Source organism: Neodiprion fabricii, chromosome 1 (assembly GCF_021155785.1).
Source record: "Neodiprion fabricii isolate iyNeoFabr1 chromosome 1, iyNeoFabr1.1, whole genome shotgun sequence".
Taxonomy (NCBI): Eukaryota; Metazoa; Arthropoda; class Insecta; order Hymenoptera; family Diprionidae; genus Neodiprion; species Neodiprion fabricii.
The window spans coordinates 13,854,909-14,112,047 of NC_060239.1; the positions used below are offsets into that span (position 1 = coordinate 13,854,909).

Consider the following 257,139-nt stretch of genomic DNA (forward strand, 5'->3'; position numbering starts at 1 on the left):
GTGGCTACGGCTTGCTGGTCAACAACGGGAATCTCGTCCGCCTCGGTTTCCCTTGCGGCAGAGCTGTACGTTGCGTTGGCGCTCTCTCCGTAGCCTCGCGTGAGGTCTACCGCTCACGATGTAGCTTCACTCTTGTTGTTTCTTCGTAAAAATTCTCCGCTACCGTTGTCACAAGACGCTGTCAAATTTACTCGAAACAAAAATAAACAAAAATCCTGAAGTATCTTATTCGCTAGCCTGTAAAGTGTCCCCTCTCGGGGTTTCCTAGAGTACCAGCTTTTTTGTGCCTTTTTTTTAACCACTATTTGCGCGTCACTCTTATAGCGTCTTAATTTTTTATTTAATTAAGATTTTAATTGCAATCTACATTGCTTTGCTTTCGATTATAGCGCTAGTACGTTAAAATTATTTCGTTGTTTTTGATATTCTATTCTTTGCTTTCCTCGGCTTGCCCCACTTCCCTGTCCATAAACTATTCTTGCCGAGAGCGTTGCGGACACGCTACGCAAGTAACGTTTTGCAGGAAAATCGGCATAGCAATACGCCTGCAGACGCCTGAATTGTATTGTAGCCTAATCATATCATGGCTGTTTAGGGAGTGCGTGCATCAGTAAGGGTCTACTTCCACTCTTCTGTGACTGGCTCGAAAGCAGGAGCATACAGCTGGTCGCACTATCCGGTGTGATACGATGACATACAAACACCTTCCCCTCTGCGCAAGCATAGCTTCATTTAAAGATATTTGTTGACTTCATCTCAGATAGTAAACTTGTTAAGATCCTGACTATTATTTGACTATTTCGAATGAATATGAATTAAAAAAAAAATTCACTTAAGAGTGTAAAAAATTGGGAAAAATGGTAATATTTCACCGAGTCTGATGAAAATGACAGCAAATAAGTATAAAGTTGGCAACATGTCGATCGTAGATTTGCGAATGTCGTCGAAAACATCGAGACTGAGGAAGAGTCGGAGAAAAAAATGAATATCGTGAAGCATTGACCACAATGCATGTCACAGAATCAAAAAAGTCTTGTTTTTGTTACCAACGAACCTCTAGCCTTGTTCCCTTTCCGGCTGCGGATGACTCAGTCATTTCACTGGCAGGTCATCAAATTTCGCCAGCAATCAGAATGAACGTTTGCAGGTGAGTCGGAACGTGACCCATTTAATTTGACAAACTAGCAGCCTGGTTAAGGAATATTACGCCGGGGGTGTAGAGTGCTGGATTAGCCTCTGGCCCCCATCGAAACCAACATTCCACCATGGTGTTATGTATGCGGCTTGAAGACGTTGCGAATATGCCACCAGAACGGTGAGTGGAGAAGCAAAAACATGGCTGAACAAGGTTCAAGTCGCACGACTGTATAAGCTTATGTATTTCTAATAACTGAATAAACTGCGACACCAGTTAAATAAGACTTTGTTAATACATAAGACATGGTAGGCGGACTGAGCTGACTTGAAGGGAACCTAGGCAACCAAGAACCCATCAACATCGAGGAGGCAGCTGAGAAAAGTTCTAACCAAGGTCCCTACTGCAGTCCACAAGCGCGTTGGCGCCTTTGTGCTGGAGATGGTGTCAGGAGACAACCGTCCACATGTAACATTCGTAACAAAATTTTAAAGTTTCTTTTGACTTTTATTTGATAGCTAGTCAACTTTCGTACCATCGACTGTACATCGAAAATCTAGTGGGCGTTTATGAACTCACAGTTAGCATTTCGGATCGACTATTTGCCCTGAATATTTTTTTTTTATGACCTATAAATTAGTCGACTTGATTTGCCGCCAACAGTAAGTTGGATATAAATCGAATTCTATGCTCTCTGAGTCGTGTGGTGAAAAATAGTACTATAGCAGGTCTTACGACAAGTCCCCACTATTCAGAACAAAATATTCTCATCTGGTAATACTGCAATATTAGCGTTCCAAACGTAAACGTATTTTTCCAGTTATTCACAAATACACTGTATTTAGTGCAATCATTATGAACAGTATCAAGCTAAATAGAAGAAACAGAGGTAATAACGCTCGTGGTATCGTTATATTATTGGAAAACATTTTTTATGACAACAAAGCTTTCAACAAGCGAATCTATTTTCATCCATATGTTCGGTAAAATTACATCCAAGCAAATTAATTACAGTCGATTTATACGAATCGCTTAATTAGAAAAAAAAAACCGTCAATAATTTAAATATATATGTAGACTAGTTCCAGGACTTATTCTGGCTATCTGGTATAAATCAATTATTGCATTCAAATGTACCGTCGCGCAATTCTTGTTATCACAATAATTGTCCATCTATTACAATTGTTTGTGGTTAGTTCATAATTATTAAGATTGAGCACCTTCATGTCCCTGATTCACCCATGGTGGGCACGAGATGGATGGTTGATAAGATTGAGAGATTGGAACTTGATAGGGTTGCGTATGCTGCACCTGCTGTTGTCCTTGCTGTTGCAGTAGGGGCGGCGGTGGAGGGTTGCAAACAGATTGCATTAACGGCACTGAATTATATGGGGGAGGTTTTGTTGTGTAGTGACGTACTGGATGATATTCGGGGATGGAAAGATGGTCAGTTCCTACGTTTTGGTGACCTTGCGGTGATCGGCTGTCGTCTGGTTGATCTAAAACAAATGTTAAGTATTGAATGAACAACTTAAGAAAGAGATCTTCCTTGATAAGTTTTGAAAAACTACTCAGCTTCCAGAACGTACTATACAAGTAGCATAGGAACCGAATAGTAACTACTTAATGTAAGTACCTAGTACATTGCATAGTCACTATGGACGGTACGTAACGTGTTGGGTAATTAATCAACTTCTTAGTGGTTATAACCATGATTAAAGAAAATAAGGCGTGTTCTTGCGCAACCATTTCATTACGAACCAATTGCATCTCGCACAATTGGTGGTTAGTTGTGATATTCAATCATAATATGTACTACTACTACCATCAACATAAAAAAAATCGAATTACAACAGAACTTGGAATACTTTAGGCCATAGTACAGCTGTTTTTACTAAAAAACATTTTTTTTTATACTGACATGTACTTATAAATGGTAACAAAGAGTAGTCATTCGTCTTATCCACGGGTTTTGGAAAACGTGTATTTCTATAAGTATGAATGAAGTGAATTCGCGGGTAAATAAAGGGTGCAACTTGCAAACGCATATTTTGAATTAAGAACAAAAATAAAATTGTTTCTCTACGACAGTCAAATACGTAATCCCATACCGCGCTTGACGCGAATGCAAAATACTTCATCATTAAGATATATTTATTGATACTAACAATAAGGCGTATGCACCCCCCGGATGCCACGTATACGGTGAATGTTTGAGAAAATGAAACAGTCCGAACCCAGGCCCGGGCGGTCCATGTAGTACGCGCTCTGTTGTCGAACATACCCTAACTCACGAACGAGAGAGAGCGTGCTGCTATATGGTCCACCTGTGTCTTGTTTCGGACGGCTTCATTTGCTCAAAATCTTACTGTATATAGCATAATATTCTTTATTGGATTAACCAATAAGTACAGTTGTAGAATTAGATCGGTTATTCACTATCGCCATGACCACTCACCAGTAGTATACCACAGACTGAATCGAATTTTATAATAGTTTTAAAACTGTAGATTTTGTGAATACTAGATACTACCGCACATTTACGAGATAGTACCGGTGAATGTATATACTGATTGGCCACTTAAGGAAGTAACGCAGGAAATAGAATTGATGGACAGAAAAATACCAAACTTGGCAGAATGTTCGATTATAACGTAAAAAGAACTCATGGAAATTTTTGCGATCCGAGGTGGGTTTTTACGCGAGATATTTGTAATTCTTTCTATATCTTTACTAGGGGCTTCGCCCCTGCGCGCTTCGCGCGCCAACCCCATCTCGGCACTGCGCGCCTCACTATTTCCTTACGCATTGTCTAGTAGACAGGCGAATTCCTTCATGTTGATTTGATGACAGGTCTGCACTTGCTATCAACTTCAATTCCTTCTGTGCTTACTTTTCTTTTTTTCATCAATCTAAGCTTCCATTTGGTGGTTGACAATTGGTTTTCCTTCTCTATTGATATCGATCTATCTCCTTGACTTGCTGAATTATTTTTGCTACCGCTCTGCCCGTTATTCTCCAAAATTACCTTCTTTATATTATTTTTTTCTCTATATTTGTGTTGCTGTTCACTCCGCAAAACACCTCTTTCTCTTGTGGTTAACATAGATCCTGGTCGTCCTCTTGCCTGTTTATACGAATATTTGTTTATTATTATTCTCTGGCTTATTTGGTTCTTCGCACTTACAATTTTATTTTCCTCTTTCTTTTGTGATACTTCCGACCATCCACCATCTTCATCGCCTTGTCTGCTGCTTGAAACTTCTCCTTTCTCCATTGTCATTGTAAATCCTGGCTGTCCTTTTGACTGTTTGGTGATATATTTAGATTTACTATTATTTGATTGTTACTTTCCATACTTATTACTCACTATCTGAATTTTATTTTGGTTCTGCAAGACATCAAAGTGTCCACTGTCTCCGTCGCCGGTGAAGAGTAGCGATAATTGTGTTTCATTTTGTGATCCGATCCGGTGTGGATGAATTTGTTCTTCGCGATACACGATTAAACATATTTTAAAAATGTCCGCAGCTGCAGCTAATTCTGGTTCTCCCCCGTATATTCCATTTTTATTCATATGTGATTTGTAAACACCAGGTGACCTAATCACAGCACCGTTTGACTCGTTACCTGTAATAAAACCCGCAAATGTAGACCAATTATCCACTACATTTGAAACGATACTCAGTCTCACCTCTGCGTGTCGATCTTGAGTGCCGTATACACAATACGCCAACGCGCGAGAAAGACAATTCCCGTCGGGAATCATCTTGATAATTTTGGTTTGCATGTTTATTTTTTGCGCGTCAGAAACAGATACCTATAAAGATATTTGTCAAAGACTGTCATAAACAGCCGATGACAGCTGTCAAAGGGTTTGCTAGATGCTTTTTGTTTTGTTTTCGGGATCTCACCCCACCACCAACTTCATGCGTATACTATTGTTATTAAAATCTTTTTTATACTATTGTTATTATAGTCTTTTTTTTACTATTGTTATTATAATATTTTTCTACCTGTTCATTTGTTTGAAACTTTTTTATTAGATAGAGAGATAAGCCACTTTAAAGTGGCTTCTTATGAGAAATGACGGAGTTAGCTGCACATTATTCCTTATATCTCCGTAATTGATGGATAGATCAGAATGAAATGTAAACAGCAGAGAGATGAAATACTCAGAATAATTTATCCGGCTTAAAAATATTCAAAGGTGACTTATGATAGGCATAATAAAGACAATAAAAAGTATTAATAGCGAATTTTCGGACCCTCGCTAAAAACATTGCAACGTCGCATATTCGAGGTTATGAGCGCGCATTTTGAAATTTCAACGTATGTGACAGCTCGTGCAGGCTATTACATTTTTTATAATTCTTTGTTTTTTGTTTACACGACACATTTTACCTTTTCAATAAAATTTTGGCTTCATTTCTTTAGGCATTTCGAACTGGCGCTTAAAAGAAATTCACTGATACCGCTGATGAGTTGTCGACGGCATATTTGACACACATATACACGCTCACACAATCAATGAAAAGCGACGTTGCCAGATTAAGTACTACTTAGGTCAAACCACGGGCAAATGTTTGTAAGACTAGGTGGGTAGTTGCGTTACTTCCTTAATACCATCATACTGCTACGATATTGTCTGTCTTTGCGGTGCACAAGTGGTATACTACTAAGATAATACTGGTCAAGAATAATGGGGCTGAATAGTCATCCTAAAGAAATGAAGAAAAAATGTAGGTTTTTTCAGTTATTGACGTCAAATTGCATGTTATAAATTGGATTATAATTTCATTTTATTCACACTATCAATTGTCAATTTTTTATTCTTTTTGATGTGAGACGATCCCTCCACTTTCTTAAACGGGAAAACCACTGTGATAGCCGAAAAAATAACCGATTTTTAAGAATTCTTTTTCACTGGGTAATTACGTAGTAAAGGGATCGGATTGTTGGTGATACTCTGCGGTGTTTGTGAATTCACCTTCTCAAAAATTCTAAGAAACTCCATGTACCATTCACGAGTAGGGTAATATTAACTAGTTGTGTATTACTCACATGTAAGTAATACAAAAATAGTATTACTCTGTTCTATACCATACTAGTGAATAGACGCCAGTATTCGTAAATTTACAGTCTTAAATCCACTGTCTTAAATCTACCGATGGTGAGATTCTGAATAGTATTTATCAATAGTTGAGTTTTTAGTTTTACACTTGTGTTTTCTGTACGAGAGTGGCTCAACCTACTTCTGAGCGGCCGGATCTGCGGAGGAGGCATGTTGATTGGCGGAGGTGCTGGATAGAACACATGATGCTCTCCATCTCGAGATGGCAGTAGAGGTCGTCCCCATTGAGTTCTCATATAAGGTTGCCATGGTGCCTGGGGTGGCGGTCTGACAGGAATCATCCCGCCAGATTCAGCAGCAGCATAATTTTGCTCATTTCCTAAACACAGACGAATAATGGGTAAAAGAGAGTAACTGTCATAAAGAATCGGAGTGAAATCAAGACAAATTAAAAGAGACAGTCGTTGTCAAATTTTACACAGGTAGGTTTTTATCTACCAAAAACCTACCAAAGGGTCTAGGCCGGATAAGAATGGTGAATCTGCCCACACCGAATTTTGTGGCACCGATTTTTTCCCAAGTTCCTAACGTAAAAAAAAAATGTTGTGCAGAATTTGTAACAAACTCTGTCAAAATTCAATGAACGGTTTCGAAGTTATCATGTGAGAAGTGTTAAAATATGTCAACACAAGAATAAAACTAGTACACTAGTACTAGTATACTAATATACTAATAGCAGCTACTTAAAGTTAACTTAAAAAACAAACACGAAACTGGGACTACCTCCTTCAAGGTATGCCACATTCTCTGTCGAAATATTTTTTTCAAGAAAAAGTATTTATCGAGTAATAGATATACCTTGTTTGATGACATGTTTATCGCCACATCGTTTTTCACCTGACAAACAGAAAAGATTTCATCAAAATAATGCAACAATGTACGTGTCGTTGTGAAGGACAAAAGATATACTTTCATTATATATATATATATATATATATATATATTGTAACGTGGCATTTTTGATGCCCGTTACAAGGGGCTCTTTGAACCCTGGGCGGAACCAAAATTTAGGAATTTTCGCAATTGAGTCGCGAAGTTTTTGAAAAAGAGCGCCAGGACTAGAGTCACGCATCCGAAACTCCGAGAGGGGACACTTTGGCGACCAGCGTAAGATATTTCAGTTTTTTTGTTTTTTTATTTTTCGAGCTACAACGGCATCAGGCAAGAAGTCGACACCAAATTCGAAGAGATCGCGAAATGGCGGACTAGCAACAATTGCGAAGGAAGGATGTCGAGGCTGCGGAGGGGGAGCCGACGCAGATCCCCGCATCGCGGGAATCCAAGGTGGACGCGATTCCCGCTGGCGACCGGCGAGCCGCAGCCTCTTCCCCTTCACCCCGCCAACAATTGACCGGCGAACTTGCGACGGACCGACTAGCGACGAGGGAGCAACACGCTCACCGCCAAGACGTCATGGAGCTGCGCGGAGGACGAGATTGCGAGCTAGCTTTAAGTTCTGCGCAGCGATGCTATCGAAGGTGCGCGTCGAGTTGCGCGATCGACGAAATCGATGACGGATCGATTATTGCGTATTCTTGGGGGTATGACGTCACGTATGGGATAGCGTATCGAGATCCGTGTTGCGGCAGATCATAGGTTTTTGAAATCACTCTAGTTCTGGCGGTCGTGATTAGTAGTCGCGTTTTGGGGGAGTTCCGCGAAGCAATGGAGTCGCCCAAAAATCGCGAAGGGAATGGAAAGGGGGTTGCAAGGATGTAGAAGGTAAGCGCTGCTTCTATCCCCGCGATTGAATTTCGAGCATAATTGTGAAAAGGCTTGCCGAGTAACGGATAGCCGTTTTGGATTTGCGTTATAGAAAAGTACTCGAAATTCTTTTGCCGATTCTCTTGCTTGATGACCGTAGCCTGAGTCCGCGAGTTAGAGTAAAGTAAATTTTGAGTTTCTGAAAAAGTTGAGTAGCGTCACGGGTTTTAGTTGAATCTTTCTCGTTAGTGAAACCAAGTATAGCCGAATTTCGCTGTATCGGGTCGAGCCGCGTTATCGTTTTCTTTTTGTGTCACCTCTCGAGTAGGTCGGGAAGCACCGAATTGGAGTGCTCGGATTAGCGGGTAACGTTTTGGAGTATTTTGAAAAGAATTACGTTCGGATGCGTTGCGATGGCGTATAATTTAGGTTACGTTTAGTTGCGCCTGCATTGAGTTCCGTACCCGTTAGTTAAGATAATGTAGGTTTAGTTGAGTTACTTTGAGCTTGTGTTTAGTTGAAGTTAAATATAGTGGTGCTTGCACCTAGTTAAGTTTACGTTTAGTTAAGATAGTGTTTAGTCGAGGTTAGGCGATGTATAGTCGAAATTGCCGTTGCGTTGCGCAGCAGTTGAGACGAGAAGTTTGAGCATGGTGTTTTAGTTTGCGAGACCTGACGGCGCACCGTTGAATAATTAGTTTTAGTTTCGTTTCGAGCAATCATCGCCATGGAGAACAAATGGCGAATTTGCGTTTTGAAAATTGCGCATGAGGATGCTGCGATCGTCGAGTGACGTTTTGAAAATTGCGCATGAGGATGTTGCGATCGTCGAGTGACGTTTTAGTTAGGGAGCCGCGAGCTCATTAGAGTAAGAAATAGAGTAGGTTACGTGTAATTCTATGTTTAGTTTTAGACTCGCGATGAGCGATTTTTGAATTATATTTTTCTTTTGTTTTGTATCACCGCTATTATGAAATATAAGATTTTCTTTTACTTTTGTTAAATAGCGTGTGTATTTCGAGTGTCTCTCTCTCTCTCCAAAAATTACCCCTCCCCTCTCCGCGGTACTGAGCTATCGAGCATATGCCCGAGGAATAGCGTAGGAATGATTTCGAGGCGTGTTAATCACGCCAGGCGCCCAACCAAAAACTTTGCGATATTGTTTTAGATCCAGGGTACATCGTGGACGCCAAATTATTGTGCACGCGGTAAGTTCCCGGTTATTTGCTCCGAGTAACCGAGGTGCAGAAAAATCCACGTCACAATATATATATATATATATATATATAAGCGAACATGTAGTTGAAAATCAATTTACGAAGAGAGACTGGAAATATAAATCTCTCCAAATTTTCCCTTCTCCTGAAATCGCTAAGCTCTGGGTAATAACAGTTAGCTGGTTGTTCAAAGTTTTCAATAATGGATCAAAAGTTTGATTCAACCCTTGAAGCACGGATAAGTACGAATTTGTATTTCAGCCTGTTCTTGAATGAACTTTCCACATGACTGAATGAATTCAAAAGTTAGGATCAGCACATTTAAAGTTGACGTTGCTGGAAATCTATTGAATTCTGAAATATCAAAAGTATTCACTGTTTGCTTCTAGTGACGTTGGTATGAGAGTTAATCTGAAAATTTTTTCGTCAGTAGCTAAAACACAATGAAAAAAATTTCAATGGAGTAGTTTCATACTTTTTCAAAAATGAAACACTCTACGTGAGTGAGGATCTGAAAAAGACGGAAAGTGATGTTTTTTTATATTATTAAACCTTATGACATTCGTGGATTGTTTAACAAAACCTACTCAAACTTCAGGAGATGTAGTAATTCAATAGTTGATGCATTTAAAAAATCAAAGGTCTTCAATGTTAATATAAAATGTTCTGCGGAACCGGCGTGGCATGGAATCTGAAAATAAATAAATTTCTGAGTATCAACTGAGTCGACTTGATTTCTCCAGTCGTGAACTCCACATCTGAAAATAAATTGCATAATGTATTCATCTTCTTCTGAAACGAAATCTGCCAGCCCAGGATATAGAGTATGAAAAGGTTGTTTATGAAGTACGTCGACTAGAAGTTGCAAGTTCTAAAATATAAATGTACAAATACGATATAGTAGATTTATGGTAGATTTTCTACTGCAATTACTCCCCTTGTTGTGCTAAATTCATTGAGGACGATGAGAAAAATGGTGGAAATTCACAGACGTAATATTCTATGGAATATTTATGCACTGAACAAACTAGTGCTGATCAATAAGGTTGGTCTAATTATAAGCTAAGCATAGGTATACAACATAAGAAACGTTTATACAGTAGAACTAGTCGCAGGTATTTTCTCATTACCGTCTCTAACAATCCTTAAGTTTAGGCGTACCAAGCTCATTCTAATTAAATGGCGAGACGGGTTTCCGAATACATTCAATAAACATCAAAACATAAATGAATAGTTTTCAATTTATCAGAAGACAGCGCCTTTGGACTTTTTATTACCAAAGAGTATATCTGAAACAAAATGTTGTTACCAAGGCTGTTACATACCTCTTTCAGTATTGATTAGCACTCTCTGTACAGTTCAAAATTTAGCCAATATTACCAGATTAGACGTAATTAGAATCCGACAAGGTCAATACAGCGATGACAAAAGACTCCTTTGAAAGGATACATATTGAAATGTCGATCAATACATCTCATAGTTATTATTATAGTTCACGTTAATAACTATTTTATTGTCAAGATTCTTTCAAAATTATCAATGTACACTACAGTCTAAGAGTATCGGCAGCAGTGCTGGATTCCAGTTCACGGTCAGAATTTACGAAAAATGCTAAGTCAGCAAAAATGATTTCACAAATTGTCTCACTTGATATGAGAAATTGTCTGATCGACCAGTTTTTTGTATTATTACATCGGCTAACTTACTTAATATGCACTTGGTTTACTTCTGCTATGAAATGGAAAGTTGAACAGCTAAAATTAGGCTAGGTTTTTGATAATCCTTCATGTTATTGCTACCTAAGAATCAGAATTTGTAATTGCAAAAAAATTCATTGCAGTTCTCTATGAGGACTGCAAATGCACGATTCTAGCTTGTACATTTCACGCCATTTGATTGAAATATTTCTTAACACATCTCATTGCATTTAGATGGAAATGGAGCATTACTAAATAAGGTTTTTTAACGATTTTTAAGTGGGACCGTCTCTACCACTGAAAAATGGTGAAATGTCTAATTGTAAGCCTACCTTTGTGGATAAAGCCATGACCAAACTGCAAAATCGGTCTAAGAAAACTAATACAAGCTTTTAAAATTCAACCACAGTTATCGTTGAAATAATTAAGGTACGCAAACTTTAGAAGACGTTCAACCAAAAAAATGATCACAATCTGAAAAATTACTGTAACCAAGTTTTGTTGCTTTAGATTGTTTTTCTTAACAGAAACTTGAAAAGAAAGTGTCAGTTATCAAAGAATAAAGACAACGCCATCGGGAAATGCAATAAATTGCAATAAAACAATTAAAAAAAATAGTAGGAATTATTGCATGTGAATCCTGCAACCGTGTGTTTCCTTTGGATGCGACGATGACCAAACAGCAAACCAAAGTTACTTATAATAGTGTTACAATTTATTTTGATAATAAAACTCGAAATGTACCGAAGTATTCACGCTCAGTAACAGTTATTTGTTTCTGTCTGATGTGTATCCATTGGGCCGTTCTTTATCTAGTTAAAATTGATTAAATTAGCATTTGAATGATTGGAATACCTTATTAAAAGAAATTTATTGTATATTTTGCCCTGAAATATTAATTTTCATTATCCTCCGTTAAAGTTCGACATCAGATTCTTAGGGGTCACCCATAAAGTACGTAAGGCCTTTTCTGGAAGATTTTCTGGACCGGGAGGGGTCCCCTCCCCGCGGCCTCTCTTACCGCCCTTATTTTACATAAGGTTTCGGAAAATTCACAAACAGGACACAATAAACAAAATGATGAATGATTTATCAATAGATATTCATCATTCTTATAACAAAATGAACAGGTAAATTGAACTGGGATCTTTCTGACTCTATAAACAGAATAGAAGCGGTGGCTTGTTAAATATTGTTGAGGTTGGCCTTCGCGCTCAGTCTGTATAAGATGCGTGCGCATCTCAACGCTTCGAGTAGCTTTGAGAAGCGTGTAGGGACGTATGTACCCTTCTTCTGAGTCGGGATAGACAAAAAAACGAGTACGCAACGTTCGAGTTTTTCGAGCAAGAGCTCTCAAGCTAGTGACACGGTATAAACTTTTGTAAAGCAAATAAAGAACATATAGTCATCATTTGTAACGTGACATTTCTGTTAAGCATGCCAGCTACAAGGTGGTCCCTAAACCTTGGGCGGAACCCAGGAATAAGAGCTTCAGAGATCGGGTCGCGAAATCATAATAGGGGAGCGCCAGAACTGGAGTCTCGCATCCGAGCTTCGACAGGGACAAAATAGCGAATCACGATTAAGATATTGCAGGATTTTTTTTTATTTCTTTTGAGTACACCGGCCACAGGCCAGCGACCAACTCCGACGCCGAGGATATTTCGAGGCGCAGCGAAACCGCGAAGATTTTGCGTGAAGGATGCCGAGGCTGCGGCGGGGGAGCCAACGCAGGTCCCTGCAGCGCGGGAATCCAAGGCGGACGCGATTCCCGCTGGCGGCCAGCGCGCCGCAGCTTCCCCGCTCACCCCGCCTACACCTGATCAAGGCAACCACGAGAGACCGGCTAGCGACGAGGGAGCACCACTCTGCCCAACCCCGGACCACGTAGAGCTGCGTGGAAGACGACATCGCGATCTAGCGTTAAGTTCTGTGCCGCGAAGCGACGAGAGGTGCGCGTCAACTTGCGCAATCTCCAAAATCGATGACGGATCGATTGTTACGCATTCCTAGGGTCATGACGTCATGAAGGGATTAGCGTGACGAGATCGGCGTTACGGCCGATCGGCCATCAGAAAAGTCACTCTAGTTCTGGCGGTTAACCAAGGCACTTGCATACGGTGATAGTTGAGTTTCGTTTCTTTTGTCTCCAAGAGTTTGTGTTGTTGCGAGCGACGATGACCAGAAATTGTAACGAGGGAGTTGGTGATTTCGTCTTCTGGATGTGGAGCGGTAAGCGCTGCTAATATTCTTGCGAGAGAATTTCGAGAGACATTAAATAACGGCTTGCCAAGGAACGGATAGCCAACGAGGATTTCTGTTATCGAAAGTACTCGAAATTCTTTGGCCGATACATCTGCTTCGTGACCGTAGCCTGAGTTGTGAGCAATAACGTAGAGCCACTTTTGAGCGATCGAGTAGGTCGAGTAGAGCCACGGGTTCAAGTCGAGGCACAAGGGTCTCAAATCGAGTGCCACCAAATTCCGTTGCACGGGGTCACGTCGAGTCTGTTCAAATAAAGTGTCACCCCTCGAGTAGGTCGCGGATCGTCACAGGGGGAGCATTCAAACTCGCGAACCGCATTCAAACGTCACGGAGTAGGTTGAGCTCGGATGCGCGATAATAAGTTGTAGATAATCCCGAGGAAGAACATATTAGTTAAGATAATAATTAAGATTGTAAGTAACGCGGCCAGAGCGAGTTTCTTTTTTTTGTTTCTTGCCCTTGAGGCTAATAGTGGCGATTTGCGCGATACCGGAGAGGACGATCGCGGTCGGCGCGACGGGTCAACTTCTGTTTTCGAATTTTGGAGCTATTGTTTATTGTTAAGGCAGCGACCAGCGCAAGTAGGCATAAGAAGTCGTCTAGATTTAGTCATTTTTTTTTCTTTTTTTCTATTATATAATTTTTTTTGTTAAATCTAAGTATTTGAGTATGAATCGCGAATAGCGAATTATGAATTATTATTTTTATTGTTTGGCATTTTGAGTCGCAACGAGCAAGGTTTGAATTATTATTTTTTTAAATATTTTTTGTGTTTATATTATCGTTGGCAGAAAATATATTTGTTTGATTCTATCATTGCTTAGTAAAATAACGTGTTGGTGTTGCGTATCTCGCTCTCTCTCTACCCAAAAATTACCCCTCCCCTCTCCACGGTACTGAGCTACCGAGCATATTGTCGCGGCATAGCGCATCAACGGTTTCGAGGCGTATTGATCACGCCAGGCGCCCAACAAAACTTTGCGATATTGTTTTTAGATCCAGGGTACATCGTGGACGCCGAATTATTGTGCACGCGGTAAGTTCTCGGTCATTTGCTCCGAGTGACCGAGAAGCGGGAAAAATCCACGCCACACATTATATACACATACTAGGGAGGCCTCGCGCGCAAGCCCCCATTTTCATACATGGTTCGGTTAGGTAAGGTTCGGGTATTTCCAGATAGATTCCGGCAAGTTCGGGTAACTTCGGTTAAATTCGGGTAGGTTCGGGATTCCTGACACGGCAGCGGTGGCGGCGGCGATATCTTTATATAATATAGAACGATATTCGGTACGTTGTTTTATATATTCAACACACGACTCTATCCTTCGCATGTCCTTTTTCTCCAGCACGTTCGGTTCAACAAATATATATCAATAGTATCTATCTATTAGCATCTCACGCTTCAGATAGACAAAAATGAAGACAAACGTTTCATACATCTCAAAAGTGTTTTGGAAGAAAATGAAAAAAAATCTTTCGTAACAAAAGATTTACATCTGCTTGCCGTCTTCGTAAGAAGACGTAAGAAACTCGCGGACACCCGATGCCCCTTAAAAATTTTATTCAATTTTTGAATAGCCCCTTATAAATTCAAGTATAAAAAGATATATTATTATTTCAGATTTATGGTAAGGATAAATTCCAAATTTTTGACGAACTTATGAATTGTAAATTGAGTGAAAGATGGTCCAATGGAAAAACTACACATCAGAAGCTCCATATTTCGGAACAATGACACACCCCCAGAAGTTCTGGCAGAATCTGTTATCCGGAGGTCCAATACTTTCCTTGTGAGTCACTGAACAGTGTACACCGAAAGTGGAGCCACGCCCACGAATACTCTGGAGTGGCATTCATGTAACTTTTGTCAACGGAATGAAATTTTCATAATTTACACTTCATTTTCAGCAAATGTTAAATATCTTTCAGCAATAACATTTGAATGAATTTTCATCTTGCTTTATTTGTTTTTCAGTAATAAAAAGTATTGGAACACGAATTTTTGCATTTTATGTCTTAGAATTCGGTACTGAGTCGTAATATACGCGGACCCCGTACCCCTAATGGAGCAAGAGGATACAGGTTAAGCGCCAACCAAGCGCATCTCCGGGTAACGGATAGGAGGACGGCCAGGGAAGACCGTGCATGCTCATGCCTGGGATCGGTTGAATACTGGCTGGCAACCGGCCCACGGGGCGGGGGCGGGTGACGACCTGGTTAGCTGGAGCTATACGGGACCCGGCTGGCGTAAAAACCGGCCCAGGGAAACTAAAGCCCCGGCCGCGGACTAACTCCTAAAGTCAAGATGTAAGCTATCGTGCGGAAAGTTGGATGGCACTGGGGTCTCAAGTATCGCGAACGATGCCCTTGGGATACCGGGCGCCCCCCCATTGTACTAGCCTTACCCTCACAGCAGGCTCTGAGGCGGACCGTCCTTTCCTGCACACTCGTGGGACACCAATGGAGTTGAACCAAAGAAAAAACCCAAATTTAAAGACAACGCCCGGCGAGGGGGTCTCTACGGAGATCAGCTCGCCGGTGACAACAACGAACGACGGGACCGGAGGGATGCGGGCGGACGAGGAAACTTTAGTCTTCCTGACACGCTGCTTCCAGTCGGTCACGACGACCACTGGGGCTGGGGAGAATGGAGGGACCGGCACAGCCTGAGACCACCCCCCAACCCCCCAGCAACAGCAACAGCAGTCGGGGCCCGCCGCAGCGGGGCGTCAAGGAGGAGGGCTAGGAAGGCCAGGATAGCCTCCGGGACCTCCTCTGAGACAACCCCTGCGGGAGACTCTCCTTTAACATCCGCGCACCCCGGGACGGGTGGCCCATCTTTTGGGCTGCCTGATACCGAGGTGCGACAAGAAGATAGCCAGGTGCCGTCGGAGGGGACGGGTCTAAAAAGACCAAGACCCTCGGACGGCACGTCCTCGGAAGTCAACTCCCTACGCTACGCATCTATGCCCCAAAAGGGGCCGAGAAAAGTTCAGGTCCAGGACTTATATGGAGGCAGCCAGGGGCCGGAGGATGGTTATTACTCTCTCGGATTACCCCGGGGCCATTCTAGACTCCGAGCAGGGGGATGCGGGCGTTGGTAGAGGCGCTAGACTCCGTCCCGGAAGGGGAAGAGGTTCCGTGCTTTAAACAGTGCCGCCATGACCAGGGCGTCCTGTGGGTTACATGCTCAGAAGACGGGGCGTTGACCTGGCTGCATCAGACGGTCCCGACCTTGACGTCTTGGATGAAAGCTTCCCTCTATATTCTGGAAAGGAAACTGCCAGGCTTACGAAGATGATGGTTTTTATCCCTGGTATACCAGTGGAAACGGAGGCTGAAGCGTCAAAACATCGGTCTCCAGACCCACTTTTGGAAGGTCTGAGACAGGAAGGACGGACCTAAGTCCGTCCATCTGGTGTTGGGCGTAGACGCTAAATCAAACAACATGCTCGGAGGGGGGGGGGGGGCTTGTGGCCCACTTCGGCTTAGGGCGTATTCCCTTCAAAGAAGGCCGCCCTGTGACGGAGAATGGACCGCAGGACCCCCCGCCAGGCAGCGAGGACGGGAAAGTGCCGCGGAAATGGGCACCAGCACCGGCAATGGCAGCGGGGCCCTCCCGCGCCGCTGCCCTGACGAAAGACGTGGCACCCTCGGGCTCAAGGACCAGGGGTGCGAGCGCCGCGGTTCGGGACACGAGGGCTGCCACAAGAAGAGGCGGAGGAGGCTCTGCCGTGAGGCCCAGGGGTCGCCCCCCTAGGGCTCACGAGCTCAGCAGAGCCAGGCAGGAGAGCGTGCAGGCAGGTTCGCAAGGACACTGCCGGGTGCGACCCCCGCACCTGCGGAGCTGCCATAGCGGCACCAGCTAGCTCGCCACCCTGCGGACAAGGGGGAGGGGGAACTCGGTGAAAGGATACCCCCATCCCCCGAAATAGCGAAGCTGACGTCCTACGGCCCAGTGACCGCGCGGAGGATGAAGGTTCCGCAGATCGACTTGCAACACTGCAAAGCGGCCCCGGCTATCCATAGCCAAAGCTTGGCGGTGAAGCAAACAGATATATCAGTCATTCAAGAACCGTGGATTAACAAGGGGCTTGTTTCAGGACTGGATAGAAGGATCAGCGTGTTGGTGTGCGAGAAAGGCGCGGCTGGACTCGGACCGAGGGCGGCGGTCTTCATTAAAGGCAGGCAACAGGCACTAAGGCTCAGCCAGTTCTGCAGCAGAGACCTGGCAGCTGCCATGATCAAGCTGAAACGGAAGAAGGACGGAACCATCGACAGAGTCGTGTGCTCGGCCTACCTTTCCTGCGACTCCGTAGAACCACCTCCCACGGAAGAACTTATAAATTTGGTCAGGTACTGCGCCGACAAGAGGCTACACCTCGTAGTGGGCTGCGATGTGAACTCACGCCGCACCGCCTGGGGCAGCTCTGATACCAATAAGAGAGGTACAGCTCTGCTGGAGTACCTATCATCAGTCGAGCTCGACATACTGAACAAGGGCTCAAGATCAACCTTCATCACCTCGCACAGACAAAAAGTGATCAACCTCCCACTCTGCAACCACAGGCTTCTGGAACTCATCAGCGACTGGTGGGTGCAAGAAGAACACACACTCTTAGACCACAGGCGCATCACGTTCTCCCTCGCGGCGAAAGCCGGGTTGGAATCGACGGGAATACGCAGGAATCCCAGGGCTACAGTCTGGTCCTCCGATAAACAGGAACTGGGCTGGAGGCTCCAGGGACCTTGCAGCCATCTGAGCAGTGCTAGCGTGGTGGAGAGCGAGGTAATACACCTGCAATCCTCCATAATCCAGGCCTTTGAGGCAGCGTGCCCCGCAAAGCCCAAGGTAAATAAGTCCAAGGTACCCTGGTGGAACGGAGAGCTGGGCAAATTTGGGCCGAGCTCCCGAAAACTCCTCAACCGGGCCCTTAAGACAAACAAGGACACGGACTGGGCGGCCTATAAGGCTGCCCAGAAAGAGTACAACTGATCAGAAGATCAAAGACGGAGGCCTGGAGAGGGTTTTGCAGCGAGACCAAAGCTCTACCACTAGTGGCCAAGCTCCGCAGAATCTTCTCGTCAGGCCCACCGATCAGGCTGGACTGCCTTACGCTGCCGGACGGCAGTATGGCAGTCATTCGGACATAATGATATAAAAATAAATGATAAAATAATAATGACCCATATGCTGGAGGTCCACTTCTCTGGGTTCGGACTTGCAGTTCAGGGACCATCTCGACCGGCTGGCCCAACCAGGCGAGGACCGCGGGACTGGAAATCGGCAGGAGAGATCGTCGCAACGGCCAGGATCAGGCGGGTGATCGACACCTTTGACAGGTTTAAATGTCCGGTGGCAGATGGGATCTTCCCAGCCCTCCTCCAAGAAGTGGGCGAGACACTGATCACCAGGCGGAACAGAATCTTCCGAGCGTGCCTAGGGCTACGCTGCATAACCTGGAGGTAGACCAGGGTAGTATTCATCCCCAAAACAGGAAAGAACTGCTATGACCACGCAAAATCATGGAGACCGGTCAGTATAAAATCTTTTCTGCTGAAGACACTGGAACAATTGGTGGACAGATTCATAAGGGACGAAGTTCTAGCTGTGAACCCCTTTCCGAAGATACAGCACGCCTACTAAGCCGGTAGGACAACAGAGACGGCACTCTATCACCTGGTAAAAGGGAGGTGGAGGGGCCACCCTATCGAAAGAAAGCAGCGTTTTGCGTGTTTATGGACATTGAAGGGGCGTTCGACAACACCTCCTTCGATGCAATTTGTGAAGCTGCCACAAAGTTGGGCATAAGGCACATACTACAGACCAGGACTGTCTCCGCTAGTCTTAGAGGTACCGAGGTCAGGACCCAAGTTGGCAGGGATTGCCCACAGGGGGCGTAGTCTTCCCCCTGCTGTAGACCTTGGTCGTGGACAGTCTAATTACGGGGCTCGACAAGATGATGATGACAGCGGTGGGTTAGGCTGACGACGTCACCTTAATCGTCGCAGGTGACCACCTTCCCTCTATGACAAGCAAGATGCAGAAGGCACTTAACTTTGTTCAGAACTGGTGCACATCTTAGGGTCTAAGGATCAATCCTAGCAAAACCGAAATGGTACTCTTCACTATGAAGTGCAACCTCATGATGGGACAAATTGAGATTTTTGGGTTAAGATTAACCCTGTCTATCGGGGTGCGCTACCTGGGAGTCACCCTGGACCGTTAACTTACATGGAGGGCCCACATCGACCACCAAGCACAGAAGGCTACGGCCACTTACTGGACCTGGATTATGCAGGAGGATGGTAGACTGAACTTGGGGACTACAACCATGGGTAGTCCAATCACAGCAATCATACTGTCTCAAATCACCTATGCTTCACTCGTGTGGTGGCCCGCAATGGGCAAGACCACATTTCGAATAGCATACGACCGCATCTACAGGATGGCGATCGTGGGCATCACGGGGGCTCTTCGGCCACCTCGACAACTCCTATAGAGGCCCTTCTAGACCTACCGCCTCTACACATCACGGTGGAGGAGGATGCCTGCGGGTAACGCTACATCTGTGGCACCTAGGGCTTTGGAAGCGCACCGGTTTGGGACACACAGTGATACTAAACCGGTTAGGGGCACCGCGGACTGTTCTGGAACTGACCGGGGACCGCTGCCCTAGCAGATTCCAATTTGACCAAACTTTCAGGGTAATTTACCCCCCTAGGGAGACCTGGGTTAAGAACCCAGATGATTTATGCTCACCAAAAGGACTCGTTTGGTATACAGACGGGTCTAAAGCTGAGATGGGCACCGGCGCCGGCTTCTGGTGCGGGGGACCAAGGACCAGCATTTCGCTCTCCGTAGGACCCACGGCCTCGGTACTACAAGCCGAATTGTTTGCCCTGCTGACCTGTGCCCTGCATATCCTGAGCAAAGGCTACAAAGGGAATCACATATACATCTAGTGACAGCCGAGCGGCACTTAGACACTTGGACGGATACGTCGTAAGTTCAGTGCGGACTTGTGACTGCATTACTCTCTTATCACGGCTGTCAAAGAATAACCGCGTAAGCTTCATATGGGCGCCAGGACACAGTGGCATCCAAGGCAACAAGCTGGCACACAACCTAGCCAGAGAGGGAGCATCACGCCGCACGAGTGACGAGGGCTGCCTCGCTGACCTATCTCCGGGGCACGTAAAACGCCTATCCAAGCAATGGACGGAGACCTGCTTCGCGGAACCCTGGAGTGGAGCACCGGGCATGGCTCAAACGAGGGCCCTATTCCAAGGGCCATCGCACTCACAAGCAGCCACGCGCATCAATCTAAACAGGACCGAGCTAAAAACCGCGGTGGGTTTCATTACCGGTCACTGGTACACGGGCAGGCATCTCGTACACTTGGGGCTCAGAACGGAGTCCCTGTGCCCGAGATGCGGGGAGGAGCAGGAGACTCACCTCCACCTCATCAGCCGGTGTGGTGGACTCGAGGGACCGCGTAAACGGGCCCTTGGAGCTAGCTACACCGGCGAAGAAAAAATTGAGGAAATAAGGGTGGGCAGACTGCTTCAATTTGCCAAGCTGGCCGGCCTCACGTCGATTCTTACATATTGGGGTGCTCCAACGGGCCCGGGCACAATGGTCAAGCAGGACTGAACGCCCGGTTACCCCCGTCTAACATAAATACATAGGTACGAGTCGTAGTATAAATAATTTATCCTGATGAATTTGAATTGCTATTCTCTGTAATAAATCAATTATTAATAATTATTATTACCCTTATTATCGATTCGAAGTGTTTTACATTATATATTATCTTATATAATAAAGAGGGTTCCGTTTTTCTTTTTCGAGTACGGCACCCTAAAAAGTAGTAACCTATCGGACCATACAACGAACTATTAATGCAGGATTCTTTGACTTATATTTATAACATATAACGAATGACATATTCGCTTCATTTGCATTCCTTCCGATTATCATCCAATTAATTCAATGTTTCTTATGTAATTGTGGTGCTTAATATCTGAAATATTGCGAATTCAAACAAAAAATAAAGAAATATTGATAAAGCTCTAAAATTTTTGCAAGAATATCGAATATTTCATACGACCTGTAGCATTTTTGGTGCTCGTCTTCGAATAGTTTATTAGCAAATTTTATTCATATAGTTTTTAATATGTACATTCAAAATTTAGACGAACTTTTTAATTTGGTAAACTATGAAAGAAGATATGCATTTTCTAAACATATCAAAATCTATTTTTTATATTGTATTTGTCGAGAGATAATATTTTTTCGTTCCGCAGTCTATCGCAGAAGTTTTCATCTTTTACGACTGTCAATGCATAGACGGATATCTCGGCCAATTGATATTTGAAAAACGAGAGAAAATTAAAATATGACCATTTTACTCCGGGTCATGTGATAGGAATTCTAAAAGGGGTACTACAGACCCAGGTATGCGACGAAAAAATGGATATGGCCTAGGGTTAAACAACACTAGCAAACTACACTATTTATGTAGAACATACCTCACCCATCTCCACATTATTGGGTGACATAAAGTTCTAATATTGGGTTCGAGATAAAGATCCAATTAACTTGTTTCAGATTCAACTGACGTATTAGCTTCAATGAAAAGGTCAAAAATGGTACGTAGAAATTTCTGTTACTCTTCTTCCTCAAAATGTTAGATTTACATGTATAAAGTCGGAAAATTTCAAAGTAAAAGTTGAAAATTTTCTGAAAATATGTTTCGAAAAATTGGCAAAAGTATATCTCTAGCGAAAAAACGACTCAAGTCTAGAAGAAAGTGAATTTTAAAACTGACATTTCTTTGAAAATTAAATTTTCTGTTGTATTGAAATATACTTTGAAGTTCATCTGTTTGTGCATCCTCAACAATTCATGTCACAGCAGTAAGGTGCACATACATTTTTATTTTAAGAGGAGATACAATTAAAGCTCTTAGTTGCATACCAACCAGAACAAAAATGACGTAGCCATAGCGATGTCTTGTGGAAAGCTTTACATATTACAAACACGGTGGTATGCTCAACCGTCCAATAGCCACAATCAAATTCAGATACAAAAAATGTTTTTTTTCTTCAAATTGCTAGACATCTTTCTGGGTACAAATTTTGTTAAAGAGGCAATTTAAGCAAATTTAGTTTTTCAGTTTTATGCGGCTAAATAGCTTTTGATTGAAACCCTGTCAAATTCGTGTAAACAATTTTTATAAAAATCAAGTATCATATTTAAAGAAATAGCCACTAAATAAAATGACCACTAAAGGATTAATTAAATTGATGATTGGATGGACGTGAAAGCGAATCAAGTATATGAATTTCTGTAGTCAATAGGGTCGAGATAATTTCTCACAGAATAAGTGCCGATTCGTTTGCCAAAGTGATACAGTTTTATGAAACGAGAATTTAAAGATAAACGTAAGAATATGAATTCAAGTTTTCTATCACTACTGACTGGGTTGAATAATCGTGGATTTTCTCTGGTATTCAGCACTCTTTCTTCTCTAATACTCTTAGCTACAGACCTGAATGTGAAGACGGTATAAGCAGCTTGTTTCGGCCGCCGTTTGCTGAGCCAATACCTCCTGGTGGTGGGCCAACCGAGAATTGGTGCTGGCGGTCGCTTTCTCTGCTTGAACAAGTCAGTCAATTCTCATTAAAACGTGATAATACATCCAGAAAATTATTTCAACAAGAATCGTATAGATTAACTGGATACACCCATCAATATTCTGAAATAATCAAATCAGTCCGAAGCATAATTTTTCTTTACATTTATATCCACCTTGTGTGGGTACATTTATTGGCATGGACATTTTAAACACGAACCTCTACCGCATATTCTCTGCATGAGAGTACATGAGAAACTTTGTCACGATTGTACATGAACATATATGTACTACCACTATATGTGCAATAATAACTCACGAAATAAATAATGTGCATTGACAATTGTAATCAACTATTAGTAGAATTTAATTTTGACAAAACTTTTCACCAAATTCAATACTCAAAATTACTAAAAATTGAGACCAGTTACTATTGAGGTGCAACTATAGAACAGACGCATGAAGCAGAAAAATATGTTTTCCAAATAATGTTTTGACCTACCCACAACCGTTAAACATTGAATATACAGTATGATCGTCGATTAATGTTCCAATAAGATGGTATCATTACAGAATGGCGTATTTTATGGGATTGACCAAGTATCATTTGAATGAGAAAGTTTTTTCGAACGCGGAAAGGTGAATCATCATTTTTAGTAATTGAGTTCAAATGTGCGAAATTTTACAAATCTTCCGGTTTACATCAGAATATTAAACGAATGAACGAGTATAACTTATTACCGTTTACAAATAAAATTACATAGCTTTTCATACAATCAAGTATGCTCATATTTATCGATGAAAATTGAAAGAGTTACGAAATAAACAATGTCTGACTTGTTTTGGATGATACCTAATTAAACTTCTACTGGATGCAGTGTACCTAATCGTAAGATACTTTTTTATGGATTAGTTCCAATACCATTCTAAGGTTTATTTCATCGGTCCCTTGGCCTAAAGTTTTGCATGTGTAAAAATATATACTTATATTTCAATTTGTTTTACTTTCAGCAAGTTCATGATGGTGCCACTTCAAGAGATCCTTCACTTGGAAATACAGCTAAAATTCAATTTTCTTAAGACGCTATTTTGAAAGAACAGTAATAAATACGATACCAAAAATTTTACTATTTGTTTATGAAGCATTCCATGACAATTTGTCCTGCGTTCGAATTGAGCTTTTTGATTTAGCGTGCAATTTTTCGAATGATTGTTGTGACTTTCGAAGGCACTCATTTTTTTTCAAATCAATTTGAATGAGCTTCATTTTTGAAAACGACCATATTGATCGACACTATTTGAAAATTTAAAGTAATTCTGAAAAATCGTGTGTCAGATATCAACTGTGGCGGCCATTCGCCAGCAGCGAGCTGGCGAAGAAAGTCTTTCTCAGAATTAATATTAACTTTTTCCTATTTCTGTCTTTTACAACTTTGTGTTTTACAATTAACAGTGTCCACGCCTCGCCTTGCTAGCTGAGAGCCGACGGTTTGACCGTGCCTGGAATTTTCCTACATGTGGCGTTTATGGCGCGACGCGACCCTTGGCCTTGACTCGGGGGCGAGAGTGCACTTTTTCACATTTTGAATGAAGTCTTCACCGTGCTCTGGCAACATATGCATCTACTAACTAGCTTCATTCTTTTTGCCTTCTGCGTGCTCGTTAATCAATCGCCTAATTTCTGTAACTTGTTTGTCTTCTCTATTTCAACAAACCATTTGTTAATTCCTTGTTACCGTTAAACATAGTTCCCAGCGTCGGTTATTTCACCTTACAACTCCACATCAACAATTTTTGAGCTTAGATACGTAAATGTTGAATAAGTTTAATGTGCGTTCGCCCTGCATGAGCCAATGAGAGCTCGAAGCGCACGCATGCGTGAGAGATATGAGAGACTGCGGTCGCTGCCATGTGTGTGAGCGTTAGTCGTCTCTAGAACTTTGTACGAGGAAGAACAAAAGAATAAAATACATTTGTTAAAATCTTCTTTTAGTTAAATTGGTGTGACGTTAATTTCCGCAACCTGTTTCCTATCCTCACAATAAAATATGCGACAGTAAATAGGGTTGAAAAAAATATACCGATTTTTTTCTTCTCATAACTATAGGTATTACGGGACTTCAGGAGGATTGGTTTGAAGAGCGGTTGTCAAACCACCTCTATACCCACTTGTTACGTCCGGCGTATCGCCACCCGTCTACTACTCCTACTTGCTAACTCGTTCACATTTCTTATACTAGCATCATAGTCTCTATCCTCTTCCACTACCTCCATTCAGCCTCACGCTACTCGTTATCGCCCTTACTCAGCTACTTCCATTCTACTTACTCATATTTTAACTTTCAACAACCTCACATCATAGACTCCTTACGTACGTCCCGAACTGCAAACTTCGTTTCTACTGTTCCATCTAGTACCTGACAATGAATACATATATAATTGATATTCTAAACCTACCTTTACTTCAACCCTTATTCTAACGTGCCGTTGTCCTGAATCGTAAAAGCGAAGCCAATCCAATCTTTCTTTACCGCTCGGCAATAGATAACACGACCGTAACGCACTCAAAATGTTATCCGGATAGATTTGGATCCGATCTCGTTGCCGTTCCCGATCCGGGAATGATGAAAGGAGTGATCATTATCACTCCTTATTAGGTAAAGAAGGTACATATTTGGTTGTATAAATGCTTTATTAAAACTGGGAGGTGTAATTGTGTAATTAGGCGAAGTAGATCAGGAATAGGCAAAATGAATATTTGAAGTGGAATTTGAGGTTGGTTATTTGAATTGAGGTGCAGTTCGTTGAAGATTGTTCAGATTTTAATCAATTGAATGATAGAATTGAAGTTGATGGACTAGTCGTAGGTATTGAAGTTAAATAGACAAACGTTAGAATAGAAGTGTACTAGATGACGGGTGGATTAGAAGAATCGTTCGGTACGAAAGTGTGAAAGCACGAAAGATGCAATAATACGAAATCGTGGCGCGCGGCCGAATGGGAATAGGAAAACAGGAAAGAGACTATAAGATTACTAGGAATGTGGGAAAGTTAGCAAGTAGCGAAATATGGTGAAGATGGATGGCAATTCGTCGGAGGGTATTAATAAGGAAGAGTTAATCCACCCCACCTCAATTTTAAAAAATTTTAATGTATGACACATTGTTTTTGAGACTTTATGAGAATTTTAAATTGAGTCGTTCAATGTGGTCTTTTTAAAAAAAATTTAGCTTATTTCAGTTGATTCGAAAAATTTGAGGTAAAGCGAGTGGGTTTGAGCCGACCATGAGCAAGCCATGATATTCCCATTTTCAAACTAGTTTCGAGTTGAAATAATGAGACTGATAATAATAGTTATAATGATAGTGATAGCGATAGCGACGACGACGAGGACGACAACATCAATAATAATGTCACTATCTCCTTTGAACTTGAGAAGTCTTATGTTAAATTCGTGAGTAGCGGCTCCAAAAAATCTTCGAGTACCAATTTTTATCAAAATCCAAATATTTTGGTGTTTTATTCATAGAATATTAAATACGCCAAATTTTAATTTTGTCAAACTTATTTCAGACTTGTGATCAGTGATTCGAAAAACCTTGTAGTACCAATTTTTATTCGAATCCGTTCATCCATTCTCCAGATATCATTCTTAAATTATTTTTTAGAAGTTAGTACTTAAATAATTGGAAAAATACTAAACCGAACAAAGCCAAAATTTAATCTGTTTTGGTTAAATTGCGGGTTGCAAAGGATAATAAAGTCTAATGATTAATCATTTATGGCAAAACAAGCATCGCATGCCTGGGTGGACGGTGCCATGTTCCTGTTCTGCTCTATTGGTGTGCTACGTTTCTCACTCGCTTGGCGCGGTCTTACAAGGCTAATACAATATAATGAGTTCTAACTATAAGTTTGAAAAAACTGCGTCGATTGAGACCAAAATAATTAAAATCCGGCAACTCCTTGACGCACACGCACACGCGCGCGTGCAGATCTAGGGAACTTTTTTCAACCCAACTTTCCATTTTCGAGGTGATTACAATTACTTTTTTTTCCCTCCAATAATAGAGTAATGAGAAGTTAAAAATAAGTGCTTTTGAGAGTCAAAACAATCACGTCCAAATTGAGAACCAAATCGGAGAACTCAAGGATACACAAGTCGATTTGACGGAAAATAGTGTCTCGGAATTTTGGGTCCAATGTAGCGTTCAGTAGAAGGCTGTGACTAGCGCGGTTAAAAATTAGAAGCCCCAATGGTTAACATGATAAGGCCTCATAAAATTACCTAAAACCAGAAAATCAACAAAATTCCTCAAGCTCACGCCAATAGTTACCGCTATATGTACAGTCATAACTTTTAGAGTAGTCATTTTAGTTTTGTATTCTTGATTTTTGAGTTGAAAAGTAACATTTGATGATCCTTGACATTATCTCTAAATTTTATTCGTTTTTTTATGTCAGATAAGCTCGTAACAGCTTATCGTATCTACAGTGGGGACGTCTGAATCATTTGTCGGATTATTTACTACCGTCTATTGAAGGCTGCAATAAAAGAAATACTGAAAAAAACGTGTCCATCATCTTGAAACATGTATAAGGGGCATTCAACAAATTATGGATCAAGAACGGTAAATGGTATTTCGGATTGACTTTAAACTTTGTTCTCTAAAAGTACTGGTCGAAAAACAAAGCATATTAAAGTATAGTATATATATTTTTTTTCGACCCATGTTATAAGGAACTTTTTTGTTCATTTTCATATGAAAAACGTAATCAAAAATAATTTTTGAAATTTTTTAATATTCGAAATCCAACTTTTGGTGTGATGAAATCTCCATCTTCAAATAGGGCTAGAAAATTTTGTCACATTTTCGTAGTATTTCCTGAATTATTTCAGATTGTAGAAAATAGTCGCTTTTGAGATTGTAATATCTCAGATACGTGTTACGTCCTCCAGACCTTAGATCCTGTTCCCACATTCTTACAGCTACCTTATACCCTGTATCCTCTTCTTATCAACTCACTGCCTCATAGTCCAAGAGCTGATGACAAATTTAGAGAAGGTATTTTGCCCACGTTAAAATAATTAAAAAACAACACTATTACCATGGGTGCATCTGGAATGGTGGTTCTGGTAGAGGTCTTACGATTATTTCGCCATTGCGCGACCTATTAGATTTGAAAAAAAAATAAACCCAAAAAATATCTTTTGGGCAAATTGAAATTTTTTTATCTATTGTTTTAGCAGCTGTATAATACATAAATAACAATCCCAGACTAGTTTTTGAGTTTTAAAGTGTGACCTGACCCCCCCGGATTTATTTAATTAATATACCCAAAAAATATACTTTAGGCATTCTAAAATTTTTATGGCATATTCAATAAACAATTTAAAAAATACATGTTAATTGCCAGACGATTTGAATGGTTTTTAACAACCCCCTGACGTGAATAAAGATTTTAAATAAGTGCGACAAAAAAGTCTCACTTGTAGTTACAAGTGCGAGAGAGATAGTTTATCAACACCTGCCGGCAGCCGACGGGGCCCCTGGCTCCTTGGCCTGTGGTTGGTCGCCTCAAGACCATGTGACCATGTGACCACTATTCACTATGAAACTCGCTCTCAACACAGACAGCAGAGTAATGGAGTAATTAATTTTTCAATAAAATAACAAATATATTATAAGCTCATAAATTTTTTTTCTTTGATACCAACGTGTCATTAAATTCCTTGCAACTCGTAGACTTGCTAAACGGAGTATTATGTGAGGTATGTGTGGTATTACCTTGAATAATTTATTAATTTTCATTAAAATAATTTTTTTCACCAAAATATTTGCTTTCACTACAAAAATACTAAATTATATTAACTATATGTAATAATCTCAATAATTGTACTTCTACTCCACTTTTAAAATAAAAACTCAAGTTGGATTCTGAAATAAAAACAGTTTATTTTAGTATTACAATCACAACTTCTACAGTTAGCTAAGAAATCAATACAATGTTACTTACCTGAAATAAAAACAGAAAACAACATTAAAAGTTTTTACTCCAGGTGATGTACAGTAGTTGTTCAAGTTTTAATAATATCCTTAAATAAATGCACAATTATTGTAGTCGTAAATTCACGTACTTATTAGGTTAGAATTTTCAATATCACAGAGCCCATAGAATCAGTAATCAGTAAATAGAATAGAATAGAATAGAATAGAATAGAATAGAATAGAATAGAATAGAATAGAAGAGAATAGAGTAGAGTATGTTATAATGTATGATGACGATAGGCAACTCCCTCTATGACACTGGTGGTAATGGCGGCAGATTCAAATTGAAGTAAATGAGAGATGTCATTTTCTTTATATCTCCCCCCCTTGGAGGAGAACAATCACAAGGAAACGATGTGACTGTTCGTCAGTCTATCATCCGCTGCTGGAATTAATTTTGTTATATGGAAAAGGTTGGATTCTTTCTTCTTGTGTCCTGTATCGACTTCATAGATTGAGTTAGATTTTCTTTTTATGATTTGGTACGGTCCGATTCTTATTTCATCCAGCTTTTTCCTATTGAGGCGGTTCCCATTTTCCACATACACTAAATCTCCAGTATTTAATATAATTTCTTGCCTGTGTCTGTTGTATCGTTTTGCATTTTGATCATGGGACTTCTTGGTGTTCTGTAAAGCTAATTTTCGATCTCTTTCTAGGTCTTCCTTTGTACCCTTTGTCTTTAATTCTGGTGGCAAAATATCGACACTTTCGCCCTCCATCAAGTACTTGGGAGTGAAGCCAGTGGCGGTGTGTTCTGTTTCATTGTATCTTCTCACACATTCTTGAGCGATGGCTGTCCATGCTTTTTTTTTTTTGTTGTTCTCATTTACTTTGCATCTTATTTTATTTACCAGAGTCTGGTTTAGTCTTTCATTTAGGCCATTCGAAAATGGGGCATCTACTGCAGTAAAAATCAACTTTATTTTGTTCTCCTCTAGAAAATTTTTAAATTGTTTAGAATTAATGCCAGGATATTGGTCTGATAATATTGTGTCTATATCATTACTTTCTGTGATTTTTGTAACTAGTTTTATGAAGTCGGTGGCGTTTTGGTTTTTTGACGTTAGTATGTAAGCATATCTTGTAAAGTGATCAACTAATAGATGCAAATACTTTTTCGTTGATCGCGATCCTCCAAATCCTCCAATGGTATCAATGGACATGATTTGAAATGGGTAAGTGGCTGGACCTAGATGTGATAGATGCCCATATTTTGTTTTATTTCTCGACTTGTTTTTCTTACATATAGAACAATTATCACACTCTTTTTTTATATTCATTATCATATTTCTCGCAGAATAAAATGGGGTTATCTTGTTAATCATTTGCGATCTTCCTAAGTGACAGTAAGTCTCATGTATATCTTTTATTAATATTTTACTTAGATTTTCAGACAATACTATTTTATTTCTACTTTTTAATTTTTTATAATAAATGTCATTTTTTAATATAAATTTTCTTTTCTTTTCCTGTAATTCCATGTTCTGGTTTTGGTCATTTTTTATGTCTTCCAGACTTACTAGATTTATGACTTTCAGAATATCATCTGTATTATCATCAAATTCTAAAACTGGATTTCTGCTTAGGCAGTCAGCTTCCTGATTCGATATTCCCGGATTGTATTTTATTTTGAAATCATATTGTGATAGGTAATATGTTAAATCCCCCAATTCTTCATCTGTTCTAGATTTTACATTTAAGTTTTCCAAAGGTTTGTGGTCTGTGTATACAGTGAATTGTTTTCCAAATAACCAGTGTTGCCAATATTTCACTGCTTCTTTAATTGCTAAGCATTCAAGATAAATTGCTTTTTTCTTTTTTTGAGCATCATTCAGTTTTCTTGAAAAATATGCTACTGGTTTATAATTCTTATTTTCATCTTCTTGCTTCAGTACAGCTCCAATTCCATTGATACAAGCATCAGTATAAATTTTGATTGGAATATTGGGGTCAAAAATTTTTAGTACTGGTTCCGAACAAAGTAATGTTTTAATTTTCTCAAATGATTCTTGACAATCTTTTGACCAAACAAAACTTACATTTTTCCTCAGTAGATTGTGTAATGGGTCTGAGATTTGTGCCAAGTTTGGTATAAATTTATGGTGATAGTTGATTTTCCCAAGAAATTGTCTTATATTTTTCCTTGTTTCCGGAACTGGAAAATTTTTCACTGCGATTAGGTAATCTTTCAGTGGTCTTACTGAGTTCTTTTCAATAATATGACCCAAGTATTTTGCATAATTTTTAGCAAATGAGCATTTTGAAAATTTTAGTCTAAATCCCTCATTGTGAATTGCTTCTAATAGTCTTGATAGATGCTGTATATGCTGACTAAAATCTTGTGAAAAAACTAATATATCATCTATGAAAGATACTACAAAATCATTAAGTTTGTATTTTCTTATTATATTATTCAATATTCGTTGGAAAATTGCTGGTGCTGTTTTTAATCCAAAAGGGAGACAGGACCACTGAAAATGGCCCTCTTGTGTTACAAATGCTGTTTTAGGTCTATCTTGAATCCTTAGGGGAATTGACCAAAATGCAGAATTTATATCTAATGTTGTAAAGTACTCACAGTTTACACTTTTTACTATCAAATCCTCTATAAGTGGAAATGGCTGTGACTGAGGAGTAATAATTTTATTTATATCTCTGAAGTCTATACACATTCTGGTTTTTTTATTTTCTTCTTTCTTAAATGCCAGAGTAACTGGAGCAGCAAAAGGGCTGTATGATTCTTCAATAAGCCCCTTTTCCAGTAATTTTACCACTTGATTCTCTATTTCTTTTCTATCTTCGAATGTGCATCTGTAAGGACGTTTATAACAGTATTTTTCTTCCATTAGATCTATGTGAGCTTCATATTCTTTAACAGTACCGATATCATATTTGTCTTTAGCAAATACTGACTTGTATTTCTTCAATAATTTGTCGATTTCAGACTGTTTATACACATCTAAATGATTTACTATCATTTTAAATTCATCAGTATTTAGATGTTCGTTGAAATTTACTTCATGTTTCCTAAGATTGTTTGTTTTTACTTCTATGTCACCTGATAACACAGGAATACTGACATTTGTGTTATTATCAACCTCTTTATTTAAGTTAATTTCATTTTTCTGTGTTTGGAAATCTTTGTTTTGCAAGATCCTTAGATCTTCAGTCTGGGTCAACTTAAAGTTTTCAATACAGTCTAAGCCAATCAAAAAATCATAATTAAAGTTGTCACTGTCTACGATAAACACTTTCATAGTTTTCTCAATATTGTAAATTTTTACTTTTAAAGTTATCATACCTTTTGTTTTTCCTGCACCATTAATAGTTTTCAAGCTTATTCCTTGTAAATTATCTGTGTTTTCTTGTTTAATTTTTAATAATTTTGCATTTATCAATGACACATTTGATCCCGAGTCATAAATACCGGTGGTTTCTAAAGTGTCATTTAGTAATAGCTTGATTTTTATTAATGGTGGTACTTTAAGTTTTTTGGATCCTCTGTATTTAATTCCACCTCTAGTTCTGAATTGTTCACAGATTTTAATGGTCCCATCTTGTTATTTTTGTCTTCTTTTTCTCTAAACCAGCAATTTGTTTCAGAATGAAAACGTTTACCTTTGTTTGCTTTTACACATATTTGACATGGCTCTTTTTCTTCACCTTTTTTCAGTTTAGAATCAGAAAAGGTTTTCCCTTTTTTTTCATAACTATATTTTTTTACAAGGTGTTCCAATTTACTTATTTCATTGAACAGATCTTGAGTTTCTTGAAGTGTTTCTCTGTCAATGTTGTCTGATACAAAGTTTGGTAAACCGATAGTAATAAGGTCAATAAGCGTTGCAGTATCCATGGATTTTCTAATTTGAAGTAGTAATTTTTCTTTTTTTAGAGCATACTCCAGCAAAGATCCAGATTGATATTTGAAATTAAAGGCATATCTAATAGGAGACCAACCTTTGTTCCCGAACGTTTCAATAAATATTTTTTTCCAGTTGTTCCATTCTGATTCTATTGAGTATTTTAAAATCATTGAAGTGTACCAGTCAGCACTACATTTTTCCAGGAAAAACTTCAAGATTTCAATTTTTCTCCTATCTTCTATCACTGTACAGCGCACACATTCTTTTTCAAATAAATTAATCCATTGGTTAGCGTTGGAGGTTTTTTCATCAAATTTATCAATCATGAAATCTGTAGCGATTTTATTTAAGTTTTTAACTTCAGAAATTTGTTCTTTAGATTCTAGAACTTTTTCTAGCAACTTCTTAATTGTATCTTCTGAGGTGCTTGTGGTAGGTGTTTCAGTTATTTTTTCTGAAATTTCCTCTAAATAAAAATTTTCAAATAATAAGTTATTGTCTTCATCAAAATAGACCTTTTTCAAATTTTCTGTTAAGGTTATCCAGACTTTCCTGAATTGATTCCTTTTTACCAATGTGTTTTTTATTCTGATATACACCTGTGAGGTTATTAATTCTTTGTGGAAAGTCGTTGGTTGGTATTCATCTGGTATTGCAAAAGAACGACCGTCTAGCGTGCCGATTGAGGTTAGGCACAATATCGTTGTTTTTCCATCTGACGCCCCTCGCATTTTAAATTCAAACCTTAGTTTGTCCATTTTCTTGAAGTATAATTAATGTTGTTTTGTAATAATCTCAATAATTGTACTTCTACTCCACTTTTAAAATAAAAACTCAAGTTGGATTCTGAAATAAAAACAGTTTATTTTAGTATTACAATCACAACTTCTACAGTTAGCTAAGAAATCAATACAATGTTACTTACCTGAAATAAAAACAGAAAACAACATTAAAAGTTTTTACTCCAGGTGATGTACAGTAGTTGTTCAAGTTTTAATAATATCCTTAAATAAATGCACAATTATTGTAGTCGTAAATTCACGTACTTATTAGGTTAGAATTTTCAATATCACAGAGCCCATAGAATCAGTAATCAGTAAATAGAATAGAATAGAATAGAATAGAATAGAATAGAATAGAATAGAATAGAATAGAAGAGAATAGAGTAGAGTATGTTATAATGTATGATGACGATAGGCAACTCCCTCTATGACACTGGTGGTAATGGCGGCAGATTCAAATTGAAGTAAATGAGAGATGTCATTTTCTTTATACAGAATACTTTATACTACACAGAAATTTGGTCTATATATATACAATTTAGGGTGTGTCATTTTAGGGCAATATTTTTTTTTTTTGCTCGTCACCTGAAAAGTTTTCAGTTCGAATCTAAAAACAAATCCTCGCGCAAGGGGAGCGCTGTCAAAATATATTTAGAGGTAGCGCAACGGCATTGAAGTTTTCCCATTTGATTAACATGGGAAAATTTTTTTTTTCACTATTATTGGTTGTCCCAAGTCTGATTAAATCGTACAGTATTTTCCCTATAGGGTTTTATAGGAAATCGAATTCTCTACAAAAAACGTCTCTTGACTTGTGTCTGTAAAATCAACTATCTCTCTCGCACTTGTAACTACAAGTGAGACTTTTTTGTCGCACTTATTTAAAATCTTTATTCACGTCAGGGGGTTGTTAAAAACCATTCAAATCGTCTGGCAATTGACATGTATTTTTTAAATTGTTTATTGAATATGCCATAAAAATTTTAGAATGCCTAAAGTATATTTTTTGGGTATATTAATTAAATAAATCGGGGGGGGTCAGCTCATACTTTAAAATTCAAAAACTATTCTGGGATTGTTATTTATATATTATACAGCTGCTATGACAATAGATAAAAAAATTTCAACTTGCCCAAAAGATATTTTTTGGATTTATTTTTTTTTCAAATCTAATAGGTCGCGCAATGGCGACATAATCGCAAGACCTCTACCAGAACCACCATTCCAGATGCACCCACAGTAACAGTGTTGTTTTTTTATTATTTTAACGTAGGCAAAACACCTTCTTTAAATTTGTCATCAGCTCTTGGACTATCAGTTCCCATACCGCGTCAACAGAATGCTCTCTCTATCCCTGTACTGCAACTAGCCAGTCCTTCGCATCCTTCCCCCGATATACGAACTCTCAAGTCATCACTCATTCGAACAACATCTAAAAAGACCTCTCTTCCCTTTTTCCATGTCTTAGACAATAAATCAATCGTACACTCAAACATTCAACTCCTCAATGTAACTTCCTCTCATTTCCTCTGATTCTTCGTACGTGCGTGTAGTCAATGTGTTAAGAATCCAAAATAGACCATAATAACATCACGGCTGGGTGTGGATGCGGTCATCGATAGGCGCTCATCGTGACCACTATCATCCATCCCGTAACATACGCATAATCGAAACAATTTGAAAAAAATAGAGCCTCGTTTTTCGACCGGCACTTTCACAGAAAAAAGCTTGAAGTAAATCGGAAATACCAATTTCCATTCTTGATCGATACTTCGTGGAATGCCCCATTAATAAATACCAATCCTGTTTGGTTTATCCTATTTCAAAATACAGGGCGACTCATTTCATTTTGGTAACAGGTCCGACTGATGCAGTCGATTCTACCTGAAGCCCGCATAACTGGCTCTTTCTCACTCAAGAGTCATCAGCAGGACAGTATTCAATAAATGGCTTCATAGATCCCCAAAATCTATACTCTTGAGAGTGTTACCTAGGTAATGCACCTATATTGATCTGGCTTTCATTTGAAATACTTGTGTAAAATTTGGAAGCGATTGTCTGAACCATACCGAAGTTATTTTATTTTTAATTATTCGTGATTTTAAATTGAGTTTTGCAGGAAACTGTCGAGCACAATGTAAAATCATGAAAAATTAAATTACCTTAAAATTTTACACAGGTGTTTGAAATATAAGAGCGGACAACTTGTGTAATTTTCATCGATCTAGTACGATTTCGACCTACCTGTACGCTCTGTACATACTTAAAATTCTTTCGGAACGGAACCTTTCTACTCCAGTGGAGAGTAAAAATTGCTATTATGCTGTACCATCACGTATGCCGATTTACCAAGGGCCTAAGCGTAGCGCCAAGGTTCAATCCGGTGCAGTAAGTGGGATTGTCTGTTTCAACAATTCGGAACAATTGTAGTGTAATAATTGTGATTTTATACCGTTTCTAGAACTCATTGTTTTTAGTTGCATAAAAAAAAAATACGAGGGACTAATTTTTATTACACAGCACGCGGTTCTTGGTTTTCATCTACTACATCTGTACAACCAGAACTATTTTAAACGAATTCACTAAAGTGATACGTTCCCTGGTTACTTTCTTTTTTACCTACTTCGCGTGGTTCGGTTGTGAACACGTGATGCGGAAGAAAGCGCACTATTTAACTAGGCACACCCTTAATTTGTTTCACTTGTGACTGATTTTGAAGACATGGAAATATTTTAATAAAGTAACAGCACCAGCGAATGACCACCTTAGAAATTTCTTCGTGACAGTTCGCTAAATTTCAGTGAAGCCTACATAATCACAACCCGCTTACTGCGATTGGGTATTGTACAATATTCATATTTTTGAATAAGTTGACTTGAGACGACTTTTTCAAAATCATAAAATGAATACTGAAATATTCGTCAGAATACGATTTTTTTTGGAAACACCAGTGAATGCGACTATTGCTGTACCAGTACATGATCGTAAATTCATGCAGACGTTGTTCCAATCAAAGTAAAGAGTCGCATGTATTTGAAACCGAGTTGAACAATGTACAATCGAAACTGAAATTCTAAATAAACTACGTTTAGCAGTCAGAGAATAGATATAACTAGAATATCACAGAGTTACAACGAGACAAGACGCTTTTGGCGGTACATTTGAATAAAGAATATCGAGGTATCTAGAAAAGCGTTGCCATTATTTTTACCAATTTCTTGGGGTCATTCACATTTAAGTATCTGATACAGCCAATAAATATAGTCTTATTTTCATACCATAGCGATTACGGTATACAAAATTCAGAGCAAATCAATTTCTGTAAACTGTGTAATGTAGTTCATTTTGAAGTATCTCAGGTAGAAATTGGATTGTTTCTCAGAAATAAAAGCGTACTTGGTAGTTCCATATTCTTTGCCTTGACCTTCTTAATTCTGACCAGTCATGTTGAAGCATTCTAATATTGTGCAAATTCCAACAAAATTTATGACAATTAAGTGAACTACATTTACTTATGAACGCACGGAATTTCAACGTAGGATATACTGTATAGTGATAGCTTTCTTAGCACCCATCCGAACATGTGACACGTTGATTATAAATTTTTACGATATTCTATTAAGCGACTTTTTCGAATGTCATGTGATACCTTGACTGCGATTAAGAGAGCATAAAAATATTGTTGTTAGCTAGAACATACATTTTTGAAACTTATTTTGGTGATTTTGTGTGACTGCAGTCAGTAACTGGTGTCCAGCGAATCACTGGTGCAACTACAGCAGTACCTTGTATTGTTATCCTTGAAAACATGTAACTTGTTTTCTAAGAAGCAACATATTATTTTTTTAACTTTTGTAAAAGATGTAACTTAGTATACCTTATTATGACAATGGCATGCTATTAATAGTTATATGATTTTTTTGAGAAAAATGTGTGCAGGCACAACTGTCAGTACAACACGTAAGAGTTATGAATAGTCAGAATTGAAATTCATTATTACGCCTAATTACAACATATTAGTTCAACGGGTCAAACCTCCAAGTAGTTGAAACTTGCAATGGATGAAAACGCCGAATTGTGCAAGCTCCGAATAGTCAAACTTACGAATGGCTCAAATCACCAAAGCGTCAAATTTCTGACGTTTTAATTCTAATTCATATCAATTCCAAGAATTTATGGTAAACACATTTGAAACTCGTAACCGCGTATTATAAATTTTGGCCATTCACGAATGATTCGAAGACTTGACCATTCGGATATTTGGCCTCATATCGGTGTGATTTGGCATTATGGCCGATTTAAATTCCCATCGTTCAGTAATATGAGTCATGACTAACGATTGTGTACTAATTGGCATTCGGTAATTAGTAACATTCATCGATTCTGTGATTAACTTATTAAGAAATTTTCATATTGTAACACAACAATAAACTATGTTTTCTCTTCGTTTTTTAAATCTGTGCGATTAGAAGCTCATTTTAGACTCGCATACAAAAAACTCAAACCACCTTTCCTCTCTTTCTTTCAAGTATCCTCCCGCCCTTCCTCTCCTGCAGAAGAAAGGTAAATTGTTAGTTCATGAAAAAAAAAGATCTGCAATAATCGCTGGTTTTTCTTCTGGTGATTCAGCCCAACTCTTGTCACCGTTCACTTGTTGATATCGAGGGGTTCACTCGATGTACATAACTTCAATAGAACAAAAAATTCATTTATTATCTGTACGTATGATGTAGATTGTTATCTTATTACTTCACTATTACTTCCGAACATAACTAATACTAATAACACTTGAAATGTCATTGAGGCAGACGGATTGGATCCGGTGGAAAGAAATGAGGTCACATTATCCAATACGTCCGAAAATTGATAATATTTTCACTCACAAATAACACTAAATAAGGAAAAAAAAAAAAACCAAGAACGATCAGCATCAACTTTTGAACTGATCTTCAACATACGATAGTGGGGAGTATGCATTCATGCAATGAATAAGAAGCGAGAAAATAATTTTATACATTTTATGCAAAACCTTGTCTGTTTTGGGAACCTGAAAATTCTATACAGGGTGAGTGGTACAGATACGACAGTTCTGGAACACAAAATGGCGGAATACCGGCAGCGTATCCCGATTTCTTACCGACAGTGAGTATATTACCACCGCGATGGTAAGTCTTACCCACGATATTATTACCGGCTGAAGCGTTAACATAGATAGCGCCAACAGTATTTTTACCCGATTTTACCGACACACAGTTTGACAATGAATTATTTGCTTAGTCAGATGAGTAGCCAGTTTGATTTTTGCTCAGTCGGATGAGCAGCCATTTTGATTATAGTTTAGTCAGATGAGCATCCATTTTGATTATTGCTTAGTCGGATGAGCAATCATTTTGTTTTTTTCACCGTCGGATGAGCAGAAATTACACATTTTTTTATTGTTAGATGGTAAACCTTTTACCGACGAAATTGTGATCTATGATCTTACCGACAGTTGGTGTTACCGGGTGTTACCGCAGGTTTGACGAATGTGGCGCCCCCGCCCCCCTCTCCTCCCCCTCCCATCGCATTATCGATCAATCGATATTCCATCGATCGACTCTGCGTGATGTTTCCATTGCTTGCAGCAATATGGCAACTTTTTATTCATTTATCGTATGGTTGGGGGTGAACGTTTCAAAAAATAACGGTCGGATGCTTTGAATATTTGTTTATTTTATTTATCAGCAATTACATTCTGTTTTTAGCTTATACATAATAATGGATATAGATCATCATAATTTGAATTGAGCAAATAACCTTACACATATTTTCATTATTCGCACAATAATAATAATAATAATTAAACATCCTATCTCAAAATTGACTTATACCAATTTTTTTACAGTATCACTAATCGGATTGTACTCAACAATGCGGTCATGCAAGATCATGCAGTAGGCAGAAGTGTGTGGCGGAAACGCAATGCTAGAGTCAAATTCCAATCGTATATCCACAGGTCCAGTTTTCAATGTTTCGTTCTGCTTGGAGCAAACGATGACGATAAGGGGGGCTTGGTTTATAAATTCACGCCTCGATAGCCAAGGCTCAGCTTCTTTGTTATAGTAGCTCATTTGAAAGCGAACATACATATCATAGAGAATGGCGTATTGATTATTGTATATATCAATATTCATATTTCCGTAGGGATAGGACTGTGAGTTGAGGAAGAGTTTTACATCTCTGATCCGACAATGATCAAATACGCCAGCATTTTTCAGCGGCTCGTTTCTCCTTGCAGTTTGAAATCCTAGAACGACATATCTCGGCTTCTCAAGCTGCGTCGATGTCTTGACTGACCATATATGCCGCGTTGTTGATGGGAGCATCGGATACACGTACGTTTCCCAAGAACGAAAACTCATGGATATGGCCGGATCCTTGGCGATGTAGTTGAGTAGCTGGATTTTCGGTTTATCAGCCAGTTTGATGTAGGGCAACAACCACTCGATTTTATTCAGGGTGATTTTAAAGTTTTCCGTCGCCGAGCTCTTAATCACGGCATTCAAATCAGTGTTGGGACGTGTGAGAATTAACTCGTGTTTAGCATTGACGATGACTCGACGATAATCTTCGGCGAAGCCTAGCACATAATTTGACGCTAAAACAACATCGAAATTTCCAGCGGCATCGGTTAGTTCCTTATCCCGACTCAACCACCCGGTATTCTCCAGACTGTATTGCTGACCCGGGCTTAGGGATAAGTGCCCCTTCATAACGGTGGTGATACCAACATTTTTATTCCGATCAATCTCCACACCGTTCAACTCATAGTGAACTTCCTCAAACAAATGGCAAACGACCATATCGATCAATTTCGTAACCGTCACTGCAGCCACACCATCATCCTTTGTGATTTTTCCCTGAATGTGTAGAGAGTTTTTACTGGGCAGTAGACACAAGTCTTGATGTTGAACAACAATATGGATTTCGTCGTTGTTCTGGAAGGTGGATGATGCAAACGGCGGATAAGCATGAATCTCAGAGTGCGCAATCGATTCGTCGAACACCACGGGTTTCTTTACTCTTATTATTTCTTCCATGGTTACACACAGAGGATGCAGCGAACACACATTCTTATTTTTCAAAATTTCCAAGTAATCGAAGACCCAGGCTCTGGAAAAACCGAACGTTCAGAGGTGTCAGTCTCGTAGGCGGTGTAAACGTTGTCAGAGGTGTCGGGCGACTGATGATTTTTGACCATGACGTTTGACTTTTATAACTTTTGCCCAACTTTCTCGTCTCAAACACGATTCCCATTATTTGAGTGATTTCACGTGTAAATGTACAGTAATCGGTTCGCCACGAAAATTAATCAGCTCGTCCTCTTGATCGACTATTCTCAGCTGTAAATGATGTATCGATTGTACGGCGATTGGCAGGTAAATGATGCTGGCAGGCACTTCGACAATCTTACATCCCGATGGAACGGTTGGGAAAAATTCGTGAATCGTGTGAGCTCGACGCTCGTTTATGTACGCCCCTGTGGTTATGCTAGACTCAACACGTAAAGTATCAACCTTCAGTATGGATACTGGTAATTCAGATTTATGAGTAACGTTTCGTGCTAGCTCAACCGCCTTAAATCCCAATAATCGACCGATGGAATCTTTGGGCTTAAAGTCTACCACATGATTGCACATGACTTCACTGTTCAGCTCGTTGTCGTTAGCTTTGAGACTAAGGGTGATGTCGGAGGGTAGCTCCTTACGCAGAAAATTTTCAATATCCTCAATTTCATAGCTTCCCGTGGGTATCGTGATGCTCTCTCTGCTATTGTCCGCTCGTTTCAGGTAAAATTTATTACACGTTTCATGAATATTGGGTACTGAATCGAATGTCAGGAACTCGACGAGTCCGAGAACATAGTTCTTCTCCGGTGATAACTCGATTGGGAGGAAATATTGAGTCTCCAGCACGGAGGATGTGCCTGACAGTGTTAAGGTCAACGATTCCGGCATGACTAATGCTTGCTCATTAGGCTGATTCAAAAAAAACGGCTAATTTTTTTTTTTCAAAATCCTGACACAAAAACTTCCGAGAAGGTGTGAAAGGACGCCTGTAAAAAGTAGAGCCCTTAATATTATTCTTAAGAGGTCGCGCATCGGGAATTTCTATCTCCCGTTTAAATAACACAGGAATAAATTTTTTTAAATTTTGCAATTTCGTATTTTTGCAACGGCTCATTGAATTAGCGGACCAAAGCATATTTTTGTAGGAAATTTGACGCTCTACAAAAAAAGTCCTCACAAAGTTTTCGATATTCACACTCCTTCAAAAGTTATTCGAGGTCAAAGTTAAACTTACAAAAAAATTCAATGTTTTTTTTTTTTCGATGATACTATGAATCTTTTCTCATTATTTTGTTATAAAGAGGATATATTTCAGAACAATTACATTTTTAAATAGTCAAGTGCATCAGTTATGGATTCTCCATGATAACATGTTTATTATTTAATATCGCATTTTTGTGAGGTAACTTTATATTGACTCGATGGGAAAATTAATGATCGAAAAAGCCCAATTAGAGTATGATATATTTATTAAATATATCTTTATAACAAAATAATGAGAAAAGATTCATAGTATCATCGAAAAAAAAAACATTGAATTTTTTTGTAAGTTCAACTTTGACCTCGAATAACTTTTGAAGGAGTGTGACTATCGAAAACTTTGTAAGGACTTTTTTTGTGGAGCGTCAAATTTCCTACAAAAACATGCTTTGGTCCGCTAATTCAATGAGCCGTTGCAAAAATACGAAATTGCAAAATTAAAAAAAATTTATTCCTGTGTTATTTAAACGGGAAATAGAAATTCCCGATGCGCGACCTCTTAATAATAATATTAAGGGCTCTGCTTTTTACAGGCGTCCTTTCATACCTTCACGGAAGTTTTCGTGTGAGGATTTTGAAAAAAAAAAAAATTAGCCGTTTTTTTTGAATCAGCCTATTGCTCACGTAACACTCGTCTTTTCATAGTTGTTCGCTGAGAAATTTGAGGCACAAGTGGCCGCAAATCACAGTATCATATTCCTGATACCTCTTTTGATTGTATTCAACGCTACCAACACCGAGATACCTCATCAAGTCCTTAGGCGGTTTCAAATCACCGAAACTATCGAAATACACAACATGGTCACCATTTTTCTTGTATGCAACCCAATGTGTCCCTGGACCATTTTTATCGACAAGATTAATAATTGCGGATTCTCGGATTTTTGGTCCTGATTTCGGCAGATCATTCCGCATGAAAACGCCACAAAAATGTGAAATTTTCATATTTTTAGCATAGTTGCGTAAATCAATGTTGGTGAGAGCTCGATGTGGTAGCTTTATTAGTTTTTTGCCGGACGTAAGTACAGACCCATTCCGCTGCAGTAGGATCGCAGGTATGATTCCTTGCCCAAAGCAATTGCCTCTATTATTGTATTGTGCCGTTTGGTCTCGTTCAACCGATGTTTGTTGACACTAGCTTTGTTGACAGCTTCAGCTATACCCGCAGTACCACCCGCAAGACCCTCAGTAGCGCTTAGATCGGCCAGAATTGTAATGAGAAACGGCAGGATACGAATATTATTCCCAGTCCCATACGCAGCCGCACGAGCACCCGCCAATGCCGACTCGACGGCTTGATAACCCGGTCGCATGGCGACCTTTGCTGCTGTGATAATGGATTTAAGATTCACTGTTCTCTTCCGCTGTTTACTCTTCCCGCCTGTTCTAGATTTCTTTTTCGCAGCCGCTCCAAGTTTCGACCGCTTCGCAGCTAAGCCCATTCCGAGTTTAGATTTAGCCTTCATGGTGTTTGTGACTCCCCAGGCTACAGCCTTTTCACACACACTAGCGTCCTTGGCCAAGACGCGATTCCACGCCTTCTCAGCGAGCGCTTTGTCGGCAAAATTTCTCGCTGCGATATCGCGACTCGTTGCGTATGCAATGTCGTGGTCTTTAAATGCAGCATCCAGCGGATTGATCCCCAAATATCCACGAGCCAACCTCTTGGCCAATTTCGTTCCAGGTCCGCAGTACTGATACCCTGGCACATGCAATTCAACTGGGAGATGATTGATGATTTTATTCAACAAACCACCACCGCGTTTCTTCCGTGTGCACGTTTTCATAGTCGGGCAATAACTAACGTTACTTCCATAAAAGGAGGAATTTATATACCGTCATCTTAGTTCTCGTTGTCATGCTAACGAAACATCATGAGATTTCAAGATCAGTCCGATAAACTACCTGTCGCGAATTTTGATAAAATGGTTCGACGTGGAAAAAGAAAGATAGAAAAACGACATGGAAAATTGCTGCCAAATACCGTGAGAGCAATTTTTTGCGGGCCATCCAATTGTGGTAAAACTAACGCTCTTCTCTCACTCATCACCCACGGCAATGGATTGCGATTCGAAAATGTCTACGTCTATTCGAAATCTCTGACTCAGCCAAAATATCAATTTTTACAAAAGTTACTAGAACCCGTGCGGGGTGTGGGTTATTTCCAGTTTCGTGAAAACGATGAGGTTGTAAAACCGGAAGATGCTCGCCCCAACTCTGTTATGATTTTCGATGATGTAGTCTGTGAAAAGCAAGGTAATATCAGAGCATACTTCAGCATGGGCAGGCATCACGATGTCGATAGCTTTTACCTAAGTCAAACGTATGCGTGCATTCCAAAACACCTAGTGCGTGACAATGCAAACTTATTGTTGCTATTTCGGCAGGACGATATGAATCTGAAACATGTCTACAACGATCATGTGAACACATACATGGTGTATCAGCAATATAAAGACTTGTGCTCGGCATGCTGCAATGATGATAATTACAGTTTTACCGTAATTGACAAGGATAGCAGAATCAATGGGAGGCAATATAGGAAGGGGTTTGACTGCTTTATAAGCATAAACTATATAAACTTGCACAGTTTCATCGCAACAATAGGGTCGGCAACATGGAGAGTGCCAAGATTCGTAAACATAGCGATACATTGAGTGAAATATCGAAAGCATCCGATGTCATACGGCGGAAGCATAAGACGCTCAAGTTGGACAATGATACGACCGAACAGGTTATGGGAGAGGTGTTCAAGCCTTTAGTAACACTGTTGCAAAAATTGGTTGATATCTCAAGACAGCGGCAGCAGCATATTAAACATGAAATTAAAACGGAACTACCGGATGTGGCAATGAAAAAAGAGGAAGAAAAAGATGACGAGAGTCCCGGGGATGATGATGATCATGAGGAGGATGAGGATATGGATGAGGGGAATTTCATGGATGCGAATGATAAAACACTGAAGTTTGGTGAAATTTCGACTACAAGTACGCCGGTGAAGAAAACAACGGATTCCACGGCGCAATATTTGAAAATGTTCAGCACAAGCAAAAGGAGGGATTTTGGATACCACATACGGTGTTCGAAAGTTGACAAACGGTATGATGATTGGCGATACACCGATCGATTTCATTAATAATCTGGTCAATGTGGGGGGATAAAAGTTATGAGAGACCACCTAGATTACTCGAATTACTGTTTAAAAAATCACCCGATGCATCGATTGTAAATAATGCGGATAGGAATAATTACATAAAAATTGTAACGACGACAAATGCGCATCGAAATATTACCAAGCCGATGGAAGCCTTCGAGATGATTCAAAACGCGCAAAGTATATAAATTTCATTGCACAACACGTCGGCGCACCGAAAAAATCAGATAAAGGCTTACCTGACTATAAGATTGCGCGAAAGGAGGGGCAAGATGTTGATTACGTCTACTGGGATGATCCACATGAAATTGTAGATCGCCTCCGGCTGCTTATGGCGTCACAGGCTGCAGGCAATACCAACCATTCCAACGGAATAGTCTCCATTATTGAAGAGTTGCGCGAGGCCGGAATCGTTTATTAGCGGCGTGTAAACATGAAATCATCATTTGTTCAGTGACCGTCCAGTGATGAGCATAGACATATTCGGACGACACTTGAGCGTGGTGGTAGTGGTAAAAAATTTATTCGAGGGCCTCCGAGTGTTGGATTCAAAACCACCAACGACAATCAGTACCATATAGACAGCAAACGATTGTGTAATATCGCTGATCCGCAGATGGAAAACGATGCCATTTCCCTACAAGTTCTCAATACCGCTTTACGATCTATGGCTGTGGATATTGTGGATATTTTCAATCAAATTTTGAGAGTTTCGCGCATAATCACAACGAGGAGTTGAAACAGCTACGCATAAATAACAAAATCGTAGAAAACGCGTTGAGTCGCATCAAACATATTAGGGAGTAAGCAACACCGACGCTGGGACAGACCAGCAGGGAATTAATATCGATTGAGGAACCAAAGTGGTTGGACGACAATTCGAAAAATTAAAAGGTGAACAGTTGGGAACAATGAAGACTGTAATAGCTGCCGAACTTCACAGACAGGCTCGACGCAACTACCCGCGCCGATTCGTAGATGTACGCGGACTGGATGAGACCTGGTAAGCTGATCTCGTCGATATGACCGCATACAGCTCGTGCAACAAGGGATACAAATACCTACTAACAATCATCGATATATTTTCCAAGTACGCGTGGGCGGTGCCGATAACGTCCAAGAGTCGGAAAGATGTACTGCTGCCATGAAATCTGTACTGATCCAGAGCCGTATACCTACACATCTACACATTGATCAAGGCAACGAATTTTACAACAGCGAATTCAAGGCCCTTGTGAAGCATCACAATATCAACATGTATTCGACATTTAGCAACTTAAAGGCGTCGACATGCGAACGTTCTAATCAAACATTGAAAAATAAAATGTGGAAGCGGTTCACTCTCCAAGGATCGTACGAGTGGATTGATATTTTGGATGATTTAATGAAGTCCTACAACAACACCAAACATCGCACGATTCGGATGAAACCGGTGGATGTTAGCACGGAGAATGAAAAACAGCTGTATCGTAGCGTGTACAAGCCTCGGCAAATCAAACGAAGTGATCGGGCGCGGAAATTCAGTGTAGGCGATCGAGTTCGAATCAGCAAGTACAAGAATGTATTCGAAAAAGGCTATACACCCAATTGGACGATTAAAATATTCACCGCGAGTGAGGTGAAAGATACCAATCCACCCACCTACAAACTTACCGATTATCAAGATCATCCCATCGAGGGGGGCTTCTACGAAGAAGAGCTCAGCAAAGTAAAATACCCCGACGGCTACCTTGTGGAGAGGGTATTACGCAAACGGAGGAATCTGTTCTATGTGAAGTGGTTGGGTTTTGATAGTTCGCACAATAGATGGATAAATAAAATAGACATGTAACATAATTTGTATGTATTTTCCGAATTACAATAAAAGATTTTGAATTTACAAATATTTTCACATTTTATCTCCTTTGTACGCACATGTGCCATACTCTGTACTATGAAAATAATAATAATAATAATAATAATAATAATAATAATAATAATAATGATAATATGCAATTTTGCCATACGATTATTACACATTTCATTTTTTGGAAAACTTTATTTCATTTTCTGAAAACTTTTCTCGAGGTGAACAAATAAATATGAATAATTTCTCGATATATTATTAATAATAAATGAATAAATAAGGAATTGCTAAGTATATGAATTCACATTTTCAAATCCATTAAATATCGTACTGATGGTGAAACGTTTCCACCTGATGGTGGATCGTCCGAGGTGTCAAACATCAAATATTCACATCAATTTTATGTCTACCGTTCTATCCTATAGCTATTGGGGAGCTGCGTCAAACCCCCAAGGTACGGTGTCGGTCTGCCCAGGTATCAATTGCCGTTTGTCATCCTGCCAACTCAGAGCCAATTTTTTTTGTACGATCGTGCTTACTTCGTGCTTACTTCACCATTATTTTCATCCTTCATTAGCATTGTCATTAGCACACACATTGTCGGGTGGATAGTCAGAGGTATCAAACATTGTTTTTTCATCACGTTTGATGATATTGTAGATATCATCCATCCAGACTACCACCGCCACTCAATAAAAACACCCTATTCCACAGGTCTCGACCTGCATTTCATGTGAAAAATTTGACGATCTATTCAAAGCATCCAACCGTTATTTTTTGAAAATTTTACCCACAACCACATGATAAAATAAGAAAAAAGTTACCATTTTGCGGCGAGCAATGGAAACATCACGCAGAGTGGATGGATGGAATATCGATTGATCGATAATGCGATGAAGGGGGCGCCACATACGGCAAACCTGCGGTAACACCCGGTAACACCAACTGTCGGTGAGATCAGAGATAACAATTTCGTCGGTAAAATGTTTACCATCTAACAATAAAAAATGTGTAATGTCTGCTCATCCGACGGTGAAAAAATCAAAATGATTGCTCATCCGACTAAGCAAAAATCAAAATAGCTGCTCACCTGACTAAGCAAATAATTAACGCTTCAGCCGGTAACAATATCGTGGGTAAGGCTTACCATCGCGGTGGTAACATACCGACTGTCGGTAAGGAATTGAGATACGCTCCCGGTACGCCGCCATTTTCTGGTGCAGAACTGTCGTATCTCTACTACTAGAGTGTCCCATTTTAAATAATACAGCTAAATATCTTGAGAAGCAATGGTCACAGAGAAAAATGTTTCGTCTATAAGTTGTCGGGTACCGAGGGGGGCCAGACACTGGTGATATTCGTTTTCCTGTGAGTCGAAGCACCAAGATGATATAAAGGTCAACTTCGGTTTCATCAATGCAATCATATTTTTTTCATGTTTTGATCCGGTTGAGCGTTCAATTTTACATAAAAAAAACACCGAAACAGGAATGTGCTAAGATAAATGGTTCCGAAGACATTCCATTATTTTCAGAAATCTTTTGGACGTTCATATCTGAGCATGTGTGTGTGTCGGTCGATGCACAATCTACTATCATGAATTGATCAGATGGTCGAACACATTACCTTCCTGGTTGATACACAATCGCAACCTATTTTTGAAACTTTCAATCGTTTGCAGAAGAACAGTTCTTAGTATACTCCTACAGACATTTCGTATACGGTTTTTCATATCTACTGCAGTGGTTGGCGCCTTTGCAAAAATTTTAATCTTGATGAATCCCCAAAGAAACAAATACAGCGAGGTCAGATCGGGAGATCTTGCGGGCCACTGGATGGGTCCACCGCGGCCGACCCAGTGATGTTGAAAAGTAGCGTTAAGATAAATACGCACAATCACACCTCAATGTGTTGGCGCTCCATCGTGTTGATACGACATTTGGTTTCTGGTATTCAGATCAACATCCATCAATAATATTGGAAATTCCTCACGCAGAAATCTGAGGTATTCAGCGCTATTAAGTCTGCCAGGGAAAAAGAATGGACCCACCAAGTAACCGTTGATTATCCCACACCAGTCATTCAAACTCCAACGGTGCTGGAAGTCTACTTGGCGATGCCAGTAAAGATTTTCGGCTGATCAATAATGAGAGTTATAACGATTCAACTGACCGGTATTGTGAAACGTAGCTTCGTTATTGAATAGTACGTTTCGGAAAGTGGAGAAATCCGAATGTGTTGTTGGGACCAAAGACAAAATGCCTCTCTTAGATGCATATCATCATCGGTGAATGCTTGGGTCATAGTAATATGGTTCGGATGAAAATAGTAATTAAGTAAGATTCTGCTTGCTGTATTGCGCGGAATACCCGGATGTCTGAATTTCTCTCGAAAGGACTCTCGGATCATCGCAGCCTGCAGCATTTCTGCGTCGTCGTACTCTTCTAATTACACGACGTCGTTCACGGATTTCTATGTATCTGATCACAGAGGGATTGGGATGATGAGCTCTAACAGGAAATCTTCGACGGTAGAGTTGTGCTGCCCTTCTGAAGTTATATCGAGATTCACTAAGCACCAGAAAAATTTCTACGATTTCACTTCTACTGTACTCTTGCATTTTCCAGCTTGGGTACGCGCAATTTATCTTGATCACACCAACTTCTAAACGAATTAAAATATTACGTCGTTACAGCTTCTGAATAATTCTCAAACTGCCTTACAAAGCGTCGTAGTTCATAAACATAACGAAACCGGGATTCCGAGAACTGTTCTTCTTCAAACAATTGAAAGTTTTAAAAATAGACTGCAATTGTGTACCAACCAGAAAAGTAATGAGTTCGAGCATCTGATCAATTCATGAGGGTTGATTATGCGTCGACCGACCCACACACGCGTGCAAACATGAACGAATAAGAGATTTTTGAAAATAATGGAATATCTTCGGAACCATTCATCTTAGCACAATCTTGTTTCAGGTTTTTTTTTAATGTACAATTGAACGCTCGATTGGATGAAAAAGTAGAAAACGTATGATTCCATTGAGAAAACCGAAGTTGACCTTCATATCACCTTGGTGCGTCCACTCACAGGAAAACGAATATCACCAGTATTTGTCCCCCTCAGTACCCGACAACTTTCAGACGAAACGTTTTCTCTATGACCATTGCTTCTCAAGATATTCACATGCATTTTTTAAAATGGGACACTGTACATCTTATAGTGAACCATATCAGTATGCAGATCCAAAGAATAAACGTGATAACTTACCCTGTTCCATGTCGTTGAACACATTGGGATCCGTAAGGTTGAGACGATTCCTAACAAAGCATTAATCTGATATAGAACTATTATTAGAATATTGACTGCTTCTCAAAGGCATAAGTGAGTAAGCATTTGAGAAGTATTCGTAGTCTAAACTGACTGGCAATGAACCTATCGTTTTGTATGGACAAAAGACAGCCTCTTGCTGAATGTAAGCCTCCTATCACCATTCCGAAGAGAGTTTTTACAGAAACAACTTGATTTAATGGAATTTTCTAAATTCCTTTGTCCGAACTCATAACAAATTTATTGTCTATAACTTCAAACATAGCCTATAGTCCTGTTACCGTGGGCCGTATAGAAGGCCGACTCTATAATATTGAATACCAAAGCGATTCTTGATGGAAATTGTTTATTTGAGGTTGTATTAGGAGAATCTCTTCGAGTCACTGAAAATTGAACGTCCCCCAGGGGCATGAAAGCTTGCGGAATTCCAGTTGTTACGTCATAAGTGTAGAACGGTTGTTCGTACAACCAAAATAGTTAGTAACAAAATGGTAACTGATTGAATTCCTTACAAAATTGCCTTGTGGGAAATCTGTGTGCGACGTATAGATTCGGAGATATAGCCGTCCAAAGATGTGACTAAAATCGAAAAACTCGGCGGATGCATCAAATTTGTAATGATTCGCGACGTAGTTGTGTCGTCAAGCTGGTTCCACCGTTCTCAAAATGTAATACTTTTTAACAGAAATTGAGATAACATCAAAAATCAGTTTTTTACAGCTTTGCTAGCTTAAAAACACTTCAAGTTTTGGGCATTCAGTTTTACTTTTTTTAAAAAATCATCAGTATATACCTTTTTACAAGTTCTGGTGTTAGGGAGGTTCTAGGCTGAAATCGCAAACTTTAGCTGGTGCGATTGATAAAAAATTTCACGTTCTGGAAATCATGTCTCTTGTATTAACCCTCTTAAAATTTGTCCAAAATATCATCAACTATCTAATTAGCAAATCCATGTTGTCTTTTTGAACAATCAATAACGATTTACGATGGAATAATACATTTCTTCAGCCATTTCGTGTTTCACCTCTACAAATTTATTGCTAGTGTAGCGACACGATTGAAATATTCTCTTTTTTCAGTGCACTCCTTCATCCACATGATTTCGCTAAATAATAATATCATGTGATTTTAATTTTCGAACGGCTCTACATCCGTAGCTATCCACCGCATACGATTTTACCATACGACAATTTTGTAGGAAGATCAGTCAGCTACAAATCAGATAATAGCTAGTTTGGGCGTAGGCGCAAACATTCTACACTTATATTCTACGTGCTGTCATGCTTCTGGGGGGTTCAAATTTTCAGTGACTCGAAGACATTTTCGATATACACCTCCAAATGAACAGTTTCCACCAAGATTCGCTTTGCTATATATGATTGCAGGGTTGGCTTACTTAGTGTCTGGACTACAAGAAAGGATTTTTCTTTAAACAAGTATGCACCAAATTTTAAGCAATATTCGTAACGTGTTTCTTGCGAAGGTATAATGGAAAGTGAGGTAAATGAGCAGAGTGCGATTGTGCTGTTGAAAGGAATGCATGAGTGCTGTGTGTATTGGCCTGGTGACAAAGAGCAATGGCGATGTGTTATAATGAGTGTGTGTAGAGTATGCATGTTTTTGTGTGAGCTTGTGGGAGATTTGCATGAATTTAGTATCACAGCTTCTAATCGTAAGGTAATTCCACCACCGAGGGGCTACCATTCGTCAAAGTGGCTCAAATTCACCTAACTTCAGAACTGTAAATAACTCCAAAGCTACATGAAGTAACTTCACATGATTTCAAGTGATTTCAAGTGATTTCAAGTGATTTCAAGTGATTTCAAGTGACTTCAGGTAACTTCGTGTGACTTCACAGTAATTTTTTACGGTGAACACTTGATTTCAGGAGTGGCTGCCCGTCGGCTAGTATTATCACATTCATAACGAAAGTTGCGAGTTTAGTTACCTATTACACGATCTAACCCTCACGGAAAAAAACCCCAACTTGGGCGTAAATTCGTACCCCTAACTTTTTTTTTATGGAAAATTAGCATTATCTATAAGTTGAGGGTACGAATTTACATCCAAGTTGGGGTTTTTTTCCGTGAGGGAATGTTATCGATATTCTGACAGTATTGATCTTGCATTGTTTTGAATACGGTAAGTTTTGAGTGAGGTATTTCGGGTTTAACTGCGGGTCAAAGTTCAAGTACGCACATTCACCGCCATTAAAACAGACGAAGATGGACACATGTAGACCTTAATTCAAAGATAGCTAGTTTTTCTGTCGGGTCAATTACGTTGGTACCGCAGATTCAGGTTGCAATGCCACTGCCGGCCGGCCGCTACAGGTTGAATCTGCATTACCAACGTAATTGACTCAGCCGAAAAACTAGCAGTCTCTGAATTAATGTTCACATGTATACTTGCACTATTCTTTAGAAGTGCCATATGCTGACGTGTATTTGGAGGTACCTAATTTTCTTCTTCGTGTTGGATTATTCTCAAGATCAGAGATCTTCGTGCGAGAAAAAGGATACGTTTGTACTGGGAATATTGTAAGATGCTGCGAGATCTCGTCACAGCGTTGACATTAAAGTTTCATACTATTCATACCATGAAGTGTCCTCCTCGATATTACGAAATTTTTGTAGGAAACATTATTTGTACTACCTTAGTATCCCGTGTTATTTTGTTATTTTAATTAAAAATGGCGCACCCGTCTTAATATCTACCATCCGTCCATTTTTAAAAGCAAGTCAATAATTACTAATGTGAAATTTTTTGCAAATAAATTTCGCATCATCGGTTTCAGAAATTTTGCAAGTAAAAAAAGGAATATATAATCGTACTGCATTTGTGAAATGTAGAGAATAAAATCTTTGTTTCAATATGTCGTACAATCGTATTAGGAAAAACTTTGAATAGTATATAGCACGATATTAAGAAACAGGCATTTGAATATTTTTTTAGATTATCGTTTCGACAACACATATCAAAATGGGTGCTTGAACGCTTTTTTCCCCTGTTTATTTCGCGGTAAATAATTTGTAGCAACCAAGCGATGAAACGTTCGGGCAAGTGTGTTGGCGGCGCAATTTTTTTTCTCTGAACTTTATACAAAAATCAGTGTAAGCAATATTTCATGGTATTTCTCAAAAAGTTTTACAATATTGAATCGTTTTGTTTCAAAAATTCTAATATGCACGAGAAATTAAATATAAATATACAGAAAATAGTTTTTTTTTTTTTTGCGATAACTATAATCAATATGAGGTTGAAATTTGTCATCAGGCAGTCTATGGCCAATACAAAACATCAGTTAAATGCACAAGGTATTTTAGACTTGAAATTCCAATTTGAAATTACCTGTGACAATTCCCCATCAGAATATCTTCTTTTAACGCCATGTTGATTTTGCTGAAACGAATTAAACTTCTGATCAAGAAGTTGCTGCATCGGTGGTGATTGGATCGTATAATGAACCTGTGCTTGCATGTGCCCATTCTGGTATTGTATTTGTTGCGTATGATACTGAATCTGTGCTTGAACTTGTGGCGGGGGTACGCAATGCATAGGCAGGTTTGCCGGAGGGAGCTGAACCTGAAATATCACATTTTTACAAATGATTATTATTTGGCATTAAGGGGGATATATACCCTACAGTTGTTCGAAGGTCCCTGTTTCGTCTGGGATGACGGGTAAACGAATCAGCACACTTCAATATTATTTTTTATTTTATATTTGTCCTTTTGTTTTATTATATATTTATTGTAATGTGTGCATGTGTGCTCGAAGCGGTAGCGTGTGAAAACATCACGTTAGTGTTTTGCCTAATTGCTGAGAATTGAAAAGAATTTAATTAATCAAAGGATTTCCTATTATTGGGTTCAAACAAAGACCGATCTTGCAGACCCTCTGATATAGCTAGAGTTTTGCAGACTCGGAAGTTACCAGAGCTGCCTTTTCGAAGATAAGACTTGTTAGTCGGTGCTCTCCTTTCGGAGACACAGAATGGGAAAACCAGAGCCGCCCTCCTCCTAAGACATGGGTACAGAAACCGAAGCTGAAAACTCCTGATTTATTTGATTACGATTGACTAAACTACAGACCAGGGTGTGAACCGTGGCTGTATGTCAGACTATAGTTAACCAGGTATTGTTCCTGGACTCGAATCGCTCAGAGCCATCCAACTACCTTAGTTTGATTAATCACCGTCTGTCGGTGATATCGATTTAGATCTTTAGTAACAGGGAACAGTAAACAGTTATGTTGAATAATTATCAAATTTTAATCAACCAAATCGAAACATAAATTAAATCATAGTTTAACGTTTATAAAATTAATTATGTAAAGCGAAATTAAACAAATAAAATAAATTTTAAATTAACAGAATTTCTCCGTTCTGCTCCTATTGTATTCTAAATAAAATTGCTCTATCGCCTATACCTGCACTCTCTATCTTTTCAACATTCTAGAAATCTCGTGCTATCGTGGATTCTATCTTGTACATGATCTCTATTTCTTGAATTTGAAGCGCTATGCTTGAAATTTCATCTAACACAAAATTTAAAGCTAAGTTCGAGTACGCCCTCGAGGTGAGCGACGCCGCGTTTCTGAGTGGGTCAGCTCAGCACTGTGCCTGCCATCTACTGAAGTCTACTGAGGAGGCACACTGGCGCACCTGTATTTATCACTGATATATATATACACTGGATTGGATTAAGCGTGGTTCCGTCACGCCAATTGAACGGTAGCCATTTTGTACAGATTCTTGTCACTTCAGATATATATATATATATATATATATATATATATATATATATATATACATATATATATATATATATATACGTGATATATGTATGTGTATATAATCGATTGCGATGGAAAATTACAGTAACAATTATTGAGGTAACAATGAGTACCTGCGTTTTTTGCAAAACAAAGCAATCAAAATATTGTGGGCGATCATTTCACAAGTGAGTATACAACGCTGAAGCGTTCTGCAAATGATAACTTGCAGAGGTTATGTCAGCATACGAAGTATTTACTAATTATATTTAACGAGTATTATAACGTACGAATCGTGTCAGTAAAAATTCACAATATTTGAATTATGAACCGATCTTATTATAATTGAAATTGAAAACTCGGGTATTATTGACTCAGGGATTATATTATAATTCGATATGTAGATTTCCCGTGAAAGATGTGTTGCGCCTTCAGCAGTGGTTAAAAAAATGAAGAGGAAGGAATGGAAGCCAAACCGAAATAGCACATTGTGTTCAGCTCATTTTACAAATGACTGCTTTGATAGGACAGGATTCCTAATTACAATGAAAAAGAACAGTGTACCAACTATATTTGACAACCCAAAATCAGAGTGTTCATCTTGTCACCGATTAAGGGTATATGGACGTGGCTATTTATTCTTCAAGTAAGTACCGTTACTCAATGCAACATAACGTGTGAATTAATAAATTTAAACTTTGCTTGTTATGTAGGTTCCCATTGGATGAACCTGATATTATGAAGCAGTGGATCGCAAATATAAACATTGGACCGCGGTCTCCATCAAGTGATAGCTTTCTGTGTTCCGACTACTTTGAACCCTCTTGCTTTCAGAAGAAAAGTAAAAATTATATAACTTTACGAAAAGGCAGTATCCCAACGTTATTTGGTAAGATCTGAAACTATTAATCCCTTTTAGGTCAGAGAAAACTCAGTGTGCATAAAGACACGTTGATGTGATGCACTATTGCGTCAATGCCGTCGAAGCGGTTAATTACCTACAGATTATAAAGTGCTCTGTTACAGAAAAATCGTGTGTGACACATTTCTGTGTATTTCCATTGTCGTTATTTATTAGTAACTTATCTGTAGGTGAAAACTTGCAGCAAACCGAATTACAGGATGAATCCGATCGGCCCACCACAGTGAATGTAACCAAATTACATGAGCACCTACACATTTGTACCTGATTTGCATGCTCAGATATGTACATCTTTTTTATTTTCTTTTGATTGTGCTTGTAACTTTTTCTCCATGTGAATGGATTGTGGATTGATACTACTAATTATATTACGGTTGTGGTTTATTGCACGCAACTCTATAAAAATTCCTTAACGTTTGCAAGGAATGTTTTATTCTCCATATTTTTGAATAAAGTTTTTACTCACCCAATTCGATATAATTTAATTCAAAACTTTTTTTACATTTTTCTACATGTCTTAAGCTCCACTTTGATGATCAATGGATGGTAAATGGATTCCCTAACGGTTGAATTAGTGTTTTACAAATTTTGAATACTCCATATGGAATTCAGCCCACCATAGGATAAAGGATAATGAACGGAAACTTCTCAGAATTGAGGACTTCTTTTGAAAATAAAGAAAAATCACGCTTAAATACAAGTTTTTCGTCATATTATTTAATGATCTTTTACATCATATAATTGTAAATAATAATATACCTTCGAAAAAATGATTTGTTCTTCATTTAATGTATCAAACATTATTTTACTTGACAAAAACTTTTTTGTGTGACGAATATATCGTTAGATCTAAATAGCATATAATACGCAGTTCAAATCTAGCGCGCATTTTGTGACAACTTTCTGTACAAGATGGCGGAAATTAAATTGTTCAATTGGACGCACGAGCTTACACGTAGAGTATACGGTAATATCCAATCCAGTGTATATATATATATCAGTGGTATTTATACCGCCCGAGAACCTTCCGTGGTGCCACGCCGCCGCTGTCGATATCGCGAAACCCTGTCTGTGAATCGTGTGTCTGTGCTACGATCTTGCATACAAGTCTGGAAACTGTGGTGGTGGGAGTATGTCCTCTTATTGAAGCACCGGCCATTTCGCCCAGTGACCACGAGTGGCGCTGCCATAGAGGGGTTCAGGCTGTGCTAGAGAGATGGAAACAGGTCCGTCCGTGGTTTTGAAATCTGTTTCCGTCTTTCTCATACAGCCTGAATCCCTCGATAATAGTGACACTCGTGGTCACTAGGCGAAACGGCCGGTGCTTCAATAAGACGACACCCCCACCAATGTCTTAGATACAACGACTATCTTTGTTCGGGAACTCTGGTGGCAGATAGCGAAACTACCTTAATGTAATTTTGTTACGAGTCTAATCTCAGATATTTATTTTTAACTCTATGGTAGTCATTAAGAAAGAAACGAGAAGGTAAAGTTTCCCGTTCTTTTCGCCGATTCGTTATACCTTGAATATCAAGTATTTTGTGTGTAAGATTAAAGAGTATAAATAAAGGATTGTTCTAACAAATTATATACAGACCATCATAACCACTACCAATAACACAATGAAATTTTGATCGAGTTTCCAAGCTTGCATGTTGTAAGATTGTGCTGTCGAGCTAGCAGAGCGATGTCAGCAAACCACCACAAAGACGATTCATCTCGCGTGAGAATAACTCGATGTACACGTAAATAAATTCAAGGAGCTTCGTGAAGTGAACCGGAAGTGCATCGAGTTGTTTTCACACGATTCTGCTCAAGCAATAAAATCTGGAAGGGATAAACTTTTTTCTAATATTGAAATTCTCCCGTTGCACTTTGAACAAATTCGTGAATAAATTCGAGAAGCTTCGCGAAGTGAACCGAAAGTGCATCGAATTGTTCTTTCGCGATTCTGCTCGCGGCTGGGTGTTTCAGTCGTCATTTTACGAATTTCGTATTCGAATTTGTATTGACCATGGTAGTCAGTAGGTGAGTGATTTGCAATGAATAGGAAATTAATGGTTTTAATGCCTAATAGTCAATAGGCTGGTTCTATTTCAAACCGTCCAGCATGGTCGGGACGAAAAATTCAAACGACTTGTAAATAATTTATACGATTCTTTGAGTAATTTAAGGGGACCCGTATTTGGTCATTTTGCTCTAAAAAATTTCATCTCTGCACGGCTATTACCATTTTTATGTCAAAAACTCGTTTTTACAGATTCCGTAAATTTACTGTTTTTTTTTTAAAGTGCTACAACTTTTGAATAAATTAACGGATTTGAGTGATTTTTTTCCAAAATGTGCGTATTTTTATCTTTTTTCAGAAAATTCCAAGTTCAGGAAGATGGACACAAAATCGCAGGAGTTATTCAACGTAATGTAAGATGATCCGAAAAAATTCAACCCCGATTTTCGGGAATTGCATTTTTTTTCTCTCACCAATTTTTTTCCGAATAGTTCTTTAAAGATATTAACTCTTCGCACAAGTTTCGTTAGCGGATTAGTTCTGTAAAAAGAGTTATAAATTTTTCAATATCACGAATATTTTATATTTTCAGGTAGCTTATATTTTGTACTGTAAATCGATTTCTTTATGTCGCTACATTGTTTCTTTATGTTTAATACATGTATAAGACGAACTAAGTAGGTAGGAAAAATTATAGTGAAAAGAAAAAAATGAAAAACTACATAGTTATAGTGAATTCATGTTTATTGTAATATTGAACTATTTTGGGATTAATATAGTCTTATTTTTAAATGGATTTTTCATACTTTTCTTACCCACTTATTTCGTCGTATATATAAATTTAAGGTAGTACCGTGATAGTAGCAGTCCTCAACTTTCAGAAAAATATCCCCTGTATAAAACATTATAACTAACCTAAAAAGTAGTTGAGATACAGAACACCTTTGCGCCTCCTCTCACATGCGCAGAAGTATAAAAATTATCCCATTGCGTCTTTTGTCTGACTTCGCAACGTTGCATTCTAACTCAGGATCTCTTACCCCTCAAGCATGTGTTATAGAGAAATGTATTGTTTTGAAATCAATTTGACGTTAGTTATAATTGGAGCCTGAAAATAATAAACAATGACTTCGCGATTAAAAAACGGCAGATTTGTCAAACAAAGGACTGCTGATAAAATCAATAATGCCTTAGCAGGTATGTCTAATGCTAAAAAACCAAAAGTTGAAAATGCACTTGACGGAAAGGACGGAGATAAAATTCCTGATGACAATGGGATAGTTACGTGGAAAGTAATTGCAAAAAATCTGAAATGCACAAGCTGCAGAAGTCTTTTGGATTTAGAGAAGCTTTATCAGTTCAAAAACGAAGGTTTCCGTTCAAAATTTAAAATAAAGTGTGATAAATGTGCAAAGCTTAATAAGGTCAACACTGGAGTAAAAAGCAAGACAGTCTCTGATATAAATTCATCCGTGGTACTTGGTAAGCTATAAATATTATATTTCAATGAATATAATTAATTATACACCTAATTATTATCAATTTATTAATATCTATTATATTAATACAGTGTTATGGTTTAATTAGTTTATCATATAATGTATTAATTACGTGTTTCAGGAGCTATCCATTCAGGTGTAGGAAACACCAGTTTAAATAAGATTCTAGCTTGTGCAAATTCACCTCAAATAAGAAATTAACTATATAAAAGATATGAGGTTAGAGTTGGCAAAGCTATTGAATCAGAAGCAAAAGACAGTTGTAAGCGAGCTGCGTCAGAAGAGAAAGAATTGGTCATTAAAAATGTAAAGAAATTATGCGATACATTGTAAGCATTTGTTTCGATTTATTTAAAATATTGACAGAGCTCATGCAGATAAAATAATAATTATAAATCACATTTTTACTCCCAGGTTTTCTGATAGCAAAATATTATTGCATTGTAATTAATTGAATTGTGACATAATCATGGCTAAAAATTGTAAATACTTTTGTGGAATTTCTATCATATATTTGAAATATTATACATTATTGGATGATTTATAATTATTATATTATTATCAAATGTATAATATACGGCAAATTAAATTTTAACTTGAAATATGACTTGTGATTTTCTTGTTCAACTGTCACAAAGGAGAAATTGAGTATTGCTGTCATAGCTTTAGGTAAATAGTTTATAATTGTAAATCGCGCACTTCAAAATTATGTACTTTGCCGAAAATTTTTTGTTGTATGTTGTACATTTGATATTGAATTGAATTAATAAATAAAATAAAAATAAAAACATGATTGGAAATTTCATGAAATTTTGTCGTTCAATTTCAGGCCTCCCGAAATCACCAAAGACATTTTTCCTCAACTTGACATCCTCAACATCTATTCACAGAATAATAATTATTTATTTGATAATGCTTTAGGTGAAATAATCAATATAATAGTATCATTTGATATGGGTTGGACAAAACGTGGTAATGGACGTAGCTATGACAGCTTGAACGGTTATAGTACAATTATTGGATTTTTATCGGGAAAAATTTTGGATTACACGACGAAAAATCGAAAATGCCAGAAATGCTATATGGGTCGTAAAAAAGAAGACCATGACTGTCGATTAAATTTTTAAGGTAGTGCTAAGGCTATGGAGGCTGCGGCAGGAGTTGAACTTGTCAATCACAGCACCATCTTAAAGGAAGCTGGTCTTCAAGTAGGAGCCATCATAGGAGACGAAGACAGTTCTATGATTGCTGCTGTACGAGCAGACGATTCAACTCAAGAATTTCATAAATTATGTGATAAAAATCACTCGACCAAGAATTTCGGGACAGCATTGTGGAAAATGCAATCGAGTTATAAAGAATTGGCTAGACAGGGTGTTTCTCCTCACATTAAAAAATGCTTCTCATATGCTGTGTCTCAAAATAAGGGGAAATCTGAACAGTTGGCTATAAATTTGAAGCAAATACCTGATCACTTATTCAGTAGACACGAAAATTGTGGTAATTGGTGCAATCCTAATAAAAAGCATACTCTTAGTCTATCAGATGAAACTTTATACGGTGCATTAGTTAACTTATTTGAAGTATATGCCGCTAACTCGCATAAATTCTTTGTAGCGGCTTCAAGCCAAGGCAATGAGAGTTTTAATAATGTTGTAGCTCATAAAGCTCATAAAAATAAATGTTTGAGCACAAGTGCTGCTTGTGATATCAGAGTTGCATCTGCTGTTTGTGTAAAAAATGATGGTGATACGAGTATTTTGAATATTCAAAAAACGTTAAATTCTCCTAATAGACCTCAAACAGTTAAGTATTGATGAACATGAAACAATTCTCGTTTACTTCGACATTGAAACTGCTGGATTTGCAGCTGATGCTCATATTATACAAATCGCTGCTATCTGTGATACAGAAGTTTTTTATGTTTATATGTATACACACCAAAACTAATATCTCCGGGTCAGCGAGTGCCGTTACTAAACTTCACCATGATCATGGGAAAAATTTATTTCATGATAAGAAGAAGGTACAAACTCTAAAGATTTCGGATGCATTAGAATCTTTCAGGCAATTTTTAAAAAAATTGTCTAAGGGTAGAAAGAAATGTTTGTTAGTAGCGCATAATGGCCGGTTTGATGTTCCTCGCCTTTTACATGCAATAAGTGATGTAAATGCTTCGACTATTCTAGATTACTTATAGGTTTTGGGGATACTTTAACAACGTTTCGATCAGTATTAAGGGGGCTTTCCAGTGTGACAGCCCGAAAAATCGCTGTTTTTCGCGATTTTTTTTTTTAAAGAAAAAATAATCTAATCGGTCTGGTTTTTTTTTGTATATTAATTGGGTATTGAAGAATACAAAACAATTTTTTAAAGATCGATTTATTTATTAATTAGTATCTATAAAAATGATGAACCAATTGTTGCAGAAAATGCACTTGGATGTGGTGGCCACATTGGGGGTCACAATTTTGATCTGAGACAAAAAACACAAAAAGATTATTGATCGGTATATAATTGGCTTTCGTGCTATGGAAGCTTTTTTCTTTTTTTTTTTTTTTGCAAAAATGGCGCCGGTTTGAACAAAAAGTATCGATTTTAGCATTTTTTTTTGGCAGTTTTTTTTACAAAAAAATAGGAAGATGTCAAAAAAAAAAAAAAAGCTTCCATAGCACGATAAACAATGACGTTAAGAATATTGTGTAAAAAATTCAACTCGATAGCTTTAAAACTCTGCCCTCCAAGTTGGCCACCGTTTTGAAAAATGCTGTTTCGAGAAAAACGCGTTCAAAGTTTCAAGTGAGGAAATTTTAGGTAAATCGTTTACTTACGGTCAATCAGCGATGCCAGGTCCGTACAATATCCCTTCTGCTTCTTCGAAAAGATCGTGCTCAATGGATTGTTTAGTCCGACGAGCTGTCCTCGCCTCTTTGCTATCCAGGGACGCCTGGCGGTTTGCTTGGGTGATGCGCGCATTCTTGTATTTAGCGGCGAAATCTGCGGCGCTCGGCCCTATCGTGCATCCCATCGTCTCCAAAATTTTTAAAATTGGGTCGTAACCTTCATTGAAGGTGCACACAGCACACTGCGTAGCGATTTCTACTATCTGCTTGCCGCAGAATACGTGCTTTGGGGCTAGTTGCCACACACAGTGATTGAAGCTCTCGTTATTATTTTGAGTGTTCGCGCCCGTACATCGTTCTAAGAGATCCTCCGTTGTTAGATCATCGTAAATCGGTTTTAAAACTTGTTGTACGTCTTCGTCGAGTGCTGGTGGATGGGTGTACTCCTCTCCTGTGGCCTCGGCCTTGCGCCATTCGCACCACGAATCTTCTCCCGGAGGGCAATACTCATGCTGAGGATTTTCATCAGTTGAGCTTTTGTGATGAAATGTAGCCCATATGGCTTTCCTCATATTTTCCACGGAATTGGAATTTCGACGAACTGCCAAGCCATAATATTCCGAGAGATTTGTCAATAATTTTAACGTCAATTGCGCTCTTTTCGGTTCAACAGCAGTGTTTTTTGTTTGATTTTTTTTAGTTTTCGGAGAACTCGAACGAGATCCTTTTTTTTCGGTTCACTCTCCATTGCCTTGTCTTCGATTTGATTTTTGGCCTTTTTTAGTTGAACTAACCTTTTTCTTGCTTCGTTTCCCCTTTTATATACTCGCTTTTTCACGTGCAAAACGCATTCCTTTTTTTTTACCGTCAAATCGTCACCGTACGGCTTGGCTTCTAATAACATCTTGAATGTTTTTGTATCGCCGTCTCCTATATAGAAACCGTATTTCGCGTTGTGCAATTCTTCTGATCTCTTGAATACTTCGATTATACCGTCGACTTCCATTTTTCCCGCGCTGCCTTCGTGATTGACGTTGCATTCGGATTCATGCGTCTCAGACCACGCCTCGTACTCGGTTGTTCCCTCTTGTCCTTTCCAGAATACACAAGCCTTGCAGAAGCTTGATTTGACAGCAACATCCAAAACTTTGTTGGTATATTTTCCAATCACGGACACGATACCCATGCGCGACGTGAAACCGCGTTTCGACCACGATCCATCACCGGACACCGTCAGAATATCGCCCCGATTTTCTGCTTCCAAAGTTTTTTCCTTCTCTTCGGTACCTGCTTTTTTCACGACGGCCTCGTATATTGATTTCGCTGCAATCTGCAGGATTTTTACGATTCCATAATAGGTGTTATTATTGAAGTTTGCAGTTAAATCCATCAAGGCGATAAAATTTCTAATGCCATTTATGCCGATGCCGACCAATCGCATGACAAAGCAGAAACGACGATTGATTTCATAAGCATTTTTTATCAAAGGACAAGAATCTATCTCGGCCGGATCTGGACACGAACACTGAACACAAATTTTAAAGCCCAATCCGCGAATCGATTTTTTAAAAAACTTCACGTCGCTATTACACTTTTTGCACTTCAACAGTTCCTGAAGAGCGCCGAAAACCAAAAAGAACTCCAAAATCACGTAGCTAAACGTTTGATCGATTCGGACTTCAAACTCTGGACTCTTTTTCAAGATTTTTGCTGCCGAAGTGCTCGCAAACGTTAGATTCGTTTCGATATCGTGTCGATTTGTTCCCTTGAAACCACCGGATCTTTTTCGTCTATTTCGCGGATGTCCGCTTCTCGAGCCTTTTCTATCCTGCCACGCACATTCCTCTTTCGTACATCTATCCATTTTGAATGTCGAAATCGAACTGAACGACGAGCAGGTAGGACGTACATGAACTTGGCTCGCTAATTATCGAAAATATGAAATCGGACTATTGCATAATTTGCCGTCAATTAGCCGGAAATTAGTCACGCCTTATTATTTTGTCGCACCCAATTAAAAAAAAAAAAGCGGATGGCGTGCTAAATTCTAAAGACATCCGGTTTTGTATTTGAAAATTGAGTGCGACAAAAACAAAAATTCGACGACTAATTTGCGGCTTATTTGCGGCAAATTATCAACCTAATCAGAATCACTCATGGTGCTCGCTGTGCGTTATTTTGGTAGTTGGCGGGCTAAATTCTTGAAAAATCAGAACGCCATCCGCTTTTGTTTTTGAAAATTGAGTGCGACAAAAACAAAAGTTCGACGACTAATTTGCGGCTTATTTCTGGCAAATTATCAACCAAGTCAGAATTACGAATGATGCTCGCTGTGCGTTATTTTGGTGGATGGCGCGCTAAGTTTTTGAAAAGTTAGCACGCCATCCGTTTTTTTTTTTTCAAAATTGAGTGCGACAAAAAAATAAATTGCGCGACTAATTTACGACTAATTAACGGCAAATTATGCAATAGTCCGAATTCACATTTTCGACAATTGGCGAGCCAAGTTCATGTACGTGCAGGTAGGAACGAGACAATAGAAATAACAGTCGCACGGGCAGACGGCCGACGCGGCAGCTGTAGCGCTCCGTTGCCTTCTACCAAGAAATGCTGTACAGTAACCGAAATAATCTGAATTTCGGCATGAAAATTTCAGGGAATATTCGGAAGAGTGTATACTATTCGATAAAGCAAAAAAAAAAAAATCGATTTTTTGAAAATTTCACACTGGAAAGCTCCCTTAAGTGATAGAAAAGGTCCTGGTAAATTTAAATTAGAGAGTCTTAATCAAGATTTTTTAATTAATTCAGATGATGAGCCGCAATCATTTCACGATGCTGCTTACGACGTTTTAATTTTACAGAATTTAGTCCAAATACTTGACGTAAAAAAAAAGTTGTTGGCTTCTTACAAGAAATGTCAAGTTTACTTGCAAGAATTATCAAATGCAAAGAAAACAAAAGTTAATTTAAAAGTATTATGCAAGTTAAAGGATATTATTTCCTTGAACATGTGTAAAAAATTAGCTATGAATGACATTTCAGTTGATTATTTAGAAGAAATTTTCAAGCAAGGAGGTGATGACGTCGTGGTATGATTGTCTACTGAAAAAATTGATAATAAAGTAAGGATAACAAAAAAAAAAAGATGTTATAGAAAATGTTTTAAAATTTTTAAGAAATGAAAACGTGCAAAAACTAGTGATTGATAAAGCAAAAAAAATATTTGTAAAAAAGAAAGAGTTTCTAAACAAAAGTAAAATATTAGTAGCATTTATTATTTTTCTAAGGTTGAAAATAAATGCCTTTGTTACAGACTTTATCGAGAACTGTAATTTTATGTAAATAAATATTTAATATATTTGTATTGTAGTTATTCATGATTTTTATTTTTTCTGTACCGTAACCTATATCCGCAAAGTTTTGACAGTTATTTCAATTCGTTGGGCCTTTATTGCATTTTAAACTTCCCGCGTAGTGCAACGTTGCCAAGTCACTATTTCTCACGGGTCAGGTTATGAGAGAAAGTTTGAAAATCATTAAAAGCAACAAACTTTAAAAATTATTTACAAAAGAATTAATACTGCTTGTTTATGGTTTTTTTGAAAAAAATTACTTGTTATATCCTCAATTAATAATTCTCAGTCTTTGAAAATAATTCTAAGAAAAGTATGGCTATTATTAAATAAAATGCTCACTGTAACTACGGTCGGGATAGGGAATACATGTTAAATGTACGACTTTCGATGGCTAATATTCCAAAATTTAGTATCCCAAGGACTATTAAAAAAAATTTCTACGCATAAAGGACACTTAAAATTATGTGTATTCGAAAATTGAAAGATATTGTGAGAAAAGTGATTTCTCACGGTACTACCTTAACAGAACGAAACGATGTAGCGACATAAAGAAATCGATTTACAGTACAAAATATAAGCTACCTGAAAATATAAAAAACTCGTGATATTGAAAAATTCATAACTCTTTTTACAGAACTAATCCGCTAACGAAACTTGTGCGAAGAGTTGGTATCTTTAAAGAACTATTCGAAAAAAAATTGGTGAGAGAAAAAAAAATGCAATTCCCGAAAATCGGGGTTGAATTTTTTCGGATTATTTTACATTACGGTGAATAACTCCGGCGATTTTGTGTCGATCTTCCTGAACTTGGAATTTTCTGAAAAAAGATAAAAATACGCACATTTTGGAAAAAAATCACTCAAATCCGTTAATTCGTTCAAAAGTTATAGCACTTTAAAAAAAACAGTAAATTTACGGAATCTGTAAAAACGAGTTTTTGACAAAAAATGGTAATAGCCGTGCAGAGATGAAATTTTTTTAGAGCAAAATGACCAAATACGGGTCCCCTTAAATTACTCAAAGAATCATATAAATTATTTACAAGTCGTTTGATTTTTCGTCCCGACCTTGCTGGGCGATTTGAAATGGAACTAGCCATTACGAGTTCAATCCATTCGAATGTTCCTGCTAGTTAGACAATAGTGGTTCTACTCTGTTAACAGCGTCACCTTCTTTTCGAAAAATAAGACCGCTTTCTGTTAGCGCAATACGGGGAAGGTTTTTCTCTTTCTACTCCATGACGTATTTGATCTCTTTCCGTGTAATTTGAGTTTTGTTAATGAACTAGTTATTAGAGCTAAGTAACTCATACTTTTGAGTACATCGCGTAAGTTTTATCGTTTTTGTATTCTTAGTATTCGAATTTTCCTTGTAAAGGTACAAGCGTCTCGTCTTCACGCTGTAGCCGTGTAAGTATCAGTCATCTTTAATTTTATCATCTCGCGTAATTGTTGTTATCCAGTTACATATTTTAAATAATTGTTATTTAAATTTTTGTTTATAATAGTTTCATGATACTGTATCGAATATTAAGATTTTGTTTTGTACTATTGTTCATCTCATGTCGTGCTATTTGGGTTATCTATAATTTTGACGCTTGTTTCATAACAAGTAGCTTTACCATCTCTATATCCGGTATATTATCGGGGTTTTCTTGAAAAATCTGTTACATCATTTCGATGTTTTGTTCTTGATTCTGTATGAATTCTCTTCCATTTTATTGTTTGATAGCGTACTATATTATCGAGCCTTCCGGAGCCGCTTGTGGGAAGCAGACTATCACCGATCTGCTTCACCGACCTCGAATGAACTTCTATTCTATCTACTAACTTCCAATTGCGTTCTGTGTGTGTGTTAACCTTTTTACTCTCCGGCCTACATGCCGCTCTATCAAGTGCTGAAAGATAGTGCCTCGGATAAGAGCTGTACAGTCTACATTAAGAAAAATAATGCTATTCATGACAAGTTCGCCAAACTTGCCGCGGAACCTAAACCACACAATCAACCCCCCTTGTGGTTTCTTTTTTTCAGCAGTAAAAAGTATCCCCCTCTATCTTCCACTCCACATCGGAGTCCAAGCAGACAACAGCCTACCTCCTCACATATGAACAACGTGACCGCAAGGAAAACTGGAGCCAAGCAGACCACTATTCTCCTCCCTCAGTAACCTTACGTCTAGACGCAACTCTGCCTCCTCCTCAGTCGAGAGTGAATTCTTCGCAACGCTAATTCCTGCCTAGACATGTGACGAATTTGACTCCCCCATGGAGACTGAACACCTTCTTAATATATCTCAGGACATCCCCTCCATTTCTGAATCCGAAATGAGAATGAGGGATTAAATAAAAACTGAAATTCGAAACTCCCTGGACGATTTTACTAATTTCCTATGTAAAAGAATCGCGGACGAATTCCCAAGCTCTGATCAAATAATAGTTAATATCAAAGCTTCGGAGGAGTTGTTTAAGCAAAAATGCCACAATCAACATGACTAGTAAGCTCAACATTTTACAACAGAATTGCTGCAGCATTTTTGGTAAGATCAACGAGTTTGAGGACTTCATTTATGAGTTTGATATTATTTGCCTTACAGAAACTTGGCTAGCTGACAATCAACTCCTAGCATATAAAGGCTTCAACACCCTGAGGAGGGACAGGCCTTCCCTCACTCCCTGTCGCAGCGTGGCTCTCCTCATTCTTAAACAAATATTTCATTAAAGATTGGACATCTTCTTCCCCAAAAACTGGAATGGCACATGGTCCAAATTAAGATTTCAGACACAGATTTGCACATTTTAAACGTCTATAGAGCTCCCAATAAATTTCTAACGCGTGCTGAATGGAAAGAGTTCTTCCAGGGTCTCGCATAGTTTGAAAACCTCCGTGTTTGTGGAGACTTTAACTCACACCACTCTGCATGGGGGAGTCATTTTCTAAATCAAGATGAGAAATTTCTATTAGACACATTCGAGAACAGTGATCTCATCATTTTAAATGATGGATCGCCAACTAGAATCCACGCAGAACCTAATAAACGGAGTGTCCTGGGTTTGACTTTGGCTTCAGCACCGCTTTTCACTGGCATCTCCTGGCACGTAATGGAAGACCCATTAGGCAGCGACCACTTTCCTATCCACATTCGCCTGGGGGGTCTCTCTCCACAGATTCCAAAGAAGAAATAAACTCGACCTTAATTATGTCAACTGGACAACCTTTAACAACACAATCATCCCTAAGCTCAACGATCTATCCAGAGAGGCCAATAATTTAAACACTTGATATATCCAACTTCTTAACTCTATATACGATTCCCTCCGGGCATCTGGAGGGAAGAACCTGGAGAACTCGCCTTTAAAGAAAGGATCACCTCCTGCTGCTCTCTGGTGAACTCAGGAGTGCTCCAAAAAGGTGGCCTGTAAAAGATCGGCGACCAATCGCTTTAGTGACAACTCCTCTGAGGAGAATTTGGCATCATATAATAAGATAGACAAAGAGGTTAAAAATTTCCTCAGAGATACCAAAAGAAATAGCATCAGAGAATTTTCTGCTCCTCGATTGGCCCGCAGACTAGGCTTGATAGGGTCTAGGGGTTAATCAAGGCCTTTAAAAGGAGATTCCACCTTCCCAAGACAGTTCCCACTCATTCCCCAGATGATAAAGACATAGCATTTGCATGTAGCAAGGTCTTTGTCCCTTTCGCGGTCGAAAACTATATCATTCCAGAGTCCGGAACCTACGACTGTATATTGGACGCTGATATCACTCAAGAAGAGCTGACTTTGTCTGTGCAATCTGCCAAAATTGGATCCTCTCCAGGAATAGACTTACAATTAATCACATATGAGGTACTGAGACGACTTCCCCTTGAGGGGCTGAGCTTCTAACTCTATCTCTTCAACCTACTTCTTAGGTTAGGCGAATTCCCAGAGGATTAGTCTCATTACATAGTGTGTTTCGTACCTAAGCCTAGATCCAAGGGATATAGACCAATTTCCTTCTCCACAGCCATCCTCAAAACCTTAGAGAGAATAGTCAACTTTAAACTACTCTGGTGGACCGAAAACTGCCATATATTTCCGAAGTGTTTTTACGGTTTCAGAAAAGGCAAATCGGTTAATTATAACATCACTGTTCTCACAACTGACATCTCCATAAGTTTCTTAAAGAAGGAATACTTTGCTGGTGTATTCCTGGATATTGAGGGAGCGTTTGATAATGTGATTCCCAAAATTCTTATCCAAGATCTAATTGAACTCGGCATCTCCGACCGAAGCGTGGGATTTACAAGACAGGTAATCTGGCGAATGGTGCTCCATGATAGGACCCGGAGAGCAGATCTGGGTGTCAGACTTGCAAGCCTCGGCCTCCCCTAGGATTCTGTTCTCAGCCGCATTCTTTTCAATATCTGCATTAGATCTATCCTTAACAATATCGGTGCCAAAACTAAAATCCTCACATACGCCGACGATGTGGTAATATATTCCTCCCACCGGGAACTTCATATTGCTCTTGATGAAGTTTTAGCCTCCCTAGAATCCATAAACTCCTAGCTCCAACACAGGGGCCTAATGGTCAGTACGAAGAACTCAGCTCTGTGTTTTCTCTAGGAGACTTCTCGGCAATTTACCTATCAATATTCAATTTAACAATTCCCACATTCACAACCTATCTACCCACTTAGTTTCTTAGTTTCACTTCCGTTAAATTCTTAGGCGTAGACCTAGATAGAAAGCTCGTTTGGGTAACCCACATTGAATATAACAGGTCCAAAGCCATCCAAACCGTCTTCGTACTTTAGGCTATTTCGAGTCTTACGTGGGGAGGTCACCCCGCGACAATGCCAATCGTGTTTAAGAGATTTGTGAGAGCTCTCCTTGACTGGGGAGCGTAATTAGTTGGTAAGGCCTCTAAATGTCATCGGTCAAGACTCGAATCGGTTCAAGCCTCAGCAGTAAAAATTTGCCTAGGATGCATTCAGACCACCCCAAATAACGTGGCATTACACCTTAGTGGTATTCCCCTCCTTCACGTAAGAAGACAAGAAGTAACTAAGAATTATATTTTCAGGACCTACTTTGGCCAAGGTAATATGATTATGTATCAGAATTTTCGTCTCTTCAAGCACTGTGTATAAAAATGTAATGTGTAGATGTTATGTTTACCCTTTTTAAATTCTTGCTTCTGATGAGAAGCCACGCAAGACAGGCAAAGCCGTCTAATAAATGATATGCGGATGTGCAAATCATTAATTACAAGAAGATAATTGTTGAAAATTGACAATTCGAAAATTTGGTGATTTCGAAAAATTAAGGACGGAGCCAGGAATCGAACCTGGCGGCTAGAGATGCTTGACCGGAGCCTTACTCCACTAGACCACTTAGCGGCCCTGACTCTGTTGTCGTTAATTTCTCTCATCACCAGTCAGTTCGAATTTGTTTTTGTGTACCTATTATGTATGTATAAAAATTTTCGTCTCTTCAAGCACTGTGTATAAGAATGTAACGTGTAGATGTTATGTTTACCCTTTTTAAATAAATATATTATTAAATAATATAGTAATATGGTTATACCCAAACTCCAACTAATGGAATCCCTACTTGACAGGCAAGGGCACAATCTCAGCTACACTGGTTCCTACGTTTACAAGGTATGGTCCTCGATAGGGAACACCGCATCCTGGATTAAATCTTCCAAAATCCCCACCTGCTATGACTTAGAATACCCGGCTATTTTTAAACCAACCAGCACAAACACCTTCTTCGGACTTCGCATAAAACAAGCTCCATCTTCTGCTACATGTTTAAAACTGACCTGTAAGTGGGACTTTCCAGACTTTCTTGAAATTTACTCCGACGGTTTCAAATCCTCTTTACGTCCGAACGTTTCGGCAGTGGTGGTCCCCCGGATGAGGGCCGGCCTCTCCTTTATAGACTTAATGATAACTCATCTATCTTCTCTGCAGAGGCTTTAGGCATCTCTAAATCAATGGACCTAATTAAGGACAGGAATTACTTGAAAACATTGATCCTCACAGATTCCCTGAGTGTCATCTCTGCTCTGTCATATCCTCTGACGAAAAATAGGATAAAACCAATCTTTACTGGCATTAAATAAAAAATATTCAAAATCCACGAATTGAGGGGTCAGTGCATCCTGGTATGGATTCCATCCCATATAGCTTCATCAGGAAATGAACAAACTGATCGTTCCGCTCGGGCAGTAGGGGATCAGCAAATAGAATTCAACAATAAAATATTTTGGGCCGTCCTTAAACAACTTACAAGAAGCTTTACAATGTCTACATCACAAACTAGCATCCTCGACATAGACCGTCATAAAGGTGTCACCTACTGTTCAATGGCGGGTCAATTTACGAACCAGCGATGGTTCAAAGGCTTAGTTCTTGCCAGAAGGAAAATTTCACTTATAAACTGGATTAAAACAAATCACACTAATGCTAATGAGCACCTAGTCAGAATGGGCTTGGCGGCTCCATAGATGTGTCGATGCGATTACCTTGTCGTATCATCTAACCACTAATTTTGGGAATGCCCCTATTTTAACCTACCCAGAGTTAAAAACAAAGACTTTTTTCGGAAAAACAACATCATTACTGGCTCTGATCTATAAATACTATTTCTAAAATTCCCTGCTCACGTTATCCTCGTCCTGGCCGACTTTATTGCCAAAAATGATTTAAATTTGTAATCAACCAACATTTGGCAAAAAATTAATATAACCAGGTGTCTGTTTCAGTGTCCTACTCCGCGTTGTGTTTTTTTGTTTTTGTTTGTTTCGTCGAATTTATTCCGAACCCAAGCTACGCAAGTCTAACCTAAGCAAGAGACCTCCATGAATGGAGAGACGGCGTTCTGGAATAACCTGCAACCGTAAATATTGGACGAAGATAACCCAGGTTTGAAACTCCTAGAGATACCAGGAGTAATTGAAGAGTACCTTGGCACATCCTCGATCGGGGAATAGTCATTCGAAAGAAGAAGAAGAAGAACAAGAAGAAGTGCTGAGAGAGCCGAGCATGGGTCGATCAAGGTAAATTTCTTTTGTGGTTTCATCCTTGTTTGTCGACAATTTCGTATCTGTCGTTTTCTACCTTTTTGCGAAATAGTGCCTGGCACCCGACACCTACCTCTTGTTTTGAATTTTTGGGATCTTGCCGCATTTTAAATAAATTTATTCATTTCGTTTCGTTTATTTTATATCTATTTACTTTAAACTTTTGGGTTCCGTTTTTAGCGTGCCCACGCGAGTCTCAGCTTTCCTTGTAAGGCGAGCCGGTAGCACATCCCAATATATGCTGTGACGCGGTATTTTATATCCCGTCACATGGGATATTGTAATGCACTCTTCCCTCCACAGAATAACATATAAACAGCGAAGGCACGGCTGAGGTCAATACTCCAGAAAGAATGACTAGCTAATTTTATTCAGAATGTCTTGCATTTTTCGCTTGTAATTAATATCGCTCGCCTTTTGTCAATATATTCGATACTATTACCATTCTCTATTTGATTGTGTTTATCTGTTGGATACGACCCCTCCCCTCTACCATTATCTTGTCTATACTGAGCCGGCTGTGCAAAACCATCGTAGAACCTGATCGTTTCTTCCCTTGTATTTTCTGTAGTTACCTTATATCTGACGCTACTGCGTCTGGCGCCCAACAATAGTACCTTTATCGTTAATTATCTCCTTATTCTGATCAGTACCTGTGCCGTAGGGTAACCGGACTTTAGCCCTTACGATTATCTATTTAAAATAAAATTCATTCCGGTTACAATGCATACATACACCCAGACGTCCATGTGAAAATGGCCAGAGGTGTTTCTCTAGATCTCAAAACATCGAACTCTAGTGAAAATTCAACTTTTCATTTTCGGGGTGATTACATTAACTTCTTATTTTTCTCTGAAAACAGGGAATCGAGAAGTTAAAAATTGAATGAGTTTATATCTCATCTACATTTTAAGACAGGACATTTGGTAATAGTTTTAAGTTTAATAACGCCTACTTGTTTTATGGGCACAATTGATTCAAAAGATATATCTTGTTAAATACTTGTGTTCGTTAATCTGAGAAATAACCGGTTTCTCCTTTCATTGAGCTTTTTATGAACTCAATTGTCTCCCTTTTGAAAATTGCATTGCTCCACAAGTCTTTAATAAATTTATGAAAACTCTGGCTCATTTTTTGAGATCCAGAGGCCTAGGTTCTCGAGGTTAAGAGTGTTAAGACAAGTTGGAAGAGTGCGCTCAAAAATATAAAACAAACGAGAAGCATGCTCAAGTCATTTTCCTCACACGTGCATCAAAAGTGGGGCTTTGCGTAGCAGTTTGGCCGGACGAAAGTAGCCAATCTTATCTTAGTTTTATAAAGATAGGTTCGCGCATGCGGAGTACATAATTGCTTCATTTTCGCCTCTAGGGAGAAGAAATTGACCACTCGCGTCCCACAAAACTCCTACGCAAAGCTCGACCACTTTTCATTCACTTGCTATAAAAATTATCGTGTGTGATTCGGGCCAAAAGTTACCGATCGTAACTCACGTGATTGACACCCTCTCTTCGCTTAGGTGCAAACTTCACACTTTGGCCAAGCAATAGAGCAGAAAATAAGTGATTCTGTGACAAAAATACTAGCGGAATTCCGAATGTGCCATCATTACACGAAAGGCAGTCCGTAATTGTATTTTTTATGTTTGTTACTCACAATAATGGTCTAGCATTTTTTATTAACGTTTATACGCAAAAAATCGTGATTTTTAAAGTTGCTTGCTTATAGAATCGAAACCAACGAAGCAATCTTAATGCTATCATGACACGAGTTGTAGAGAATCAAAATGCGAACAAATCATCTTGATGCTGTCACGAGACGAGTTGAAGAGAAACAAAATGCGAGCTTTGGAACGACTCGATCGGATCATTATTAGCGGAGAAAACACCAAAAAAACAGAAAAAATCTTCATTCTTTCAAAAATTCATAACTCCGTTATTTCTTAAGCCATAGTGCTGGTCCTTAGAAAAAAAGTAGTGATTGACATGTTCTTCATTCACGCACAAGATAGGCGCCATCGGATGAATTGTTTTTGCACAATCGCGATTTGAATTTTCAATACACTATTTTTCACAGCGTCTGGATGGTATATCATAATTTTATGCCAAAATGCTGCACTATGGGTGAAAAATGATCCCGAACATGACTGAAAACGGCCGAGCGCAAGAACGCAGTCGAGTAGTGGGGATTGTACGACGAGGGGAGGCGCATATGTAATAATAGAAGCGCACGGTGCGCGATTTATCAATCTTTTAACTCGATTATTTCAGCAACCACTGGAGCTATGTCAATTTTTTTATTTTCTATTATGGGGTAGCTGAACCACAGGAAACTGATTCTCCATTCAGATGTCACAAAAAATCAGCGGAAAAGCTGCAATTGAATGGTTTTTAAAAATATCCTTACATGAATATGAAATAGATGAAAAATAAACGAAGAGGAACATGATTTAATATAGTACATGGTCATCGACAAAGCTCCATTGGTTGCTGAAATAATCGAATTAAAAGATTGCTAAATCGTGCGCGATGCGCTTCGATTATTATACATATATGCGCCTCCCCTCGTTTTCAATCATGTTCGGGATCATTTTTTACTCCAATCTTGTCTGATTTGGTCATGGATGATTCAGAAGACGATTGTTCAAACAAACTTGACTTTACGCTTCCATTCTATTTCAGATCTGTTAATAACATAATCACTGATGTTCCTTCCAACAAAGGCGATTCAATTCTAGATGTCTGAACAATTCCACCCTCGGTTTCGTATCACATCTGAAATAGAATGCAACCGTGAATTCAATTTTTTTGATATGCTTATTATCAATGAAAATCAGCTTATCAAAACGGAATGGTTCTACAAAGTCACCTGGTCACAGAGGTACTTAAATTTTCATTCTCACCATCCCAGATCATACAAGATTGGAAGGATCAATTGTTTGGTTGATAGAGCGATTAGATTATTTAGTATTGAATTTCATAATAAGAACCTTTCGTTGATCTATCATGTACTACGCAAGAACGATGATCCACCGATCCTTCTTAATAAACGTATACAAGAGAAATACAAGTCTGTTTGTGATTCTCATAATAATAATGAAGTAACTGTTGCACATATTAATCCCAAAAACTTTGTTTCTATCCTTTATATTGTCAATCTATTCGAGTCTCTAAATAGAATTTTATCAAAATATAATATTCAATTTGTCGGTAAAAAAGTACATGATTTATCTTCTTTGTTTGATTCAGGTAAAGATTTTCTATCCTTGGACAAGCGTTCTTGCGTCGTTTAGGAATTTCTATGTAGACAAAGTAATATGTTATACGTAGGATAAACAAGTAGGCAGTTGCATACGAGAATCAATGAACATAAAAGAAACATTCATGAGCATGAGGATAATTACACAGCTCTAACGAGACATTAGATTGAATTTGATCATGCCTTCAACGATGATCAAGTCAGTATTTTAGATGTTGAACCTTTGTATTACAAACGCTTGTTGTTAGAAATATTTAACATTGTTGCACATCCTAATTCTCTCAATCTAAGACAGGATATTGAACATCTCAGCACAATTTACACTGCTGTGATACATTAACCATAACTACTAATTATCGACTGAACTTGCTCTCTACCTTATCTTATTATGATATTTTCCTATCCATTTACATCGTGATCTCATTGTTGATGCTTCTTCCTACTTACTGATTTCGTTCTCTTTTCAGTTGCACGTTGGAGGATCTACTTGTAGAAAATCGATTTTTTGTCTGCTGTGTCTTTGAATTAATTTAAAAACTCAGATGAACGTTTGGGAGCTACGTATTGCTATTTTCATTACCACAATGGGCTTTTAGTCTACTTTGTTTTATTTAATGTTTTCTTCATTCTTCGTTTATAAGATGTGTAATATTCCACGTCATTATCAGGTAATTCCTATTGAAGGTTATGTCTGCACACGTGCCTTCGTTACTCATAATTATCTGTTATAAGTTTAAATATTTCACTCCTTTTACCAATTGCTCTTTTCTTGTCATAGATGGTTTTGTAAATAAATAATCGTTCTGACAAGGGCCGCCACTCAGGCCGAAACGTAAACAAAATTTTTGGTTGTCTGTTACTGATCTTCATATTCAAGAAAAAGTTCTAATTCAACATTATCGAGGTCAAGAAACTATTATTCATAATTTTTTATGTATTCTGTAACATTTTGCTATAAAACAAGGATACTTGTTTTGCACTACTTTAGTTCTATTTGACAAATTTTCTGGAAAAATAGAAATCGGACCATTCGTGACATATCCACATACTCTGAAAGATAGTAAAAAATTCAAATTGCAATTGTGCAAAAACTATTCATCCAACAGCGTCTATCTTATGTACAAATAAAGATCATATTACATCTGTTCGAAGGTCCCATACTACGACTTGAAAAATGCCGGAGTTGTAAATTTAAAAAAAAAAAAACAAAGTTATTTTCTGTTTTGGATGTTTTCTCCGGTTCTCTGATCGAATCGTTTCAAAACTTATTGTTTGCTTGATTTGTGTCACAAAGGGAGAATTCGAGGGGGATTGGGTAGTCGGGGTTTTTGAATAACAACACAGTCGTTTCGCGGGTAATTTAGTGAATCACAACTTGCTCAGGCGTAAAAACCCTCCCGGAGTGGAGGGAGAAGCCTGAATAAGCCAGATAGTGCAACCAAGTTTTTTGACTGAAGTAACATCAGACCCGATTACATGAAAGTAAATCAGTTCTTGACCTCTCTTATGATGTAGAAAATTTTCTTGGTTATGTAGATCTTCCTATTAAAAATATCAAAATTATAAATCAACGTTTCGACCCTAGGATGTGGGTCATCTTCAGGACTGTTTATTGCATCTAGTACAAGAGAGTAAAAAAAATATAAATTTGGTGAATTTTAAATATGTTATATTTATATATTATTTTGAATTTTAAATTAAATAATCGAACAAATTTCTTAGATGTAATGATTATTAACAAATCCTTGACCATAGAAACCGATTGGTTTCAGAAACTAACACAAAGATATTTAAATTATAATTGACATCATCCGAAATCCTGCAAGATAGGCACCGTTATTAATTTGGTAGATAGGGGAATAGAACTTGCAAATGATTGCTTCATGATGAAAGTCTTGAAATAATAAAAGAAGTTCTTTTAAAAAATGATTATCCATGCAAATTATTACACAAAATTATAACATCGAGACGCCGTGTCATAGTTAAAGGAGACACAACAAGGAAGATAATCATATGGATAACAATAATTTGTTTAGTTTCGTGTCAATTCCTTATGTTTCAGGATTATTTGAATTGTTAAATAGAACTTTTAAGAAATATAATATTAAATTCACCGGAAACAACTTAAATGATTTGTGGTTAGTTTTCGATTCGGGCAAAGACGCGTTACTTGGAGATAAACATTCAAATTTGGTGTACAAAATTCCATGTAAAAATTGTAACAAGCCGTACATCGGTCAGACTAGTCGGTTACTTTCCGTTAGATTAAATGAACACAAGAACAACATCAAAGAGTTTGACCACCACACGGCCCTAACTAAACAAATGTTACAATTTAATCGCTAATTTGATTATCATAATATAAGAATTCTCTATGAAGAACCTCGTTATTATAACAGACTAATTTTCGAAATGTGCAATATTGTAAGTCACACTGATTCTATGAATCTAATTGTAAGACAGGATGTGGAGAATTTGAGTGACGCCTATGTAAAATTAATTACGGACGCTAGTCTCTAGGATAAGTTACCGACTGTGTTCACAATTATTCAAATTTGAATTGATAGTTTCTGTTCTAGTTTCTCGTTTCGGTTCCTCCTTACTTCTTCCTTATTGTTTCGGTGGTCACCACGTACGCAAGCCAGAGTTTAATCTAAATTTTTCCAATTTAAATATCCTTATTGTGACGGATGGAGACGTGGGAAGTAAGAAGAAAAAGAGAAAGGAAAAATTCCCGGTTCCTTAAAATATGATGAACGCATCTAGTCCACGGTTGATCCTCTTTTCTCAATGTAAATAGGTCTGTATAAACAGAATTAGGTGATATTACAAAAACAAGTGTTGATCACGCATAACTTATTGGTTCAACCGTTTCAAATACCGTTATGCGATATTATATTATGGTTTTTTTTTCTTGTTCAAGGTATTTTTATAATACAATTTTCTGTGTGTGAGTTCCATCCAAGGGCCCTCGTCATTGGTGTATATTTAAATTTAAAATGTTAAACAATTTCAAGTGGAGAATGAAAAGAAGTCTTCAGTGCAAAGATACTTTTCTTCTGGTTCTTTTCGTATTTGCTGGTTGGTTGGAAATTTTGAACAGTTCAGTATGAGACTTTACATCGTTGTGCAATAATTGAGATGCTATGTAACGAGTAAGCAAATTTATTTGTTTATATACATGTATTTATATTTTTTTCTCTTGTACTAGATGCAGTAAACAATCCAGAAGATGACGCACATCCGAAGGTCGAAACGTTGACTTATAATTTCGGCGTTTTTAATAAGAAGATCTAAATATACAAGAAAATTGTCTACACCAATTACATGAAGATGAGGACCTCCAGAGGTCAACCTTAATTTCTAGCTTAATTATCGCTACCTAAGAGAGCTCTGTCATTTTAGTCTAATTAACGCAGGAGGGACGGTCTTAATAATAAGCGAAAGAAGACTTGGACCAATCTACAGAATTGTGGAAAGCACTCCCCACCTAAGCCTGCAACGCGGCCTCAGCCGAGGCCTTTTTCACATGGCAGGATGTGGACTCAAGGTCGCAAGAGAGGTGTGCCCCGGCGGCAATTCTAAGATCAATTCTAAGATCACGTACCCGCGAGCACATCATGTGACTCGTCCAGCTGATGCCCCCAGCTTGATGAGCTAGTCGAACAATTGGCTAGTGGCTCTGAGAGGCGCGCCCATAATAGGGAGTTGACTCAATACAGGGAATCCAATTGAGGATAAGGTGGTTTACGAAATATGCACCAAGCTACGCTCATCCCCACTCATTCACGGCCGAAACCAATCTGCCTAAATCCGTGCGCTCAACGTTATCAGAGCGTCAAGCGCCACCCGCCTGCCCTCTGGTTTTAAGCACTGAAACTAATCAAGCTGCTCTATATTTTGAGCTATACTGATCGCCAAATAGCTAGGGAGCTGGGTGCCAAAATTTATAAATGATTTGTTCGTTTGGCAGACATTATTAATATCAAATTTTGTACCATGAGAAACATTAAGGACCGCGTCTGCCACCATGACAGGCCTGCGTTGTCAATTGACAGCGCTTGAAAAATTAAAAAAAAGGGTGTGCTAAATCATTTGTTCGTGTCTGCCTCTTGAACTGATGGTCAGAATCATCCTGAAAACGATCAAAATCCAGCGGCAGACATCCAGACCTCTGACTTTTGTAGTAGTAAATTTTTTAAGTTTTTTTTATGATTTAAAAACGTGTATATGAAATGTTCGCTCGGCAGACCTGAATTGTTCGATTAAAAACAATGTGAAGGGCCACACAAAAATGGTCTGCCACCATGGTAGGACTGAGTTGTCAATTGATAGCGCTTCAAAAATGTAAAAAAAAGGGTACTAAATCATGTGTTCGTGTCTGCCTCTTGGACTGATGCTCAGAATCGTCCTCAAAACGTTGAAAATCCAGAGGCAGACATCCAGACACCTGATTTTCCAAAGGCAGACCATTTAAACATAAATTTTTTTTTTAACTCTACGCTCGCGCCAAGCCACAAGTACAAAATTCTGCGCCTACAAAATGTTAATAAAAGTAATTTATGTTACATACAAGTAATTGATAGGAATAATTTTAAAAAAATATTTCAAAAATTCGGGTTCTAAATCTGTTACCTGCCATCCCACAGGTATAAGATGAACTGTATTGTTTGTCCTTCTTTCTTAGAGAGAAAAAAGTGAGAACGTTATAACTCCGGAGAGAGTTGGGTCATATCTATACATAGATATATGTGCAGGTATATACCTATACGTATATAATAAATTGTTAAATAATTATTTGTTCAAACAATTTGGTTAATAACTTTTGGGCAATATTATTATTGATGATCGTTGTTCATAGCATGTCGAATGTTGTTGAATTTTTTCAGATTCTTATTAAGTAACAAAGTACGAAAAGTCTGATCGTACACAATTTTTGGCTGGGACGATCCATAACATACATCTTTAAATTTATTTGCGTCTTCTGACGTTGTAATAAACTGTTCTTTTTCTTTTTTTTATTGGATCCAATAAAAACGACTGAACAATATATATAATAATACTAAAACTATTAATACCAACAATAAATAACCGTAATACCCACTTTCCCTTGATTCTGCGTGAACTTCAAAAAATCGTACACCTCAAAATCAGTGACCAAAATGTCTGCCAACTTTTTTTTGTATTCGAGTAGTCCTATTGAATCGAATGGACGCAACTAGAACGACGAACAAATGATTTAGTAGAGCTTTTTTTTACATTTTTACAACTACGTCCCGTGATAATGCAGGGCATGTCTGCATCTGCATTTTCAACGTTTTGAGGACGATTCTGAGCATCAGTTCAAGAGGCAGACACGAACACATGATTTAGTACCCTTTTTTTTTACATTTTTGAAGCGCTGTAACTCAAAAACGCACACGGAAAAAAAAATTCTGTTCGGCGAGCTGTATTCTACAGCTCCAGTAACTATACGCACTCTACGGTCTATCTTATAGTTACAGCAACTATATATTAGTCAGCTCTGATAGCTGCAAGTTGTTCAGCTCTCACAGCTGAATGGTTTTGCTCTAAGAGCTGTAAGTTGCGCTGTGCTCTGGTGCGTTGACATATTTCATAACCTTCAAATTTCATGAGTATGATTTAAATACAGTTGATAGATAATTGTTTAAATAGTCCATTCAAATATGTAAATGACACTGAATAAATAATGATAATAATGATGAAAAATAATACTAATAGCAATATAATTGTACTATTTAATAATAAGCGATGTGAGCGGAGCCGAAAAATTCTGGTCTAGCTCTTCGAACGAAGCTGTTTAGCTGAGAGAGCTGAACAACGTACAGCTATGACAGCTGACTAACAGTCAGTTATACGAACCATGCAGTGCTCTTCCAATAACAGAACGTTTAGTTCGACGAACTGTTTACAAGTAACTATCTAATATTTAGTTCCACGAGCTGAATTTTTTTTTCCGTGCAGGGACGTACGACCTTAATTAACTGAGCCAAATCGATTTGTATTGATCTGAACTTTCATCCCTATCGATATGAGAGACGAACAAATTATTTACCAAAATGGCACCCAGCTCCCTAGTTAAAACGCGCGAACACTCATTTTGTTCGAATTTTGATTCTCTACAACTCGTCTGTTGCATCAAGATCGCTTCATTGGTTTCGATTTTATAAGCAAAAAAAAATAAAAAAATTTTGCGACCATAGCTGCGAGTAGGAATCATAACAAAATACAAGTACGGACTGCCTTCCGTCTGATGATCGCACAGTTGGAATTCCGTTAGTATTCTTGTCATGAAAAATCCTCTATTGCTTGGCCTAATTCGTCGCAATAACAAACAATATACTATAGGCTTCGTCCTAAGCTTGAAAAAATATCTTCTGCAATCTAAAAATCGGGTGAAAGTTTTAGGGTTTGTGGAGGATCGTCATAAGCTTAATCTCAAATTCCCACAGCAGAAGAGACAGACGACATGTAACCTAATAACTCACTTCTCTAAGAAAAGGAGCTGTAAAATTAGAGAGTGTTGATCGTAGCCTGCTAAACGGTAGAGTGACAAACACAAGAGAATCAATCGGACAGAATAAAATTCATATCCCTTCAAAATTAGATCCCGTCAAGTATGCGGATTATTAGGAGTTATAGTTATACCACCAACATTTTTTCAGATTCCTCACTGTCTGGGATGGGAGAATATTGTTGTGGTAAATGGACCAAAGGTTGGTGGAATTTGTTAGAGCAGAGTTTTCGTACAAACGTTCTCGAATTGAAAGCAGCACTATGTGCATTCAGGCGTTTTACAAAAAATTTACGTTGTCGCCAGATACTTTTGAGAACAGATAACTCCAGCCTGCATCAACAAAATGGGTAGAGTAGAATTTCCAAATCTCAATACCGAAGCCAGACATATTATCTGGCAGTAGTTATTATTGCTATCAAAAATGTGTTGTCTACTGCCATAAGTATAAAATACCTATTCCAGGAGATATTTTAGAAAGTGGTAAATTATATAGAAATGAAATCAAACTATCTGCAAGCAGTATAATCTCCACGGACACACTATATCACACGTGTAACTTCAAAAGGCTTCGTCCTATTCACGTGGTCACTGCTTGCACTAACACATGTATAACTTTTGGCTAAGCCAAGCTCAGTGGAAAAAAGTTGTGGGTATATTGGTGCAAGGGATGAGCGCATGTCTCGGAAGGGGCCTTCTTAAGAGGCCTTGACGGTCGATTCATTGAACCGAAAACACTTTTCCAAAATTTGCTTGGAAAATTCGATTTTTAAAGTCGATGCCGAATTTGCGATCAGTGCGATGAAGCAGCGTTGGCACATGCGTATACAGTTGGAATGCTTTATTTTACACATTAGCGCTTCACTTGGCGCATGCGCACTTTCGAATAACTCAATTGTACGCACTATGTCGTCAAGAGTAAGTTACCTAATTCTAATTTTACGTTTTGTGAGTGGCATTTTCGATGCTTCTCAGGTACGATCATATAGACAGGTCCAGAAACTCCTGTGGTGGAGGTGAGTCTCTTATCGAGGCGGGCTGTGTTTGGGAAACCTACCACGAGTGCAAAGATGCTGCAACCCAATAGTAGGTGGTAAACTCAGCTCCTAATATATTTTTTTAGATTTGTTTAATGCATAGTAGTTCCCGAATTTCGTTCATCAACAAATCCAATAACTGCATATAGAATGTAATATGTAGGAATATGTATAGAATAAAATAAGTAGGAGTTACGTCTGAGCATTTACGTTGCTCCTCGATATACTCTATGGTTATTCTATTATACTTAGATTAAAGTCAGGAGTGATGACACTAAAAAGTGGAAAAATAAGTGTGACGCAAGAGGGCATAAAGGAACTACAGGGTATGATTTCTAACTTGACATCAATGTCAAAAACTACAAATAAAGCGGTCGAAGCGATTCAAAAATCGAACAAGAAAATGGTAGAATCACAAAAGAAGCTTGCCGAGGATATTGAAGCATGGCGATCAAAGTCTGAAGCTCTCGAAAATGATTCAACAAGCGAAAGAAAAAGATTGTGAGAATAGAGAAAACTCGAGCCTTCCAAGACAAAGATACAGCAAAAAATCTTATGTTTTCTAATATACCAGAAAAAGGTGAGGAAACTATTGAAAGTTGTAGTACAGGCGAATGAGGCATGTAATCGACTGACTCCTGTTCTTTTCGAGAACAGCTTCGTCAATTTTTTCGTAGGTAGATTTGACCTCAACCAATAAGCCCTTGATTTTGCCGCCATATCAATTTAACAGCTGATTGTTTATAAAAATATTGAAAAAAAAAATCGAATTTTTATTTTTAATTTTTTTTCTATCGGCGTGAGGAAAAAATGTTCGATATGAAAGTAGTAGGTCTCATTCTCGTGCATAAAAAATAAATATTTTTGATTCAAAAAATAATTTTCAGTTTGGACGTAAAATGCAAAACAACCAGCCATTTTTTTTTTTTTTAATTTCAATCCAGTTTCCTTGATTATAAATTAAAACCTTCGAAACACACATGTCACTTGTGAAATTAGTGCTTCAAAAACCAGTCCAAAAATTATTGGATTATCTCGTACATTATGGCAACAAATAGCGATTTTCGAAAAACTTTCGGTACCAATAGAATCCAACATAATGGGGTTACAGCGTCAAAAAAAATTTTTGTAGAAGGATTTCTTTTTTTTTTAAATCGAATTACTTTTTTCTCAGCAATCGGCATATGTCATTAGTTTTTGATTTTGATTAATGTTTTTTTTCTTTTAATTTAATGCTTTTTTTTTAATTTATTTTTCTTTTTTCTTCGTCTATTTTTTTCATTTTTTTTCATTTTTTTTCAATGATGGCAATTAATTAGATTTAAAAAAAAAGAAATCCTTCTACGACAATTTTTGCCGGAGATATTGCGATATAAAAGAAAGAAAAGAAGACAAAAAAATATTGATCAAAATGAAAAATTAATGACATATCCCGATTGCTGAGAAAAGAGTAATTAGTTTTTTAAAAAAATAAATCTAACAATTTTTATCGGAGGTATTGCGATATAAAAGGAAAAAAAAAAATTTTTGATCAAAATAAAAAACTCATTGAATATTCCGATAGCTGAGAAAAAAATAATTTGTTTAAAAAAAGAAAAGATACTTCTACGATAATTTTTACCGGAGATATTCATTTAACAACTACCGTTCGACCATCCGCTCTCGTATGCCCCCGCCGCGTCGCCACGCCATCATTTCACGTTGCCGCGCTGCTGGGATGCGACGCCTCGCGTTTGCCTCGATTCACTAATTAACTTTGATAAAAATAGAGCTTAAATCAAAATGAAAAAGTTCTTATTTGACCCTTGAGGTATGGACGAGACATAGTATTTTTTTCAAATCTTAATATTATTAACATTGATAATAAATCGCAAATAAGTAAAACAAGTGTAACTCCGGTTCCGGTAGAGATGAAGAGGTTTTTTTTTTAATTTTTCGTCTCAAAAATAGAAATAACAATATTAAAAAATGTTTTTCGTAAGTCTATAATTTCAGCAATAATCCTATTTGTCAAGTAAGAAAACTTTTCAATCGCATTAGTAATCTCCATATCTGTAAGTACTACGAGAAATTTTTTTTGACGCTGTCACCTCATTATGTTGGATTCTATTGGTACCCAAAGTTTTTTCGAAAATCGCTATTTGTTGCCATAATCGACGAGATAATCGAAAAATTTTTGGACTGGTTTTTGAAGCACTAATTTCACACGCGACATGTGAGTTTCGAAGGTTTAAACTTATAATTAAGAAAACAGGATTGAAATTTGAAAAAAAAAATAATGGCTGTTTTTTTACATTTTGTGGCCAAACTAAAAATTATTTTTTGAATCAAGATTTTTTTTCAAATACACGAGGATGAGACATACTACTTTTATATCAAATATTTTTTCCTCACGCCGATACAAAAAAGGTTAAAAATTAAAATTCGATTTTTTTTTCAACATTTTTATGAACAATCAGCAGTTAAATTGATATGGCGGCAAAATCAAGGGCTCATTGGTTGAGGTCAAATCTGCCTACAAAAAAATCGGTGAAACTGTTCTCGAAAAGAACAGGAGTCAATGCTTACTCGGCTGGACTATTATGCAACCTGGGTATGCTAAAACGATTGACAAGGAAAGTCTTTCCGCTGACATGCTTCGATTTTGATGAAATTTATATATGTTATTCTACATCAAAATCTAAGGGATACGTAATTTTTTTATCGGCGGAGAAACATTTTTAGGGGGTGAAATTATCCTTTGCAGTTGAGACCTCCGAGGGGTACTTTTCAGGTTTCACCTATTTTCACTTGAGATAATCGAATGCACCCAAACGGATAATTACCTTAATGATAAACGATGAAAAATGCAACTGGTTTCAAATCGGGGGGTTGCATAGGAAAAAAGTTATAGGGGTTAAAATTCATAAAATTGTTGTAACAAAAAAACTATTATACCTATCTCGATAGATTCAATTGCACTTTGAAGAGCGAAAAAAAATAATACATATGGGTTTTCGCGTTTTTCTCGCAATCCAAGTTAAGGGGGTAAGCTACCCCCCTGTACGTTTACATTTTATCTCAATAAAACGGCAGTAATTCTTTTTTTGTCTTATTTCTTCTCGTAGTGATTCGTTTTTTCTCTAAATTCTCGACATCTACGTATCAAACGATGGACAGATTTTTCTCGAAATTATATTTTCATAATTGGTTAAAGTGATAGGACCAAAAGTATGCATCCAATCTTAATGGTTTGTTTTTTATTTGAAGGCAGTTTGAGACTGTTCTAGTTATACTTAAAACATTCCATTTAAAATTTATTCAAACAATGGATTTTACCCAATTGAGGAAGGAAATTTGGAAAAAATCAAATTTTTCCGCTGAAAATTCTACCACTTCATCAATTTTTTATTTTTTGTAACTTTTGACGGTATTATACGAATCACATTCACAGTTTAAAAGAATTCACTTATTCATTTTTGCCACCAAAAATGACAGATTGGATAACTTTTACGGATAACATTTTTTTTTATTAGTTAATACTGAATATACAACAAGACGAATTTCAAAAATATCTATTTCTTATATTTTTCACAAAAATTTAGGAAATACTGACATATTTTCATAGTTATCGTAATCCCTCCCCCCTTGCTTGAAGGTGTTATCTGGGAGTCACCTCTGTTCAGTCTGTCACTCGCTTCCATAATTAGATTTGAAATACGACGTAGAAGCAATGATAAAACTGCGATCGCGGGATATATTCACCACGGTCGGCTATTTTTCTTTTACACAACGAAAGAAGTCACTTACAATTCGAGACTATTTAGAACGAAATTGCAAATATTAATGAAAATGAAGATAAATCCTTTGAACGTTATTAGAATGCTTCTCGCAACTTTTAAAGTTATGCGTTTACCGGATACGCCAGTAAATAACGATGAAATACAGTTTAAAGAAAACTTTGAAAATATTTTGTTGAGTGCAATGAACGAATACAGTGGTTTCGAAATGGTAGAAGAAAATTCTTTGCATTTCGAAGAACCGTTTAAGGATTGGGAAATGGAAATTGTTGAAGATAAAGAATGGGCAAACGTCCTGTATGAACCAGAACTTTCGCCTGATACATGCACTCGTGATAACGAAGACTTATCTTACGAGTACAAATTAAGGGCCGTTGAGTATTGGCGCAGTGGGAAGAAAAGAAATTTGGGTTTGGGCAGTGATAAACAAAGGTTCAAGAAAGTGCAATCTATACGACAGTTGCACCGGTGGGCCCACAATTTGAACAAGGGGGGGACATACAAAGAAAAATTAGCACTAATTTGTGGTTACACTTTCGAAAATTTCAAAGCTGCTGTGGATGCTGGTTTAATAGTGCACGATTCTGATTTGAAAAAATGGGCCTTACATGCTCAAAAAGAAATAAGGCATACTGATTTTCGTTTCAAAGCATCTCGTACGTGGATAAACTCATTCAAAGCAGCTCATCGTATCGTATCGAGAAAAATTAATAAATTCATTACATCCAAAACAATTGAAGATGGAAAAGTCTTGGAACAACAAATTCAAAAATTTGTCTGTGACGTAAAGCAAAATATTAGAACGTACAGATTGTCAAATACATTTGACGCAGATCAGAGTGGCTTCCAACTAGAAATGCATTCGGGAAGAACTTTAGCAGTCGAAGGAGAAAAGCAAGTACAATGTCTTGTACGATCAGTCTCTTCTACGAGCCACAGTTACACTATTCAGCCGACTGTATCAGCTGACGGTAAGCTGCTAATCTCCTCTATTTTTGGTTTTAAAAGAACTAACTGGCAAGATTGGTCCAATAGTGGAGAAAACGCTTTTCAGACCAGATAATGTATACACAGAAGTATCCAAGCCTGGGAAGCTTACTTCAGGTATAAATTACACCCACTGTTTTTGTATAGACATTTTTTCGAATGAAAAAATGATAGGTTTTTCTATTTTTAGATCATTTTAAAATTTGGTTGCAGCATGCATTTTTCCCGAAAGTTAGTTCAAAATCTCTATTACTGATTGATTCTTCGACTGGACACTGTCCCCAAGCTGTACTTGATGTGAAACCTTCAAATAGAGATGTTAAAGTAATGCTCATACCTAAAGGAACTACCGGAAAAATCCAGCCCCTCGATGTTTTTGGATTCCGAGTATGGAAAAATTTTGTTCGACATTTTTCTGATAATTGTCTTTTGATGAATTATGATATTGATTTGCATTTGAGAAACAATATCATAAAGCTTCAGTCACTTGTTCATAACCAACTGTCGTCACCACGTTATATCGATCTTTTCAAATATTCTTGGTACAAAAGTGGTTACATAGAAGAAAAACCAACGAATTTTGAAAATTCTGTACACTTTGCACTTGGAGATTCCTGCAACTCACACTGTGAAATTCCAGGATGTGAAATTGTTGCTATTGTTCGCTGTTCCTGGTGTAAAAAGTCGTTATGTTTGAAACACTTTTTCGATGAGTATTATTACTGCAGTACTTACAACGGCTAATAGAGCATATGATTATATATTCGCTTCTATTTATTGCTATAGTGATTATTTTGTTAAACCGTTGACATATTATCAATAAAAAATACGAGTGTATTGTACGCTTTCTTTTTTTACTTGACTACGCAGTTTTTCTGTGCGTCATCCCAAAACTTGGTCTTATCTACCGAAACGACTATGTGTAAGTGCTTATCGTATGCTTATGTCATCTCATTGCCAAATAGATATCAGTCAGAATTATCGATGAATCAGATATAAATACTTCTTCAACGAAAGATCGATCTATAAATAAGTTGGCTCCTAGATAAAACCGTTTATTAAATGCTATATACGTGATGAGGTTGTGGTAAATTGAAAAAAAACATATCACTAGGAGAAGGAATAAAAAAAAATAATGATTACTGCCGTTTTATTGGGATTAAATGTAAACGAACACAGGGGTAGTTCACCCCCTTAACTTGATTTGCGAGAAAAACGCGAAAACCCATATGTGTTATTTTTTGTCGCTCTTCAAAGTGCAATTGAATCCATCGAGACAGGTGCAATAGTTTTTTTTTTTGTTATAACGATTTTATGAATTTCAACCCCTATAATTTTTTTTCTATGCAACCCCCTGATATGAAACCAATTGCATGTTTCATCGTTTATCATCAAGGTAATTATCCATTTGGGTGCATTCGATTATCTCAAGTGAAAATAGGTGAAACCTGAAAAGTACCCCTCGGAGGTCTCAACTGCAAAGGATAATTTCACCCCCTAGAAACGTTTCTCCGCCGATAAAAAAAAATACGTGTCTCTTAGATTTTGATGTAGAATAACATATATGAATTTCATCAAAATCGAAGCATGTCAGCGGAAAGACTTTCCTTGTGAGATAGACATCGATGTGAGTGAGATAGACTCAGTGGTAAGAGTCGGTGTCAACAAAGAGACTCGGCCAATTAAACTAACCTTGAAATTGTTAATCAACAGAAGCTATCATCTTGAAACAGGTTCTTGAATACAAACCATAATATGTTTTTGTTGGGCACGACCTGAGCAAGGAAAGAAAGCGATGGACCTGAAAAAGTTATTGGAAGCAAAACAGAAAGATATCAAAAGAAAAGGCAGCAAAACTGGATATGGACGGGCAAATCATAAATATAACTGAAGCGCAAAGGTAATTGAGCTCGCTTCATCATTCGGAAAAAGGAAACAGTGAAAATAATTCTTGTAACTTAAGATATGAGGTTTTTAAAACGCTAAGATCAGCATTGCCGAGAAAGAATACGATCCAGCATGCCAAAAGAAACCTGGAATCTAAGTACGCCAAAGATAGAAGAATTTCGGCGCGGATGACAAACAAGATCAAAGCAGGCGTGAAGTGGGGCGCGACGGTGATCAGGGGATATAACAACCAGCATATCATTCTAACGCACTCAAGCTTATCGTTTGAAATATGAAAAGGATAGGCGACATAATAGACATCAGAGATCAATTACACACAGGAGACACTGTAGGTGTAAGCAAGACGTGGTGTGAGGATAAATCACGAGTGGAGATATTCACACGCAATACATCTAAAGAAATAATCTTATATAGCCAAGCTATCAAAGAAGCGGACAAGGTAAAGGCAGAAGGAGGACTCGTGATATTTCTCGATGAGCAGTGATACAACAATATCCACATCAAGGTACTTCATCATCACAAGAATAAGAAGATTTGTCATGTTTATACATGGTATTGTTTACGTAAGCCTGATAATGGGGTTGCCGAGTGTAGTTGGAGAAATAAAAAAGGGAATATATAATATTTTTTTAAAATATCCGAATGAAAAAATAATCGTATCGGGCGATTTTAACGTTCGTGTCGGTTCTGAGAATACCTACTCTGAGGATTCAATTTTTGATAACACATCACTAATAGGTAAAAGAGAAACTTCAGATTAAATTTATAATCCTGGAAGACGAAAACTGGTGGAAGTTATGGAATCTTTAGGATTCTTTTTACTAAATGGTAGAATAAATAATGATATTCCTAGGAAGTTTACATGTAATATACAAGTATCCTTGATTGCTCAACAATTGATCTCATGTGTGCAAGTGCCCAAACGCTAGGTTTGATACGAACGTTTGAAGTACTCGATGATTTTGTCACTAAGTTTGACTACTACCCGGTGGCAGTCACCTTGAATACGGAAGTTCAATAAAGTATTTAAAGAAGAGTCAAATCGAAAAACAACTTACTGTATCCATTTCAAATACAAATGTTATGTAATTTGCTGTCGCGATTGCTAAACATGGATATTGATGAGTTCAATACTTTTTTAGATACAAATATTACATATGCACTTCTATAAAAATATATCACATAGACCTTGGTTTAATTACCCATGCAAACTTGCCAAAGATGTGGTAAAAACCAATTTAAAAATATTTCAAAATGAGAAGTTTGCAAAGCCTTTTGTAGGAATTTACGTATAAAATAAAAAAACTTGTAATAACACAATAAAAGCAGTAAAAACGGAATATACTGATAATCTGATAAACAATATATGCAGTGCCAAAAACTCGAAATGATTGTCGAACAATTAACTTGCACAGGAAAAGTAGTATCACCATAAACTACATAGAAGCCAAAGACTGGTAATCCTTCTTTTCTCAGGCCTCAAATCTGACACGATTTTTTAACTGCACCCCTAAGCCTGGAAGAAATTAAAAAACCGTCTCAAATTGTGTAAGAGTGGAAAGTCACCAGGCAAGAGTAGTATAAGCAATGAATTTCTTAAAAAATTTCCGGAGAACTGGATTTTATTCGTGAATGTATTTTTTAATGAAATTTTAGTGATTGATTACACTCCACTGAACTACTCAGAGATAATTGTTAAAATGTTGCATAAAAGTAAGGGTAGTAATACGGAACCAAATAATTATAGACCAATTGCTTTGATTAATTGTACTGCAAAAGTTGCAAACATTTTGAATAATAGACATGGTGCGAAAGAGAGAATCTATTTTCTGAAGGGCAAGTAGGTTTCAGAAAAGGTAGAAGATGACTACATATTCTCTCTGATAGTGAAATCAATAATTCAAAATTATATTAATAGAGACAAAGGTAAACTAAACGCCCTACTTATAGATTTCAAGTCCGCATTCCCATCCGTCAATAACAATATTCTCTGACAAAACTTATTTGACACAGATTTTTGTAAGAATACATTTTAATTTCTTTACGTCCCTGGATGTGCATACTATGCACATCTAAAGTCAGAGTTATTCCCCACTCGAAACCACTTGGTGCAAGCTGCTGATCTGTCATTTCTCTAACGAGTGTCTTAGAAGGCAGTCAAAAACCAAAAGTATTATGATTCATATATGTAGTCCGTTTTATTTATTTTCCTGCCAAAACCTAATATCCCAATAGTTATGGTACAAAAATAATTATTATTCTGAGATCACTTTACAGGAAAGCTAACATGAGAATATATACGAATTTTGAAGTAACAGATCCGAAACAAATACTGCAGGGTGTCTTGCAGGGAGAAACAATATCACCTTTACTTTTTGTGAATTTTATGACTAATTTAGTAGACTTCATGACTGAAAGAGGCATTTGTGGAATTTCCATCAATCATTTGACTGAGATAATTTTATTGGCCTATGCCGATGATATTGTAATTTTCTCAAACTGTTATACTCAGATAAAAAAAACCATCAAATTTTGATACGAGTATTGCCAATTAAATAAATTAGAATTAATTGTAAACAAAACTAAGGTTGCACTCTTTCAAAAAGGTGGCTACAGTCAGAAGAAAAAACATGCGCTCTATTATTTTGGTTTACAGGAAAGCAAATATGTAAATGAATATGTCTACTTGGGAACTATTATGACCCAGACAACCCTGTATAAGAATAAGAAGAAAGAAGAATACAGAACAAACGGTCAAAAAGGCAAAAGTAGGATGTGTGTCTATTAATGTCAGTTATCTACAAGCTACAAATTCACAACTGGTGGATATATTTAAATTATATGACTCACTGGTCTCCTCTATTCTGATGTATAGCGCGATAAGATACATGGATGATTTGGAAAAAGGTCAATCACTGGTTTTCAATCTTCTATTAAATCTCCCACACAATACACCAAGCTACTCGATCAGATTGGAAACTGGCCAACCTCCAATTCCATTGAAACAATTTAAACTTATCCTGAAATGGATAATAAAGGTTTCAGAAATAAGATCAGAAGAATATCCAAAAATTTTCCTGAGGTGACTAATAACGCTACATAAGATTAAGAATCAGAACACTCGATACAACTGGGTAGCTCAAATCATAGAACACTTCTTTAAATCAATAAGTAAGGAGGAGGTTCTCTTAAAATGCGATGCAGACTTACTAAAATGTGAGAAATTTACTTTACTTTGTGAATTTGAGAAGCACCTAAGGTTTTTAGATTTAGAGAATCTGTCAAGTCTACATCTCTAGTAATTTATCCAGTAATCAGCATGCAGAGCTCTGTACAAAAATATTTATCACTAAAACATGGCTAACAGAAACTTGGCGTTCATTGCCCAGCTAAGATTAAATAATAATATAGTAGGTTGAATAATGATTTATAACCAAATATATGAATTGAAAAACAACTATTTATATTATCGGTGTAGAAAATTCGGAGAGATTTTTTTCTTTTCCTTACAAAATGTGAAAATTTTGTACACAGAAGAAGAGAATCCTTAGTACCCTTGTTGATGTGAAATTAGACCTATTATACTATCCCTAGTAGTATCCCTACTAGATCTATCTTGGAACACCCAACTTATTATCATGTTCAAAAAATGATGACACTCTGTTCAGCGATACTATAGAGTATTAGAGAGTCATAAATTTACGAATTTCTTTCTCCTTCCCTACATTTTTCCAAAGTGTTACATCTTTAAACTAACTAGTACATAAGTAATATTACATGTAACTCGTTCGTATAATTTTTTGATAAAAATTGAACAATAAACAAATTCTACAGATAAAATAATTAAAAATTAGATATAACCTTCATTTTTAAATTACAGGTTATCGATCGGGTTTGACAAAATTCGTAAACTTTATAATAAATCGGAACAGCACTTGTCTCTGAAATTAGTTTTACATTTTATGATCGAAACGTACAAAATAAACAAGATTACGAAACAATATTTAACAGAGCCAAGTCAATTTATTATATAATTTAGCACAGAGCGACTCAACGACATCTTGAACTGCTGTGATTTGCAGGACGATAATTTATGACCAGAGCAATCACTGACGCTACTTCGAGCGTGTTGTGAGGTTACAAGGATTTGTTTCCATTTGACTACTCCTAGATTGCAGCTCTCTAACTTTAGCTACCAATTTCTGAAATTTTTGAGCTTCAATAAGAGACTTACCCCTACCACGAAAGTTTCCAGACCTGTGAATACGACCGTGTTCTCGGATCAAGCTTTTCGCTCAGATGTTGCAAAACATAGTGTGTGATACACGTGTGGAGAGGCGTTGTTTGACGATTGTGATTACTGCACTCACCTTGGTTCGTGCTGCGTTTACACTTGTGTTCGCGACAACGCAGCAGTGACCTTCGGCTGAAACGGTCCACTTTACGTACTTGTTACACAATAATTATCATTACTTTTCTGTACTAGGTACTCACTTGAATTTGAGCTTGAGACTGTTGAATTGGTTGCGGCTGTTGAGTTTGGTACAACCAAGGCGCTGCTTGTGGTGGTGGCAGTTGTGGTGGCGGCACTTGTGTTGGCGGAGGTACATGAGCCATCATTTCAACAGAAGTTAGCCCGCGACTACCAGATGGTGGGGGAACCATTTGGGGTGGCGGGACAGGCTGTGGTGCCCCTTGCTCAAAACTATTATCCGGTTGGTCTTGCAGCACTTCTCCAATTTGAGGAGCTGATTGTTGGTGTTGTCCAGACGGTGAATTAGAGACTACAAATGTCTGCGTTGAAGGTGGGGGTACTTGCAAGTGAAACTGAGAAGAAGGCTGTCCTTCAAAATACTGCGACGGAGGGGATTCATGTGTTTGTTGAACAATATGATTCCCAGGCTGTAGGACAAATTGTGTCTGTGACTGAGATCCTGGCGTCTGAACTTGCTGGTACTGGATTTGATAAGTCTGTGGTAGCGGCGGTGGTGGTTGATTGTGGGAAAAATTGGGTGGGGGAAAGTGTAGGTGAAGAAGAGGAGGAGGAGGCTGCTGTGTAATATTCATAGGCGTAGATGGTGGAGGTTGATGTAAATTAACATTCACTGTCTCAATAATGTTGTGCGACGGAGTCGGAGGCCGCTGCATGTTCGGCTGCGTATAGACGTATGAAACCGCTCCACTGACCGGGGCGCTACTACTGGAGACAAAGTTCTGTTGTGATGGACATTGTGGAGGAGGCTGACTCATAACATACATTTGTGTCAACGATTGTGGTGACGACTGAGATCCAGGCGGAGGTACTTGAATACCCTGAATTTGTAGAGACTGGGCTGGATGTATCTGATACTGTACTTGACTCACTGTTGGTGGCGGACCAATGAGTTGCACCTGACCGACCGGTGGCGGAGGTATGAAGCTCTGCATTTCCTTGAAAAAAAAAACATCGACTAATTGGGTGTGCGTAAAAACAAATTTTATCACCTTTTTATGCTAAAACAAAATATTGACTATAAAATACAATAAATTTGAAGGAATTTTCAATTATTGACCTTTCTGTAATTGAATAACAAGGATTTTATAATCGCGAATATACGAACCCCTTCACGTGATTATAAAACGCGCCATCATTGGCGACCTGAGCCGATGACGTCACGATGTTACAGTCAAGAACGTGGCGGTCGAGGCTACATAGCTTTGAACGTTTAATCCACACACATGTTCAGTCAACAAGTATCAATTATTACAAATACTTGATTTATTTGCTACCAAGTATATGAAAAAATGTCCGATACGGGATTTGTCAAGGCAACTGCTACTAATTTACCAACTGTTAGAGCAAAGCCAAGGAATGCGAAAAAGGAAAAGGGTTTTTGATTAAATAAGAGACGATTATTATTTATCACAAATAATGCTGTTACATGTTCTTTATTTAATGAATGCACAAAGAGTAATGGTGGCTTGTACGCGTTATATCAAGATTCGCGGCAGCGAATCGCCGCCAAGTACCCGCAGGGCGGCGAGCGCTAGCCGAGAATCTTTACCCGGACCAACTAAAGCTCACAATCAGGGTGTAATGTCTCCGGAACATGTGAATGATTTCTAACAAAACTCACAGGACTTGAAGATCTTGTCCATATGACCTTTCACTATAAATTTGATTGAAATCTGCCCACCAGTTTTAAAGTTATTAACAAAGTTGATATAAAATGAAAAATCTTCTTCTTCTTCTCCGCCTAGGCTTGGGACCTCGATGAGTAACGAACGGCTACACGGGTTGAGTTAAAATTTAAACAAGGAGTCACTGCTATTCAAATCTCGCTCCCTATTGATTTGGAAGTAGATCCGAACATGCACACGAACGAAAAAAATTGTTGAAATCTTGAGGCACGGAACTCTGCTTGGGACCTCATTATGTATCGAACCGCTATACATATTGAATTTTAAATTTGAAAAAATTGCGAAAGCTATTGAATTCTTCAAGCCTATTGATTTTGATGTGAATCAGAACATTTAATCAGACGGTATTACCGTCCTTTAGAAGACTTATTAAGTGGAGTGGACCATCGTGGCCGCCATCTTTATAGCTAACGGCAGAGTTGACTGGTGATCAACGTAGGAACTTCCGCGGTCAGGAGCGTACACATATGCAAAATTATTTATGGTGCCTTCGGGGTCCCAAATTTCTGATATTTTCTTTGATGAGAACATGTGCAGAACATTACTTATTGGTCATCAAAGATTGATTCTGTGACAGGAGATGTCGATTATTGGCCTTACTGTCGGAACACATTACTCGGGGCTCCTCGAGAATCTTAGGAAATAAGGATCGATTATAAATTCATACTTGCGCGCCCAAATTTGAGTTGGGCGAATAACTAGACCAATCGGAAACATACCGAATAAGCGTACCGGTTATCCACACGGAAAGAGTGGGGGTTAACTGGGACACTCTGCGCCGAACCCTCGAAGAACGAGGTTTAGCTTTAATACATATTTGTAATTGTGTATGTGCTGTGCCATTAATATTGTAATATCGATTAATTATCAATATCACCAAGAAGGTTATCGAAAGAATCGATCCCCGAGAAGCCCGGATTGGGAATAAAAGTACGAAAACGTACAAGTATATCGAAACTGTAAGGCTTATTTGATCCTGTCTATTGAGTTTCCTCCTTCATTCTCTCTCTACACTGGGCCTTCCAACTCAGACTCACTCCCTGAGATTCAATCGATTGTTGTTGTTTACCGTTAAAGCACCTGGCGCCCAAATATTTCGAAGATAGTTATAATTAACGAAATTTGTTGTTAATCGATTCTTGAGCCCCGGTAGCTCTGTACCCAAGCCGCGCCGGGTGAAAGGCTTTCAAGGAAGAAAAATTAGCTAACGTGCTGTTAAATTAATAATAATAAAAAAAGGCCTGTCTCAATTCAGTTGTAAAGATGAATACTTTTTTTGCTTTTATTTCTGCATTGTGTTCTGGAACCAAAAACTGCATCCTTTCTAATCAACGTATGTAACAGCTTGTTCAATTCAAAAGAATAAGTCAATAACAAACCTGTTGATAATTCATAGTAATAATTGCTTACACTGAAGTATGTCACTGTTCGACATAATAACGTACCTTAAACTAGTCTTTAAAAAGAATAGGATTACTAAATAGATCCATCAATATTTTGAAATAGGACAGAAGTTCGCATTTATGTTAGTATCGAAGTACACAGGATAATTAATTGTAGATTTTTTTATTTCACTTACTATTAGTTACACACATGTGGAAATAATGTTTTCAAAAACAGTTCAGCACAAATATCATATATCATTAGACTGGTCCTTAGAAAGTTCATCTGGAAAAGATATCCAGATTGGGTACAAAAAAAAAGTAGAAAATTCTTCGAATATTGGAGATAAACAAAAACACTCGATGACGATGATCGATCACTAACTTCAAGTAATGAATAATGAGTGCAAATTGGGAATAATGACTGATTGATTTGTGATTAAATTATAAATGATTCATCTTGTTTTTATCTTCAATATTCCAAGAATTTTTCTGCCATGGTTGGAATTGTTTCAGGAGTGTCAACGTACAAAGCTATGTTTTCTTCGTCATTTCGATGCTACATTGGAAATACTGTTCAAATAGCTGATGTAGTAGTTAATTTCTCACATAGATTTTTCATCGTCAGTGATTATTAGCTGTTCCTACCTAAATTCGAAACTCAAAATGAATTGATGCTCACAGGCACCCGTTTTGATTGAACGAGAAGGCTGACATTTTCGCCCAATTTAAAAAAATTTTTTTAACCGATCTAAGAGGTGCTGAGCCGGTTCAAATAAAACAATGACTTTTTTAAGGATCAGTCTAATAATTATACTAAACAATCCACATACGATGCTTCTTGTATTGTCATGCTGATGGCTCTTTCAAAATCAAGCGTGTACCCAACGCATCAATCAACCTTCAGCGTCAGACGTCCTGTAAAAAGAAGAAACGATTATTTCGAAAATTGCTTTCCAATATCTCGTATAAGTTGTAATTTGAGAAAATGAGATATAGAAAATCAGTTATGTGGTATGTTGAGATATGTCTACCTGTCATACAGTATGATCACTAAGATCTGTACACTCACTCCATATCATCTTCGTCGCATTTCCATGCTGCAGAGTATCATCTTTAGGGTCGTAGTCTTCCCACATCACACAAATACAAGCTCGATTCCCTAGTTCAAATTTTCAGGGCTTCTTTGGGACAGAATAAAGCAGCTTTCCTGAAAGTTTGAAACAAATCGAAGTTCGGAGAAAAAAGTTCTTGTTATTTAAAAACAGCGATTTTTAAAAATTTGATTGGTTTTAAATAGCTATAACTTTACAAAATCGGAGCAATTAAGCAAAAGCTGGGTAGATTTCACTAAAATATACCTCGACAAAAGATATTAGCTGCTGGTCGACTCTCAACTTCAAATACCGTACATATAATAGTGTTTTATGAATAGGTAAAATTTAACCAAAACAGTTGTTTAGTTGGAAGCTATTAGCTAAGCCCGATATAAGTTTAAGCCTAATATCTATTTTTTTCATAAAAGTAGAAGTCTTACTGAGTAGAATGCCGCTGAGCAGGAGTCTTTAAGTTACATAGAAGCTGAGATACAAATATTTGAAAATTAGTGAAAAATCGACTTTTTTAAAAATTCAAAAAATTCTCCAGCGGCCGGATTTGCACATATCTGGCTCAAATTTCCAGGATCGTCGCCTTTTTAGGTGTACTTTCAAGGGAAAAATCAGCTTCAAAATCGCCGACCCTAGTGCGCACACTTTCGTCGAGAATTAATGGATCTGCCCACATATATTATATTCTAATCTTTCTTTTATGGACATAAAACACAGCACTTCAGGCATGTCTCTGATTCTTGTGTATGTGTTGACTCGTAAAATTACTCTCATCGCTCTGTTTTGTGCTTTCTGTTGTTTCTCTAGTTCTCCTCTTCCCATGTTTATCATTATCGAGGCACAATATTCGAAATGCGGTGCTATTATTGTTTTATATATCGTACATCGTGTGTATGGTGATATATAATTGCTTATTCGGATTAAAGAACTCGTTTTTTAACTATTTTTCTTTAAAATATAATAACAATGTTCTTTAAATAGTAAACGGTCATCCAGTAGGATACCGAGGTACTTCATTATTTCTACCCTTTCCAGTTTATTGCCATCTTACATTTCTATCTTAATTTCCCTTCCAAACTCTCTCCGCACATTCTTTATCACTGTATATTTCGTTTTGTTCGCATTCATTTTTAATTTTTTTTCGTTTAACCAGTCCTCTAGTTTTCTGAGCACTTTTTGCAATTTTTGTTCTAATTCTTGTGTGCTTCCTGCTGCGACATAAATTAGTTTATCATCTGCAAATAATTTTATCGTTGATTCCGTTGTCTTCGCCTTCACAATGTCGTTTATATACATTATGAACAACAGTGGTCCCAGGACGGAACTCTGTGGTACTTCATATTGTACATTCGCCCGTCTCGATGTGTTATTACCGATCTTGACTTGTTGATATCTCCCATTTATGTAAGATTCAAACCACTTCAGCACTCTTCTTTTTATACCGCATGTTTCCATCTTCTTTATCATTCTTGCTACATCGATTGTTTCAAACGCTCTTTTTAGGTCCATAAATATTACACCGACCATCTTATTCTCGCTCACCAATACTTTCCATTCGTCCAGTACCGTTTGAATAGCTGTCTCGCACGAATGATTTTTTCTTAATCCCGATTGGTGTTCTATCAGTATTTGATTATTCACCAAGAAATTATCGAGTTATTGTTTGTCTACCAGTTCCATCACCTTTTCATATATCGGCAGTATATTAATTGGTCGAAATTCACTGACTTTTAATGTATTGGCTACTTTTGGTATCGGTATTACTGTTGATACTTTCCATTCTGTTGGACAAGCTCCTTCGTTTAAGCTGGTATTAATTACATCTGTTAATTCTTTTTTTATAACATCATATATTTCCCTCAGCATTGTTGTCGTTATTCCTTCTCCTGTTCCCTTTTTTTTCTTGTCCATGTTTAGTATTATTCGTCGTAATTCTTCTTCCGTAATCTCTTCGAAGTTCTCCCGTTCGTTGATGATATCATTTCTTCTTATTATTACTTTGCCTTTATCTTGTCTGTGGTCGATACTTAAAATTATTTTTTTATACTGTTAATGAAATATTGGTTGAATTTATTAGGTACATCTATTGGAGTACTTTCTCCGTCCTCTTCTTCTTCCTCTTATCAAATATTACTTCCTCGTATTTGTTGAATCTTTCTGCTTTTCTCTTAATCAATTCTTGTAACGTTTTCCACATTACATCAGGATTGTTTCTGTTGTTGTCGATCTTATTTTCGTAATATTCTTTTTTTTTTATTCCTGATGGCTTGTACTGCATCGTTTCTGGGTCTTCTATACTCTTCCAAGTCTGTTTTTTCTTTTGTTTTTATGGCTCTTTTATATAAGGCACCTATTTCCTTTGTGATTTCCATTATTTCTACAGAGTACCAGTACTTATCTAACCATTTAGCTGGAATTGTTACTCTTTTCTTTAGCGCGATTATGTCTAGTCGTTTTATTATGTTTTTTATCAACCCGTCGGCCTTTTCGTCTACTGTTTCATTATTTCTTTGTTCTTTTTTAATATTATCCCACACTTTTTTTGAAGTTTTTTGTCGTGATTGCTTTCTTGTGTCTTGTTATAAATTCCCTTTTTTTTTAATTTATTTTATATTTTTTTTTTTTGCTAAAACTATCCATGCGTGATCCGTTATAATTGGTGTTTGTTGTACACTGATAAGTTGGGTATCAGTTGGGTTTTGTTCGAAGAAACTAGATCTATTATGGTTTGGCTTCTTTCTGTTCTTGTTGCCTCGGTTACGTATTGTTTCATTCCTATCGCTTGTTGCTCTCTTATCAGCTTTCTCGCATAGAATGTACCTGTTTGTATGTCTATGTTGAAATCAACCATTATGATGCATTCGCCTTTAGCATTTAGTTCTTCGCTCAGCTCTTCCATGAACGAGATAAATTCCGTGTCCGATGAGCTCGGTGAGTGATATACGACTGCTATTGAGCCAGTGTATACATTCTTGTGTCTCATCCATATTGTTAGGCACAAATAATTTTCTTCTATTTTAATTTTATTCAATACCTTGTATTTAATCGATTGTTTTATGTACATAATAACTCCTCCTGTTGTCCTGGATTCGCCGTCACATCTTACTGTATTATAGCCTTCTATATTAATCTCCGAGTCTTCAATATCTTCCGTCAACGTCGTTTCTGTTAACGCTACTATAAAGGGATCTATTGATTTACAAATTTGTATTTCTATTTCTTCTTTATGTACTATAATGCTTCTTGCATTTGAGCACATTGGAGCATAGGTGGTGTCCCATCTTCAGTCGCTGCTATTCATCCTCATATCATCTTCCTCCTCTTTCTTCCACTACTTTTCGTCGGTATGTCGGGCATTCCTTGTCCGTGGCTTCATGGTTGACTCTTATATTGTTGTTTTTGTACCGTTTGATCTTCTCCAACAGTTAACGCATCTTTTTTCTACTACCCTACATTCCTTCCCAACGTGTCTTCCTGCACAGTGTTTGCAGACTACCTCTTTTTTACAACGTTTTGATAGATGATTAAATCCCCAAAAATTGAAGCATCTTACAATACTTATGAAGTCGTACACCCGACATTTCCTCCATTCCAAATTTACTTTTTCTTCATTTACGAGCTTCCTATGTGTTTCTATATCTGTTTCAATTATGAGGGTTCCCTCTCCCCATTTCCCACTCCTTTCTTCGTTATTCCTTCCTGTTGTTCCTCGTTTTACAATTCTTAAGTGGCCTTGGTCAATTTCGTTTTGGACTTTAATCAATTCCACCATTTCCTCGTCTGATAATTCCATCTCTTCTCGATCTATCCCTATTACTTTTATCTTTGGCTGTTTTTGTTTCGGTACTATTGTTTGAAAGTCCTCTCCAATTGTTTCTTCTACCGATTTTTTTAATCGGTCCACTTCTTTTCCGCTCTCAAATCCTATTACTATCGTTCCATTGCTTCCTTTTCTTAACCTTAAGACCCCTACCGGTAAGGTTTTGATCTTCACTTTTTCGAGAATTGTGTTTTTTGTTGTTTGACTTTCCTGTCGTTCTTTTGGCTCAACTATTAGGATGTTTTCTCTTTTTTTTTGTCTTGCTTATTTCCGCGTAGCTTTTCGTTTCTCCTCTATTCTCATCGCTGCAATGACTCTTACTTGTGATTATGGCTAGGGTCGTTTTTATCTCCTCTATTTCCTGTCTTAGCTGCATAATCTCTGTGCTCATGGCTGTTTCGACTATTTTTTTAACCTCGTTTCTGCTTGTTCCTTCATCCTTTATACTTCGCACGATTTTGAGAATTTTTTCAATACTTTCTTCTACCAAATTGCTTTCCGCTATTTTTGTTTCCTCCTCTTTCCGTTCTCCTGCCTCTTTTTCTTCTCTCTTCTCCCTTACCATCGATTTTGCTATATTCTTTTCCCTATTTAGTGTTCCCGCCACCGTGCTATTGTCTTTTTCACTCTTCGCGCTATTATTGCTTCCGAAATTTTCAGTTCTTCCTTTCCCTTTATCTCTCATAACTGTCTCTTTCTTTCCTGCACATACAACTATATCATTGTCTTTGTTGTATACCTTGTGTTTCTGTGTACATCCTGAGTGAAAATATTTTGTGCATGAAACGCATTTCACCACCTTTGGATTTCTTTTTCACATGCTTGACAAATCCATTCGTTTGTCAAGAACATGTTGCATTATTATTTCTCTTACCTCTTTATTTTTTCTTTTATTAAGTGTCACTGTAGCTTTTACAGTTGACCATTTAAATATTTCCTCTCGTTCTCCCGATTTTGTTTTCACTCTCATTTCGAGCCTGACACACAGTTGTCTCTAATAATAGAGGGAGAGAAGGAGAAAGGGAGAAAGAGAGAGAATAGACAGTGTTGCTGGCCAAATACTTACTAAGTTTTAGTTCAAAGATATTTAAGGAAGATGATTGCCGAATCGAGGTAGGCAAAGACTTCCACAGGATACAAGCAGATACAAGAAATGATCTCTGAAACACAACTGTTCGGTGTAGAGGAATAAATGGATCCTTTGGGTCACCTATAGTGACTCGGTGACGTATTGCCGACAAGAAAACCAACTCATCAGAGAGATAGCTAGGTGATCTGAGACGCAAAGTATTGTACAGAAAAGTTCCCAACAGGTACTTCTGCCTATCAGCCAAAGCAAGCCATCCAAGTATACAGTAGTATGGGCTGATGTGCTCAGACTTATGCACATCAAATGTGAATCTCACGTAACAATTGAGGGCACGATTAAGCTTAAGATCCCGACCAGCTGTTAGATCACAGTAAACTAATGCACAAGAGTCGAGAAGAGATAAAATTAACGAGTTTATCAAAAAGCGAGTTGGTAGAAGTTCTTTATTAGATTTTAATTTCCAAAGTGTATTATGCACTCTCCGCGAGATACTCAGCACGTGTTCAGACCAATTCAAAGTAAAGTAAGTAGCGCGGTAACGCGGTGGGGGGTATACGAGAGCGGGCAGTCGAACAGTAGTTGTTAAATGTATATCTCCGGTAAAAATTATAGTAAAAGAATTTTTTTTTTTTTAACTAATTATTTTTTTCTCAGCTATCGGAATATTCAATGAGTTTTTTATTTTGATCAATACTTTTTTTTTGATGCTGTAACCCCATTATATTGAATTCTATTGGTACCCAAAGTTTTTTTTCGAAAATCGCTATTTGTTGCCATAATGTACGAGATAATCGAATAATTTTTGGACTGGTTTTTAAAGCACTAATTTCACACGCGACATGTGAGTTTCGAAGGTTTAAATTTATAATTAAGGAAACTGGATTGAAATTAAAAAAAAAAAAAAAAAAAATTGGCTAGTTTTTCACATTTTGCGGCTAAACTAAAAATTATTTTTTGAATAAAAAATTTTTTTCTTATACACAAGGATGAGACCTACTATTTTTATATGAAATATTTGTTCCTCACGCCGATAGAAAAAAAATTAAAAATAAAAATTCAATCTTTTTTTCAACATTTTTATAAACAATCAGCTGTTAAATTGATATGGCGGCAAAATCAAGGGCTCATTGTTTGAGGTCAAATCTACCTACGGAAAAGTCGGCGAACCTGTTTTCGAAAAGAACAGGAGTCAGTCGATTACATGCCTTATTCGCCTGTACTAGAGATGTCAGCCAGGATTCCGATACAGCAATGAGATGATAGTGTTTTGAAGAGAAACAGCCCCGAAACTTATCTATAATATCTGATACCAACGACTGGGCATTCACCTGACAGGCATCGATAGACTTACACATAGCCATTGAGAATATGGTACACAGCAAGAAAATCAAAACAAATTGACGAGATATAGCTCGACCTAGCACAGCTAGATAGATTAGAATATGTATACACTGTGAAGCCAGAGGGCCTAAAAAGATTAGCGCGGAACGTAAGTAATGTGGATACAAAGAGAAAAGCATACTTAAGAGGCAAAGCCAGTTTTCTGATACGAGCAGATAAGCGACTAAGTTAGCAGAAAAAGAAGTGAATAAGACTAGTTGCTATGAAGATATAGTAGGGATATCTACGATTTTCGAGACATGTATAAGTGGAGCCCCATCTCTTTCTCCCACGTAGACGTTTCCATTCTTTGTCCAGGAATACTTGACAACTTCCACCCGTTTGGTTATCCTTACCGCAACAAAGAGTTTACGCAATAGAGGAGTGGGACTTTTGCTGACGGAGATATCAAGAACCTGTTTGTTCTTCCATTGCAGATCCCGCGTTGTCAGTTTACCCCTTCGATTTCGGATGAAGGTTACTAAATTTACAGCTGCATCACGACGCGTAAGAACGGCTGTGATTGGACATGGGTGAACTGAATCATTGGATGGTCGCCGATATATTGAGCTGACATCCGCAGCATCGAGGGTTGATCCGCATGCATTACCAACTGACAATGAGTAGAGAATGCTGTGCAGATCCTTATTGGCCTTTACCAGAATCCCTTCAATTTCTACAGAGTTGAAAGCCAGTTTTTGTTGGAGCTTGTTGTTCTCAACCTCCAGCGCGTTCACCTGCGGTTTGAGATTCGCCAGAGAACCCCGAGTGCATTCACCTTCCGTATCCAATTCCAACAACCTAGCTTCTAACACAGCGATTTTAATAGAGTTAGTCTGTGCAGTTTCATGGCACGCCTCTAACGATTTTATTAACTCTGCCGTTTGCCGATTTTGACTCTACTTGTATTCATGTAGTGCCGTTGTGTTCGCCTGAATAGCCTTCAAAATGTCTACTAACGAAGGATGCAGATTCGAGTTTGCTCCACTGTTCGATCCTCCACTGCTAGTGCCAGCTTAATCCAGTAAAAGAAGGTCTGAACCCCATGTTTTCGATAACCAGGCTGCGTTTTTGCTCAAAAATCAAGTTTTAAGTGCTGATTAATATTTGAGGACAAGCAGGGTACTCACCCCCGGGTCGGGGTGAAAAAAATTAAAAATTACCCTCGAAGACGGGTTTTTCCAAAATGACTCGAAAAATAGAGTATGTAGAATAAAATTGCAGAACGTGAAATCTTCTACAAAAAAGGTCCGAACCACTTCAACCCTATTTCAAACCGTTCATCCCCCAGACGCGTTCGAAAACTCGAGGCCAAAAAAAAAAAATATAAAAAAAATTGAAAGCAATTTTTTTTCATTTGTTCGGTCTTGTTGAATGGCTAAAAAAAAATACTATAATGAATATCTAAGGATGTACGGCAGTTTCCCTCGGGGGGATGAGCGAAACGTAGGCGCGGCGGAGTGCGGTGAGCGGGGCACGCATGAACAAGAGAGAGAGTCGAACCACTTACGGGCTATCGGCGTGGCTAGCGGATAGCTCGACTTATCATTATGCCTAATCAAAATATGAGGGCAAATATAGTAGCTGAAGTGAAGTAGGCTCGTGTATCTACATCTATTCCAATAGTAAACATATAATGGGCTCATACAATAATCAATGGCTCAATGACATAATCAGAAATCAATTTTGAGGTAAGTTTTTACGTACATCAAGTCCTTCGACAATTTGTTTATCTTGACATGCTGACGCTCTAACCGTCTACACGTCGAAGTCACGCGCAAGCGCATTGAGTCGGCTAGAGGCGGGTATGCGTGCGAGCGGCACCGACGTAGGCATATTGTTCTCTCTCTCAACAGGGGTTCTCCGATAGAGCCTTCTCGGAGGGATAGAAAATATGAAATTGTGTTTAACTTCGAACTTGTCGGAGATACGTGAAAATGTTTTCTGCGAAAATTGTTGGAAATATTCTAATAAAAACTATATAAAAAAAAAATATATTCATCAATTAGGAAAAAAGTTAGGATCAATTTTAAGCCGTAAATTCATGAAAATTGCTTACCAAAGGGGTGAAAAAATTATAGTCGAAGATGGAACAAGTATAGCCATTCAACAAGACCGAACAAATGAAAAAAAATTGCTTTCAATTTTTTTTATATTTTTTTTTTTTGGCCTCGAGTTTTCGAACGCGTCTGGGGGATGAACGGTTTGAAATAGGGTTGAAGTGGTTCGGACCTTTTTTGTAGAAGATTTCACGTTCTGCAATTTTATTCTACATACTCTATTTTTCGAGTCATTTTGGAAAAACCCGTCTTCGAGGGTAATTTTTAATTTTTTTCACCCCGACCCGGGGGTGAGTACCCTGCTTGTCCTCAAATATTAATCAGCACTTAAAACTTGATTTTTGAGCAAAAACGCAGCCTGGTTATCGAAAACATGGGGTTCAGACCTTCTTTTACTAGACTTTACGGGACCGCTGGAGCTCAAACCGATGGACAGCGAATATAGTCCTAGAGCCAGTCCTCCATGGTGCATGATCAAAAGAGTGGAGAGCAGCCGCCAATTAGGGAAAGCAATAAGGCAATCGGGGAGATATACTTGTATAAGTCTGATTGTGAGTATTCGCTGGGTGCGCGATGATAGCGCCAGCTAGCGGTTACAATCAGGGCGGACTGGAAACTGCGATCTTTACGAGAAGTAAGTACATAAACAAATAATTTCAATGAAACATCGTAATTTACATATGTTCTATACGATTATGTGAGTCTATAGTGTCGATAATCATGTTGACCTTTTTTTATTTTCCGTCTAAAATGGCAAAATTAATAATCAAAACAAGTTTTCAGGCAATCACACATGACACTATTTCCTAACCTGAAACTAGTGATGTACCTGCGGCGGACTTTGACATGACTGTCTTCGCGAGAAGTAAGTAAAGAAATAAACAAATCCAATCAGATAACACAATTCATATATATTTCAGACGATTATTTAGGACTGTAGTGCCGTTAATTATGTAAATTTTTTTTTATTTTCAGTTAAACATGGCCAAATTAATTATCAAAACTGGATTCCGAGCAGTCACACACGACATCGCTTTCCAACTACAAACTACATGGAAGGAAAAAAATTAGTTTTTACTCAACATGTCCAAGACGTGAAAGAAATACGACAAGATCATATGAGCCACACCATCGAAGCTCGTGTAATTCGTCAAACTTCAGTGACATCGACGCCATACATAACATCCTTGAACGTATTATTATTTTTTTTTTTGCAATCTTTGACGTAGTGCATACGTATGATCCGTTTCAATGTAATAGAATGCAAAGAAATAATAAAATTTTTTTACAGATTGTTTCTAGTCGTTACGTTACGAGTGGACAATGTGATTGGGAGTACAATCAGAGTGGTAGATGTAAGCATATTGCAGCTCTGATTTACTACATCAACCACGAAGAAAGCTTTTCCAAAACCAGCAAAGAGCAGCAATGGGGTAGACCTAGTGCCAGACAGTTCGCCAAAGAAAAGTACTTCAAAAGAAAATACTTCAAAGAAATGATCAGCGTAAATCTTTTCAACAGTATTACATCCTTGGTGTTTCGTCTTCTTGTAGCACTTCATAAACTTCGAATTGCTTGATATTTCAGTTTGAACTTCAGCGTCACATGTTTCTTTGCAGCAAAATATATATCTATTGCAAATGAGTGTTTTTCCTTCATATTCAACATTCGAAAATATTTCAATTTGGCATTCTTTATTAATTTTTGAACTTTGAGTATTTTTCATTATTCCAAATTCACTTGATTTATCATCAATATTAAGTACAATTGCTGCATTTTTTGCTTTCTTGTTTCTGCGTTTCATGAATCGTTTGTACCTTGACGTGGCTAAATTTTCATTAACCCTTGCAGAGGTGTATTTAGCAGGAAATATTTTTGGTATGTCACTAGGACTGTCCTGTTCATCAGATTTTTTGCCTCCAATGAAGTGCGCACTGCAAATCCTGTCATGTGGCTTTGGGTACCATGGCGATCCATCGGCACTGAAGTAAAACAATAAATAAATTATAGTAACTGAACCATTCTCACATGCAACTTCCTACAACGTACACAATATAATATTAAAAATGTTACTTCATAATAACGTTGAAGTTTACATCGTTGGAACGCAACGAAATTAGTCGAAAAAATACACATCTAAATTAATATCAAATTCATCCTTTGCCATCATACAGGGCCAGTATTTTTTTTTCGTTATGATCACTTTTTGTGCCTAGCGGAATCATTTTTAGTTGATTTACGTTTTTTTTTTTTAGTCACATTTTATTACATTCCAACGATGCAAACTTTAACGTTGTGCTTTATAGGTTAACTTACTTACTTTTTCCTCTTGACAGCGTTTATCCATTTCATTCGTTGTTCTCGTTTCCAACTTGCTTGTGGAAATTTATAGAATTTGTGATTGCTATTTCTGCCATTATTCTTGCAGTTCACTATGCAGCAGGTTTCGTGGCGCATGTTTATTTTTGCTTAATAATGCAAGAATACGCAAATCTCACTGGTAAATAGTGAGAGTTTGTCCGCCTGAAGTGTCTTTTTTGGTCACGTCGCGCGCTGTGATCGATTCCAGTTCTCCCACCACCTACTTCGCACCCAGCGAATACCCCGCCAAGTTACCGATTAGATTAAGAGGGCTGGCTCCAAGTGTTGCTCTGTCTCTCTCTCTCTCTTATTACGGCTTTAACTTGGTGCACAAACTGCGCAGTCTATCTCAATAAATCTATGTTGATAGGTGTCAGTCTGTGAGGCTTAGAACTGTTTTGCGGACTGTTGGATTTATCAAAGTGCATGACGAAAAGCTTTATAACAAAATTGTTATCTATATTTACGAAAATAAAAAATCATATAATTATTATTAAGGAATCTGTCCTACTTATTACCGAGGTCTTCAATGAGTTGGGGCTTATGCAACTTAATAGGCTCACTAATGTTTCTGGAAATACTCTGGACTTGGGGTTTACGAACTATAACATAGTCACACTCAATGAATGTACGGATCCTTTACTGGAGACAGATAATGTAGTGAATTTGTGCTTTACTTTGTCTGGCTGTATTCCAAGTCTTTCATATACCGAACAAGTCTTTGATTTTATAAAATAATTTTTGACAAAAAATATAGCTACTTCAAAACACTTGAACAATATACAGCGAGGGACAAAAGTATTCGTACAGTGGATAAATTTAAATAAAATAAGAAACATTTTTTTAAATAATTTATTTTTTCAAACATGTGCTATTTTATATTTTACCTACATTCGAATATAATTATATATTCACAAAAGGGGTCTTATCTCTCACTCAGTAACGCATAGATGTTACCCAAAGTTATTATGATTGGGACAAAAGCATTCGTATTTCAGCAAACCTTATAAACAACTTGTTATCAATATTTTGCGGAAAGGCCTTTTTGCTTGGTAACGTCTTGCAGTCTTCGAGGCATAGAATGAAGAAGGTTTTTGATAAATTCGGAAATATTGCGCCATTCTACGTTCAAAATTTGTATGAGATGACTCTTCGATGAAATGTTATGCTTCCTTACATGCTTCTTCAGTTCAGCCACACAGCCTCTATTGGATTCAACTCTGGCGACTGTGGTGGACTTGACAAAATATAGGAAACATTAACAACTCGTTGATATACACGACGATACAATAAACGAAAGCTACGTTGATAAAATATTACAAACGGTAGAAGAAATAAACTCAATTCAACCAATCCAACGCACATTCGAAGGAATAATCGGTGCGGCTAACACCATAATCGATCGATTATGGCAAATACAGCAGCATTCATAGTCATCTTACAGAGTAATGTAAATGGAATTCACTAAAGAATAAACGAACTTCGAAGCCTCGTTATGGAGACAAATCCGCACATTGTAGTCGCCAACGAAGCGAAGGTAAAACCTTCCAGCATCTACAAATAAAACATCATGGGATACTCAAAAATCGTGGACAAAAAAATTCGGGCCGTCACAGAACGACGCACGAAAAGAGGATCCTTCATGTACACAAGAAATGATGTCTACTGGACTCGTAGAAAATCAACTGACCTCTTAAAGTGCTGCTCGATCACAATAAAGACGGACTCCGATAGAAAAATCAACATCAATGGAGTCTATGCAGCACCAAACGAGGCTGTACTCAATGACGACATCCTGGAAATACTCGGGCAACAAAACTCAGTAAATGTAGGTGATTGAAATGCACAACACACGGCATTTGGGCACAAGCACAACGACTGTAGAGGAACCATAATCATGGACCTCGTTAAAATTGGAATTCTTGATATTGCCGTTGATCCCACAAGCGCGAGACCAACAGCAAATCTGTACAACTCCAACCTTGATTATGCACTGACCAACCTCGGCAACAACATCATCGTGTATAAAAATACCAACGACATTGGCAGCGACCACGTGCCGATTCTCCTAAAAATCAAATTAGCAGCAAAAACAACCACCGCTGGAAGAACAAGAATTAAAACGGTCGAAAAATGGCTCGAATATGAGGAAAGAACTAAACTTCGGCAGCAACAAAAAATTAACAGCATCGAGGACGTCGAAAGTGCCATTGACACGTCAACTAAACACCTGCAAACAGTCAATAACGACATGACTAACCCGCTAAAAAAGAAAAGCGAGGTATTACCGAACAAAATTCAGGGTGCGATTAGAGAAAGAAGCCGCTTAAGGTACATGATGCGTCGGCACAACAGAAATTACTCGCCGACGCGCGACGTGAAGAAGAAGTGTTTAGAAAAATCATGGAGCACAAGAAAAGCAAATGGATGGAAATCATCGAAGACGAAACAAACCACAGAAAAACCCTTTGGCGACTCTAAAAATCGCTGAAAAACCTGAAAACGTGGTCCCTTTCTTCGAAGGCGCCTACACAGAAAAAGACGTAGTGGACAGACTGGTGGATGCAGCGATTGTTACTGAAAGCACCATACAGGATGAACTAAAAACCACAAACACACTCGTACCACCGAAACCCATCAAAGAGACATCGCTACAAGAGATGAAAAAAGCCCTGAAAAAGTTCAAAAATAATAAAGCACCGGGACCAGATAATCTTGGAGCAAAACATTTAAAACGCATGCATGATTCGTGCCACATAAGACTCAAAGAAATCTCCAATTTCTGTCTACAAACGAACTACTATCCGAGCGCGTGGAAAACCGGCATATTCATATTTTTGCACAAAAGCGGAAAGCCAATAAATGAGCCATCTTCGTATAGACCAATAACGCTACTCAACATCATGGGAAAATGGTTCGAACGAATAATTTAGAATAGAATGAGTGATTGCTTCAACTTACTCCCGGACTCGCAACATGGATTTAGACCAAGTCTGGGCACGAACAGCCAACTGACCCGAACGTTCTACTACATCAAAAAAACAATTAACCTTTTAAGGGATCGTCTCAGTGTGAAATTTTCAAAAAATTGTTTTTTTTTTTTGCATTATCGTATAGTATACACTGTTCTAAACATTCTCTCAAATTTTTGAATCGAAATTCAAATTATTACGGTCGCTACAGCGTTTCTTGTAGAAAGGGAACGGGTTTTCTACCTGCGCGAGTACTAAGGTGCTTAGGTTCTATAACCTTGCAGAATAAACTGTCCAAGCATTTCAGTTCGTTTTGACATCCACCACGGATAGACGTACGAGAGAAACCCCCAAGAAAAAAATCAAGACCTGGCATCGCCGATTGATCGTAAGTAAACGATTTATATAAACTTTTCCAACTTCAATCTTTAAACGCGTTTTTCTCAGAATGGTGTTTTTCAAAACGGTTTCCACTCTCAAAGGAAGAGTTTTAAAGATATCTAGTTCCAATTTCGGGAGAACATTTTAAACGTCATTCTTTATCGCGCTATGGAAGCTTTTTTTTTTTTTTTTGAAAACTTCCTATTTTTTTTACGAAAAACTGTCGAAAAAAAGGGCCACATTCGACACTTTTTGTTCAAACCGCCGCCATTTTGTCAAATTTGAAAAAAAAACCCTCCATAGCGCGATAGCGACTTTCCTACAGATCAATAATCTTTTTGAAATTTTTTTTTCAGATCAAAATTGCGGCCGTCATCGTGGAAACCGTGCAGCACGTTTTTTTTTCACGTGAAATTACAACAATTTATACAACAATGATGCACTCAATAAATAAACTTTAAAAAAATCATTTTGCATTCTTCATAAACGTATTTATTTATGAAAAAAAAACCGGACCGATTAGTTTATGTGAACATTAAAAAAAAAAATTCGCGAAAATCAGTGATTTTTCAGAGTGTCACACTGAGACGATCCCTTAAGGACGCGGCTGGTTGATATTTCGACCACTCAAGTATCATAATATTTTCGAGTTGTATTGGAGATAATATTGTGTGTTGAATATAGAAAAAATAGTGTAACCATTCTAGGAATCACTATTTCAAGGTCAAATTTTTTATTCAGTATTTCGACGTGAAAATTGGTATACCCACGTATTTTAATGCACTGAATTCGAACAAAATAGTATTGCGTATGGTAAAACGCATCTTCAAGGTGAACATAAAATCGAAATATTTGATCACCGTTAGTTTCTACCGGCAGATCAGCACATTGTTTTTCCTTGCGGTGAATTTCTTATCATTTTCGGATTAAAATAGAAGGAGCAATAAATTTGACCTTGAAATGTAATTTTCAAGGTCAAGGATGTGTCTTGCACATCTTTTACTATTTTTTTCGTATTCAGCGTATCCAATTACGTAAGAAAGCACTTCTAACTCGCCAAATCAAATTTTTAACATTGGACTTTACGTTGCAGACAGGAGTGGTCGAAATTTCGATCACTGGGTTAGTCGGACACTCCACGTGAGAAATTCATTGATATCATACACAAATTTCGTGTAAAATAAAAGGTCGATTTCAACGTAAAAATTCCCGTCCTGAAAAGGTTAACGAAGAAGAAAGCTGCTGCGTCGTATCTCTCGACCTTACGAAAGCTTTTGACAGTACCAATCACAGCGGACTAATCTTCAAATTAACTGAAGTGGGCATCGATATCGGGATCATCAAACTGCTAGAATCTTACGTAACGGACAGAAAACTGATTGGTAAATTCCTGATTGAATAAAGCGAATTGAAACAACATCCACATGGTGTCACACAAGGCTCTGTTCTTGGCCCGATAATATTCCATCTGTACCTCAGTGATGTGCCGCACTTATCTGATCTAATATCACAATACGCAGACGATATGTGCATAATCAACAAGGGCTTCAATCCAGACAGAGCCAAATACAAGGCATCGAGAAACACAAACGAGCTTATCAGATACTATCACCGATGGCGGCTCAAATGTAACTGCACGAAAACACAAGTAATCATGTTTGGACAACATCGGCGAGCTGAACAGAGATTTATTAAGACAACCAACCCGACGACAAACCAAGATGAATACATTGAAATGAAACGGGAAATAGAATATCCCGGCGCTAAAATAACAAGAACCCTGAAAGTATCACCGTTAGGACTGAAGAGACTCAATATTACAAAACACGTAATACCAACTCTCCAGAGCATTATTGGTCAATCCACACAAACCGACGCATACGTCAAATGGTGAATAATACGAGCGTGTATACTGCCATCACTGGATTACGGCACCGGGTTTCTCCTTCCGCTCTATAAGAAAACAAATCTCAAAACCTCGAAGGTGTCTACAAGAAAGCGCTAAAAAATGCTGCCGGGCTACCGATGTGCTTCCCCACAAAGGATCTCTGGTTAATGCTCGACGAGGTTCCATACCTCGAACGGCTGCGCAGCATCTAGAATGAAAACCTGAAAAAACTAACTTCCCGAGCTTGCTTGTATCTACGAGGATTGACAGCTGCTGACCGTCATTAATATCAACGCCCCGAGGCAAAGAACAACATTGTATTGGTAAATCTTGGTGAGCGGTAATTGAATGTATAACGTATATTTTCGTTAACGTTTCGGCCCGGATAGGGGCACTCCTCAGAACGATCAATTTTTATTTGACTGTCAAGAACATAAATGTTCTCAGTAAGACATAAACTTCTATGGTGTAATGATTCAAATATAAATGCGCGATGAACACGGCACGAGTGGATTAGGTTAGACCCAGGGAGTGGGGAACCTGGTCACAAATTTGAAAGTAGAAGGCTTGGTCTACGTCTCTCCAGGAGGAAGGAGGTGTGGAGGTGTTCCTCTCTGAAATGAAATCGTAACTGATCGAAAATCGACCATTTTAAAAATAATAACGGAAATTTAAACTACGGGGACATACCTGTTAAATTAAAAATTAAAACACTCGAAAAGCCAAGCAAATTTAAAAAGAGAGACGATAGAACGAGAACATTAAAAGTGCAATAAACAAATATAGTGTCTCGACGAAAAACCGTTATTGACAATACATCATAATTTCAACGATATCTACCCATTTTAACAAAATACACTGTTTTTAACCATACACACTGATTTTAACAATATACACCGTTTTAACTAATTATACCGGGAATGAATGAATGAATGATGAATGAATGAATTTTAAAATTAATGAAAGCTCATGTGTAGTCATATTTATAAATAAATTAAAATGGTCACTCTACTAATCATAGTTTGATAAAAGATTTTTAATATAGATTTCGCCTCATTGTTAATTCTCAAAAATTATTATAATTTGGCGCCCAACGCGAAGGCTCGAAAGCTAGGAAGAAGTGTGAATGATTAAGAGGTTAAGATAGAATTTATAATTTTCAATTAATTGCATGGGTAGAGTAAAACGAACTCCAGTTTCTAGACCGAAAACTACACGTAGTGGCCGAAATATTCAATATAAAGACATGGCACCTGGTTCGACGAATTCAAATTCTGACCGTGAAGACAATGCGACTGGAGTTGAAGGAGGTGATGATTTGAATAAATTGAGACTAGAACGACAACAATTGGCTAACCAACAAAAAGAATTGGACAAGTCTTTGCGTGATAAGCAGCAGCAGGACACGATGATGGCAGAAATTCGACGTTTGATGGAGGAAAATGAGAGACAACGTCAATTGGTAGAAAGATTGTCGGCAGTAGAACCAATTCAACAAAGTCAAAATATTGAAGGAAGGTTAGTAGGAGGTTTGATAAACCAATTGAAATCATTTCAAATAGACATAAAAGTACCTAAATTTTCTGGGGAGGATAACACGAATCCTAGAGAATTTTTAAGTGATTTAGAAAGATATTTCGATGTGAAACACGTACCGACTGAACAAAAAATATTAGTTATTCATGGTGCATTAGATGGTAGAGCTAAGATTTGGTTTGATGGAAAAAAAAGTAGGTTTAACGATTACGAATGTTTTAAAACTGCATTTTTGAAAGAATTTTATTCCATAGCTATAAGAATCAGGGAAAAAAATCGTTGGTCGATGCGCAAATTCAAAGGGAATGAAAATAATTTGCAAACGTATTTTTTAAAACAAACTAAGGAAGCTCAGTATTTTGAACCCAAGTTGTCGGATTATGAAATAAATTATAGTATTATTCAACAAATGCCGATTAAAGTGAGGGAAGCGTTAGTGGCAATTGATTTTTCCGATAATAATAGAGTTGAAGCCGCGTTAGCTCAGCTAGATTTGACTTATGAAGAAAGAGAACGTGAAAAACCTCGAAATTCGCAATCTTACAACAACAATTCTTATAATACCAGCGAAATCAATAAACCAGGTCACATTCACGCACAACAGAAATATCAACAGATAAGTCAACATAACGGGGTATCTACGAAGCCAAATTTTCAAAATACTATACCAACAGCTGTAAGCGTTTGTTTACCCAACACAAGTTATCCGCCACCTACTTACTTTGGACAAAATCAAAGGTCGAATGGATATCATTTACCAACAGGGAATTATAATAATAACAACAGTAATGACCAACAACAAAATTTAAACTGACCATCGGCGCGTTGAATCAAGGTCCAATAACGTGTCGTGACCCTTTTGATTATATTACGGACCTATCTTATGATGTAACTGGTACTGAAAAAAATGTCCAAAAGAATTCAAGATTAACTGTACCAAAATGTCCACATATCTTAGTTACTGTTTTGGGGATTAAAATACATGCACTTCTTGATACTGGTAGTCAAGTGACATGTATATCCGAAGAATTTTTCAATCGATTAATGACAATAATAAATTTAAATATTCTCCCGGTTAGTAAAGTAATGGTAATCCCAGCTATTGGACGAAAAACTATAACTGTTAAAAAACAAGTTTTCTTACAATTGCATCTGGCAAATCAAGTTATAGAATATTCATGTCTTGTTATTCCACATTTATCTAATCGTATAATACTTGGTAATGATTGGTTATTGAAAAACGAAGTGATAATAAATTACAAAGATCGTATGTTGGAAGTCAACGGTGTTCATATCGGTATACCAACGGTGTTGTTTGATTTGGAACCTTTAGATAAATTGGTATCCTCTACAAATAACGAAGTAACTTTAATTCAAATAATAAATATGCAAAATGTTAATTTAGATTTAAGTGATGAAAATGATAAACTTGTTATTGGTGAAGAAAATTGTGGAGTTGATGCGTTGATTCATAATGAACAACCACACTGCCATTTAGAAAATGAAATTGAATTGATAGTTGATGAAAATAATATTGTTAATGATAATGATGTTGATACACAGCATCTCAATTGTGAAATGTATAAAAATAATTTACCTCGTGAAAATGATTTTGTTAAGTTAGTTAAAGCCATTGAAATAAATAGTAGTCATAAACAACTAGAAGAAACAAATGAAGAAGAAAGATCTCAAAATTTAAAGAAAGATGAAAGATTTTTAATACATGGAGAGGATCATAATTTTTTTAAAGAGTCTTCAAACTTCGTGCATAGTCTAACGACACTCAGTAATGTACAGATTGAAACTGTCTGTGCACTTCGTAAAAAGTATCAAGTCTTGTTTTCCAATAAACCCGGATGTACTCAAGTATCTCAACATGAAATCAAAGTAACTAAACCAAATCCGATTGTACGAAAAATTTATCCAATTCCTTTAGCTTTGCGAGAGTTAGTAGACAAAGAAACTAAAGATATGATAGCTATGGAAAGACTGTTAAAGAACTTTCGTTATCGACGCAAGCAACAAAAAGTGATGTGAATGATCTAGTTTTATTGAAAGTACCACTACCCTCTAATGCAGCTGATAGAGTAACTCATAAGTTTTTTCACATATATCAGGGACCATATAAGATTACAAAAGTGATTGGAAAGAATGCGTTCGTGTTATGTAATCCAGAAAATTTAAATGATGTCAAAGGTACATATAATAGATTAAATTTACGCAAGTATCAAACTTCCTAGTTTCCTGAATCAATTTTGAAAGCAATTTATATACATTTAAGTTTATTGATATTCAAAAAAAAAAAAAATATATATATAATAATGTATTTAACTCGTATGAATCTCAATGAAATTGATTTCATCCTCTACTTTGGACTCGACATAGAATAATGACAAGCAAATTTTGTGAGTTAGATTTAATTTTATTAAGTGGACGAGATTGTAATAATCGGAATAACGGAAAACCAGAAGATTGTTAATTAGTTTATACAAGTGGATGAATGTGTGTGGAAGAATGCGTGTGACAAACTTTCCAGTGCTAATAATGCAAAAAGGTGAAATTTCAAGTATGTGCAGAGAACGGTGGACATGAAGCAGTTTTCGATCATTATATAATAAATTTGAGTATGGATAATGAACAGTGACAATAACTGGTGTTTGTGATAATTATGATAAACCTAACCATCACAAAAGGGAGGCAAATGTAATGATTCAAATATAAATGCGCGATGAACACGGCACGAGTGGATTAGGTTAGACCCAGGGAGTGGGGAACCTGGTCACAAATTTGAAAGTAGAAGGCTTGGTCTACGTCTCTCCAGGAGGAAGGAGGTGTGGAGGTGTTCCTCTCTGAAATGAAATCGTAACTGATCGAAAATCGACCATTTTAAAAATAATAACGGAAATTTAAACTACGGGGACATACCTGTTAAATTAAAAATTAAAACACTCGAAAAGCCAAGCAAATTTAAAAAGAGAGACGATAGAACGAGAACATTAAAAGTGCAATAAACAAATATAGTGCCTCGACGAAAAACCGTTATTGACAATACATCATAATTTCAACGATATCTACCCATTTTAACAAAATACACTGTTTTTAACCATACACACTGATTTTAACAATATACACCGTTTTAACTAATTATACCGGGAATGAATGAATGAATGATGAATGAATGAATTTTAAAATTAATGAAAGCTCATGTGTAGTCATATTTATAAATAAATTAAAATGGTCACTCTACTAATCATAGTTTGATAAAAGATTTTTAATATAGATTTCGCCTCATTGTTAATTCTCAAAAATTATTAAAATGGCTGTAATACTATTGAAAGTTATTGTCTATTGTAGATTAGAATGAACATATCGTATATCTGTTATGATTAAAAAAGTATATAGAACTTAAGGAGTAATTTACCTTGTATAAGAAAGAGGATTAAGACACTGGTCAGAATCATAAAGTACATATTGGAGAGCGATGGTTCTTCAAATAGGATGACTGTAGACATTGGCGTCTTCTCCAATTGTTAAAAAGTGTTGGTGTATAAGATTTGAAAGTTAATAAATAAAATAACTATATATATGCACAATGCATAAGTGAAAAGATTGAAAGATTAAAGAAAGGGTTTTGGATAGTTAAAATAGTTAAAACGATGCTGACACAACAATAATGGTGTCGTTATCTCCCTATTCTCCGTGTCTGACCAATTTTGCTAAACCGTTTGAAACAACTGGTAAACGACAACTCCTGGGAGAATCAAATGTGACCCAGAGTGAAGGCAAACAAGTACAAACAAATGTAGAAACAAGCAACGTAGGGACATCAAAATTATGTACAACTTATAGTTAAGGTTAAACAAAGTGTGGTATGTAGGCGGTAATCAGCGGTTTGTAAATATTGCTAAGTTGTTCGACATCTTGTCTAAGGTTAACGGAATTTGGATGCCCTACAAGATTGCACATTTCTAATAGTAAACGTTTATAATAATTGGGTTCTTCACAAAGGATGTTTGCATTATCATAGTTGAAAGAATGTTCTTTGTTGATCACATGTTTAGTTAGTGCAGTATATCGATCCTCATTATCTTGTACATTACGTTGATACTCTTTGAGTCTAGTACCTAGATGGCGCCGGTTTGTCCAGTATAAACTTGATTGCAATCATTGCAAGGTATCTTATAAACAACGTTGGATCGTTTGCGTATAGGGATCCCATCTTTTCCCGAATCAAAGCCAAATTGTAAATCTTTTGAGTTATTTGATGGAGATAAATGTAGTGGCTGGTTTGTTGTTGTCATCTGCGGAAGCCGAGTCAATATTGTTGTCCAGTAAGTTATTGATATGGTTGCGTTTCTATTTTATATGTTTGTACAAAAGGCCGTGTGGATAATCATTCCATCTTAAAATATTGTATATAAGTGACAGATTTTTTTCATGGAATTCGGTACTTGATAATTTGACGGCTCGGTCAACAAGATTAAAGATGGTACCTATCTTGTAAGACATCGGGTGGTAGGAATTAAAATTCAGGTATCGTTGAGACCATATTTTTTTGTGGAACCAATCTGTTTTGATGTTAGAGTTGTTGTGTATCAACAATAAATCCAGGAAATTGATAGCGTTATTAACTTCTATTTCAATGGTGAATTGTAATCGGGGATGATGTAGTTTGAAAATGTTCAATATGTCGTCTATTTTTTCTTTAGGGACAGCAGTTAAAATATCGTCAACATATCTGAAATAGAAGGGTATATCAAAACCAAATTTGCTGATGCATGACAACTCAAGGTCCTCAATTACAAGGTCTGAGAAGATTGGAGAGAGTGGGGATCCCATAGGCAAACCCAACTATTGTGCATATGTGTCCTTGTTAAATTTGAAGATAGTCGAATCTAAACAGATGTTTAACGCTTTAACAAGTTCAGTAAATGGGATTGGAATCTTTTTATCTAGAAAGGCCCAACGGTTCTTCACAGCGAGTATAGCGAGGTCTATAGGTACATTAGTGAATAACGATATCACGTCTAGTGATATTAAAATGTAATTGTCTGGAATAATCAGTTTACTTATTTTATCTACTAATGTAAAACTGTCTTTGACTATGGCGGCAGGGGGGGGGGGGGGGGGAGGGTGATATTTGTAGTGAACCAAGAATTAATTAATTTAGATAAGGCATAAGTCGGGCTACTAACAAAGGAGACTATTATTCGTGCTGGAATTCCTTCTTCATGAATTTTGGGGAGGCTATATGCACGTGAAATATACGTTATACATTCAATTACCGCTCACCAAGATTTACCAATACATACATTATCTACGAGGTCGAGAATTTTAATCCTTCAAAGAACAACATTCTCTGCCCAGTCCCTCCTACAGCATAGGAACCCCGAAAACCATATCGCTCATACCCTCATCTGTAAATACACATCTTAACCCTTCACCTCATCATAAAAATAATATAATGAGTCTAACAAAGAAGAATAAATATGAGCCGTCAGGTAAAAAAAACACACATCAATTACATGAACACACAAATATCTCTCTCAGAAAAGTATAGAGACTCTAGGAGCAATTGAATAATGCAGTAATACGTAAACACGAATTTGAATAAAAACCTCGTTTGAATGAAAAAAAATTAACAACTCTGAGGTAAGCGGTTTGACCAATCACAAATTTGACCAATCGAAATCAGGCATGAAATAGGCCACTAGAATATTACTATCAGTCTGAGAATCAGCAGTACTCGACGGACAACCGCCGAAAGCATACGCTGAATCTCTCACAGATTAGCTCTTCGGATAGAAAAGAGGCAACGGCCTGAAGCCGATCTTACCCCAATATTAGAAGTGGGATTCAAGTCGAAACGAGTATGCCAAACATGCCTAACAAAGCGACTCCGTCACTGGCCGCTCTATTAGAGGTGATGGCACGACAACATCAAGAGAATATTAGAGGTAACAACGTGCTCATCGAAGCTATGTTAGCCAGAGCAGCGGCCCCACAATGACCGAGACTAGTGGACATTTATATCGCCCTTTATAACTCCGATGGTGAAGTATCCATTCGCGACTCCTGTGAACACGTCGATCGACCTAAACAATACCGAAAATTAACCGATTACGAAATATATATGAAGATCACAAGACTGCTCCAAAGACACTTGGTGACACTTGGCTAGTAGAATCCCCCACGTGGACCGATATGAAAACAGCCCTCGTTCAAATGTTCGAGCCAGAGGACAGATATTCGAACGATATTGTCAAGTTACGCAATTTCTGGTTCGACACGCATCGATGAAGCAGGCTTGGACCATCTGGAACCGGGTGATCGTCGGTGATAAAGAGTGCGATGCCGTAGAGAAAGTGATAAGGTGTATCGATGATAAACAGATGAGGCTTCGTCTCTTAGCCAGCAAGTGCGCAAATGTCCCTGAATTCATCTTTGTAGCATCAACCATGAAATCCGAAGAACGAGATTATACGGCTTTAAGCCGATCTCAACCCGACATATATTTACAAAATTCTTGAGCCACGTAAAAAGTATGTTCTATTTTGCTCTGGGCTTCGACTAATTCAAGGGCGTCCCATTTGATCCCGCTGTCCCCTAAGCATACTTATTTATTCATATATTCAGGTGTCATTTAATAAAAAAAGTATATTACATAAAGGGGAGAGTGAGGCAAAATGGGCCTCGTGCTAATTTGAAAAAGCATGCCTATTATAATTGTAATTTGTGATTGATGCGATAAAAGGACTTAATTACAATTGTAATTGTGCCACAATATCCGCAGCACGTAACAACGTCAGCGAGCAGGCAGATTTGATGATTACACGAGAGGTTCGCAGTGCACTGCAACCGTATATCGCCACCACTAAACTATAATATACCTATGTAACTAGACATGCTCCAATGCCTTCGACGCGAGCCGAGCGTGATAGCATCATAATGATTTTGTGTCTTTCTCTATACAGTCCAGTCCAAAAAGTAATATCGAGTATACGAAACATCAAATAAACACAGTGCGAGGAAAGAGGTGAATACCATGATTATTGCATATAAATAATATAAAAAAAAACATGAGGATTCACTGTACTCCTGTAGAGCACATATTTTAACCGTGGTGTGAGGAATGGTAATGCGGATGATGGTCTAACTTTTTTACAGATGGGTCATTCCACGTCAAATCGACCAATGGTTGGAATTGATCCCTTTCGATTTGGACGAAATTTGGTCAAAGTTTTCTTTCCTTATAAAATGAAGATCTGACAAAGGAAAAAAATTAAAATATTTTTTTTCGAAAGCTTCTCAAAATTTCATTATTTTTCCAATTTTTCAAGTTTATTTTTTAATTATCTCGAAAAATATTATAGTTACAGAAACGAGCTTGTGTTTGTTTTAAAAAAAATACCTGGGACTATGAAAGAAAAATATTTTGAAAAATGAAAAATTTGTAGAATTTTGAATTTTAAAAAATCGTCAAAATCGACCATGGACATTAAATTTTTGGTTGAATCTTTTTTATATAGTACCTTTAAATAATCTTAAAAAGATCCTGAAATTTTCAAAGTTGCGTTTTGTGTTCAAAAATATGAATTTTCGAATTTTCTCAACCTCTAAGTCAAGTAAAGCTAAGAAAACATGTATTTTTGTAATTTTGAGTAGGAAACCTTCATTTTGTAACATCGCATCGTAAAAACAGAAACATAATTAAAATTTAATTCTTATTTATTTGGTATAGCGTTTCAAGTCTAAGCTTATTATAATATTTTATTAGATAAGGCGTGTCTTTTTTCACTCCCTTTTCTGAGTTGATGCCTCATTTCGTTTCCTTTGCCCACTCTACACTTTGGAGTGGAATTTGTGTCTTAGGTCTTAATCAAGTGTCAGGGGTAAAATTTATATTGGATGGAAGCACACATACGCAGGTTGACCCAGGATTATCACCCCTCATGCTACGAATGTGCTCCTCTTAAAAATTGATAACTGAAACGTTGTTTAATTTTGATCGGAAGTTTGCCTTTTGCAAATTACAGTCGTTTGAAACTGGCTAATCCGGTGACATCTGACGTCTCGGCACAAGTGCCGAGCGCATGACAGTCAAATAACGATCCACCAACCCTGTTTGAAACTGTTAGATACTACCAGATTTGCCAATTTCAAACGGCAATAATTTGCAAACGACAAATTTCTTATCCATAGTAATAAACGATTCAATCGCAGATTTTCACCAGGAATATTTCTTAGCAGAGTCAACAGAGTCAGGGCGGCTAGGTGGTCTAGTGGAGTAAGGCTCCGGTCAAACATCTCTAGATACCAGGTTCGATTCCTGGCTCCGTCGTTAATTTTTCGAACTCACCAGTTTTTCAAATTTGTATCTCCAAGATTTCTTAGTATATGAAGTGATAGTCATGGGCCTATTAACTATGGTAAGGTATAATAAGTATATTAAGTACAGTAAGTAAGGTGAAAAATCAAGAGATAATATCCTGCTCATGTCATACACATGGAAAAATCTTGGAAATGTAGGTCTTCGTAAACAAAACGATTATTTTCAAGATTCTTCTTACACACACATCGAGGTAAATATCAGTTTTACATATACATAGAAATACCAAGCAACTCGCCTTAAAATCATTGGAATTTTCGAGCGCTCCAAGTTTTGACAATAATTTCGAATGGGATATTTTGAAATGTTGGTTGCGGGCGATTGCATAACTGCAAAGGGACAAAATTGACCCACACCAGCAGTCTATAATGTAGTTATAACGTATTTTATTGATAATATACCACAAATCCATCGTGCCTCACTATATTTCACGTTTGAATATGAAAAGTATTTACAAGAAATTATATTTATACGGTACCTGAGGTTGATCAGATGTCTCCAAAGGACCCGAATGGGCAGGAATGTGTACGCCAGGCGGAGGAACACCAACGCCTCCTCCCGGAGCTCCAGCAAGAGTGGCGGTAAGTATTGTTGCTGGAAGAGTCATTACACTGCTCTGTGGATGTTGTATAATGTCTGGAAATTAAACATATTAGGCTTTTTAGATCACGGTATTTACTGATAAAAAATATTAATTGAAGTAAGGGATGGGGTGAACAAATTTCGTGGAAACAGATAAGTGGGACGATGGAAACTACGACGGCAACAAAGGCGGTTTTATGATTATATAAGACAGTCATGACTATGGCTGCTTTTAATACTTGTAAACGGGCATGAAGTACCACTTAACAACCAAGCGGGAGTAGAACTTAGCTCACATCATACTTTTCCTCCTTACATCGGATAAGTGAGCAAAACTCACTCCAGTAGGTTAAAAAAATAGCTATATTCGTACCTGTGTTGTATAAAATTTCGTACGGCGTTAGGGGCCATTCATTTATTATGTAAGGGTCCCGAGGGGGAGGAGGGGGGTTAAAAAAATCTCTACATGCCCTTATCTGGGGGGGGGGGGGGTAAAACTTATTCTTAGGTAATATTTTATATGTCGAAATTTATCATTAGAAATCTACTTCCATTTTGATGCCGAATGGCCTTTTTTCATTCTGTAATATACAATTGGATTTACATATCATTTACAAAAATTTGAATGCTTTTAAAATTTTTAAAACTTAAATGTGTTCATTTTTACCCATTTTCAATCTTGTAAATAAAAATTATAGTATACTCTTCCCGTTTGTTGATATAATTTTAATTATTCAGAAAAACTAGATAGAATCTTACGTAAGACGGGGAGGAAGAGTTCGAGAAATTTTATGTGCCCTTAAATGGGGGTAGGGGGGGTCAAAAATTGCCAAAATCATCCTTACGTAATTAATGAATGGCCCTTTAGGGAGAAGTGCAAATTTGATTCGGGTGGAGCTGCCCTCATCAAAATCGCTTACCTCTCTACCTAGCAGCATAATATACTATTTTCAGGATGTTATCACAACACAAACCAGTAGCAGCCAGCGTTTAGAGGAGCTATTGGCTTGTTTTGCAAAAGCAACGTGATTCAGTTACTCTAGTCACTAATTCCGTTTCAGAATTAACAATCATACTTCCAAAGGTGTGCAGAATGCAATGTTTATTAATGGGTTTCCAGTAGCTTAATACTTTTTTGGAATGAAATGTGCCCTTCAACCGAATTGGAAATACTTTCCGCCAAACTTTTCCGTTTCGTCTAAAAATCAAGTTCGCCCGAATTGCAACCCTCTACGTTTATTTGTACACTGGAAATTGACAATGGCCTGATTTTGTAGTTTTATCGAACTTCGATGCCATTTTTCTAGCGGAAACGGGACAAAAATGAGTGCGAGTAAGATAGCTCGTCTAATTTTTGCATTGGAATAACAAACTACTGTCATCTTCTACGTTTGGATACCGAACCTTTTCTTACCTTTCTGTTTATATACGGCTTTCCTGTATTAAAAAGGAGAGAAAAAATTAATGTTATTTCTAATAGATTGAAATGTCTCTTACTAGCACTCATTTCTTTCTCTCTGCAGAATTTCCTCGCAAACGCGAGTTTCAAAATTTAAAAGCAGACAACAACATGAAGAATATATTTATGTACTTTATTTGAACTACTGCTGCAGTAATCAAGTCTTAACTAAAATCTATAAAATAAGACAGAGTCTGCAAACAGAGCTATATAATAGATATAATTTTAACACTGTATTGCCACGTGGATTTTTCCCGTACCTCGATCACTCGAAGAAAATGACCCAGAACTTGCCACATGCACAATAATTCGGCGTCCCGCAATGTAAGCTGGATGTAAAAAAGATATCGCGAAATGCTGTTGGGCACCTGGCGTGATTAACTCGTCTCGAAATCGTTAATGCCCTATACCTCCGGACTATGCTCGGCAGCAGAGAGAGAGAGAGAGAGAGAGAGAGAGAGAGAGAGAGAGAGAGAGGGAGAGAGAGAGGGAGAGAGAGAGGGAGGGAGAGAGAGAGAGAGAGAGAAAGAGAGAGAGAGAGAGAGAGAGATTCCAATCAACTTTCATAATAATCATATTTCGTGTAAAATTGAAAAATAAACAAGTTATTTAAGAAACAAAAATTCACTCTTAAATTTAAGGTGGCCAAACATGCAACGTCGTGCGAACCCCGAAAACCAAAATGTTTACTGCCAGTGACCCCCCTTCCCTCGCCACTTAAAGATTTCCGAAGGAAAATTGCTACTGGCAATTTTCAAGATGTCAAGTCCTATTTTGACTGGGCTACGTCACAGGTTCGCCTTTATTTTATAACTCTGCAAATATAGATCCTAGCGTAAAAATGATACTAACCAAACTTGTGGGAAATTAAATTTCCAACAACTTTGGATTCTACCATTTTTGCTATAGAGCTGTAAATTAAGGAGTTATTTCAAAAAACGAAAAAATTGAACTTTAAATCAAGATAGCGGAGAACGTAATGGCGGGATTTTCCAGAAAATCGAGATTTAGACTTCCAACTACCCCCCCCCCCCCCCGAAGTTTAAAAAAAATCACTTCCCCTAATTATTTCCATTTAAGGCTATTTTTATGTCTATCTGGACTGGATTATTACCTATAGATGGATTAATTAGCAGTGTCGAAATGGCTTTAATTAAAAAAGATGTCGTCAAAAAAGATAAAATTAGGTCTGATATCACTAAATTGATTGGCAATTAGATCAACTGCTAGAAATCTCTATATTTAAACAAACAAGAAATTATATAACAAATTGAAGTAACATTGTTATAACCAGAGCAGACAAAGGTAACGTCATGGTGCTGATGGGCAAATAAGATTACACAGACAAAAGATAAGAAATTCTTAATGATTGAGAAACATATAAATTAATAAGCAAAGACCCCACAAACACAATAGGAAAAGCAATCAACGACAATATAAATATGGCAACAAAAAAATTTCATAACGTCCACAGTAGCCAAAAATCTTAAAACGCATAATTCTCTATCTCGAAAAATTTATTTTTCACCCAAAATTCACAAAAGAAATATACCACTGAGACCAATTGTTTCCAATTTAAACTCGTCAACATACAAAATCTCTAAATTCTATGCAAGCACATTAACAAACATCGTAGGTAATACCTAATATCACATAAAAGATACTTGGTCTTTCGCAGACAAAATAAAAGGTTTTTATTTTGTCCAAATTTGTTCCGAAAGATCACGCACTAGTATCACTAGATGTTATTTCATTATTCACGAATATTCCAACCAAATTGGTCATCTCAATCGTTAATAAGAAATGGTTTTTGTGATGTATACGCGCACGGAACGTAGGCATTGGAGAGTTAACACTGATAAGCAATGCGAGCGCGTACGTACCGCTAGGAAGCGGGTTTTCATCGAGGAGAGCCGGAGAGCGTCAGAGTATACCAGGCCGTAGTCATAGATACATACAGAATAAAGCTTAGTGATATTACACCTGTGTATCTTGATTTCCCTGATCAAACTTCCCTACTGGATCCCGCACCCACGCAGGCCGATACCTTGCAGTCTTTAATAAAACCTCACACCAATGTTACTAAGAAGGAGTTTGTAGAAATGATAAAACTATGTCTTGAATCATGCTACTTTGCCTATGGTAATCAATTTTACAAACCAAGTTACGGTGTCGCGGTGGGCTCCCCCATAAGCCGAGTAGTAGCAAACATCGTTTTAGAACATTTAAAGCACAAAGTCATTGAACAACTGTACTTTGATCTTCAGTTTTATTTACGTTGCGTAGACGATATAATAACAAGCGTACACAAAGACTAAGTACAATATCTACTATAAAAGTTTAATAATTTCCGTCCAAAGATACAATTCGCGTGGGAAATCGAAAAAGATAACAAAATTAACTTTCTAAACACTTGGGTGATAAACAAAAAAAAAGGTTATTGTTCTGGATGGGTACCACAAGGACACGTGGTCTGGAAGATATACGCATTTCAATTCAATACACCCTTTTCAACATAAAAAACCAGTTGCTATAGCTTTATATGATCGATGTTGGAAGATATCACATCCACAATTCCGGTCAAAAAATTGGAAACTGGTTGATAAAACTCTACTTAATAATGGCTACCTTACGAATCTTTTTCTTGATATTAAGAAACGGAGAGTTGAAAAACTACATAACACCACTAACTGGAACAAAAATAACAATACCGAATAAATCATTTGCTACATCCCATTTATAGATGGCCTATTAACTAATATCATACAATGTTTGTCAAAAGAAGGAATTAATGTAGCTTACAAAATACTGAATAACAGTAATAGACTAATTACTACTTTGAAAACGCTAACTTCGAGTCTACATAAAATAAAACAGACAAATTTATTTGACTATCCCTCCTTCCAACCTTGTACAAGGAATTGAGATGATTGCACAAGATGCGACTGCTATTTCTAAATATGTAATTTCTAATGGGCTCAAGTTAAATTTGTCAAAATCCAAGGTCATGATTCTGGGTAGTGATGCATATGTTAGGTCGATTGATGTAAACAGTTTGAGAGCAATTGTCGTAGATGGGATAGCTCTACCGTATGTATCAGAGGCTAAAAATCTTGGTGTCTTGATGAGTTCAAATCTTACATGGACAGGCAAATTGCTTCAGTTTCACAAAAAGTGCATTACACACTGCACAAACTGAAATTTCATTAAAACTCTTTGTCTCAACAGCTCAAGTGCAAACTGGTTACGACACTGATTTTTTCTTACATCGTTGCAAACTACTGTTGCCTCGTCTATTTAGATCTAACCGATGAGCTAAACACCAAGCTGCAACGTCTGGTAAATTGTGCGATCAGATTCATCTTCGGAGTGCGGCGAGACGAACATATCACTCTTTATCGACGTCGCCTAGGTTGGTTGTCGGTGCGTAATCGTCGATTGTACTTATTAGGTATATTTATGTATAATATTCTCTACGGCAACGTCGCGTCTTATTTAAGTAAACTCTTGGTCACGGAAGATCCTTCCCTACGGCGTTAGTCTCGAAACCCAGCTTCAGCTTTCTTTTTCCACATTCCCCTTCACCACACCGCCGCATTTGCCAATTCTTTCCAGCTATCGGGTGCTTATCTTTGGAACTCACTTCCACCATCACTGACCACGGCAAGTTCACTGTCAATATTCAAATCCCTTCTATTGTCCTACCTATTTACAAGAGAATTTCCCCCTTCTCCTTAATCTATATTTTCTTTTCACAATTATTTTTTAGTTTCTATTTTAGTTTTTTAGTTTTTTAGTTTTAGTTTTAGTTCTATTAATTTATGCATAAGCGCGATCTACATTGTCAGAATTTTTTGTAATTTGTTATGTTATTTTTATTTACTATTTCCATCTTGTTAATTATTTGCCCTACAGTTAAACTAGGGCATTATATAAATACTAATCAATCAATCAACCTCTCTCCCTCTCCCTCTCCCTCTCCCTCTCCCTCTCCCTCTCCCTCTCCCTCTCTCTCTCTCTCTCAGTCTTTTTCATCGTTTCTAACCGATCTTCCTCCTCACAGTCTCCCTTATTCCTTTTCCTTTTCATTGTTAACTGAAGTATCCGTATTGCAGCAGCTTCTATCTCTCTCTTCTACAACACTCAGCACCGGGCCTGACGGCATTTCCCCTTACTCTATAAATAAATCTTGTGCGCTCATCACGTCCTTTCTAACCACCATTTTTAAAAATTCTATTTCTCTTTCTTACTTTCCGAACAAATGGAAGCAGGCGTTCATACGGCCTCTATCAAAAGTTAAAACACCCCGTTCCCCTTCAAACACTCGTCCTATCGCAAGCCTCTCAGAACTGTCAAAGCAATTCGAGAGGCTGTTACGCAAACAAATTACTAAATATCTTGAGGCTAATAGCATCCTTGATCCTCGACAGTCTGGCTCTCGTCATTCTTTTAGTACCCAATCAACTCTCTTGAGGGGAATGCATGATATCAGACTCGGAGTCGACGAAAGGAAACTTACGCGAAAAGTCCTCTTTGACTTCAGCAAAGCTTTTGACATGGTACCCCATCATCGGCTACTCGCGAAATTACACACGCTAGGTTTTTTCAGAGTGCTCTATCGTGGTGCTCTATCGTGGTTTTTTTCATATTTAACGGGACGTTCCCAGTAGTATGGCTATGAGAGTTCTGAGTACAAACACCTTCTTTACCGACCGAGCCGCTCCGCGCAGCCCACCGAGCCGCTCCGCGCAGCTCAGACGCAAACCCTTGAAGGTTACCCCCACTCTCCTCAGATAAAACCATGCAACCTTACCGGCAGTTGTATCGGTCGACGGTGAAAATCGCACTGCTTTACCGGCAATTCTTATCGATCGAGGGTCAAAATCGTGCTGTTTTACCGACAATCTTACCGACCGAAGGTCTGTAGTGCTCGCCTGCCAACGGTAGAGGGCGCAGCGGGGGGCGAGAACTTTTTTACCGTCCCGCATTCTTTTCCTACGATATGACTGCTGATGTGTAACATTAACCACTCCGAATTCCTTTCCCAATATCACTTATGTGTAACATCAACCACCCCCACTTTCCTTTTCCACGTTATCAACCACGTGACATTCCAAAATTATTGGTTCCGAGAATCGTGTTTCACTTATTCGGATGTCGGTTTGATATCAACCACGTGACATTTTTTGGCTTGTAACTGCCGTGTGAACTAAACGATGAATTTTGAACGGGTTCAGTCAAGACCAGCGTGCAAGGTCGACCGATAGCCGCGGTACATTCAAAGTCATGGATCTGCGGTGTTGGGTTACTATCGTCCTGGGAATACTAAAAGGTGCGCGCGCATACACAAACATACGTACAGCTGCCCTATAAAAAGGACGCTCGTCACTGCAAACGATCATTACGTCACAACTTGTCAAGTGTACGTGAGGAAAAAGCTCAGGATGGAATCCGCGAAGTGTTGGAGATTGATCGATATTATGGAAACGGCGTTCAAGATTTTGGACAAATCATCATCAACAGCAGAGATTCGGAAATGGTTAAAATTTGGAAGTCAAAATATTCGGCGTCTGAACAAAATTTTGCGAAAGGCTTCATCGATTGGAGAAAAGATGAGAATTATCACAACGATCGGACTCTTGAAAACGCTTACGGAAAAATTCAAACGTCTTCAGAAAACGGGTGAAGGTACGCGGAAAGTAAGAAGAAGCGATCGAGTTCACTGGGAAGATTTGGAATCAGCTTTCGAGGAGAGAATTCGAACTGGATCCATCGTCAATTTAAAGCATAAAGAGGTGGAGAGATTTCTAGAAGACGCAAAGGTACTAGCTGTGACGAGACTAAAAAACGCTCTGAAGAAAGACAGGAGCTTGAAAGCCAACGTTATCCTGGCTTGTAAATTTGAAGTTAGAAAAGATGATCGCATGGTGGAAGAGATCTAATTTTTTAATACGAGAAATGAAATCATCCTCCAGACAACGGATATCAACGAACGGTTCATCGAAAACGCGACGGAGCGTTTGTTGAAAAAGGTGGAAGATTTCCAGGAAAAGGATTCAGGCTGGTCGCTGACTGAAATAATCAATTTTACTGTGAATATCAACAAGTACGTGCCACTACGAGGCGGTGTCTTCACATACACACCACTACCCAAAGATATTCAAGATAAGAAGGCTGTCGTCAACATCCGTAACAGCGACTCGTATTGCTTCCTCTGGTCGGTTACCGCAGCTCTGTTCCCAGCCGACAACAACAATCCCAGTAAAATTACTTCGTATCCACATTTCAGCTCAGTGCTACAATACGACGGTTTGCATTTTCCAATGTCTTTAGACCAGATTCCAAAATTTGAGAAACTTAACAAACTTTCAATTAACGTTTATGGTATAGATAGTGCGGAAAAACAAAAGCGCAGTAAAATCGTACCCATTTATTTGAGTCGAAACAAGTCTGACAAACCTGTGATTCATCTTTTGGTGATAGAAACTGAAATCACTGACGATGACGATGACGATGAAAGTATGGAAAATATTGAAAAGGATGTAACACATCATTTTGCATGGATTCGAAATCTGTCTCGATTAACAAATTCTCACATTTCTAAACGTAATGGTCGTACTTGGTTGTGCGATAGATGTTTGACTTACTTTCATTCTGAAGAGTGTTTAACAAAGCACAATGTAGATTGCATGAATTTAAACGAAACCAAAGTTATTCTACCTGCAGAGGAGGAAAAAATTCTAAAATTTAAAAATTTCAAGCACAAAGAAACCGTTCCGTTCTGCATTTACGCAGATCTCGAATGTTTACTGCAACGCACACATGAAAGTTTTGGGAAAAATAAAACAATTTATCAGAAGCATCTCCCGTGTAGTATAGCTTACTATCTGCATTGCGCGTTTGACGATTCGCTTTCAAAATTCAAAATCAATCGCGGAGAGACTTGCGTTCAATGGTTTGTGAACGAGTTAGCGGAATTGGCACATTCGTTAGAAGTTTATTTCAAAACTGTTGTACCGATGAAACCGCTCAATTCCAATCAAATCAACGAATTTTACTCAACGACAGTATGTCACATTTGTGAAAACACCGTTTACACTCGCAGACGTGAAACATCGTGATCACTGTCATTTCACGGGAAAGTACCGTGGTGCTGCTCACCGAGGTTGCAATCGAAATTACCAAAATTCGCACATTATCCCAGTGATATTCCACAATCTGTCGGGTTACGATTCACATTTTCTGATCAAAGCACTGGCTACATCGTTCGAGGGCAGAATTGAGCTTCTACCCGTAAACAAAGAAAAGTACATTTCTTTTACAAAATATGTCGAGGGGACAGATATAAAGTTTAGATTCGTAGATTCGTACCGTTTCATGCCCAGTAGTTTTGAGAAATTAGCAACGTATCTCGGTGATGTTCAGAAATCAATCACACGAAAATTTTATCGTAGCTCAGATAAATTTCAGTTATTGACCAGAAAAGGAGTGTTCCCGTACGAATACATGGACAGTTGGCAGAAGCTCGAGGACACACGGCTACCATCCAGACAACAATTTTACTCAAAATTAAATGATCGGGATATATCAGACGACGACTATGCACATGCATGTAAAGTTTGGCAAACTTTTAACGTTCAAACTTTGAGAGAGTATTCGGACTTGTATTTACAGACGGACGTGTTTTTACTAGCCGACGTTTTTCAAAACTTTCGACAGAGCTGTTGGACGACGTACAAACTGGACCCGTTACATTACTACACAGCGCCCGGTCTGTCGTTTGATGCGATGTTGAAATGTACAGGCATCAAACTCGAGCTTCTCACCGACATAGACATGGTTATGTTTATCGAAAAGGGTATTCGAGGTGGTGTGTCACAGTGTTCGAACAGATACGCAAAGGCCAACAATAGATATATGGGAGAGGAATTCGATCCTGAGGTCAAAGAATCTTATCTCATGTACTTTGACGTTAATAATTTGTACGGTGCTGCTATGAGCTTTGCTCTGCCATACAGTTCCTTCGAATGGTTATCAGACTTCGGACAATGCGACGTTCTTACCATCTCGGACGATGCGGAGTTTGGTTACATGCTGGAGGTGGATTTGGAATATCCTGAGGAACTGCATGAAATTCATAAGGATTCACCACTGTGTCCGGAGCACTACATACCTCCGATCTCGAATAGTAAGCAACCGAAATTGACGCCCACGCTACTTTCCAAGAAAAACTACGTTGTTCACTATAGGGTTTTGAAACAATGCTTACAATTGGGCTTAAAATTACTCAAAATACACAGAGTTCTCAAATTCAGGCAAACCCCGTGGCTCAAAAAATACATAGATTTGAATACCGATTTGCACAAAAAATCTCAGAACGAATTCGAGAAAAATTTTTACAAACTGATGAACAACGCAGTTTTTGGCAAAACAATGGAAAATATTAGGAAGTATAGAGATGTCAGACTGATCACGAAATGGGATGGAAGATACGGTGCTAGAGCTACCATAGCCAAACCCAATTTTCACAGCTGCACCGTTTTCGGCAAAGATATAATTATCGTTGAAATGAGTAAGACGAAAGTCAAGTTGAATAAACCATTGTATGCAGGTTTCTCCATCATGGATCTGGCTAAAACATACATCTACGATTTTCATTACAATTACATTAAGCAGAAATTCGGCAACCGAGCAAAATTAATGTACACGGATACAGACAGTTTGATTTACAATTTTACCGTCCCCGACATATACGAACACATGAAGGAGGACTTGCACAAATTCGATACGTCTGATTATCCGCTTGACAACGTTTACGGAATACCTCGAGCAAACAAAAAAGTTCTCGGCTTGATGAAAGATGAGAATAATGGAAAAATAATGCTGGAATTTGTAGGATTAAGAGCTAAGTTGTACGCATTCCGAGTCTTGGGAGATGAGAAAGACAATAAACGTGGCAAAGGTGTCAAAGGATCAGCGTTGAGAAAAATAACTTTCAACGATTATTTGGAATGTGTTTTGAACCGTGAAAATCTATCCTCAAATCAGCATTTGATATTGAGTCGAAAGCACGAGGTATACACCGTAGAACAGCAGAAAGTAGCACTGAGCTGGAATGACGACAAGCGGATCGTGTTTCAAAATACAACCGACACGCTTCCGTGGGGCTACAAGCCTACACCTTAGCTCTGTAATTTATAACTGTACCATGTCTGTCGATTGTCTAAAAAATAAAGACGCATACTTGTTGTGTGTCGGATATGAAATAAAGAGGGACATGCGTTTTTACAAAAAAATTCATTTATTCAAATGTTACGTATCCGATTCGTTTATCCAACTGTTGTGTGTATTGTCAAAACCTAACCATTCAACGTATATTTTTCTTCCACGCTTCTTGAGCACCTTCTCCACCAGATAGATATCCGGATGCTTAACCTTGAGGAGCTCTTGTTCGTAGAAACCACCAGCAATGGGTTGATCTCGGTAGTCTTTGAGCTTGTACGTCACAGGATGAGTATTTTCCACTCGACTTAACGTGAATATTTCAGTCGTCCAATTGGGAGTGTAACCTTTCTCGAAGACATTTTTGAATTTGTTGATTCGAACTTTGTCGCCAGATTTGAACTTTGCCGATATGGTAGGTATCGCGCGAAGCCCTCCGTACGCCTGACGTAATAACAGCCTCTCGTTTGCAACGGTGACATCTGACGGTTTCATTCTTATGGTTCGGTGTTTGACGTTGTTGTAAGCCGAAACCAAATCGGATAAGATATTGAGCCACTCGTAGCTTCCTTGCATGCTGAACCGTGTCCACATTTTACCTTTCAGCGTGCGATTGAAACGTTCACAGATCGAAGCCTTCAAATTACTGTACGTGGAGTAAAGTTTGATTCCGTAGCGTGTCATAAGCGATTCGAATTTCGAGTTGTAAAATTCCGTTCCTCAGTCGACGTGTAAATTTTTCGGTACCCGTTCTTGAACAAGCACAGATTCCATTGCCTTTGTAACATCATCTCCAGACTTGCTCTTTATCGGTGTAGCCCACGCATACTTTGAAAAGATATCAATGACTGTGAGCATGTACTTGTAACCTTTGTTTTGTCCAGCGTACGACGTCATATCAACAAGATCTGCCTGCCAGGTCTCGTCGATGCCGCGCACGTCTACACGTCGACGCAGGTAATTCCGGCGTGTAGGCTTATGCAGTTCCGTCACCAGTGCTTGCTTTTTCTCGTTCATATTTCAACGCTATTAGTCTGGTGTCCAATTTGGAAATGATTTCCGCGTTTCGAATCGACAAGTCTCTGCCTGTTTTAAAGTCTGTGTAGAAGGTATCCAAGGCTTTCTCCGTGGTGATCTCCAAAGCTTTGATTATTTGATCGAGGTTGTCGATTCGTTTTTGCAGCACGCTGAATTTTCGTCTCAAGGTTTTTAAAGTTACAGCATTGTTCGGCTCTGCGGGATCTGCGACGTTGCACAGTCTCTTGTTCCGTATATCGTAATGCCCGTCCGCTGTTATTTGAAACCCGACACCCGGAGGACCGCGAGTGTTCGCGGTCGTGTTTTTATTCAGCTGACGTCCAAACACGTCGACGCTCATCTCGGTAATGAATGCAAAAATGACGGGAGCTGCTTAATAAATGATTCCTGCTTCGCGTAGCTCTTCGATAATGGAGATTATTTCGTTATTGTGACTCGGATTTCCCGCTGCCTGAGATGCCAGGAGTAAACGAAGACGCTCCACCAACTCGTTTGGATCATCCCAGAAGACGTATCATGGCTTGCGGAAGTAGACCTTTACCCTTTCGGCGAGGTGACGGAGAATAATCCATTAATTCGGCAATGACATTTCTAAATTTGTAACTGTTATCGTTTTGAACAGCCCCGTCGGATGAGTAATACTTCTTATGCGCGTTCGTTGCGAGGATTATGTTTTTAAAATTTTCCCGATCTCCGGCGCTCACAGAAGAACCGTCAGGCTTCTTTTTGAACAAAAGTTCCAGCAAACCCTTCGTTTTCGGGTAACGCGTGTCGCCAATACAAACGTAGTCACTCTCAAAAGATATCAACGAATCACCAATCATTAGTCCGTTTGAGAGGTTGCGTACACCGCACACGTTGTCCAATTCGCCTTTTGTCTTCGTATCTCTCATCAGTGCAAAATACTCGTCCTCGATTTTCTTGACCGGTGTTCCTACGATTGTTTCATCCCCCGCCGAAGCAAAGGAATCGTCCATCTCCGAGACAGTTTCATTTTTCGTTTCATTTTTCATCTGCTTTATTTTTTCTTTAATTTCTTCCACCTCTTGTTTGACAGGTTTGGTATCTTTTGTAACATTCACCAGTTTTTGCAACGCAGTCACTACTGGTTTGAAAACTTCACTCAATTTCTGAGTCGTAGATTCCCTGTCCGACTTGAGCAATCTGTGTTTTCGACGGATCGCCGCACTTGCTTGAGCGATCTGATGTCGGACATCTTTTTGCTTGGAAATTTCAGAGCTCTGCATGTTAACGCAACTGAGTCTGCAACGCTACTGCGTCTGTCGCTCGAAAACGCTAGATTTTATTCCTTTTCCAGGCTAACAAAAGAATCGAATCCCCTCCTGTATCGTCCTTCGTTGAGCTCACTGTCTTTGTCGATCACTAGAAACCCATATTTGTCACCGTTCCAGCATGCCGCACACAAGTCTTTAAACTCTATGTAAGACATATCGGTGTTTACATGGTCGTTGTATACGTGTCTCAGGTTCATATCGTCTTGTTTGAATAACACGAGTAAGTTTACGTTGTCGTGCACGAGATGTTTGGGAATACGCGCGTACGTCTGACAGAGATAGAAACAGTCAACGTCGTGATGTCTACCCATGCAAAAGTAGGCTCTAATATTGTCCTGCTTCTCGCACGCTACATCGTCAAATATGATTATTGAGTTGGGCCGTGCTTCTTCCGGTGAAATCACTTGCTCACGCTCGGTAAACGCAAAATACTCCGTATTCTCAACATGGTCCAACAATTGTTTCAACAATTGGTATTTAGGTTGGTTGAGAGATTTCGAGTAGATGTAGATATTTTCAAATCTGAGTCCGTTGGGATGGGTTATAAGTGTGAGCAACGCATTAGTTTTACCACAATTCGACGGTCCACAGAATATCGCACGTACACTATTCGGGAGTAATTCACCGTGCGGTTTGTGCCTTTTGACATTTTGCTCCGAAAGTTTGTCAAAATTCATCACGGGAAGCTTGGTAGGTTGTTTCTCAAACCGCATCTCGGACATGACTGATCGGATTTGCTATAAATATCGGAGTTGCATGTTCCCGGTTACCAGTACTGCGGTCCTGGCACCAAATTGACGAAAAGACTCGCGAGAGGCGATTCCGGTATCAATCCTCTCGATGCAGCGTGTAAGGAACACGATATAGCGTATTCGAAAAATCGTGAGAACCTTGAGGTTAGAAACGAGGCTGATAGGATGTTGGCTGAGAAAGCTTGGAAACGGGTTCTCGCAAAGGACGCAAATTTGGGTGAGAAGGCAGCCGCTTGGGCAGTAGCTAATACAATGAAAGTAAAATCAAAACTCGGAATGGGAATGCGAAAGTCAAAAAATGTGACCTTGAGAAAAATTGTAAATGCCGCAAAACGTTCTATGGTTCCAAGCAACGATGCAAAAGTAGCTATCGAATCTGCGCTGAAGGGAGCTGAGAACGCCGTTAAAAAAGCGGGTGGTAAAGTGCGAACACCTCGCGTCCTACCGGTACCTTCGAAAGTCGGTGGTTTTCTACCGTTTCTGATTCCTATTTTTGCCGGTCTCAGCGCTACGGGTGCGTTAGCCGGTGGTGCGGCCGGTATAGCAAAAGCTGTGAACGATGCGAGCGCGGCTAAGCGAGAATTGGAGGAAAGCAAACGACACAACAAAACTATGGAAGCTATCGCGTTGGGCAAGGGGGTTCACATGAAACCGTACAAAACAGGTCTTGGTCTCCATCTTTCAAAAAACTAGATGCGACGCTACCACGTCGAGCGTTGACTGACTGGGACTTGTTGAAATATGCAAAAATCTTGAGGGTTCCGCATTTCCGCGGTGTTTTCATGCGGAACGAAATGCCCGAAAACGGTCCACGAAAAAACGAGTCAGCTATAATCAACCTTGACGACAAAGACGGTCCGGGAACACACTGGGTTGCGTACAAGAAACGCGACAATAATATCGATTACTTTGACAGTTTCGGCAACCTTCAACCACCCTCGGACCTCATAAAATACCTCGGCGTTGGTAGCGTCAAATACAATCATGAGAGGTACCAGGATTACGATACATTTGAATGCGGACACTTGTGTCTGAAATTTCTAAGTGGCGAGCTATATAAACATGGTGCGTGATTCGTCAAAGTCAGTCTACCACTCGCAGTCATGGATGATTCGTTAACGTTAACGATTTCGGGAACCTCTTCGATACTCGAGGCACAATATTTCCCACCGATCGAACTTGCTCGTGATAAAAGTTATGCTCTTGGCTTGGTAGAGCTGTTAACCTTTAATTCGATTCCCAACGTTGATGTCGGTCACAATAAAATTTACGTAGCTGACAAAGTGATCACCATACCTACCGGCAGCTACGAGATCGAGGACATAGAAAAGTATCTTCAAAACGTGCTAAGAAATACAGATATCAGGCTCGCCATCAAACCCAACAATAACACGGCTCTACAAAAAAATGTTGTTCTTCGTCCTAAAGTTTATTCTATGATCTTCTGGTTAATTATGAACAAAAACGAAAAGAAAATATCATTTTTTGGTATAAAGTTTGCTTTTTTAATAGTTATAGTAAAAATACTCATTCACACAGAACTGTGTGTCGGAAAACAAAATGTAAAATTTGAGCCGATTGTTGAAGCGGAAAAAGTGGTAATGCCGCCGCTGCACATTAAGTTGGGGTTGATGAAACAATTTGTGAAAAAGCTGGATCAAACGTCAGAAGCTTTCTAATACTTGCGAAAATTTTTTCCGAAGCTATCAGAAGCGAAGGTTAAAGCTGGGGTTTTTGTTGGTCCGCAAATCAGATAGATTTTCGCCGATGAAAAAGCGAGCTGGAACAGTTTCAAAGCAGTCGTTTCTGGATTTTTGGGAAATAACAAAGCTGAAAACTACAAAAAGCTACTTCGGATATGCCAAAAAATTTTAAGGACATGGGCTGCAGGATGTCATTACAAGTACATACGCTGCATGCTCATTTAGATAAATGTAAAAACAACATGGGAGCGTATTCAGAGGAGCAAGGAGAACGTTTTCATCAGGACATTTTGAGCTTTGAACAACTTTATCAAGGCCAATACAATGAAAACATGATGGGAGAGTATATTTGGGGTTTGTTAAGAGAAAGTACTTACGAATATAAAAGAAAAAGTAAGAGCGTACACTTTTGAATTATTTTCTATTTTTTTGTTACTTATTTTGATGGTAAAACTTAATTAAAATAATATAAATGTTTACTTAAATGGTTTCATCTTTAATTGATAATTAAAACCACAGATTTTGAAAAATATCATTTAATCGGTCTCCTAAATACAAAAGCAAACTTTTTCATGCAATATATTTTTTTTTCGTCTAATTACGAACTAAAGAATCGAAATTTAATACTTTAAAGTCTAGGTAAAATTTTGTGTTGACCCATGTAATACATTACGCAGCGAAATCACATGCAACTACACGATTAACTTTGAGCCGAATGATTCCATTGCTCAACTTTTGGGATTTACACCACGGGTATTGGAGGTTGATAAAACTCACGAATCAGACGTGCCGGTAACTATACTCAAGGTCAACGCGTTGCGAGTCGAGTGTAGCATTACAACGGGCGCCTACGTCAATGGACACAAAGTACACACTATTCACGAGTTTTTCCCGACCGTCCCACCAGGATATAAGATCGCGGAAGTACCGTCGCACGTCATTTACCTTCCGATCACCGTCAAGACCATAGATCACGTTCAGCTCCGGTTAGTGGATCAAGACGGAGACCTGGTTAATTTTCGTGGAGAAGTTATTACTGTGAGACTACACATCAAATCGCAATAAACGATGGGAATTGTATATAACAGACTGTCAAAGAGTAGGTACATCAGTAAGTCGACATGCCCCGATCAAGTCAGTCGTCGATCGATTCCCGAACCACTAACACCTCGAAACGTAGAGTTCCTGATAGCTCTGGGTCTGAAACTGACACCTTTTGGAAGAGGAATTTCCGACAAATAAAAATCCGATTTTGCTTTTTTATCATCTGCTACGTACCATGGAGAAGGAAATCTTGAGCATTCAAACACCAGTCGTCTTTGACGAATCCGTTGCGCATTACGAGATTCACGCTCACAAACCTTACGCCTCGTCAACTTTCAACAACAGCGATGAAATTCGAATCACCGTTCAGCATCAGGATTTATGCATATTACCCAGCAAAAGTTCGGTACATATCTACGGACGACTCCTCAAACCTGATGGTACAGCTACTGTGAACACACAGCTCGTAAACAACGCCATCTGTCATCTGTTTGAAGAAATTCGCTACGAAATTAACGCAGTTGAGGTTGATAGAAGCAAGAACGTTGGCTTGACAAGTCTCATGAAGGGTTACGCTTCCCTGCACCCTGGTCAGACTTGGCTGATGGAGAACGCTGGATGGCTTGATGTAGAAGAGAAGAAAAAATTAACCGATGCCGATGGTAACTTTGACGTACTGATACCGCTCAGCATGATATTGGGTTTCGCTGAAGACTACCGCAAGATCGTCGTCAACGCTAAACATGAGTTAATTTTGACGAAATCAAAAACTGACGTCAACGCAATCATGCAGACTCAAAAGGAGGAATTCAAAATCACGATCAATGCAGTGGAATGGCTAATACCGTATTTGAAACTCGCGGATCAGAAAAAAGTTGATCTACTAAATTTCATTCAGAGCGATCCGCCTATTTCGATGAGCTTCCGCAGTTGGGAATTGTACGAATATCCCTTACTTCCCACAACATCGAAACACGTTTGGACTGTGAAAACTTCCACTCAGCTTGAAAAACCTCGGTACGTCATTTTGAGTTTCTAAACAAGTAGGAAGAATAAGACCGGCAAGAACGCAAGTCATTTCGATCATTGCAATATCACGGACGTCAAGCTATTTTTAAACTCTCAATCTTATCCGTACGGTAACCTGAACCTCAACATGAGTCGTAATCTGTACGCGCTCCTGTACGAGATGTACGCAAACTTCCAAGCTACCTACTACGACAAGAACCCCGAGCCGTTGCTGACAAAGAGTGAATTCCTTCGAGACGTCCCCTTATTCGTTATCGACTGTTCAAAACAAAACAAATCTTTGAAGTACGGACCTGTCAACATCCGTCTTGAAATTGAAGCTAAAGCCAACTTTCCCGCTGAAACATCGGCGTACTGCTTGATTGTTCACGATCGTATTGTCGAATACAACCCGCTCAGTGGTGGGGTGAAAAAGTTGGTATGAAAGCTGACCCGTTCCCACCATCTCGCACAGTTCAAAGATGGAGCTTATCGTTGACATACAAGGCTTTCGTAGACCTTTGAACAATACCTTCACATTAAAAGAATTGGCTATAATTTCAATCTACTTGGAAGCATCTCCATCAGTGTTTTTCTTCAAGCCACCTTACAAATGGAATTTACTGGACGTCAAAAACAAAAGCCAAAATTCTTGGTTAGAACGCGATTTTCACGGTTTACCTTGGAGCTGTGGAACCATACCATTTGAGGAAGTTAAGTGGACCATTCAAGACAGGCTGTGCAAAGCTCAAACCGTGTACGTAAAAGGAGAAGAAAAACGAGATTGGTTGCTCAAAATCGTTCCGAAAGTTCAAATCATCGATATGCTGGACTTTGACTGCCCGTCGCTTGAAACACTGCAAAAAACTTCAGCTGTGTCTCTGAGATGCGACCTTCACACAATACCCAACGCAATATGTGCAGCACAAAACGTTTGCATACTTCAGAATTGGCTACAAAATCATCGTACTGTTCGGATGGCGAGGGTGTACGATTTGTGTTACTGTGCAGAAGCGTCTACAAGAACGGTCCCGCATTCCTGGCGAATATATCACCCTGGTCATGATACTGTTGAATAGAATTATTGTACTATTTTTGTGGAGTAATTGTCAACCGTACTCTAAAAATTGTACTCAATAAAACTGTTTTTTAAAGAATATTCATGAAATAATTTTATACCTTCACCTTAGCTCTTAAGAGAGAATTTTTTTCAATACGAAGCTTATGTAAGATTCGACCTTGCTTACTGAAACCGAGTTATTTTTTGCATTCCTAGAGCGATAGTAACCCAACACCGCAGATCCTTGGCTCTGAATGTACCGCAGCTATCGGCCGACCTTACACTTTGGTCTTGTCTGAACCCGTCCAAATTCTCATCGTAGAGTTCACATTACATGACGCAGCTCGAAACCCTCCATCGATGCTTAGTGGTGTTCGGAGTAGCATTTTCTTAGATTTTGAGACTTAATTCTAGATACAATTACAAGGTACAAAACGTATGTAGGATTAAAGGTATACAAGATGGATAAATGAAAAAATATTCATAATTTCAATCTTTTTTTTTGTTTATTGAACGTAAGACTTATACAGAACATTGGATATTTGAATGCGATACTCAGATTATACGTATACGAATTCAAGTTGACCGTACGGTCCGCCAAGATAGCGTAGATGCAACCGTATCTCCTTACTGGCTGTCGTCACCTCCTGGAACAAATCTTCATTTTCGTGGAGGGCCTTGGTTAGTCGGTTGGGCAGAAAAATCGTGAAAGAGTCATCCAAGTCCAGAACGATTTTGTCTCCAAATTTCGTTTTAACCCGACGAACACCATTGACTCGGTATTCGAAGTATACTTCGAGGTCCGAAAGCTTTTTCAAGGGCAGAAATGTCTCCAGGCGAGCGACTACGTTCAATTTTGAAAATTCCATGATCGTTACGGTCGAGTTGTATGTACTCGAAATCTCTTGTGAGTTGATTGAGGTCAGATCTGATTTTCAGCAGATGTTTTACTTCTCCAATATTCTTGAGGAGCAGTTCTAGTCGTTTCTTCAATTCACGTTGTTGTTCCAGAGCACTTCTCATTTGCAAGAAGAACAGCTTCAGACTGGCGACGAAGTTTTCACTTTTCATTTATATAACGTTCCCCCACCACATAATTTGAAATTTGGTGGAGGGTAAGGAATGTCACGGGGCTGATATCAAATACGTATGTTTGTGTATGCGCGTGCACCTTTTAGCATTCCAAGAGCGATAGTAACCCAACACCGCAGATCCATGGCTTTGAATGTACCGCGACTATCGGTCGACCTTGGATATCAAACCGACATCCGAGTAAGTGAAAAACAATTCTCGGAACCATTAATTTTGGAATGTCACGTGGTTGATAACGTGGGAAAGGAATGTGAGGTGGTTGATGTTACACGTCAGCGATATCCGAGTGAATAAAAAACAATTCTTCGAACTATTAATTTTGGAATGTCACGTGGTTGATAAGGTGGGAAAGGAATTCGGAGTGGTTAATGTTACACATCAGCAGTCATATTGTGGGAAAAGAATGCGGGACGGTAAAAAAGTTCTCGCCCCCCGCTGCGCCCTCCACCGTCGGCAGGCGAGCACTACAGACATTCGGTCGGTAAGATTGTCGGTAAAACAGCACGATTTTGACCCTCGATCGATAAGAATTGCCGGTAAGGCAGTGTGATTTTCACCGTCGACCGATACAACTGCCGGTAAGGTTGCATGGTTTTATCTGAGGAGAGTGGGGGTAACCTTCAAGGGTTTGCGTCTGAGCTGCGCGGAGCGGCTCGGTAGGCTGCGCGGAGCGGCTCGGTGGGCTGCGCGGAGCGGCTCGGTCGGTAAAGAAGATGTTTGTACTCCGAACTCTCATAGCCATACTACTGTTCCCAAGCAGTCGTTGATGACAAGGGCATACTGTCTACCTGGTTACCAACAACCATCGGAGTACCTCAGGGTTCCGTTCCAGGGTCACTTCTATTCACGCTCTTTATCAACGATATTGGCAATAATCCGTGCTACTCCGACCGAATAATATTCGCTGATGATACGCAAATTTATTTACAATGTTTTCTTTCCGAACTTAATCATGCCATAGCTAAAATCACCCACGACGCTCAGACGATTGCAGATTTTGCAAGACACAACGGGCTGTCGCTCAACGTAACAAAATCGAAAGCCTTTATTTTAAGCAGTAACGCATTTGTAGAAGAAATTGATTTACTTGCGATTCCTCCCGTACAAGTAAATGGTAATCCATTACCTTATGTGTCATAAGCTCGCAATTGAGGAATAACGTTATCTTCAAATCTGTCTTGGAATAAGCACATCTCTACTATTTCTCAAAAAGTTCATGGCACTCTGCATAAATTGAAATTTCATAAAAACTCTCTTTTCACTCAACTTAGGATCAAACTTGTTACAACCCTTATTTTTCCTTACCTAGATTACGGCTGTCTCACTTATTATAATTTATTTCAAGAACCTAACGCTAAACTTCAAATACTAATTCATTGTTGTATCAGATTCATCTATAATCTTAGGCGCGACGAACACATCACACCTTATCGTAAACGTCTCCGATGGCTTTCTCTTGACAACCGTCGCAACCATTTTCTAGGGATTATTGTTTACCAGATCCTTTTTCTGACCTCGCCAAGGTATCTCAGCGATCTTCTTCCCTTAGAGTACCCTTCCTTACGACGATCAGTCCGACATCCTTCTCCTTCAGTCCTTCTCCATATTCCGAATCATCGAACTGTCAATTTTCATAACTCTTTTCGCTTATCAGCTTCCTATTTCTGGCATTCACTTCCCCTTCCAGTCACATCCTCTATATCCCTAGACGTATGCAAATCTCGCTTATACGACCACTTACTCGAATCTGAATTCAGCTCATAGGAGTTCCGTTACAGCTTTACAGCTTTACTGACGCACGACTTCGACGCTCTTACTGAATATAAACTACTATTATCTATTATATATTATATCGTTACTATATCGATAATTCCTTACTAATACGCCACTAATATCGTCTACAATGAGAGCATTGATTTCATCAACACTTCATATGACGTTCGTACTTTTTATTATATAGAATTGAGTTATTTTCTATTTTTTGTTTGTTATTTTTCCCATTTTTAATTTTTATTTACTACTAATAATATATGTCTAAACGCACTACGAAATTACATTGAACAAAAATATTCAGATTAAGTTTCTTCCATCACAACGCTTGTAACTAAATTTGTCCCATAGCTTGCTAGGGCATAATAAAAATATCAAACAATCAATCAATCTCTCTCTCCCTCTCCCGTTTCCGTTTCGTCCATTGTTCTACGATTATCCATAAGGCAAGAAATAACAATCTAGTGGGACATCTTTTTTAATTGCAAATTAGATTGTTGCTAAACTGTCAACTTTTTTTCAACCAAATTTAAACTGTACTTTCTACTACTTGAAAGCTTTCCAAATCCACAATTGCAACTCCTCAAATGCATTCTAACATTTTTTTATAAAATAATGCAAAAAAACGTCTTTTTTTATTTTCTGAGTGCGATAGTTAATCAACAAATTATATATCGACATCGGACCAACGCCAAAAGATAGATTTTTTAATTGTCTACAACTTTCAATTTAACTTTTTTTTCGATCCGACCAATAGTTTTCATTATATATGCAAAAAACAAAAATAAAAAATGATTTCCGGCATTCCACCGCAAATTGTTGCTAAACGCACGGACAGCATTTGGCGCAAACTTTAGGGGATAATATGGACACCTGTTTCTGTCGGAATCCACAACTAAATTTCGGGTAGGCGAAAATCGTCATTTTGGGCTCTTGAACAGCTAATTTGACTGGACTAATGGCGTCAATGGTGCGTGTGGTGGTGTCTTCTGTTCTATAATACTGTTACAAAGGGTGAAATCACCCCTTTTGCCCCCTCTTTAATGATCTAGTAGTCGGCATAGATAAAAGACGTTTATAAACCTCTTATGTCTTTAAAAAAGAATAAGGTTGCTGCGCCAACCGATATTATTGTAAAAACAGTCTTGTTTCAGACTTTAAACAAGAAACACGTATATTGCATTAAAAGCATTTATCACGATATTTTTGTTCACGCCTTTGATTTGATAATAAGTAAACTCGCGGATCCATATTTTATTAACGTAACGCCTAAATCGTTACAATACAAATTCCGCACGACTTTACTGTATTTTCGATGTCTTGATCAGTATTAGGCGTACTATTGCGCCAAGGCCTTGATCTTCGCAATCCTCAGGTGCGGTGCATGAAGGTCAGCTAATAGCTGGTCTCGTGACGATTCTGGTATAATTACCCTACATCCCCAGAACAAATAATTCCCTTCTATTGCGATTTTGTTCTTTTTAGCAAATCATTTTTGCTTCTCGCTGGACAAATCTTTGTTGTTGCTTGACCATCCTAAGATGCAAAATTTTACAATTCTGCTCAAAACTTCGTCGCGTTTTATTTCAAGGACTACCTCCTGCCAATCTACGATATTCATCTTTTCATTGACATAATAAACCGGTGTGAACTCTGCGCCAAAAATATTTGTTTCATCATCAACCGGTAAACGCGACAACGCGTCGCAGTTTCCATTGCACTCCGATTTAATGTACTCGATCTTGTACCGAAGCCCTGACAAAAAATATGCCTACTTTTGCAAACGGCTCGCAGCTGTAAGCGGTATACTTTTTGTTGGACCGAGTATGTGCTCTAACGGCTTATGATCCGTACGTACTATTGTTTCTCGGCCGTAATCGAAATCATAAAACTTCATCAACCCGAATACAATCACGCTCACCTTCTTATCTATAATTGCTCTGTTCATTTCCTTTTCCGGTATTTTCTTTGATGCGTACGAGATCGGTCTTTCCGTACCATCTTTATACCTGTGCGATCAAATTGCCGACAGCCCGTACATTGACGCATCACAAGCCAAAACCAATTCTTTGTCTCGATCGTAATGGGCCAGTACCCTTGGTGATATTAACTCCTTTTTTACCCAGCAAAAAGCCTCCTCACATTCTTTGGTCCATACAAAATTTTTTCTGTGGGCACCGTCAAAGAGTGGCTTCAATTTTTCAGATCTATCCATCAAAAATCTCGTGTAAAAATTAATTAGTCCAAGAAATGAGGCAAGCTGTTTGCTGTTTGTTGGCCTTGGTGCTTCGACCATTGCTTCTACCTTTGATCTCGCCTTGTGTAGGCCGGCCGCATCACTCACATAACCTAAGACTTCAATACGCTCTTTCATAAAATCACATTTTCCTCTATTCAATCTCAGCCCGCGTTCCTCTAATTGTTTGCATACTTTACGCAAATTTTCAAGGTGTTCTTTATCCGTGCGGCCGGTTACAAAAATATTGTCTAGGTAAGCAATGGTGTTTGGAATACCCTGCAAACACTCATTTATTATTTGCTGAAATTCGCCTGGGGCCGGCGCCGTGCTCTATGTCATTTTCGTGTACCGGAATGAACCGACGTGAGTCGTAATCGTTAATAATTCTTGTGATTTATCGTCAACCGGAATCTGCATGTAGGCGTGCGGTAGGTCAAGTTGCGAAAAAGATGACCCTTTTTGTAATACTTGGAAAATATCGTCAATACGTGGAAACGGTTGTTTGGTCACGTGCAAGTCCGGGTTTACCCTTATTTTGAAATCACCGGAAATTCTTACTTCGCCATTACTTTTTAGCACGTGGACTATTGGCATGGCCCACTCGCTCGATTCCACTTTTTTTAAATGACCTAAATTTTCTGAACGTTCGATCTCGTTCTCTACTTTAATTTTGAACGCGTATAGCACGTGTCTTGCCCTCAACGCGACTGGTTTCGTATTTTCTTTTACGTGTAACTTAATTTCCCGTTTATTATACAAGCCAAGCGTGCCTCCGAACAAAACATTAAATTCGGATACCATTTTTTCTCTTACATCGTTCACATTCAGGTTTAACATTTTATTGGTATTGCTCAATGCAGCAATGCTGACAAATTAGGCCATACACCCTACTCTGCCAGCCACTGTCTACCAATCAGTAATGGGCCACATTCCCTTTAAGCAATAGGCAATGTTTTCGTTTGATTATTTAAGTTTACTTTCAAATTCGTTAGTTGCCCAATCGGCGTCATCGCGTTATGTACGTAACCGTATAAATTTGTGCAACATTTACCAATTTTCCAATTTCTGAAATTTTCATTTTTGAACCCTTCTGACATTACTGCATAGTACGTACCTGAGTCTACCTCCGTTGACACTGTTTTACCATTTAGTTCGACCTTGATGTACAGTGGATCCGACTTTATATTATTTACGAAATTACACGCGTTTTCGTCATCTTTCGCCCGTAGTGAGTAAAAATCGTAGATGTGGTCGTGCGTTGAACTGCTGCTGCCTTTCCCCTTGTCCTTCGATTCTTGCAAAAATCTGTTGCTGGCTCTCTTTTTTTTAAAACAGGCACTCTCCAGATGCCCCTTTAGGTGGCAGAAACTGCATGTCGCTCCGTCTCGGTGTTTGCATGTCCGAGAAATGTAGCCCGGCTTGCCACAGCAGAAACAGCTCCGCTCAGTGCTCGTACCTGGATTGTTGGGTTTTTTGTATCAACTTTGGGCTTGCCCTTTGTCAGTTTTGTCTGTATGACTCATAGCAAATACGTCCTCTCTTTGATTTTTGGTAGCCAAAGTTTTCACTACTCCCGCAGCATTTTTCGTTGCACTTTCTCGAGCCGTTGCTTCTTTGAGCGCTTTGTCGAAGGTGAGATCCGTCAATTTGAATAACTCGACCCTCGTCAACTCGTCGTGTATGCTAAACACTAATTGGTCACCTTTAAGTCCGAAAAATTACAATTCAGTGATAATTTTCGTAGTCGTGCTGCAAATTCAGCGACTGATTCGTTGATCCCTTGTTTGGCACTGTTAAACGTGCATCTCTCCATTACCTCCGATGGCTTAGGGTTGAGGTGTACTGTCATTATTTTTACTATGTCGAAGAATTTCTTCGTAGCTGGCTTTTCAGGCGCACACAAACTTCTAATGAGTATGTACGCCTCTTCATCAAAATACGTCAGTAACGTGGCCACTTGCATTTCATCATCGTCAAGTTTTTTTACGACAAAATAAAGCTCCATTCTCTCTATAAATGCTTCCCAGTCATCTGTCTTCAGATGGAAAAGTAATTTCGTATTTTCCGTCATCATGTTCACATCGTTCGTGTTCACCTCGTTGTTATTATCCACTGCGTGCCTGGTTCTTGCCTTGTATACTTCAGACTGCTTTGTCCGTGTCAAAAGTCGCTCTGTTATTGTTCCTTCCTCGTTCTCTGCACGTACTAGATCGACCAGTTGCTTTCGCAGTATATCCCAGCTCGCATTCTCATCTACTTCGAAACCTCTTTTCTTTAGCTCGGAAATAATATCCCGCTTCAATAAATGATGTGCTTCGCTAAGCGTCAATTGCTGCTTAGAATCAAAGTATTCGTTCTCGGAGTCCGACTCAGACATTGGCGTACCTCACACTTTCGCCCCGGGCTTATCACCAAGTTCTCAAATCACTTTATATTAAACCACGCACGGATGATTTCTTGCGCACGTACACTGTATGTATGTATAGGCGTTTGTAATAACTCTCCCGTTCACGCACTATTTCAAATTATTAAATCGCGCATGAATTACTTCTCGCGCCCGTACAAAATGTATGTAATCGTTAGTCATGTGCCCAAATCCTCGTCGCCAATTGCTATGTACGCTAGGGCTGTGGATATAGGGCATAATAATTAGACGATCAAACGAACTTACCTTAAGTGATGTTCGATCGTGATTATGCTAGGCGTCTTGTCCGAATAGATCAATGGTAGTAACGTCAGTTGCTCGATCCGTCACAGATTTTTAAATTGAACCAAAAATTCGCGCCTACGCCTCTAGATGGCGGTGCCACTCTCCCCAGAAGCCCCTGCGCCTTATGCCCCGACACCATTACATTTGAAAGCCGACAAATTGCATCTTGAATAGATCAAAGAAGGGGGGGAAAAAACAGGGAGGGTTTGATCTATTCGGACAAGACGCCTAGCATAATCACGATCGAACATCACTTAAGGTAAGTTCGTTTGTTCGTCTAATTATGCTACGTCGTCTTGTCCTCTAGATCAATGGTAGTTGTTCAAAGTTTTATGCAATTTGTATTTGAGGATAATTTGGTGCGTACAGTAATAATTATAAACTTTAAGTTGACATTGACAACATCTGTCTCACAGCCATTCTTGTACTTAAGTAATTATGGATTTGGATATCTTTATATTTTTTATCAGAGGTCGATTATAGAATCGCGCAAACACCCTCGATTTTTCCGTCCAACCCGCAGCTTTTCGGATTGTTTCGATGTCTACACCTCTGCGATATGCCGCGGAGGTAACCGCGTGTCTAGTACTGTGTGAACCGAAAGTATTTGTATCAATGCCACTTTTGGCCATCACTTCCTTTATCCACCTTCGTATGGATTGCGTTGTTGCCACACGGTGAGGTTTTTTACATGTTATCAGTACGAAATCTTCGTTATTAGGTCGCAAACTTGCCGGAAGCTTGATGTAACAGTCTAAGACCGTAGCTACACACAGCTTGGGTTGTTTTTCAAAAAATGGCAGACACAATAAGGGTTGCTTTCTCCCCAATCCCGAAGTTTTTATACGATCTATGATCTTGACTTTATTCTCTGTGTCAGTCTTGTCGATACAGCTTAATCTAATTTTTGACAGCGTTTGCACTCTTTGTGCTGTCACCAACGCTAATAACATGACTAGTTTCTTTGTCAAATCCTCAAACGACAGAGTGTCGTGCGGCCAAAGAGTTTTTAGATAGCATAAAACAGGGTCAGGGTCCCAAATTTCTTCATATTTTGCTGATTGCGGGCGTAATTGAGCCACACCTCGAAAGAATCTCTTTATAACGGGCTGTTGCCCTATATCGCCTATAACTATTAACGCTAAAGCTGATCTATACGAGTTTAACGTTCCATAAGTTTTTACGTGGGATAAAGAGACGGTTAAAAACTCGAGAACAGATGAAAGTGGAGCCTGAAAAGGGTTGGCTCTCTTCCTTTGACAAAAATCCCACCAGAGGCTTAATGGCTTCCGGTATTGCTTAATGGTTACTTCCGACAACGATGCCATCACAACCTGTACGGACTCCTGAGGAACGCCTTTCATAACAAACGCTTGCCCGATAACTTCCCGACAACCAGGGAAAGCGAGGTTCGCAACGGATGGAATTGCCTGCAATTATCAATTAACAAATCATTTTCTGGATGAAAAAGGATCGGTTGGCTCACCAACAATTTCTGAAACAGGGGGTACCACGGCTGTGTTGGCCAGAAAGGCACAACCAACACCCCGTTTGCTTTCTCAGCAATTATTTTTCTGATTGTTCTAAGGATGACAGCGAATGGTGGAAAAGCGTAGAAATATAAATTTGTCCACGGTATGGTAAAAGCATCTACCGCGCACGCCTCTGGGTCTCTGTGCCATGAGACGAATTTTCTGCACTTTGCATTTACATTCGATGCGAACAAATCTATGTCGAATTTTCCGAAGGTTGTATCTACTTGATTATATGCCCAGCTAGCTAATTCCCATTCGGTTTCGTTTTGTTTGACTCTCGATTCCTCGTCTGCGTCTTTATTGTCGCGAGAACTAATGTATGGAGCGAAAATCCACAAGTCGCGAATCTCGCACCATTGCCAGATTTCCTTTGACAAATTTGACAACTTTGGAAACTGAATGCTACCCATACGGTTTATGTACGATAACGCCATCGTATTAACGACACGAAGCAATATTTCACACGAATGTTTATCCTTGGCAAAGCATTTGAGCCCGTAAAATACCGCTTTTAATTCGAGATAATTAATATGTTCTTTTCGCTCTTTCATGTTCCAAAACCTATGTGACCGATTTCCCTCGCAAGCTACTCCCCAGCCTGTTAACGAGGCATCGCTGAAGATTTCCATCTCAAAATGGTCTTCCCTTATCGGGTTGACGCACTCTTTTATATTTCTTGTTCACCACTCTAAGTCTAGGATTAGATTGTCCGATATTTCCATGGTTTTATCGTAATTTCCATTTGTTTTTTGCAAAGTTGAAAATTTTTATCTTTCAAATTCTTGATGTATAAATTCCCATATCGAACCCCGGGACTGGCAGCTACTAAAATTCCAAACAATTCGGCAAATTTCCTGATTTGACAATGACTGATGGTCTGAAACTTTCTCGCGAGATCATATATTTGATTTCTCTTGCTTTGTGGTAATCTAAGACAGAATTTTTCCGAATTAAAAATAAAACCCAAAAATTTCACTTCTTTCGATGGTTCAAGGACATATTTTTCCATGTTTAATATTAGTCCGGCTTTTTCAATTAACTTCCGAGTCTCTTGAATATTTTTTCGGCATTCTTGTGATGAATCTCCAAATAACAAAATGTCGTCTATATAGACGACAGATTCACATCCCTTGGACCTCAGTTTTTGCGCTATTGGTTTCATGAGTTTCGTAAACACGTACGGTGCTTTACATAGCCCGAACGGCATACAATTAAACTCGTATAACGTGTTTTTATAAATGAATCTAAGATATTTTCTACTAGATTTGTCAACCGGAATCAAGAAATACGAATCCTTCAGATCTATTGTCGCCATAAAAATGTCTTTTCGCAATAGTCGAATCGCTGTCTTTCTGTCCTCCATTTTAAAATGCGGTGCTGAAATAAACATATTCAATTTTTTCAGGTTAAGAATAAAGCGCATATCACCGTTAGGTTTTGGCACGAGAAAGTATGACGAAACAAATTGTTTTTCGCACGGCTCGCATTTAGATATTGCGCCTTTTTTGAGTAATTTACCAACTTCTGTTTCACAAGCAATAATTTCTTGATTTGTTAATCTTGGCTGACTGTATTCAACTTGTGAACCTGGTTGACTTACAAAAGGAATAACATAACCCTGTACCGATTGTAAAATGGAGAGGTCGTAGGTCAATTTTTTCCACATAGAGAAAAAATTTCGCACACGTCCTGCGATTCTCACCGGGTCTATTCCTTGTGTCGACGATTGTCCTTGTTCCGGAAGTCTTTCGGTTTCGGTCCCTTCCTCTGAGAGTGCCCCGGTGACTCGCTCCGGAGGGACGGCGCCAGTTTAACTTCTCCGACTGTTGTTCCCTCAAAAAATTGTTTGGTCTTGAGTAGAATGATGCAAACCTGCGATTTCCTTCGCGCGGTGCGTTCCCGAAGTTTCGTTGATATCCAGTCGGTTTAGTCAGATCTTTAGATGATTTTTCCATGGATTTAGCCGCCTTGAGATTTTCTGCAAACTTTTCTCCATTAGCCATGCATCACGTGGACTGTCGTTGGCAATATTTTTGACAATGGGGTTTAATCCCGGAATCATAAAAGATTTTCTTGTTTTTGTCATCTCACGATGTAGGTCAGATAGAATTCTGCCTGCATCGGCCAGCTGTTCGATAAATTTTTGCGTGTCAACTTCTCGGTCGGTACTCCCTTCCGCTTTCAGTGCTTCCGTTAGCACTGCGCCAATAGCGTTGATGCCAGCTCCGAGTTGATCTTGAGCGGCGTACTGATACGCGTCTTTCTTAATCGCCAACTGTGTCAAGGCCGATTTTATTTCTGGTTGAACTTTCGGCGCTTTGATAAAAGGACAGTTTCCTATTGTTGGATATTTTCCCAGGAGAACGCGCTTTTGGTCTATCGGCAGTCCATCTTGCAAACTCTTTGTCCAGCGCTCTGCCACTGCCACATGGATGTCGGGACACCGTTGATTGTATTTAGATGGGTCGTCTCCCAAAAGCCCCAGTGTCGCTTCGGTGAGTTCTGTCGGTAACTGCTTTTCTTCATCCTCGGCCTGTTTTACCGACATTTCCGTGTGGGGACTAGGACGTGACGCATCTCGCGGATTGCGCTCACCGCCCTCTTTGTCTAACCCTTGTACTGCCGCTACGGACCAATCACGACTGGAGTGTGACGCATCTCGCAGATGGCGCTCACCACTCTTTCCGTCGGAATCATAGTTTATGGACCTCGAACTGCTTCCTGGATACGAAAGCTCATGCCGCGGATGTGACGATCGTCTGTTCTCGAGATACGCTCGCCATTTTCTTTGTCAGAGCCCCATGACTCGTTTCTTCTTGAATATCACCCTGAACTTGAGCGCTCGTCCTGGTGACGCGGTCTTGAACGCCTGTTCCGATGACGCGATCTTGAACGCCTATAGCGTGAATGAGATCGCCTGATCTCTTCTTCCAGGCATCGTAATTTTTTCATAAGTAGGTCCTTCGATGAATTTCTATATCTCGGAGAGCTCCCCGAATATGACTCTGACCGCGAACTCATTTTTGCAATAAAAGAAAACTTTTTAAAACGCACAACTGAAAATTTTCCGACTCGTATTCTAACGTGACTGTCACGGATCGCACAGAAAAACGTAATGGTGCCGGGGCATAAGGCTCAGGGGCTTCTGGTGAGAGTGGCACCGCCATCTAGAGGCGTAGGCGCGAATTTTTGGTTTAATTTAAAAATCTGTGACGGATCGAGCAACTGACGTTACTACCATTGATCTAAAGGACAAGACGACGTAGCACAATAACACAGTGATACACTTAAGCTAATATTATATATTTGGGTATATCACAGGTGTGTCCAAGATTACGCGTACACTGAGAGTGATCGCCGTAGGCTTACGACTTGCGACGGAGAGCCGCCTTACACATACAAACTCACACCGCTTCACACACACACATACTCACTCCCACTCATAACGCGCATACACCACACTTATAATAGCGAATTGATCTGACAAGTTCCGTGGAAGGGCTCATCTTGGGTACTATTGCTTGCGCTTAGACTCTACCTACAGCATCTGTCTTACGGTTAGAATAGTTTGGCTTTGCGTGTTTCAACTTTCCGTTACTGCTTCTCTTTGCCGCAAGACTAGAATCAACAACGTGTTAAATTAAGATGACGGAGGTGCCCGTTGACGCGTAGCTGTACGATATGATGAACGATGAGATAGAGTTGGCGTTGGCGACTGCAAGGGTGAACTCTACCGCTGAGTTACTGGTGCGCCGCGACCGATACGTGCGACACCTCTCACGTGAGCGCGGGGATCGGACGGTCACATGGGAACCAGAGGACGAGGATGTCTTCGCCGGGTTGGCCGAATTAGCGACGATTGCGGAACCGGTGAGGGAACAGCCCCGAAGGGCGATTCGCTGCTGTTAGAGCCCGTGAACATCACCATCGCTACCTGGCTGACCACGGCAGCAACAACGAGCACGGTGGTGAGCGTAGCAGTCGCATGGGCGGTTATTACCACCTCGGCGGTGTACGGTAGCGTCCCGCAGCCGACCGCGTACCAAGTGCCAACACAGACACCCTTTCACTCGGTCCCGTTTTTAGTGGCGTGCAGATCCCAGGGAAAGTGGGGAGAGGCCTCCCCAATACCGGGGCAGCAGCACGGGCTCGAGCAGCTCGTGGTAGACTCTACGCGACTGGTGGCGGGGACATCAGCACTACGGGTTGAATTCCGGTCGCTACCAGTCGACCCCGCGTTAATTCCCCGCGACATGGTGACCGCTACTCTGCCGGGATCCAGGCATGGAATCGCGGACCCGGGCAACGGTTCGCGACATCCCGAGAGCCTTGAGAGGATGGAACCTTAAGTTTTCCGGAATTAGCGAGCCGAGCATCGAGGATTTTTTGACGCGGTTGGACGAGTTGCGGGATTATCGGAGTTGAGCGAAAAAGAGGTATTAAGCTCGCTCACGATGATCTTCTCGGGCGTAGCCTTAAAATGGTTGCGATGTGAAAGGGACAGTTGGGTCACGTACGATGAGTTCCGCGCGGGGCGTTACGATTATGGTTCGGCGACGGGATGGCAGGAAATCGCGTGGAAGATCAGGCTGGGTCGCGGACTCTGGGACCGGCAGAATCGGTAACTGAGTACCTAGCATGCGTTCGCGGGTTGCTGAGGCAGACGCCGCGCCCATATACGATGGAGCAACAATCCAATTTGGCCTTCAAGAACTTGCGTCCCGAGATTCGCGAAGTCCTCCGGAGAACGGAAATCTGGAACTGGGGAGAATTAACCTATCTCGCCACCGAGCGGGAAAGGAACCTCGCGCTGTCTCGCGAGTACTGCCCTCTACCCGCGCCGAAGGAGTCGTTCATTAGCGAGTTAGCGTACCGAACGAAAACCGCGGCGAATCGAGGCGAGGCAGGGTTAGCCGTGATCACCGAACCAGCGGCCGAGCAGACCGTGGCGCAGACCATCGAGAAGCTGCTAGCGGACCAGGTCAAGGGGCTTGAAGAAGAGTTAATGAAGGCAGCGGCGGTAGCGGCACACAGCAAAGTGGCGGGAACCCGGCTCAGACGAGACCGGCCTCGCCGAAGCAACCTGCGCGGGGAGTGAGGAGAGGTCCGGCCCCCTCAACTGAGCAGCCAGCGATGCGCATAGTCCGAGCCGTGCAGTATCGTGGCGACAAGGTCTGGGACGAACGCCTATGTCTAAATTGCCATCTCCCCGGGCACCGGTTTAATAGTTGTCCAGACCCTTTGCGGATATTTTGTTACCATTGCGGATATGACGATGTATATTCGACGGATTGTCCACGGTGTTCGGGAAAGCAGGACAGGCCGCCTCGTTAAGTGTCGACGCGGCGCCCTGAGTGGAAAGCACCACTGCATTGCGTGGCGTCCAGGAGGAGATCGCGACGTGCTTTCCGATGCAGACCATGGAGCTAGGCAAATCCTGGTTTTTGTGGGTATGTATCGGGGGGCATGGATCAGCGCGTTGTCGGATACCGGCTCATTGCGAACATTTCTCGGTACGGTCGGAAACAAGATCGCGCTAGAATACGGACGGCAGGTTAAATCACCCCGCTGCTCGAGTGTAATATTAGCAAACGGATCAGTAGAGCTAATAACCGGAGAGGTAGAGCTTCCGATAACTTTGCTGGGAATCGCGCATGAGTTCTCCCTACGGATTATTCCCACCTTAGTTGGAGATAGCGTTCTCGGAATGGAATTTGTGCGAAAGTTCGGCCTCGTGATTGACGGTGCATGCGAATTATGGAGGATAGCGGATATCTCGGAATATGAGGGGAGATTTGACGGCAGTCGGCCGATCCAGGTTAACGAGGTGTCAGTTTGTAACGGTATCGTAGAGTTAGCGGATAGTGAGAATCAGGAATTACAAGATTTCTCGGCGAAAGAATTACCAAAGGTCTCAGGGGAATTGGGCTTCATCCATCTCGCGGAGCACGCAATAGACGTGCAGGGGAGCGCGGCGATAAAGCAGCGGTACTATCTCGTGTCTCCGAAAGTGCAAGAGGCAATTAACAAGGAGGTGGATCGTATGCTCGCGGATGGAGTAATCGAACCATCCCAAAGTTAATGGTCGACACCGATAGTGATGGTCAAGAAGCCAAATGGAAAATATCGTTTCTGCTTGGATTTTAGGGAAGTGAATAGCGTTTCGAAAAAGGATGCGTACCCGATCCCGTTTATGAACGGCATTCTTGACAAATTGCGGTCAGCCAAATACATTTCGACTATAGATGTGAGTCAAGCGTACCACCAGATTCCCTTGACCCGCGAAAGTCGCGAAATCACGGCGTTTACGGTCCCAGGTCGCGGATTATTTCAGTTCGTGCGAATGCTACACGGGCTTACCGGAACTCGGGCAACATTTCAGAGGTTAATTGATAAATTAATTACTCCCGAGATGGAACCGCATGCCTTCGCGTATCTCGATGACATCATTGTAGTGACCACCGACTTTCGTTCACAATTCAAATGGCTATCTCGCGTTCGGTACCTGGGGTTCAAGGTGAACCGGGACGGCCTACAGGTCGAGGCGGACAAGTTCAAGCCGATCCTGGAGTATCCCGCACCGAAAAATCCACGGCAATTGAGACGATTTTTGGGTACGACTTCGTGGTATGGGAAATTCATCCCCGAGTTTGCGAGTGTGGCGGAACCTCTCACACGGTTGTTGAGGAGAAATTAGAAATGGGAATGGAATGGCGAACAGGAAGCGGCGTTCAAGCACATCAAAGCCGCGTTGACGTCGGCTCCGATTTTAGCGTGTCCTGACTTTGAGCACGAGTTTATCGTGCAGACTGTAGCGAGTAGTTTGGGTATTGGCGTCGTCTTAGCACAAACCATTGGAGGAACTGAGCGTGTGATCGTGTACGCGAGTCGGATCATGTCAGACGCAGAACGAAAGTATTCCACAACCGAACAGGAATGCCTCGCAGTGATTTGGGCCGTCAAGAAATTTAGGGCATACTTGAAAGGTTATCACTTCACAGTGATAACCGACCACACGAGTCTCAAATGGTTGCGGGAATTGCGAAACTAGACGGGGAGGTTAGCTAGGTGGGCGCTCGATTTGCTTGAATACAATTGCGAGATTGAAAATCGGAAAGGGGCGATGCACCATGTGCCAGATGCATTATCGCGAATGCATGAAGGCGAAGAAGAAGCGACTGAGCAACTGGTCGCCCTCGGCGCCGCCGAAGGCGACAGGCCGGGGGCCGAGCGTAAGGCCGCCTGAGAAGTCCTCGTCGATCCATGGTATCAGCATCGCGTCCGAGACGTCGTAGACTACCCGCACAAGTTTCGTACGCGGTCGGTGGTCGAGGGGCGTCTATATCACCTGCGGGCGGATTCCTTGATCGAACCGATACTAGCGGACTTGGCACCGTGGAAATTAGTGCTCCGAAAGGAGAAACGGTCGCGATTCTTTACCGAGGTCCACGAAGACCCACAGGCGGGATATCTGGGCGTTGAAAAGACCTACGTACGAGCGAAAGCCAACTACTATTGGCCCGACATGTATCGCGATACCGTTTTGATGGTGAGGGCTTGCGAGCGTTGCCAGGAGTGCAAGGTGCAACAGGTGGCACTGGCGGGCCTTATGGGTCGCCGGGTCGTCGACACGCCCTGGGCCGTGGTTGCCGCTAACGTCATGGGTCCGTTTCCAAGGAGTCGCGCTGGTTTTGAATATCTCTTGTTTTTCGAAGATTAATTTACCCGGTGGGTGGAAGTAGTGCCATTGCGGAAATCTGACGCAAAAAACATTCTCGCGGCATTGGACAACCTCATGCTTTCACAATGGGATACCCCGGTAGTGCTACTAACGGATAACGGAACGGAGTTCGCGAATAGGGACGTCGACGAGCTGTGCGCCGCCTACTATATTACCCACGCGAAGGTACCACCGTACCACGGGCAAGCTAACCCCGTGGAAAGGGTGAATCGCGTATGAAAGACCATGATCGTATCCTACATTGACGCAGATCATAGGGACTGGGATGTACACCTCCACGAATTTCGATTTGCGTACAATACCGCAGTACATAGCTCGCTGAGAGTCAGTCCAGCGTTCTTAAACTTAAAGCGCGAGCCCAAACCACGGATGCAGTTTTGACGGTTGGTGGAAGGTCCCGCGGAAATCCCCGTTCTCCGTCCCGAAGTATGGGGTAAAATAAAAAGCAAAACTAGGCAAATTGCGTGATTGAGTAACGAAGCATCTCGAAGAGGCCCACGATCGACAGGCACGATACTATAACCGAGGTCCCCGGGATGTTCGATTCGAAGTAGGGGATCTGGTATGGAAGCGAAATCGAGTCTTGTCGTCAGCCGCCCAACAAGTAGCCACGAAACTGGCTCCTAAGTTCGCAGGACCGTGTTGCGTTAGGGGGGTAATCTCCCCGGTCGTGTATGAAATAGAGAATAACGAAGGACAGGGTTTCGGAAGACACCATGTAAAGGATCTGAAGCCGTACGTGGAGTCTGAGGATGCGTCAGGTGGCGACAGGAGGGGGGGAATCGTGAGAGAGGGGAGTTTCTCGCCCTAAGATAACGAGGGCGGCGTGAATTACTCAAAAATGAATTGCCCAACAGATGCGGATGCGGACGTACTGCGATCTTTTCGCGACGTAGCGCGACTCGCGATGCAACCCGGGCCGGGTGCCGTCACAACCCCCTTACTGCCAGCCCGAGGACCGTGGCCCCTGGGAGCACCACAAACGGAGTGGAGGAGGTGGCTGGCCCCGAACTCGTGCTTTAAATGTGGGAAGCGGGGGCATAGCTATCCGCAGTGTTCCGCCCCCTTGGAGCGGTTCTGCTGACAATGCGGGTGGCCGGGGCACACAAAATTCACGTGCCCCGAGTGTTGGCGCCGGCCCAACGAACCATTGCAGAACCACACGCGAGCCGCGCGAGCCGTCCGCGAGCGAGGGGAACCCTTGCCGCGACCACCCTAGCTGCCAGTCCCCCGGCTAAGGGACTTACCTCCACGCGCACGTGCCACTTTGGGGCCCGTAATGGATGATGAGTACCTGAGAATCCATTGGAGAAACCTCAAAGCCCTGGTGTGGGCCCTCCCCGAACCCGGTTGAGGGCGCGGAGTTCCGCGTTAAGACCGGACTAAGGTGCGCGACCTTTGCGAGACATTTTTTTTTTTGTAGTGTGTTTTCTGTTTTTTTTTTTGGGTTTGATTATTATATCTGACTAGCCTTAAGGCAAAAATAAAGAGGTTTCTTTCGTTACTCAAACGTGTAATATAATGGTCTTCCTAGTAAGGGTGATGGTTTTCCAATATTCTAGGTCAACTCGCGAGTCCAAGCGCTCATGCCGACGCAGTTGCCGTCCAGAAAAAAAACCAGGAATGGTGGGGCGAGGGCCGGTTTAGAAGAAGAAAATTTTTTTTTGCTGTGCATTCTGTGGAGGGGGATGGAGTATCCTGAGGTAATGACGTTGGGTATCCTAGGTTGCGGTCACTCCGAGGAGTTCGCTTCACGGGAATTGGCGCTGGCGCTCTGTCACCCCGGAATCCGTCGAGGGGCGGGGGGTTGTAACGTGGCGCTTTGGATGCGCGTTCCAACCCCCCCCCCCCTCCCCCGAACCCTAGAGGAAACTTGGAATTAGAGATCCCCCGGATCAGACCGCTAATCATTTCGAAAAAAGGCGCCAGGACAAAGGTCACGCATCCGATACTCTGAGAGGACAATTTCCGGTCTGGCAAATACGATTTTTCAGGATTTTTGTTTATTTTTTCTTTGTTTCGAGTACATGCGACATCATACACGGGATCAGCGGCAAATTCGAAAAGCATTATAGGATCACAGTCGCGACGGGTCGCAAAGAAAGGAGGGCTTCCCACGAGGCTGCGGAGAGAGCGTCAACGTAGAGCTCTGCCACGAGGGAACCCAAGGTGGACGAGATTCCCGTTGGTGGCCGGCGAGCCGTAGCCTCCCATCACCACGCTGACGTCACCCAACCTCGCGAAGTCGTCACTACGCCACTATCAAACTACGGGATACCGGAGACTGGACAGCCAATCAGCACCCCGCAACAACGAGAGCCAACGATAGCGATAAGTTAGGCCATAAGAATTTCGGAAAGAGAACACCAATGAGAGCAGAAGAGTTTTTCACGACGGATAGCGCCTATGTTCGAGGCATGTTCGAATTGCGTTTCCGATTAGCGGAGCTCAACACTTGAGTCCTGGTGAGAGTTCGCGACAGTTGTGCATTAGAAAAAAAAAACAAAACCAATAAAAGTAATTAGAGTGCAAAATGGCGGAGGCAGATGTGGGCGCGTCTTTGGTGTGGCTGCAAAGCGGTAAGCGCTACTTATTCTTTGCGAACGCATTTCGAGTGCAATTTAAATCGGCGCACCGGTCAACGGTTGGCCAGTTCCTCTTTGAGTTGAGTAGCACTCGAAATTTGTTTGCCAATCTCCTTGTTGATGGCCGTAGCCTGAGTTCTCGCGATAATGCGGAGAGTTACAGTTTTGGGTTGAGTCGCTCTTGTTTCAAATTGAGTGCAGCCAAATTCCGCTGCATGGGTTCCAGTTGAGTAAGCTTAGGTAAAAGTCTCACCTTTCGTGTAGGTCGTGTATCATAATGCGTGGACGCTCGGATAAACGGGGCGATTTTTGAACTTTTCGGGAATTGCGAGTACAAATTGAGTTCGGATGCGTTTCGATAATAGCCATACGATTACCGGCGTAATTAAGAGTAACAGCTAGAGATGCGACTAGCGCGTCGAATAAGGATTGGCTTGAGTTATTGCTCTTGTGGATAAGCATTGTAGCCTGGCATTAACGCTCTATTTCGTAGAAGACAATAGCGAATTGCGCATCGACTACGATTTTGGTCCTATTTTTTTTGTCTAGTGGTTTATTGTCAAGTGGCGATTAGCGCTGTTATTAGCAGAGGACGGTCGCGGTTAGCCCGTCAGGTCAAATTCTATTTTTGGGTTTTTGAGTTGTTGTTATTATTAAGACAGCGACTAGCGCACGTAGGCTTAGAAGCCCTCTAGATTTATTTAAACTTTTCTTTTCTGTTTGTTTCTTTTTTTTTTTTTTTGTTAAACCTAAGTGTTTGGGATTTCGAATCGCGAAGAGCGACCTTTGAATTATTATTTCTCCTGTTTGTATTCTGAATCGCGACGAGCGACGTGTCAATTATCATTTCTCTTGTTTTGCATTTTGAATCGCAAAGAGCGACTTCTGAATTATTATTTTCCCCGTTTGTATTTTGTGTCGCGAAGAGCGACGTTGGAATTATTATTTTTTTTTATTTTGTACTATTGTTGGCTGGAAATATATATTATTTTAATTCTACATTAGCTTGGTAAAATAACGTGTTGGTGTTGAGTATCTCGCACTTTCCCTCTACCCATGACGGCAATCTCTCTTCACGGCAAGATGTCTCATGCGGTGTACCTCAGGGTACTGTTCTAGGGCCTCTCCTCCTCTCTATTTTTATTAAGGATATGCCCCTCGCGCTGAATCACTGTAAGCATATGATGTATGCGGATGACTTACAGATATATTTACATTGTTATCCTGATGAGCTTCCTCACGCTGTGGAGAGAGTTAACGAGGACGTTGCGATGATTCATGACTGGGTGCTGAAGAATATGCTATCACTCAATACCTCTAAAACGAAAGCACTCATAATTACCAGTGCTCGATACCGCAGCTCAATTGAATCATCGTATGTTCCTCCTATCCAGGTTAAAGATGAGGTTATCCCGTACGTCGTCCAGGCCAAGAATCTGGGTGTTATCATTAACAATACTCTGACTTGGTCGGAACACGTGCTGTTTATCTCGCGGAGAGTGCATAATACTCTTTGGCAATTAAAATCCAATAAAGAACTTCTGCCAACTCGCTTGCGGTCCTCGTTGGTAAACTCGCTAATTTTACCTCTTTTCGACTACTGTGCATAAGTTTATTGCGATTTAACAGCTGGTCTGGAGCTTAAGCTAAAGCGCGCCCTCAATTCTTGCGTGCGATTCGTATTTGATGTGCACAAATCTGAGCATATCAGCCCATACTACCGTATGCTTGGATGGCTTGATTGGGCTGATAGGCGCAAGTACCTGTTGGGAACTTTTCTGTTCAATACTATGAGTCTTGCGTCACCTATTTATATCTCTGATGAGTTGGTTTTCTTGTCAGCAATACGTCACCGATTCACTAGAGGTGACCCAAAGGATCTGTTTGTTCCTTTACACCGAACAACTGTATACGAAAGATCGTTTCTTGTATCGGCTTGTGTCCTCTGGAACTCATTGCCTACCTCAATTCGCGAATCATCCTCGGTAAATGTCTTTAGGCTAAAACTTAGGGAATATTTGGTCAGTAATACTGTTTAATTGCTAACTGATACCATCTTCGCTTAATATAATTCAATATGTTGATACTTAATGCATAACTCATACATATATATATGCTTTGTAGGATTAGCTCTTAGCTGACCAGTTTTGGTAAGGTTCCTCTGATTAGTGTATTCTATTTAATAAGCGCAGATTTAATTTAAATATTTTTTATATATTGTTATATGTTTATTTTTTATTTTTATTCTATTTTATTTTACTTTATTTTATTTATATTTCATTTTATTCTATTTTTATTTTATTTTATTTTATTTCATTTTATTTTATTTTATTTTTTGTTTTTCTTTCACCGAAAGCTGTACATGTTCAGTGCATTTGTGTTATCCTTAGGGGGCACATTGCTCCAGGACATTTTTATTCAACCCATTTCTCTCTCTCTCTCTCTACCCAATAATTACTCCTCCCCTCTCCGCGGTACTGAGCTACCGAGCATATTTTCACGGCAAAGCGCATTGACGATTTCGAGGCGTGTTTATCAGGCCAGGCGCCCAACAATATTTCGCAGTATTGTCTTCTGGATCCAGGTTACATCGTGGACGCCGAGTTATTGTGCATGTGGTAAGTTCTCGGTCATTTTCACCGAGTGGTCGAGGAGTGGGTAAAATCCACGTCACACGTATTTATCGTATCTATCATATCTATCACAGCTACCGTATATCCCTCACAGATATGTACCCGTCTCCGTATACCTGTACATAGTTATAACTCATAATAACATGTATTCGTACACAACGGCATATGGCATACAGATTGTAACTACACGTTGACCAATATACTGGCGCAATGTCAGCACTCGATTGGCTATCTCCATACCATATCTCAAGATTTGGTTAATTACTCTTTCCGTTTACCGTCTTATTATGAGTTCAAATTAACTTCAAAATAAATAGGAGGTGAAACTTCAATGGTATGGACCTCTGTTTCGAATTTGAACTAAATTCGTACAGCCATTTGACAGATATTGAGGTCCCAAGACTAAGATGAAAAAGAAAATGATAAAGACAGATTTTTCAAATGGTTGGTGTGTCTGAAACCGATCGGCAGATTTAACTCAGATTTATAACAACATGTTTACTCGTTCAAAGATATGACAAGCTGATTTCGATAAGTTAAACCAGGTTAATAATCCTTAGCTAGCGCTCGCTGGCCTACGGGTAGATACTTGGCAGTGATCCGTTACTGCAGGTCTCGATATGTATATTCACACTTAGTTCACACGAAACTTTCATAAAATGTTGTTTATTGGATTGTGAATATACAATTTGAGATGTTGTGAATGTAGGTGAATAGTCGTTTCAGACACGTGTATGAAATTATTGAATATAATACAGGTAATGCGCTAAACAGAGAAAGACGAAAAAAATATAGAAATTATATATCACCTGGTTATGAAACCATTCAACCATATCCTACAAAGAGAGCTTGCCCTGAGCAATTTTTATATTCGATCCACGGGGTGAAGTGGGCTAAGCGGTAGTTCGTAATATTTACAATTTGAGAGTGCTTGATGGTAAAATAACATATCAGTAAACGTTTAATCAACGACGTTGGGTTTCATATCTTCGTCTAGACAGTGGAATAGAAAACTGTAAGATCTCCTATTCCGAACCTTTATAAATACGAGTATCAGTGATCCCCTCATTTTGGGAGGGATCATGATTTACACCCATTTTGTAAATGGAGTGGGGAAGCCGGCGCCCTACTTCAAAATCAAGATCGAGATCGAGTGGTGGGAATCCGACCCGATCTCGCTCTCTTAACCCCGGGACGTCAACGTGAACAGTTCGAAGCACATCTCCGCGACAAAGTCCTCCAGGGGAACAACTGGCCAGCCCAACTCGAGACGATCGTCAACTTTGCGCAATCCTTTCCTCGCCAGAACCCTCCGGTCCCGGGGAGAGAGCCACCGAGGGACCGCAAAATTACTCCGGTAAGTAAATTTACTCCCAAATAAAAATTTACTCCAAAAAAACAGGTCGATTCTTAAAGTCCATGTAACGTCTCATCAAAGACGAGAGAAATCGACCCCCAATCGGTTACAACAAGTTATTGAATAATGCGAATGGATGGAATGTGTGTGAGTATGTGTGTGATTTTGTGTCGATAAATGTAAAGAAAGAAGATACAATCTTTCAATTTGTGGGATTTTGTGTCAATAAAGAGAAAGAAAGAAAATAAAATATTACAAAATGATGAGACTATGGCTGTGTTCAAAAACTAGACAACACTGTTAAAACTCCCTAGGACAGAGGTAGAGTTAGTTACGAACACGTCTTAAAAAACCAGATAAAAATTTGTTGACAGCACTAGGAGCTAATTTCGGAACGCGCCCATTGATGTTGAACAGTCAGTTGACCAAGCCTGTATTGCGGCATACATACTTAACGGTTATTTTTTAAATTGTCGATAGCTTATCATTTAATTTTGCTGACATGCCAACTCCGACTAGGCTGGCATTCTTTGGTAGATTATGATTACTCAATTACGGAACTAATAAGACGTTATATCGCACTTTACGTGACCAACTGTATAATTAGCTGTGGCAATTCTGTTGCTGCCTCGCTGTTCTTTCTTCTAACGTGAATACCACAGTATGATCAATACAAATAAAAATGCAGTTTTTAAAGTTTTCGCTATGATTTCATGCCTCCCAATTGTCATAAATTTCAAGAATAATTACACGGTAAGCGAATACCTGTATCAATATGCATGAAACTGAAACTGACGGCTAAGGTTAGCGGTCAAACACGACAATGTTTATCATAGTAAGACACAGACACCCAACAAGCAAAATGTCGTCGAATCTCTTATAAAGGTAAGGTATTAAAACGTAGGCGCAAATCTGTACCACTGTAATATATATATTGAAAAAAAGTTCTTTCAGTTCAGCCGCGAACTCATGCCGTTACCGTCAGGTTTTTGTCATGTGCACATACCTTGGTGTTGGATGGTGACTACATTAGGCTGACCGAGAGTACCAATATTCATAGTCTGGAACTGTGCTGTAAATAGAATGAAAAATAACGAACTCAAGTAAAATATTTTCAATTTATTCAATTCTTTGTGTTTTACAGATAAATTCATTTTCTCGAGACTAAATGAAAAAGGCTCAAAAATTTTCGATATACATTCAGCGTAGTAATGTTGATTTATTTTGGATGAGCATTTCTCTTTTAGTAAGTCGCAATAATCTGAGAGAACCTACCTTGTTGTATTTGATGTACATGAGGTTGTTCTATGACTTGCTGGGTTTGAACTGGGGGTGGTTGTTGTTGAATGTAAGATAGTAGTTCAGATTGCATTGTTTGTATCAAGTTGATCGCTAGTTGCTTTGCATTTTGGAGTGCCACTGGTTTCGAATGTCTGTCGGAAAATTAGAAATTTAGCAATTTTAAGCATTAATTGATATTGTGATATCTTATAAACTAACAGACGGTGATGCGGAAAAGTATAAAAAATTCCTTCGTGAATTTATTATGAAAACACGAGGTTGAGAGAAGAATATGCATAAATAGTATATTGTGTTACAAGTGCGGAAAATGTGCAATTTCCGATGAATGTAAACTTAGCAGCGTAAGACGCAGCGGTGAACATGTTAATCACAAGTCAGATATCGCCCAACCACACATGTGATACACACTGTATTCCAACACCTATAAAGGAAAGTTCGACGTGAAAAGCACTGAAAGTGGCACTGGCACCATATTAAATTGAAGTCGAGTAATATGCTAAATATCACAGCACGTGAAATTGGATTATTTGGAAGTGCGCATGCGACAAAGATAGCTTTAGTATGTCAAATATAGCATTTTCATTGCGCACATGCACCAATGTTGTTTTACCACACTATTTGGAAATGGGACGATCGTATTTTTTCAGTATATGTATATGTTAGAATGAATAAAATATTTAAAAAAAAAACAGATTTTACATCAAGAACGTATTTTTTCATAAAATGTTCCAAGTAGGGCTGTGCGAGTACTAGAATTCTTTGGTTTGGGTTGGGTCGAGAATAATTTATTAGTTTCGGGTCAGGTTTTCGAGATTTTCGGGATTCGCAAAAACATCAGAATTCATGAAAATGTTGGAATTTCAAAGAACATCAGATTTGTGGAAATTTTCGGGATGCACCGATCTTCCGATGAAATATGAAGTACTTTTTACTGAGAATATTGATGTCATTTAGATATACTATATACTATAAGCATTTAGTATTTATTATTTGCCCAATATTATGAAGAGTAGGTAAGTTAAGTTATCCACGTTTCGGGATTCTCAAAAATTTTTGGTTTTCCAAAGATTTCAGTTTTCCGGAAAGTCTTGAATTTCGCAACCATTCCATGATCACCAAAATCCCGATCCGCTATAAATCGGTCCCAACTCCGAACGTTTTTTCTCGAGATTGCTGGAACACGAACAGCCAGAGTTCCAGGTGACGAAAGAAGGATAAGATTTCACCAATAATGATTGTTGGAACCGGAATAAGGTTGGGAAGCGTAGTTTGGGTGGACTCCTATCATGAGAACAGCGTTTAATGTGATACAACGATTTAATATATATATATATATATATATGGAAAGAATGAATGTGGCACGAGTGACGGCCATCATCCAACTACTTGCGCTGGGACTCGTGCGCAGAGGCTCACTGGAGTTAGTAAAGACTTCTGAGTATGCGTTGGCGTACTCAGCAGGGGTACAGTAGTACCCAACAATAGTATATTGTGTGGCAAGGAGGCAAAGTGGGTCTTTTTACGCAGAGCGTAAGTTTGCAATACGAGTCGTAGGCAAGCGCGTGCGCGAGCCGAAGACAAATATTGAAAAAACGCGAGGCGAAAAAAACCTTACCTCCATGCTGCACACGATACTTCATGTAAGAGAAATATGGTTTGCAAGTTTCTTTTTATAGCGGACGATGAAAAAAAGCACTTCCGAGTACTGGGACGTGAAAGTGTACTTTTATGTACTCCGACGTTTTTTTTTTTTTGTACTATCACTAAAACGAAAACTTCACGTATGGAACGCAGACACAAAAGACCCGTAAGCCATACTGTGTTAGATAGAAGTGCTTTATGACACTAGAGCAAAAAGCGGACTTTTGACGAGGATATGAAATTGGCTGCACGCAGCGGAGACAAGTGCTGCCAACTTCACGACTTTCATCAAGAGTCTGCGTCTTCACAGGATTGCCACATACTGCTTTTTTTGAAGAGTGTTGAAATAATCCCTCTCGTGCTTGTGAAGCGTACAAAAAAGTAACTCAACTGTTAACAAAGCATGCGCAAAAGTGACTGGAGTGTTATATAGCGTAAAAAAATTTTACTAATGGGTATAAAAGAGATTATAGTCGACCTAGGCATGCGTACCGCATACCCTTGTAGAAAGAGCCACTTCTTACACGCTTCATAGGCATCAGAACCACTAACGTATTACAAAAGGTATATTTTGCGAGACTGAGAATTTACATTCCAAGATTTTGGCTAATGATGAATCCCAGAGGTCCAAAACTTGGTTAATTTTCTCATCTCAATCCGAACTTTAAATGGCAAAACTAATGGACAAATCAAATTTTTTACCTGGGATCAATAATCTATAAATTGTGGAAAAGCATATATGTAAAAAACAAACTTATGAATGATAACGTTGAAAAGGGTCAAATCACCCGTTTTGCCCCCTTTCTGATTTAGTAGTTGTTACAATCAGAGAAATGAGAGGAGCGTGGGATGAGAAGAATGAATCTGAGCACCAAACAATGTCGGTTATACTTTTATTTTATACACAATGGTTTGATTCTTTTGTCACGAACGCCGCATATACACATATAACTTGTAACGTGTCATTTTTGATGCCCGTTACAAGGGGCTGCTTGAACCCTGGGCGGAACCAAAATTTAGGAATTTCCTAAATTGAGTCGCGGAGTTTTTGCAAAAGAGCGCCAGGACTAGAGTCAGGTATCCGAAACTACGAGAGAGGACATCTTAGCGAATAGCGTAAGATATTTCAGGTTTTTTGTTTTTTTATTTTTCGAGCTACAACGGCATCAGGCAGAAGTCGGCAACGAATTGGAAAAAATTGCGGAGTGGCGGACTGGCGACAATTGCAAAGGAAGGATGTCGAGGCTGAGGAGGGGGAGCCTACGCAGATGCCCGCATCACGAGAATCCAAGGTGGACGCGATTCCCACTGATGGCTGGCGCGCCGCAGCCTCTTCCCCTTCACTCCACCAACAATTGACTAGCGAACTTGCGACGGACCGACTAGCGACAAGGGAGCACCACGCTTACCACCAAGACGTCATGGAGCTGCGCGGAGGACGAGATTGCGATCTAGCGTTAAGTTCTGCGCAGCGATGCAACTAAAGGTGCGCGTCGAGTTGCACAATCGACGAAATCGATGACGGATCGATTATTGCGTATTCTTGTGGGTATGACGTCACGTATGGGATGGCGTATCGAGATCCGTGTTGCGGCAGGTCGTAGGTTTTAAAAACCACTCTAGTTCTGGCGGTCGTGATAAGTGGTCACGTTTTGGGGAGTTTCGCGAAGTAATGGAGTCGCCCAAAGATCGGAAGGGGAATGGAATGGGGGTTGCAAGGATGTAGAAGGTAAGCGCTGCTTCTATCCCCGCGATTGAATTTCGAACATAATTACGAAAAGGCTTACCGAGTAACGGATAGCCGTTTTGGATTTGCGTTGTACAAAAGTACTCGAAATTCTTTTGCCGATTCTATTGCTTGATGACCGTAGCCTAAGAACGCGTCTTAGAGTAAAGTAAATTTCGAGTTCTTGAGAAAGTTGAGTAGAGTCACGGGTTTTAGTTGAGTCTCTCTCATTTTTGAAATTCAGTATAGCCGAATTTTGCTGTACCGGGTCGAGCCACGTTATCGGGTTTTTCAGTGTCACCTCTGGAGTAGGTCGGGAAGTACCGAATTGGACTGCTCGGATGAGCGAATAAAGTTTTCGAGGATTTTGAGAAGGTTTGATTTCGGATGCGTTGCGATAGCGTATAGTTTAGGTTACGTTTAGTTGCGCTTGGGCTTAGTTCCCTACCCGTTTCGTTAGGATGATGTTAATTGAGTTGTGTTACCTTGAGATTATGTGTAGTTGATGTTACATTTAGTGGCGCTTGCGCTTAGTTAAGTTGCCGTTTGTTTAAGATAGTGTTTAGTCGAGTTAAGGTGATGTATAGTCGAAATTTCCGTTGCGTTGAGCAGCGGTTGAGACGAGAAGTTCGAGTATTGGGTTTTGGTTGCGTCTGACATATAGTGGCCTTTAAGGATCTGTTTAGTTGAAATAAGCTTTAAGTTAAGTTATGTTGTCACGTTTAGATTTGAGGCAGCTCGCGGTAGCGTCGAAGCTCCGAGTCGGGTGAGATCTCGGGTGAGATTAAGAACGCCGTCTGTTCGGTAGCCCGACGGCGCACCGTCGAGAAAGCAGTTTTAGTTTCGATTTCAAACAATTATCGCTGTGAAGAAGAAATGGCGAATTTGCAAATTGAGAATAGCGTATAGAGATTTTGTGATTGTTGAGTGACATTTTAGTTAGGGAGCCGTGAGCTCAGTAGAGTAAGGAATAGTGTAAGTTACGTGTGATTTACTGTTTATTTTTAGAATCGCGACGAGCGACTTTTGGACTTTTTTTTTTGTTTTGTATCACCGCTGTTGTAAAGTATAAGATTCTATTTTACTTCTTTTGTTAAGCAGCGTGTGGTTTTCGAGTGTCTCTCTCTCTCTCCAAAAATTACCCCTCCCCTCTCCGCGGTACTGAGCTACCGAGCATATTCTCGAGGTATAGCGCATTAACGATTTAGAGGCGTGTTAATCACGTCAGGCGCCCAACAAAACTTCGCGATATTGTTTTTAGATCCAGGGTACATCGTGGACGCCAAATTATTGTGCACGCGGTAAGTTCTCGGTCATTTTCTCCGAGTGACCGAGGAGCGGGAAAAATCCACGTCACAAACTTCATAATTATGCATTCATATCATTACTTATTAATATTTGCTCTTAATGTAAACGAGGAAGCATAATCACTATTGAATTCATAACATAACTTTCTTATAATTCTGTTCGTGGCACGACGAAAGCGCAGCGGCGCAGTTGACCATCGCAGCGTCAGCGTTCCGCGCCCGCCAGATCTCGGGTGTAATCAACACCGGGATGAAGCGTGCGCGAGATCACGCGTTTTGAGGATGAGCATCGCGAGGCGAGCCTTTGTCTTAAATTGCAAATTCAGCAAAAACCTCGCTCACTGTCCGAGGCTCCAAGGAGTGTCGGACGAGCGAGCGAAGTCAGTCCCGTTAGAGACAGCCTAAAATTCACGTCTACGGAACCCCGCTCCTTCAAAGCTGTCGTGTGTAGAGTCACCGAAGATTAGAGGGAACCCTCTAATTTTACACGCGGTCACCGAAAGCCCGTCGTGTCGCGACGTTAGTAATAAATGTTGAACCACGAGCCACGAACTCTTTAGAGCCGTGTAGTGATAAGTGTAGTGGTAATCGTGTGAGAGAGTGAGTATTCGGATTTTTAATCACCAAAGAGTAAGTCGTGAATGAATGAAAACATTAGGTTAAGAACATTTTTGTAAGCTTCCTCGTCTCCTATTTCTCTTGCTATTTTATTGCTATCAATTTCATTAAAAATTTGGTTCCATCGTAAACATTTCTAAAAACATGAATATTGAATCCTCCAACCCTATTCCCAGAGATCGCCCTGTAGAGGACGATCGCCACGTATCCACGTAAAAATAAATATAAACCTCTACGATTATTTTAGTTGTTGAAGTCAGTTGCGTGCGAGACCGCTCCAAACGTGACACATTAAATTTAGTGTTAGCATTTGAATCACTTTTATTCAATAACAATAATAATCAATAATAAACTGGAAATGTAAGAGAATTGATAAATATTTGCGTGTTTCTCGAGCGGTGCTCTCAGCCAGTCCGACCCCAAGTTGAGGTGTTTTGTGTTGTCATGAACAGATGATTTATATGTATGTTTCGCGTATGTGTGTTTGCAATATGTGTAGAAGAGAGATTATCCTGTAACGTCTATTCTTTCCGAACAATTAGTCTTTACTCGAAATGACTCGTATCGCGACTGCTGTTACGAGGCGCAACGACCGAAACGCGACTTGGTCGAACACGCGTATTCACGAAAACACCCGAGCCCCCTTTTACGTTCACGTTGCGCACGCACAGCACCCTTCGAGCCCCGCCCGCACATAGTACAGTCATTTGGTGCTCAAAAAGAGGGTTACCTGGAAAGTTTTCCGAAAGTTTTGAAAATTGGTATTTTTATAGATTTCGACATGCTCTTGTCGAATTTTCACTTTGCCACCTCGTATGTTTGCCACTCACGCCGCTTTATTGGAAAAATGGCGCCCAAAAACAGTTTTTTGACGATATCTCCTTTCCGACTCATTTTACGATGAAAATAGTTGTGTGATAAATTAAAAATTTTCCATAATTTATGTAGTAACCTTTTTTTTTGTAAAATTGAGTTTCAACGAACGAGCGCCGGTAACTAACACACATCTACACGAACACACGTATTTCGTATATTAAGAGCACACTATACGAAATACACGTACAGTAGTGCCTCGATTATCCGAACTCCTACTATCCGAACCCTCCGTTATCCGAACGTATACTTGCTTTATCCGAACGTTCTATCATCCGAACCACGGCGCGATTTTTTTTTTTTTATTTGATAAAAATGCCTTTTTTTGTTTGTTTTTCGTTCGAAATGCTGCTCATCCGATGTTTTCGACGTTCGCTCGACAGAAGTACATATGTATGTACTTTGTTGGATATTTTCTCGAGCTACATTGACGCAAACAACACGCAGGCTCAAGCGTGCTCAAGCTCGTACGCTCTTATATGTGTTGCTTTAACGTGCAATATGTATTTTTTAGTTCTTGGCGACGCGCAGAGTTATACACATGATATTTACGAGCACACAAAATTCACTCCGTTTATATACTAGTCTTATACTCGATTGTGTTATAAGTTCGTCGTCCCATTCTTCCTCGTCTAAGCGGAAACACAATGTTCTCACGGTGGAAAAAAAATTGGAAATTTCATTGAAGCTCGATAAGGGGTGGACCAGTGCATCGTTAGCTCGCTCATACAATGTTGGCAAAGCAACGATCACTGACATTAAGAAAAATCGTGAAGGACTTTCGTTGTTTGCTGCGAAGATAGATAGTGGAGATGGGGTAAAGAAAAGAAAAACTATGAAAAGTGCGACGAATGAAAATCTCGACGATATCGTTTCAAAGTGGTTCATACAAAAACAAAGCATGGGGCAACCAATATCGGGTCCACTGTTATGCGATAAAGCTCTGGATTTCAACGAGAAACTCGAAGGACCGACGGACTGTAAAGCCAGTTTCGGTTGGCTTCGGAAGTTTAAAAATCGTCATGGGATACGTGAATTGCAGATCCACGGCGAAGCACTATCAGCAGATTCCAGTGCTGCCGAGAATTTCAAAGCATCATTTCAGACGATTTTGGACGCAGGATTTTCGAGAGAAGACGTTTATAACGCAGACGAAACGTGCATTAACTGGAAATCTCTGCCACGAAAATCGCTTGCATCTCGAGAAGAAACGGCAGCGCGAGCTTTTAAAGTATCGAAAGACCCGGTGACAGCGATGACTTGTGCTAATGCTGCAGGGACTCACAAATTACCGTTGTTTATTATCGGGAAATTTGAGAAACCGCGCTGTTTCAAGAACATTGTGACGTTACCAGTCATCTACAAAGCCCAGAAAACTGCTTGGATGGACGCTGAGTTTTTCTGCGATTGGTACGTGAACGATTTTATAAAAGGCGTGAGAAAATGGCGTCGAGCGAATGGTAAGACTGGAAGAGTGTTACTGCTGTTAGACAACGCACCGTCCCATCCGTCCGCTGAGGTATTGAAAGCCCTTGACTCGGACTTCGTCGTCAAGTTTTTCCCGCCAAATGTAACATCATTGATCCAAACGATGGATCAAGGTGTTTTCGAAAAATTAAAGCGGTCGTGCCGCAAACAAATTCTCAGGCGACTGTTGCTGGCAGATGATATTACCGAAGAATGCATGATTTCATTTTCGAAGTCATTGAATTTGAAGCATGCCTGCTACATGCTAGCAGACAGTTGGGAATCGCTAACGGAGGACAATTTGAGTAACGCCTGGAAGAAAGTGTGGCCTCTTTCGGTAGAGCCAGGACGAGAGGGCGAAGAAGGAAATTCCGGTTCTGATGAGAATGAACACTCTGACTTCGTCGCATTATTCGAGAGTATCCCGGGATTCACGAACTGCAACGAAGACGATACTGTAGAGTGGCTCAAGGACGACGTGAACGATCCTGGATATCAGATGCTATAGGATGATGAAATCGTATTTTCATTGACAAATACAAACGAAGAGGATGATAACGACCACAGTAGTAGCGACGAACCTGCAGGTTCGAGCACGAAAATTTCGCATGCCGAGGCGTTTTCGGCCTTCGAGACGGGTCTCGAGTGGTACGAAAAACAGGAAGAGTGCTGCCCTATGCAGCTTCTTTTGCTCAAGCGAATGCGGGATTTGGCCGCAAAAAACGCGTAGTTTCCATACGGCAGCCAAAGATTCAGCAATTTATGATAAAAAAAGCCTGAAATTAAATACTAAATTTTTATGAAGATATATATTATTGTTTCGTTTTAAATATATAATTGAAATACACGAGCATCACGTTAAATCGCTCAAAATATCTGCCCGTTTTTCTTATTTTTCCCATATGCAATATGTAAGACCGCTATCTACGACAACGCATTTCTATTATCCGAACTTTCGATAATCCGAACTAGGCCCGGTCCAGACGGGTTCGGATAATCGAGGGTCTACTTTATAGCTAACGCTCTATACCCACGCGTGTGTGCAAACACACGGGTGTGGGTATGGCATGCTCTTAATATACGAAATACGCGTACAGCATGCTCTTGACGGAAAATATTTTACGTCTTGAAAAACCGGCCTACTATGGTCCATACGATCTGAGCAGGTATGAAGGGACGCTCACCCTCTACACTGTTAAAAATAATTGGAAATTTATCACACATTTATTACACAGGAATATTGTAGAAATACTAGTTTGGTGTGATAAAATGAATTCTAACAATTTGTTTTTGAATTTATGAATGAATTGTGAATTTTACTTAGTTTTATCGCAAAAATATCTAAGCGCGTCGTAAATTTAATAATCATGCATTTCAAACCCTTAGTACTTGTAAATTTATTATACATTATTACAAATTTGCTAAGCAGTTTGCTAGATTTACAATACGCGTATGAGAGTAAATTCAGTAACAGTGTTTCCAAATTACAAGCCTAGTCAAGTAAACGAAATCGCTGTACATTTACGGTAACTTTATAGTCACATTTCTAATTTTACAAACCTGAGTACCAAATTTACTGAAATAATTTTCAACTTCATTTCATTTCATTTCATCAAGTTTAGTAAATTTGTTGCATGAGACAATTCACCCAACGGTATTGGAATTTTTTTAAGCTTCATGTTAATTGATCATATCCGTACAAGTAGTATAGCAATGGGGGTTCTGAGTACAAACACCGTCCTTACCGACCGAACCACTCCACGCACCCCAGACGCAAACCCTTGAAGGTTACCCCCACTCTCGTCAGATAAAACGTGCTCTGCCGTACTGACTTGAGGTCAAAAACGTGCAACCTTACCCACAGTTGTATCGGTCAACGGTAAGAATCGCACTGCTTTACCAACAATTCTTATCGGTCTAAGGTCAAAATCGTGCTGTTTTACCGATAATCTTACCGACCGAAGGTCAAAGTCTTTATGTAGTGCTCGTCTGCCAACGGTAGAGGGCGCAGCGGGGGCGAGAACTTTTTTACCGTCCCGCATTCTTTTCCCACGATAGGACTGCTGATGTGTGACATTAACCACTTCAAATTCCTTTCCCACGGTAGGACTGCTGATGTGTAACATCAACCACCCCCACATTCTTTTCCCACGTTATCAACCACGTGACATTCCAAAATTAATAGTTCCGAGAATTGTTTTTTATCCACTCGGATATCGCTGATGTGTAACATCAACCACCTCACATTCCTTTCCCACATTATCAACCACGTGACATTCCAAAATTAATGGTTCTGAGAATTGTTTTTCACTCACTCGGATGCCGGTTTGATATCAACCACGTGACATTCTTTTTGGCTTGTAACTGTTATGTGAACTCAACGATGAATTTTGAACGGGTTCAGTCAAGTCCAGAGTGCAAGGTCGGCCGATAGCCGCGGTACATTCAGAGCCATGCTGAAAGGTGCGCGCGCATACACAAACGTAAATCTGTAACATCTAACCAGGTCCACCGTCTGTATAAAATGGGTTAGCACATGAAACTTGTACATCAGTCAGACTGCTATTCTTGTAAGACGAAAACCTTAAAATCATAATGATACGTAATAACGAATTTACCGGCGAAGAAATAATTATCAGATTTAGCAACGCGACGTCAGAGTTTTCGCTACAAGATCTTCGGTGGCTCACTGAGTGTGTCCGGAGAGCTCGTGTGCAACCGCACAGATTACACAAGATATATTTTCAGGACAAAACGTTAATCCTGACTTTTCAAAACTGGTAAAACGAAGTGATTGCAGTATTATCGGACATCGAACCATGACGGTGAACGCAAAACCGATTTGATCAAGTGTTGTCAGATTAACGAGGAGTAAGAAAGAAACCGAACCGTACACATCTAATGTTACCTACACAATCGAAGACACATCATTTCGGTAGCTTTTAGAAGTTTTTCAAGGATTCTGTGTAGGAGGAATACGGCTGTAAAAGTCTAACTTTCAGGTCAGAAAGATAGTCTTGCATCTTCAGCTCTCATGAGGAGAACTTCAAACAAATCAGAATTAAAACAGCGAATCGATCTGATCTTAAAACATATTCACGACTTGGAAACCGTTATTAACGCGAAGTCAGAATTCAACTAAGTGACAAAAAAGTTCCCTAATCTAAATTTATCAAGAAACACATAAGTACTGAACAATACAAAAAAAAAATGGATTTCACAAAACTCATCAAATTTGCAAGCATGAACGAATTTCTGCCGACGAAGAAATTGACGGAGCTGGAAATTTTTCAAAATCTACGAAGTCACTAACATTCGACGAGTCCAAACGAGGTTTGGGCAGCGTGTCGTCACAGACCTGAACAACGAATTCAGCGTATTCTCACCAGCACGGATTGTGCGACTGCTGAACGAGGACGAGACCCAATATCAGAAATTAGTGCAGACGATGGAGGAGGAGCGGTTGCTCTTGCAGTATCTGGACGGTCAGTACGGTCAAATTGAATTCAAAGATGCGTCGACTCTCGCCTAATTTGTACACCGTACCTGGACAACGTGTGCAGCGTCTCCAATTATTCTACGTTGCATAACCTTTAAGAAAATTGTATACATTTTTTGACAAAGCTTTTATTTTATACCATTTAATAGTACGACGTTCAATATTAAATAAAAAAATATCAAAAAAAAATACATGCATTTGTCACATAGCGCTAAACCATCCTGTCCACCTTAAACTCAACAAATTGTTGGTGACAGCAATTCGAATCGACTTTTACAATCTCAGAAAGTGCTATTTTGAACACCGATGAGCAAAGACGAAGGTTTTCTAAGCTACGTTTTGAACCTCGTAACTGTAACATGAACTGTACGATGAGATTTCAGCGGACTCAGTCAAGGACAGAGTGCAAGGTCGACCAACATCTGAGTTAGCGTACGTTTAAAGCCGCAGGTCCTACGGAGTTGGGTTACTATCGCTCTTGAAATGCAAAACATGATGACGTTGGTGTACAGATTAGTCCAGAATGAGAGGCAAGGTTGAGGCGCAGTTGAGATTTCGTTTGACAAGTTTTTATTAATTATATAAAAAAAGTATTAAATATAATATATGTAGATATACATTCGGTTTCTCAACAAAAAATTTGCGAAAGGCTTCAACAAATGGAGAAAAGATGAGAATCATCACAACGATCGGACTCTTGAAAGCGCTCGCGGAAAAATTCAAACGTCTTCAGAAAACGGATGGAGGTACACGGTCGACGAAAATAATACTTGGAATCGTCGAGTTTCGACTTGACGGTGAGCGGCCTGCGGACAACGGATTGCGGTAAGACGTCAAATTCTGGAAGTTTCTGAAATTCGGAATTGAAAACGGTCGGTATTGATAATAAAAAAAAAATATTTTATTGGAAAAAAGTTAAGGTAGTGAGTACGAGAGAGAATCAAAATACGATGTCATTCAAGAATCTGTTCTATGCGACGTTGAATTCTGGAAGTTTCTGAAATAAACTCTTAACTAACAGGATAGAGGTTCTAAATTGAAAACGGGTCGTGAAACAATGACTGCAAGATCTGGTATTTATTTATTTAAGGAAATTAAAAATAGGTTTCGTGCAGCCAGATCTCGCCTGACTCGTCATAACTAAAATATATCAAAGTGGCGTTAAAGGTGAAAAAGGTTTGAACACCATGAACCACGATGTCCAGTCGTGAAAAACAAGGTTGACAAGCTCCGTGATTTGTCCATCGTCGAATCGTCTCTCGATGTTGTGATGAATATGTAACCGGTATACATTTGGTAAATCCGGTTCCGGAAACACCACATTGTGTGGCGCCGGCTCCGGACTTGGCGGCAAGTTTAATACGTTGGGTACCATGGTCTGGGGAAAAAGAAATTTGAATTTAAAAGATGAGTACGTTTAAACATGACGTCCGCCAAAAAAGAAAAAGGGTATATTCAGAAAATTTGAAGACGTTTCAGTAGTTGAAAAATGTTCAGTTGAGAAACGAATTCGAAAGCTATTAAGCTCAGTTTGGAGATTTGTGAGTAGTTGTAAATGTTTTTTAAATCTCCCGAAGTTTCCTAAATAGTTGGAAATACATCTAATTTTTTGAACAAAAGAAGTGAAGGAGTGTGATAAATTGAAAAAATTTACGTCAGGTAGCAATTGGTGTAAGGACTTACCGTTTTCTCTTCTATTCGGAGGCACAATGAATATCACCGGAGTTTGACTGCCAATTTTCTCTTCTATTCGGAGACACAATGAATATCACTGAAGTTTGACTATCAATTTTCTCTTCTATTCGGAGACATAATGAATATCACCGGAGTTTGACTGCCAATTTTCTCTTCTATTCGGAGACACAATGAATATCACCGGAGTTTGACCGTCAATTTTCTTTTCTATTCGGAGACACAATGAATATCACCGGAGTTTGACTGCCAATGAGCTGGTCCAGGACTTGCAGTCTCATATAATAAACCCTTGTGTTTATGTTTTGCAAACGTGAAAATGCGATATCGTAGGGTGGTCCCCATGTTCACCTAATGTCGTTATCTCGATTCATGTAATTGTTCTGGTGCGTACCGATCCACGCACACGGACAGCCTCGCGCGTTGGGCTAATCATCATCAACAGCAGAAATTCAAAAATGGATAAAAGTCGGAAGTCAAAATATTCAGCTTCTTAACAGAATTTTCCGTAATGGTCGTACTTGGTTATATGATAGATGTTTGACTCACTTTCAGATCAGAATTCACATACTTTCCTGGTGATATTCCATAATCTGTCAGGTTACGATTCGCATTTTCTGACTAAAGCATTGAAACCTAAATTGACGGTCAAATTACTTACCAAACAAGACTATGTTATTCATTATCGCGTTTTAAAACAATGTTTAGAGTTAGGTTTAAAATTAATCACAATTCATCGAGTTCTCAAGTTCAGACAAGCAGCGTGGTTTAAAAAATACATAGATTTGAGAAAAAAAATCAAACATTGAATTCGAGAAAAATTTTTATAAATCAATGAATAACGCTGTTTTTTGGTAAGACAATGAAGAACGTTCGGAAATACGGAGATGTTAGATTAATCACGAAATGAGGTGGAAGGTATGGTGCTAGAGCTACTATAGCCAAACCAAATTTCCACAGCTGTACAATCTTCAATGAAAATATGATAATAGTTGAAATGCGTAAAAACGAGAGTTAAACTCAACAAACCAATGTATGTAGGCTTCTCCATTTAAGATCTTTCAAAATCCTTTATTCACAATTTCCATTATAGAACCGAAATTTGGACATCAGGCAAAATTAATGTATACCGACACGAATAGTTTAATATACCACTTCACCGCCCCCGATATTTACGAATTTTCATCTAGAGACATAGGAAACTTCATACCATCATACCGTAGCACTGTGCTGAAATGCGGGTACGAGCTGGTCGCGTTAGGATGGTTGTTGTCAGCTGGGGACAGAGATGCGGTGACCGACCAAAGAAAGCAGTAAGAGTCGTTGTTACGAATGTTGACGACAGCTTTTTTATCACTGATATGGTTAGGTAACGAGGTGTATGTGAACACGCCTCCTCGTACCAGTACGTACTTGTTAATATTCACAACCGAATTGATTATTCCGATCAACGGTCAGCCAGAGTATTTTTCTTGGAAATATTGCACTTTGGTCTATACGTCTGGTATTTTGAGTTCCAAAACGAAACCATTTTCGAATTTCTGTCGGTGAAGATTTCTTACATAAAATCTTAAGCGCCGTCTCCATGATGGTTATTAATTTTCAAGCACTTTTCAGAATCCTTGTTTGTTTCTTTTTCTTTCAATCGCACATACTTGACAAAGCTATAGTTGCAAGACTTGCTTCAGAAGGACTGCTCTACGCTGGCACGGTCTCTTTTGTGAGCAAGCAACAACAGCCTGACTCACACATTGTCGAAAATTCACGGACAACCGTATGCGATATTCTTCGATGAAAATTTCTAGATATTTCACGAACGAAAGTGCAGCGCATAAGATGGTGAGACAGTTCTTGAAGAAGAATTTTCACACGTCTCACGTACGATAGAACTGTGGAAGTGAGCTAATCGCTAGAAACTCGAGTGGATAGCGTTCTCTATGAGCGTTAGAGGGGATAGTTTACTTTGCTTGTGGTGTTGAGTTTAAGTGGCCTAAACATAGGAAGATGCTCATCGAAAAGTGGTGCCGAGAAAAAATCAGTTGCTCTCAATCCAGCGAGGAGTGCAGGTGGGTGACAAAAAATCAGTGCAGTTGAAAAGTTCTTTAGTTTTATCATACAACTTGTAGATTATACTTTTATGGTTCAAACAATTGTCTAATTTGTCTGTGTGTGTTGTCCGTTTTTTTATCAACAGAACACCAACTTTACGAACCAACTTTAAAACACAGAAACATCGTAATGGCGGAACAATTGAACGAAAGTAAGATTGATCATTTTTTGAAAAAACTATATATGTATGTATCAGATCACATAGCTCGAAAATGATTTTTTTCAGCTTGTATGGCTCGTTTGTTCGATAACACCGATCCAAAAATTTTTGACATCGTACGGATTGCTGGATCGGCTGTTCCGCTACGGATCCGCTGGGCGGATCGAGAACGCGACATTCACCAGCGGTTCTATCCACCACTGTCTGCCGTAGGGTCTTGTATTGGAGGGGGCCACAGGGTGTGTATTGCATAAGCTGCGCGCGGGAGGAGGGTCTGGATCAGAGAGCATCGTTTACGAAACACGAAAGAATACCGTTCTCTCGCATCGAGAGTCTACCGTCCTGCGTGCGATGTCGTCGTGTCCAAGGAGAGTTGCATACGCATCGATGTGGCCTCTGCAGACATCTTCTGGAATTGTACTGTCAGAAGGAAAAGATAGTTTACTATCCAAAAGATGTCTTAAGCAACTCGCCTACATGAGAGCATGTAAATATACAATTTGTAAATTTTCATAATTCTAGGTTTCTCAAATTTATTAGAAAGTACATCAAATATGTGTTTGCTTTGTTTCAGATCTTTTTAAGACTCAACCAACGGCAGACAGTGGTGGTCTATTACCCAGACGATGTCTTACGTAACTCGCGTCCGTGAGAGCATGTAAATATACAATTTCTCAATTTTCATGATTATAGGTTTCTTAAATTTTTTAGAAATTACATTAAATATGTGTTTTCTTTGGCAGAGACCTGTCGATTCAAAACGCTGAAATAATTTCCAAATTTGACACTAGACTAAGAGCGTTGGAATATAAACGAGAAAAAGCAAGCACTGGTGACGGAACTTCATAAGCCTGCACGCCGGAATTACCCGCGTCGACGTGTAGACGTGTGCGGCATCGACGAGACCTGGCAGGCGAATCTTGTTGATATGACGTCAAACGCTGGACAAAACAAAGGCTACAAGTACATGCCCACAGCACTGATATCTTTTCAAAGTATGCGTGGGCTATACCGATAAATAGCAAGTCTGGAAATGAACCCAACGGCAGACAGTGGTGGTCTATTACCCAGACGATGTCTTACGTAACTTGCGTCCATGAGAGCATGTAAATATGCAATTTGTATATTTTCATAATGTTAGGTTTCTGAAATTTTTTTAGAAAGTACTTTGAATATGTCTTTTCTATGTTTCAGATCTCTTTAGTGATCAACTAACGACAGACAGTTTAATAGTGGCAGTATTAGTAGTAGTGTATCATCCAGTAATATACGAATAATGTCACACTAGTGTGATAAACAGGGTTTTTTGAAAAAAATTTCACCATGGAACGCGTGTCGCTGCGTGATGCTTCAACAGTTAACGTAAAAAGTTTAGAAAATTCTGAGTGAAAAAGTTCAAGTCGTTGATTTGATGGATTCCCGTTGACCATCGTTGCAGAAATGGAACAAAATGTCAGATACCAATTCAAACTGTGCGCATCGTGCTATATTACGCCCAAAAGTGCTGAACAGATAGCCGATATCTTTAAACAATTGCGAGGTAAAGTGATTAAGAAGGAGTGTTTGGATTATTAACTTTAAAAACGATTCATGTAAATGAGGTTTAAGGATTCATAAAACGTATGGTTAGGTTTTGACAATACACACAACAGTTGGATAAACGAATCGGACATGTGGCATTTGAATAAATGAATTTTTTGTAAAAACGTATGTGCCTCTTTATTTTATACCCGACACATAACAAGTATGCATCTTGATTTTTTAGACAATCGACAGACATATGCATCGTTGTACAATTTTTTATATTTCGGAGCGTTCTTATTCACTATCTTACATAATAATATTTTATACATCATGGTACAGTTATAAATTAAGTCCTAAATAGATGACGATACGGTAATTACAAAACTAAGGTGCAGGCTTGTAACCCCACGGAAGCGTGTCGGTTGTGTTTTGACACACGATCCGCTTGTCGTCATTCCAGCTCAGTGCCACTTTCTGCTGTTCTATGGTGTATACCTCGTGCTTTCGACTTAATATCAACTGCTGATTTGTGGACAAATTTTCACATTTCAACGCACATTCCAAATAATCGTGGAAAGTTAATTTTCTCAACGTTGATCCTTTGACACCTTTGGCACGTTTATTGTCTTTCTCATCTCCCAAGACCCGGAATGCGTACAATTTAGCTCTTAATCCTACAAATTCCAGCATTATTTTCCCGTTATTTTCGTCTTTCATCAAGCCGAGAACTTTTTTGTTCAATAGAGGCATTCCGCAAACGTTGTCAAGCGGAAAATTAGACGTATCGAATTTATGCAAGTCCTCCTTCATATGTTCGTACATGTCGGGGACGGTAAAGTTGTAAATCAAAATGTCGGTATCCGTATACATTAATTTTGCTCGGTTGCCGAATTTCCGTTTAATATTATTGTAATGAAAATCGTAGATGTATGTTTTAGACAGATCCATGATGGAGAAACCTGCATACAATGGGTTATTCAACTTGACTTTCGTCTTACTCATTTCGACGATAATCATCTCTTTGTCGAAAACGGTGCAGCTGTGAAAATTAGGTTTGGCTATGGTAGCTCTAGCACAGTATCTTCCATCCCATTTCGTGATCAGTCTGACATCTCTATAAAACTACGTTGTTCATCATTTTGTAAAAAATTTTCTCGAATTCGTTCTGAGATTTTTTGTGCAAATCGGTATTCGAATCTATGTATTTTTTGAACCACGGGGTTTGTCTAAATTTGAGAACTCTGTGAATTTTGAGTAATTTGAAGCGTAATTGGAAGCATTGTTTCAAAACACTATAGTGAACGACGTAGTTTTTCTTGGAAAACAGCGTGGGCGTCAATTTCGGTTGCTTACTATTCGAGATCGGAGGTATATAGTGCTCCGGACACAGTGGTGAATCCTCATGAATTTCATGCAGTTCCTCAGGATATTCCAAATCCACCTCCAGCATGTAACCAAACTCCGCATCGTCCGAGATGGTAAGAACGTCGCATTGTCCGAAGTCTGATACCCATTCGAAGGAACTGAATAGCAGAGCAAAGCTCATAGCAGCACCGTACAAATTATTAACGTCAAAGTACATGACATAAGATTCTTTGACCTCAGGATCGAATTCCTCCCCCATATATCTATTGTTGGCCTTTGCGTATCTGTTCGAACACTGCGACACACCACCTCGAATAGCTTTTTCGATAAACATAACCACATCTATGTTGGTGAGAAGCTTGAGCTCGATGTCGGTACACTTTAACATCGCATCAAACGACAGACCGGGCGCGGTGTAATAATGTAACGGATCCAGGTTGTACGTTGTCCAACAGCTCTGTCGAAAGTTTTGAAAAACGTCGGCTAGTAAAAACACGACCGTCTGTGAATACAAGTCCGAATACTCTCCCAAAGTTTGAACGTTAAAAGTTTGCCAAACTTTACATGCATGTGCATAGTCGTCGTCTGATATATCCCGAACATTTGATTTTAAGTGAAATTGTTGTTTGGATGGTAGCCGTCTGTCCTCCAAAGCTGAAACCGTGTACATAAAAGGAAAAGAAAAACGATATTAATTGCTCAAAATTGTCCCCAAAGTTCAAATCATCGATATGCTGGATTTTGACTGTCCGTCACTTCAAACCTTGCAAAAAACTTCAGCGGTGTCTCTAAGATGCGACGTGCATACAATACCCAACGCAATCTGTGCAGCACAAAACGTTCTGATACTTCAAAATTGGCTACAAAATCATCATACTGTTCGGATGGCGAGGGTGTACGATTTGTGTTACTGCGCAAAAGCGTCTACAAGAACGGTCCCGCATTCCTGGCGAATATATTATCCTGGTTATGATACTGTTGAATAGAATTATTGTATTATCGTTGTGAAGTAATTATCAACTGTACCCTAAAAATTGTACTCGAAAAAACTGTTTTCTAAAGAATATTCATGAAATAATTTTACACTTTCACCTTCACCTTAGCTCTTGTAAGAAAATTTTTTTCAATACAAAGCTTATGTAACATTCAACCTTGCTCTCCATCCTTGACCGAGCTGTACTCAAACCGAGTTATGTTTTGCATTCCTAGAGCGATAGTAACACAACACCGCAGAGCCTTGGCTGTGAATGTATACTACCGCAGCTATCGGTCGACCTTGCACTCTGGTCTTGACTGAACCCGTCCAAAATTCATCGTAGAGTTCACATTACAGTTACAAGACGCAAAAGCAGCTCGAAACTCTCCATCGTTACTGAGTGGTGTTCGAAGTAGCATTTTCTTAGATTTTAAGACTTAATTCTAGATACAATTACAAGGTACAAAACGTACGTAGGACTAAAGGTGTACAAGATGGTAAGGCGATAAATGAAAAAATATTCATAATTTCGTTGTTTTTTTTTTTTTTTTTGTTTACTGAATGTAAGACTTCCACAGGACACTGGATGTTTGAACGTGATACTCAGATTATACGTATACGAATTCAAGTTAACCGTACGGCCCGCCAAGATAGCGTAGATGCAACCGTATCTCCTTACTGGCTGTCGTCACCTTCTGGAACCAATATTCATCTTCTTGGATGGCCTTGGTCAGTCGGTTCGGTAGAAAAACCGTGAAAGAGTCCTCCAAGTCCAGAACGATTTTATCACCAAATTTCGTTTTAACCCGACGAACGCCACTGACTCGGTATTCGAAGTATACTTTGAGGTCCGAAAGCTTTTTCAAGGACAGGAGTGTCTCCAGGCGAGCGACTTCGTTCAATTTTGAAAAGTCCATGATCGTTACTGTCGAGTTGTATGTGCTCAAAATCTGTTGTGAGTTGATTGAGGTCAGATCTGATTTTCAGCAGATGTTTTACTTCTCCAATATTCTTGATGAGCCGTTCTAGTCGTTTCTTCAATTCACGATGTTGTTCCAAAGCACTTCTCATTTGCAAGAAGACAGCTTCAGACTGGCGATGGGGTTTTCACTTATGACTTATATAACGTTCCCCCACCACATAATTTGAAATTTGGTGGAGGGTACGGAATGTCAAGTGGTTGATATCAAATACGTATGTTTGTGTATGCGCGCGCACCTTTCAGCATTCTTAGTGCGATAGTAACCCAACACCGCTGATCCATGGCTCTGAATGTACCGCGGCTGTCGGTCGACCTTGCACTCTGGTCTTGACTGAACCCGTTCAAGATTCATCGTTGAGTTCACATGACAGTTACAAGCCAAAAAGAATGTCACGTGGTTGATATCAAACCGGCATCCGAGTAAGTGAAAAACAATTCTCATAACCATTAATTCTGGAATGTCGCGTGGTTGATAACGTGGGAAAAGAATGTGGGGGTGGTTGATGTTACACATCAGCAGTCCTACCGTGGGAAAGGAATTTGAAGTGGTTAATGTCACACATCAGCAGTCCTATCGTGGGAAAAGAATGCGGGACGATAAAAAAGTTCTCGCCCCCGCTGCGCCCTCTACCGTTGGCAGACGAGCACTACATAAAGACTTTGACCTTCAGTCGGTAAGATTATCGGTAAAACAGCACGATTTTGACCTTAGACCGATAAGAATTGTTGGTAAGGTAGTGCGATTCTTACCGTCGACCGATACAACTGTGGGTAAGGTTGCACGTTTTTGACCTCAAGTCGGTACGGCAGAGCACGTTTTATCTGACGAGAGTGGGGGTAACCTTCAAGGGTTTGCATCTGGGGTGCGTGGAGTGGTTCGGTCGGTAAAGAAGGTGTTTGTACTCAGAACCTCCATTGCTATACTACTTATACAATAATAAATTTTTAGTCAAATTTTCGATTTGAGACAATTACACGGTAGATTTACTGACTAACAATTGACAATATTTGGAAAGTCAATGCTCTTGTAAATTGAAATAAAATTTTATTGTGAGTATAAATTCTGAAACTAAAATTTTATTTATGAGTTTTCATCGACTGTATTTTTATCTGTCATGCTCGTGTGAACCGTGTATTGCATTATCAATCAAATGAAGTCATCGTTTCCCGTAACATATTTTGGCGTACTAGGGTGTCCGACTAGTAATCCGAATATTGCGAGCGAACGGGGTTCGAGCTTAGGTTAGGACAAAATGATTCGCCGAGTTTTTTAATTGTTCTAATATGCGATATCATCGATTGTAGGTACTGTTAAGTTGTTGAAATGTTGTGTGTGCTCTTAAAAAATGATTCAAGTTAATGATACGCGTGTTTTGCATCTATTTTTTTTTTCTTAATGTATCAAATTTACAATCCATAATATTGTAGAATTAATACACAGGTCTATTAACATTACGGTACTAAATTAGTAAATTAGTAAATGTAGTTAGTAAGGTCTGTATTAGGTTAGTCAATTTACAGTGATGTTACAGTAAATTCAAAAAATTAGTTAGACAAAATGAACCGCTCAATTAAATTAATAAATTAATCAAATAAACGAATTTAATTTACAGACAATATGTCATATTTGTGAAAAACCGTTCACGCTCGAAGACGTCAAACATCGTGATTACTGTCATTTTACTGGAAAGTACCGTGATGCTTGAGGGAATAGATCTTACCGGTAGATAATGAAATTGGGCGGAATGATGATCTTACTGAATATTGCGCTTTCGATATTACAGGGATAGAGAGACGCTGCCTGCTCGTCGCTATGCTGGTATTCCCCGCGCAGTCCATTTCTCCGGTTTCGCAACTCGGTACTCGCCCTACGGCACGATCGCGCTGAGGACGTCCGAATGGCGGTAAATACCACACAGGCCTTTCATCCAAAACTCGCCAGTTTGACATGGCCCATCTCCTGCTACTCGGGTCTGGTGTACACGCTGCGATCCATCGATCAGACATGTGCATGGGACAATCTTACTCTTGCTTGATGGCTGACGGCGAAATACGTTGTAGGGTTGATTTAGCTCCTGGCTGATAAGTGGCATCGACGGTTCGCGTATCAGTCGGTGACGCATCCAAACGGCTGTAGCGGTAATCTGGGTGGTTCGGATCCTGGCCAATAAGTCTCGTCATTGGAGGTCTGTATTGGCACCTTGCGCTTGGCACCTAACATAACCCTGTCCTTAATCCTTGCAGGCATGCATCTGGGGTAGGGTTGTGATAGTCTGTCTTCTGGCTGTTAATCGTCGGTACAAACGGGTACAAACAATTTCTCGATTGTACAAACAGGTGCAATCGACATAATCGTCGGTACAAACAAGTACAAACGATGCTTTTTACAATAGCATTAACGCAAAATATTTAGCTTAACATGAATTGCGGACCAATTTTTCTTCCCCTTATATTTTTTTTCCTATTAAGGTACAAACGAAATTTAAGGTGGTACTGTCAAGTATACAGCGAGTACAATCGATTAAAATATAAAAAAAATGCCTTCCTGTTTAGTGGGATGCCAACTTCACAAAGGTACCTGACTTAATCTTTCACGTCCTGCTCACATTCCTTGCCTAAGAACATGGAAGCCAGATTTTTGTCTGGATTCGAATAAAATATCTATATTGTGTTTGTAGAAATTGATTGAATTGTTCGTTTGTATTTTGTTCAAATACCAATTTAATGCCCATTTTCTTTTTAAAGACTACACATAATCACGCATTTACATTATATTTACCTGACGTTTTAAATTATTAACAGTTCAATTTCAACTGAGTATGGGATATAATGTGCTTAATTTTTTCACGGTTTTCCAGTAAATCTTTGAATGAGCTTGTTGACCGATTTTTGAACATACGTTAACGAATATTCAGATATTTTTATTCCTTTAAGAGTATATACAAGTCCACTGCTTAAGAAGTGGGTGAACTTTAGGAACTTATATCTCGACGACCAATCATACAATTCGATTGGAGTTTGTTTTATTCTGACTAATTATTCCGTGCGAAGGTTTAACGAAAAATAATATAATTCAATTTGCTGCAGTGGTTTCACAATTTTTATTATTATCGGTTTTAAGGTGACGGAAAATATAGTTTGCGAGCTCCATATTGAAAATCTACGATGTAAAAGAATTTTTCGATTTCTCATCATCGTTTGTGGTTCTAGTTACTATTCTTGCTGTTGTTTCGTTTTTTATTATTTGTATTCTTGTCATAGTTGTTACTGCTTCTTGTCGCTGTTTCTTATTATTGTTGTAAATTCTTGTTATTACTCTTATTCTTCACTACGGTCTCTTTCATTATTATTCGTCATCGTTAGGGATATATACGAATTGACGGATAAAAAAGAGGGTGAATTTCGGAATCTTACATCTGAGATGTAACATCTCGACAACCAATTATTCAATTCTGTTAGTTTTTTTTATTCAAAAGTGTGTAGGTTGAGCGTCATTTGTATATTTTTTTAATTACAATCAATTAATAGGAAGGATTGTTAATGACAATAAAGTCAATCATTGCGCTGTGCGACATGTTTTGTGTTGCCCATGTTTCCAAGTTGTCAGTTGAACTGAACCAAAAAATGCAAATGTATTCTCCAAATGCAACAAATATTGTTCGTTGCCACGTTCCCACTTTTTAAAAAATTATCACATTTTTTTCGAAGCCGTACTGCCACCTCGGAATCGTATGAACCGCAAAACATGTCACCGAGCGAAATGGTTGACGTTATTGTCAATAGTAATGCTTCTCATCGATTAATTCTAACAAAAAAAAAGGAAAAAAAAAACGTCGGTGAAGCCCGATGTACATACTGTTTTTATAAAACGAATCCCAATCGAATTAAATAATTGGTTGTCAAGATACAAATTCGTAAACTTCATCTATTTTTTCTGCTGTCAACTGGTACATACTTAATAGCGATCTAAAGTCAGTGTCGATGCGTTTCACATAGGTACCGTAATTCGATTTTTCAATAACGGCACGACACGCTTGAATATGCCAATCCACCTAATAGCGCGTGAAAAATAAAATATGAGATACAAATTATAAAGTTTCTCACACTAATTCGACTCTGACTATTTGATGACCGAAAACAAATCGAATCTGGGGTGGTCAGGAGGGAGTAGCTCAAAAATCAAATTATACATATCCTGTCAGCTCTTAACCCTCCGCCGGCTATCCCTTTTTTTGACTATACCAACGGCTATCCATGACGATATCGTTATCGGCTATTTTTAACCCACTTGGGAGTACCCAAAAATTCCCAAAAAATTCAGGGAACCAGGTTTGGCTCTCATCTCAATATTCTAGTAGTTTTCATTCCAAAATGTTTGACCCATTAGCGAATAGAAATTTATAAACAGTGCAAAACGGGTAAATTCGACCATTTCACTAAATAATCGATATCTTGAACCCAAGTTTCTATTACGAAAGAATATTCTAGGGGTTTATTCTTGATGCTATGGTCTTTCAAAAAAACCTACTCACATTGGGCTCGGTTCCAAAAAACCTATTTATTTCACCACCTGATATCAGGCTACTGCGAAAGGAGAAATTTCGCATGAAATTGAAGTACTCATGAAAACACAATGTTTTCATCACAAAAATATGTAATTTATTAGTGAAAAAATGAATGTTGACATGTTATATGACACTTCAGACTCTCTTTGCTCGTGCGAACAACCTCGAGCAAGGTAAAAAAACAGTTCCCACAATAGCGTTATAATATACTATTTAGGTAAACTTGATAAATAGGGTCCGAAACTTCGATTTTCAATGAGCAAATGTGGATTTTATACGTACCTCAAAAGTCGAAAAAACTGACGCCGCCGGCTATCCGGTGACGAATTCGTTCACTTTCAAACTTCGAACGGTCGTAACTTTGTAAGGTCCTGGCGCATCCTAACGTGTTTGCGCGTGTGAGCGTATACCACCGTGAAGTTTTTTTAAGTGCCGGCCCCAAGCCGCATCCACTTCCCCTTCCCAAGATACCAGGACGTGCCAAAGTCAGATACGACAATATCGACATGGATAGCCGACGGAGGGTTACATCGCTGAACATTTTGCCGTAAGAAAGAATTGGCTGCGATGAATTTTAAGGGTAGTTCTTTGATGATCGAAAACAAATCGGAGCAGGGGGTGGTCAGGGGGGAATAGCTCAAAAATCAAATTATGCATATCTTGTCAGGTCTCAAATCGCTAAACATTTTGCCGTAAAAAAGAATTCACTGCGATGAATTTTAAGGGTAGTTTTCTGATAATGAAAAATGAATTAGAGCGGGGGATGGTCAGGGAGGAATAGTTCAGAAATCAAAATATGCATATCCGGTCAGCTCTTAAGTCGCTGAACATTTTGCCGTAAGAAAGAATTTGTTGCGATGAATTTTAAGGGTGGTTTTTTTTTCGTTTTTGTCATTTTGGATATTCAAAAGCTCTTTTTTCATATAACATACCAGTACTCATGATTTGGAATTTTTTTTTTACCACTTATCGTGAATGGGCGTGGATATATCCATATGAGGTATTCCACACCATTTCACCTAATCGGTGAAGGTCACCGACGACGATCTTGGTGTCAATTTTTTTCTCAAATTGTCTATCGAAAAAAAAGAACACGTGTTTAGCCGTTTTTTGATTAGGCCACCTGTGTCGATTTTATGAATATTCCGATTTTTTAACTTTTTCGAAACAGACTTTTTTCAACTGGCTCTATCTTCAAGAGCTTTCATTCTTTTCAAAAAATGATACAAGTATAAAATGTGTCAATAAGTCCGTGCTTTCTGAAAAAAATGTTTGAAAATTTTTCCAACCACACAATTCTAAATTTTTTTGGAAAAAAAAAATCAAAATGGTCTGAATTGCAACACCTTCGATTTTCCTGAAACTTTTTACTTGCATTCGACCAGTTACAATCAAGTTTACCTCCAAAGGAAATTAGGGACTTCCGATTCGTTCGGGAGTTACACCATCATAAGTGCCGAAAAATTGGAAATATCTTACGGAAATCAATCTTAACTTCGATTAGATAAGTTTTCATGTAATAAAAATACATGTTTGCTGAAAAAAAAAACTTTTCGGAATATCCCAAACAATATAAATGAAAACGAGATCACAATATTTCTTTTCTATGCCAAATATATTTTCAGGTAGAAAATTTCTAAATATAGGTGTTCTTTTTGTTTTGCTTCCTCACAGAGGAAGCTTTGTTTGCGTAAAATTTTTTTTTGAGATTTTATGTGTTCAAATTGTCTTCAAACGTCGAAAAAACACATTTTTTTTTTAAATTACCGTAAGTATGTGTGTGTGTGTGTGTGTGTGTGTATGTCACAAAAATGGTTGTACGCTCTCTAACTTTCGTAAATTTCAAGCTATGGTTATAATTTTTTTTGCACAAATTGAGTAGCGTACGAGGTCGATTGGTATTGAATTTGACAGGAATCCCTTTAGTTGTTGGGATTTTACAAAATTTTGAAAAATCGAGTTAATCGCTCTAAATTACGTAAATTTGAAGCTATCGAGCTGAATTTATTTACACAAATAGATTAGAGGACAAGGATGATTGAGATTGAATTTCACAAGAATCCCTCAAGGGATTCTTGAGGTATTCAAGAATCATTAAAAAACACTAAGATTGATTTCCGTTAATTTTTTTGATTTTTCGGCACTTATGATGGTGTAACTCCCGAACGAATCGGAAGTCCATAATTTCCTTTGGAGGAAAACTTGATTGTAACTGGTCGAATGCAAGTAAAAAGTTTCGGGAAAGTCGAAGTTGTCGCAATTCAAAAAATTTTCAAAAATTTTTTTCAGAAAGCTCGGACTTATTGACACATTTTATACTTGTACCATTTTTTGAAAAGAATGAAAGCTCTTGAAGATAAGAGCCAGTTAAAAAAAGTCTGTTTCGAAAAAGTTGAAAAATCGGAAAATTCATAAAATCGACACAGGTGGCCTAAACGAAAAACGGCCAAACACATGTTCTTTTTTTTCAATAGGCGAATTGAGAAAAAAATTTATACCAAGATCGGCGTCGGTGACCTTCACCGATTAGGTGAAACGGTGTGGAATACCTCATATGGTTTGTTGTTACGACATTATTTTCAACGTATATCAGGAGCTCCTAATTAGCTCTTAATTCTCACGTGCTTAAAATAATTTTTTAAAAATTTTTGCACTCCGGGGGGACTACCTCTCCAGTAAGCTGCCCCCCCCCCCCTTCGGCCCAATTTTCAAAATTGATTTTCTCGTAACAGAAATGAGCCCAAAAATCGTGGTTTGTGGCATTATAGAGCTCATAAATAGCTCTTTAATCTATGACTTTTCCAAATTTTTCCGAGCAAGTGAGGGGGCTAGCTTTACGGACGCGGACGTACCAGCAATACGCAAGCTACATCAAAGAATTTTTTTTGAATGACATACGTGTCCAATAGAGATTGAGACTAAGTTGGCTTCCTTAATTAAAAGGCAAGGCTGAATATTAAAATATACGTTAAAAGAGGTCGATATTTTGGTGTAGATTTTTTTTTTTTGCTAGATGAATAAGGGATACATATACGTGCAGCAGCATATACGATGACAATGTCGGTCGATTGAGGTAGAAAATACAGAATAATCGAAGACGAAAAATTAGTGTTTAAAAGACAAGATGTAGAAGCTTGTTTCGGGTAAGTTGGTGATTGTTGACGACGGAGTGATGATGTTTTGATGATGCTGTGCCGGTAACGGTATCGGTGAATTGGAGGTGGTCTCGCAGCGTCGATTTGAAGTGTCTTGGGCCTTATCGTAGCGAGCTGAGCTCAGGTTTCTACCGGCGGTTGCAGCCACAGAAGAATATCCGTATGATGGTCCGAATATCGGGAAAATAACCATCACGAACTCGGCTTGTTCAAACAGGGGCATAGGAGTCTTCATGTTTCCAAATATGGATTGGCACATTGTGTATTTTGAATCTCAGAGAACGTCATACAGGTGCTCAGTTTACACATTCGACAATTAAAAGGTTGCACTTGAAGTTCCTCTTTGCTGAGAGTAGTTCACTTATAAGAATGATTTATACCGCGATGACATTGGATGTGTAATTCTGGTGATTTCAAACTTTGAACACATTTGTAGATTTGCAATTTAGGCAGTTTTATTTGCGTTTGTGGATGGTATCTCAGTTCACTTTGTAGGGGGTCGTTACATGTTCAGTAGATGAATTGTGCCGATTATTCTGAGAGTTGAACACTTTAGGTAGAATTTCAAAACACTGTGAGCAATACAGGTTCCTTCTTTTTTTCACTCGCGAGGAAAGTACTTTTGCTACAAGATGCTTGTGGGATGGTGATTTATAAAGTTGAATGTTTCTAAGAGAAACTCCACTTTTCACTTCGCAAGGGTTGTTCGATAAGCGATCCGCTGCCACTAATTGGTTACGGGGTTGTGATTACGACGAGCGGCTATCGATGACCGTATCCACACCCAGCCATGTTATTACGGCCTATTTCAAGTTCGTAACCCATCGACTGCGCGCATGTATGAACGATAAGAGGATATGAAAGGACCTTGCATTCATGAGTTGAATATTTTATTATATAATTGATTTATTGTCAAGGATATAGAGAATACAATGAGACGATATGGAGGAGCAATAAGGGAAAAGGGGTGAATTTAGATGTTGGCCGAACGGAAGATGACTCGAGGGTGTGTCTTGGAACGAGCGGAATGAAGCGTTGGCGAATGCAGAAAGCAGAGTGCATGATCAAGGTTGTGTGAAGAAGAGGAGATAGTCAGAACGAAGAATGAGTTGTGAGTGAGAAGAGGGACTAAGGACGTAACATGTTTTTCGAATTTTAGCGGTTACTTTTTTAATTTTTATGTTTTTTCAAAAAAAAATTTTATTCAGCTGATAGAACATCCCAAGAAAAGAATGGCACTTGGAAATTTCCGAAAACTGTAACCGTTCGCTCGGAATCGTGGCGATAAGGAAGCATAGTGAGACGCGTGGTTTTCTTTATCTGCCCATACCTCCCTTAAATATTTAAATTTTCGGTACTGTAACTATTGAATTTAATAGTCAAAATTCCGATAAGAGCATTGTAAAAAAGAAAATGTATGTATTAATGTTGTTTCACTTAACTTCACTTATCTTTACAAATGCCATTTGAATTTTATCGCATTTCCTACCTATTTTCGGTACCTAGTCCCCTTAAATTATCCGACTGTGATGGTGGTTGCTTAATGCTTTAATTATCTTTAATAAATTACTTTGCTTGTATGTGTTACGTCCGCCAGACCTCAGATTCTTTTCCCATACTGTTACAGCTACCTTATACACTACATCCACTTCTCATCGTGACTTCGCAGCTTCTCCTACGCTCTACTCCTAAAATGAAACTAGCCAGTCCATTGCATCCTTCTTCCCATGTTTTCACCCTTGAATCATCTTTCATTAGCGTGTTCCTCCTCGACATCTTCTCATAGTACTTTCCATATCTTTTACAATAAATTGATTATATACTCAAACAACCAGCTCCTCAATACAAATTCATCTCATTTCCTCTCACACCTCGTACGTGCGTACAGTCGACGGGTTGCGAACCCAAAAAGGCCGTAGTAACATCACGGCTAGGTGTGGATGCGGTCATCAATAGCCGATCACAATCATCCACCCCGTAACATAAGACTGACAAGGAAACTGCCTGATGTGTCCCCTTCCGATGTCGTCCATTTAAGGATATGTTATTCTTCATCGAAATCTAAGCGACACTTATTTTTTTTATAGGTGGACAAACGGTTTGAAGGGGTGAAATCAACCCCCAAAGTTTGGCATCCTCGGTGGTTGCTTCATAGTTTCACATACTTCCAGTTGAGATATTTTAATAAAACTAATTGGAGAATAATTTCTGTAGCGAATAACGAAAAATGCATTTTGTCCGGTTACGACGGGGTTGAATATTCAAATATTATAGGGGTTGAAAGTTGGGAAATTTTTACAACTAAAAAACTATTGTTCGGATTGCAATAGAATTAATTGCATTTGAAACAGCAGAAAAAAGTAGGGGATACGTGTTTTTCGAAATAATGTCATTTAGGGAATGAACTACCCTTACACACGTGCAGCCGAATTCCCATGAGAATCGTACTATTTTGCTTCAATATGTCTTATTTAACATTACTCTTTCTAAGCAACAATTTAGGAGCTCTTTCATTTCAATAAATTTCGGTCACATTTATAACAAAAATCCACCCCCACAAATGGCCGAATGGTTTCTGGCAGTTTCTTTTACGATAGTGAAATCTTCGGGAGCACCATATCTTAGTAGTTTGTGATGTTACTGGAATCGATTCTAAGCGGATGTTACGTCCGGCGTATTGCTTGGGCCTACCTTTTTCGAAATCACAATATAACTAGGACTCTCAATACGTGAAGAGTTTTTCAAAATTCCCTTGCAACGCTGTAACGAAGGCTACAGCCATAGATAACATTAAAATATCGTATTGCCTACACCTCCACCCCTCCTGGAAAAAGTCACGTAGAGACCAGCAACGATACCTAGTATAAGGTTCAACTTTGCTTCTTATAACTGGTACCAAGAACTGCGACAAGAGACTGCTGAATTAGCATCAGCAGTGCTCAGCCTGGAAATATATCTTTCTTTAAGTCAAAATTATCATCAATAATTAGGATAAACCACTAACTTGGGAACCACCAAATTAAAATAGATTATCTGTTAAGATGTGTAGATGAATGCGTAAGAATTATCTTAAGATACTTTTTGTCAACATCTTACACGCGTAAGCGAGGAGATTGAGAATCGTCGGAACATCGTCGAAGAGCGCGAAGTAACGCTGACCGTGTAGATTTCGGCACCGGGAGGTCACCCTCGCACTTCATTGGCTAATTACCGTTGTAGCTTACTGCAATTGCAGCTGCTTGGACCCTCAGGCCCAAGAAGCATTTTCTTTAGTCTGTCAAGTCGCAAAGTGCGTGGACGTCAACCCGGATTAGCCCTCTCGAGCAAGAGTAGCGTTGGAAAATCTCAGTTGTGACCGGCCTAAAGTCTCGCGCTAATTCGTCAAAACCGAGCATTCAGTTTGTTCTGTTAATTGAAAAAGACTCACTATCTTCTACATTCCAATCTTTACTGTTCTTTACTAAATCTCATCATTTCGCGAATAGACATTTTAATGCCATTCCATTTTCCTTAATTAAATCAAGTTCGGCCCTGATTCAAACAGAATCAGGTAATATTAAGTGCTTATAATAATAACCAGCTACATTATCGTCTTTAATTAATAATCGTTAGAATCATTTTCAAAATATATACATATACCGTAAGTGAACCAAATTGACTTTTTCAAACAATAGCTTTCGATAGTAGAGTACCGTTCGAAATTCACAAAGACTAAATGCCCGACGTCCATCATTGTTGGGATTCATCGACCCTGCCGATCTCGAGGTGAGGCTCTGTCCCAGAATTCTACGGACACCGATCTACACGACCAACGGCTCTCAATCTCGCCGAATTTTGCATCTAAAGATAAGTTAATTCGAGTAGTCTTCTTCAACATCATTCCAAATTTTGCATCACGTGTTATTTAATAAAAACGAGTGGCAAGCTTCACTAGCCACTGTCGAACGTTCAGTATTGTTTTCTGAGAATATTAATATAAATTTTCTCATAGAGTTCCATAGCAAAAGTGAGCAAGATAGAATTGGCGCCTAACTGCAGATAATAACCTTGGCTATTTAGAGAGACACTCTTCTGTCTTCAGCTCGGCCCCCAAATCATATTTTGCAGGCTCAGAGCCAAGTAACGCATATAATTCTACGGATCGACTGATCCGTAACGTAGAATTGGACTATTAACATAAGTTACATTTGAATCTAAAAAGAGAGATACAATCTTAATAATAACCGACCAAAAGTAGAAATAATAGTCGTTCAGGATAGATAATTTTAACAAGCATTATGTTTAGTTATATATTATTCATATATTATTAAAATAACTCTACGTTTTGAAAGAAGCGTAAACGGTTGAATTCAACTAGTTCTACCGCCTCTCTGTGTTTGAATATGAATTCGTCCGTCGACGTCGTCTATCTTTAAATTCAGACATTTTATGATTATACCTTCTTTGGTTTTTCTTTTATATCATTCATTGATTTCATAATTAATCGTTTGAAGAAAATACGTTATCTTCTACCAATCAAAATCATTATTCAACCATTTATTTTGAACGATAACCTATCCCATTGCATGGTGGCGCTGGGGAAGCTCCCGCGTCAGGAGCTGTTGTCTCCGCATTGGTTCGCGGCACGCAACAAAACTCTCTTCAACGTAGACTTAAAAAAAAATGCGCAGTGTTTTCGTTAATAGTATGATATTATGAAGTGAAGTACGTAGGGATTTGGAAAAAAATTGATTTTTAAAAAATAGGCACGCTTTTGAAATTAAAGAATGATTTTTGAGCAAAATTTCTCGTCGAAACAGGCTATAACTTTTATTAATATTGAGATATCGAAAAATCCTATGTAGTTCATTAAATAATCTATTCTCATTGATACAGTAAAAATTTGAAGTCGATCGGATAAAAATTGCTCGAGTTTTGCTGCGTGCCGCACTCAAAAAAGTGGTTTCGAGAAAAACGCGTTCAAAATTTTAGGTTTGTGAATTTGTCCCACTCCGGAGGCAAAAAAATCGTTGATATTGCAACTGATATCGCAGTATTAGTGTTCAATGATGGCCTGAGAAGCCTCATGAAAGTTCTGGAGACGTTGGGGATAATCATCGGCCCAAAGTGTTTCAACTTTAGCGTTGAAACCGACGCAGCGCGGAGCGCTGCACCACTCCGCAAAATATTCAATATCTACGAAAATAATTGTAATTTCGACCTGGGTTCAACGGCATCTTAATCTTAAAAGTATTTAAAATTTTTTTAAATGGTTTTCAAAAAATCGATTTTTTGAAACCATCACAGTGGTGTTGTCCCTTAAGGAAAGGGGTTGTTTGTATAAGAGAGAAGGGTTCGTCTCTAAATTTCTTTATTGTTACGATGTATTAAGTGCCGAAGTTCTCTGTACACAAACGCTCTCGTTCCAGCGCGATCGTTTATACAGTCAGAAACCCCCCCCCTCCCCTGCCATCGCCGAGCGCGGAGCGGGGAGGGTTGCGCACGCAACTGATAATGCTCGACAATCTGAGAATCTTCATTTCAGTATAGACTAAATCTGTACTTATTTATTTGTCATTTATTACTTATATTATTCAGCGCTACGGTAAATAAGCCACAATGTGATATTTTCAGATCAAGGTTCCGCAGTATCGAATAAATATCTTCATTCGATGCGTCATCACGATTCTGATTTTTACTTCGAATCTCACAGAGAAGAAACCCTCCTCTGACTGTAGTAATTTCAATTCTCTGTTTCTCTCCCTCCCTCTCTCTCGTCCCCATGCTCGCGACGCCAAAATTGACCCCAGGTTACCACACGGTTTACCTGTGCACGAGTGAATGATCCAACAAATCTCGGAAGCAACTTCCGCGAGGGATCTAACGCACACCCAGGGCTATTCCAAAGGACGCCCTGGGCCGTATGGCTTATCGGTTTAGAGGACTCATATCCCCCCGTACCTTTCGATATTTCTAGCCGACGAGAGAGAGAGAGGTTTATATTCTTTGCAGTTAAACATTATTTTATTATTCCTGCGCAACCTTTTACAAATTTTTATTCACAATGAAAAACTACATCATCCGAAGCTTATCGCATTTATAAACGTCTTCTCTGAATAAAACAATTTTAAAATTCTCACCGAAGAGCATTTCATTCGGAAAGGCAAACAAATTCTGGACAAGACCTTCTGCGCGCAACAGATTTCCTGCCATGCCGCGATCGGAATTTATTGATTGTTTGTTTTGTGAAAATCAGATCGTGACGATCAATCAATTCACGCTTCTACACATCGAAATATTTCCACTAACGGAAAACATTAATTCTTATTCACACATAAACTGGGCACAGGAAAACAAATTCGAACTCACTGGTGATGAGAGAAATCAACGACAACAGAGTTAGGGCGGCTAGGTGGTCTAGTGGAGTAAGGCTCCGGTCAAGCATCTCTAGACGCCAGGTTCGATTCCTGGCTCCGTCGTTAATTTTTCGAAATCACCAATTTTCCGAATTTACATTCTTTCAGGAAAACATTAATAGCGAAAACTCAAGTATAAATGCCTTACGCAACATTTTCATAACTCAATCTTAATTTTAATTTCAATATGATGTTACGTGCAGACGATGATCTGAAGGATCTCGTCCGACGTGATCTAAAAGAATATAAATATAATCTATTGCCGAGCGGTTAGAAGTAGATTACTTTGGGTTTCGTTTATATAAAGTGTAAACACACCTGCTGTGATAACAGTCTAGTATTCTGGGTGACAGAATCTCAGTGGTATGGACAGGACGAATAAATGGAACTCGTCTTGTCCACAATGGTTTGTATTTTGTATACTGAATTATATTAAGTACACTATTGCAAATGACAAAGAGAGATTAAAGACGAGTAGGGTAATCAAATAAACTATTAAATATGACAAAGTGGACTAAGGATAGCTAAGTACTACGTTACGGTTGAGGAAAAGGTGAGTCAAGGAGTGCGCCACCTTGGGTAGCGCGAGGGTGACTCTTAGGACACACCACCGATTCGCCGAGCCATTCCGTTAAGAAATCTTGAGTCTCCACGTTGCCTTTTCTGGGTGATGGAAGGTCCTTTCCAGTGGCCGGTTCGATCGACGGGGTGCACCACTCACTTATCTCCAGACTGAGATCTCGTTGATTTCTCACTCCTCAATTTCGACTGACTTGAGGGTGTCGATGGGTTCCAATTAAAGGCTCGGTTTCGTCGGTGGTGGGGCACTATTCTGCAGAGTAGCCATTGCGCCACTTTTTCGGTGTTAATGCACTCCCTGACTCATCTAGTTGTGTGCGTGGAAGCGACCGTCGCAGGAATGCGCTAGGCAAGCAGTTTCGCGGTTATGCGTGACGCGTGTTTCAAAAGGGCCGTTCGTAACAATGACAACAAGTGAAATCTAACATTCGCGACTAAGTAATAACAATAACTAAACGAAAATGCTAATGATCAAGTAATAGTAATTGGAACATATTAATTTGAACGGAAATAGTTATAATAACTAAATATTAAAAATAAACAGCAAAAGGTCGCCAGTTCAATAAGTGCAGTCATTGTGTGCTGCCAGCTTTCAGTTTATATTCTTAAATCGACAGTGGTGTGTTTGCATAAGTTGTTTGTGGCTTATATGTAATTAAGAATTTGAAAGTGCATTAATGCTTTTTCACAACAAAAATGAAGATGAATCCTTTCAACGTTATACGGTTACTTGTGATAACATTTCAAGCAATGAATATTGCTCAAACGGCCATAAATAATGAGGAAATAAAGTTGAAAAACCATTTTGAAACTATATTGGTAAATGCAATGAAAGAATACACTGGCGTTCAAATAGAGGAAGAAAGTTCCCTGTACTTTGCACAACCGTACAAAAATTTAGAAATGGAAATAGTACAAAATGAGGAATGGGCACCTGCACCTTATGAACCAAAATCGCCTCCAGACGCATGCACTAGCAATGGCGAAAACTTGTCATTTGAATACAAGTCAAGAGTAGTTGATTACCAGAGGTCTAGAAAAAAAAAAAAAAAATTGTGCATGAAACGTGTCCACCAGAAGTTCAGAAAAGTAAAATCTTTTCGCCAATTACATCGCTGTGCTCATTATTCAAGTAAGGGCAGAACTCACAAGGAAAAAATTGCTAGAATTTATTACTACAAGCCCAAAAAGAAATAGGCCATGAAGACTTTTGGTTTAAAGCATCTGAACATTGGGTGAATTCATATAAAATTGCCCATCGTATTTTATCGAGGAAAATTAATAAATTCATCACCAAAAAAACGATTGAAAATGCCGAAAGTTTGAGAGAACAAGCTGAGCAATTTGTACAAGATGTGAAGAAAAATATAAAAATATGCGGTTTATCGAATGTGAATTATTCAGATCAAAGTGGTTTCGAATTGGAAATGCATTCTGGAAGAACTTAAGCAGTCGAAGGAGAAAAGAAGGTGAAAAGTCTAGTGCAATCCAGTTGCTTCTACTACACACAGTTACACAATTCAGCCGACTATATCAGCTGAAGAAATACTTCTTCCCCCACTTTTTTTGGTCCTCAAAGAACCGAGTGGTATATTTGGTCCAATTGAGCAACAGCCATTGTTTCGATCAGATAATGTGTACATAGAAGTATAGAAGTCTGGTGAACTTACTTCAGGTATAAACGGGTGATAAATTTGATGATTATTCGCTTACGGAAATAAAAAGTAGTATGTACAGTAGTAAATATTGTACGATTCGTAGTAAGTCCAGATTTGTATTCATCGGTGTACAATAATGTGCACTTGGCGGTCGACAGATAGCAAAAAATTAACAGACCGGAAAAAAAGAAAGAGATTTAGACTCGACTTGGAGCTAAACTGACGTGTTCGGATTTATAAAATAATATACTTCCCGATTACGCCCATTCGTTGTATTCGTTTCATAAATCTAACAATATCATATTTCTCTAATTTTATGCCATCTACGACGTTATGATTCCAAAATTGCAAGGACAGAATTAATAATATCAATCGAAATTCGGCTGCACATAATGATTGCATCTATTGGACTGGCCGCCCGAAATTTAGGTCCAAATGTAAACAGCCGCGAGAGCGGTGGAGACAAGATACTTTAATTTATTGAGCTCCAATGTTTATTACGCACCAGTCGACTAGAAAATCTGATTTATTTTCATCGTATATCTCGCATGATACGTCGCAACAGGCAGATAAAATTAGAACTTGGCGAATTAAAATGTAATTGTTTTGGTGCTCCTGCGTCACAAGATAACTTCTATTTCTTCAGATACGTCGCAACAGGCAGATAAAATTAGAATTTCACCAAAATAAAATGTAATTGTTTTGGTGCTTCTGCGTCGCAAGATAACTTTTATTTCTTCAATGGTATATAAGCCATTCCATGTTAACTTACCGATTTCTTTCAATCTTTTGGAAAAAAATAATAACCTAAATATTTACGGCATTAGCCATGTTGAATTTCAAAATTCTACGCTTAGAATCGATTCCAGTAACCTCACAAACTACTAAAATATGGGGCTCCGGAAGATTTCACGATCGTAAAAGAAACTGCCAAAAGCCATTCGGCAATTTGTGGGGGTGGTTTTTGTTATAAATGCGACCGAAATTTATTGATACGAAAAAGCTCTTAAATTGTTGCTTAGAAAGAGCGTCGTAATGTTAAATGAGGAATTCGGCTGCACGTGTGTAGGGGTAATTTACCCCCTAAGTGATGTTATTTCGAAAAACGCAAAAACACGTATCCCCTGCGTTTTTGTGCTGTTTCAAATGCAATTAATTTTATTGAAATCTACACAATAGTTTTGTAGTTACAAACATTTTTTTACTTTCAACCCATATAATTTTTGACTACACTTCTCGCAAAAATTAAGGGAACAAAAAAATTTTCGAAATTTTTTGGTGATTTTCAACAGGCTGTATTTCAGTGAAAAATGGTCGTACAAAAAATAAAAAAACAAAGCTTTTGAAGCTTGAAGACTCTAGTTTTTGAATTTTTCGGTTAAAAATTTTTCGAAGCACTGTTAGCCATGCAATCCTTGGATAAAGCACGAAGAAAAAATTTTCAAAATTTTTTACATTTTTTTCACGCTCTACGGGCATGGAAAAATTTTTCCGAGCTAAACCAATGCATAGTTCGCATAGCCTGTTTATTCAGCTTCAAGATGCTTTTTTTTAAACCTCGATACGACCATTTGTCTTCGAGATATCGAATTTTGAATGCCAAAGGATCCTTTTTCACTCAACTGCCGATATCTCTAGAACTACTGGTCGCCCAGCGAGCCGAAGGGCAGTTTCTTTTTCTGCAGAAAATTTCCTACAAAAATCTGTCATGGTTGATGTCAGAAAAAATGTTTTTCCACCTGTAGCGTTAACGTGAAAAAAAAGCAAAAAAATGCCATTTTGCCTTTTTTTGGATAATCGACTGTATCTTCGTCAATATTGGGGGAAAGCTTAGGTTAGAAGAAAATTTTACAGCCTAATGTACCCCAAAGGTCCCCCTAAATCGGTAGATCGATCGGTTCAGCGGTTTTTACAGTGACTATAGTCACGGTTTTTATCGGTGACTATAGTCACCGCTCGGACGAGCGAGCGTCGGGCGTTGGGTGACTATAGTCACCGATCGGGCCGAAAGGGTTAAGGAACAAAAACCTTGTTCCCTTAATTTTTTCAAAATTTCAATCAATCGGTCCAGGAAAACCGCTGAACCGATCGATCTACCGATTTAGGGGGACCTTTGGGGTACATTAGGCTGTAAAATTTTCTTCTAACCTAAGCTTTCCCCCCAATATTGACGAAGATACAGTCGATTATCCAAAAAAAGACAAAATGGCATTTTTTTGCTCTTTTTTCACGTTAACGCTACAGGTGGAAAAACATTTTTTCTGACATCAACCATGACAGATTTTTGTAGGAAATTTTCTGCAGAAAAAGAAACTGCCCTTCGGCTCGCTGGGCGACCAGTAGTTCTAGAGATATCGGCAGTTGAGTGAAAAAGGATCCTTTGGCATTCAAAATTCGATATCTCGAAGACAAATGGTCGTATCGAGGTTTAAAAAAAAGCATCTTGAAGCTGAATAAACAGGCTATGCGACCTATGCATTGGTTTAGCTCGGAAAAATTTTTCCATGCCCGTAGAGCGTAAAAAAAATGTAAAAAATTTTGAAAATTTTTTCTTCGTGCTTTATCCAAGGATTGCATGGCTAACAGTGCTTCAAAAAATTTTTAACCGAAAAATTCAAAAACTAGAGTCTTCAAGCTTCAAAAGCTTTGTTTTTTTATTTTTTGTACGACCATTTTTCACTGAAATACAGCCTGTTGAAAATCACCAAAAAATTTCGAAAATTTTTTTGTTCCCTTAATTTTTGCGAGAAGTGTATATAGCCACGCCGTAACCGGGCAAAATCCATTCTGAATTATTCGCCATAAGAATTATTCTCTAATTGGTTTTATTCAAATATCTCAACTGGAAGTATGCAAAACTATGAAACTACGACTGGGGATGTTAAACTTTGGGGGTTGATGTCACCCCTTTAAACCGTTTATCCACCGATAAAAAAAAGAGCGTGTCGCTTAGATTTTGATGAAGAATAAGATATCCTTAACTGGACGAAATCGGGCAGGGACACCTCAGGCAGTTTCCTTGTGAGTTTCAACTTATCATTTTTATAGTTTTTTCGGCTCACGTTTTCTGATTGAAATCTGGTACTAAACATTATGAAAAATACGATCATGTTTTTTTTAAATTTTTAATAAAAAGTAATTTTACCATTTCACATTTTAGCGAAGCCACAAAACTCTGAACAATGAAAAATACTCGGACGATAAAAAAAGAACCAGTCACGTCCTCAAAATGCAGTTTCACTGTTACAAATTAGTCCAACAAAACTGGAATTAAGCATGCATCAGTATTAATTATTCAAACAATGTCCAATTCTTACTCAATATATAGGTGTAGTGGCTCTGGTGATTCCACGCTCAAAACTGGGTCAATAAATTGTGAACCTCGTCCTCGCAATGTTACCGTAGCTCCAGTTTCACCTCGAATGTACAACAAATTCGAACCTCCAACGCCAATAATTCTACCACGTAAATCGAATCCCGGTGGTGCATTTTCAATTCCAACACATATCTTTTCCTGTGCACAGAAAGCAACATAGAACGAATCATGTTTTGTTAAAATTTCTTTATATAGTATTGCTCAAATCAGATTTGTTCAAGCAATTAAAAATAGACTGCGTCAGAGTCAGCAAATCCTCACTAATGTCTTACCACAGTCGGTACCGCCGAGTGAAGGCTCATCAAAGGTGGAGGAGCATTTGTAAATCTGCTGGGTCTGTTTAAAAAACTCTGATGCTCAGTCTTGATAATTTCTCCTATTTTCTGAATAGCCACTGTAAAATAAGTATAAGAAATTTATATTATGTCACAATTAGGTAAAAATTCAAATGCCGTAAAATATAATTGCAAATTGGTAGAGTCAATAAAAAATATCTGTAATTTATACTAAATAAATATTTAACGATGCTTATAATTGTTAAAACAAAAAACATGCTCACGGTCAATATTGTGCTTTGTATGTCCTTGTATATGCAAATAAAGTGATCGCTGATTAGAACATATTTTTTCTTGCTCCGTCATAAACCGTCCGCGAGTAGATACAATGGCGCCTGTAATTTGAATCATTAAAATCTTTATGGTTCAGTTCTTCATGTATGTACAGTAGGGGTGCGCGGTATTTCGATATACCGAATTTTTTTCGGTATCTCCTTCTTCGAAATGTATCGGTATGGGAACCTTCTGTCAATACCGATACCGAAATATCGAAATTTTGGTACTTCGGTATTTACGGAAATTTCGATATTTCGGTTAACCGAAACGAATACGAAACCCGTACCGAAAATCGGTATCTAATTTCCTATACCGCGTACTCCTAATGTACAGTATATCTGTGTATAACTATGACATCACCAGATGATCAACTCGAGATCAGCAATACAATGGTTTCAAGCACAGACTACTCTCACTTATTATTTATTCACTTAATATAAAGTTTCCCATTCGCACTCATTACATGTACCGAATACAGAGCGATCTCGGACTCCTTGGAGTTAAATACTGTGGCTCTATAGGTCCCAGATCCAGTTAAGCTGGCAATGCCAATACAGCAGAACGACTAAAAATACACATGAGATTTTTTTGCTTGTTAAATGCTAATTAATTGCCAAAATTTCAAATTTTTCGCGCCAGCCATTTTGAAAAAGAATACGGTAGATTCGCAATATGAAGTTAGTATTGTCACTTTACAAAAACATTAGCAATATTTGATAAGCAAAATGAAAATAAAACACACACACAAGATTTATAAGCTAATTAATCGCTGCCGCTAGGAAATTGTCTCCTTTTTTTTTTGCAGCACCCGTTTTTCGAATATCTCACACCCTCCACGTTAAAAGTGTTGCCGATTTCCAATGAAACCAATTATCGCCATTTTTTAAGTCTAGGGATAACTCGCTAAATAATTGCTGCCAAAAAAGTAGAATTTGGATCATCCAAAACATTCCCATTTCAGAGATTTCACCGTTTGTAGGGAAATAAATTTCCTAACGGTCGAGATTCGGGTATTTACTAGCTGCAGAAATAATTTGATAATTAATTGCTCCTGAGAGAGTTAAGTAATTGCTGGCAAAGGAGCTCAGTGTATCCATCTTCCGAGATCATTCTCAATCTGGTGTCCAACCTGTGTCGCATGACCGTAGAGCGAAAAATAGGTTGTTTTTTTTTTTCATTTAATATACATCAAACTTGCTAAAAATCAGTTTGAAAATCTGAAACAATTTCTACAGTATTTCGAATTTTACTCCAAATAAACAATCGTATGGATTTTACTATATCTTGTTTTGTTCATTGGATATAAACTGAAAAAAACCTTAGAACGATTGTTTAATTCTTAATTTTTTTATAGTTGAATTCTAAGCAAAAAATACCCTCCAGAATAAATGTTTCAAATATGTGACATTATCAATTCATGTAGCTAGAAATGAAGGTTGGTGCTCTCTTTTGAGTACCTACATGTGATGGTAGGACTCAGAGATATTGTAAAGTTTGCAAATTTTACTACTGCCAAACATGTTCAGGACAAGGCGTTCACGCCACACGATAGAAATAAGAAATTAGAACCAAAAACAAAAATATAATTAAGTACAATTAATAGATAAATAAACGACGAAAAACAAAAAACCAAAGAAGAATTGAAAAACTAACGAAGAATATGACTGTTTATAGACGTCTGCCCTCTCGTGATAATAATGGGCAATAATGATTTGAAACATTAGCTAAAAGCGTCAACTGTGCAGGATATATAGATATACGTACTATGCTAACAAGAGGAGGGTACGGCAGTTGGATTTTTGTAATTTTTCGTATACGTGGTGCATGAAGCTGAGAACTCGGACAGGGTTCGTACGCTTTTTGGAATCTGAAATTCCCTGACCTTTCCAGCTTGAAAATACAATTTTTCCAGTAACCTTTCACGAAATATGCCGCTGATTAATGACAATTTTTTTACACATTAATACTCAATATTACCTAGTAAATATCTTTCTGTCTGACCATCTATTTACAAACAACAAACTGCGATTTTTTGTAAGCGAAAAGATGAAAGAAGGTTGAATTAATATATTTGTTCAAAATAATATTACAACTTTACAGCTCTATTTGTTTCGCAAGAAATAATAAAAAAACTGAATTAGGTAACGACCTGACATTCAAATGTTCGACTAGTAACTGCAGGTACTTCATGAATTAAAAGACTAGCATAAAATATTTCGATATCACAGAATTAAAGGACTACAACTTATGAGAAATTAAAATAGACGCAACACAATAAATTAAATTTTAGAAATGGCACGGATTTGGTCATCCAATATCTCGGCTTCTTTGTGTGCTTCTGCCATTACTTTTCGTTTCTTTCATTGTAATTCTTTTACTATCTGGTTCGCTCTCTTTCTCTCGTTTTCTTGACGTTTTTTTTCTGTTGCCTCTTTTTTCTGATTCTCAAGATCTTCATGATATCTAGCATGAGAATTTCTCGCATAGTGGATCATGTGCTTAGTGATAGATACTTTGTCAACCCCTCCTGCAGTTCGAATAGCTTCCCATATAAGTCTCTGGGCAACTAACGATTTTTCCGATTGATTCTCAACCAGACACTCACCGTTCACTGAAAATCCTCTTTCGATAGACGCGTTTCCGTGTGACATGACATAGATGTTTTTGACGAATGACATAAACTCTGAGGAAAAATTGTTGCTTACAGCCATGTTTTTCCAAAAATGGTCCAACCGCTCGTCTCTTGTGAACTCCTTTAGCTGTTCGATTACTGCTGGCTTGGCGCTTAACGCTTTAAATTCTCGTTCGATTCTATCTGCAGAGATGCCACTGATCCACTTATGAAAAACGAACTCAGTCAAGGCGGTCGAAAGTCGTTTTGAGGCGATGTTTCGAGATTCTAGGATAATTCCAGGATCACAGAAAGAAAGAGTTTTCGTCACACGATATGTGATAGGGGATCTGTCTTGCAGTTTTCGGCAAAACATTTGTGGAGACCGTAGGCAATCTTGCCTGAAGAGAAGTACCTCTTTTGTATTAAAACCGTCCATTGCCCGAAACGCTGAACGAGTGTCATGTCCGATGTTGATATTTTTTGCTTCTTTTAGATTATCCGCTTTTGAAACATCCACGTCACACACTGACGTGGACTGTTCCAATACTTCTTCTTTAACAAATCGGCCCATGATTGAAATAATTATTTCATTCAGATCAGTGTAAAGATATGGCACCATCGGTTGTTCAGTTTGATAGGCAGTCAAAAATGGCTCTACTTCAGCAGCAACAGTTTGGAAAAATGCGAGCTTAGCCCTCATAAGCTTGTCCTTCATGGTCTTTTTCATCAATTCGTAACAATCGGATTTTGGTTCTTTCTTCTCGTTTTGAACTCCAGAAATGTATTTCTCTAAATTCTGCAATATCAAGCCGGCTCGTTTAGCAACAGCACCATTTTGCAGCCACCTTACTGCGCAAAATTTCATAGGAAATTGCCGGGACCCGGAGAATCGAATGTAATCCGCTCTGCGAGCGGGTACATGTGCAAAAAAATTGTAAATAGCGCGTAGTAATTGTACGATGTTCCAACCCGTTGCTTTCATGGCAGCTTTAAACGCATTATGTAGATTATGAAGCCCACAGCTTTCAATATCTAAAAGAACTGAAGTATCAGGACCATCATTTAGTTTGCTTTTTACGTCACGTAGAAACTTGAGGTTTACGTTAGGCCCGTCCATAGATACCTGAAGGAGATTCTTCATATTCAGTGAGGACAATTCCTTTTTAAAAGCAGTCAAGAGATCGGTCGACGTGGTATGACCTAGGAAAGCAGATCCAAAATATCTACTAACGGTCTCGTCTTTGGTTTTGCTCCAGTACCGTAGAACAAAATCCATCTGTTCTAATTGGCATACTTTGTTTAAGCTTTCGTCAAACGATACAACAAAGCACTCGTTTTGCGGTATATCATTTAGTAACTCATTTTTAAAGAACGGGGCAAGGCCGTGCAAAATTGTATAACCCATTTCGTTGGGGCCCAGTGTCATTGCTTTAGCTGTTCCATTTTCATCAAACATTAGTTTGAAAATTTCTGTGCATTTCCCTGCAGCAGCAAGGAATAGGTGGCAGAATACAGTCTGAAGACACCAGATTATCTCTGCTCGCGTAACTTTCTCCTTTTCAATGAAACGATCCATTCCTCGCTGCTTTGGTAGTATGTGCGGAAGTGATGTTGATTCTAGTTGTGTTGACGTGCTTGGTTGCGAAATCGTTCCTGTCTTCTCAGTTTCTTGTACTTCGGCTATTTTTTCAACATTTGCAATCAAACTTCCATCTGAAATGAAACACCATTCATGAGATGCAACGTTTGGGTTCCACAATCGAGCACGCCGATCATAACAGGGCGTCTCGCGCAAAATTCGATAAAACTATTGTCCATAGGCAAAAAGCGGGATGAAAAAAAAGGTGTCAAACAAAAAAATAAAAAAATACCATCAACTAAACCTGGCAAACGGCGACATGTTTTGCCGATATCATTTATAAATGTTTACCGCTCCCAAATTCGACGTTTTCAAAACTCAAGTCGCTGATTCTAGCTCAATAACTGGTGAGTTGATTTGAAATTTTGACAGTATGTTCAGAATATATACATTACATCTCCAACGTCGATGAGACACATAAAAATTGCTTTCAGACAGGTGGAAAAATTAATACTTAATTTAAATAAAATCAAAAAACTAATGATGAAAAGAATGGTGCGTGAGTACGATTAACGATATAAATATTCTAAATAATGAAATAGCAATAAATCTTGCAATGTACCATCGCAGTGTTAAAAAAATCTGCGAAAAACGCATAATGTTCCGTTACCGCACGTAGCGCCCAAACGCTGAACAAGCTGCTCGCGCCGAGCGTTGTTTAGAAAATCATCCATAGCTACAATACTTATGATCCGATTACACTGAAATTTTTGGAAAGTTTTGTTTAAACGTCATGGGAAAACGGCTCGCCGGAAGTTTTCTCAAAGTTGAAGTTCTTCGCATACTGTTTTCCGCCAATAAGTGTCCGAAATCCGTTTACCGATACCCCGTCACTTGTTATTGAATATAAGTAAACAAATGCAATTTTCATGTGTTTTATCGACTTTGGAGGTGTAACGTATGTAATCTGAACATCCAGTAAAAATTTCAAATCATTTCACTAGTCATTGAGCTAGAATCGGCGAGCAGAGTTTTTATAACATCGAATTTGGTCGCGGTGAAAAATGCAATTTTTATTAATTATTACTTCAACTAATAATCGGATTTATAAATTATATCAGCAATAAATGTTGACTTTTGGCGGGTTTAGTTATTAGTATCTTTTATTTTTTTTTATTTGACACCTATTTTTTCATTCCGCTTTCTGCCTGTGCACAATACTTTTACTGAATTTCGCGCGGAGACGCCCTTTTGTGATCGGCGTGCTCAATTTTCGGTGATAGAAATACTCCGATTCCAAAAGTATTATTTTGACTCCTCGCAGCGTGTTCGTGTTTAGGTCCTTTCATGTGACTAGTTAAAGCCTGTCGGCCCATGTTGCTCAGCAGCACGGTTTTCTTACACATGCAATAAAATGCAAACTTGTCATTTTTGCATTCTTTCAGCCATGGCGAAAACTGATCTTCGTTAAGCCATTGAATATTGAACGTGGATCTCCTTGATTTAGAAAAAGGCATTGATCTGAGAAAAAAGGATAGCATACGTAAAATTTTATCATTCCGATCAAGACCGCACTGCATTGACCTCCATTGAAATGTTATTTTAGAATACCTATGACGTACAAAGTTTATTCCTCATTAGTCATTCCAATGCAGAACTCATACAATGTAATCTCATAACATATTTTACTACAGTTACTTGGCCATACAATGATCACAAGTGATATGACAATCAATTTCCAAAAATAACATTATAAAATCACATCGACTGCATTTCACATGAATTCGTACTTTAAAATTTTAAGCGTGGACTAGGCTTTGTAAGTTAGCAATTTTTTCAATGCATAGTTTTCTTTAAAACCCTTCGACTGACTTCATAGTTTCTATATTAAATGTGTAAGGATTAATCTGCGTGTTATTACGTCAATTATAACTTTTTCACTTCCGAGAGATAAGTCATCGAAAAGCGCGGATAAACAATGGTGATCATACTTGACATGTTGAAGTACATTGACATACTTGACTTTACGCACCAAACATATAAAATATATGAAGTGGTGCGACGAAACGGAATTTTAAGGGCGATTTTTTCCCCTTAAGATCAATAGTACTTTGTATAGAAAAAGAGTTCATTTCTTTGACAGACATAAAATTCCAGTATCATTTTCGAAATTTCCTGACTTTTCCCTGCTGTAAGAAATTCCCTGACTTGTCCCGGTTTTCCAGGTTTTCCCGGTGCGTACGAACCCTGTCGAATAATACTTTTCCAAAGCAGTTCAACGCCATATTCAGAAATTCTCGAGAAAATTGACTTTGAAGTTTTCCGAGCGCTTTATCTGCACCAAACGTTTTACAATATTCGAGCAGACCGCGTAGTCACTCGGTAGCGCTTGGGCTTAGTACTCGCGGGGTAGTTGGTTCGAGTCTCACTTCTGTTATCTTTTTGTTTCCCATCCAATTCGCATAGCTACGTCATTTAAATACAAAAATCAACAAATCTGTGCCAATTCACAGATATATAATTATAATCGCCAATGAAATTCGCACGTTTTATTTTTAATCATCTCGACCTCTAACAATAAATGGCGAATAGGCGAAAGAAGATTAAAATCTGGCAGTAATATTTTTTGATTATAATATATTACTACCACCCGTTCCACACATACATGAACACACCTGGTCACACTTAACACACCCGATCTCACATGATACACCCGACGCACACAAAGGCACACACACACACTTGGGTCCGGTCAATTCTAGGGAAATGCCAAACCAACTGTCAACTGCCAAAATAGCCAAAAAACACGTTGTATGACTTTTCATTGTACTGTGAACAAGTTGAGAGTTGGTCTGACAGTTGACAGGTGCCAAAATGGATTTTTGTCGCCGAAAACATCCTCAGCTACCTCAAAAATGTATGAAACCATGCCCAGATTGTATCAATTATACTTCGGGCACACCGTGACATCCTGTTGTTGGCAGCTGCCAACTGCCAAAATTGCGGTGACAGGTAGTTCAGATGATTTCCAGGGGGTGAAAATATGAATCCATGAAAACTCCGCCCCCTCTATGAAAAAAAATCAACTTCGCCTACCGAAATTTGCCGTATACTGATATGAGGGCATTTCACGCCTTTTTGGGGTGGTTTTAACCCCTCTGGGCGAAAAAGTAAATTGCCCCAGTGGACACACTTTATAGGTTGGATGAAAATAGTCAATATTTTATAATTTTTTGGGCATTCCAAACCCCCCTTCTAATAGAAACTTGGCGTTGAAAAAAAATTACCGTAAGAAAACGCGTTTTTTTTTTTTAAATCGCAGTTTACAAGGGTTGGGGGTAGTTTTTTTGCAATTTAAATGGCACAGATCGATTCACCACCCTCGAAAATGGTGGACTACGCTCTTCATGCAAAATTTTCAAATGACATACGTGATCAGCCAACGATCAAAGTTGCTCTTGAAAAAATACCAATTCAGACCGAGATGGGTTAAATGACCGAAACCACCTTTCACGAGTTGAAATTTCACAGCAAATTGAATAAAATTTTAAGGTGGTACAGTGAATAGACTAATAAAATATAATGTTTCGAGGGCAAAATTTAAAAAAAAATGCTTTTTTCCTTACTTCCCACCGCGGGAATTTGTTCGTTTGACTATTATAAAGAACGTCGTTGAAGGGGGGCTCTGAAAAAGAATTCTAAGAGGTGTCATAATCAACTGAAGGACAACACTGATAAGACATCTCTTAAACTAAACTTGTTTGTCCGGAACCCCCTTTCGTGAAGATTGATTATACACGAAAATAAACAATATTATAAGATGTTAAATAAAATTAAATAAACCTAGTAAAAAGTAACATCCATCGAAACATGGAAAGTGAACAGTAATTTTTTTAAATCTTGTTCCCCATTTACTAGTATTTCTTATTTTCGCGCAAAAAGGCCGTTGTGAAATAATTAAATACTGTTGCTCATTGATTTATTCTTATATTTATCATTGATTTTCATATTAGTCGATAAATCTCGGACCATTGATAAGACGAATGTGTTTATGTTGCGAAAAACATGTTAATACTATAATTCAATTATCTCACCATGAAATTCATGTTTAAAAATGTAAACTGAAATCATTAGGTACATTTTTATATACAAATTATTATTACTAAAGATTTTGAGACAAAATAATTGTAACTTTTCCTGGTTACCACCACATGGAATTCGTATTTTTGTGTGAATATTCTTTTCGCTAAAGGGGGTTTCGAACATTATAGTAGGGGAGCCCAAGCGAGGATTTTGGGTTTTATTTAAGCGCGGCAGAAAAACATAAGGGAAGAAACCTTGCACCCTGTTATGAACAACCACCATATATGAACCCTTAATATACAAGGGTGCGTCTAGGGCGGCCAATCAGATTAGTAGAAGAAAATCGACCCTTGAATTAATTCGAGCTCGTCAGATTGACAGAAGGTAAGTTAATTACATGCAGAAAAGTGTAAATTTCAATATTCTGACGATTTGACCATGACATAAGAAAATAAGCGAGTAACTAGTTTGCAAAAAAAAACGTCACCTGGAAGTATTCGAGCGTGGTTAAATTTTTTTTCATTTTGAAGGAAATCATGTAAGGATTACGGATATAATATAACCTGCCGGTTCTACAACGTGAAAAAGCTAAAATTATTAATAAAGTGAGGTACGTGCAGGTGCTGAGAACTATGTATTTCCCACTCCGCGCCTCTCTCCCTTCTCACTCTTTCTCTATTTCTGACTCTCTCGCACCGTCCCCACCATATATATATATATATATATATATACATATATTTTTTTACCTTATATATTATGTTCTGTTCATTGTAATTATTCCATTCAATAACAAGAAACAAGAATAAAAATTTTCTTTTAAACTGTCAGAACAACGAAATTCCTCTACATAACTGTCAGATTCTAGGTCAGCACAACAAGGACATCAAGCTGAACCGTCTGTATATAAATCTGATGAGTTTGAGTATTTCAAGGTCACGATTTTTTTTTACATTCTCAAAAATCGACTGTGAGTTCTGACTGCATCCAAACCGTCAGTCTTTTGAATGTAATACCTTTTAGTGGTCACTTAACATTCCTCCTGCATATCTGATGAGCTTAAATGAAAAATTTTTTTTCTCATTTTCTACCCCTTCATGCTGCCACCCCCGACTTGGAAGCCGGCAGATTAATATTTCTCTGTTACCAGAAGCATATAGGGCGTATACGATATTAATGTCTGACGCGCTTTAGTATTTCTTTGTAATAAATTTTTTTTACATTTTTGAAAATTAGTACACAGTAAATTCCCCCGGCAGTGAAAGGGCATATATCATATAAACTTTTTTTCTTTTTAGTATCTAATCTTCACAATCCAATAGGTTCCCGCAACGCCTAAATAACATCCCATTTAGCCTCTTGGGCTCCCCTAATATTAGGAGCAAGCATCTGGCGCCTCATCGCATTATTGGCAATGAGATACCTGTTAGCATTGGTCGTTTGATGTTCTCTTTCATGAGAGTAGTTAATATCCAGGAATACGTACATATCCGCAGTCGGGAACAAAAGATGTAAATGTTAATAGCTTCATTTTCCAAATTTTCTACTTATTATACCACATGCTATAACAGCTGAATGTTGCGTAATATTTCAATAACCGAAAGGAAGATGCTGATAATCAAGTTTAAAAGATGCGTCATCATTGTTCATGCCTGGTCGAGCGAGATACCACTTCGCATTTTTTTTCAGTGCCCTCCTTCATCGAGGCTTTTTATTTCATAAAACCACCTTTATTTTTAATGTGGGAGATTCAAAATATAAAAAAAAGTTTTTCCGGCACGCCCTACTAACAATACATATATATATATATATACATATACTCGTACATGGGCAGATCCGTTACTTTTCGTCGAAAAGTTGCGGAGGTGGTTTACTGATTTGACTGCCGTTTTTTTTTCTCGAAAGCAGGTCAAAAAAAACCAGTGATCCTGAAAATTTGAGCTCGTTGCGCCCAAATCCGGCCGCTGGAGAATACTTTGAAATTTGAAAAAAGTCGATTTTCCAGTCATCTTCAAAAAGTCATATCTCAGCTCCTATATGACTCAGATATTCCAACCAAATAGCATCCTTTTCTATCAACCTTGTATTTTCAAGAAAAAAATAGTTACTTTAAACTCTCATATACGGGTTGGCTGGGAGCTCCCAAATGGACTGCTATTTTAATAAAATTTTCCTTATTTTCCAAAGGCTCTCAAATCTACATTTTTGGAAATGGAAGGATGGTTGACAGCTTATATTTTTCCTTAAGGTATATTCTGATGATATCTGCCCTATTTTTCCTGGATCGCTTCCATTTCACTGAGATGTCGCCACATAAAGTAGGTCCATTTTTGAAAAAACGCTGTTTTTGAAGGGCTAGAACTTTTTTCTGTCAACTCGAAATCCTTTGAGATTATCACGGATTATACTTCATTGTATCTCTAAACAACCCTGAAAATTTCAAGTTTGGCTTAGAACTGGTTCCCGAGCTATGAATTTTTAAAAATGTCAAATTTTCGATCTAATATGAAATTTTTTGTGGTTTATTATAAGTTTCGATAATTTTACACACTTAATTAATACTTACTCGAAATTCGATCGTAGAGTAGGGGGCAAAACGAGCCAGCTAAAAAAAAAAAAACTACGCAAAATAATTATTCCATCTGCAGACTTCTTCTCGTTGAGAATTTGTGTATTTAATTTTTCTACATTTATTCAAATTACATAGTTTGAAAATCATTCTAATTCAGTTAATCTTAGGCCAGATATAGAAAAACTAAGTAGAACTTATGTAAAACTTATTACCGATTCGAACGATAGGTAAGTTAGCGACTGGCATGGATATTTAACCCTCCGCCGGCTATCCATGACGATATCGTCATATCTGACTTTGGCACGTCCTGGTATCTCGGGAGGGGGAAGTGGATGCGGCTTGGGGCCTGCACCTAAAAAAACTTCACGGTGGTATATACTCACACGCGCAAACATTTTAGTATGCGTTAGGAACTTGCAAAGTTATGACCGTTCGAAGTTTGAAAGTGAACGAATTCGTCCCCGATAGCCTGCGGCGTCAGTTTTTCGACTTTTGACATACGTATAAAATTCACATTTTCTCATTGAAAATCAAAGTCTCTGACCGTATTTATCAAATTTACCTGAATAGTATATTATGACACTATTGTGGGAACTGTTTTTTTACCTTGCTCGAGGTTGTTCGCACGAGCAAAGCGAGTCTGAACTGTCATATAATATGTCAACATTCATTTTTTCACTAATAAATTACATATTTTTGTGATAAAAACATTGTGTTTTCATGAGTACTTCAATTTCATGCGAAATTTCTCCCTTCGCAGTAGCCTAATTTCAGGTGGTAAAATAAATAGGTTTTTTGGAACCGAGCCCAATGTGAATAGGTTTTTTTGAAAGACCATAGTATCAGAAATAAATTCCTAGAATATTCTTTCGTAATAGAAATTTGGGTTCAAGATATCCATTTTTTAGTGAAATGGTCGAATTTACCCGTTTTGCGCTGTTTACAAATTTCTATTTGTTAATGGATCAAACATTTTGGAATGAAAACTGATAGAATATTGAGATGAGAGCCAAAACTGGTTCCCTGAATTTTTGGGGAATTTTTGGATACTCGTAAGTGGGTTAAAAATAACCAATGACAATATCGTCATGGATAGCCGGCGTCGTAGTCAAAAAAAGGGATAGCCGGCGGAGGGTTGATTTGTCAGTCAGAGGTATATCTATTCTAAGCCATGTTTCTTTTTTCTTTCTTTTTCTTGTCCTTCCTGGTCTTGCTCTTTTCCGTTAGGCCCAGTATTTGAACACATGTGTCTTTCAACTTTCACCATAACTTCTAATTTGTTGTTTAACTAAAGATCAACTCAGTTTGATGGAGAGTTGGAAAAGAAGGAGGGTGAAAATAAAAAAAAACCCTTATCAAGCCAGATTCGTAAAATATTGATATAGTTTAGACTGAAATTCGTTCTTCGCCTTTCCTTTCGATTTGTATATAAGTAAGTGTTAATAATGGACATGTCCATTGTTACCCCTCTGTTGATGTTCGTAATAAATATATTTATCATTTAAATGAAATGAATCGTGTGTGATGGTGTATCACTTATAAGGTTAGTTATCATTAATTTTTTATATTGTTTCATTTGCACCCTCGCCTATCAGCAAGTTGTAAAAATAAGGTTTCTGTTTGTCAATAGAAAAAAAATCGATTAAACCGTCCTGGGGATGACCCGAAATTAGGGTCGAAACGTTGACGCAAACTATATTGTTGTTTTGATGACCTACATTTCCAAGATTCTTCTTATAGTCCAGGAAACGGGTAGAAAAAAGGGCAGTTTTATGTCACGGCGTGCAGAATGGATGAGATCTGCGGATTCTGGCAACGATTATAGCCCACATGAACGCCTACTACTTTCCAACCAAAAATTTGAGTTTCTAAATTTTTTACACGCGTTTAAAGTTTTGAAAAACAGGTTTGCTACTAGGATCTCCTAAACTATTAATTGTACAGAAAAAAAGTCGAATAACTTTTTGTAGGTATTAGAAAGACGAACAATTTCGTTTTTGGAAAATCAAAATCGGTCAATTAGTTCTCTTGTAAAAAAATAAAAACCGGCTGAAATGGCCATTTCTTAATTAACTAATTATGAGTCCAATAATGCATGTATGGCTTTAGGAATCTGGGAAAATATGTCTCTTAGGGCGCTCAAGAAGGTCGCAAAACCGGGGCTCCATCGGATAAACAGTTTGTGTGAAAAGCTATTTGTTATGAAAAAACCGACTTTTTTGCAAGGAATTTGCAGAGCCGGAGAGCGTCGTACAGCAATTTGATTAGCGGATTTTTAATCGAGGAGGATCCTATCATCATGTACATTTAGGGGCGAAATAATTTTTTATTATTAAGTTGGTGAAAAATGGCTCCAAAAAGAGGGTATGTTTTTCAGCCATAAACAAATGGAATTTCATCGCCAATTTTCACGTTACAGGGCTACGATTAGTCTCACTCGAAAGCTGTTATTTTTTGACGAATTTACAAAAAAAAAAAAAAATTTGCCAAAAGACAATTAGGGAGGGAGATAATTTTTTTTTTTCATTTTATTGCACCGCCGGTTTTAAACATAGAGGGCTAAAAATTGGACACGATACAGGAAAGGGTTCATACCAACCGACAATAAATTCTGGTAGCAGTTGCTCATGAATTTGTTCATCCGCTTTGCGGTCAACTCGGTGATAAAATACAGCACCGCGTATGGCGGTGGAGTGGGGGAATCTCGGCCGGCACGCGCTCGCGCTCAAACTGAATTCGCGCGTTCAAATTCCACAAACTTTGAATATCTCCCGAACAAATTAACATATCGGGTTCTTTCCTTTTTTAAGCCCGACTAACTTTTTCCGCTGATCAAGAATTTGTTATAAAAAATATTTTAAAAAATTATGTTCCGTTCGAAATTTGTTTATGTAAATTTTTTTTTCCTTTTTTTACCGTTAGTTTATTTGTTTTTTCATTTCATCTGAATTAAATTATATTGACGTCATATGCTTTGATTACAGAACTCACAAAAAAAAAGATCTGCTAAAAAAACATTGTCATTGCAGTACGCGTCTCTTCGTTTTGGAAAAAAATCGACAAAATAAGGGACATAATATAAAATAAGGACAAAATAAAGTCTGAAATAATTATGAAACGTTTTTATAAGTTACAATGGCCTATTTATTATGAGAATACGTTACAAATAATATCAGAATAAAACATAAAAAACGTTGGAAAAACATCGAACACATTCAGACACGTTTTTTTCTTCATTTCACGAATGTTACAATATTTTTATATTTAATGTACTAAATAATAGCTACAGACATTTTTACTTAAATATTAACAATGTTTTCTTAACCTTTAAAGTGCATCGTTGTTTCGCGGATCATTAAGTGCATCGTGGGTGTCCGACACCCGCGAGACTTTGAACGTTAATTACTCAGCCGCTATCGAATATTTTGTTACAAAAATTTAATCCGATATAGTTTAACATATATATTTTATTATATAGTAGGTATTTTAATTATTTATTTATTTTAATAACACAAAAAAAATTGCTGAAAGAAAAAAAATGGAAAAAATGGATTTTTTTACTTAAAAAATTGTATCTCGCGTAATTTTAAATATTTTTAGCTAAAAATTTAGGATGGTACTCTTCAAATACTATACTTTTAGAAAAAAAATACTATAATACGGATGTTTTCAAAAAAGATATTTATTTGCACATTTGAAGTGCCAATTTTTCGGGTAAAATAACACATCAATTCTTAGCTATTTTCATGTTTTTATTTAATAAAAAAAGGATCGAAATAATGAAATAATACAAAATATTGAAGGATCACATAAAAAAGGATCGTATAAAAAAGTATTATTTATAAAAAAATAAAGTAATTTTCTTCTGCGTCACTTTCTTGGCCGCCAAAATTCTCTTCATCGTCTGCCGTTTCTAATAACGTTTCACGCAACAAGCGTGGTCGTAGGCTATAAGCCATCTACAAAGCAAAAATGTGTTAAATAATGAAAATAAAAATTTTTTTTCACTTTCGATAGTGTACTTACGTTAAATTATTGTTAATTACGCATACTAAAACAGAGAAAAAATTTGCTCCAAAAACACTTTTTCACCCACTACGTGCACAGTGGGTGTCGGACACCCGCGGATTTTAGAACGTCTACTTTGCGCAGCATCTGTTCGTATACTGACGCTTACCAAAATATACTAACCTACTTTACTTACAGTTAGTGATCTCAATTGCAGGTAGATGACGACATATACCCACTTTTTTCAAATTAAGTAATGTTTTTGGGACCTTAAACATTTCTGCGGGTGTCAAACACCCGTGATGCACTTTAAAGGTTAAACATACAATTCTTTACAATCAATATTTACAAGTCTACGTATTCTACGCTGTTCGCTCGAGTTCGTTTTATTGGCACCTCTGGTTCATCATCGCTCTCGTCACTTAAATCATCTTTGATCTCGTCCTTAAATTCTATTTGACTATCATTGCTGCTGTCATCAGATGGATGAACCAGAGGTGCCAATAAAAAGAACTCGAGCGAACAGCGTAGAATACGTAGACTTGTAAATATTGATTGTAAAGAATTGTATGTTTAAGAAAACATTGTTAATATTTAAGTAAAAATGTCTGTAGCTATTATTTAGTACATTAAATATAAAAATATTGTAACATTCGTGAAATGAAGAAAAAAACGTGTCTGAATGTGTTCGATGTTTTTCCAACGTTTTTTATGTTTTATTCTGATATTATTTGTAACGTATTCTCATAATAAATAGGCCATTGTAACTTATAAAAACGTTTCATAATTATTTCAGACTTTATTTTGTCCTTATTTTATATTATGTCCCTTATTTTGTCGATTTTTTTCCAAAACGAAGAGACGCGTACTGCAATGACAATGTTTTTTTAGCAGATCTTTTTTTTTGTGAGTTCTGTAATCAAAGCATATGACGTCAATATAATTTAATTCAGATGAAATGAAAAAACAAATAAACTAACGGTAAAAAAAGGAAAAAAAAATTTACATAAACAAATTTCGAACGGAACATAATTTTTTAAAATATTTTTTATAACAAATTCTTGATCAGCGGAAAAAGTTAGTCGGGCTTAAAAAAGGAAAGAACCCGATATGTTAATTTGTTCGGGAGATATTCAAAGTTTGTGGAATTTGAACGCGCGAATTCAGTTTGAGCGCGAGCGCGTGCCGGCCGAGATTCCCCCACTCCACCGCCATACGCGGTGCTGTATTTTATCACCGAGTTGACCGCAAAGCGGATGAACAAATTCATGAGCAACTGCTACCAGAATTTATTGTCGGTTGGTATGAACCCTTTCCTGTATCGTGTCCAATTTTTAGCCCTCTATGTTTAAAACCGGCGGTGCAATAAAATGAAAAAAAAAAATTATCTCCCTCCCTAATTGTCTTTTGGCAAATTTTTTTTTTTTTTTGTAAATTCGTCAAAAAATAACAGCTTTCGAGTGAGACTAATCGTAGCCCTGTAACGTGAAAATTGGCGATGAAATTCCATTTGTTTATGGCTGAAAAACATACCCTCTTTTTGGAGCCATTTTTCACCAACTTAATAATAAAAAATTATTTCGCCCCTAAATGTACATGATGATAGGATCCTCCTCGATTAAAAATCCGCTAATCAAATTGCTGTACGACGCTCTCCGGCTCTGCAAATTCCTTGCAAAAAAGTCGGTTTTTTCATAACAAATAGCTTTTCACACAAACTGTTTATCCGATGGAGCCCCGGTTTTGCGACCTTCTTGAGCGCCCTAAGAGACATATTTTCCCAGATTCCTAAAGCCATACATGCATTATTGGACTCATAATTAGTTAATTAAGAAATGGCCATTTCAGCCGGTTTTTATTTTTTTACAAGAGAACTAATTGACCGATTTTGATTTTCCAAAAACGAAATTGTTCGTCTTTCTAATACCTACAAAAAGTTATTCGACTTTTTTTCTGTACAATTAATAGTTTAGGAGATCCTAGTAGCAAACCTGTTTTTCAAAACTTTAAACGCGTGTAAAAAATTTAGAAACTCAAATTTTTGGTTGGAAAGTAGTAGGCGTTCATGTGGGCTATAATCGTTGCCAGAATCCGCAGGTCCCATCCTTTCTGCACGCCGTGACATGAAAAAATACCCGTTTCCTGGACTATTACACAAACTTTCGAGGTTAAGACTATTTCTACATCAAGGGGGTAATATCGTGATGACTTGAGTTATGTATATTTCCCCTGTTATTTGAAATTTCACTTATCCGAGGCACGCTCTCCCCATATTACCTCGGATAACAGAAGTTCTACTGTATCTGAAACCAAAATCCATATCCTTGGTATGACTGAATCGATAACGAAACATTCATTTACATAGCTAATAAGAAATTCAATTCAGACTTCATTGAAAGGTACAAGAATTTCCCTAACATGCACCACGCAACTGCTACAAGTTTTCGACTGAAAATTTCAATATTTGAACAATAACGCGTTCGTCTCCGAGAGAGCATTAAATAGTACTTTATGCAACAAGTGACGAAAACCAGGGAAAGGTGATAAGTCTGTGCACGAGCATGAGTCGGAAGCGAGCCGGAGACCAGTGCGAAGCTCGCACGCAAATTACCTTTTGCCGGTTTCGTCACTAATTGCATACAATATTTGTCATCATGAATGCATCGAAAACGAGGTTTGATGCCCGTAACACGTACCTCACACCAGATGGCCTACAGCGTCAGCTGTGTATCAGACCTAGGCTCACTCGGATTGCGTCGAGTGCGCATGTGCACCGGTGCACAGTGCTTTGTGTGAGCGTGCAAAGTGGCGCACAACACTTTATGCGACAAAGAGGGCGTGAGTAGCGGTGCACGGCGCTTTATATGATGTAGGCTACGCAACATAGCTCCAAGCGGTCAGTCAGGCACGTGTTGCAGTCATCAAAAATTGAGTTTTGGACGCATCTGTGATAAAAAGTACTATTTTTTACGTTCGTTCTAGCTTCTTCTCAGCAATTCAAACCTACGGGCACAAATAAATTTGAAACAGAACTCAATGCAATTAGTCTTGTTTTGCGAAACTGTGCTGTTACTTTTACCTGAAATACATAGAATTACTCAATTGTTGATATGCAATCACGATGGGCTTTCTAAATGTGAAGGATAACAATTATATACATTTCATTTCGTTAGAGGGTTGTCGCCGTTATGTTATTTTTTTTTTTCTATTTCCCGTTCGTATCATACAATTTTCAGAAGGGGGTGACCGACATCATTATCATGTAAAACAAACGAGTTTTTCGACATTTTTGTTCAGCATTACATGTAAAATCGCGCTATCAGCAGCATCTTCATATCCATGATGCCTCGTAGACTCTGATGATAGTCAAAAGAAGTGACACTTCACTCGGTTGATAAGTACTCTGACTATATCATGCTCTGAAAGTCAGGAAATTTCTGTGTTCACACATCATTGCGTGGAAACGTGGAAAAGTTAACCCCGTCTTATTATAATATAACATCGAGCAGATGAGGCAAACACACATTTTTTTCTAACAACAAGGTTCTTCAATCAAGAACTGTTGAAGGCACAGATGGAACAATTAGATTCCATATAAAAGATTTTGGATTTGAAAAGAAATCCAGAAAAAGAAATGCAGAAAAATTGCTGTCTTTCTTATTGTGTTCCTGAATGTGTTGCTGTTGTAAATTTTTTGATAGCTCAATTGGATGCCGAGAAACGTATCCTGAAAAAAGTGACAAATTTTGTTGACGGCTTTGCGAGAAAAAAATTATTAAAAATTGTAAACGCTCAATTTCAACTATATCTTTTCATTTATCGAGTTTGAAGAAAAAAGTTTCAGACAAAAGTTGTAGATCTCGTCGTTTTATACAAAATTGGTCGTACGTAAAAATCACGTACTGTTGTTGATTTAGCGGTAAATGGCAACGGATGAAAAACTCGATTCTGTTTTATTGCATACAAGTTGGCGAATTGTCAACGTAAATTATTCAAATCCATCATAAAATGTAGAACCATCTTTCCTCCAGAGAAGCGTGCAAAGTTTGCCCGGCTATGTCATATAGTTTAGCAACAATGTTTTTTCTCCCGAAATCCGCCCTTCCTCCACAGTTTACTCCCAAATGACCTGACAGAGTGCAAATAAATCGTGGCGGTATTTTTTACTACTCTCTTTCAGGATCTGATAAGAAGAATCCAATTTTCTTTAAAAAAAAGTACGTTTTTCGCGGAAATATAATTTTTGCTTATAAACAAATGGTAATAACTTTATCGATTTTTGAGTTATCGAAATATTCTTTGAAGATCTGATAAGTCTTTTTGAGATGCTAATTTTGGAAAAAAATGTATTGCCCATTACTCACTCATACTCTGTATATAGATATTCTCAGAAGACTATGCGATAATACGCGTGCCTGGGATAGCAGGAATACTCATGCAGCAGGAATTTCACTAGCGAGTCCTACAGGTTTGGGGCCTATTGTAATTTTAGGCAGATGTTCATTCTCGGAGGGCTACGGGGGAAAAAGAGGGGCGTCCTTAAGGCCTCTCGGTGCATCCAGTACTGGGTGCGTCAGTTCCGAGCAAGACTCCACGTCCGACAGTCGTTCGTGAGTTCATATAGTGTTATTATATGCATTATTTGTTTGTTCTGCAGCACCTTGTAACTTCTGCTGTAATCTTGCAGATAAGTGTGAAAATAGTTAGCCAATGAAAATAATCATACATGCCAGACAACATAGTGCTTTGGTATAATGTAAGTAACCATAACATAAATGCATTGCAGAACGCGTGCAAGCCAGTAAACTGCGATTGCAGTATATCAAGAATTTGTTCTATATTTTGGAATCTCTGGACATCGATCATTTTGGTGAGTGGAAATATTTGTTTGCTTGATATGGTCTTAGTCGAAATAATATAGTACCGTGAATATGTATAGAAAATAAAAAAACTTTTACAATTATGTCTCACAGATTGCCGCCAACTACTCCATAATTTCTGGACATCTGTGTTAATACGGCAGCTGCCGAATGTTAAAAATGGCTACAGACATTTGTTTAATCTGTGAAAAGCTGTTCGAGGAAGATGAAAAAATAAGGACCGCACAGAAGAAAGGCATTGAAAAACTAATCGACGCCAGCCGTGAAAGAGCAGGCAGAAAGTATTATAAGTATAAGCTAAAGGACAAAAAATGTGCTACCATCCATGAGCTGGTTCACGTCACTTCACTAAAAAAAAACCGTTAATTCACGGATCTTTGCGCCATTCTAAATATCCGTAGTTCTATGTAAAAAAAAAATACCATTTCAAGAATTTTGAAATTTTTTTAAGTAGGAGTCAAGGCGGCGTTAGAACACTCGTGTGGTTGTCGCAACTCGCCTGACGGCTCGTAGAGACATCTACTACACTCGTCTTCATACAAATGCCCCATAAACCTTACGCTCATGTCGCAACAACACGACTCACAGTGGTCCGAAAGCCCGAATTCCTGGCCAAAACCCCCAAAACCGAAAGTTATCATCCGAGGTAAAACTTCACATATTTGTCAATAGATAGCATTAGAGCTTTGAAATCCAAAAGGACAGATGTTTATATTCATTCTATGGCCTGTGGTAAACCCTCGAAAGTGACCTTTGTCAAGACTCGCGCGGGACTGTGGTGTGTGCACGCTTTCAAGCGCGGGATAAAAAAGGCTATAGTTTTTTCAATTTGCATCAAAATCGAGTCAACCAAAATGGATATTATTCCTCAAGGTAAGTGAATTACATAAATTTTGTGAAAGAACCAAGTTTCGGAATTTATGGCGATGATATTAATGATGCAATACGAGTGCTGCAAAATAACCTATTTCATTGAATTGCATTAGTATCTGTAGAGAATTAGTTATGATCCCCGGAGATCCTGCGGAGATCTCAACAATTCCTAGTGTGAAAAAGTATAAAGAATGTGAAACCGTTGGCATCGCCTGCTCGTTTCTGCTCCATTGGTCAAAAATAAGCAGTCTTTGAAGCAGTGTTTTGTCGACTCGGTCGGAGCCTCGTGTCCCGCCTCGTGGGATTAGTGTAGCGCGGCGATGCAGACTTTTTCTTCTGTTTACATATACCTGAGGACTGTTACAAATGTATCTGATGTAATGTACATAGTGTCCAATTTGAATTTCATTGGACTCGCACTACTGAATATTATCACGAAAGTGAATAATTCTAATTTATAAATTATTAAAAGTAAATAAAATATTTGCAACGAGACTGCTGATCGATTCGTTGAATTATACCCATGGTATTGTATGTCCACAACTGTACATAAGGTACTTATGCATGGCCCACGGATTGTCGAATTAGCCATTTTGCCAATAGGACAGCTCTCTGAAGAAGCTCAGGAGTCGCGAAATAAAGACGTACGGAATTACCGCGAACGTTACTCACGAAAATGCTCGAGAGAAAAAAATATTGAAGATATTTTTCTCCGACTTCTAGCTTCTTCAGACCCGCTTATTTCGAGTTTGCGAAAGGCACATCCCAAAATGGGAAAAAGTTTGTTTCCTGAAGCGATCGCGCTTCTAAGTTATGAAAAGTTTAGTTTTGAAGAAGGCGACGCAGACAACGTCATTCATCAAAACGACGTCGATGATGAGTATTCAGATAGCGATTAGTATGTATCTTCAAAAATTATGTTATTTTGTTTTATAAGAAAAAAATCTGTAAGAATTAAAGAAATTAATTTACAAAATATCACTTTTAACAAAGTTGTATCATTTTTCACGGAATATTCCCGCCAATTTTGGTCCACCATTTTTAATTTCGCATTTTTGCATTCGTTTTCGGAATCGGCGACCCCAAAAACATTACTAGTATGAATTTCAGCGAATTGGTATCATTTTTCGCGAAAAACATCCGCCATTTTGGGGCCGCCATTTTGAATTTCGCATTTTTGCATTCATTTTCGAAACCAGCAAGCCAAAAAACTATAGGTATAGTAATACTAGCAATTTTCACTGAGAAATATTTGCGTTATTAGTTTTGGCCAAGAATTCGGGCTTTCGGACCACTGTGCGACTGTCCGATTATTTGCTACTTATCCCACATGTATCATAAATAACTATTGATGCTCTTCTACTTATCCGGGCTATCCATTCTACGAAAATCGTTATTCAACCACCTTAGCCCTTCCGTATCCGTCTACTGGTCATCCTCGTGGTAGAATTTTATCGAAGTGAAGAGGTCAGTCGCATAACATCAGGTCAAAGAAACTGCGTAACCGTTGAAAGAAATGGTGAAGAAATATCGGTTCGGAAGCATCTGATGTTCAAAAAAAAATCGGTTTTTCTAAATTTGCAGAGTTGCGCCCGAAAGAATGTATTTTAGCAGGACCGAGTGGCACACATACCGTGTGTGTTTGTACCTATCACCTGAATTCAAACCTGATGATTATGGGTGCAAATATTAGTGATTTAGTTAAGAAAGAAGCTGTGAATTTTCCGATCTACCAGCATTGTTTAGCTCAAATCGTTTGCAATCCATCACAGCTACAGTGTCATTTAGAAGCATGCTCGAATTGTCCTGGTGTAAATATCATCGAAGCATCGTTGCAAGAAGCCTTTGCGAATAATTTCATCAACGATGTTACTTATAAACAGTGGATATCAGTGGATCGAACGTCTTTGGAGACATTCACCAAAAAGTTCGAGGATTTTATATTTAACTTTTGTGATCAATTGTCAAAATTGGTTGCACATGATTTCATTGTGAAGCAGAAAAGTAGTTATTGGCAGAAGATGAAAGACAGCTTGGAAGTTGGTGAATTTTTAGCAATATGCGATTTCGTTGAGAATTATGTATTTGTTGTACAAGATTCCGCGCAAGGGTTTCACTGGAGTAATAACACCGGCCCACAAAAAAAAAGTGGTCTGAACATTTGAACAGACCCACCTACCTTTATGTATTTTGACGCGCTGAATCCGAATCTGAGATCCGTTGGGTCCGTACACACTCAAAATTTTGAGAAAAATGCAAAAAACCGTAAAAAATGGAAAAAACTGCAGTTTTGGTGATCAAAAAAATTTCTAAACATAAATCATTCAAGTTTTACATGTGATTCGATCCGCTGAGTATAAATCTGAAGTTTATTTTGCCTGTAGGCCCTTAAAAATATAAATACATTGCAAAACATCCCTAAAAATTGCTATAAATTGTATTTAAAGTAATAAAAAAATTGATTAAACATAATTAAATTTATTTCTCACATATTGTGATGCACTAAATCCAAATAAAAAATCTGTTAATGTGAATCAGTCAGAAATTTACCAAAAATCGTTCAAAAAAGTACAGAAAGATAAGATAAGGAACGAGCTTTATCGATATCAGGGGAAGTGGAATGTCAATATGATGGCAGATTTTTGCTGGACGCTGAAGAGAGAAGTAGGGAAGGACAATAAAAAATGAAAGAGAAACCCGTTGCGTAGGTCATTTGAAGACAAAAGAGTTCAACACAAACGAAGAACAGCTTGAAATCGATAAAACTCGTTCATTACCTTATCTTTCTATGCTTTTTTAAACGATTCTTGGTAAATTTCTGACTGATTCACATTAACTGATTTTTTATTTGAATTTAGTGCATCACAATATGTGAGAAATAAATTTAATAATGTTCAATCAATTTTTTTATTACTGTAAATAAAATTTATAGCAATTTTTAGGTATTTTTTGCAATTTATTTATATTTTTAAGGGCCTACAGGCAAAATAAACTTCAGATTTATACTCAGCGGATCGAATCACATGTAAAACTTATATGATTTATATTTAGAATTTTTTTTTATCACCAAAACTGCGGTTTTTCCATTTTTTACGGTTTTTTGCACTTTTCTCAAAATTTTGAGGGTGTACGGACCAAACGGATCTCAGATTCGGATTCAGCGCGTCAAAATACATAGTTAGGTGGTTCTGTTCAAATGTACAGACCACTTTTATATTGTGGGCCGGTGTAATCAAGCAACTATTCATCCAATCGTGGTTTCCTATAAAAGTTACGATGACGACCATTTGAGACATTTTGGTTTTGTGATAATTTCCGAGCATCTGAAACATAATACAGTTGCGGTTTATTTATTTCAAAAAAAGTTAATCAGCTTTATGAGAGAGAAGTTTCAAAATTCGATTCCTATAGAAAAAATAATTTACTTCTCCGATGGAGCAGCTTCCCAATATAAGAACAAAAAGGATTTCATAAACATAACGCATCACTTTGAAGACTTTCAATGCCAAGCCGAATGGCATTTTTTTGCTACATCACATGGAAAAGAGCCATGTGATGGTGTTGGTGGAACTGTTAAGAGATTAGCTTCACGTACGAGTTTACAACTGATTGGCAAATTATAATTGGGCATGTTCTCATTTTCGGAGCATATCTTTTGCGTACTGTAAATCTGCAGAACATCAAGCGGAAGAATCTATTTTACAAAATCGATTCAATAAAGCCTTGACAGTTCGTGGCACTCTGAAATTACACGCGGTCATTCCAGTATCTCATAAACTCGTCAAAACAAAATTATTTTCCGCAACAGAAAAATTTGATTCGACGAAAATTATGAATCAATTTCAAATAGAGGTGTCCTAAGCGTGATTCTGCGAATCATCGCTAAAAATATCGGCCCTTTTCAGAGCCACCAAAATATTACAAAAGATCCATCAGTCACATAGCACAGAGTGAAATAGAATCAAACCCAATTCCAACACAGATGTGTATAACTCCGAGAAAGGATGACCAGTAGACGGAGACGGAAGGACTAAGATAGTTGAATAACTATTTTCGTAGAATGGATAGCCCAGGTAAGTAGAGGAGCATCAAATGAAATTTAACTCCACTATACGCAACACAGCGGTGACGCACGACGCGACGTTTCCTTTTTTTCTCCGGCCCAGGTATTCTCGCCATAGATTTTTTTTAGGATTGAAGAGGAAGGATATGGGTATCTGATAAAATTATCTTTATGAATTGTTGTTAGTCCCGCGGAAATAGCAGCGAAATAAAAAAAAAAGGTAAAACACAACTGAAAAAGATTTTTTTTTTTCCATATCAAATTTTTTTTATCGAAGCGCATTCTTTTACGAACAGATTGATTGTAAGATCAATCCGCTCCGATAAATACTTTCGAAGATATGAATTTTCAAACATAGCGGTGCAACAGTGGTTTACAAAAACTCACAGAACTCACTAACTCCGCCATTTTTGAAAAAATTTCAAAATCCTTGAAATGGCAATTTTTTTACATAAAACTACGGATATTTTGAATGACGCAAAAATCCGTGACTTGACGGTTTTTTTTTAGTGAAATGACGTGACCCGCTCCCTGGATGAAATATGTTATCTGTCGTAGGTACGTCCATCCCAATAACATTCAAGCGTACGAAAATCGAACAACTGTGGAAGTCGGAAGCACGTCTGTGCGCGCTTCTTCGATCAATTTCGAGTTTGATAAAAACTGTCTGCATTGTGATAAAGATACGTCTGACAAATTTGTAAAAAATCAGGCTAAACTGAAAAATGCATCAAAGCGACAAGCAGTGAGCAATGTTACTACAGAAAAAATGCACAATAATATTTGTCGCCGAGCTGGTGAACTTTCGGATAAATTGGGCCGTGAATTTTTAAACCGTGTTGCTTCAGTAACGAGTTTGATTGCTGCACAAGCTCGTTACTACGCTGTTTGCAATCTGCGTTTCTTTGAAAAACGTTACAAGTTAGATTCTGAGTAATCATCGGAAGACATTCCGAATGTTATTGAACTGATCGAAAGATTCATTACACATCATGTGGATGAAACTAATTTTTTTTAAAGCAAATTATCAATGGATACCAGGGTGAAACTCCGAATAACCAATGGGTGGAAAATCAATTGCACGACAGGCTTGGTAACGATATTCTAATTACGTTGAACAAGGGTTCGGAACCGATAATTTATTTACGGGAGACTTGTAACCGAATTTTAGTAAAAAACTTTGAAGACTCGTAAAACGAAGAGTCGGATCGCATGAAAATAGTAACAGCAGTCGCAAAAATTATAACAGAAGACATCCGTACTCAAGAATACGAGAAAGAAACTTATCCATCTCCGAAAGCAGTTTTAAACGACGTTGAAAAAGTAATTCCTAATTCATTGCGGATGTTCCTAGACAACGTAGTTTTAAGTGATAAACCGGGAACACAAGCAGCAAATAAATTCCTATCACCAAGGGATACAGACTGGCCTTTGGAGACCCCTAGTACTACGCGAAAAACAAAAAAATGCGCCACGAAGGGTCCACAAAAATCCAAAAAACGTAAACTATAGTACATGAACTTATTTTATAAGATTTTGGTTAAATATATTTTAATACATATATTTTAATAAATATATTATAATGAATAATGTATTGTAATAAATAATATATTATTAACGAATTGAAATTTATTGATCACCCCTTCCTTGTAATAATATTAAATCACTCATAGCCACTGTGACACTGAGATGGGCGAACAAACGTTTGTGATCTGCAGAAGTAATGATCACAGATCATGTTGGATAGCATAATCGGATTGGTGAGAAGAAAACTGGCCCGAATTGAAAAAAAAAGTTTGTAGGACCATTATTAACGGACCACGCGGCGTGTTCAAACAGTCGTTGCAATGAAATTAATTTACAGGAGGGATGTGAGATAAATTGTGCATCATATCCGAATGTCTCAGGAACACGTACGGTTATGATTTGTCCGAAAATGTTGCTTACATCAATAACAATGAATTATTAGGTGAACATGTCTGTATCTCCGGTTCTAATGGAGATTAAGGAATGATTTTTTTTTCAAAATAGCGTTTCAAATAGACTTATCAAATCATTAAAGAATATTTCAATATCTCAAAAATTGACAAAGTTATTAGCATTTGTTTATAAGCATAATTTTACTTCCGCGAAAAACGTGCTTTTTTTGAAAGAAAATTGGATTTTTCATATCAGATCCTGAGAGAGGGTAGTAAAAATTACCACCACGATTTATTTGCACTCTGTCAGGTCATCTGGGAGTATACTGTGGAGGAAGGGCGGATTTCGGGAGAAAAATCATTATTGCTAAACTATTTGACATAGCCGGGCAAACTTTGCGCGCTTCTCTGGAGGAAAGATGGTTCTACATTTTATGATGGATTTGAATAATGTGCGTTAATAATTCGCCGTTGAGGCAAAATAATAAAGCGCAATGAAGAGGTGGGTTCTGGACCCAGATCTAATTCCAGTCTTACCATTAGCAACATGTACAGGAGCATTGGTAGAGTAAATTTTTTTTTATCAATTAAGAGTCTGAAAAATAAATTCAAAAAATGCAAAGTTTCGGAGTTATATGAAAACAATTTCTTTTGTTCAAAAGCATTTTTCCTTAAAACTATTATAGATATTTCGACGTTTCCTATTTTTAAATAAAAGGTCTTTTAAGGCACTATAAAAATAGGCCTAAAACTTAATCGCAACTTTACCAAAACGCTAAGTAAATTAAGGTATAAAAATGATTATGCTGCTAAAAAAGCAATGTTTCAATGGTATACATCCTCACGCAATAAAAGGATTTCCGGATTTTCGGATTCTACAGAAAAAAATCACTTGAGGAACTGTAATTAAAACTTTTTTCTCTGAGGGTGAAAGTTGTGACAATTCGGAGTCTTCGATTTTTCAAAATTTCTATTGGGATTCAGTCTACTTAGTCGTAAAGCTCATGAGTATTTTTTCGAATAGTTATTTTATGTTTATATTGCTATTGGCATGAAAACTACTTTCTCCCCAAAACGCTAGTACAGAAATCCATATCCGAATCCATATTCTTGACTTCTACTTTTAAATCCTGTTCATAGACTTCTCCATTTCAAATTTCGTTGCCAGGGTAAATTATAATTATTGCAATATAAGACTAGCAATCTATGGTTCTATGGCCCACTGTATAGTTGCATCGTGATCCTTTAATAGCTTCTCTTTCTTGGCCTCCTGCAACATCATAACAGATAAAATTCAGATCAGAACTTTGAAATACATCTTTCAGAAAAATCACTTCATCTTGTACTTTCACACTCTTTTATTGACGATATCATTCTGACAAAATGTACCAAAATTGTTTAATCGTTCCGTTCTGATTCTGCACATCAAGCGCACTCACATCTGGTATAATATCATGGACCAAAAAGCTGTTAAAAGATTGCGCTGCTATTTTTCAATGGACCATATAACAATAGCTAGCTGTTCTCATACTGTAGTAATTATATAAGCTATTAGACGTAAATACTCATGAGCCTTCCCTACCAGATTTAAAACCAGAGGAATTTGGAAAAATTCAAATTCGAAACTATCACCACTTTTAACCATGATGGAAAATAGGTTTGATCAGTTTCTTATTCAATTTTTCTATAGGATCGGAAAATAAAAAAATTGCCTTATTTTGTGAAGATTTGAACTTATGAATTATTAATTTTTGAGATGCATAATTTTTCTTCCTTTTTTTCCTGTATCACGCAACATAACATACTGTTAACTGATAACATCATTGCCTTTGTCATAAAGTGATTCTGGTGAAAATTATCGGTTACACATCATTGCAATATCTTAAAAATATCATTGTGAATCAATTGAAAATGTGCGAAAATCTCATCCGGATGGTATTTTGTATAAATGACCACATTGTCCGGATAAAGCAAGTATATGGGGCATTTCACAAAGAACCGACCAAGCCAAACTGATGGGGTCGGGAATTTAAGTAATATATTTTTTTTCTAAAAAGTCTTCAGTACGGAAATATACTCCTACAGGGATTTTTAAGTGCTGCCTTCGTTTGGACAGAATCACTCTCGGTCAATTTAAAAAGTTTCATATTCAAGGCTATTAAAAACTTAGCCTTGAATATTTTTTTTCTAAAAGGTCTTGAGTATGGAAATATACTCCTAAAGTGATTTTTTAATTGCTGCCTTTATTTGGACAGAATCACTCTCGGTCAATTTAAAAAGTTTCATATTCAAGGCTATTAGAAACTTAGCCTTGAATATGAAACTTTTCAAATTGACCAAGAGTGATTCTGTCCAAATAAAGGCAGCAATTAAAAAATCACTTTAGGAGTATATTTCCATACTCAAGACCTTTTAGAAAAAAAATATATTACTTAAATTCCCCACCCCATCGGTTTAGCTTGGTCGGTTCTTTGTGAAATGCTCCATATGTAGTGGTATAAGCGTGTACACAAGTAAAATTCATCAGAGAAGGCATAGTTGCCGAAACATTTCGATATATTGAAAGTTGGATATCATGTAAACTATTTCAGCCGGATAATGGCTATAAAAGCGCACAGTGCTATATTTTAAAATTTGTTCACAAAACTGTTCTTTAACGTGGGGGCCTTTGAAAAAACGGAAAAATTTTGATCCTACTATTATTCAATATCTATACTAACTTCAAGTATTGGTAAAGTTTACTCACAACTACAATATTACTATAGTTTATAGAGTTTAGCTGTAATAGTATTGAAAGAATTGCCCTCTTTCACTTAGCCCTTGTTCTATCCATGCCTTCAATAATGGCTTTTTAATGAAAATAGTTACTTCATACCAGAAAAGGAATTAATTTCTTCTTGAACATAGCCTTTTGTGAGTAGCGTTCGAGCACTTGGCGGAGCTTCGTTAATTTCAAACTCAGTTGTGTACATTTCCTGGCCCTTAAAACCACCATTTGCTGAAATCTGTATGGAAAAATGTTGTTTAAAACCGTCAAAATGAAGCCGAGCATCACCATTATAATATGATTCAACGATTATTACTTATTCTTATCTAATCTAAGTATAACTCAAAGTAAATAAAGATTAATCACATGATACAAATTATTAGAGTTAAGTTGGAACTCCGGTGAAATTTCCACAATATTGAGTTTTTAGTCGTTTCAAAAACGAAATACTCGACACTATGGAAATTTCACCAGATTCCCTTTGTAACATCACAATACACTGACAACAAAAATATTATTTTACAAATTAAGCATATTTTAGAAGCATACGAATACGCGATATATCAGTATGTTTTGCTTTATTATGATTTACTAAATGTGAAGCAGTCCTGAAGTTATGAAATTATGATTTTTCCAACAACAAGATTATTGTCACTCGGAAACTTGTTTCAGAACAATTTCTCACCTTGTTTGAAAAGTCAGAGCTACGAATCTTCTCTTTAGCCATTACCACTGAATCTACACCTGCAGTAGCATATGCAGCAGCTGTCATTTCAGGGAAACTATTTAGCCCACATCTAGGGTAAATAAATGAGAAACACAATCATTAGTATCAACACTCACTGAATACTTTCCTTAATCTAATAAAAGAATGATAATTTCTGAATGTCAAATTTATAGCTTCAATGTAGTAATGTGTATGAAATAAAATGAGCAAATGTAAGCATTTGAGAGTTCACGTAATAACCAAAAAGTGAGCATAAAATGTTATTAGATTGGTAATTTATTTATTATCAATTTGCGTTATCGCCCATACTTTCAATAGTTGAACTGCTGCATTACAGTCACGTATTTCAACTTCATCAGGCTATTCGAAATAAAGTGGCATTTCAAGAATGGTACCTTTCTTAATTAAATACTCAGTTCCTAAAACCGTATGGAAACGTCATTTGTCGAGAAAGAATAATTTTTTGTCAAAGCTTATGTGATTACTGCAAACATGTGTTAGTATCGAAAAACTTGTATTAGATGTTGCATAATAATAGTGCCAATGAATTTAAATATTTGTATACAATTACTGAATGTCACATGCCGTGTAAGATTCGAGGCAGCAACAGATGCCAAAACACCCGGGTTTATTTTGCCAGGGACAGTTGAATAGCGAAATCTTTTCCAAATAAATCTAAAAACCAAAACACTGTATCTTGCACGTTCTATTTATAACCTTACTTCAGTCTGGTATGGCAATTTAAATCTTGATGCATAAGAATTCAGAATGTTGTGAAGCAAAGACTTGACACTGTCACAAAACATGAGCTATGAGCAGTCTTACATACAAGTCTGGGAACTTATATGGTTGGGGTGACTCAAATAATGTGACAAAGCGTAGTACTCATTTCCGTCACGTGGAACAGTGCAGCCTTGGGGTACCCACTATAGGGATAAGCCAATCAAGATAGAATGGGAAGGGTTGATAGAGGTTTCTCCGTGGTTTTCTCTTTGCTTTGAACAGATATGCTATGATAGAACGTGAACAACATTTTTAATCAATCAAAAATAAGTGCAATGCTCATTGAAACCTAAAATTTCTCTTTACGAACGAAATACGCGATTATTTATCAAGAGTCGCGGTAGCGACTCGAGATAAGTACATTTTCTCGACAGCCCGCGACACTCTTACCAGAGATGAGTAGGGAAATCTCCAACGCTCGGCTTTTCGTGATACCAGCTAGATTGGAGCGTCGACGTGACACCTAGGCGGCCACGCACCGAAGGTGGCCCATTTCCGACCTGACACCTAGGCGGCCATGCACCGAAGGTGGCCCACAATCGTGTATATATAGATATACTCGGTCGCTCGAGCAAGTGGTTGCCAATCGCATCCTTGTCCCCGCTCGCACAGATGTTTCCTGGAATGCAAGAATTGGGATTTTTCTTGTTTCAATTATGAATGTCAGTGAATAAAAGTATCTCCAGATTTGATAAATTTTGGATTCAATTAGCGGACGCTGAACCAAAATAATTAACCATTCCCAGCCCGAATACTTATTTTTTTTTTTTAATAAATATTATTTTTTTATTGATATGAAAATATGTGACGCCTGGTGTTATCCAATATTTGTACACGCAGTCTATGTAAAACTGTACGAAGCCAGCTCGATAACATTTATGCAAAATGTGCAATGGGCAAGTGGTTGGGGGAAATTATTTTTTTCTCGAACTGAATCTTCCAAAGAATCATCAGCGAATTCCGAGCAAGCTCCGTAAACATATCAAGCAAACAGACGTACACGGAAGTAGCTGTAGCGCAGCTGAGTGGATACCACATGAGGGTGGGGTATTGCGGGACACGGGTTCGATGCTGGGTCGCTTTTTATTTTTTTATTTTTTTTTTTATTTACTTAATTTTTTCTTTTAGAAGAGAACAAATAATTGAAACAATAAAATACCGAGAGTGAATCGATTTGTTCCCCGTTTTTGGCGCGTCTTTTTTTTACTTAATCCCCGCCCCTTTTTCATTACGGGTAACTCAGAAGAGAGAAAATAAATGAAAGTGAGAGTGGACCGACTTTTTTTTTCCTTACATTTTTTTTTATTTCATATTCTTGCTTAATCCCGCTTTCTTTTTTGTGTTTTTGATAACCGAGAAGAGAAAAAAAGAATGAAAAAAAAACAATTCCGAGAGTGTGTAGATTTTTTTCCATTTTTTTTTCCGTTTCGTTATTTGGTAACCCGGATCAGAAAAAATCTGGATTTCACAGAACGTCAATAAGAAAGTGTTGAAAGAATTCTGTGAATCATACTTTTGTTGATTGTTTAGCCGAGTGCACTATAATTGGAATGAAATTAATAATATTCCAAACTATTCTTGAATCAGGATAATAAGCATGAACATTTAACTTGATATTCAGCAAGAAAAATTAATGCACTCGTTTTCGGGGGGCACCACGAGAAGGCAATCAACACCACCCCCCGTTCCCGTATTTAAATTTTTGGGTTAAATATAGAAACATTACGTATAGAGCCAGTGATTCGCCAGTTAAATTATTATAGCATGTAAACTAGCTAGCCATTAGGGCTATATGCCATTTTCCGATATTCAACCAAAAAATTTATATACGGGTTGAAGCGCAGCTCGCAGAGCCTCTGTTAATTGCCAGGTACGACTTCAAACCAAAAAAAAGGAAATACATGAAGCGCAGCTCATAGAGCCTCTGGCAATCGCCAGGTACGACTTCAAAAAAAGGAAATACATGAAGCGCAGCTCATAGAGCCTCTGGCAATCGCCAGGTACGACTTCAATAAGAGAATACTTAAGCGCAACTCACTGAGCCTCCCCGGGTACGTCTTCACAACAGAAAGTGTCATGAAGCGCAGCTATGGAGCCTCCGGTTGACGTCAGGGTACATCTTCGCATTAAGAGCTTTCGATTCAATTTAAATACCTTTAATTTTTTGTAACTTACTGTTCAGCGTGTGTATAGTACGAGATGATCCTACTGCCCGATTGTTGAATGTAGTCTGAGCGAAAACCTTCACTTTGACCATAAAGCGTAGAAGCTCTATGCGATGCTGAAGGCATTCATCACCTTCGTGAAACCAGTCAGGATACAATCTGGCAGTATCTGTAATAATATCATCTATAAGATTGATCAAAAGACCTTCGCAAGCCCAGTGCGTCTTCCACAATCGATAAAAAGCTTCGAGTTGCGATCTGACGATGCTTTCGAACTTGTCTGTGGGCCGGCTAAGATATGACACCGATGGCGCATCAGCGTCAGCATGTTCATATTCCCGAAGTTCAGTATACACCTCATTCGGCGATGACGCTTCCATCGGAGTTTTAAGGGTTTCAAAACGACATCGATCGCACGGAAATTTGCGCAGGTTGCGCTGAGCTACGTAACCAGCAAAATAATTGATTGCACAAAGTTCGTAGCTCGGTAACTTCGTTTCTTTCGACGTCTCCGCATTCGCCATTTCTGTTTCCTGCTCTTGCCTCAGAGCTTCCACAGCATTTTCAACTTCTGCCGTATCCTCGTCGAATTCGTGTTCGGTGGGATCCGCAGGCATACTCTCTGGCGTATCGAAAGCCCGAGCTACCGTCGTGCAGGTGTTACGTTCCGAGAGGAACGTTTCGAGTCGACTCTGATTCGCCGCGTGATTTAAATTGTTCTCCTGACTTACGTAGTTGGTGTATGTAAATCTCGGGAATCCGCTGATCAGCTCCTCAGATCTTCTCGTTCAACTCGCCTACAATTCTGAAAGTTCGTTAGGTAGGGCTCGTGCCAATCATCACTATGCGTGATTGAAATAATTATTTATGACAACACTTGGGTTAATTACACATTTATTAACGGTCTCCTTCTAGTTCTCGATGGTAGGTTTACAATCGTGGTACAGATTGGTGTTAATCTCTATCGCAGTGACAAACTGTTAACAAGTCTCGAAGGTTCTGAATGACTTATAATGATTTTATTCTAGGATTTCGGTAGAGGTCTGATCTGTTCTCTATGATGTCTGAAGTTCTTCTAATTATTCTGTTTTTGGGAAGGTTGACTTAGAGGGAAAATAGACGGAGTTCAAAAGGAGTCGCGGTTTCTCGCGGGTCTCGGATGATTGGTTGAGGATGATGAAAAAATTGGGGGTAAGGTTTCTGGTTCGTGCGTGGGATCTCGATGGTGGATTGGCGCGAGGTGGTTGGTTAAGAGAAGCAAGCGGCGAAGCGCTGACTGGTCTTGTTTTCGTTAAAATAAGGGCGCTATCCTGAATTCTGGGAATAGGGGTTTCTTTCTCTGTGAGCTATCCGTGATTTATCTTCCCTCGTTTCCGGTGTTTTGTCTTTTTGGTTATCTTAACTGTTGCAGGTTTATTATTTTGGGTTATTACGGTTGGATGGGAAAAAATATATATATAACATGTATGTTATGAATTTGACTGATGAAATAACGGTTAATCTAGCGTGTGAGAACTGTTGATATAAGAATTTGGACGTTGTGATGGTAACTAAGTGCGTTGGTATTAATCTACGACTATCGGTAAGAGCACGTAGGGCTCTCTTATGGTAACTGCACGCTGGTCAGGTAGAGCGCAGAGAGGGCGCCGCCGTGGATACCGGCTGGCACGTAACACAGGGTTCTATCAAAGCAACGGCGTCAGGACATTGTACATTTCCTCTGCTGCCGCTGCCGATGTATCCGGTAGAAAGGATGTGTCTCAGAGACAAGCGAACCATCCGAGCCGTGGGATTTGGGTTGTGACCACCTCGCTGGCGAAATTTCGAGAAGAGGTGTTCGACGGAATCTTGGTTGCACAGTCCGGCTGCCAACTCGAATCCGGGATACTTCTCTTTTATCGTCGTATACGTAAGTAGAATAGCTCTTACTGTCAGAGGCAGACCTCTCAGACAAGGCACCTTTTTCATTACCGCTGGTTGCGAAGTATTTTCAGCCGTCCCCTTTCTCCTTGGGTCAGCAATCGTCCATTCCGAAGAAAACTTCACGAACTCTGTCAGCGTTTCCTCGAACTCGGGATTCTTGTCGGCAAGCGGACGCTTATCAGGATTTCGGCGCAAAAGCTCATAGGCATTGCATGAATCGATGACTTTATTCATACGCTCAGCAAAAGCTGCGCTAGCCTGCCACGTTTCCGTGTTGAGCCCGTGCGGATCCTTGCCTGCAGTTGTTATTGCCGCTGCAAAACGGCGGCTCAAAATTTGAAAAGCACGCTTAACGTTCATCGCCTGAAAGGACGATGGAAACAAGTGCGCCTCGGAGATGTGAGAGAGTAGATTCGAGGTAGCACTGCAGTTATCGAATCTCCAAGTTTTTACAAAATCTTCGTACGAAGCGATAATCTGACCCCTCCAGTACAGTATTTTGTGTGTTCGCAACGTGCTCAAAAGACGTTTTATCAAATGAGGAAAGTCGAATGACGCAAAGTAATTTCGGCCACCGCTCATAAAGCACGGACTCTCCTCTGACACTTTTAAACAAGAATTGAACAATTTTTGGTTCGAGGGACCCTGATCACATGTCACGAGGTGAACTACGGGTCCAGCTTCATGCAATCGACGGAGGCATTCATCGACCAAGGTATGAATCTCCTCGGCCTTCATGCCAGTCCCGGGAAAAAAATACGCGAGTTGTTGACGCCATGATTGATTTGCGTTCAAACTGTCGACGCAAAAAACGAAGACGTAGCGCGCGCGTTCATCCCTTCGACCGAGTGGGCCGAGATCAACCAGACCTTCGATGCAATCGAATTTCTCCGAATATTCTTCAAATTGTTTGATTGTCATCTCGTCCCATTTTAGAGCGCATACCCTATTTTCGATACGCAACTCTTCAATTTTGACTTTCAACTTCTGGAATATGAAATCGCAGAAGCCGGGTTTTATGTCAACCTCCGAGATCCAATTGCGCACGGTACTTTCCGCCGGAAACATGCATCCTGCATCTCTCAAACGCGTATATGCAGACGCTGAGTAATAAAAAAGCTGCTTTGCAAGATCTTTTTCTTCCTCCGAGTAAGGAGCATTTTTCCGGTGCAATTGGAGCTTCATCATCGTTCTTGCTGCCGGCCGCAAACTCTTTTGCTGATCAAGAAAACTATCGAGGGACAATTTTTTTCTCTCCACACGTGCACCTGTCCTCAAAGCTCGTTTCAGCTTCTGACGGAGTTGTCGAATCGTTTTCGTCTTCGATGCATTTTCCCGTATCAAAGCGGCATTTTGTTTACGCAGATGACGCAACACTTTTGCATGAAGTGACAGATCACCCACACATGACATGTGTCCCTCAGGCGTCTGACATGCAGGGTTACTATCATCGGGTTGCGGTTCTACGCTCATCCACGTGCAATTTTCGTCATCCGAATCAGCAAAGCTCACCACTGTCTTCCTATACTTACGCGCATGCTCCGAAACGTGCAAATCTTCTTCACCTACGCCCGTAGGCACACACGCCGATGCCGACGAGTGAACCGTATCAAAGGCGGACTCACCTGTGCTTTGTACCTCTACAGAGTCACAAGGCATAACAAGCACCGTTTCCGTCAAACCCGAGGAAACGGTACCCGCCGGTATGACAGAGTGGTTCGCCGCAAACGCGGAAATGAACGGCACCGGTTCATCGGCAGAATCGTTGAGAATCAACGACTCGAACTCGACCGGGTGCGGCATTGCAAGAGAAATTGCATCACTTACCATTGTACGGACTGCGCAATCATTCACTGGACCTTCCACATATGTGGATGAAGGTCGGACTTCCGGGTTGGCCTTCGAATCGTCAACACTCTCGAGAAACATAAGAGGAATCGCCTGTTGCGAAAGTCTGTTGCCAATGAAGTACATCGGTCTGAAATGCTCCCGGCATAACCCCCACGTCCGTAATGTTTCCGGTGATAAAGTCAGCAAGTACTTATTGCCTGCGATTTCGGAAAAAATTTACCTGCATTAACAAGTGACTCATCTGCGCCAAACCGCGCCGTGTGAATATATTGACTTTGAAACTCGATAGAAGAATTTTTTTTTCCTACCAAAAGTGAGTTTTGGTAATAATTTTGAGTACTTTGAGATAAGGTAAAAATCAGTAAAAAAAAAGCATTCTGCAGATGCGAAGAACATTTTTTGTTGTCATCGTAAAGTGAAAAAGTTTGAAATCAATCGTTTAAAAAAATGTTGTTCAGATAACCTTCAGAAAACTTTATTTCTTCTACTATGAAATTAATGTAAATATATTTGCAAGCAAGTGCAATGATTTTTTTTTTAATTGTCTCTTTGCGAAAATTTCTGTTTTCGAGAATTCATATAGGTTTAATTTCTGATCGTTTAATACCCCGCATACTTCTTAGATGCAACACGGAATATTTCTCCTAACATGTATCAAAAATTCACCCTTCACGATTTTACCAAAATTATAAAAATTGAATTTAAAATGGAGTGAAAATTCTGAACAATTTCATATATGTTCAGAGAAAAGAACAAATTCATTTTATAATATAAGAAAGGAACATGAACGGAAATTTGTTCAACAATTTTTTCCCACCACAATTTTTTTACAAGTTTTTTGCATTATCAAGAAACACGGCATACGTTTCTCGGCAGACGTCTGCCACAGGGCAGACGTTTCTCATGATGCATGAAAGCACTCATTTTTCATTTAGGAAATGAAATTTAAAAAAAAAAAATTTGTATGCTTGATAGAATCGAAAAAAAATAAAAAAAAAATTTTTTTAAAAATTAAGAAATAAATATACCAAGCATTCTTCAGTACATCCTTTTTCGCATAGCGTTAGTTATTTTGGATTTCACTGTTCTCCGAGATTCTTGCACTTTTCCATTTCGAGAAAAAATGCGAATAATTACAATGCAACACTTACCGGTATTTTTTACCCACGCATCAAGGCGGCAATCTCCTGCCACAGGAAATCTGTATAGTTTTGTTCCCGTAAATTTAGAATTCTTACAACCACGGTAAGCGCAGAGATCGCGCGCACGTTGCGGTTTGTTTTTATCCATTTTTGTATGTTTTTCGACGCAGCAAAGCACATACAGAAGTCACTCCCTTATTACGAGATTACGATGTTGAGCATTCGTAACACGAGTTGCGACTGACGATCGAAAAATTGCTAGCTAGATTTGGGGGAAGCCGTGATCGCATACAATGTAATGCATTGTAAACTTCGTCGTTTCGGGATATATAATTTTGAGAGATGCGAGATCGGAACGACAAAATTATTTCAGTAGCAACAATGTATGGACCCCTCCCCTTTTCTGATATAGGCAGCCAGTTAAGAGGCTTCACAGTGTTCAGTTTAGTGCCAGCTCTCGAGGTATCAAGATGGTAAGTAAATAACATAATTATTTTACATGTATGGAAAAACCGGCAGGTTTGACGCTCGTCTATTTACTTTATAGATTAAGAATAGAAAAAAAGGGAAGGACCTGTAGTCGTATTTTATACTTTATTTAATTTTCCTTGAATTGTCAGACGTTTTTATTTTTGATTGTATAGGAAGAAGATGTGTGGGGAATTCCATTCTAGTGCCCAAGAATATAGTACACATTTTCGATTATTTTTTCTTTTTTTTCTTTTGGGAAAACATTTTCCTCAATTTCTAAATATCCTTAATTTTTTGGTATTCAAATCGATTCTTAACAATTTTGCGCACAGGTGGGATTTTTTAAATAATTTTTTCCGTAATCCTGAAGATATTTTCTATCTGAGACCACTGTCAATAGGCAAGATTCCGGAAATCATAAAATTCCCTTTTTTTCTGATTAAAAAGAAAATCACTGACCAATAAGGCCACTAAAAGCTCGAAATGAAAATCTGAAAAAATTAGAGATGGTTTTTTATATTCGAAGCCATTAACGTAAAAAATCCGTTTAACGACCATCCTAATAGATATATATTGTATATGGGGCATTCCACGTCAAATTTACAACCCATGCACCTCACCCTCTTCGATTTTGATCATTGTATGATGTTGCAACCACGATTTCAACCGACTTAAAACAGTGTCGGAATTTTTTGCAGATTTCTTTAGCCACCACTGAAATAGAAAAAAACTGAAAAACCAATTCCGAAAACGCTTCTTTTAAAATTCTGAAAAAATTCACACTGATTTTATAAATAAAAATATGATTTGTAAGCACGACACGATAATGGGATCGTATTTTAAATCATAAAATCAGTGTGAATTTGTTCAGATTTTTAAAAATGTCGTTCTCGAAATTGGTTTTCCGTTTTTTTTTTAAATTTCACCAGTGGCTAAAAAAATCTGAAAAAAATTCCGAGACCCTTGTGGGTCGGTTGCAAGATCCTACTAACAAATTATCAAAATGAGAGGAGGTGAGGTACATTGGTTGCAATTTGATGTGGAATGCCCCATAGATATTAGATTGGTCGTTAAATTGCTTTTTTGCAATTTCAATGTTAGATTGTCGTAGATCGGCTTTAACTATATAAAAAAAAAATTTTTAATCTCTTTCAGATTTTTATTTTGAGCGAAGAAAATTACGGGCCAGCAGGGTCACTAAGGGCTCAGAATAAAAATTTTTGAAAATTAGAGATTTAAAAAAAATATATTTCAAGCTGATCTACGACCATCCAACATTGAAATTCCAAAAATAGCCATCTAACGACCACCCTTGTGTACATAGTAAAACGAAAGTAATTTTCAGACGAACGGTAAAATCGCTAACCCGCGTACGCAAAATCGTAAGAGTTGAGAAAGAATATCCTGTATCAACATTTCAGTATGCGTTGTCGATTAGCATTTTAATCGTTCATAGGACGAAACAATGGCAGTCGTAATAAACTGAATGCTGCAAACAGAATTATCGCATATTCCTTGTCTTATGTACAGACGAATCCTGTTGACACTTTGGCGACGGAGATGGAGGCGTTAAATCGGATCGTCAACCAGGACGAAATGTGAGTACGCGCACAAATCGCTTTGGAAATCCCGAATCAGCGTTTGTTGGTAACCGTTCAACAATCATGTCATCAAATATTCTCATCGGAATCTAATAAATTGTAGGAGATGCATTTTTTTTAAACAAAAAAAAATATTTCCTAAACAACGCTTCCGACAATTTGTTACATACCAATTTCAATTTTTCTAACACGCCGATTGAAGCATTTCGAACAATCTATCGTTTCGGATTGTAGATACGACTTTTGTTTCCATAAATAAAAAAATGTTAAGGCCTCTATGCAGAGTCCCCCTTCCTCAATAACAATTGACCCGACATGTTCGCATCCCGACTTATTCCGGTCTTATTCCCTACACCCCATCTGTACAAAGAATATTTTATTCATTGCAGGATGGATGAAAATACAACGCCTCAACCTGGTGTTGCCTCGGACAGCGCGGAGGTCCCAAAAACTCCGAATTGTAAGTACTTGTGTGATGCATGCGGTGCGCTTTTTTACTCACCATTTCAATATCGGCATTCCAAACATACAGTGGAGCCTTACACATAGCTTACACAGACAATGCTGGAGAAGGTTGTAAGTTTTCCATTCGGTATTGCGAAAGAGTAAGAGGTATAGCAAGCCCTGCTCGCGGATGGATACTTTATGCAATTTGCATATTTAGATTGTTTTTTTAATAAAAAGAATACACTTATTTTGTTACCAACTTTAGTAAATCTTCGGCGAAATGTGTAGATTCAGTAAAAGAATCGTCAGAATGCAGTCGTGTAGGGTTGTGGACTCTAAAAAAAACATTGTACAGTCGCATGATTTGATTTAGATTTTACTTTTTAAGTTCAGAACTCTAGGCGGGCCCGATCTGGTGATTTTTTATGGAATCTTACGGAAAAGTGGTCTGTCTGGAGAAAACTATTTAAAAAAAATTGTTTCATGGAAAATAGAGTTTACAGGGCCGTCAAAATTATGATGCCAATGTTATTAAAAAAAAGATCGAAAACTACAACTTTTACTTTCAATTTTTTTTGTTACAAATACTTCATAGAAAGTTAAAAAGAAATCGGGTGAAGTCGTATACGACCTTATATGGTTTTTTTTTTAATTTTCCACGCGGACCAGCGTAGATGATTGTAGTGGACTGCAATAGGTTACTCTCAGTTGTGTTATTCTGCTTTTACAGTTACCCCGAACGAGAATAAGAAAAAAAAAAAAATTGGCGATGGTGGGATAAGAAAAAGTCGAAGAAGAAAAAAGAAGAAAAAACGTCCGCATCTGCGTCAGATGCTCCAAAATTACACAAGGTGGCCAGATCCACCTCGAACAAGCGGGACAAGCGAGTGTCTCGGAATCCGCGGTTCCGAAAGCAGACTGACGGTCCGTCGAAGGAGACGTCTTCGGACCCGCGGACGACGGAGGAACGAGCGTTGGCAGTAGTGGTCAACACTATACTTAATCGCATGTAACGAAAATTTCTGCAGCAAAAATAAAAACCATATAAAAAAGACTAATAATAATAATGATGATATTCCTGATAGTAATAAGAATAATAATAATATTGGGTAATGACAACATTTATTCTATTTTCTGACGTACGTTCGTTGATTGTTTGGCCAAGTGCACGTCTTCCTAGAGATTGTTCTGTTTGAAATGACAGCACAAGGAGTGGACATGGTGTATTCGACTCCATGTTGACCATTATCCCAACACAACCAGCTTTCGTGCGACATTATTTACATTGGTCACCCTTTCGAATAGAGCATACGCATTTTTATTCGTGGTGCCTACTAAAGAATCCATAAAAAATTCAAGGATATTTTCAGAACATTTTCAGGGTATTCAATGATATTTAGGAAAAGTAGAAATCAACTGCAATGACAATTAATGATACGTCGGTGATTCTACTGATTCCAGACATAAGTCAGGGTCCTCGATATTTGATTCAAACTTTTATGGTAATACATTGTAAACTTCATCATTTCGGGATATATTTCGAGATATACATGCACAATTTCTCATAAATATTTGAATCGAGAGTCGACCGGCGAAGTCGAAGTATACTGCAAAAAACAATAAACCGGAAATATATATATATATATATATATATATATATATATATATATATATTCTCTTCTGAGAGCACGCGAGGATTGATCAGCCGACACATGATTGCGAGAAAGATAGCTGAAATTTTTCTGATTCGGGTTACCAAATAACGAAACGGGAAAAAAAAATGGAAAAAAATCTACACACTCTCGGGATTGTTTTTTTTTTCATTCTTTTTTTCTCTTCTCGGTTATCAAAAACACAAAAAAAAAAGCGGGATTAAGCAAGAATATGAAATAAAAAAAAATGTAAGGAAAAAAAAAGTCGGTCCACTCTCACTTTCATTTATTTTCTCTCTTCTGAGTTACCCGTAATGAAAAAGGGGCGGGGATTAAGTAAAAAAAAGAGGCGCCAAAAACGGGGAACAAATCGATTCACTCTCGGTATTTTATTGTTTCAATTATTTGTTCTCTTCTAAAAGAAAAAAATAAGTAAATAAAAAAGAAAATAAAAAAATAAAAAGCGACCCAGCATCGAACCCGTGTCCCGCAATACCCCACCCTCATGTGGTATCCACTCAGCTGCGCTACAGCTACTTCCGTGTACGTCTGTTTGCTTGATATGTTTACGGAGCTTGCTCGGAATTCGCTGATGATTCTTTGGAAGATTCAGTTCGAGAAAAAAATAATTTCCCCCAACCACTTGCCCATTGCACATTTTGCATAAATGTTATCGAGCTGGCTTCGTATAGTTTTACATAGACTGCGTGTACAAATATTGGATAACACCAGGCGTCACATATTTTCATATCAATAAAAAAATAATATTTATTAAAAAAAAAAAAATAAGTATTCGGGCTGGGAATGGTTAATTATTTTGGTTCAGCGTCCGCTAATTGAATCCAAAATTTATCAAATCTGGAGATACTTTTATTCACTGACATTCATAATTGAAACAAGAAAAATCCCAATTCTTGCATTCCAGGAAACATCTGTGCGAGCGGGGACAAGGATGCGATTGGCAACCACTTGCTCGAGCGACCGAGTATATCTATATATACACGATTGTGGGCCACCTTCGGTGCATGGCCGCCTAGGTGTCAGGTCGGAAATGGGCCTCCTTCGGTGCGTGGCCGCCTAGGTGTCACGTCGACGCTACAATCTAGCTGGTATCACGAAAAGCCGAGCGTTGAAGATCTCCCTACTCATCTCTGAAATAATGAGCGGAATGAAAAGAAATATATGAATGAAGATTCAGTAGGGAAAATTTAAGAGAGCCTCATTCTATATATTACAAACGAATTTTGTTTTTTTTTAATTGTTATTTATTCCTTTCCATTATCCAAGCAATAAATTGTTGGGGCAAAAATTTGTTCAACGGATCTCTAGTAATTTCTTTTATTTCATATGAAATGAATTCATTGATTTTTCAAAATACGTATGAATTTTTTTTTTAGAATTTCCGGCGATTTTGAATATTAAAAAAAGCAATACTTTGCAAAAAATCGTGAAATAAAGCCCAAAAACACCAAAAATGGTGTATAAAACTGGAGACAAGTACATTTACGTAAGTAACTTTATCTATATCCCCGCAAAAAAAAGTGTATAATGAAACTCTAAAAATACACAAAAAAATTATGTACAAAAATTTGAATCAAGTCCGCTCTCATATAATAAAGTATATATAGTCTTCTACGTATCCTTTGCAAAAAGTTGTGAAATAAATTCATAACATCTGAAGCATGTGTCGCCAAGCACATGTGGTTTGCTGATTTAACGTCATTCATTTTTTCAATCATATAGTAATTATTGAGCTAAGGTACTTCGATTCAAAAACACAAACATCTTATTCGATGTAAAAAATGTAACCAAAAAAATAAAAAGTACTGAGAGAGTTGAGCTTTTTCCCTAAACCATAAAATAATAGATATAAACTGTATAACAGAAAATGAAATGAAATAAAAATTAAAATTGTAAAATTAAAATTAATTAAAAAAAAGAAGTTAGTACAAAACAAAACAAAAACAGAAAAAAGTACTTGGCGCAACTGTTAGTTCATACATTAATTTATGAACTTCACTTCATATTAAGGCAGTCGTGTGAAGTACTTTTTTTTGTTTTTGTTTTGTTTTGTTATAATTTCTTTTTTTTTCAATTAATTTTAATTTTACAATTTTTATTTTTATTTCATTTTATTTTCTATCATGCATTTTATAACTATCATTTCATGCTTTAGAGAAAAAGCTGAACTCTCTTAGTACTTTTTATTTTTTTGATTACATTTTTTACATTTTTTACATCAAATAAGATGTTTGCGTTTTTGAATTGAAACACATCAGCTCAGTAATTACTATATGATTGAAAAAATGAATGACGTTAAATCAGCAAACCACATGTACTTAGCGACACATGCTTCAGATGTTATCAATTTATTTCACAACTTTTTGCAAAGGATATGTAAAAGACTATTATATGAGAGCGGACTTGATTCAAATTTTTGTACACAATTTTTTTGTGTATTTTTAGAGTTTCATTATACATTTTTTTTTCGTGGGGATATAGATAAATCTACTTACGTAAATGTACTTGTCTCCAGTTTTTTACACCATTTTTGGTGTTTTTGGGGTTTATTTGATATACCAGGACAATCACTCGCAACTTGAAAATAAGCTGCGCATGCACCAAATAATTCAATCTCATTGGTCGGCGAAATCTTCCCGCAGCGATATTCTTGACTGCGATGCAGGTGTAACATCCGACCGGAACGTCCGTATGTTTTATCGACTATTATTACTGCATGTTACTTTTATCAACTAACCAAACTCGAAGTACGAGAATCTTGTAACCATAAGAAATTAAAACAACTGTCTAACTATTTGAAATATCTCTAGATGGAAATAACTATGAAATTCACTAGCCGAGGCTTAAAAACCATGTTACGAGATCTTCGTACTACAGAGAACTATAATACTATTATGCGTTATTATATATCATATTAACACTATAATTAACTAACACAATTATACCCAATTATTATATAGCACTCAACAATGCCATTTGTGCATTCGGAACTGAGAGCTATACTATAAGCAACATACGCTTTACTATATAGCCTGGAGTATAGAAGACTGTAAAACCATAGATAAATGCATAACCAATATAATGTAAAGATAGCACTGCTGCAATAACCCATAAAACCAGAGACTGCAAAACCATCAAACCGTGAATGCTAATTACCCAGCATGAACTATACCTTCTTCCGCAACGCCGTATTGTAGGCAACACGCGCAACGTTTTGAAGGCAATGCAGATCTCCAATGTGGAGCCATACAGAGCCTTACCTAGAGAATACATTAGGAAACTTACCGACGAAACGAAAACATTCTAGAAGCTTCCAAGCCGATTTATATCAATATAAGAATTAACAACTACAGAAGGGAATCATATACAAAAGCACACACGTAAACCTGCTCTAAAGCTATGAATCATCAAATTACTAAATACTCTAAATCTGTTAAGATAATTATAACACAAACAACTAAGGATATTCGCAGTAGCGCGATTCTAATAATGTTAAACAAATAATAAACTATGTTCATAAACAATTGCTATTGTACTCCAGGTTAACAACGACAGTAGTCGACTATAATACATATCCAATTCTATATAGATATAACTATAAAGTTAACAACGACAGTAGTCGACTATAATACATATGCAATTCTATATAGATATAACTATAAAACTAACAAACGACAGGTAACCAAAATGAAATATGGGCTTTGTAACGAGCAAGATAGCAAAAACATTAAGAGGTAGACGGGTAGTTAAGTGGCTGAGGGGCGCCAGAAAGGGGGCTGGCGCCACAAAAGGGGCTGGCGCCATAAAGGGGGCTGGCGCCACAACGAAAAGCTCACGCAGTTCGGAGAACTACGGAACGAAGTCCACGCACCTACACCACCGCACCAAGCAGCGATATACCATACGTAAAAACCTACGATATAGTAATAGCTAAAGAACTAAGATCACAGGCGTGCATGCGGCGAAGATGTCGTGCCCTAATTAGAATTCCTAGAAAAGAGGGGAGGTGCGCAAAGGTGACCAAAAAACTAGAGAGGGGGATCGTTCTGCGCAACGATCGACCCCTATAAAAAGGGCGACCGATCACTTGATCGTCCTCTTGTATTCTACCTCCAGATTCGTCATCTAGTTCCGGTACAGTCTCGCGGTAAAATCCTTTAGCCTTTTGCATTAAAACTTTCATACAACGTTACTCTGCCCAAAAGTTCAGCGAGCTTCAACTCCATTTTTTGTCATATTAAGTTTAAGATCTTACACTGTGTAACTCTGCGTTTGTGACTTTTAAATATCAAAACTTATAAAATAAACCAAGTTAGTCAAAATATCCAAAAATATTAAAGTCAGTTATTCCGCTAAAACCTCTCACCAATCTACAAGTCATCGCATCCAGAATATTCTCAAAAAGGTAAGCCAAATTAAATCTTTTATCCAACAATTTCTCCCTCTTCGGTTCGTTCGACTAGAGCGACAGAATGCCCGTTGTCCGGTGTATTTCAATACTTAATCGATAATTGGTGACCCAAACTACTGATGTGAGTCTAGCTGTAGCTGCGTGTGAATGTTTCCGGTGTCTAACATCTGGAGATTTCCACTAGGTACTGTTCCGACGTCACACAGGAGACCAACGTATACGCCTCTTGGATATCATGGCGAAACGACGGCAACGCTATCTGTCGGTTAACGGCGGCAACTCGAGGACGTTGTTTTCATACCAGTAAACATATGATTCACATAGGTATATTGAAACTGCGCGACGCATCTCCGTAAGCGGACTAACAACGTTCGATGAAACAAAACGCGTTTCAACACGCTCGATATGCGCCTTTGCATGACCACGATTCTCACAACGATACATGGTTACTCACGGCTGTACGGTGGCAGCGAGCAACAATGTATCTTCCGCGCCAACTTTCGGATAATTGAGCGTTCGGATAAACTAAGTCATCGTTCGGATAATTGAGGGTTCGGATAATCGAGGTTCTACTGTATTAATTTCTTGTATCGCCGACAAGTCGGTAACGTTGTAACTCGGTAAGTACGCGCAAGCTAAGTTTGGACTTGGGATTACCATTACGAAGACTGTGTTACTCAAAAGGTTATTTTGCAACCAACATTATGTCGTGATCGGTAAGCATCTGATGAGCCCCCTGACACTCAACATTGCTGGTATACTAAAAAAATTGTACGCGTTTTGTCCCCGTTTTTTAGTTCCTCTACGTGACGCTAGTAGACTTCTGACACACTCGCTGCCCTCGCTGACCGCGCGCAAGCTCGTCAGACAACTACTAGCGCCACTAGTAATGGAGATTAGCGGCAGAATCGAGGGACATTTTGCGAACCACTTTTAGCAGCTTGTGTCAGGGGGCTGCCTCTGATGTTCTGCAATAACTTCGCAACCTTGCCATTGGAACACCTTAGAGGGCGCATGTGCGCGACGATTTTCGGTTGTCACACCAAAGCCCATAAGGGTAACTGTCTTCATATTCGTCAGTCAACAATTGAGGTTATGTTGTCATTAGTACGTGCGCGTGCGCATGCGCTCTAGGCTTACTATGACTTGCCGTGACCTTAACTGGCAGAATGCGCAGCCTTGTACGACAATTGGTCCTCTATGGAGCACACCTTACTCCTTATACCATACAATACCTTAGTACGATAGCGCAGCCAGTAGACAAACGGGAAACACAGTTTGGTCACACGGATGATGACTCAACCACTTAAAGTTGACCGATTTCCCAGACCTGTACTTAAGACCGTGGACATGAGCCGAATAAAATTCCTGACAGTGCAATTTACTCCACTCTTCAGCTAGCAGCAGGAGCGAAATCCGAGAAAAATCGCACTCAGCACGTACTAAATGCAGCTATGAAA

At 38.6% G+C, this 257,139-nt stretch overlaps 2 protein-coding genes and 4 long non-coding RNA genes across 11 annotated transcripts; 5 read left to right on the forward strand and 1 right to left on the reverse strand.

Moving 5' to 3' along the window:
- Nucleotides 1–1,397: 1,397 nt before the first annotated feature.
- On the reverse strand, nt 1,398–240,379 carry LOC124175079 (MAGE-like protein 2). Of its 6 annotated transcripts, none has more exons than XM_046554954.1 (16): nt 239,798–240,379; nt 239,171–239,282; nt 238,594–238,723; nt 209,079–209,189; nt 208,792–208,913; nt 208,461–208,657; nt 168,826–168,983; nt 168,557–168,622; nt 125,204–125,361; nt 94,672–95,607; nt 53,545–53,778; nt 50,134–50,183; nt 22,713–22,816; nt 7,068–7,106; nt 6,391–6,588; nt 1,401–2,634 (listed from the first exon to the last, which is right to left on the reverse strand). In XM_046554954.1, exons 2-16 carry the CDS (start codon nt 239,255–239,257, stop codon nt 2,342–2,344), a joined length of 2,883 nt encoding a protein of 960 aa, XP_046410910.1. In that variant the 5' UTR covers nt 239,258–239,282; nt 239,798–240,379; the 3' UTR covers nt 1,401–2,341. The 6 variants fall into 6 exon arrangements, with proteins under 6 accessions (XP_046410945.1, XP_046410910.1, XP_046410920.1 ...); XM_046554964.1 differs by having other exon boundaries at nt 239,784–240,379; XM_046554980.1 differs by lacking the exon at nt 239,798–240,379 and adding an exon at nt 239,608–239,770.
- LOC124175183 lies at nt 18,582–23,918 on the forward strand. The gene is made up of 3 exons (XR_006869114.1): nt 18,582–21,810; nt 22,705–22,828; nt 23,808–23,918. It is a non-coding gene; the product is annotated as an uncharacterized LOC124175183 (long non-coding RNA).
- LOC124175166 lies at nt 107,727–109,159 on the forward strand. Its single transcript, XM_046555145.1, has 5 exons — nt 107,727–107,832; nt 107,975–108,063; nt 108,174–108,391; nt 108,490–108,702; nt 109,089–109,159. The coding sequence occupies exons 2-5, from the start codon at nt 108,045–108,047 to the stop codon at nt 109,122–109,124; spliced, it is 486 nt and encodes a 161-aa protein (XP_046411101.1). The 5' UTR covers nt 107,727–107,832; nt 107,975–108,044; the 3' UTR covers nt 109,125–109,159.
- LOC124175200 lies at nt 175,367–194,612 on the forward strand. Its single transcript, XR_006869118.1, has 3 exons — nt 175,367–175,378; nt 182,636–182,637; nt 194,475–194,612. It is a non-coding gene; the product is annotated as an uncharacterized LOC124175200 (long non-coding RNA).
- On the forward strand, nt 222,993–233,964 carry LOC124175193. Its single transcript, XR_006869116.1, has 3 exons — nt 222,993–223,003; nt 225,970–225,976; nt 233,686–233,964. It is a non-coding gene; the product is annotated as an uncharacterized LOC124175193 (long non-coding RNA).
- Nucleotides 240,380–240,398: 19 nt separating the features above from the next.
- On the forward strand, nt 240,399–240,691 carry LOC124175204. The gene is made up of 2 exons (XR_006869119.1): nt 240,399–240,479; nt 240,524–240,691. It is a non-coding gene; the product is annotated as an uncharacterized LOC124175204 (long non-coding RNA).
- Nucleotides 240,692–257,139: the final 16,448 nt, after the last annotated feature.

What these genes read in the sequence shown, in the direction of transcription:
- LOC124175166 (XM_046555145.1), top strand. An exon ending in CATACATAACATCCTTGAAC is followed by an intron (nt 108,392 to 108,489) that starts GTATTATTATTT and finishes ATTTTTTTACAG; the next exon opens with ATTGTTTCTAGTCGTTACGT. An exon ending in ACTTCAAAGAAATGATCAGC is followed by an intron (nt 108,703 to 109,088) that starts GTAAATCTTTTC and finishes GTATGTCACTAG; the next exon opens with GACTGTCCTGTTCATCAGAT.
- LOC124175079 (XM_046554944.1), bottom strand. Translation starts at nt 239,969, where the DNA reads ATGCATCAAGATTTAAATTGCCATACCAGACTGAA. An exon ending in TGTACATCAAATACAACAAG is followed by an intron (nt 168,623 to 168,825) that starts GTAGGTTCTCTC and finishes TTCTATTTACAG; the next exon opens with CACAGTTCCAGACTATGAAT. An exon ending in CTGATGGGGAATTGTCACAG is followed by an intron (nt 50,184 to 53,544) that starts GTAATTTCAAAT and finishes ATGCTTTGTTAG; the next exon opens with GAATCGTCTCAACCTTACGG.